Here is a 265,134-nt window from a genome sequence, read left to right as displayed (position 1 = left end):
TTTCTACAGTTTCAGCTCTGCATTGTGACACAGCTTCTTAGCAGCTTCTTTGGGAGCTGCAGAATCAGAAAGGGAGGGGACACAGAGTTCTTTAAACATATTTTTTTAAAAACTGCAGAAAATATCAGATTAGTGCTCATATGAAGTTTAATTTATCCTCTGGTCACTTAATGCAGATAACAGACAGTGGTGATAGAATGTGTGTGCCATGGGCTATATGTTGGTTCATTACACACACATGGCTCCCTTAAATTTAATGTGAATTTAACTTACCGAGGAAAGAGAGGACATATCCTTCAGTGTGAATGCATACACTCAAAAAAGGCAATGAACTCCCACAATAATGCCTGTTTCTAAGACAGTGCTAATGACTGAAGATTGATAACGAAGCACTTTCATGACTGATGCATATGTTTCAAGTGTTTATCTCAGTCAATAGCATCTTATTGACAGCACAGAATTATGTTTTTCTTTCAGCTCTTTACCCATCCAGGATCACTCTAAACATCAAACATGTGGGGAACATTCCTGCTTCCTAGATCTCATTATTTAGCGACATCTTCAAAGAGACACACAATTTGGAAGGGCATCAAGGCACAGAATCCTCTGACTAACAGAATTGCCCTTCTGGTCAAGGCTTCAGCCCTGCTCCCACCTGAGCAGCCCCCACCTCACACTGATTAAACTCGTGTTCAGATCTGCTGAGCCGAACAGCTTCTGCCGCTCTGCCCGTGTGTCGGAGCGCTGGGGGCGATGCGCCCGCTCTCAGTCACACACGCTTCGCCAGCCTTCGCTGCCGAGACCCGCGCTCGGCTCTAAAAATAGCACGGCAGAGCTATAAATATCATTCGCCTCAAGCGGCTCCAAAGTGCCCCCGCGAACGCCGCTGCTGCGGGGGGAGAGCGGCCTCGGGAAGGGCCCTTCGGGGAGGGGGAGGCGAAGGAAGGATGGATGGATGTGTGAGGGGGCGTGTGGACGGCCGCGGGGCAGCGGCCGCGGCGGGCACGCCCGGGGCAGGGCAGGGGCAGCGGGGCCCGGCCCGGCCTTGGGGCTCCTCCCCGGGCAGCCGCGGTCGCCGGGCGGGTCCCGCGGGCCGGAGGGCGCTGCTGTGCGGGGCTGGGACCGCGGCGGGCCCCCGCCTCCCTCCTTCGGTCCGTCTGCGAGGTAACGCGGCCCCCGCGGGCAGCGAGGAACCGGGAGGTCCCCCCGGGGCTGCGGGGAGGGCAGTGCGGGGTCCGGGATCCGAGCTCTCCTCAGCCGTGCCCAGTGGCAGCACCAGAGGCCATGGGCACACACTGAGACACAGGGGGGAATATCGGGAACCCCTTTCTCCTTTGAGGGTGACAGAGCATAGGCACAGGTTGCCCGGTGGAGTGTCCATCCTAGGAGACATTCAAAAGCCGTCTGGACGTGGCTCTGGGTGGCCTTGCTTGAGCAGGGGACTGGACCAGATGACCTCCAGAGGTCTCTTCCCCCCTTCCCACCTCAACTGCTCCATGATTCTCTGAAATCGTGTAGAGCCCTGCTTAGAACACCACAACTGATGATCCTCCTTCGCTTAAGGCTTCTAGGATCGTGCTTAAACTTAATACGAGCTTCAAAGTCTGGTGGGTTGCTGGTGCTTATGGCTTTATGGTGGAGAAGGTCTCTAAGGGCAAACTTTGATTGCAGCTAGCAGGCCTCCAGTGGAGAGCTGCCAGTGCCTTAACAGAGCGAGCAGCAGGGAATTGCATTTAATACCTCCTCCTTTCAGTTCTGACGTTCTTTCTGCAAGTAACAACAGGGCTCCCCTACTATGCTGTATGATCTCGCTCTGTTAACTAATTTCCCCTTGTAACAGGAATGCTCTTGCTTGCACAACAGAAATGATAATAAAAAAATCCTGTGTCAGTAAAGCCTGTTAGCTTCATGGTGCTGTAGTTTTAAGCCTTGTTGTTTTCTCCAACTGAATGCTCTACTCGCATTCTGATCTAAACTGTCTTGCACCATTTGAGAAGATAAGAAAGGGCAAAAAAAATCAAACAATTGTCCCACTACACTGTAGGTAATTTACTGAGAAGAGCTGAGTCTCCATGATGAAGCCAGCCAGTGTTTTCTTGCAGTAGCTTAGGTAGTACTCTTGCAAATGTTCATGCTTTGGAAGATACTCAGACCTGCTGCAGAGTGGTTCATTGTAATTAGTTTGGGGTTTTTTTCACTGTTCAATTCTGCCAGCAGAAAGTGCCTTTTTTTTACAAAATGGAAAGTTTAATTGCAGTAGTCCAGTACTGCTACACTTTTTGGAGAGTTCCTTTTATGAAGTATTCAGCAGTCAACAAAGTGTCTTTCAGCCAAGCTGTGATGTTATTTGAAGAAACTGGCTAAGTACATAGTTTCTGAATGCAAGACAGAGGTGTGGCCTCTTTGTTGCTACACAAACACACACATACCTGCCCATATTCCTTCATACCTTCTTGAAAACACCAATGAGCTTCTAGAGGATCAAATTGTGACCTTGTTGAGGTCAATGTCAATGTCATTGTGGACTTTAGTGGGGATCAGAGCTGGAACCAAATTTACAATGGCGATTGAAAATCACAGGTAAAATGTACAAGCCCATTACAATCATTATACATTTTTAAAATGTTTTATTGGGCCAATTTTGTAAAGGATATAAGGGGGAAACAGATTTTATGAGGGTTTTTACCCAGTTTTTTTATGAATTACAATGCGATGAAAACGTGCAAAAAGGTGTCCTGATGATTTCTCGATTAACATAATATGAAAATATTAAAAAATTGCAACAAAATAAACAAGTTCCCATCTAAATAAATGAAATGGTTATGTAGCTGAAGTTATAGAAACATGCTCACTCATACATGAGGAGCTGTCAGTTCCCAAAAATGTGGAGACCAAAGATCTTTGTTAGGATGTGACAAGGAATATACAGGTGCAGGTAGATAAATGAGACTTCAAGATCTGGCTGGAGCTAGCAGCCTGATCCATCAAGATAATGAGAAAGTCTTAACTGTTTTAGTTATTTACAACTGTTTGACCCCATTCCACATGGGAAGTGAATTCCTACTGAAAATTTTTTTGCTTGTTACATAGGGAAGAAGCATTATAATATAATTCTTTTCATCCTGCAATATCTGATTAGTCAAGCCAGAAATCTCATAAACGTATGATGATAAATTTACCACTTATAATTCTCCCAAAATTTTGCTGGTCTCAGCCTTGGCTGAGTTTATCATTAATATCTGATGGCATATTTTTCCATGTCCTCCAATACCACATTAACTTTGTCACTGTAACTTCAGAGAATTTGGCTGTAAATCATGGGTTGAATTTTATCTCAGCACATTTAGATATCAGTGGCTGTCTTTAGGTTCTTAATTTAAAACTTTGAAGTTGTTAATTTGGCCTCATTAGTTGAAGTGTCGCAGTATATAGTTCGCAGGAGTATTTTGAAAATTTGAAAATGCTGAGTTAATATTATTTGCCAATTTAGAGGAATTGAAGTGCTTTCAAGGCAGCTGCTGAAGTGTTTGCTAATACTAAAAGGTATTGATAAATAGAAAGATTCTGTTTCTTATCATTTTAATTATGTTTAAAGATAACAATATTGTATCAACTACTCTAACAAATTCTAACAGATTTACTGTGAAGAATAATAAACCTCTTCCTTTATTCAGATCGTAACTTCTGGGTATTAGAAGATGTAGTATGAGGACAAGAACAGATTGGGTTATATGTATATACCTGCTGATGGCAGGATGCTGAACTGAATGCCCTGCGGTTCTGATACAAAGAAAAAATCATTTTTTTACATATGTCACTAAAAAGTTACAGAAAGCTCAGCTTCTTGAGCAGCATTCATATCCTCAGTTACTTATACTGGCTCTGTAGTTATCCCCTGAATCATGCTTCATACATCCTCATATGGGGTTTTATTTTTTGGCATTTAGGAACAGACACATCACTGTTCCTGCTATCCTTATGCTAGAGGCTTTATGACTAGATGGAGCAGAGCTGTTTTATTGGCTTTTGGCCACCGGGAGCTTTTTGCCTACTCTGGAGAAATTTCCAGTTTTCTCTCATCCATTGCTTCGCCCTCCCGTGTCACTGTTGTGGCCATAGTTGTGGCTGATCATGACTTGTTTTGTGACACCTGACACTGATTATGCCTCCCCAGTGCTGAAGGTGCTGCAGTAAAGCTTCCTGGAAGCCCTGCCAAGTGCACAGCATGCCCCTGACATGACATAAAGAAAAGAAGAAGTTCCCAATTTTTTTTTTCTGCTCTTCAACCATCAGTCTGTTATTTCTCTCTGGTGCAGCTGCTTCAGGAAGAGGCCGTATTACCTTTGTGAACTGTAGAAACTTGTAGCTGACTGCTGTGAGCCAGCAGGTTTCAAATGTGAACTACAGTTCCTTGTGAAGATCTTGTGTTCAAGATGGTCACCTTTGACCTACCACATGGCACATCAGTGATGGTTTACAGTTCTGTGGGTTGAAAAATGGAAAATAGAAATGATAGTGTAATAGTAAATAGCATGACAATTCAATGGGATGGAATTATTCTCTTGTTGAAGCCCTAACAAAATAAATGATAGACTTATTCGTGGAGTTCATTCATGTAACATTGTAGTTTCAGCAACTGTTCGGAACACTTGTTATACCTGACAAAAAGAGGGAAAATTCAGTGATTCCTCACTGAACAGAACCTGGTTTCAAAATTTCTTGCTTTGTCAGGCAATAGCATTTCAATGTCATGTCATGTAGAAGAAGTCAAAGCGTGTGCATGAGCAGAGGAAATTAAGTCCAGGAAAGGAAAAAATATCTAAAACTCAAGGGAGGAGAGACAGTAATTACCAGCTGCTCATGTTAAATATTCTTTTCCATGCTCTTTCATACTTTTGATTTTTTTTTTTTAAAGGTACTCTCTTAATTTTAAATTAATGTAGTTCACACATGTCCTGACATTCCTTGGCATCTAAGCAGTAGAATAAAATTAACAGAATATGTTATGTGAAGGCCTGTCAATTAACAGTGCTATGTCTTTTTTTTTTTTTTTCCCCACTGGGCATTAGTTCCAGTTTCAGCCTTTATAGGCAAGAGGAGAGCAAGTAGTAAATAAAACATGCAAGGTAGAGTTAGGGTTTGTTCAGTTTGTAGGTCACTGGCCCTGATGCAGCCTGTGGCTTTATCTTGCTCAAAACAATGGAGACAAACTGTCAGCCAAGCTATACTGACAGAAGAAACTGAGTCTGAACTGTTTTTTTGAATTTATAACTTATATGTATATAGTATCATTTATATGAAGGCTGTAAAGTGACAAAACACTTTACCAGTGTTGCCCTGAGTCTGACTAGACCTTATGTAGTCAAATATGTCTCCAATGCTGGGCTTAAGTGGATGCCTGGGAAAGTGGAAGAACAAGACAAGAACACAATACTTTCCTCTTAGAGTCTCCCTCCTCTATTTTTCTTTTCTCAGCCTGTTGGGGGAAAATGCCCTTCAATCTTTGGCTGACCAGTGTGGTGGACACATAAACCTCAGAGTTTTCCAGCAGCACACATCTCATGTTTCAGTGCTTATTTGTACTTAGCTTGTTTCTCGTGACTTTCTGGCTGTGCTGTGTTAGTGTTTAAATGTGGCAGATCAAGACTCATTTTGTGAGGCACATGTCTGCACAGAGTGAAGGACAACTATTGCCCTGAGAAACTTTCAACCTCTGCTTTAACCAGACCAGACAGATTGGAAGGGGAAAAGGTACACATCGTGGTCTTTGATGCTCTAAGTTAGGCACTAATTACAAATATATTCCTGAAGTCTGACAGTGCATTGCTGCAGAGTCACGACAGCAGAACCCTTCATAGCAATTTGAAGCTCAAGGAAATTTCCATTGCCACAGCACTCGACCTTCTTCACAGGGAATAGAGAGAAAACATTTGCTTGCTCTGGGGGGAGAGCAGCGCATGCTGGTGGAATAGGCTGCACAACCTTGGCTGGATGCTGCCACAAACCTCCCAGTCAGTAGAGAAAGGGATTCTCCAAGGTGTAGATGATGTCCAAGGGGATTCTTGGGCATTAGTAGAAGGGAGAGATTGTATTGCACCCATCCTGCAAAAGTGTTCTCTCTGGCAAAGAGAGGGTTTTTGGAAGGAATAGGGTGGGTAGAAGTGATTTTAGGGATGGAATTTTCAAAGGAGTCTAAAATAACTGAATTAAAGTGCCAGTAGCAGGTTCATATCCATCAGCAGAGACAGAATAAATTTATTTATAGCTTGCTTTTACCTGCCCAGGATGGGGTCATATTTCTTGTTGATAAATGTGAAGTGCTTCACTTACAGTGTGCTTATTTTAGAAACCCAAAAAAGAGTTCCTGCCTTTATTAAATAAGTACTTCACTATGTTGCCCACTGAAATCCATGAGATTCCACAGCATGGCTGCATACTTGAGAGGTAGCTCAGTTACTTTCTCAGGCAATTATGTAATTTGTTCTTCATCAACTACAGTTTATATTAATGAATAGACTCCTTGCTGTCAAGTTCTTTCATTTGGATGCCATGTAAATTATAACAATTTGCAGATGAGCTCTGGCCCATGAGAAGCCCAGTAAGAGTGATTCTTTATCCTGCAGGGCAAGAGTATAGGCTAATCAGTGCTTGAACAGCCCTCAGCTGTTTAATTGAGATAAAAGGACTGATACAATTATGGTTCTCCTTCTATTTATTTCAGAATCTTGAAAGTGTTACTAGGAAATTATGAATCTGTCCTGATGAGAAGAAATAATTGATCTGTATGCAGCTACCCAGAAATGACATGCAGAAGTGAGTGAAAATGTCTGAGCTCTTATAAAAAGAAAGACAGCCTCCTTAAATACACCTCTAGTTAAGCCATGTTCTGTTTTGTTAATGACAAGAGATAGAGAATAAAGAGCAGAGCCATAATTTTTCCACATGCTTTTATGGTTTTCTTATTATTTGTCTTCCGTTCTTATTTTTCTGCCTGTATTTATACCCATACTGTAACATCTCCCTTTTACATCAAAGAAATTCAGTGAAGCACTGCCTTGATCTTTCTTGCTTTCATCTGTCTCTCATCACTTCTCCATGTTTTCTCTGTAGCTACAAGTGGATACCACCCAGTGACAGCAAAGGCGTTTGAAAAGGAGTGTCTTTTCTCCCTTGAGGGGGCCTTGCAGCTGACAAGTACACTACTCAAACTGGATCCTGCTGATCAGCTGGAGAATGGCCTGGGTTTGGGTTCATGCTTATCTTCATAGGGCCTCTCTAGAGTATCATTTATGTAAACTCTAACAGTTGGTTAATTTGCCTCCAGGTCTTAATAGTTAATCATGTTGTTGAAGATATCAGATAATTAAATACCACAAATACAAATATCAGTGTTCATCCCATACAAGTGTGAGAAGCTGTAGTAGAGGCAGTTGAGGCAGTTGAGCCACAGAACTGTTCCATAGGAAGGTCTAAAATTAAGGAAAATAAATAGCGCCTTATTAGAATGCATATTAGAACCCCTCTGCTTGTGCTTTTACATAGATTATTTTTAAATTAATTGAATCTGGAGGCTCCGTCTGGTAGGTTCCCATATCCCAGGACTTTCACATTTTACAGCTATTTGTACCAGAGTGAGTCCCAAGAAGCCCAGGGGAGGGTCTCCCAGGGCTTCAGAACTCGGAGTGAGGGCATAAGATGAGCTCTCAAAGGTCTCAGATTTCTTGCTACTCAACTGGAAGGTCAAATGTGACATGTAGCTTTCAGGTTCACAAGAGCGAGAGGACGGCCCTGCTACTTCCACAAAGTTGGTGAGCCTGGAAACAAGCAGGTGTTGCACTGGCAAACAGAGGGGAGACCATATGGTGTGACTGCTTTGAAGCCGAAAGTCCTGGGAGCCCCTGCTTTCCTGCAGCTGGCAGGATTCCTATTTGTGAATTTCAGTGAAATCTTTTTCTTTACTGCAAAATATTTCTGTTTTGGCAAACTAACAAATAATGCCCACAAAAATCCTGTTTTTCTATAAATGTTTTGACCAGCTTTAGAGTACCGCAGAAATAGTCAGGTTGGGTTTGTTTTTATATTCTGGATTAAGTTTGCAAATACTGGTTCCATATCTGATGCCTGACAAGGGATTCAGGCTTCTGCAGGTATTGAGATATGAACCCAGAGCGATGCCAGTCCTCTGGGAAATTATTGTGGATTTTAGGAAATTTTAGGACAAATAATGCATATCTATTAATTGGGTCTGAACGCCAAATGCCATATGCACAACTGCTATAGTTTTGTATTACTCTTTTAATAGAAAATCCCTATTTCAAGTATAAATTCCATTGCTTAATATGTATGATCAAAATTGTTTCTATTTCAGAACCATTCTATATTTTCCATATTCCTGCCAATGGGAACGGCCTCATATATGGCAAATTTTTAGCCCACTATAGTATGTGGTGATAAATCCTAAAGTATGTCTGTGTGAAAGAAGATATTTTGTCAATGGTCAATAAGAGCACAGGAGACTAGACTGACGTTGGAACCTTCTTAAAAACTGCACTTGATACTAACTTTTGTACTGGGAGCCAAATCTTTCAACACACAAAGCCCTCAAGTCTTGGAGCTGATGCTGCTCAGCAGCTTACTGGAGGCAAGTACAAAGCTACAGAATCAAACCCCTTGTTTTTGGAGAATGATCCTCTCACAGCAGTAACTGCTTAGCTGTATCCTTTAATCTATTCCATTGCACATCATTCAAAATATTCAGAAATAGTCTGTCTTATATTTTCTGTGAATGCCAATAGCAATGTCAGATTGTGTCTGTGCATTGTTATTAGTTAAAATGTAAAAAAACCCATCTCTTTTCTCTAACTTCCATTTGGCACGTCATTGTCACCTTTTTAGGTGTGCTGTGGTTTATATTCAGTGGGTACAGTTCCCTGTGAAGCATTTTAGTATCTATCTTTCTGGTATAAGAAAGACCTGTTTTTTCTTCCATATCTTTTATAGGCTGGGTCTCCTGTTAAAAGAACTGTTCATTGATGTAAAATAGCAAAGTATAGCACTAACCAATTGAATTCATTTATTATAATCCAGTGAAATTAAATCAGTTTACCACAAATGAAAGTTACTGCTGCAGCATTTCTGTAAGGAGACAGATTCAGGTGTTAGAGAAATACAGAAAATACACAGAAACTGAAGATACTATGCTGACAACAAAACACATTATTGAGTAGGAATGAGCCACTGCTATAACTGGGACTTGTTCCCTCAACTAATAACTTCGAAGATCAGGGCTTAATTTATAGTTGGGTACGTAACTATTGAGTATGTGGTGTAGATTCCCTACTGTGTCTTTTACAGGTTTAACATTATACATGAATCATGGCGGATTAAGGAAGTGCCTCCATTCTGAAATTATCCCAAAACACAACAGCTTCTGTTGCTGTACCTGAGTTTTTAAGCAGAGATGAGGCAGAAGCTCTGCTCTCTCTCAGTCTTCTATGGCTCAAATTAAAAGCGTCACAAAAATTAACACCATTTCTTCAAAGGCTGTATACAATTTGTTTGCATTTTAAGAAAAGGCAAAAATTATAGCATCTGAATCAGTGCTGGGTTATTTTAGCAATAGTTCTAAAGCATGACTTTACAAATCTATGTGTAAAGCTCAAAGGACTTCAACTTGTAAGGAACATTGTCAAATAACTGCTTTTAAGAGACTGTACCTTTCTTGTTCAGAAACTCCATCAGTTCCCTTGTCTCACTATCAGATACTTTGCTCTGGAAAAGGATGTTCATTGGTCAAGGCCTGGTCTTGAAGTTAACTGGAGTATCAAGTTACATCTTGATATCAAGCATCTCATTGCATATGTACTGGACCACCCCAGTGAATCATTATAACTTGAACACAATAGGTTTTTTTCCTATTATTTTATTAGTTTTCAAAATACTTCTTCCTAAAATAATTTCCTTTTTGTATGGCTTTCTATGGGGAAATACACCATTCCTAGAAGCAAGCTTCCTAGAAGCATTTTTGACTCTGTGAGTCAAAAATGGTTGCAGCTACGGAAACTATGCAGTGTTTCTTCTCATTAGAATGAAAATTCCACATATTAGATATTTTGATAAAGTTGAAAATAGATGTCCTGAGGTTTAGGCACTGATATGATAATCAGAAAATCAAGTGGCATTTCTCTTCCATTAAATCTTTTCACTGTGTTACAATGAACAAAACAACCTTTTTCAGCCTTTAAAATTAAGACAATGCTTTTTTTTCTTCTTTTTTCTTTTTTTTTTTTTTTCCCCCCCAACTACTGTTTATCTGGTTTGCAAACTTCAGGTATGAACTTTTTAGGTTTGTTAATGAGTGCTTTACTATTTGTATTGAGCTTGGGACAGTGATCTGATTGAGGCTTCAGGAAGTCACTGAGTTCAAACAACAGCAGAAACAATATTGCTGTGTGAGTCAACTGCTGCAAATGCTCCTGTAACAGACCAGGTAGTTAAAGATCTGCCATTATTGTGACTTTGTTCCATCATAACAACTGTTTAGTGCCTGCATCATGTGTTACACATAACACATCCTTATTAAATTAAATGTACTTTGCTCAAACAATTACAATTTTTTATACATACTTATTCCATTTTATCTGGCCTCACTCAGAGCAGTTTCCCACTGATGTTTTTCTTCAAATCATAGTGGGGTAATTGTTGAGCTAAAATGGAAAGATTGGACACAAGAAGATAAAGAATTACTCTCTGTTCTAAAGTTGCACATGATTAAGATCTGTTTTTAATATAATATCTTTCTATCTGTCATGCCTTTCACAGGTGTTTGACATTAAAAAAAAAAAAGAAAAAGCTAAAAGAAATAAAGGTTAAGCCAGGGATAATTTATATTTCAAAATAAATTAAAGAATCCAAATTATTATTAGTAATATACAGTGAGATGAAACTAGACTAGCTTGCTTTTAAATTTTTAAATTTTTTAATTCTGTGTGGTGCCCAGTGATAGCACCTGAGGGAATGGCCTGAAGCTGTGGTAGGTTTAGGTTGGATATTAGAAAGAGGTTCTTCACCCTGAGGGTGGTTGTGCGCTGGAACAGGCTCCCCAGGGAAGTGGTCACAGCACAAAGCCTGACGGAGTTCAAGAAATGTTTGAACAGTACTCTTGGGCACACGGGGATTTTTGGGGATGGTCCTGTGAAGTGCTAAGGGTTGGACTCAATCATCCTGGTGGGTCCCTTTCAGCTTGGTGGATTCTGTGATTTTGTGATTCTTTAGCCAGTATATATGAAGCTATGATTAACTTCCACTATTTTCCAAAACATGACTAAAAATGTTTAGGAATCTATATAAATAAATAATATTTTAAAAAATAGCCAAATGTTTTGATGTGTTACCTTGGATTTGAGAGCAGTAACTTCCTTTGCCCATATCCTGTTGTTACTACAGAAGGATGTTTTCAAAAGACAAAAAAAAAAAAAAAGAAAGAAAAATCTGACCTTTTGATGATTTTATTAACTTAAGGGCCCATGACAATTAGAAATATGAGCACAGAAGAAAGGCAATAAAGTTTGCTCAGCTCCCATTTATTTCATAGCATTTTTATTTTGAGTCTAAGGTGGCAGAATCTGATACAAACAAACAAAAAAAAGCACTGCTTATAATCATTCCAGATTCTGTTTTCTCAGAACATTTTTATAATGCTCTCTGTTACCTGCATCCTTTATCTTTAAGAAGTATCTCCCAGACAGGTGATTTTGTCAAAAACTAAGTTCCCAGTGATGAGACCTGAACTTCAAAATGAGTTGAAAGTGTACTCTGAAAAAATAGCCTCTTTTTCAGGTGTCACCAAATAAGGATCCAAAACCTGTAATCACCTCTAGAGTCCGTGCTCTTAGATTTTGGTTATAGGTATAAACATATGGTTCGTGAATTTTCAGCAGTGCCTTTGAAACCAAAAGTCATTCTGAAATACATGTATGAGAACAAAAGTAAAGGTTTCATGTTTTGAGAGTCAGACACTCCTTCCCCAAATTACAACGTTACCTTGAAACCAAAGGAAGAATTGTATTGATTTTTCTAGTTCTGATAGCACTCGGGATGTCCTTTGACATTCAGGATCATCTCTAAGGAGATATTTCCTTTACAACTGTCAAATCTAATCGGGCAAATCTAAGTTCACAATTAAGCAACTTCTGCTGCCAGACAACCCTTTGGAGTATAAAGCTACTGAACTTTAGGTTCCTGTATGCCAGTTGACTCATCTCTTTAAGAAGCATGAACTTCTAAGAGTGGGGTTTAAAATGATAAGATTTATCTGGTGAAGATTATGTACACACATTGAGGTGGTGACTGGCTTGCTTCATACTAACCAGGAGTAGGTTTAAGATGAATCAAAACAAGTTTGTAAACAGATGAAAGTCTATTTAAATTACAATTCAAATTATTGCTGGCACTTTTGTATATAGACAAATCATTTCACTAAGTTAAAAGTAAGTTAAAAGTGAGGACTGACATTTATTCTCCATGATCAGACTTGCAAATTGAGGTGCCAGCTTCTTCTAGATTTTAGTGGGAGTTAGGAACATGATTGTGTTGAAAACCATTCCACTGTATTGGTAGGGACTGAAATCTTCTGGATTTCCTATGAATCTATGTCTGTTTGAATCCTGTGAACCTACATGGCTTTGGAAATTGAGACTAGGCTCTTTCAGCTGTTAAATTTTACCTGTTAGCTGTAAAATTTACCCTGTTACTCATCTGAGATGAATTCATTTATCAGCAGTGGGACATATCTTCATAAAATAGGTGGACTTCTGTATATGTGGAATTTATCTTCTTGCAACTTGCCCTTAATTTGAAATGAGAGGGGGCTTGTTTGCTTTCTTTGTTGTGTTGAGTCTGACTTTTCTAAATTTGGCTACTGTGATGTGATCTTACCCTATTTTGTAGGGTATCTTTAGAAAATATTCAATGTTGTGCTTTTTTTTCCCCCTGCTTCCCTTGGGCACGAGCAGCACAGTAACATACTGAGCTGCTCCTTCTTTTGCCTTGAAGATTTATGTTTAGCAGAGATGATCTTTCAGATTGCAAAATATGTGACCTTTGCACAATGCCATGGCTCATTTTTGTGGCCTGTAGAAAATTGCCCTGTTAATGCTGTTGTAACTGAGAATTTTCTCTCAAAGTATCTGGTCAAAAGGGTCCCACCAATTGGAAGGGATTAAAACAAACAGAAGTGATCTGGCAGGGAAAGTAAGCTCGAAGGTGCCATCCTTTTCACACCTGTATCAGTCGTAGTGTGATATTCTGGCCAGGAGGTGAGTGTTCTGTAATCCCCATAGGACCGTGCTTTCATTAATATGTAACCAATATATTTTTCTTCCCTAGCAGGGGTCCCACATAGCCATGGTGCCTACCTACTCCTTGATGGGACCTTTCAGAGGACACATGAGTCTCAAAAGTAGCCGTAAGTATTCAATTTCTGCAATTTTGGAAAAACAGCTTAACTATTATGAGATTATTAAAAGTACCTATTTTATTATTGAAACAGTATAAAGTAGGTAAGTCTTTCTAATAGCTGCTATTACAAAAATCTTAGCTCTCTAGTTTAGCCAAGCAGCTTTCCTGGTCAGGATCTTTGCCAAACACCCATAGAAGAACTGCTGGAAAGCTGTTCTGCCTTAAACTTCTCTTCTCAGAAATGCTGTTCCACTGTACCTTCTCCAGGTCCAATATAGTTTCAGTCCATAATTAAATGCTGGCAAACACACCACCACCACTAGCACCACCACCCACCATTTTTGTCCTTGTTGGCCTTTGTCTGTCCCTCGGTGACGCCCAGTTGCAATCAGAGGCATTTCACTCTCTGCAATTAGGCACCTCTGCATTTCAGAGCCGACAGGGTATTGTCCTTCCATTCTCCTCTTCCCACCTTTTCAACAGAACTCCAAAGGACCATGGGGAGGACACGTACTGCGTCCTCACCTCAGCAGCCTGTCATGCTGGTTTCCTCTAAAAGTGATATATATGTGTTTTCTGAAGGGAACAGAATCGCAGAAACCTCTGTTAGATGCTTAAAGCATAAGCCAGAGCTCAATGCCTGCCAGTGCTTCCTGTAGCTGAAAATAGGCAGAAATACTTAGCCAGGAGGGGAGCAGCTTGAGATAGCTATGCAACTGAACCAAAGTAAGAGGAGTTGCAAAACATTTGTCAGCCATTGACTGGATCACTGCTGAGAGACTGTCACAATGGTTTCTCTGGTATCTGCACAGTGGGTGGGTGTACTACCTTGAGAAGCCTCAGTGGAACACTGAGCAAAGAGATGGCCCCTCTCCCCTCCAAATTTAGGGTCTAAATACAAGATGAGGAAGTGGCCAGACACAAACAGATTGCAGGACTATAATTGTGAATTACTGCTAATGATAATTGCTAATGTCTTAGCTATTAGCTAATTGCTAATATCTCGCTAATATACAAGAGAGCTCTTTCCTTGCAATGCCAGTTTACAACAGACAAAACCAAGGATGTTGCAGAGATGGTTCCCACTTACCAATACTGTGAAGGGCAGATAAGAATTGGATATTTCCATGCTTTTGAGGCTTCAGTATCACTGAACAGTTTTTTGTTTATAAGTTCATATTTTATTTGGTTATAAGTACGTATGACTTTATCTCCGTGTTGTAACATTTCCACTTGTAGGAATTAGCAGTTCGGAATGTTAATAAACTATTTACAGTACGGCAACACTGCGGTTATACTCGTCTTTAAAAGAGTAAAATAATTGGCATGTTAGTGAGAACAGGCTTTTACTCCTATAAGGCAAAAAGCAATGGCTTTGAACCAGCAGTCATGAGGAGCAAAGTCACCTATTGTGTTTTTCAAAAGCATATTTTGTTTTTCAGGAAAAGATGTGTTTTATCACTGTCATTGTGTATCAGTCAAACTTTAATACTGCTACAACTGGATTTATGATATGACACTATACCTCTAGACATGATATATTTTCCAGGCATGATTTGCAGAAGTAATCTCTTGCAATTCAATCAGTGGAAACTAGGTAAATTAGTCACCCTACAACTACACTTTCAGGACCGTAATAAATTGCTAAGAAAGTAATTTCAAAATAGGAAATAAGAAAGAGTCACTGTTGAGAGAGTTGTCACTGGTTTTTATTGCTCATTCTTGGGTCTTGGTTTTTCTGGAGATCTTTCCTCATGCATAGAAGCAAGATGTAAATGTCTGGAAAGGACAATAGTCCTCAGAGGTTGGAAAGATTTTCAAAAGCAGGCAACTTTCTGTATGTAGAACTGTGCTTGTATGTAGAAAGTGCTGAAACTCTGAAACATTGAAAGCTTAGATGAAGCTTTTTGCTGAATGTTGCAGGTAAATGAGATCTTTGTAAGGCAGCAGAAAATACAAAACTTGGATTCTGTGCAAATAAGGGATTAAGAATATTGCCTGTCATAACAGCATACAAAAGGGCTGTTTCAATTTGACCTGATTTGTGTTTGCATCATCAACAGAGCCTCATAACAGGGCTACTTAAAATTCCCAGAAAATTTCTATTTCCCATTTTCCTCAATTTGAAGTTATTCAAAGAAAACATAAGAAAATTTGTCTAAAACTATGAACTTTGCAGCGAGTTCAGATAAGATCAGCCTCTCTAACAGTGGGATGATACTTAACTGGGAACCCCCTAAGTCTCCCCATTTCTGCTTTTTAATTCTTAAAGATCTTTTCCTTGAGAAAGGGGTGTATTTTTTCAGGTTCTCTTTTCAGAGAGATTGAGACACAAGAACACAAAATGACTTACCAAAGTTCAACAGAAAGTCTCTGGCAAAGAAAATATTTTTTTTTCCCCCTTACATAGGAATAACCACAATGCTGCTTATTGCACAATGTTAGTAATTTTCTGGACACAGGATAGAGTTAGATTTTATGAGAGACGAAAATTAGATTAAACTACTAGTGCCTTGTATATCTTTAGCATTTCAAATTTGGGGTGGTTATTCATTTTGAGAAGAATGTTCTTTTTATAAATGGATTTTCCATCCCTTTTTAATCTTTGGATATTGTTTAGATTATCACTTCGTTCTTCTGTCATGCTGTCTTTTTCACTGCATATATTTAAATCATCTTGTCACTGCCAATCAGGGAAAGATTTGGGGCATTTACCAAAATACTATTTTCTTTCCCTTAGTGACAAGAGCCTCTAGCTGCTGTGATTTAGGGCATTGCCATTCCTTGAACTCAGGAGGGCTGCCCCACTTTCCACCAGCTAGGAATGGTGCTGTATATCACTGAAGAGCTTGTTCCATTTTCTTTTGCCAGCAGGCGATTACAGAACAATTGGCAAAATTAATGAAAAAAAAAATTAAGTTTTAGACGTTTTGGAGTGAACAACTACTGGTCTCAAGCACATAAAAGGTTTGAAACAGAATAGTATTGATTTTAACCATTTTATTTCTGCAGTATAGTATTGACACCCATGAGTGGTTTCCCTGAATGAAATTAGACATATGGTAAATGCCCATGGTTAGAAACTCTGTGAGCTTTGTTTTTATCTGCTTCAAGTATTGGATTCCATTGTGGTACCTTTACTACTCTTGCTCAGTTTAAGTGAGGCAAAAGGTAAATGCAGTTTGGTCATAATATTGCATGAAGTTCTCCATTGCTTTATAGCAAACATAGAATCATTATTTCTGTTATGTCTTTACATCTCCTTACATCACAGTGTAAGCACTCTGGCTGTACCTACAATCAAAGGACAGTCCTGGAGCTGAAGTAACAGTACCTTTCTGCAGCTGGTCATGTTGGGATGTCCTGCTGCTCCTGGACAAGCTGTTGAAATCAAGTCTTCATGTCAGTGCCCTTCTGGCAGGCTTCAAGTTACTTGCAGGAGCACATGAGGAAGTAATACTAAATGAAGCAACAAATCAGCTGTTCTGTCCTGCTCTTTCTTAAAGTTCAAAAGATAACACAATAAATTAAATGCAGTCAAACTCCTTGGCAGTGAAAAACAGTTTGTAGCACTGGCTCACTTGGTAGGCAAGAGATTTAGGTAAGAGAAAGCAACACAGCAAGTGTGCAGCCAAACTGAGATTAGAAGGATTGATTCCCAGACTCTCAACCCAAGGTCTCCTGTTTTTTCAAAACAGAATAAAAACTATGAAACTAAGTTATTAACTGTAATGGTACACTGGGGACATGAACAATGAAACAATCATTTATTTTTTTGGCTCAGAAAACCAAATCTGAATATGTTGGATGGGCTGATTATCTCAGTGTAAGGGTCATTCTGGGTCCATGGATAGAAAGCCAAAGGCATGTTAGGTTTCTGATCTCCAGTATTCTGGTGATTTTTTAATATTATGTGCTAGCAGCTTTCCATCTACAAATCCTGTCTGTTTAGGAATCGAGAGGATTTGGAAAGAAATAATATTTTTGTTTGGAAACAGAATGAAATAAAATTATCTGTATCAGCAACACTGCCACGTTAAGATTTAAAATATGTACATGTTTATCTGATTCTTGACTTTTTTCCTGGTTTAGTGAACTTAGGTCAGACATGGAGACAAACTCTTCGGAATCTGAGAAGTCTTGCAATTTAGAGATTCAGAGGAGTGTTATGGTCAGTCTGTGTGAAACACATTTTAGTTTCATGTTCTGGTTCCTTTTCTGGCCCAAGTTAGGTCTGGTATGACCAAGAGGTGAAACATTAACGTGCAGTTTTTTGCAGTATTTCATAATATTCTCTAATAATACTATCCAGCATTAATAATAGTATTAATGCTCTCTACTAGTATTTAATGGAGCCCCTGGTGGTCTAGTGGTAAAGGCGCCGCGCTATCACCGCGGAGACCCGGGTTCGATTCCCAGTCAGGGCCACTCCCGGGCAGGTGGGGCTCGTTAGCCCTTAAAGGCAACCCACCTACGTCCTAAGGACCTCGCTGCCACCGTCCAAGCTCGCTTGGCCCCGGCAGATGAACCTTAGGATTAAAGGGTGGGCTCAGTTCCGCGCACACTGTGTCTCACCTAAAAAATCCAATGCGCAGGCTGGAAGGTGTAAAGACCTTCCCCGGATCTTCGCTCGCGAAGACTGGCCATTATTTATTATTAGTATTTAATGCTCTCTAGTATTAAATATTTCAAAAGGAAAATGCTTTATTATTTTTAATTTTTATATCTATATTTTATATTTATATTTTATATTTATATTTATTATATCAGATATTAAACAGTGAGATGCTCTGTTATTCTCTAGAGTTCACAAATATCAAAGGCTCATACATTACTTACTGCAAACCATAATTCTCAGGTATTCAAAACCATGAAAACTGAGAATAATTTACCAGTTTTTCATGTTACATTATGTGCTATTCTTACTTTTTGAAATATAAGAATGAATATTGACTTGATTTTATTGCAAGCAGGAGGGAATAAATATTATAAGGTATTCAGATCCATTATTACCCAAAACGTTGCTTGTCCCCCTGAGTGAATTCAATTTTTTCCTGCTTGCAGCTTTTTCTCCCGGACCTTCCTGCAAGCTCTCCAACCAGTACATCATTCAAGACCACATGGCTGCTCATTTCAAGAAACTGATGTCTGCTAAAGGTGCACCAATTCTTTAATTACCAGTGTATCTTTGTAGGTAAAAGATAAAATCACAGTCAAAGATATGTTGGTTGTCCCTATTTTTGTCTGGCTTCTGAATTTCTTCCCCGTTCTTTCCTCCCTCTCCCTGTCGCTAACTCAGCAGGCGTAGGAGAATTGAAAAGTGAGGCATAACATGGTGTGCCTTGAGAGATATGTAGAACACTCAATTGGAACTGTAGCTTTGTCTTGGGAGAAGCAACCCCAACTGTTTATAGATGTAATATGGAGTCAAAAGGACAAGTTCGTGTTAGGAAGGGAAATATTGTTTAATTTCTCCCTGTTATTTTATTCATAATTTCTGTTTAGATGTATATGACTAAAAACAAAGGTAAAATGAGAACACTAGGACAGGTATTTATTTAACTGGAAGAAACCATTAAAGAGTAATAGTGAGGTTACATCTTTTGATGTTTAGAAAGTTACAGTTAGTCCTAAGTAACCTAGAGGGAAGTTCCATTAACCACATGTAGTTATGTTTGTGAGGCCTCTTCAAATACTCTCCCTCCTGCAAATAGCTGCAAACCACTAGAAACAGAATTTGGAATAAAAAAAAAAATGTCCTCTGTCAGTTGTCTGGAGCTGTGTAAACTTCCTGGTGCTTCAGATGCAGATGAAACAACTGTACTTGAATGGTCATAGCTGTAATTAGGTTACTGCAAGACTTCCAGCCCTTGGGCTCACAAGGCTTTCTAACCAAACAATTCACTGACCACATGCAGTGAGCCTTATAATAGCACATAGGTGTTGAACAATAAATGAGATTGGTGCTGTGGCTTTTTTGCCAGAAGATCAATCCTTTTGTCAATTTGCTGTGCCAAATGCATCATCTTAAAATGACCTGACTCAAATATAGCACATCTTCTTATCATGATATCAGAACCATTCTTTGAAAGATTCATGACCTCCACCATGCTAAGGTTCATGGACATCCCACTCATATTGGGAGCTGCAGGCTGGATTGCTGCTCTGTACTTTTGTACTTAAATGACTTTAGCTTTTGCATGGCCATTATCATAGAAACAGAGAACTTCAGGGACTACAGAATTCACATTCTAGTGCATTGCTTATAAGTATACAGAACAATCAGGAGAAATTAAGAGCAGCAAAGACTGTCATATATAATTGAAATTTATTTTATTCTCAATTGGTGATGTCTAAATGAGGGAGCAAAGATCAAAAAATGAAAGTAACAGAGATTTTTGCGGTCTTTTTGTCTATTACATTCCTAAAGCTCAGAAGAAAATACACATAAAAGATATTCTTAGCATAAAAGGAGCCAAATGCTTTGTTACAAAGCAGGTTTCAATTTTCCTTTTCCTCAAATGTCAGTCCTGCTTCTCTGCAGCAGCATTCAGGCAATCCAGAAAGAGTTTCTCACAGTAGGTGCTAATCAAAGTTTTCAGTGGCTAACATTTCTAAGTCTTAGGTATTTCACAATCTGAACTTACACTTCTCAAAAGTCAGATTTGGAATGTGTTATAGCAGGAACCTTTAATCTTAAAACATTTATTTTATTTGTTACATGTGTTATATATGTGTTCACCATTCACACAGGTTTTCCTTGTAGAGCTTATTCTTGCATGCATGTCAAAAACTGCAATATTTCAAGGATGTCGAGGTTCTCTTCTGTACTGACCTGATGCTCTAAAGTGCTGATTTGCCACATGTTCTTTACATCTTTACAGGGGATTATAGAATTTCTTTCCTCTGAAAAATCTGGTCAGGGTTGTCTAAAGGCCTTCTCCAGTATCCTTCTAAATATTCTCCAATTTTTTGGAATACAGCTTCTTTTTTATATAGAACATATTTGGTCTCACTGTAGATGGTAGCAAGCCCTGCATGTCTGAAACTTCGGAGCGCTTGTACAAACTCCAGTTTGATGTGACATTTGACAGAAATCACAAAAGTGAAAGGTGGAAATTCAGTCAGTGTCCTTCAAATGCAACTGGAATATTGAGCTTCTAGGTGATTGATTTTCCCTCCGGAGCCAAAAACAGTATTTCCTCAGGTACCTGAGTTATATACAGGGATATGCAATCTGACACAGAGCTCCATTAACATCCTTACCATCCTCTGTATGGACACATGACTTAATGAACACTGCAGCAGTAGTGACAAGGCTTGATTCCTTGAAGCTTACTTCATTTAATCTTTTACAATGAAAACCAAATATTTGAAATCATTTGAACAGCAAGGAAATTTGGTGTTCGAAACTGCCTATGTAATTGTGTATTCAAATAACTCCTTTTGATAGAAAGATGATGACAAACTGATGACCTTGAGCCTCAGGACAAGTTGAATGGCACTCTTAGAGCATCAGTTGGCAGTTTCCCCTCTCTGACAGCAGCTGTACTATTAATCCATGAAATATCAACTTTCTGGGTAGCAGTAGATGCCATTACGAAAAGCTTTTCTTAAATTGTAAATTAAGAATTTAATTTAATTAAAATTAAAGTTAATAAATGCAGCTGTACTGGGTCTAATTTCTATACCTAAGTAAAAATAGTTAAAAGCCACAACATTCGGACCCAGATTGTTACTGAACCAGTAACAGCACTGCTGAGGCACTTAGCTTTTGCTTTTCCACAGATAAAAACAAAGGGTCAAGTCCTCATCTAATGTCATTGCAACTGTACTTGTAGTTGGTGTAACTCAACTAACTTGACAACATTTAAGCTATGCTAGCTTTTGAGATCTGACCATTGGCAAAGATAATAGAAGAAAATAGGAAGAAAATGTTATACATCAATAGGAAAACAACAGGATTTGGTGGTCTGTATATATATACTATTTATAATGCTAATATTATGCAGTCTGGTATTATATTCCCACAGGGAATTCAACACCTTAGGGTGATCAGCTTCATCTCTACCCATTTTGATATAATTATTTGTTATGCTAGTGTTTCATTGGACTGAACCTACTTTTTGTTAATACAGCTGCTGTTGATTCATCTGCACCAAAGAGTTTGCATACCAGTGTTAAATGTGAGTAGCTTTTTTTTGTTTTGTTTTGAAAATAAGTCTGGCTCCACTTGTTTGGTTTGGAAATACTTGTCTTCTTTTATGACAGTGTTCTGAAAAGGCATGTATGTGCCAAAAATATGCAGCATCACTGCTAAGATAGTAGTATCTAGTATATAATTTATTATCTAACTTAATAGCTGTATCTAGCACTTGGTTCGTGTTTGCACACACACATGCTGACCTGCATAGTTATCAGCTAACTCGCTGATATGCAAGGTTGTCGGAGGCATAAATTGCTTTAGTTTTCCAGTCTAGATTCAGACTACTGGCCCTTTGAATTCCTTTATATTCCACACTGTATTTTTCATTTCCTTAACTGCTTCGTGTATCACTAGGCCATCAGGCATACTACTGCTCAAACAGGTTTGGAGGAATAAATGGGGTTTTGGTAAGAAAACATTGCACTGCACCTTAACGCCATCTCTTGGCTGGAGCTTGCAGGACCCGATGTGTAGGCAGAGTCTCTCCTGCCCTGCTTTTTTTGAAAGGAAGAAAGATTGATTAAAAGGAACCCGTTCATCCCTTTCCCTGGAAACACAGCATTCACTTTGCAATGTGTTTAGTTTCCTTCATTCACCAGGTTGTGAGGCATATGCTACTTATCCGTTTGATAGTTACATGCAAGGCAGCACACTCTGCTGCACAGAAACCCTCATTTTAAAATGAAATTTTAAAAGCTGGAAAAATGAAAGCTTCTGCTTTTCCACAGTGGGAACCATGTGTCAGAGACCTGCAGTAGGCTATTGCTCTGAGCAGGGTGTAATGTACTTGGAAACAATGACAGCTCGAAGGCAATGGTGAGATGCAGTTGCTCCAGCGAAATACACACAAGTCGAGAAGGCAAACGTAACCCTTGCCCACAAAGATTCAGAAAAATGCATCACATGAGATCTTCATTAGATAAGAGCAAGAGAACAAGTTCAAGATCATAACACATTACAATCAAAACTCCCCTTACCTTTGTCTTTTAACTCCCCATGCTCAATCGTGGTTTGTTTTTTTTTCAGTGCTCTTTTATACAATTATTTCAAAATTAGTATTTGTATTAATCACTTTGTTAAAACAATGTTGTTTTAACTACAATCTAGTAACAGACAGAAAGGCTGTGGGAAGTTTTCTGAGAACATTAATTTGACAGAGAGATGATCCTGACACAAATGTGCATGAGGAGTAGAATCTCACCTCCTTGAAAATATCAAGAGGACATGGAATTTGCTCAGCTGAGTTAGCCACAATAACAAGTTCCTAGACGATATATCAGAGGGAAACATTATCTGTGTTTCTTAAAATGCTTTCTTAGGAAGGTATTTATCTTACAGAACTAAGCAGGACTGTAGTGTTTTGTGCAGTTTCTTTTAATTTAGAAGCCCACACTGAGTGCAAGGTACCTGGAGGTCATAGAAGCCATAACAGTCAGTTAGAAAGTGAGAGTCACTTTCTAACTCTCAGTCAGACAAAGTGAGGACCCAATACAATTTTTGTAAGTAGCCCACCAGGGAAATGCAAATCACCTTTGTCGTTTAATATTTATCTTCACTAAAATGTTCTGTGTATGATCTAAGTCTTTTTGCTGACAGGTTAGCTCTAGAAATGTCTGTCTTGGAAAAAGAAGTTTTATCCCTTGAAGAATAAAACTCAAAATTTAAAAGTCACAATGAAAATATGCTTTAGAACTTATGTCTTCTGAAGCATTAAGTAGGGCAGTAGCACAATGGAGGTACAATTGCTGCTGTTGGGGTTGGTTGTGCAAATTCATTTGAGCAGTATAAAATGACTTTATGCCCACAAAAATAGGCCTCTGTTTATCATTTGCATAATCAAATATCATTTGCATAAACAAAATAAATTAAGGCTTTTTGCCAGCCTACTAGAATAATGGGAGGACACAACTAATTTTCTGCCTAGTAGAAGATCACAGCGTTTTCTTCTTTTCATGTACAATTTTCTCCCACAACCGTCTCCCACTATTGCTATTGCTAGTTACTAAATGTGCTGTGCTTTTAAAACCTTGACATTTATCAGAACTTTGACAGATACACATTCTGATGCCATATATTTTCTTACCTCTTCTCAATCCATACACTTAGATAGGTGTAACCCTGTTTTCCAAATGTGTGATCTGTATTGGATTTTTCCAAATGTGTGATCTGTGTTGGATACCACACGTTTCAGTGGTAGGCTAAAAAGAAAATTCAGGTCACTCGGTAGTGATGGAGACATACAAAGCCCTATAAAATTAAAGAGAAAAACTCAAACAGCTACAAAGATTAGTTCTGAAAAGGCAGAAGAAAATACAGTGTGCAGTGCTTTGTTTCATTTTAAGAATAAATGAACTGCAGATAAAACACTGTAAATAATTTGCTATTATTTCCTATAAATAAAGTGCACCATTTCACAAGTATCTGTAGTGTTGCACTGCAGGTTAAGATTTGTATAGAGAAAGTGCAGATTAGACAGAGATGTTTCAAGGTCAGGAATATGGGTGATATAGTTCACCATCCTAAGTGTTCTTGTGGAGATAAAATTTAAGCAGAGACGCTTTAAGAGTCATGAGAACAGCATGATTTATGAAACTACTCTGAAAACAAGGATTCCTTGGCCATCCCAAGTGTCTGCCTAGGAGGATGTTTACATTTCTTACTCTCAGCAGAAGCCACATTTCCTAGAAAGAGCATCTAACGAGTCTGGAAAGAGCATAAGGTATGCTGCTGAACATGCCAGTGACTAGGTTTCAGAAGAGTGTCTCAGCAATCAAAAAGAAGAATTCCTGTTCCAATGGAAATGTGAAAGTTCTGGGGGAAAAAATGTTATGAGGCATTGTTTCTATTTGAACAAAGGAGAAAAGTCAAAGTAACTTTGTTTGAATTCAGATACATTATTTATACAGCGTTGAGCCTGAGATTTAAAATTAACTGTGGCATTCAGGATTTCTCCAAATACCTCAGTTATTAGGGATTAATAATTAACAAGTATTATTGAGCAGTTGAATTACATTTTTGGACCTTGGAAGCATAATCCCTTCTAACCATTATTTCCATGGCTCTAGGATGCTCTGCCCCAGATTCACAGAGCCTGAGTTTGAGTCAGATCTCCTGAGGCTGATCAGCTCAGTAAGGAGAGCAGAAACCTTGGCTGATGTGTGTAGGAAGCTGTCCCAGACAAGCTGGTAGAAAACTAGGAGAAAAGACTCATGGACTACTAACAGTGGCAAGATGAGCTATTCAGACCACTGTATATTTTACACAATTCCCTTGCACTTTTAGGACAGGGTATACATTTTCCCAAAAGGAATTACAGGTAATATTATACATGAGTACATGAGGCCATGTGACTGTTTCTTGTTCACCTTTTGTGGAGTGTTGATCATACAATTGCTTCATGTGCTGTGACTCATTTTTATAAATATGAAACCCAGACATACAAACAAGTGTGTGCAGAAACACATGCTTTAGTAACTGGAAAAAGAAATAGTGGCTTTCTTTAAGAGGAATTTTATTTTTCTGTGTACCAGCAGAGTACTTAATTAGTTAGATACGGCACAAAGTGGACTTTTTATAACCTGTGTTTTTCTCTTTCTAATTCTCTGCATGAGACAGACATCAGTCAAAATAATTTCCATTCAGATTTTAGCCAGTTTAAAATGAAGTTGCATTGTGATTTTCAAGACCGTAACACCTGTGAAAAAGAACAAGCTGTTTCTCCAAGCGGTTCAAAGACACACAAAATTGCAGTATTTTCTCTACAGTTTCTGTGAATAATCTATAGAGTCAATTATATAAACATAATTTTATCCTTACAAATGTAGAACCTTAGTTGTCACAAATCTTGGGCAATTAAATGCATCATTTAGCAATCAGTGAAAATTAATGTGTTTATGTAGGCCAACATCAATTTCCTATCATTGCAGGTTTATGAAGCATTAGTGAGCTGGTTTTTAATAATAAGTTTTGCAGTCTGTAAAAAATAAATGCTTATATCACCGTTAAAAGGGAGCTGCAATGAAGGGAATATCGAATGTATGGCTACACAGTGTCATTCAGCTATCGATGGTTAAACCACTGATCTAGTTCATAAATTCTTCTTCTCACACCTCAGATCCTAAGCTGTGAGGGCAACTTTGTTTGGGATCTGAGCTCCTGCATAGTAGCCAATTCACATTTCAAGATCATCTTCAGTGAGTATCTGTTCAAAATGGTGCACCAGCTAGAACAGAGCAGATGCTTGCCTTCATCCTCTTTTACAGGGAGGAAACTAAGACACCAGAGATTAATTAACATACCTGTTATCACACTGGAACCTGTTGTAAAGCTTGGAATTAAATGATAGTTTTCCAAGTCCTACAGCAGTGTTTTAATCACCAAACCAAACCATCCTTCCCATTCGTTTCAGAATCAGTGCTGTTGAAAGGAGTATTTGTAAAAAGGGAGGAAGAGGGTAGTGGGAGCTATTGGAGTGTTCAGAGGAAAGGAGTCTTGTCATAACCACTGTGCATTGACTATTTTAACTTTGCATTCTGCTGCCAAAGGAAAAGAAACATAGATCAGCAATCAGTCAGTACTTTAAACAGGGGTAAAGTATCTTGACACTTCTTTTGTACACCAGCTTCTAGAATTCCTTACTTATACTTACTAAAAGCTTAAGAAAAGCAGGCTGCCTCCCCTACATAAGTAAAATAAGTGTCAAATCTTATCTTTGCTCAAATAGGAGAAGAAAGTGTGTTCTCTCCTTATTTTGATGTGGTCTACAAAGAATTGTGTCAAGTGCTGTCAGCACCATTGACAACCATGAATTTGTTAGAAGGGCAGAACCAGTCAGAGCAGATGTAGGTTATGGCCAAAGGCTTCAGGCAGTTCAAAAATGCTGAAATGGGTGGTCGGTTGTGGAGAACTGATTACATCTTGTTTTCCTCCTGGGGAAATTCCTGTTAGTGTCAGCATGAGCACTCACAGTTTCAAAATGTGCGGAATTTGGTATGTGTTTAGAAAACAACATGGCAAAGAACAACAGGCAGTGTCACTTAGCAATGTTTTCTGGCTTTATTTGGTGTTTCAGAGACTTTTCTTCCCCTTTAAAATTGTAATTATACACTCGCTTCATAGCATTGTAGCATTTATATATTGATGAAAACAAATAATGCTGAACCAGAGCTTGGGGCTTAAAAAACATCATGTGCTGCAGTTTAATGTGCCAACGTAGGCTTCCCATAAGGACAGTTAGCATGGTAAAGAGCATCTGAAAAAAAATCTAAGGACTTGAGCCTCACTGACCACTGCTGAAACGATGGTCTTGTTTACTCTGAAATAAGCAGTCCCACCGCCACATAAAGTATTACCACTGCAGACTGCAGCATGTGGCCCGTAGATGTGAACATCACGAGTAACTGTCTTTGCATCCCTTTGTATTGCACTGGCCCAAAAATCTGAAATTATATCAATTAACACTAGCAGCAAAAATTGAGAAAAAAATGAAATTTCAGAGTTCGTAGGTGATCTCTGATGACTGACATGTATTTATGAGTTTCACAGACACAGAAAGAATAAACTGCTGTGGTTATATAGCCTGTTTTTTCCCTAAGTCTTCTCTCCATTCATTGCTGGTTTAGAGAGTTGAGGGGAAGGGCTCAGAACTATGTCAAAACCTTATTTAATTACATTACACTTTTCATTAGTGTTCCAAATGCTAACTTATCTTACCAAGAGGAATAAATGTCTCTCCTTTAAGATGCATTTATACTGTTTAATTTCTATTCTGTCTTTAGGTGCTCATAAACTGGAATAAAGTTACTTTTTAACCATCCTTTTGCAGAACTAAATACATTCAACTCCTTAAATCTGACTCTATGAAGAATGTTTTCTGGAGTTCATCATTCTAATGGATCCTCTCTGCATCCTTCCCACCTTGTAAATGCTTCTTGAATAGTAAGGTTTTAGAGCAGGATATAGGCAGCAACCATCCATGTCAAAGGAAACAGCAGTAAAGGCTCCTTGTACTTACACTTGAGATTCCTACTCTTGATAGGCAATGATACTACACTAGTTTTGTCTCCACTGTCACTGTAGAAAAATACAGGCAGCTGTATATCTAGAAAAAGTTATGGATGTCTTTCACCAACACTGATTCCCACATAAGATTTGCCTCCTGTAAGAAAGAGCCTGCATTTTCACAACTGAGATGTTCCATTATCCCTGCTGAAATGTATATGCTTCCCTACATCTACATCATTAAGTGATGCATATCACTTTGTCACAGTAAACCACCACTTTATTATTCATGAGTTCCCCAACTGTAGTTGTTCAAGCTTTATGGGAAATGATTATGTTTTCTTTCAGATAACTGAAAGAAATAATTTAATATTATAATATCAAAAATTATTCTTGCATTAGAAACACCTGCCTTACTGCTAATTAGATTTTCAGATCTGCCAGTTAGCCATTTTGTTAACAAGTGTAATTTTCTAGTGTTCTGATTTCTCAGTCAAAATGCCAGGCAGAACAAAGCCAAGGAGTTTACAAAAGTTTTTTTAAACCAACACCTTTATCTCATTCAACCACAGTCAAAATCTCTCTCTTTTTCTTATCAAGTTAGCATGCTTTTGCTTTTAACCTTTTTGAATGGTGTTTCTCACATTATTTACCTCAAGTGAGTCTCCTAACAGCCTTTCAGTTGTTATGGACTGATATCAATCTGGAGTTCACCACTCTTGCTCTTCTATTTTCCCCACAGTCCTTCAAAAGTTCCTTGTTGTTTCAAAAGTCACCAGGAGTTAAACATCAGCCAACTTTTAAAACACTTGGTAGGAATCAAACCAGAACTTCCACTCTGAGCCAAAAATGAAGGCAAGAGCCAAGGTGTGGATTCTATTTCTAACTATAATCACTGAGTTTTGTAACATCTGGTAAACAACTTCGGGGAAGCCTGTTCCAGCTTTATATCCCATGTTCATACTTGGGCCATAATGTTCTTCTTAGACCTGAAAATAGCCTTCTGTTTTAGGAGGCAGCTGTGGAAGCAGACTAAGGTGTTTGCTGATTGTTCTTTCTACTTAAGATAAAGAAAAGTAGAACTGAAAGGCACTAGGAGAAAGAAAACAACAAAAGTGTTTTAGTTTTTGTTTTGGGTCAGCCAATATGATCTGCTAAACTGCTTCTACATCGAGTAAGTTTGTGTTCATTCATTTTGTACATGGGACTTTGACACAGCAGCACAGGAGAGACAAGATGTTTAATCAAGAACTGCCAGGAAAACAGAGTGAGGGTTATTGTATCTGATCTTCCTGTGTTTTATAGGGGCCAGATTACAACTAAATCCCTTTTATTTTCTGTACTTTTGTCACATTGACAAGTATCAGATACCAGTACAAGTGAAATTGTACTATAGCACTGATAAATTAATTCCTGCCACAGTAGACAGGACAATAAATTAACAAAAAAATGAGTTTAACAGAAAGGCTCTTGAACACATTTGCCTACATAACTGCTGCACTGGCCACACCACCAGATTCTATTCCCTGGGAAGCATCAAAAAGGTAGTCAAGAGATTCTGACTGCTGCAGGAATAAAAATAATCATGTCCTGAGAGGATTCAATTGACACTCTGAATCATTATATACTTTTATACTTTGCCACTTCAACCCCTCCCCAAGTAATTATTCCCAGCGATGGTTTAAACTGTAAACTGCAGCCAGTTTTAAACACTTCAGCTAAGACATGAGATTAAAAGGAAAGGGAGGGCTAATTTTTCCTTTTCTAAAAGAAAAAGAAAAAAGCTCAAACAGCTATCATACCAAGTTTGCATTTTATTTTCTATTTTGTCCCTTGGTCATTGCTCGTTGTTATTAAAAAGCATTTGGACACTGAGAGAATGGGCAGGTGACTCTTTTCTCCTTGTGTAGCTCTTGACAATGAACAGTCCATGTGGCTGGGCCAGGCTGCTCTGTGTGGTGTGGTCACAGCTGCCTGTCAAACAGAACTGCGAGGAGGAGGTGCGAGATCCATGAGTGTGGCCTGAAAACTCAGGAATGAATTCTACTCTTAGCCCCTTCATTCCTGCATGGGGAGCATGCCAGGTGATTCTGGAGCGAGGTCATGTTAGGGAAAGAATTGCAGGAGGGGAGAGGCTTGGAAAGGAAGCAGCCTGGAGCACTACATGCAGTGGGTGTTGGGAGCAGCTGAGAGTCAGCAGCCCTGGAATCGTGAGAATGGGTATAGGAATAGGTAAAATTTCAGAAGAATTTGTAACAGAAAGTTAGGAACTTGGTTTTCTCTTGGAAGGCTTTCTGTCTAAGTGGTAACTCTTTCTCAAAGGCAGTTTCAATGCTTTCCCCACCTCACACAGCAAGAGAAGTTCTCAGCCTCTCTCTCTGATATGTGAGAGAAGAGAGATAGTCCTAACAGACATGCACGGAGGTCTTGGGAAGGCAGGGGAGAAACAGAGAGGATAAAAGGGACCCTCAGGGGATGGGAACTTACCTTTTGCCCCTGAAGGCCCAATGTGCTGTGGCACACCATAAAAAAGTGGTCCTTGCATCTGAAATAAACCTTTTTTTAATCCCTCTGCCTTGGCATGCTTGGGAAGAATACTTCACTATGTTTTATCTTACAAGCGGCATAGTGAGAAACACGAATGAGAAGAATGAGTAGTGGGAAAAGAGAAACTGGAGAGAGCAGGGCAAGAAGGTGGTGAGATAAATAAATCCCTTCGGAGACATGTTAGCAAACCGGGATGTGCTGCAAGACCCTTCAAGCAGTCTCACCTGGCTGTGGCACAGCAAAACCCTACAGTCAGTGAAACCAGGCAACTATCAGGGAAGGGGAAGGAGGGTTTCTATGAGACATTCTGCCCAGGAGCTTATGCTAACTACTCAAAACAGGAAACTATAATGGAGTGGAATAGTACTTATTTGAATAGGCTTACTGCCATGTGGCATGTTTATAACCCATATTTATAGTAAAAATATCAGTGAAATACTAGACAAAGGCTGTTTAAAACCTGTGGCTCTTTGACCTGGAACATTTTATTTTCTTGTCCTTGGCAAGGCTTGCTGAAGGCTCTACCATGCCTTGGATAGACAGTTGTTGTCCTGCCTCACCTGTGCACAAGACAGAAGGGTGGAAGAGGCATGGATGTCACTTTTCCTCAGGGCTTCCCAAGTCTTTGGCACTGTCATGAAAGAAGCCTGGTATCCTGACTGATGGCACTATTGCACAGACACCACATCAAGCTGCCTTGTCTGTTATTTTTCATATGACTGCAAAATGCAAAGTCTTTAATCAGAATGGGGGAGTACTTTGATTGGGCACCACGCAAGCCTAAATAAAATGGAAAGGTATTAATCTCTGTATGAACACGATTGAGCAAGTACATTTTGTTATTTGTTCCAGTGAGTTGTATAATCCTGCTTCCCAGTCATCCAAATAGGATTTAGCATTGTCAACATGTTTTTCTTAATAGGATGATGCTATGAACTCATGTCTATGCAAGACTGGAAAGCCAGATTACATGCCTCAGGAGACTATATACTGGTTTTAGCTGTTAGTGAAATATGTTTTTTTCAGTGAATAGGACACAGACTTGAGGCCACCTTAGAGGGGAATTATCAAGAGGTGTGCCCCATCCAAGACCCCTCACAAACTTCGGTGGATCCAACCATTTAGTGCAGCATACAAGCATTTTGGTTTCTTTAAAAAAAAAGTTTCAGCTGTTTCTTTTCCAAAAGAAATAGTATTTTAAGACTATAAAAAACTCTGTAACCTTTCAGTTAATTCAGAAATGTGCAATACTAAATACAGCTTAATGCATCTTCCCTTCAAAAAAACCCCATCATTAGTAAATGCTGTTTTACCAGGTTTCAAGCATTATTTTGTCACGTTACTAGTGTGATGCCCTGCAATTACACCACTTCAGAGGAGGAGTTGTTGCTTCTTATTAGTAAAAAATTTGCAGCACATTTTAAGATCTAGTCTGTTGTCCCAGTAGCAATGTAAGGGGGCCCTGGACTAATCATAGAATCATAGAATCTTAGAATTAACTGGGTTGGAAGAGACCTTTGAGATCATCAAGTCCAACCCTTGATCCAACCCTGCTGTGATCACTAGATCATGGCACTCAGTGCCACATCCAGCCTCATCTTAAAAACCTCCAGGGACAGTGAATCCACCACCTCTCTGGGCAGGCCGTTCCAATGCCTTATCACTCTCTCATGAACCAGTCGTGCATTTTGTCAGGAATAAGTCAGTATTAATCAAAGTATCATCACACTACCAGAAGTCACATTTCAACAGCCCTCCCAAAGCCTTTCCAGCCCTCTAGAATTACATGTTTGAGGAGTCTCTGCAGCTGCACCCACAGGGGAAGGAGCAGAGCACATTTCTCTGCTGGTCTGCCTGGCATTATTGACATGTGCTACCATGTGTCAGAGCTACATAGGGCAAGGAAATTATGACAGAGCTGCATTTTCAACTCAAAAGAGCCATGTGCAGCTGGCAGGATCTCAGTGGACCCCACTTTATTGATATTTTGTGTGTGAGTCCTTAATTTCAGATAGATCTGGGGGGGCTATTATTTTTTAAACAGCATCTACAAAGAGAAATGTGTTGTTGCATCAAAACTCATATCCTTTTTCTCAGAGCTGTGTATGGAAGGAATGTGGCAGGTAAAAGAGCTGAAAATTTTGATCACGCATCATTCCTGCTTGCATTGCTAAAAGTAAAGTTCTGACAAAAGTTGGCAAATTGTGAAAGGCTTTGCATCACACATGAATATGCCCCTGTGGACTTTTGTGGTCTTGGGTAACTTATTCCCTTCTTATCTCCATGTTTTCTTATTATTGTGTTATAATACTTAATATATAATATATTCCATGTTAAATTATATAATATCCTTTATAGCAAAAATGCTTGAAGAATAAATGTTCTTATTTCTGCTCTCAGCTGCATATTTTCAGGAAGATCAGAAGAACAGAATCATGAATGGGTTGTACTGGAGGAGAGCTTGAAGATCATCCAGTTCCAAGCCCCCTGTTGAGGGCAGGGACACTTTCCACTAGACCAAGTTGGTCAGAGCCCTGTCCACCTTGGCCTTGAACACTTTGGGGATGGGTCACCCACCACTTCTTTTGTCCCAGTCCCAAAAGATGAGGCCTGTTCTGTTCTTTTAGTGTGTGAGGGACCAGCAGAAGTGTCAACCTACTCTTCTCAGCCTGAGTTTAACCAATACAGAAACCAGACTTTCTTGACGTTGCCATCTGCACAGAACACAATGGCAGCCTGAGTTTGGTCACCCAACTCTTTGCATGTAGACTTGTATTCTCACTGCCTCAGCCCTTCTGTTCTACCTGCCTCACCTTCTCCCTAGGATAGGGGAAAGAATGTACAAGGGGTGGAAACAGAACATTGCTATGCTCTTTTACCCCTCCAGTAGCTCATTACTTACTGTGTGAGTGATGTAATGGAGTCCTGTCTCGCACTGATTTCAAATTCAGATGTATACTGAACATGGAAGCAGCAAGAGTCAAATGTAAAAAGTAGTACGGTTGCATTCTCTGTCTGCTACTTGGTATTAAGAGAAGGAGACAGAATATTTTTACTGGTGAAAAGAGGAATGAAAGAGTGATACTCTGTGACTTGATCATTGATTAAACTGGAAAGGGTTGTTTTTTTCATATTTGCATGTACAGACAAGGATCAACAGAAAAGAGACAGACTAATTCAAACTCTTGAAAAATATAAGAAGGATCTTGTACAAGGTCTTCCTGCCACACCATTCAACTCCAGAAGTGTTTCTCCAAGCCAGCAGAAGGTATGTGATGTTCTGACAGGTAGTGCTGAGTCACATGAACAAGACCATTTTCCCCTTAGTCAGCTGTACTCTGTGATGCTGGGGAGTGCCTGTAACACAGGTCTCACGCAGGTTTATTCAGTGTGGCTTTTTATAGTCTAGTGAAGCAGAGATAATATTTGACTCTCGGTCTTGCCAAGTGGCAGCTGTCCTCCCATGGCACTGCTGCAATCCCTTCATGACCTACAATGACAGATACTCACGTTATGACTACGTGAACATGACTGAAATGTGTCCCTGCTCTGATAGTGTCATGTGCGCATGGCACTCACAAGCCCAGAGTATTACATGGGAGCCTGGGAAAAAAACCCACTGAGTGAATTTACTGAAATGATTTGCTGTTTTGTATGACAACATTCTTATGAGGATGATTTCTGTACATAATATTTTCAAGAGAGTGAAAACCCACTGGTTGGGTTTTTTTATTCCTACTGAATGCAATGCAATAATTTTATGTTATTTTACAGTATCATCTGAATTTCAGAATATTACTTGTTTGTAAAAGCAAGACACTGAAGAATTACACAGAATTATTCCTAATTCTATGTATTCTGCCAGATACCAGAAATGGTACTACCTCATGAGAGTAGAGAGTAGACCTGTTCTTCACCAAATTCTACCAGTGGACCTCACATCACTAGACAAATTCTTGCCAAACGTTTCATTCTGCTGTAGCCCAGAATCTCTATGGAACAAAAATTTCTCAGAAGACTATATTTAGATTGGTTTACCACTAAATTACAAATTATACTCTTTATAAACGAGGTCATCCAATTCAAATGTGCATTATTTTGATTTGTAATATCTTGCTCCCGGTGACATAAATAGCAAAATGGTAGGCCACAATTTTGCCTAAGGTATATTGTGAGGAAAACAGTGGCTCTGTTTGACTTCAAACTCATGAGATGGAGCCATACTCACACCTGCACAGGCACACACAGAGAGAGAATAGAAGATGCCATTGAAGAAGGACCATGAGACTGACATTGAATGTCATGAATGGAATTCATGAGTCATACATGAATTCCATAGATGAGAACACACAATGTGCAAGGGAGAAAAAAGTCTCCTGTTCACCCTCTGTGAGCCCTGGCAAGCAAAATGGGATTTCTGTAATTTCACAAGACTATTTGTCATTAGAAACCTCAACCTTGTAAAGAGGAGGGAAGGAAAAGAAACTAGGAAGGGGACTGATTAACTAGCTCAAGCACAGTGGCATGTTTGCTTTAGTCCTAACTGCAGTTCCCAAAACAGAGTAATTCAGTTAGACCACTTAAAACCAATTGACTCAGTTCGAAAAAAGTTTCTTAAAATTCCTCCTGTGTGAATGAATTTGTAGGAGGCACTGTCTTCAGTGACTTCTTTTGTGATTTTTCTATCAATTTTATTCTTTAACTTACAGATGAGGAGGTCACTGTTGGAAAATGGTCACCCATATTTGACATCTAGTCGGAACAACTCTTCCGGAACAAAGAGAGAGCAGCCCCCCTCTATATCATTTCAGAAGTTCACTTCAAGGACTCTGATACCAGCTCCTGCAGCAAGAAAGCCTATCCCAAATAGTGCTCCATGTGCTTTGTCTCAGACTCCTGTTCACAGCTCCGGCACAGACAGATCGTCTGTTTCACTGCTTCTGCCATCTCGCGAGCATTTGGGCAGTCGCAACGCAAAGAAGACATTTCAAAACTCAGTTCATAAAACATACTCTGGGGACCTCCTTGACAAACATTCAGTTTACTTTACAGAAAAGAAGCAGTGTTTTAACCCTCGGATCTTAAAGACATCGCATCAGTCTTTTCTTGTAAAGTATAGGTATTATAATCCTCCTTCCAGAAAAAGGAGCTCCTCCCCTAGCAAACCATCATTTAAATCATCAGATATCAATAACAGAAAGAAAAGTGAGTTGCACAGGTACTTATATCAGTGCTAAAAGTTAAGTAATTTTGATTTCAAACACCTCATTTGAATCATAACTGTTTCTTACCACGCTTTTAATCTTTCAGATTTATAGAAGATTCACATATGAGACCACGTTCTATTCACTTCTCTCAGCAGCCAGTTGAGGTTAGTGTACTCAGTGTGTTACAAAGAAAAAAGAGTGAAACATAACGTTCATACAAAAAAGTGTCCTGGTTGTGTGGAGATGAAATGGATAATGGATTCATTGGCTTTGGGGAATATATGTTAAGAGTAAAACCAAAAAATTAATCTTATGAGAAATGACTAAGATTGCAGTCGAGAAACTTAGCATGCAGAGCTAGATAGGGTCAACAGACACTGTGAATAAAATAGGAATGGTTAAAGTAACTGTTCTCTCTGAGAAACACAAATGAGGCTTTATGTGATGTGGAAAACACTGTATCCCAACACAAATCTGCTCTTCTGAAAGCAGGGCTCTTCCCTTCTTGACTGACCTCTTATTTTTTGGTTGGTTTACAGCTTTTCAGTCCATGCAAATAATAACTTGGAGCCCATAAATTTCCAGACAAAGTGCTGTTCTCTCAGTCTGTGGTCACTACTGTAGTATTTGTACAAGATTTTGTCTGGAAGCTGTACTCCATTAGTCATCTGGATTTTTGAGATAAATGGTAGATTGATTCCATGAATTTTAGTGCTCTTAAAAACAAGGGCTGCTCAGCAGTAACTAAAGCAATAGCTGAAGATAGAGAAGTTTTGTATGATTCCTTGGCCTGCACACACCTTTACAGAATCCATGTTGGATTTCTACACAGCTCAGCCAAGGCACCACAGGCATGATTTGTGATAGCCCTATGCTAGATATCATTTGATTCCTTGCTCCAACCACCAAAACCTTCATTTAACAATATTATCAAGAGAAACTCCTATTTTCATTTGATGAGCCACAGCAAAAGATAATTTTGATGTCAATCTGTTTTTCTAAGTCTTCTTTCAAAGATACAAATGTATTTTGCATGTCTTTCTAAAGAAAAAGTACAAAGTCTGCAAAGGTTTTCGGTTTTGTCAGAATTTCTTATTTCCTTCATAGCATTTGTATCATTTCTCTCAGATTGTTTCCATTTCTGCTCACATGAATGAACCTAATAATAATAATACTTGTTCATTATTTATGTGATTGATTCTCAAGATGTTTATTTCACATGAGTTGGCATGTGATGTTGTTGTGATTTTGATATGTTGTGAAATCAGATCATTTCCCCTGGTACTCTGAATGGAAATACATGATGCTAATACAAAGATAATTAAACAAATTATCTACTCTTATCTCCGTTACCTTTTTGTGGCAGAACCATGAATTGTGGGTTCAAAATTCTGAAATACCACTTTTTCCAGGATTACAATTTGAAGAAAAGTAAGTCAAATATTTGTTTGTCACTTTTAACTGTTTCTACATTTCATATCAAAATCTTAAAGTAGGAGTTTGGTGGCAAATTGAAAGCAAGGCACAAGTGGCAATTACCAATGGCTGTATGTGGAGAGTAGAGTGACTATACTGGGAATGCGGGATTCAGCTACTTCCTTGGGAAATATGGGATCAGAAAGTTGGAAGATCTTTTCCTAGTCATGCCATTCCTCTTACTGTAGGCAAAATAAATATGCTAAGAACAATTAATAAGAAAACAATATTAATAGTAATTTATCTGCTGATACCTACGCTTTGTTCATTGGAACTATTTTTAACTGATTATTCACAAAAGGCATAGGTATTCTTGTTTAATGAAATTAATGGATTAAAGTAACTGGGAGTTGACCAACAGAGCTGTCAAAATTTGTCATTCTAAAACTTATAAGCCGGAATATTAAAAAAATGCAGACTAGTTAACAGATTCATCACTTTTGGATAGGTTACAAAACTCTTTGTTTGAGCTAGTTTAATTACTCTAAAACTTCTGCTTCTTTGGATGGTATTGTAAACCTTACTTGCATTGAGTGTATGTTAAAGAAAGATGGTGACAACTTCTGTATTTGTACAGAGAAGAAGAATATCTTCGCTTTCTCCAAGATCTCACTAATGATATTTTGATTACAAGTTGTTACCACGGAGAGTAAGTGCTTTGCCTTTCATATTTATTCCTTTGAGTAACAAAATTTTGACCATTTATTCAATCAGTGTGAAGAACTGGTGGTTTTAATGAGAGAAAAGTGTAACTTTGTATCAGTTTAATTTGATGAATATTTTTGTGACTGTACCTTATGGGAGTCATAAGTTAAACTGAGCAGCTGAACAGAAAATATTTCCAGCCAGCCTCACATTTCCCAGTGAATTCCACTAGAAACATGGAAGCATTATATTCTCTTCCCCTGTTTTAAAGCCCATTCCCTTGTACAGTAGGGTAATGGACATTATTGTTACAACAGTCTATTCCCAGTTCCCAGTCAGACCTGAGCTATCAAGCCATAGAGCAACAATTCCTCCCTAGCAAAGTTCATCATATCCAGATTCTGTCTTTAGAGTTCTTTCTCCGTCCTATAAAAGCAAAATAAATAAATCCAGTAATTGCTTTCTTTAGTATGTATATCCTACCAAGTTAATGATCCGTACATAAAGGCTAGAATGAAACACACCCTGTGCTGCTGGTGTTTTAGTGCTGCATCCTTTTCTGGTTTCATGTTGTGTCACATTTCTAATAGTAATCTATCACATTTCTAATATTTGGAGAGCTGGGATAAACCACAGGTCTGTTTATAGGCCTGCTGAAAGCAACAACATTGTGTGACCCTGTCCTATGCAATTTCCTGGCCTACATCTTAAATGGGAAAAACTCTTCCTTTGATAGAGGATTTAACCTCAATGTTTAAGATTTTGGTCTTTGTCACCTGCAGTGTTTTGATGCTAAAGAGGTGCTAACATCCTGCAATCAATCCAGCTCAGTCTTACAAGTCATTTCTCTTTTAATCTAGAGGATTTGAGTTAAAATCCCTATGCCCCTTTAAAAAAATAATAATTTAATGGCCACTGACCCAAGTCATTAGGTTTTTATTCCGAGCAATCAGTTGAAGGTAGGAGTTCCCCTCCTTCCTTCCAGGTATTACAGTTTTCAGACAAACATAAGGACCAAATTAGAAGTGAATTCTCTGGATACACTGGGAGGAACAGTAGCAGATTTGAAAAACACTAACTCAACACATTTTGAAAAGGTCACAGAGTGTCATGCCTGCCCATATGTACAGTCAAAAGAAAAGATAAGAGTGTGTGTGTGTGTTTCACACTAAGTCCAAATCAGAACACTGTGGGGCACCAAGGTGTGGGTGCTTAGGCCTATAGGGTGAAAGGTACACTCTCTTGACTTTAGATGGAAGTTGTTTAAATGCTATGTGCTCTTCCCTCAAAAATACATGAAAAATCATCCATACTTTTCTTGGGTCATCTCTAGTAGCAGCACTTAATGGTTCTGCAGAATAAAAGCGAGCAATTGATAGTATCCTTTCATTTAAAATCAGAAGTTGAAATTCTAGATATGTTTTGTGTCAAACAAGAAAAGACACAACTAGCGGTCTTAGCTAACCTACTGCTACAGGATTAATATGATAGACACATATTTTAAAGTCTCCATTTATTTAGGCGTGTTTTCTACAGCTAAAATCATAAACGCCCTCCCAATTCTGATAGGCAGAATGCAACTGAACCAGCTCTGTTGAGCCCTCCAGCTCACTGCAGATATTTTAACTTTTTTACAATTGTCTGAAAATGCAACAGCTGAGTTAGATCTAACTCAATTATGATTGTAGAACTCAGAGACCAAATTTCCCTGATCGGGTATGTCTTTATTTTTACTGAATCTCATCACCATAAGCACATCTTTTGTTTGCAGGGCTCCGAGCTATAAAAAAAATATTGAGAGTACTTTCTGAAGACATTTCTCTTTCCCTAGTACAATTAGTTAAGAAAATTGAAGTTCAACCTTCAGTGCTTCCCTCAGAAGGAGGAAGGAGACCTTCCCTGAAAAGAAGATCCAAGAACAAAGAGATCATGCAAATGACCTTCAGAGTCTAAAAAGTTTTGGCTAGAGGCAGTTCAAAAGCCCTCTTTAAGTAACACTGTATACTGGACAAAGGAACTTATAGAATTCATCCTATAAATGAATCTAGGAGGCTGATTGCAGTACTGCCCAGCACCCCAGTACTCCCAGCAGTTTGACCCAACTAACATGGTGAGACAGTACTTGACAATAACAAGAGAGACTTAGGCCCCACCAAAATACAGAGAACTGTTACCTTGTGATGGAGAGCACCAATACTCCTACACCTTTATTAAATGTGGAAGAAGAAATTGGAATTATATACGTGAAAGTCTGTCCCTAGCATAGTTCCTTCCAAACTGCATTCACTTGGAATGAGAATACCCAACAACCTTAAAATCCTTAATATTTTAATTACTTACAGGTACAGTAGGGATAAGGAGGGGATGGAGCAAAAGTGAAAGATCGCATTTTAAGCGATCTGAAAGACAGGATGTGTGGTTATTTTTCATTTTAAAAGTCATTTTAAAATCGCCTTTGAATAGTTGGATTTTTTTGCACTGATGTTCCTTTTTTTTTTTTTTTTAAGGGCATTAGAAGATGTGATTCAAATGCACATTAAAAGTAAGAGGCATAACCTTGATGAGGTGAGCAAAAAACATCTAGTATTAAATCTTCTGTCATCTCCAGTAGAAATGTTGTATATCAGTGCTAAACAACAATTTATGGCAGATCGACTAGTACACAATTTAATAAAAGGCAAGAAGAAACTCCCTCTACAAAAGCATCAGTAAAGGTGTTTTCCATGGAGCACTGGTAAAGAGAGATTTTTTTCCTGTACATTTTTGTGTATTACTCTAATAAGGTTTCTAAAAGACAGATAATTTAGTTAGCATGAAGAATGGGTTTCATTACACAAAACCTGTTCATAAAGAATGCTGGTTGCTACTCTTTTTTGCTGTGACTGACATTTTTTGGAGCAAGAGAGGCTTTTAGGCTGTGACTAGATCCAGTAAGAAGACCTTGTGTTTTAATAGCTTGCATTTAGGATTTTGGTCACCACTTAATACTCTAAGTCCAATATTAAGTCTCCCCATGTGGTGCCTGCGGAGAACTATACACCTCAAAATGCTTATCTGAACATCTCCCATGCTGAGAGGGAAGAGGCCTGTGGAGGGGCAATAGGAAAAGCTGGGCACAAATATACAGCCACAGTCTGTCTCTCTCCTCTGGCATCTTATCTAGGATGAGTGAAAGCACCTCGCCTGTTTTAATCCAGGGTTTAGAGCTCTCTCCTGAGAGCAGGGCTTATAACTGCTCTTTGAAAAATTGCAAGGAACACACCGTTTTAATTTTAAAAGTGATTCACAGAGACGGTGGCATTAGTGGTGTTGACATTATCTTTGCTGTTATCCCAGATTGGTTGAAGCATGTGCCCATGAAATGGGGTAAACAGCTTCCAGTACCTTCCCCCAACTGAGAAAACCAAAATCCAACACCCCTTCTGAGCAGATGACTCAGCTGGGCTTTTGGACTAATTCCTCTAGGTTAGATAGTAGGAGTGAAGTGGGAGACACTGGCACTGCAAACTGAGGTGGCACCACTCATTTAAAAGGCACTAGATTTTCCTCCTTCTCAATAGCTGGTAATATGAATTCCTTCTTCTTTAAAGTCTCTGTTTTAAAGGAAAGAAAATTAAATAAAAACACATTCCTAAGGGCCTGCAGCAGAACTGTGAGCTCCACAGAGAGTGTGAGAGTTCAGTCACAGCCTTACACTTGCATTGCTTACCAGCTGCTTGTTGAGGGGTCCCTGCCTGGTGCACAGGGCTTGGGTCATGGGGCTCTTTCATCCAATTCTTCTCTTATGTCCCACAGGGAGTGAGACTGCTAATTCCAGCCTTGAGAGGGATTTAATGCTCCAGTCCTCCTCTAGATCCTACTTTAAAGACCCCTATACAAGAAGGCATATCGAATCTGATGACCCAAAGGATTCATGGTCAAGGGCTTGGACATACACTCCAAAGTTTATATAACTTCAGCAGATTTAGATGGGAACCCTTCTGAGGAACTGGCATAGTGTGGCTTTTAAATGAGCTACCTTTGCCTATTTATTCCTGCAAATTTGTAAGCATTTAGTATTGTATTTTCTTCAACACCAGGCGTGTGGGAGTTACACGCATGATTTGCACATTGAATAAATAACAATCAGAGGAATTATAAAATAATTAGAATGCAGAATGTTATTTTGTCTTTCAAATTGCTACAATTAGGGGAGAGATGATGTTTTGGTAACTGTTTAGTTGCTGGACTGAATGACAGTCAGTAGATGAAAAAGTGTTTGAGGAATGACCTGAGCTGAAATTAGTGACATTTAAGTTGGTTTGTGGGAAAAAAATCATCATCAGCACCTCAGTTTGAGAGGATATGTAGTTTACATCTGACTAGAGGATGATGAGCATATTTGTAAGGTCAACGGTTGCCTTAGAGATAGAGCTGAGAAACCTTTAATAGAAAACTGAAGGTACATGGTTCCTTCCAGAAGGATGAGCTTGCAAACAGTAGCCAATTTCTCCTATGTCCTACTGCAACCTGTTTGATATCTAGGAATGCATTATTCTGAACCTGAGTAGAGCTTAAGCCTGGTGTATAAAAATACTGACTGAAGACTTTAAAGAAACTCAGAAAAGAGGAGTAATAATTGATTTAAAGATTTTTGCATGTTTAGCCATGCAATGATTAAAGGAAAGAGAACCAAACTACCTCTCTATATTAGAAGAACACAGCACACAGGAGAAAGAATTGTTCTTTGAAAACATTAAATGAGAAGTGTAAGCATAACTTACACCAGGAGAAGCTTGTGAACAGTGACATTTATTAGAACAGGCACAGTTCCCACAAGAGAAGTAATGGAAGCTGAATTGCTTTCAGGCTTTTAAAAGTGAATTGGCCAGTGGATGGAAATGAATTCCACAGCGAGTGGACTTTTGTCCTACAAAAATATATTTTTCCCTTCCAATTTGTTGTCTTCAAACCAAACTCTTTTTATTTACTATCACTGTTTTCTGGACCAGACAGACAAAATAACAAGATGAAAACATCTGTCAAGGTCTTTTCAGTGTCTTTTTTTACCCATCCTGGATGCCTGCCAACTTGTTATTTGGGTACTTCCTTCTCTGGACTCTGCTCTTCTGTGTGCTTACTATCCAAAACCAACACACCCCTCTCCAAGTTCCTGCTGGCATTTGCTCCAGCATGGTGTCTGAGATCTGTTCCCTAAAACAACCTCCACTTTGGTCTACTGCCAGTTTGTGCATCATGATGGTCCTTAAACCTATCCAAATGCATCCCTGACCCACCGTCCGTGTTTGGCTGCAACTCACAGCCAAGTAATCCTCACCACTTACCAGGGGATTCATGGCTTTAGTACCTGCAACCTCTTCTCCAGCTTTGAGAAAGAGAGTAGTACCACTGTTGTTCCAGGGAGAAGGTTACACACCCAATGGGATATTGCATAGTGACTGAGGGAAAGAAGAATGCAATTAATTGGCTAATTCTGTTGGGGGAAAAATAGATAACTTCACAGCAAAGAAGAGAGTGAAGAAAGAATATAGGAAATGCATGAATGAAAGAAAGAAAGTCCCTCAAAGACAAGAGCCTTTTAAAATGACTGGCATCTTCACCCTAAATGCTGTTCTCTACATACCTGCATATCATAATTATTGGTGTAAAGTGGGGCACAGAGGGTGGTTCTATCACTGGACTCCAGCCCAAGGTAATTTTCAATCTGATTCATCAAAGTGTCAGAGAAGCAATTTTTAGTTTATGTGGTTTTTTTGCTTCAGAACATGCAATTTCAAATAGCATGTCCAGGAGAAAGTATGCACCAGTCCTTCCACCAAGGTTTGTTTCTGCTATTTATACTGAATCACTACCTCTGCAGGCTGCATTCAGTGGTCTACTTAGAAATCTTCAGCTGAGGCTTCTTTTCACCTGCCCAGCCCTGGATGTTCAAACATTCTTTCATGTTCTAGAACTACAATTAATTAGCACACTAATTAAGGAACTGGAGAGTTTTTCTAACAGATTTTCACAGAGCAAACAGGATCCCCCATTTTCTGTGGTAATGAAATGGTCTTCCCTCAGGAAAGCTTGTAAAAGTTGTTTTTTTTTTAATCTAGCCATTTGCTCAAATTCAACATCAGGCCATTTTATAACCTTAAAAGTGCAAGGAGGACGTTTCTGCTACAGAAACTGATCCATACTCAGATACAGTTCAGGAAGCCATCAATTCAATAAAAAATATTTCCTTAAGAATTAAAAAGAAATGTTGATTCTTGCTGAGAGGTACAAGTAAAAGGGTAGCTCTTATAATCCAGGAAAGTGGAAAAAGTGTCCCTTCTGGGCTTGAAAAAGCCACTGAAATGGGTCTGTAAGTGAAAAATTTCAGGAATTAATGGGAAACTAAACAGTACCTGCAGGGGTGAGGGATCAGTGCCCATCAGTCTTCCAATGAGCAATCTGTTTCAAGTAACTTATTTATGGAATTTTATCATGTAAAGCCAAAAGCTTCTGAAGACACAAAGTAGTATCTTACACTTGGTTTATGTCTTTGCTTTTAGGAGTGTCATAAAGCATTCATGCTTTTAAAAAGTACAGTGTAATGACACCAAAAGTTTTGTCTCAGGTGAGGGGAAGATGGAAGGCAGCTGATAAATGGGATCCAGCAGTGTTACCAAACATTTCAGGACAGGAACACAGAACAGCACGAGCAGCTGAACACCACAGTGGTGTGGAAGCTGAAAGGCCATTTTGTTTAACCAACTAAAATTATTTCCTTTGATTGCTGTGTGAGCATAGCCTCAGTGATAAGACCTGGTAGGAAGTGTCATAGGGTCTTTCATAGCCATTAGTGGAAAGGTCTATTTTAACATCTCTAAGGAAAAAAATCCTTTTTGATGTGCCACACCCCAGCACTATCTTGAGTCACCCTGAAGCAGACAGAGGAGAAAGCAACCTCTGCTTAATCCCTGGCACTATCTCCTACTTGTTCTTTGCCCTTCCCTTCTTCAAGTGCCATACCCTTTCTACTCAGCCCATCATGTCTCGTGGGATTGCTTTAGGAGGAGATACATCAGAAGCAAGTGTGGTTTGGGATGCTAATGCAATAATTAGTGGCTTAATCATCAAAGTGAATAAGCAACTTACCAACAGTCCCTTTCAGCTCTGTGCACTGTTACCATTTAAATACAAAATTTTGTAATGTACCGTAATTAGATACTGCACATGGGAAAGTTTTAAAAGTAAACCAGTAAAAATGAAAATGACTGCTCTGAGATGAGCACAGGACCCAAGTTTATTCTTCTCACAACAGAAAATGTCAGTGATCTGGTATGTGGAAACTTTTTTCCAAACCAGTACTGACCCATTGGCCCCATCACAGGCAGAAAGGGAAATGTCCTGTGAAACATGTACTCTTCGGCATGGAACTTAAACTAGGAATCTTCCATTTTGGCAAAGTTGTATGGCTAATATTTTTTAGAAATTCCGGCATGAAGAGTTTAATTTCAATTTCTTAATTTTTTTTCTGAAGTTTCAGTTGGATATACTAATTCCACTGCCTGCTCTGGCCATATATACTCTGTAACTCTCCCCATCTCATATGCATATTCAGAGGTGTGCTTGCAATGGCAAATACTCATTTCTTCAAGTACAGAGGTATCTGCCTACGGAAACCAGAGTTTCTGTACATGGAGACAGTTGGAAAACTGGATGAGTATCACATAAACATCGCCCATCTCACTACCAGTGGGCATGTATACAGTAGACTCTTCAGACCTGCACAGCTGACAGCTTTGATTACTTCAGCCACTAAAACCAAGCCTAACCCCAAACTGTGATTTAGTTATACGTAACCAAGCTTCAAAATGAGATCTAGAGGGGAAACTTCCATAGTTAAAACACAGTTAACTCACGTAGTTACAACACAGGATTGAACCTGCTAGCTCAGCATTGTGTAGGCTTGGCCACAAACTCTTACAATCCTCACAGCCTTCCATAGCCTTGGCTGCTGTACTGGATTTTTTCCCTTTTGTTGAAGGTTCATTTTAGCAGTCAACTCAGCAAAACAAAACACAGAAGATAAAAAATTACCTTACAACATTTACAAAGAGCAGCCTTGGGAATAGGTTTTAGTAAATTTTGTATTAGTCCAGAAATTACTGTAAGAATTCTTTTAGAGCTATAGAATAGGTTTTAAAGTTGCTCTTTTCATTATTCTGGGTATTTCTTAATGTCTATCATGGCCATAAACTTCTCAAAAGAATAAGATACTGAAGACTGCAAATCTCATCAGTCAGTTTGACACGTGTGCATGGAGGAATCCACTGGATCCCTATCACAAGGAATTTGTATTGCTCCATATTTTCTGAACACTGGGATGCTGAGCTACAAAAGTGATTTCCCTTGAAGCACTAGACATCATATAGTTCCAGCTCATAGAGAGTGTCCATTGTCTCTAATAAGTTTCAACAAGAGCAACTAATTTTCTATTAAAGTGCTTAAGATTGAACACCCATTGTAATGATCTTCAAATTGAATCGGAGTTTTAAAATTTTCCCAATAAGTTTCTCAGAGTCTGCCCATCCTTTTTCCCTTTCTCTATGACAGCTTCTAGACTCCACTCCATGTCATGAATACCCGCAGGTCTTCCTTTATAGAACGAAAAGGTCATCATGATTATCATCTCCTAATAAAACAAAGTTCAGTGAGGATGCTCTAGCAATCCCTAATTGATTAACCCATAATTCATTTTCCATTTGATTCATTTCTTACAGTAATATAAATAATTTTCTCAGTCTTGAGTAAGTCAAACCACACTGGTCAGGCACTCTCAGTCCATTCTGCAATCATCTGCCATTAAGAATCTACTCATGTATTTTTCAAGATAGGTGAACTGTTTGCCTGCTGACTTAACCATCTGTAATCCCAACTGTGGACTGCAGATTTCATCACCATTTTCCCTTCTCCCATTATGATTACACTGCATCACTGGATCATGTATTTAGCTAAAACTGTCTTGGCTCTTTTTAAGGCTGAAATAGAGGAACGCACAGGGTCACAGAAAAACATGAAAAAAAAGGCCTGTTTCGCTCCAATGAATTCTGAATGTTCAAGTTGGTGTCTTATCTCTGAGGAACCTGTGCACACAGTAGGCATAACCTTGGACTACATGCGGTCCTAAGCTATAATGTGGCAGTCGTTCACATTATTCTTACAAAGAGAAGGTAAATTTGCTGCTACTTTATGCAATGTATTTCATGGAGCTCTGCTCCAGGGTAGTTTACTGTAGGCAGTTTCCACCACCTCTTCTGCAGTCTTGCCTCTGTGCTTCGAGGGTTTAGCTAAAAGAGAGAGAATCTGGACTGTAAAATTTCTTGCAAAGGAAAAAGAAAGTCTCTGAGACTACTTGAGTGAGTTAGAGGAAATAAATGAATGAGATAGTGGGGACAAAAGTGAAACACCTACTTAACTGAAACCTCATTTCAGTAGTTTTCTCCAGTTAATTAAGTATTGAGGAAAATGGATGCAGAAAGCACATTTTAAAGCAATCAAGTACTGCCAGAAATCAAACCAGCAATTTGAAAAGAGAACAACACTGCTCTCTGGCATCTGACAAAATAAGATATTTGACAGGGAACAATATGTGCAGTACTGGTTAATTGGGAGGCAAGGAGAAGAATAATCATAGCTGCATTACTGAATTTATAGAAGTATCTCCAGTGTACCACAGGGACAATGTGAATTTGTGGAATCCTCCTGCCTGCTACAGCAAGCCAGCAATCACATACATTCCCATCAACATTTTTTTCAATGTACCCTAGACAGCAATGCAGAAATAGCAACTGTGGTGGCTGAAACCAGAACTGCCTTTAAAATGACTGCAAAATCCCCCACTTTCCTCTACTGATGGAGAGCTATGGGATAAGAAACAAGAGGGGAAAAAAAATCTTCGTTAGCGCTTGCTCTCCTTTGTTAGTGTTCATCAGAGCAGGGAACAACCCTTTACCAGTTATCTGGCTATGGAATATGGCTATTCCAGCACCAGTCCTACAACAGGTTAGGTTGACTGTGGTTTTTTTCAAAGTATCAGATTTAGAGCAAAGAAAAGACTATTTTCTCCAGTTTTTAGTTCTAAGTTGTAGCCAAACATAATGTGAACTCAACCCACCAACTAACCTACATTTTAGAAGCTCTGGCAGAGCATTTAAGGCTATATTGTCTTCCCTGCAGTTGGTTCACTGACCTTTCATTTTTTCCCATGTCATTTTAGCACATGAAAATGATGCTTACAACACAAGCATGCTGCTTTGTCAAAGGAGTTAGCAAAGGGGATGGAGACACCTGAACAAATAATTTCGTACCCTTCCTACACATACTGAAAACACTGCGTAATGGGTTGTGCAGTTAATGGGACATTGTTATTTAGACTCTTTGATACAAAACCAATATTTTCATGGGTAGCTGCCTGTCTCAGCAGTAGATTTGTTGATCTGAAGATAATATCAGAAGCCAGACACAAAACAATCATATAAAAAGGGAGGTAGAAAAGCAGCTAACCAAGTTAAACAAGCAGTTCAGCAAGTAGAGGATTCAGGAATCACAACACAGATTATTTCCCTCTGTAATTGCTCACAAGATATCGACAAGAAAAAAAAATCTAATTGGTCATCTCCTTTACTACTTTAAGCCTCCAAGTTAATTAAATTAATCCAAAATTAATTTAATCCAAACTATGCTCCCATCAGGAGAACTAAAATCTTTCATCCCTCAATGCCAGGCAGTGCCTAAAGCCATGCACATCCTTAAATACCAACAATAGTGCTGAAAACAGAGTATTTTTCAATTTGGTGTCAAAAGAACACAGAATATTTCCCATTTTCTGTACTAAAAAAAAAAAATAAAATAAAATTGAAGCAGTCCCCAAGCACAATTAGTAATTTCCCACTTCCCTGTTCTGCTTCTAAAACAGAAAAAATCAGTAGTCTGATGTGGGTACACAGTCGTCATGAAAAAGTCAATCTTTTTTCACAGGATCAAATGTATTTACACTGATTTTATGTGGTACTCAGCAGGCTGCCTAAATAAAGGAACCCAGAAACTCTGCCTAGTACAGAGCAGACTCTTACTAAGCTTTCATCTGTCTAATTTATGAAGCACAGTAGCAGAAAAGCAAAATACAGAAAGCTGTTGATTTTTCTGTGCACCCATCTATCATCGGAGCTTTCACTGAAGTGCTTCAACAACTGAATTGTCAATAGATCATGATTTTTCTGCTGTTAAAAAAGCTTCCAGGCAGACAAACAAAACCATGCGAAAAGCTAAGCAGATTTAGCTATTTTATAACAATATCCTGGGTTTCTAAGTTCCATAGTTTCTGAACGCTACACTGAAATAAGTGCTTGAGTGTGCCTATAAGTGTGTCAAAGAACACGCACATATACATAAAGAGATCATCTCCTGTCACAAGAACTATACATAGACTAGTCCATATATAAAGCAAATTCACACTGCCTTTGAATACTGCTATTGCAGTCTGCTTTCACCATAATCCACCTTGCATGCAGTTGTCAACATCGTTAAGAAGTTCAAACAGCTGTTTTCAATTGCTGTTTTCTGCAGAAAATTACTGGCAGCCTTTTGTAATTTGTGGCTATTTAGGATAAGACAGCAAAAGCAGAGGGAGGTGGACTCATTTTAAGGGTTAGACAGCTGAAATCTCAAACAGCAGGAAGAAGGATCAGGCAACTGAAACTAGCTCTGGAACAAATTTGGAGTGTTCTCTGGCACCTGGGCCATGGAGTGGCACTACTTTCCCTACTGTACAGTGTTCAGATTGTTCACCACTGCTCCTCCTGATATTTTTCTTTCTCTGTTTAGAAGTTTACTAACTTGTATCAGCTGTAGGGCACATCAACAAAATTAGTAAGTTGGATAGCCAGAGTTTGATTCTTCTTTCAGCTTCATCTCTCTCCCACCGGCTGTTACTGGACTGTCAGACCCTCACCCGTGGTCCCGCTGTGAGCCAGCAGACATTAGAGATGGCAGCACTGCACCCGAGGTGGAACTGCAGTGCAGTGCAGAGCAGCTGCTGGAAGCTGAGGCTGGAGAAAGTAGCACAGAACCATGTTCAATACGTGGCATTTCTCCTACTAAGGATTAATTTCCAAAAAATTTGTACAAACTCTACCCAAATGATAGTTAATTAGACTGTGGCTGTGCCCCAGGAAGCAGAGGGCTATCTGAGCCCTGCCACTGCAGTACTGTTCGTGCACTCAAGGTTTGGAGAACTCCTGATCATCCCTGAGCCAAGAGGGCTCCAGAAGTTGAGGCGGGACATGACCTGGGAACATTTTGAATTCTGACACATGAGAGATTAGTTGGCCCTTAATAATGGACAAGTAGCAGACAACCAAATCTGCTTTTACATTTTTCTTTCATTACTAGGTAAAAATGAGAAGAATAGTTCAAAGCCTGAAGAAAGAGCTGAACATCACAAACCAACCAGACCTTTCCATCCACTCTGAGGGCACATGGCAAAAGGACGCCAGCATTCCTGCAACGTGCTTTTAACTCACAATTTGGGGCATTTCAGAGAGCATTCAAAATCAGTTGGGACAGCAAACTAGATTTTACACCAATTACAACGTAAACCTTGGGTAAACAGGAAAATGAAGAAGAGATCTACCTAATGCATCTTCCCATGATGTAACACAGTATCACCATGGCAACAACCAGGTTAGCATGCTGAGAACAATACCAGAGACCAAAGACATTTTTACAGGGGCTTTCACAATCAGAACAGAAAGCCAGATACAAGTGTCTTTTCATTCCTTACAGATAGTTGACAATCCTATGAGAAATCCTGATGAAGCACTTGGATTTTTTTTCTCTGCATGCTTGATATACAGATAGGTTGGAAATTAAGTTTTAAATATAGCTTCCCTATGTGAATTGCAACCTGAAATCTCATCAGTTTGCCTCAGGATGTAGAATATTAAGTGCCACTTCCAAGAAATGTAGGCATTAATCTTAGATCTCTTTAAAATCCTAACCTATATTAGCTCACGTCAAAGAGCCAAGACTAGCTAGTACTACAATACATATTAAGTTACTGAAAAAAACAGGCATTATAATCTTTCAAAATGCAAACATTTCACACTTAATGAAATTTAAACACTTATAAAATACAAGTGCGGCCAAGTAGGAAAAAATGTAACGACTAAAGCCTCAATCCTTTCTTTTACTGACGATATTCACTTCTTTAATTATAACATAGTTGTTTAAATTTGTCTGGTTAAGATTAGACAGCTTTCTAAAGATAGATGTTTTTTCCACACTCTTCTCCAAGTGGGACACTTTTCAAGGCATCAGCTTAAAATAGAAAAGCAATGATTGGGATAAACAAAACACACCAGTTTTGTTTGGGTTTTTTTGATTGTCCGCTACCAGTGCCTTTTCACATCCATGCCTCTACCTTGAGACTTAATTTTTTTAAAAATTGCTAATTCCATAGATGATCCCTAAATAAGTTCATCGCATAAAACCTTGTCTGAAATAATTTAATTTTTACAAGCAGCTTTGTCAGTATCCTGACAGAAGATGAGGCAATAAAATGCATCCTTTAAGATGGGCCCCTTTCAGTCTCTCTAGAAGACGCCTCTAGGCACAGTGCCACAAGGATTGTTTTAATTACCTAATATTTAAGTTAAAAACAATTTGAGATGTTTAAGAAAAAGCCACGAGGTTTACTGGTCCTACACCAACCACAGATAAACGTAGTTAGTGAAGAATAGCTTGCATAAGATTTAATACTTTTGAACCATACAAAGTATTTTTGTTTGTCTGATTTGTTACTCATTTGATACAAATACTAAATTTCTTTAAAGTTTTTTCAGTGAGACTGATGAGTAGATTGTTTCTTCTCATAAACAGACTGTGTTCCAACAGACAGTGCTGCAAACAAGGCAGAATAAGGGTGTGTATGTATATGTAAAAAGAGAAAAACACTCTGCTTTGAGTATAAAATCAACTCACCTTCAAGTAGAAGGTCTCATCACAGAAGCAATTGTTACAATTTGAAAGTTCAACTTGAAACAAAGGTATTATCTTTTATTTAAATTTAAAGAATCTTTTTCAAGGAGTAGAAAACATTATTATCCACTTTTGTTGAAAGGAGAAATATCTTTCTGACAGAATAACAACAACATGAAAATGCCCCTCTGCTGTGCATCTTGGAGTCTTTGGGCTCAACTGCTCATGTAGAGGAGCCTGATTTTCCTAATAACCTGGCCAGGGTAGGTGAGCATAAGAAATAGGAATTATCAGAAAGTCATTTCCTGTTCAGTTGGATAATGACTGATGCAGTTGATGTCACTCTTTTCTATAGCATAAAATTGCTCCATGCTACTGAGCAAGCCCAGTTAGACCTTTGAAATCCACAAGCAGAAGTCTGCTGGGCTGAGCATATTTGTAATGAATCATCCTAAATTCAAGTGCACTTTCATGAACTAGATGGAGTTATTTTCTTGTGTTGATGATACCAGAACCTTAAATGCTATTTCCAGGTAAGTTACTGTCTTTTGGTATCTCAAATATTTTTCTTGAATGAAAAGGAGCTAACTCAGGGCATTCTTTGCAGTTATTTCATGACACCTGACCATTTTTCTAACACATCCACTCTCATTACATCAGGTACAAGTCTTCAATGATTTTCATATAAAGTGACAGCTTTGATGTTAAGCATTGTCCGGGCTTGGTTTGGACCATGTCTCATTCCCCCTTTGCTTAATATTATTCCATCAGGAAGAAGGGATACCAAGACACAGCACACTATACCTGTGCACTGGATGCATCTTACATCTGGTTTTATATTTTGTCTTGCATTTAGAAATTATGTCACTGCTTCATTTTAAACCATCCAATAGTGTTTGCCTCACTTTCTCTGGAAGCTAATATTTTTAGTGATACTTAGATGAGTATTTTTCATTTGTAAATCAACCACTGGTACACAGAAAAAATGACAACAATGAACTACATGACAACATTTCGTGTGCTTTTTCCATGGTTTAATTTTCTAACAGATCTATAAAGAATATTTACAGAAAATTCTACAATTATAATTCTACAATTTTATCCCTTCATTACTATTTCACAAGTTTGAGTGACTACTGGTTTTAGTAAATATTCAAAAACAAGCTTTACAGAACCCATATATCATTAATCATTGGATAAGAGAAAATGGTGCCCTCCACAGAGTTCTGATATTTATTTTACAAACTGTTTTTTAACATCAGTTATTCTCAGTTGTGATTAAGTCCACACAGATTTACTGCACCTTACAATTTTCTTTTTGCTCATCTTGCTCAGATAATCCTTGTTCATCTAGAGCATTTTTGGCTTTGTGAATCATATGACTCTCCCTAGTATTATCAGAGAGAGGTTTTGGGGACTGTTTACGCAGGCAAAGTGGTGACCTTGAAGTAGAATTCTTTGGTGGCAAAGCTGTTACTGCTTGGGACTGCTGCTCGTCATTTTCCTGTAACACAAACAAAAATATCATTGTTTAGTGGTAATGGAAAACTATATTAGCTTTCTGCAGTGGGTCAAAAGACTTGCTGCAAAAGCCTAAATACTGGGGATTTGGAAAAAAACACAGACATACTGAAAACACACAAAAAATTTTAAGATATTTATCACTTTGAATTTACAATACAGTGAGACTTGTTAACAGTTGTTTTGGTGTGGTGCAAGATGGAATATCTGTTACACAGCTGGTAAGCTATTTGCTAGAAGCAGAAAAAAAAGCTACCCCAGGAACAGAAAGTACTTCTAATCTGTTTACTAAGGTACCTGGCACTGTGTACCAAGATCTGTATTTCAATTTTCTGTACATACTCTGCAAAAATAAAACATAGGCATCACTTTTTTGCTGACATCTGGACAGAAACCACTGCTTTCACATTTTAACTGATGTGCAGTCAAAGCAGTCAGTTTAAATTCTACATTAAATCCACACAGAAAAGTGAATAAATTTGTGTATGAAAATGACAGGCACATTTTAAACACCTTGAGTAATTTGCAACAGTTTGAAACTGGATATTTAAAATGAAGTACATACAAGTACCTGTCAAATAGAAGGAAACAAGGTTTATTTCACTTTTAAAATAAGAGACACCATTTACTGTATTAACATAAAGCATGAAACAGCACGTTTCAATAAATGATATAATGAGCAATTCCTCCAGAAATTCCCAGATGTACGTCATCTGGAAAGAAAACAAACACACATGTCCAGAAATGTCAAAGAGAGAAGGGCATAAATTCCTGGAACTGATGACTTTTTGCATATTTACATTTGGGGGGGGGGTGGGGAACCAACCCTGAAATCTTAATTTTTCCTATCTAGTTGAAGGTGAGGAGTAGCCAGCCTGTCCTTAGACCTAGACAATACAAGCTTAGACAAAGAGGAGGACTGTTTGGGAAATTCCTCCCCTAGTTAAATTAGAAAAGAATTATTATGGATTGCTTGTTATTTGTCGTAACCTTGAATATAATCAGCAAGAGCCTACAACAAGCTTACACCATGCTAGCAGGTGATTACTACACAGCTTTCTGTGACCAAGGCTTCCTTTCTTTTTGCACTACTGAGATTGTTTACAAGCAACACCATTTCTTTCTAACCTTACAGGGAAACATACAGAAATGAGTGTAAATAAAAGTTACTGGCATCACTTAATGAAACAGTAATAAAACACAGACCTCCAGGCAACGTCTGTAAGAAGCAGCAAATTTTGGCAAGTAGGGTAATTATCCCTTGAAACAACATACCCAGATTCAGTGGATTCACTGTCACTGCAAAATACAGATTTCCTATGGCTATAGTTCCAAACAAATTATGGCTCTGATCCGACCTGTCTTCCCAATGGTGCTTTCTGGCCTCAAAATCTATACATCCCCTAAATTATGTGTTACTTGCCTTTACTTACTTTTGGTATCTTGCCAACACACTTTATGTGCTAATACAAAATAACTGCATTTAAAAAAACACCAAAACAAGAATGAAAAAACCGGGAGAAAACAAAAAGCTGTGCACCAGATTCCACTGATTGCCAAGAGAATACTTTTGTGTAACCTGGCTAACTGGAAGGATTTTTATCTACTGACATATTTCTATGTAGCCCTCATATAAAGAACTATCAATATATAATAGCTGTTCTCTTATTGCTCAGCTTGAGACAGCACACTTAAAAACTTTGGGGGAAATTTTGGACAACATAAGTTTATTTCTATCCTAAAACTGGAACTCTTTTCTATAATCTGCAAAGTGCTTGCATCGGCTTAGAAAAAATGCCTTATTCTGATGTTCTGTGAAACATTCAGCATTGTGTCTATTACTGAAAACACTTGAAAAGTTAATGTAAACTTCAGTTACTAACCTTTTTTAAATAATAATCCACTTTCAAAGTCTAACTGTGTAGTATTTAACTGTTTTGATAACATCAAAATCTATGAGCATGAGCAAGCTGGTCTAGTGGAAAATGTCCCTGTCCACAGCCGGGAAGTTGGAACTAGATGATCTTTAAAGACCCTTCCAACAAAAAACATTCTATATGATAGTTTCTTTACTATCTAAATGTTCCCTATTTAAGTGTTCAACAGCATCTCAAATATCTGTAGTTATTTTATAGGATCTGTAACTTGGAATTCCAAGAAAAGTTGCTTGGAGCAAACTTTACACTCAAACTCCCAGAGGTTAATCCTTTTGATGTTTACGTTCTCTGAAACCTAAGAAACCACAGTATAAGGAATATCTGCTCTTTAGTATCCATTATAAGAAATTAAAGATATACCTATATTGAATTTACATTTCTCAGTGGTTTTTCCCTATGAGGTCACAAATAACACCACACAATCAATTTGCAGATTGCTAGCATGGACAAGACCTACATCAAAGTTTTAGTGATTCAGTATTTATGATCTTCGCTGTATGGTTGAGAAACATAAAGAATGATGACATGTCCTCAAACTTACTTGGAAAGATGAATACATTTCGTGAATGCATTAACTTTTCCCCATGACTTTCATACTCAGACAAAATTTTAGTTACCTTTTGTGGTTTGCTGCCACCAGGTGTCGGACAGGAGCGCTCACCAAGATGATCTGGTCTGCACTTCTGTAAGTCTTGTTTAGGCAAAGGATGTTTCTCACTTGAGGAAGCCAGATGGGGACTGGTTCTGAGGTGTAGTGTAGTTCTACGTAAGATATAAGGGCTAGGCTTCCCAGTGGGGATGTCAGCAAATCCTGAAAAATAAACAGCTTCTATTAAAACCAGCTAAATAAATTAAACTTTCTCAAACAGATTTCTCTTTTCACAACAGGGATAAAAATAGCTGATTGGAATAACTCATTTGGTCTATCAAAGAAAATGGATCAAAAAGATTGCTGAATAGATCATGTGTATTCCAAAATTCGTAATGCAAACCTTGGAAACCATGGAAGACAACCAGAGAATTAGAACAGAAAAAAATTCAAATAAGTGTTAGGTCTTTTTCTTTACAGGTACATTATTTTGTGGAGAACATTTTCAGTCTGAAAACACGTACTTGTTAGTTCATGATACCATGACATGATATTCTTGGTCTTTAACATTTTCCTCTTGCAGAACTAGAGTGCTTTAGATTGTCTGTTATCTCTCTATCTAGCCTAAAAGTCAAACTTTAATTGGCACACATGTCCTTAGAACAGGTATATTTTAAGAAAAATAGTAATGCTGGTAAGACAATTAAATGCAATGTTTAGCTTTAGAAATCCTGACTTCTGGGAGCGAACACCAAAGCTGAGGTAATTCAGTATCCCTATGGCTTGTCCTTTCATGATTGCAATTACATTTATTATCAAGGGCTACTTACTAGGTAGTTGAACATACAACATATTTTTCAAGGCCTGATTTGTACAATCTTCTCATCTACTTTCTGGTACAGTGAACCCTTACACGGCATACCAGGCTACCTAATTTCCTTGCATTCAGAGCAGATTGAAACTGAACTCTCGTTCAGATGGTAATATATTACTGCTGTGGGCAAGACGGTTTTGACTCAGGGAATTTTAATCAGTTTAGTATATTGCAAATTAACACACAGTGAAACTAATTCAACAAACAAAGGAGAAAAGCACACCTGCTGTATTTAGAGAATGTTTGCCTTTATAAAACACTATAAATACCTTTTTGCACTACTTCTGGAAGTCCATCTAGCTTGCAGTCAGTGTTCTCCTGACACAGCAGATTTTGAGAGATATCACACTTCCTTTTCTTTTTTGATGAAGTCTCTGGTGCAGGAGATCTTGGCTCTCTGTTGTCTTTCCTGTTGTCTTCGCATCTTTGCCTTTTATTTGAAAGCTTAGTAGTATCTTCCTCTGACCTTATCTCTTTGACAGAGTGATTGCTTACAGTTAATGAGTGATCAGAATTCAGCAAAGGAGTGCTGACAGCATCACTTGTTGGCTGTTTCAGCTGAGCACTCAGCAAATTCACTTGTGTTTTTAGCATCTCATTTTCTTCCTCTAGTTTATAATATTTAACAATTAGAGAGCAGTATTTCTCTAAGTTCTCATTTGCTTCTCTTGTCTTGACTTCTGTAGATTCCTGTAATTCTTCCAGTTTTAACTTAATTTCTTCTGTAATGGCATCATCAGCATCACCTTTCAAAGAAAACCATTATTATTTATATAACTGTCAAAAAGAGATGCATATGTAAGAATTTATAATGCAACGGTCACACATCTTTTAATTTTTCTATATGTTCTATAACAGTGCAACTATAAAAAAATGACTGTGTAACAAATTCAGTAATATGAGACAAAATAATACACTCGTTAAACAGAGAAAACATGAAAATTTTGAAAAGAATCCTTGACCAGTGCACAGGCAAACATTTTCCCTGTCATTTTGTACCTTCTGAACCCACAAGTTTCTACCCCTAACTTTCTCTAAATGTCATTTACAATACAGTGCATCTCATGAGATGACCCAAAACATGAAGAACAAAGCATGAGAATCAGAGGGAAAAGCTTGCTGGAAAATGACGAAAGAACTTGCACACAAACTTTAATTATGAAGAAAAACACTCCTCTCCTTCCATTAGTCACTTCTAACCACAAAAATGTAATACTTTGACTATTTATTCATAATCCAGATTTGTTTCTCTTTACTTAGAGAGAAAAAACATATTAACTAGATTTTGAAAATGTTTGACAAATTTGCAGTTGTACTTTTCTATCCTACTTGAGAATCACGCTCTGTATTAGAGCTGCACATGCAAGTGGACATTTTAGGGAACATGAAAGATTTACAAACAAATGTACTGCTAAGAAAGCAATAAGACTGAATCTAGATTCAATTACCTTCTTTCTTATGCTTTGACATAGTTAAATTTTTCTTCTTTAGTAGTTCATCACATTCAACCAGTTGTTTTTGCAACATTTCCTTTTCCTGTTCCATCTGCTTATAGGATTTCATCCACAGCTGCACTTCACTGTGGGCAAATTCATTTTCCTTCTTCAATTGAATTAAAATGTTACTATTATCAGCCTAAAAAAATAGAAATTTACTTATTTCACCAGAAACATGATTCTTCCATTTAAACAGTACAATGTCAAATGGAATCATAGAATCAATAAGGTTGGAAAAGACCTCCAAGATCACCGAGTCCAACCTTTGACCACCCTGTCAACTAATCTATAGCACTATGTGCCTTGTCCAGTCGTCTCCTGAATACCTCCAGCTATGGTGACTCCACCACGTCCCTGGGCAATCCATTCCAACGCCTGACAATTCTTTCAGTGAAGAAATTCTTTGCAATGTCAAAGCATTGGCACAGCTTGAGGCCATTTCCTCTTGTCCTGTTGCTATTTGCTTAGAAGAGGCTGACTGCCACCTTGCTACGACCCCCTTTCAGGTAGTTGTAGAGAGCAATAAATAACTGATTTCACTTCACTGACATGGTGTAATAGAGTGCTGCTTTCCAGATAACAGATTTCAAACCAATACTCTAAATTTTAAAGTGCTCCAAATCTCCTTCATTCTTCTCTTCATCCCAAATGCACCTTATTACCACAGAGGCAAGATAACTCCGGCCTGCTTTGCACTTTACATTCCAGCTCAAAAATACTATTGCCAGCAGCAGCAGCAGATCATTCCTTTCCACTCTCTCCCACACTCCTGGGTTGCTCCCTGCTTATCTGATCTGGTACCAGCCTTTGTGCAAACACCACACAGTGAGCACAGTTGGAAGCCTTCTGTGCTACTTTTACACTACCATAGGTACTGTTTTCTGTCACTGGCACACATCCTACAGTATTTTATCACTGGATGGTTGTTATTAAACAAATTAACACCACAGTGGAGGGCCCTAAGAGTAAGGAACTGTTGAGCAAGATGAACGTATTGCAATATTGTAATTCGGTGTTTACTTGACAGTAAATTGAATTGACTATGTTTCTTCAAGAGTGCCTTTAGAGAGATACTCATTCCTTAAGTGGGAGTACAGAATTGGAGCCAGAAATCAATCACAGACTGAAGCTCAACAAAAAAACTCTAAGCCAGTAAATAAGAAAAATGCTGTATCAAAGTCAAGCCAAAGTTCTGCAGCACTCAAGCCTATGTTTATTTTACTACACAGTAAAATAATTTTACTACACAGCCTCAGATCTCATGTTATTGGGCATGCTTATGAGTTTTTTCTTACCTTATTTTTTAGGAGTTCTCCTAAGGCTTGATTAGCTTCTTTAAGGGAATTATTTAGTTGTTCTTTGTTTGACTTCAAATGCTCAATTTCCAATTTTTGTGAGCTGATGAAGTGCTCCAGTGAACTAATCTTCTCATGACAGGCCTCAATTTCTACTTCATTCTAGAGAAAGAAAACGTGCTTAATTGCTATGGTACTAAAAAGGACACTGAGTTGTATTTTAGAGATGCACCTAAGAGCATATGACAAACCCACAGGAATTCCGCTGCAAATTTAATAGGCTTTGAGGAGTTTAAAACTGAAGGAGCAATTTATCTTAAGTATACATTTTGAATACTAGAATCTTGCCTCTAAGAAGTCTGCCATTATAAAAGTCCTTATATTTTACTATAACTTGCTCTTACATGTCCTTTATATTAACAAGAATGAAAATTATTAAGAAATAATTATAGTAAATTATTTTCCTGTGTCTTACTGGCCTCAGTGTTCATAGACATTTCTGCAGAAAAGTTGGTGGCTCTTTGCATATAGCATGGCTGACAAATTCATTTCCAACAAATTTGCTCTTATATCCTGAAGTGGTCAAACTTTCTTCCCCATTCCTACAAAACATTTTCAAGTTTATAGTCCCAGATAAATTTATATATAGACTAAAGGCTTGCTAAATTGTGATATAAATTCACCTTTCACTGCTTACTATATGGAACAGAGTTATTTTAACACTTACTTAGTTCCAAGATATATGTATAGATGTATATGTAGAGTTTGGAAATATTGTTACCAAAAAAATTTCTTTTTAAATAGGATCAGCAAAATTTTGTAAAATACATAGAACTGAATCAAAATCTCATAGCACCCCTCTTCTCATTTTCTGATTTACCTTTCGTTTTGCTTCTGTCAGATGATCTTGATGCTCTTTCTCTGTCTGAAGTAGTCTGTCTTTGTACTCTGATATTTCTCTTTTCATCTCACTTTCTTTTACTTGCAGTTCGTTCTGGACAATCTCCAAACTCTTAGCCAGTTCATTTTTTTCTGACATAGTTATATGCAACTGAATCTGTAAACGTAATAGCACATTCTTTGGTATTTGGAATCATCTCAGTGGAGAAACAGTTGACCCATCCAGAGAAGAGCAACAAGGCTGGTGAAGGGACTTGAACACAAGTCCTGTGAGGAGAGGCTGAGGGAGCCGAGATTGTTTAGTCTGGAGAAGAGGAGGCTCAGGGAAGACCTCATCACTCTCTACAACTACCTGAGAGGAGGCTGTAGCCAGGTGAGGGTTGGTCTTGCCTCCCAGGCAACTATCAGTAAGACAAGAAGGCATGGTTTTAAGCTCTGCCAGGGGAGGTTTAGGTTGGATATTAGGAAGAAATTCTTCACAGGGAGGGTAATTAGGCATTGGAATGGGCTACCCAGGGAGCTCGTGGATTCTCCATCCCTGGAGGTTTTTAAGATGAGACTGGATGTGGCACTGAGTGCCATGGTCTAGTAACCATGGTGGTAGTGGATCAAGGGTTGGACTTGATGATCTCAGAGGTTTTTTCCAACCCAGCTGATTCTATGATTCTGTGATTAAACTATTTTATTTTATATCTGAAGTGTTTTTCAATTTCCAAAAACAATTTGGTAAGAAAACAGTAATTAACAGTGGTTAAACACAGTGTAATCAAAGAATGGAACATCTGAACACAAAAGGTAGAACAGGAGGCAAAGGAAGGTTTTCTTAAATGTAACTGAGTGCAAGTTCACCAACACTTAAATCAAGCAGTGCTGCCTAAATTAAAGCTTAACCTCTCCAACCATTGATCCCTCTGAGAGTGACTTGAGAGTTTAAGGGTCACTTTCCTCACCCTCTTTAAGAAGATGAAACTTTCTAAGCATTTTCATTTTGATCCACTGTTATGACTGTACTTTTGGGACAGCTGGCTTGTATTTCCATGTTGGATTTCCAGAAGTTGCAGAAATCTCTTTTCTCACTCAAAATCCTTAACACCACAACAGAAACAATTCTCTGGTTATAAAATCTTGTAAATAATGTTAGTAGGTGAGAAGATCACGTAAACTGATTTAAAGATATTATATTGTTCACAAATAAGATCTACAGTTGTCTAGATGATAAAACAGCCTCCAAGAATTAAATACGAATTAATTAAAAATAAAGCCTCCAAAACTGTTTCTTCTTTGACTTTATCCTGAAAGTACTTTAGTGCTACTGAAACACTGAAAGTAGTTTAGTGAAATGTTACATTTTTTTATCTGACATCCTCAGTCTGATGATTGAATGGCTGTAGAAAAGATAACTTTTTGACACTGAAAAAATGCTGGATATCCATCTGCAGCCTTTATGCCATGAAAACATAGTTTTGATAGAAGGAAGGGGGGAAAAAAACCTGTTAACTAACCATTCTATCTCAGAAGAGAACATTGGATTTTTTAAAATTTGGAAGCAAGAACCTCTGATGCCTCCATTATCACAGCTCCTTTGGCTAGACTCTGTACATTTACTGTACTTGAGCATCTGGCCTTGAACACAGAAATATTAAAGACAGAGTAACTTACTTTGTTCTTTTCTGAATGTTCTTGAACACATTGTATTTCTTCAGCAAGCTTATTTCTTTCTTCCTGTAATTTGGAAATCATCTCTTCAGTATTACTTAGCTTGACTTGCAGCTCAGTACAACTTTCAGTCAGTTCATTTACCTGAAATTAAATTTTCCAGAATTATTTTTAATACATGCATCGTGACCTCCAAGGAATTTACTTATCTGCAACAAGCAGTTTTAAAGATGGGTTATTTTATTCCCATAGTCGGTCCAGTTCCAAGCAAGAGTCACAACAAGGTAATGTTTTCACATGGCAAGTGTCCAATTGTTGTTTCACTTTTTTCGAGCTCCCAAAGTATTTATTCTTGATACAAGAGCACAATCACCCAATACCAATTTGTTTTAACTCTTTTTCTTCTGCAGGAAAGAGGAAAATATCCTGCATTATTTGATTGCTTAAATTTGTATGCCTACTTTCAAGCCACCTTTCCATTCATCCCATGCAAAATAATGCCATGCTTTCCAGCTCTGTTAACTTCAATGAAAACTCATGATTGTATGGAAAACGTAACTTTAAAAATAGGATGTTCATTGTTAAAGTCTGAGGTTAAAATTATTTTAGGATATAATTTATTAAGGAAGTGGTAAACCCAGAGGACACTTTATCCTCACTCCTAAAAAGGGAACACTACCCTAATGGAAAGGGTATTACCTTTTTACATAAAATGTTCTTTTCACCAAGTGTAGATTCCAGTTCCTTCTCAAGGTCCTTATAAGACATTTTTAGAACATTCAGGATATCTGGAAATGTTTCATTATCAGAAAAATCTTGCTCCTTCAGCTTCAACTCAGCAACCAAATTCTGTAGCCCTTTTCTTATCTGGTGCCAACATTCAAGCTCATGGTGCATGTGTGTCAGCTGTAAAGACAGCTCTTCTGTTTCTTTCACCTGCTTTTGAAGAGCATCGTTTTCCTGCACATTTTCATTGAGTTTTTGCTTAAAATCCATCAGTTCTTGAACAAGTGCTTCCTTTGTTTGATCCAATTTGATGTTTTCATTTTTTATTTCCTGACATTGCTGTAATAGTATTGTTTTATCTTGCTCAAGACGAGCCACGTGATTAATCAAGACTTGTTCTTTTGCTCTAGCGTCTGCTTCCTCCTTGCATGAAGACTCTAATTTCTCACTCATATCTTTGAGCTCAGATCTCAGCAATACCACGGTATTTTCAAACTCATCCTTGATTTGCATCTTTTCTTCCTCCTTTTCTTCTAACAGTTTTGCTGTAGTCAAATTTGAAGACTCTAGTTCAAGGAATTTTTCTTGCATTTCTTTTAAATCTTTAGCCAGACATTCTTTCTGTGAGGTGAGGACATCAATTTTTAAGTTCGAACATTTCAGCTTTTCAGTCGTCTCTTCCATCTCTGTTGCTAACGTTTCTGCCTCTGCTTTAGCAGTCTCCACCTGAATAATTGCATCTTCTAGATTTTTCTCTGACATCTCCAATTCTCTTTCAAGCCTCTCTATTTTATCCAGAAGAGAGTCAGCTTGCCGTTCACTCTCTTTCAGCTTTTCAACAATATGGCGTTTTTTCTTCTCATCAGATTCAATTTTTACTTTCAGCTTCTCGATTCCACATCGCAATTCATCTACTTCTTTTTGTGCTAGACTGAGCCTTGAAGCAAGTTCACCTTTTTCCATTAACAAGCTTTCCAAAGATCTGGAAAGCTTTGAATTTTCTATTTCTGATGAACTTAATTTACTCTGCATTGTTTCCAATTCTCTTGCCATCAGCTCTTTTTCCTTCTTCAAATCTGCTGCTTCATTTTGGAATTTTTCTTTCTCTAAGGCAGAGGACACAGCAGCATTTTCTAAACTTTGCAGCTTCTGAAGAAGATGATGTTTTTCATTTGATAATTGATTTACATCAGATTTTGCAGTTTCAAGCAGATTTTCTTGTGTCCTCACTTCACCCTCTAACGTTCTAATGAATTCAGTAGAATCCACCTTAGCTGACTCTAGCTCTTTTACTTTCTCTTGGAGCTTTTGATACTTGTGATCCAGTTCTTTTTTATTTTCAGACAAAATACTCAGTTCTTGGCCAATATGGTTTCTTTCAGCTGTGATTGAAACAAGGTGCTCTTGCAAGCTAGAAATAGTTTTCAGATTAACTTCCCTCTCCCTTTCTAATTGCTGACATTTTGCCTGAAGCATTTCGATGTCACGCTCTGTGAAGAAGGCATGGTTCTCAGTATTAACCTGATCAGATTTTGGACTCCTCCGTTCGTTTTCAGCTGCAAGAAATTGTTCATGACAATCTCTCTTTGTCATTTCTACATCGTCAAGCACGTCTGCTGCATTAGACGATATAACATTGTAGAGCTCCACCTCAGACTTTACATTCACAGGTTCTTTTTCTAATGAGACTACTTGAAGAGATAATTGCTGCTCATTGACAGAAACTGATTTGTGTTTTTCCTTTATGTCACAGTTTTCTTCCTTAACAACTGCAGTAGCTTCCTCCAGTTCTGTAAAAGCTGAGCTATTTGAAATTAATTGTGCATTCTGAAAGTTCAGCTCTGAGTTTAATTGCTCAACTTTGATTACTAAATCAACACATTTGTGGCTTTCCTCTGTCTCATAGATCAGCTTCAAATTTTCAGCAGTCTGTTGTTTTGCCTCTTCCTGAAGCGTTTCAGGAGTTATTTGATTTTCATAGAAATCCCCAGCACCCAAAAAACTACTGTTGGAAAATGAAAATGCATTGCCATGGACTGAAGGGCTGTTTATTTTTCCTGACATATTTATACACTCATGTTCTCCAGAAATTTTCTCAGTGTAATCTTCCATTAATCTTACTTCAGTGGTGTTGGTTACATTTTCACACACAGAGGCATCTCCTGCAGCCATTTTCTCAATGGGTATTGTTTTAAGATTATTGCTTTTCGGAGATGAGTTTTCAATAGATACTTGAGATCGATAAGGACTGTTGTTTTCTTGTTCTGCATTCTGCAAGGATTAAAAATCAATCCATTAAAAGAAAAAAGGGAGGGGAAAAAAGAATACATATAGGGAAAAAACAAGGTGACTTTTAAAAGTTTTCTTCAACTCGTAAAGCTCCTGCTGATGTGAAAAAAATAGATAGCATCCTTCTCTACTTAACAATCTGTTTCCTTATGGAAAGGATTTACACTTATTTATACACACATGCATCTTTGGCTAAATGGCTTAAGGATACTGAGGGAAAAATTGCAGCCAAATTTACAAAAAGTCTAAGTGCAAAGGTACTGCATACCTCTGTGTTTTGGGACAACAGGTGTCTGCATGACAAAGTGAAAAACTGTTAGTATCAATAAGAGGGGAAGACCTTCTAGTGGACACCAGAGAATCTTCAAGGGACACAAGCCCAAATCCTCAAACAACACCTTTTCCAAATTACCACCGTCTCTCAGAGCTGGGCTTGTATTTGGCGCCACCTGATGCTCTCATTTGAAACAAAAATGTGTAACTTCAAAAACTTGAGGCCTCCAGAAAAGAACTGTGTCTAAAAGGCAGCTTCTCAAAGATCTGAATTGCATACTCAGTACATGCACATCCACTAAGACAGCCAGATCCTTATTGACATAGACCTGAAGGTAAACTAAGAAAGTAGTGTAAATTATCACACAATGCTAATAGAATAAACTTGTTGCTTTTGTTGTAATGTTTTTTTTTATCTCATGACCCCTTGTGATGCATAAACGAGAACTCAAGGTATGGATTATTTTTCTGCTTTCTCTAAAGAATAGTACTGCTTCTGTGGGACACAGAATGGGTTTGATTGCAAATTTTAAATGGGTTTAATTGCAAAATTTAAATTTGGCTGACCATGAATCAAAAGACTTACATAAAACTGATTTGCATGACAGCAATTACTTACATTTTCTATATCTGTGCACAGCAGCGAATGAGAACTTAAATCAAGGACTTGTAGCTGGAGTCTTGCTGCTTCCAGCTCCAAAGACAGATTCTCAGTTTGTTTTCTTTCTGCTGCCAGTTTGCACTCCATCTCCATGGTCACATTATTCAGTTTCTGCTGCCATTCTTCCTTGTCAGATAGATTTTGCTGTTTGAGGTGATCTATCTCTTTCCTTTCAGAAAGTATGACTTCTTTCAGCTCCTGTATTTCCTCATTTTTCATGTTCTCTTGAACATGAAATTGATCTTCAAGCACCTTGATGGCCTTCTCATATGTCTGACACAGCATCTGAAGTTCTTCAATTCTATTTTCAAGGTTAGATTTTCTAGGAGTAATACTCCTGAGCTCTCTAACAGAGTCCAATTTGTGATCATTATGACAATTTTCAACCAAAACTTTTGTCGTACCTTCTGAAATTACTTCTGCAGAACTCTCCAGCTGATTGATTTCCTCTGTCCATTTGCAGGCAGCACTGTTATGAGAATCATCCACCTTACTTACTTCTGTGAAATAGGGATTTACAGAAAGATCTGAGGAAGATGATGTGGACTTAGTTTCATCTAATTTAGACAGCGTGTCATCTCGGCTAGAGGACAGTGACGCTCTCACAGAACCTATATGAGCATTGCTCAGACTTGTTGACAGTGCAGAATTTTCTGCCTTCAGTATTTCAATACAAGACTGTAGCTCACATATCTTTGAGTTCATACTGCAGTGCTGATCATACAATTTTATATGTTCATTCTGGAAAGTCAACAGCCTCTCTCTTATTTCAGCAAAGTGTGTCTTAACTTCTTTGCTGGACAACTTTAAATCTTTGTAGTCAGGAGTACTGCATTCTTTAAGTCTGAAGGATATTTCCTTATTATCAGAATACATTCTCAGATCACTGTGATCACTCTGATCCATAAGTTCATCAGGAAGAATAGCTTTCTCTGCTTTTAAATTGTTATCTGCATTCATTATGTTCTCTTTCTCCTCTTCTACCTTATTAATACCTGTGATGCCATTGTTTTTCGTGTCTTTAAATCCAGAGGCTAATGCAGTGGTCTCAATCTGCAACCTCTCACACATTTTCTCTAGCTCACTCAGATGGTTTATTGTTTCCTGCAAAGAGGATGCCAACAAGAACGAACTTTCATCCATTCCTCTTTTGCCAGAATTTTGGGAAACGTTATTATAGTTGTACCCCAGTGAGTTGTCATCTTCCTCTAATACAGTAAGCAAAGAATCTGAAGTTTTCAGTTCTTTAACAGACAGTAGTTCTTGCTGCAGTCTCTCCTTCTCTCTCATGCTTTTCTCAAGTTCTACTTCCATGCCTTTTAAAGCAGTCTCCAGTTGCATCACTTCTAACCTGTAGTTCTCTAGGGAGAGTTCACTGTCCTCAAAATCCATTTGAAGAAGCTCAAGTTTCACTTGGTATTTATTCAGCTCAATATCCTTTTCTTCCATGGACTTTCTCAACTGTTCTGAACAAAGTCTCTGTTCACAACCAACTTCACACATTAGAGGTTCATGTTTTGTTTGTAGTTCCTTCCCCAGTCGCTCCTTGTCTTGAAATACGAGGCCATGTTTCTCTTGCATTGTATTTTGTGTTGCCCTGGCATTTAACGTTTCCTGACTTAAACAGTCAAGCTCCATAGAAGGAACATGTTGGACATTGGAAAATTCTGACTGCAGCTGCTGAAGTTCTTGAACCAAATCCTTCTTTATTTCTTCTGAGGCTATTAGTTTATGTAAGATATCTTTATTCTCACTAAGTACCTGTTTCTCTTGTTCTAGTTTTGCTTTCTTCTGCTCAAATTCAATTGTTTCCTGTCTCAGAATGCTCTTAAGGTTTCCATTTTCTTCTTCTACTGATTTATACTTTGCCTGCAAAACTTCAAGCTCTGTTTTGATTTCTTCAGCTCTTGATTCAACACGTTGCCTTTCCTCCTGTTTTGTGGACATTTCAGAAATTATTTCTTCTCTTTCCTTTAAATTATTATAAATATTTTTATTTGCCTCCAGCAAAGTTATTTGTTCTTGCTTTAAAGCACTGTTTAAATCCCTAAGGGTTGCATTTTCTTTAGTAAGTTCGTCAATTTTTTTGCTGTATGAGCAAATCATTGAAGACATGTCCTTCTTCTCTGAATCCCATTTTCCAGACATGAGCTCCAGCTGTCTTACTGAATCCTCAAGCAGTTTATTATTGATCTTTAAATCCTGAAGCTCAGCTTGTCTGTTTTCGAATCTCTCATTCAGAGTTTGCAGTTGCACGTCCTTTTCCTCAAGAATGGCTAAAGTTTTTTCAACTAATTTCTGACGTGCTGAAATATCTGCCTGCAAGTTACTGATGTGCTGCTCAGTTTCTGTCACAAAGCTTCCATGCATCTGTTCTACTGCAAGTAATCTTTGTTCTGTTTCACCCTTTATTTGCAGTAAGTCTTCATACTGCTGCTGCTGATTTGAATTCAGCTGCTTTTGAGCCACTAAGGAAGTCTCAAGAGAAGAGATCTGCTCTCGTAAATTGGCCAGATCCTTAGCTTTTCCTGCTTCTAGAAGAGCTCCAGCACTTCTGTTATCCACAGGGTTGGAGTCATTTGCTGCAAGTTGAGTATTGCCTGAAAGAGTCTTATCCTGACCACTTTGTATATTAACTTGTCCATCTTCTGTCATTTCTGAAGTATCTTGTGCTTTCACAAGACAACAGATTTTTTCATATTCACCAAGCAGGTCGTGATAACATTGCTCCCTTTGCAGTCCTTCACTTGTTGCTAAATGTAACTTTTCTTCTACTTCAGCAACTTGGTTGGTAAGCTGGAATATTTTACAGGACATATTTTCTATCTCTTTACAGTACTTTTTATCAGAACATTCTGCTTTCCACTCAAGTTCATCAAAAGCTTTTTTTTGTTCTTCTAATTCTGCACATTTACATTCCAACATATCTTTAAGCTCTTTAATCTCTGTGGTTTTCCTTTCGCTTTCAGTTTGCATCATTTTGAATGCCTCACTGTGTTCATGATTTTTGATTTGCTGACTTTGAAGGGAACTCTCCAAGTCACTAATATGAGCCAGCATACCTTCCTTTTCAGAATTGAGTTTATTTATAAGATGATCGGTTTCTTTTTTCCATTGAGAAAAAGCAGCAGCCTCTTTTTGCAATTCATCACATTCTCTCTGCTTGAGCCCAATGACCCTCTGCAAAGCTTCTGATTCTTCCTCCATTTTATGTATTTTACTGTCTTGTTCTTTAATATGATTATCTTTTTCCTTGAGTAGGTCCTGCATAGAATCTTGTTGCTTTTCCATGTCAGCTAAAGCTATTTTCAGCTTCTCCATGGAAAGGGAGCTCTCTTGCTTTTTAAATTTCTCTTCCAGTAACTTCAGCTCTGCTTCCTGAAAAGTATTCTTATCTGTAAATGAAAACATCATCAAATCTTTGCCAGCCAATACTGGCAATTCTGCAGATAATTTTCTAGATTAAGTATTACTTTAACTATTTTCAATTTCCATTCTACTGCAAAGCATTACTCTCAAGTTTCCTGAAAAACTGTGTTCTCAATTAAAAATAAACACTACAAGCCAGACTGAAATATCATCAGTTATGTAGCATTTCCCTAATTTTTTCAACTCTGTGAAACACATAAAGCAATTACATAAGAGAAGTTTTCTATTTTAAACAGATTTTATGAAATTCAAGCTGCTGATAAGTTCAGTACACTTTGATTATTTTCAAAATTTTGTATCTTCAGGAACTGTACATGTTCATAGACAATAAATTCCTTTCCATTTACAACAAATTCAATGTTGTTTAAAAATGTTAATATCATATAATATCAAAGCCCCCAAGTAGAAACTTTTTTCTTAATTCACAATGGAACTTATACTATTGCAGGAAACATACAAAAAGAGTTCTGCAAATTTAAAATTGTAACTCACTTTTCATCTCTTCTGCAAAATTCTGGCTTTGCTTTAGAGACTGCTTGACCGTATGTAGTTCTTCTTCAAGCTGGTGGATCTCTTGCAATTTCTTTTCAAGTTGACAGTTAAGAAGATTTTTCTCCTTCTTCACTTCCTAAAACAAAACCAAATAAGACCATATTTCATGTAAATTGCCAAGGAGATCACAGAATTCAGTTCACTTAAATAAAGATATTCCATTAGATCCTGGTAAGTCTTTGGGCAGCTATGCCCAGGTTCTTAAGCACTGCTTGGGAACATAAGCTGAACTTATTCTTAACTAACTGACAGCATCTAAGAGATGCTGCCAGCTGACATAGTCAGCATGCCCCTTGTTGGCATAGAACAAACAGGTCCACATGACCTGCCCCAAACAGATAGAGATAGGCCAGGATAGATCCTACAAAATCTGAGCTGATGAAGTTAAGCTACAGTCCTGAAGCAACCAAGTAAACAAATCCCTGCAACAGTATCAAAATTAATGCAAAATATTTTATTTAGAAGTGCTTACACTTTCAGATGGTTGCTTTGCCATTAACGGCATTTTCTTTCAAATAACTTGATTTAAAAAAAAAAAACATGAACAACCAAACAATAACAAAATAACAAACAATAACAAAAAAAAATGTGTAACTAAATTGTATCCAGGAAGCCAAATAAAAGTTCTTTTAAGGAAACTCATCCTTTTTCTCTAAGTTCCTGTGCCCTGGACAACAGATGGCATGGAACTGGCATGGCCCAATTGGAAACAGACCGTCAATTATTCATCCATTTACTACTAGCAGATGGGCTCCAATTCAGAAAAGCCAAGCTCAAGAAATAGAAAGGTCTGGATGAAAAAATTTAGAAGCTTGGCAGGCTTGGTTTTGCAACAACATAAATAAATCACCCTCAGAACATGATTAAAATTGTCACTGTCACTAACAGTTACCTTCTCTTCTACTCATAGCCTCACAGTTTAAAAAAAAAAAAATCCAGTTACTTCTAAATTTCAATAAATAAAGTTTTCTACCAATCTTAATTTTTCAAAGAACTACAAGCATCCAAACTCCTTGCGTTCAAAGCACCATACAGAGATGCAATATGAGTACATGAATTGAACAAGCCTATTGATTAGAAAATCTAGGGTGATCTATAGAAAGAAAAAAAACAAGTTAAAGGAATTAAAATGGCTGAAAGGTTCAATTATTTTGATTTGGTGCAAACATTCCTGGTAATCATAAAATGGCTTGGGTTGGAAGGCACCAGAAAGATCATCTAGTTCCAAACTTGATGGGACTTGTCTCGCTAAACTAGGTAAAGAAATTTTTCCTGATATCAAATCAAAACCTACCCTCTTTCTGTTTGAAACCATTCCCCTTGTCCTGTCACTATATGCCCTTGCAAATAGTCCCTCTTCATACTGTTGTAGGCTCCATTCAGGTACTAGAAGGTTGCAATTAAGTTACCCCAAAGCTTTCTCTTCTCCAGGCAGAACAACCCCAGTTATCCCAGTCTTTCCTCATAGGAAAGGTGCACCCATCCCTCTAATCAACTTGGTGGCCCTCCTCTGGATTCACTCCAACAACTCAACATCCTTCCTGTGCAGGGACCCCAGAGCTGGATGTAGCATTCTAGGTGGAGTCTCACCAATAAACAGCACTCAGCATAATTTGGTGGACTAAGTATCTGAGAGCAACTAGCTGTTTACACTTTCCAAAGCTATTTCCAAAAGAATTGATTTGCTTTCAATTCCGTTATCGATTCTACTTGTACATTGCATGACTCAAGCTAGTCATTCTGCACTTGTCCCTTGAAAGGGCAAAACCCAAAGAAAACTCCAGACCCTATGCACTATTACTCTGCAGAAACTCTCCACGGAGCAGGCTTATGAGCAGCTCATGGACTGACCGACCAATTTTTTGAGGAATAGTTATGGACTTCCTTGCATCATCAAAATGTAAACCATATACTAAGATGCCAGAAGAGATATCACCATTGCAAAGCTCAGTAGTCCTTAGACTAAGCATATCCTGTATGCTCTCAAAGTGTATCCTCTTGTAAGAGGAAAAGTATATCTCTTACAAGAGTATTTACTTTGCAACTTTTTTGGAACACCAGTCTTGTTATATCTTATCCCTATTGTTATACAATAGGGACTAAACACAGCACTGGATCAACCAGCAGAAAACAACGGTATTCTCCACTGGAGAGTTAGACAATTAGTGTCAGACTGCAACAATTTCTCCTTTAATAAAGGGGAAAAAATACCAATATCCCTCTTGTTTTCTTCAGTTATAAACAAAGTCTACTCTCAACAAAACCTCCAAGACTTTGAGGCAATTCAATGTAATTTTTTGCAGTACACTTATTTATGAGAGTGAAGAGGACACATACTGTGCTTTTTCACGTGCAAGTTTGAAGATAGAGAACTTTAGTGTAACTGATTTCTTAAATATTACAATCTCCCCCGATTAGGCTTCTTTACAAATGTATTTATTGGTCATGTTCTAATACAACATCACTATCACCAGTTGTTCAATTGTCTGACCAAGATAAACAAATACAAAGAAAAAGTGTAACTATAGTTACAGCCTAGTAAGATGGATACAAGACTGTAGATAAAATGAAGCACTCCTAAGAATTTGCAGCAAAAAAGATCTTTCCACAAATTAGATGCTCTCTGACTATAGGATCTCAAAGAAGCACTGTCAAATATAGAAAGGACATAAGCCCGCAATACCTAATATGACCTTTTTTCTTTGTTTATTTGTCCAGAAATATGAAAGATTATACTAAAAATGTACAGAAGCTTGACAAAGGCTTTCCTCCTCTCCATTGGAAGAACAAAGATTGTCTTCATTAGCCTTATCCCTGAAGATACTAGTTAGATTTATTTACTAAATAGGTTTTAAGGACCTCTATCTGGCATCGAGGCCAAGGGGCATGGAACAGCCCATATCTGTACCATAAAGTCTTCTATCTCCCAAAACATGTGGCTCTAATCAAACTAACTTGCTGGGAAGATTCCCAGGCTCATGTGAACTCCCAAAATGTGCCTGTGAATTGCACGAAAGAGTGTTAGTCAGCTGGGCCAAAGCCATGTGAAGTGCTGTTGTAACAATAGTGACATTGCTCCCAGACACTGCAAACTACCAGCAAGAATGTACCTAAAATTTCACAACATACTAAACCTGTACTAATGTTTGTGATGACCGGAACAAACCCCACTATTTTACTTTATATTTTTGCAGAGAATTTTGACAGTTAAATTTTAGGCAGAAACTATGCCGGGTTACATCGTATCTGCTGATGACAACAGCCAATAAACAAAATGAGAGTGTTTAAATAAAACAAACTGCAACATGGATTACATAGGTATTGAGTTCTCTTTGCTATTTACTACTGATTCTCCAAATAAAGGATAAAATTTGCATTGAGAGGTCTCTAATGGCAAAACTGTAACAATGTCAAGTCTAGTTGCTCTAGTCGCCACCAAAACAAAACAATGTAACTGAGAAGACAAAGGAGACTTTAAAGATAAAAGGTATCTGCATGTGTGAATATGAGCTGCTACGGCAGCATCCAGAAACCTCTCTGAATTTATCTTCGTTTGGGGGAAAATTTTCTAGCATTATATATTTTTTAGTCTGTGTATCTTCTAAGAAAGATGAATTTTATTTTTTTAAAAGACAATAATAGTGAGTCTTTGTGCAAAATCACTGAATTTGGCAGTATGAATCAAAGCAGCAGTCAATGATTTTAGACATTACTTTTAAAATCAAACAAGCATTGACTTTTTTAATTTAAGAATCAAAAGCAAGAACCTCTTGAAACACAACCTATATTTGGTAGAAGACGAGTCCAATATGAATTAGAACCGTATCAGCAGCATCATAGCAATGAATCCTAAGCATGCAGCCAATGTCAAAAACTGCACTGATTTCCACAAAAGTTTTGAAGGCCTCATTTTGTGTTACAACTAAGATACATTATTAAGATAATCCATAAAAGTGTTTAAAGATCGCTTATGGAAAAATGTGCTATGAGCATAAATGCTCAATGGTATTAAGTGTTTACAAATTGCCAATTTAACATATTAATTCTGTCAAATACTCCTCTGCATTGGTTACCTCAAAGCTTTTTGTCAGATCAGTTTCCTTAGCCTGGGCTGCTAATAGAGCCTGCTCTGCTCTGCACAGCTTCTGAGTGAGATCACTGGTATCGTGTTCCAGGTGTTGTTTCACCGCCATTACCTGAAAGAATGTTGAAAACTGACATTGTATTCACAGACATATATAACCTTTTTCTTTAAACTCCCATTCTTGAACTCCAATTTTCTATTACAAAATGAAACTACATTATTTTATCCCAACCTAAAACGAAGGTTGCTCTACTGTTGTTTAGAAAATTCTTGCTCATTGCCTTTCCTCTCACTCCTTCACCTCTGACCAAAAAGATGGTATGTCTCTAAAATACATGTATTTCTAGACTGTCTGAAATCAGATTAATACATCCAACCTGCAGCTACATCACCACACTGATATCAGTAGGATACAAATGAGAATGACCTTTGTAATAGCCTTTGTGCTATGCTATGTGACTCAGAAAGTTAGGATCATAACTGCTCTTACTGCTCCATTTACACAGATTTTATAAAATATGAACAGGTTTTAGCTCTTTCAAAATAGTCCTATAATGCTCCAGATTAACAAGGTGGGAAATGCCATTATTGGGTCAAAAAAACAACCAAAAAAGTTTGTTCTGAGGTCATTAGGTAATAAATTACCTTTCTTGGAGAAAGAACTAGAAGGCATCTATTTTCCTCTCCCTGAAATCAATTTCTTCAGTAAGCACATACAAAAGAAAGTGCATTTAAAGAAGTCTCCACTGAAAACATTTGACTGAATGTATTCCCATAGCTATACTTCTAAAATAAAACAAGCCTGCAAGAAAGCTGTTGGCAGTTTTGGAAATGCTGTTTCAGTTCAGGCTGCCTGTTAGTAGGGCTTCTCAATATAAGTTTCAAGAACTTGTGGCCCTTTTTAGAAATTCATTTAGCTGTGCTGCTTGAGAGATGCTCTCAAGTATTTTGAGGATTTTAAAACACTCCTCTTTTCTGGTCACCCACTCTTGTGGCTTGTGCTGCTTTCTAACTTCCTGCAAATTGTGAGTTTGTGACAACTAATGTGTTCTAATAGCTAGTTGCTGCCAAAGCTGTGGATGACCTCCTTCTTACTGATGTTCCTCCTTACACAAGCCCTGACACTCACCTCATTTTGTGGAGAACCAGTTCAAGGAGTTAAACTAATAGCAAACACTTGGGCTATCTATATGTATACACATATGCTAATTTACATATACTATTTTCTTTGCTCTTTTATGTCTTCTATCAGCTCTCTGCAGGATCACATGAGCGGTGGCACTGCTAAAATAGAAGTACCAGGAGTGTACAGGCCCCATAAAAGGGGCTGTTTTTCCAAAGGCAACAGACCTGTCCATCAGCAGCTCTATCATCAAGCTGCTCCTCTGCATGTTTTTTACAGAAAGTGTATCTTGTGATCAGCTTTAGCTGCTCCTCTCTCAAACAGACCCACACTGTCTGCATTCACATCTCCTTCCCTGTAAGAAGTGGACTAGTCCCAAACTTTTAAAAGTCTCTAATTCACATTTAAATACAGAATATTTCAGTGAGAAATGGTAAATAAAAACATTTAATACAAACTGTAAAAACATTAATAGAAGACCCCACATTAATTACTTTTAGGTATAATTAAGTAGGCCTTAGGTATAATTAAATGAAGGCAGTACTGTTGAGACAACTAATACCAGCTCTAGTAGTATATTTTAGTATTAAAAAAAAAAAATCCTACTTTGTCAAATTCTGCCTGCAGAACATTGAAGTTATTTTTGGCTTGCTGTAGCTCCTGATTCAGTTTGCTTCTTATTTGGTTGCACTGCTGATCCAGTGTCTGTAAGGAACGTTGCTGACAAGAGAGTTCCTAGAAAACAGTGGTACAGTAGCAGAGAAATAAACACATGACCACAACAAGTCTCTATTTTGGTTACTGGAGCAATAGCAACTAATTTTTATTAGCAGGTACTGCCTGCTCAGAGACCCTTGTCTTACACAGCAACCTACAATTTAAAACCATCTGCAAACATCATATAGGCAAGAATGGCCCTAATGTAACTTACGTCATCTGTTAAAGAACTTCATTATGCAACATTCCTATCACAGAAAGGGAAAAAATAATCTAAAACCAGTGAAAGTAATAGTGTTAAAATTTTTCATATTCAAGATACATTTCTTATAAGAATTACATTACAGTACAAGTGGACAACTTCATCTCTGCTATTCCGTACCATACTGGAAGGTTGTTGGTTTTTTTTTTCCTCATGAAAAGAAGATAGTCATTTTACCTCGTGTAGGACTGAGTAACAAGATAACCTTAGAAACAAGATAATCTTACAAGGGCAGCCATAAAAGCTGCACAAAAATTAGTGTTCCTGAAACAGAATTTCTGAAATCTATAGGATGATATAGTACATGTGGATCTTAAAACATGACAAGGACAAACAGCTGTACTTGCCATTTTTCATAAAGTCTCTTTCTGTGCCTTTGGACCTTGTAGTTTTGATGCTGCATGGATTTCAGAGGTTTATTAGGATGTAAAACAGTAAGAGGCGTGAGGGTAATAAAAAGCAGTGAAGGAAAAATCCAAGCATACTTAACAGCACTAACAGCTATGCAAAAGTTGCAATAGGTTCTACTAACAAATTCTAAGATCCTTGTGACAGGTAAGAGGCAACAAAGCTCTTGTACTTCTTTTTAATTAGAGTATAGCTATGTCATGCAGACAAGCTGCTTCACTAAAAGGCACAATACCATATCGTCAGTAGTAAAAAAATTGAAGGGGAAAACAAAAAAAAAAGGGAAAGGAAATGTTCACAGTGAAGGAACTAGAGCTGACATTTTTTTGCAGTGTGGCCCTGGGTCCCAGGTGCATGAGCCCCCTGCACACAGGACAGTGTATTTTAGTCAGTCGTAACTGTGAAATGATGCCAACACCCCTTACATTCTGCTCAAGAGCAAAAACAGCACAAGAGGCACAAGCACTTCCTACATCAGTAAGGCATCGAGTAAACAAATAGCTACTGTTTATTAGGGAAAGTATGGATGAGTGTAGAACTATCACAAACAGAAAACACAGAAAGATCAATGCATAATATGTGTGTACATATGTAAGTATATGTAAAATTTAGTATTTCTCAACTGAAAAGCAGATACACAAGATAAGCCAAGTGATTTAATCTCCCAGGGAAGTCAAAATTAAAAAGCTCTCCTTGCCTTACCTGTTGATATTCCTTTTCCTTTGCCTTTATTTTCTGTTCTAAACACTGACGAACACTCTCAGCATTTTGTCTCTGGCAGTTCAGTTCTTCTGACAATCTTTTCACCTTTTGCTCCATCATTTGGACCTATAATAATTTAGTTATCAAACAAAAGTGTTAGAGATGTAAGTTATGTTTCACTTAAATGTAAAGCACTCATATAGAAAAGACTGCTTTCAGCTACTACAATTGTTCCAGCATTCATATAACCAGCATAACTTTAGCTGGTACCATATTAATTCTTAGCAATCCAAAGTATTAAGCTCATACTTGCTTAGTTAGTGAGAATATATATATATATACACACATACAGATGCAATAATAAAAACACCTTCAGTGTCTTTGACAGCCTACAGAATAGACTATATTGTCAGTACCTCAGTTTGCTACCAAATAAAGAATGGCTGTTAACTGCTAAGCAACTACGTGTTTATACGGGAAATGACTCGATATTCCACTGAATTTCAGAGTGATTCAGCACATTGTTTTGGATAGGAAAATAAAGGCAACTATATTAGTGTACAACAACGACAACAAAAAGGGTTTGTTCCCAATTTAAACTTTAAATAAAGAAAAATCAGTAGCCTATCTTCTAGGCAACCTCCATGTTAAGAGTATGTCAGCTTGTTACCTAACTCACTTGACCATGTTAATATTATGTCACCCAACAGAGTGAAGCATTGCCCACCTAACTGCCTGAACAGAAAAATGCATTTTTATTCCAAACTCAATCTGTTATTGCCAAATATGTACTTTTTTCCCACCCCAGAGAGTACGAAAAATGGCAAAGGGTGAATGGGACTCTTTCCTTTTCCAGTCACAAGAGCTATTTAATGAGTTAGTGAAACAGCAGTCATAATAAAATACGAAGAAAGTAGCAGTATTGGGATGTCAGGTTATTAGGTACAGACTGCAGGGATCATAAGCTCCTGTAAGATGACACAGAAACTTGACTGCAGAAAGGTTGCAGACCTCATAAGAAGTGCAAAAACTTGATAACACAGAGGCAGTGCTGTGAACAGCACCAGTGACAGAGAAGAGCACAAAAGGCAAGCAAGTATTAAATTTAGGCTACAAGGCAGAAAACTAAAATCCAAAATCTCAGTGCAGTTCTACATCCAAAGTCCAATTCCAATGCAGGAAAGAAGAAACAGAACGGAAAGGAACCATCTTCAGATAGCAGGACCAAAGGAACCTTCTGGGGCAAGATGCTGCACCGCACCTTAAGGATGGACTGCACCTCAATTCAAATGGTGGCAGTCCCATTCTTCCTCAACCTTCCCCAGGCATGTTCCTAGCTCCATAACCTTGCCTCTTCCCTTGTGCTGGATTTAATCTCCTTTTATTCCTTAGTAAAACATTTCATCTCTCTTAAACCTGTAGAAAATTAACAAGGCAAAACTAAATGCATAATATCCTAATCCTTTAAGAAATTCAATCAAGTCACCTAGGGAATTAAATAAATGAAAATAAAGACTTTTTCAGAGAAACTGAGATGTCAGAGTGGACCAGCTGTCTTCTCACAAACTCACCGTGATGACAATGCCTTTATGAAGTCAATGGACTATGTCAAGAGTATGATTTTAGCTTACTCCCAGCTAAGACTTCCCCTAAACCAGTTCCTAACAGAGCTAACAAGAGCCAAACGTTGCTGTCTCTCTGAAAAGGCAGAGTGATCAAGGTTTACATGCAAACACGCAAAGGTTTATTTTTTAAGGACCAATATAGGAGTTGTGGGAAACAGTAGCTTGCCAATATACTTAGGTAGCATGAAGAAACTTGCTGGCAAACATGGATAACAATTATTATACCCAGAGAAGACACACACAGAATCATCTTTTTCCCTACCCTGTAGATGAATCAAGTTAGTGGGAAAAAAACCCTAAAAAGATAGATAGAAATACAGAGATTCGGGAATTTTGACATCCGTGCACTAATTTCAAATTTGTCAAGTGTTGTGAAAAAGCACTTTAGGTAGGTAATGTAACTTGATTAATCAAACAAAAGAGAAAACTTCTTACTTGTTACCTTCTGCAGTTTGAATTAAATTATTTTAAGCACTGGCATTCTTCTCTTCTTTGCATGATTATGAGCAAAAACCTGAACCATTTCAGATTTTTATGCACAGATATCTACCCAGATATCTTTTTATTTATATATGCTCTGTAAATTTTTGACTTAGCAAATTGTACTATCCTATTGGAAGCCTAGTCATGATTGGTTTTTCACTATTAATCCAAACTCCTTAGAATTAGGTTGTGAAACTCCATTTAGAAACTGCATCTATTCTCAATCTTGCATTGCATTTTTACCTAGATTTCATTTAACACAAGCAATTTACAATACAAAGACTTTGCCCCCACAACATCCTGTAGTATAAGCAACAGATCCTGATTTTCACCGAAGTCACACAACAGTCTCTTTCAGTCCAGAACTTGCCACCAGATGTCATTGTTGCTCTAAGTAACTTGATCAGAAAATATTTTCAGAATTCAAGTCAGTCTTACCCAGGTATGAAAAATGTTTCTTCAGGTCATATGAGAACCTTCCAGAAAATGGGCAACTGCTTACAAGTATTATTGTTTTTACAGGTAACACATAATCAAACTAGCATATGCTTCTCAAAACTCAATCCTCAGCAAATGCTCAAGAAACTTAAGTCTTGAGAACCTTCGTTCTTACTAAAATGGCTGAAAACTAACACACATGAATACTGGCCATGAATTGTAAGGACAGTCAGGTGTGTGATGCAGCATTTTACCTGTGTGGTAGCTTGATCCAGTTGCGTTCTCGTTTGAGTCAGTTTATCTCTGGTTTTGTTCAGAGCTTTATCCTTCTCTGTCAATTCCAACTTTATTCTGTCCAGCTCCAGCTCAGTCTCTTGAAGTTTATTCATATGGGACCTGTTCACTTTTTCTTTAGCTTGCAGTTGTTGTTCGAGGTCTTTAATAGTGGAATTGAGCTCTGAATTTAAAAACAGTAAAAATTAAAGACAATTTCTGCTTTGGAAGGTAAGTCTTCCAGGTACTCAAATTTTTAAGTATTTTACACCTTCTAAAATATTTAGTATATTTGATAAGTACCTAAGTTCCTGACACAGGCAGACACCCTATAAAATTTCAGCAAGTTAAAACAAAAGTTTCAACTGTCTTCGACTACTACACCAATGACTAAAACTATCAAGATTTAAAGACAGTTGATTCTAAATCAATAATTCCCACTTTGTGAGAACACAGCAACATGTGAGCTCAGGAAATAATACAAAGGCAAAGACAATTTGCTCCTCTGCTGGTGTGTTTTTGTTTGGTTTTGTTGCTGGTTTTAAACATGCAGAAACATGTCATTTGGCATACCTGTTACATTATTTTTTTATTTTTAAAAGAAAAGATATCCACTACAAACATTTGTCTGGGGTAACTGTGAGTCTTTGCTTCCAAGAGACTTTTCAAATATTGGGCATCTGTAAATGCACTATTTCATATTTTAATCTTTGTCATGTCTCAAAGCAAAACCAAGTAATCTTGTCACAATATACATCAGCAAGAGTTTATCTTATCTTCCAAAAACCATAACATAATTTACAGTAGAAAACATAAGTCAGCTACATGAAGTATTATACAGAATTATTATTATCTGGTAATTAATTTTGTTTTGTTACAAAAATTTCTGTCTTCCTGTTTCTGAATTTATATAGCTTCCAAGTTGAAAATGTCACCTAAATTGTTGCATGTGTATTTGAATGAACAGTTTGGAGAGTACAGGAACAGTTAGTGTAAAAGCTGTCCAAAGAGTCCAAATAGTAGGCTTAAGCAAATGTTCACCGAATCCATGAGAAAACAACTACTTGCTCTCTTACAACTATCAGATATCAGAAATGAGAATTCCTCCATGTCTATATGTGCAATACAAGACCATATCTTGCTTTTCCATTGTACTTTTTGCATCATACTTCATTTTGTGCTTCCAGTAGCATTCCTTACGAATCAACTCAGTTACGCACTAAGCATGTTCAAACACTGAATTTTTAATACAATTATTGCTTAGCCATAAATCTCAATAGTTGCAAAGTTAAGGAAGTAGTATGATAGAACTTAAGAGCAAAATGTAATGATATTCTGAAAGGTGTTCTAACTCTGTTTAAGAGAATTTTCCATGAGCAATGGGATTAATGGAGAAGGACATTTATCCTTTTAGATGGTGTCCCCTACTCACCCCAGAAATACAAACTGCTCCCTTCTCACACCCTTTACATAGAAGATACCACAGCTTGTAGATAATCTCTAAGTAGTGGCTGATCATTGACAATAAACACACGAGCAGCCAACAGGGCCAGCTGCCAAAGCCAACAGCAAGTATCTTTCTCTTTTCCTTACTAAAGCACTCATTTCAATACCTTGCTGCTATCCACACACCAGCTTTCATGAAACCATATGTAAGATTGCCACTGGGTCTGAAAAAAATAAATCAGATACCTTGGTTCTGTGCTCTTAGCTGAATCACGAGCGAAGAATTGCAATTCTCAGAAAGGCTGTTGTCAAACTCATTCTTCTCTGATATTATCCTAGAATTTGTTTCTTTTTCCCCTAGAAAAGAGGATGCTGCAGAACTTCCCCTTGCAGGTGTTTCTTGATTTCTACATGGTGTCTTTTCTTGTTGCCATGAAAACACAGATGAGGAAGCCTGATGCCGAGCAATCTCTCTGTGACTCAGAGAGCTTTGAGAATGAGGTTGATTTATTTTCTGTGTCCAAAAAGAAAAGGATACACCTTTACACATATTTCTATATCTAACATATAACTAAATAACTAATTTATTATCAAGTACCTAATAGGTCATCATCATTTAGTATTGTTGCACTGTCACATCATCCACCAGTGCCAATTGATTCATGTAATTATTTTTTTGGCTATTATAAATAACTTTAGCCCAAGTATCCAAGGATAGCTGATACTTATAAGCACAAACCAGGATCTCCAAAAAAGTAGTTTTATCTGTGTATCTTTATAAGTGAAGTCCATAGATTTTTGTCTTTTTCAAGAGATATCCCATTATTCACATCCTAAATTTTTCAAAATTGAAGCCTATGTTTTTGCAGGCAAGTGCTGACATGAGTGAGATGCAAAAAACCAGAAGTCTAAACTAACATATCTGATATCTTACCCACATTTATTTCTTTTGGGCAAACACAGGTAAATTCAAAACAGATTTATTTATTTAAACTTATAAACACAGAGTACCCCAAAATTGCAATAGTAAAATACACCAGGTACCAGCTTGCAACCTTCTCCCATAGAAAATTAAACAGAGTCAAAATAGTAGGGTTTTTTTCCTCCTTCTTAAGTGTAAAAAAAAAACCCAACCATACAAACAACTCACCAAACCAACAAAACCTCAAACAGTAAAGACCCTATTGAATTTTTACTGAATTTTCAAATGTTTCTCCTTTGAATTACTTTTTTCTTAAACTAAATCCCTAAACCATGTAATACCCAATGTGACTTCTCAGTGCAATGAGAGAATATGGTGTTATCTAGGAATAACTGGGCTAAGACCAGAAATCTATATTATATTGTCCAGAATGCTGTGTCCAATCCTGTAAAGTAACTTGTTAGCAGATAAAGAGCATAAAGGCCTAACCATGAATGCAGTAATCATTTCCCTTATATGCCATTTAAATTTACAGAGTTTCTGAGACAAAAGTTTGAATCCAGGAAATTAAGGGGAAAATGATGCTCATTTTTACTAAAATACTTCACGTGTACTTTCCTTTTCGGACTTATTTGTATTTTGGCCTTTTTGCAACACTCTGTGACAGAGTTCTGCCGTGTAACACAGTACAGTGTTATAAAATGGGATTTGTTCTGAGCATGCAGAGCAGGTACTTTACGCCTTATGAAAAGTAGGAAAATTACCATTCCCTGTTTCCTCTCTTGATTCTCACTCCTCTTTGTACCAGCCATTTGTTCAATGTGTTTGGAGACGAGAGGGACAAATTGTCAAGGAATATTCAAGATGTGAGAGCCATTTGGTTATATATGGACAAAGAATTTTTTCTCATTAGTTCTTAATGCTTTTCCTAAAAAATTCTTTCTCATCATTGAAGAACACAATATTGAAGTATTCAGAGAATTGGCCACAATGACTACTGAAATGCTTCCTGGAATCATGTAATTAGATTTGGAATCTGAATGTATCAAGTATTTTTCAAACTATGTTTTCCAGATGCATTACTTCACTTTTTTTTCTTAAACCAAATTTTACTTGCCATCTTAATTATTGCAATTATTTAGTGTTGCAAAATATTGTGTGGTCTTTAACCATATTATTCTACTCTTTCTCAGAACACTAACGAATATGCTGAGTAGCACTGTTCTCTTTACCAAGCGTTTTCAGGCTCCTCTGTTGATTGTTCTCCAGCTTGAAAAATTCATTGCCACTGAGCTCAATCTTTAAGTTTGCAAGGTCTCCACTTATCAAAATTTTTCCCTTTATCAGTGTTTTGTGGATATCCAACGACATAATACTGAATCACGCTTAACTCACACATTCTCTGATTTATTCTTAAAAAACCTCAAAAGCCCTAAAAATATATGAGGTATGATTTCCCTTTACCAGTAAACAGTTGATCTTTTCTCCATACACCACAACTACACAAGCACCAATAAACCAATATTGGTTCACATTTCTAACAATTTGTCCTGGACAAAACGTTGGCCGGACTAAACTACATTTCCAGGAATCAGAACTGTAAATGGGTTTTGTTGGGTTTTTTCAATGCCATCATCCTTGGCCCCTTCCAGTGTCAAGAGAAGAATGAGGTAAGTTGCAAATCACGGCGATTCAGTAGTCCCACACTGCAGTGCCCTATCAATTAATGAGTAAATTAAAAAAATCACCAGATACAGAGAATATTACTATTCATTTTATCAATCTAATTTAAGACTACTTCTGACTTTTCAATTTGAAGTTGTTCCACAGATTTAACCCCAGTGAAGAAAGGCTCTGATACAGAAAAGTTTTTAAACCTTTACGTAGTAAATACCAAATAAAAAAATTATTTCCCATTTTCTGCAATGCCTTTCTTGTTGTGGGCTTTCACGTCTTATCTTGTTCTCAGAGATTAGCTAATTCAGTTCCTCCTACCTATATGTTTGAATGATTTACGGGTTTCTACTTTCTAGGTATGAATTATTTCTTACAAGTTTTCAAGGCTATTTTATTATGCTATTGTATTTAACTTCACATAAATGACCCTGTTTTCTCCTGTCCTTGCTTGAACGAGACTTCTAGTTTTTGAAGGATGAGTTCTCACTTTTAATGTCCTTCTTTACTATTCAAAGATGCTGGCTTTTCCGAATTCTCCAAGATTACTTCCAAATAACAGTACACACAGATTAATTCTCTCTCTTTTTCCTTTTTTTTTTAATTATACTTCAGGCCATGTAGAATATATTTCACTAGTTATCCACTTCATTTTCCAAGTTCACTTGGTAGTTACTTTCTTAGTATACCATTCCTAAGAGGAACTTACCTTAAGCTGGATGGTTCTCAGCTGTAATTCTAGCTCTTTATTTTCTTGTACTTTTTTCTTGTATTTTTCTTCTAGCTCTTCAAACTTACCACCTACCAAGACATGATGAATACTTCTCATAATTTGCCTTAGTACATAGGTAATCTTTTCTAGCCTATTGCTATCACAGGAATGATAAAAATGAACAGCTATCAGAAGCGTCAAATGATGAGGAAGAAACACTGCATATACATAATGTTCAGTAATTTAGGACCTCCGACTACACTGGTGAGATATCTGAAAGTTACTATTAGAATGAAAATACAACTGATAAAAGAAGGGATCCAAGGTCAGAATTTTATTTTTTTAGTCTCTTTCTAAAAAATAAAGACATTAAAAAAAAAAAAAATATATATATATACATGTACATATACATTTCTTCTTTTCTTCTAAAGTTTTCCTATCAGCAGATCAAAAGTATTAATATTGCTAAGAAATTACAAAAAAATTTCGAGGATCTTTTCCTTGAGATTCTGAATTGATTTCTTTGATTTTCCAAATATAAGTGGAATTGCACAAAGAATTTATTTAGGATTGATCCTAAAGAGAGCTATAAGGTTGCCCCTGAGCCTTCTTTTCTCCAGGTTAAACATCTCCAGGTCCCTCAGCTGTTCCTCATCAGAACTGTGCTCCAGACCCTTCCCCAGCTCCATTGCCTTTCTCTGGACATGCTCCAACACCTCAATGTCTTGAAGTGAGAGGCCCAAAACTGAACACAGGATTCGAGGTGTGGCCTCATCAGCGGGGGTGTACCGGGGGACAATCCCTTCCCTAGTCCTGCTGGCCACGCTGTTGCTGACACAGGCCAGGAAGCCTTTGGTCTTCTTGGCCACCTGGGCACACTGCCGGCTCACATTCAGCTGTTAACCAGCACTCCCAGGTCCTTTGCTGCCAGGCAGCTTTCCAGACACTCTTCCCCAGCCTGTAGTGCTGTCTGGGGTTGGTGTGACCCAAGTTTAGGACCCAGCACTTGGCCTTGTTGAACTTCATCCAACTGGCCTCAGCCCATCAATCCAGGCCTGTTCAGATCTCTCTGCAGGGCCTTCCTACCTTCCAGCAGATCAGCACTCCTGTTCAACTCAGTGTCATATGTAAACTTGCTGAGGCTGAATTTCATCCCCTCATCCAGGTCTTGATAAAGGTATTAAACAGAACTCACCCCAATACTGAACACTGGGGAACAACACTAGTGACCAGCCACCAGATGGATTTAAGTCCATTCACCTCCACTCTCTGGGCCTGGCCAGCCAGTCAGTTTTTTAACCTATCCAGACAGGGTTTTTTTACCCTTACAGGTTCCTTCCAACTTGAAATATTCTAGGATTCAATGATCTTAATGAATTTAAGACTTCAGCTTTCAGAGGAAAAAAATCTCCCCAGGAATATAATTTTAAATAAAGTTATTTAAATAATTTTAATCTAATCCCCATTTCAGAAGTGGCATGCTTAGTGGAATACTTTACATTGCAACTAACTGCACTCCTTTTCAGGTATATGTAAAGAAAGTAAAAACAACAAGAGTATAAGAGAGTAAATGAGGTTCCCCAATGGAGTAAGACTGAGATGCCAAACTCACAGAACATTTGTTCACAGCACAGAAAGAGGTAAGCAGCATGTGCAATATTGAGCACCTCAAAGTTTCTCAGCATAGAAAGCATAAGGGTGTCTGGCTACAGAACAGTTCTCCAGTTAAGGAAACTTCCTTTTGCTTTTCCAGTTCATTCAAGTATTTTAAATCTATTTGATATCACTAATTTGAAGACAGAAGTGATGCTTTGAAATGGATAGTGCATAAATTGTGCAGATTATCATTCACAAGAATAGCCTAAAGAAAATCTAAATTTCCAAGAGAATAAGACATGTGACTGTTGACTGCATTTTAGTTGAAGTACTCGTAGTACATGAAGAAAGACATTTGCTCCCCGCTACCTGAAGGGAAGAGCTGACACTAGGAAGAGGCATTCAAAAGACTGTTGCAGTTGTTGATGGATAGTCCTATTACTATTCCACATCCATCAATGTAGCACTGAAAAGATGTAATATTTGTGAAGTGTTCAATGTGCACTAATTAATTTTTAAAACTGAAACCTGTGGTGCTACAAATTAGACTCTCATAATAACCTGTATAATAGGGCTTAGGCAACTCAGTACAAGTGTAATGTTCAAAATACTCCACCTTCCAAGAAAACTGACAGTTAACTATTTGTGCTAGACAAAGAAAGGAATCGTTTACCATTATTACTTTGAACTGGTGTTAAAGGAGCAGTAAAACTTTGCTGTGCAGTGTCACTGAGTGATACATCTCCTGCAATCGATGTTTGCTGACTCCTCTCTAGCTCACATTTGTATCTGTTTAGGAAAGAAGCAGAAGCATAAATTAATAATGGAAACTAAAAGGTCAAATGCCTTTTTTAAAGAGCTTAAAATACATTAATACATTATACAATTCTAAGAACTTAGTTTAAAGATCAAGTCAAAATGTATCCACTGAAAATTTTTAGGTAGTGTAACACAGAAACATGAAGAATATATTTCATTTAGAGTTTCAACATATTTGATCAATTACACGGAAGTCAAAGCTAAGAAACAAAACCAAACCCCAAGTAGACAAAAATCAGTTGGAACTGCTTAAGGTCTCACTGTATGAAGCTGTAGTTCAGCTAAACACAGCCAAAGCACTGTAAACACTTACAATACAAAACTCTTACTCTTCAGTAAACACCTTTATGGTAGGAAACACACAACTTATATGCTCTGTTCCGATACTGCACACTTTGAGAAGACGATGCATACCTCATGAAAACAGAAGGCAATACACTCCACTCGACAGCGTAGTTTTCATGTGTTCCATTTACATCACCACCCAAAACACCACAGCAGACCACGAACTGGAGGGACTTTTTGTGAGCGTGAAGAGTTACAAGCCCACCCAACGAAACCATATAACTAGTTTGGAGGCTACATAGTAACTGTCGTCCTCCTCATCCAGCACAGGTGGGTAAGACAATAGTTCCAGGCTGTAGCCCACCGCATTAGTGACTCCACAACTTGCCTATCCATTTTCCCCTCTTTTACAGCACAGCACCAAGAACTCCTCTCCCAGTGCATTGTCAGTTGGTATGAAGTGGCAAATTATGAGGTACCAGCATAACACAAAACGCGGCCAAATACAAAACCCACAAACAATTGACAATAACAAGCTACATGCAGTAACTGCTGATCTTTTGTAGTGGACAGCTATGTAAAATAATATAACAGAAGGGAGGGAACTCAGCAAACTGAACTTAATTTTGGGAATAGATAAGTGGAACTCATATCTTTGTCTCACAATCTCTTTGCCCAGCATTTGGCAGGAGATACAGAAAACATTAGTGTGGTTCTATCAACCCCAATCTCTCTAGATTCTTTGTGGATGGATCCTCAGCAACTCCTTGCACAAAGTTGGTGTTTCCACACGCCACAAATTATTTTGTTGTATTATTTCTCACAGCAGTCAAATACTTCAACTATTCTTAGTTTTCCCAAAAAGGGGCAAAGGGAAAAAAGAAACCTAAACAGGAAGACCAACACAGCTTCCTCTTTATTTGCTTCTGTTAGGACATGTATGAGGCATACCACGCAAAAGTTGAAGGAAGCAAATAAACTTCAGGCCCCGAAAAAAATGCAAAACAAACCAGAAAAACTGAAACCCACCAAATCAAATATAAAGACCCCAAGCCATCAAGAAACCTGGTATACCAGACTTTCTTCTCTCTGTGGCAATAATTCTGCATTACTAATACCAGGACTATGGTTTATTGCATAGGCAGAACACTCAGCCTTATGACACACACAGTTTCAGAATCCTTTTATTCAAGAATGGAAAGTGCCTCTAATGTGAGAGCAAGTTTAACAGATGAAAGCGCTCCCTTCACTGTGGGCAAGTGCTCCACTTGTGTAGCACCCTTAGCTGAGGGATGGTAGATGTGTCCGCACTACAGAAGAGTCTTTTGTTGTATAAATTCCATTCTACCTCTACAGACAGTACACAAGACACCACTTTACCAAAGCAACTGGATTCTGCGAGTCAGTCACAGTCCCATTACTTTTGGTAGCTTCCTCTTGGACTCCAGTAGATGTTCATGCCTCCCTCTTTCAGTGCTCATATTTTATTGGTAGACTTCACCTTACAGAGTGAATTGTCCATGTACTTTCCTTACAACTCCAAGTTCTTTGCAGGTTACTTTTACCAAGTGTCTCAGTTGTGCTAGTTTTTTTGTTGTGTTTTTTTTTTTTTGTTTAAAAACAAAATATCACAGAATGAATGGCTATTTTCACATGACACTGCAGAATTCCCTTGAATTAAACACAGAACTACATGTACTAACTGCTTCAAGTGGTACAAAGGTTTATGTAGAAGTTTGTATATGTGTGTGCATGTATAAAAAATATTTTGAGATTCACAAAATCTGAATGAAGTATGATATGAAACTAAAAGACCATAAAAGACATATTAAACAATCAAAACATGTCAAAATAACCACTGTACATAGCTTAGAGACACAGAAAGTCCTCACCTTTTCAGTTCTTGTTCTAGCCTTTCAATGTCTTTCTTGCTGGAATTCAGCTGACCTGACTGAATGTTGACCTGAGATTCTTTTACTTGAAGATCATGTGAAATTTTCTGCTTTGCTTTCTCAAGACTATCACACAATTCCATCAAGCTCTGGTTTTCTCTTTTTAGTATTGCAGATTCATTTTTTTCATTTTCAACCTAGTTGGATTATAAAGACATCTTTGAGATTATAAAGTCCTCTCCATCCTTCTGTGCAATTACAATTATTTTAGTAACACAAAGTATATATAGCGTTATTTTCTTCCTAACATTTCAAAATTCTGAGAGCTCTAAAAACCTTCAGATATACACATTGTTTAACTATTTTCAGGTGTTAAAAAAAAAAAATCACACATTTCCTAAAATTCAACTCAGTGACTTTAAAATTTTGTATTTATTGACTAGACACAAACTCATCAAAAAATCCATCAGCCCATAAAAACTAATAATCATTGTACAGTCTTTGTAAAGTGAGCCAAGAGGGCGGGTCTCATCTTTGGCACAATGTTATTCTTTTGACTGAGAAATAGTGAGTATTATCTGCTGCTTCTGAGAGTTTTAAAGCTCCTTTTTTGTTTGGAGAACACAGCAGTTCCTTGGAATGGTTGAAGCAAGTACCTGGAAACTCACGGGGAAGAAACTCAAAGAAAACTAAAATGCTTAAGAGATTGGCTAGAAAGCTGTAGTAACCTGAAGTAAATAAAAGGCAACCTTTGTAAATCACCTCTGAGCTGCAGTCAAATATTACAAAACAAAATTGAACCATATGGGTCGTGGTTGTCTGAAGCATGGCAGGATGCTGGCCAAAGTCTCAGGTTTCCTGGTCAGAGGGCTAACAGGGTAGAGTCAGATGAGGTGTAAAATTATAGCCCTAAAAATGAAAAGTAACACCAAATCCCAAAACCCCAGTCTCTACAGGGGAAAAACCAGGGAATTACATAAACCAAGTAGAAGATTATAGGTATCTGTGGTCAAGGTGAAACAGGAAGACAATGCCAACTGTGCAGCTTTGCTACCTAAAGCCGGCCCCCTCGTTATCAAGGTTTTTAATAGGCATAACAATTAAGAATTTATTTTCCCAGTCATAAAGAGCTGTAGGAAAATCTCAAAGTAGACGTAAACACGTGGAGATGGACAATCATGCCAGACAGGAAGAAAGAATTCTATTAACAATCAATGAGAACTAAGCAAAGGTGAGAATATGATGAGTATGAGGTAAAATGAAGATAACAGTTAATAATTTTAAGCTACCTTTCCGGTCAGTCAGTGGGAAGAAACAAAACACTAACCCATCCCCTAACAACAGCCAGATAATAAATCTTTATAACTGCATTTGGCATGGAAAATAGCATTTTAGGTTACCTTTTTTTTCTGTTTTTGCAAAGCTGCCTCCAAAGTCTCTAACTGGTATTGTCTTTGCTGACGCTCCTTTTTAAGCTTATCAACCTGACTTTCCAGCTCATGGATCTTCTGAAGGACTCTGGGGGAGAGGCCTTCTTTCCATTCCTCCACAGCCCAGCTCATATTGACCAGACTCTTGCTTCCAACAAAATGGGTAGTACTATGCCTGAAACACAAAGACAGCTACAATTAGACCTTCAAAAAGATTAAAGAAGCTTCATTTTTAAATTAATTGAATTTTTAAGGTTAGCAGCAATTAGAATGCAGCTTTCCACAACAGTGCAGGCTTCCTGCTCTAAACTTCTAATATTAGTACTTTAAATAAAGCACCAACTTAAAATGTTAGGTCCTATTTTGACACACTTGTACGCAGTTAGGGGGGAGACTTTGAAACCTCTCTTTAGTCAACCTGCAACAGTGGGGTTTGTACCTTTACAGCTGTATTTCGGAGAGCTTCTCTCCACGCCTTCAATCGATGCTGCAGAGCGAGCGCCGCTCACGCCGTGCTTCGGTGGCGTCTCAGCCTGGCGTCAGCGACGCTTTTTTATTCCCAAAAGCCTTTCCCAAGCAACGCGGGTGAAACTGGGAGCACCTCAGGGTAACTAAAACTACAGACGACGGGGGATGGACGGGCCGAGTCCAGCCAGGACCGCGGGGGCTGCCTGTCACCCCCAGCCCTGCCCCGAGCGCTCGCTCGCCTACTCACTCACTGTTAAATGCCGCCCAGAGCCCGGCGGCAGCGAGCCAAGCCCCAGCGGCCGATGTCGGTGTCGGTGTCGGTGTCCGTACCGCTGTCCGTACCGCTGTCCGCGTCCCCCGTCCCGGCTCCCGCCGCCCCTCAAACCCAGCGCCACCGCCCCGCGGCCGTTTGTGCCCGCCCCCCCCACCGCCCTCAGAGCGCTGATTGGCCCGACTGCCACGCTGCTCGCCACGCCCCCATCGCCTCACCACCAATGAGAGCGCTGCGTTGTGCCTCTGGCCCTCGGGAGTGGCTGGTTCGGAAGTGTTCAAACTCCATTGGAGGCGGCGGCGCAGGGGCGTGGCGGTCTCGGAGGCCGTTGCCCTCAGTTGGGCGTGGCGGCTGCGAGGGCGGCGCCAGCAGTTGGGCGGGGCGAGCGGCGGGGCGGGAAGGATGGAGCGGGATTGGGATTGGGATGGGGATGAGGAAAGCGCGGCCGGTTGTCGGCGTGTAACGGTAGCGCCAGGCCTTTATCCTAACCCACTTTTCCTATCCCACAGAGAACGAAAGGTGCTCCTGTGCTATCCCGGTTATCACCCGTTCACTGGGAAAGATCTGAGGAAGGATCCCGAAGCGTCTGCCCCAGCTGCTCCCGAGGACTGGGTTTGTTTTGTGGTTTTTGCTTTTGGTTTGGTTTTGTTTGGGTTTTTTTGAGGCGGTGGAGGTAACTCAGCCCAATATTGCACATTTTCTACCCAGAAATATAAACACATAAAAAAACACTTTTTGTAAGTGTGTTCTGGAGCATGGAATGGAAATGGCAACAGCTAAGGCTGAAGGATTCTAAACCGATTCTAAGCCTCCTATGAACTTTCCTGGGTATCTGTGACTGGCTTCCCAAAGCCTTTGGAGTTCCTCTCCCTGTCCCCCGACCGCCTCTCAAGGGAGGTTCAGGGGGGTCGGATTTTAAGCACAGTGATCCTTTCCATCAGAATCCGTGAATTGTGATTCTATGATCTGATTATCATTCCACCTAATTAAATGTCCTGCTTCTCATAATTACTCCGAGACTATTTACTCAAGCACTGTTCTTTTAATCATCCTTAGGAAACTGAGTTAAACAAATATTCCCTGATAAGTCAAACAACTCATCAGTCGGCTGGTGAGAGCTCCAGTTATAAATAAATATGTTACAACAAACTCACTAGCACATTGTTATAAAATCTCCAAACTATCTCCAGAACAAAACAAGCCATTGGAATGATGGAACTGATCCATCATAAATACCTCTTCACAAACGACAATTAAAAAGAAACAAACCAACCAAAAACCCAAACAAGCTAAAAAATTCCAGGGTGAACTTTGTGCAGGCTGTTCACAGAACAGCAGTGGAGCAGGAACCAGTGGAAGAATGGAAATCCCTCAGCAAGTACTGCCACATAATTTGTGAAAGCTGAGGACCAGTCTGAACAGAAGGGTATCCTCCACAAACAGCAAATGTTCTGTAAGAATTAAATACTCATATGTTATACTGAGTAAGTGTTTCTCATTTGACAGTAACAAATGTTACTTAATCAGTTGTAGAAGTTGAAGAGTTTTCAGTTTCTACAGATGGTATTATACTGGAACCATTGACAGACAGGGAGCCCTAGCGTTTAAACTAGTTTATCGCGATTAATCCCTCAGGGGAGGCTTCAGAGAAACAGCTTCAACTTCCAAGATCAGTGTCATATTTTTTCAGGAGGGTAAAAATGAGTAGAGACAGCCTTCAGGGTTCTTAAAAGGCATTAAAAATGGTGCATGCAGAGCTTTTAAGATGCGGTCTGATTAATATCTGGATAACCGAGGCTAAAATAAAAAGGAACCTGACCACTGTTGTAAACTTAAATATGAGAAAACACTTGTTCTAAAGCTGATTTCTGAAAATTGTCAGGTTTGTACCAGGTTTATGTAGGTAATGATTTACAAATTAATCCTTTCATATTTGGCATCCTTTACTTGACTATTGCAGTAATTAACTATTTAATATGAAAGATAAAAGAACTCAGGAAGAGTACAGAAACTTGCTTTTTCTTTTGTCATATCAACCTTATTTTGTACAGTAGCTTCAGAAATATCAAGATACTAATTATCAGAAGTAAATGTAAGAATAAATATACTAACAAATGTATGATTGAAGTATCAGATACAAAAATAGGTCAGATATTCTGAAAAATTAATAGCAAGTTAAAAAGGGTGTTAATAGCAATCAACAATTTGCCTAACACTTGTAATTATTTTCATTACTCTCTACTGGGTAGAATTCTTGAGGTCTTTCTAAGAGGCTCTCAAAATTCCCTGCTTTACAATTCCCCATGATTTTGAGCAGAGAAAACTACCTCAGTCTTGTGAAGTGGCTTTCTCTGTCCTTGAAATTCCATTCAGTTTTGGCCAAATGTTAAAAATCACCCTTTACATTTTCTCACCTGCATTCCTTACTATAATTTTTGGTATAGGGTCAGAACAGTAAGTAGAATACAAAAGCCACTAAAGGCTGATTGCTACAGCTTGTGTCAGAGCATGCAATGGAACAAAAACAGAAGGGAAAGAAAGGAAAAGAACGTCTGATGAGAAAATCTCACCCTGCTTGGATACTACGAGAAGCAGAAACCAGATGGAGCTTTTCCCCCGTATTCTTCCTTGCCAGACTCAGAATCCATCAGGTAAAGCCTATTTTATGTATGTGTATATATATAAATACATATATACATACACAAACATCAAAGAGTTCCTAAGGAGCTGGAGCAATTCCATTCACCCAGGGGAAAGATAAATAGGCCAGGCACTCTCTGTCTGATGGGGTTTTAGCTTCCTAGCTTCCCTGTTGAGGCACTAGAGACAGACACTCTGCCAGGCTGGGTGTGAAAGAGAAGAAAGATGGATCATTTTCCTTAACCTCACCCAAACTCCACCCAGTACTAAGTGATGCCTCTTGCCTCTGGAATAAAACATTCTCCATCTCTGCCAGCATAGGTAGGTAACTAAGAAGATGGCAGTTTAGGTGTCAGTACTGGAGCTGCAAGGTTAATTCTGCACAAATAAAGCCTAGTGAGCTACTATTGCAAAATAAAACATTTGATTGCTAATACACCCTTAGATTTCCTATTCTTCACAGAACACATACCTTGCTTGGTATAGAGAATTAATGTAAAGAAGCGTGCCATTAGGATGCATACAGAATCTTACACCTTAGATTTTTTAACCATCTTTTGCTGTTAAAAGAGGTTGAAGTTACCTCAGTCTTTTTTTCACAGTTTATTAACCAAAGCAGGGTACACAGCATATCACAGACTACAAACTATAACTTTGTTCCCAAAGGAAATAGGTGTTGCTCTAGTCAGGATTACACTATTTCATGCCTACTAATGGAAACTGCTACTGAAGTGCTGATGCTGACCCCAATGCAACAGTCACCTGAATGAATGTATTAGTGGATAAAATACCTACAGCTGCTCTATTGTTTGGGATTGCATTGGCTAGTATAGCCTACTAAACACTGGTGGAGTGGTTTCCTAGTTCAGAGAAGGCGGCTGAAGTTACGTGGCTTATCTAAGGTGACACAGTGACTCACATACAGGTGCTGGACAGGAACACACAGGTGCAGCTCCTGGCAGTTTAAAACACCTCAAGGTAGTGTTGCCAAATTCCCACCTTTCCTCCTGTATCCCACCTGTGTGCTGCCACTGCTCTCTTATTATGACAATTTTGGTGCTGATCTGAACTGCCAGGTGAGATGGTTAAACAGGCAAGGGGTATTATATCAAGCAAAGACCTTTCAAGTAGCATCAACAGGTATGCATATTTCATCTGCAAACTGTTGCATTAGATAAATGCCTGTCCTAGCTCAGCAGGTGGAAGGGGGATATGCAGGAGAGAGTGGAGAGGGTTGTGGTGGCACCAGTTTAGATGAATTAAAACATTATGTAACAAGACCCTACGTTCCTGAGCTCTAATCCCTATCTGTCATAAATGATGGTAAGAAACCTTCCCACAGTACATGCATTCTTATGTTTTATAACCAGTGTGTTTTACAAGTATAAAGCTATGTTACAGCTTCTACTTTCCTTTAAGTCTCTTACATATTTAGGGTAATTACTCTGAATAATCCTCATCACAGGAAAATGTTCTATGACTTTGCATACAGTGTAGCATTATTGTGATTATTTTAATAATCTACAAACTTCTGCAGAAGTGTTAACCTCTGAATTTCAAGCTGCTGAGCAGTTACACAGATAGACTCATTACAACAAGTAATAGTACAATTATTTAACAATATAGAGGATTGAAAACAAAGGGGCTTCTCAGGTGATGTTGGTAACTGTTGGTTTTAAATGTGAATGTTTTGTTTAACACTTGTTGGTATATTACAAAGGTGGAGGAAGAAAGCTTATACATAAAAAAAAAAGTTTGTTATTTAAGTGCACACACACTGTCTTGACCTGAAGAATGGTTTGCAGCTATAGCAATGAAAAGGTATTATTGTTTCTTCTTCCTGTTCTAAAAGCATTCTTTTCAAACAGTGTGAATACAGCCATTAGCATAATGCTTAAACAACTGATGTGCAGTGAAGAAAATGATAAATAATTATAGTAATTATGTTATGATATGACACATCAAGTCCATATTGTCTAGGGCTTCAAATTACAATTTACTGAACTGTAAATAAGATTGCAACACTTTCTTTTTTTTTTTTAATGGCAATTTCCCCTTCTTTGTAGTTCTGCTGCCAGCTAGAAATGGCGATACTGAGCAAATGTTTCACACTACATATGTCAGCACAAAAAAATACATTCATGATACTATAGTACTGCAGTATTTGTACTGTTATATCTTGTGGGCAATAAATTATCAGGTTTCAAGGGGCATTTGGTAACATGGCAACGTATTTCCTTTATGGTCCATTCCTCTCTGCCTTTCATGGGTCCATAGTTTGCATCCCCTTTGGCCCCCATTTTTGTTAGGATTTGAACCCTTAACCACACACAAGTACATCTATTGTGACTATTGGTTTGTTCTAACTAGAGAGAAAAGCAGCTAAGACATAAGTGTACTACATCTAAACTAAAAGACATGTACCTTTCATAGCCACCTCTGACTCCTTCCATCTTTACCACCAATTTTTGAAAATGAGAAATGTAGAAGATGCTGGTAAGTTAGGTTACCTCTATGTCTTGTCAGGGCTCCCTAGATTTGTTTTTATTTTGGTTCCATCATCATGGCTAGGCTTCGTGAACAAAGATTTGAGAAAGGCTCTACCAACGCTTACTACAAGCATGCTGATGGCTAAAAAGGTGACATCGCTGTCATCTACATGATTTTCTTCAGAAGTCTGAGCTTTGCTTTGTTTGCCTCTATTTTAGGTTCTTGATCATTTATCATGGTTACTCTTGCTCTGCTTATTCTGCAATTTGAACATCCCATTCCTTTGCACTACATATATTAAACTTTTGAGCTTGTACTTTGTTATGATCTGGGATGCACATAAGAATGCAAGCTTTGTTGCTTTCTTATCACTGGTCCCCATTTCAGCTTTTTGCCATCAAAGATGGTTTGTGATTCTACTATTTTTTGAACATCCATATTGCCTAGGAAAGATACAAATCCATGGCCCTTTGGAAACACCAGTTCTGTCAGTGATTGCTTTCACCTCTTTTGCAGCACTGTATTGATCAGAGAAACTCTGAATTTCTATTTCATTCATCCTTATATAAATTCCACCAATGAAGACTGTGTTTGGCATGATTTCTCCTTATGGTGAAATATAACCTTGACTGAATGTTGATGAATGGGTATTACCTCCAAGGCACTTGTACACTGGTTCTCCACATTTGCAGGTATCATTTACCAAAGCTGAGGTTGCACCCACACACTTAAAAATGAAAGAGGTTTTTAAAACAAAATCAATATGAACTTTTCTGAGAAAACAAATTGTGGACAGTCATTTGTGCATTTTTGTTTGTTTGTTTGTTTGCATTTTGGCTTTTTGGCTTTTTTTCCTCAGAGGTGGAGAAAGGCAGTTCCATACAAACTTCCATCACATGGATTGCGCACTGGACTTCATATGGATCTACAAGGGACTGTTCATTATTTGAATCCTTATAGATTACCTCCAGCACAGCTAATTCTCTCAGGTACTGGATACCTTTCCACATGGCGTTCCACCTGCTTGGGCACACTACTAGATCATCCTTGAGAGAATATCCTTCCCTCATGCTTGACAGGAGCCTCCAGACAACTAAAGGACATGTTTAAGACGACTTATCTACAGGTATCTCCTGTTCAGCTTTCAATTCCATTCTCAGTGCAACACTTAGACAAGCTTTTCCACTCACCATTATTGCTGTTGAAAGGTTGTCTTTAGCCATATCAGCCCCTGAGACATGACTGCTTGCCATCTGACTTAATGTGACCACTTGCATGGCTTTAAACACACAATGTGTCTGCAGCTGGCAACCCAGTGTTTAAGGTGACATATTGGTCTTCCAACAACTAAGAATTCATTGGGAGGAAATTCCACTGTTATTTAATATACATGTATTTATTTATTATACATGTATTTATTTATTATAGACAAATATTTGTGACAAATATATATATTTATATGTATATGTGACTTTTATGTCAGTATTATCTGAGAATCTATACTTGCTTTGTATTGTGTTCACCTACTGGCCAATTTTTTGTCAGTTAGTGAAATAATTTAGAATGTCCCCTACACCATTCATGACAAACTACCTCCAGTGTTTCTCTGTGAAGTGTTGGACTAGATAAGACAAAAGTACACCTCCTTATCTTACACTTTTTGTAACCACCTCAACATTACTGCTGTCATTTTTACAAGCAAGCTCTAGAGTGAGTTTTCAGTCACCCAACTAATTGTAGTGAGAAACCTGTCTCAAACAGCCATAGTTTATGAACAACTAACTGAAATGATCCAATAGACTAAATAAGTATAGAAGGAGAAAACAACTGCATTCTATATCTTAATGACTTTGGTTATCACTTGATCTCCTCACCTCTTCCAAGATTAAATGCCAACAATTTTATTTGTCTTTCCTATACATATTTTTGTATTAATTCTTTCCAGGAAAATGTTTGTATGTATTTCAAGTCTTTCCAGAGTATCTAGTGTATCATGTAAATGATAGAATAGAAAATAGTGTTTATGTATATGTTCCACAGAATTCCCAAATTACTCTAACTCAGAGCAAGTTTCCCATTAATTTTGACCAGAAGTGAGAATAATAATCAGATCTCTTTTAGAAACAATATACAGATTCAAAAAAGCTGAGGTACATCTAGCTGAGATTTTGTTCTTTTACAGTGGACTTCACTATTAATTTCAGAAAACCTTAAAATCCAGAGTTTCAGAGTACTGTCTTACCGAGCATGGTCTTAGACCATTTCACAGAGATAAGCAAACATTACTAGTTCAAGTTTCACAGGTTTGTGACAGTACCCAAAACACATTTTAGATTATGACATTAACTCTTTGCTTTCTCAAGAAACCATTTATCTCTAAGTGGCAGCAAAATATTTTCAACTGGGTGCCTGTAGTCAGACACATAGATCTATGCTGAGATGCATAAAGTTCATCAGAAGTAGGCAGCCATAAAAGCACCTACAAGTCAGTGGTATATACTGACTTCAAGGCATGCTGAAAAATTAACATATGCTAAAAGCTAGGGATTTGGTTTGTTGGTTTCTCTTTTCTTTTCCTTTTGTTTGTTTGTTTGTTTGTTTAGGAGATGGCTGCTTCCAGAAATCTGAAGACCTAATACCTAAATGGTACATTCAGAAGTATCCAAATTTTTAATCCATGAAAAAAACTGTAAAAATGTTATTCATTCTGCCATTGGGCTACCCCAGCTTGTACAGCAGTAACACTTGCGTAGTTAGCTATATTCCTCATCCAAAACCCATTCCAAGAAATGCTAAAAAGTTTTTCATTTTAGAATCCTTACTGGAGAACTGAAAAGAGACACAGGTATTAAATAAGTCCTCAGGCAGAATACAACTCTAAGCAAACTAGAATATTCAACACTGCATAGTTTATTTGCACAGATAATCAACCAAGACTTTTTCTGGACTACAAAACTGGGTGCTGGCTTACTTGTGATAAGCTGTAGAGTACTATAACATGTTAGCTCATGCTTGGTGGCAACAGGTTTGTTTTCCAAGATTGTGTAATCCAAATTCCTTTTCTAAGAGGTGATTTTGAGAAGCACTATTAAATGGAATAATTAATGAGAGCACAGCATAGTAGAGAAGTAAAGTTGGTGTTTGTTGTTTTTTTCCTTCAAAAATTAAATGTATCTATTTGTAAAGAATTAATATGATTTTAGGAATGAGAATTTCTGCTAGTGCACTAAGTTTCTGCTTACATTACAATCAGGTCAGTGTACCCAGCTGTAGCACATGACAGAGATTTTAGGAACACAGTTAGGGTCACATTTACAATACAAATCGGGAATGTGTTGCAACTGCATTCTTTGATTTGATTGTAATGTAGATGACTGTAAGGCTAATTAAACATCATCTACTGTTCACAGGAGAAACCACCAGCTGTTGCTTAAGCACAGTTTAAAGACAGTTTTATACGAAACAGGTTATGACATGGTTTCACCAACCAACAAGGACTGAGATTTTTCCATGTTATAACAAGACTCTTAAGCACATTCAAAATATGTTTAATACAGGTTTTGCTAGCAAGGTACCAGGACACTTCAAAATTCATTGCATAGCTTCATAATAAATGTCTCCTGTATTTTGAGATAGATAAGTCAGTTTTCCTCTGCTGATAATTAACTGTTTGGTCAAGATAAATGGTGTTGGGCTTTATCTTCACAAGGGTTTGAGACAATATTTGGGCCTGTCAAACCCACAATTTGGGGGGAAAAAAATTAAATAATATCTCTCTCCCATACATTGCTTTCATCTGAAAATCAAAAAGCACCTTCTTGAGATCACTATCATTATCTCAATTTTCAGACAAGAAACTAAGACACAGGGATGTGCTGCTACATGCCCAAGATCAGACCAAAGACTGGTAGCTATGGTAGTTGAGGTACAATCCTATGTGTCAATAAGTTATTTCCCATTTGTACACAGGTGTTTCTATTTTGTAAAGCATTTATTATAATAATTCTGGTGATAGTGTAGAAGGATCCAGTATAAAAATTAAATTATAACAGAGCAGAGGGAGTATTTTTGAGGTAGAGTCCATAAGTCATTACAGCAAGTCAGTAAAGTCTCTAAATTTAATTTAGAGATGTCATCTTTTCAGAAAAAAAAAAAAAAAAAAGTTGCTGTAAAATGATTCCTTAGCAGCATAGAAAGTGAACACATAGTACTGCCTACATACAATTGACACAAGATTAACCATCAAAATTTTCTGGACAAATTAGAATCAGCACAAGGGTTTGGAACCAAATCAATAATTTGTATCATTTTAACATCCAGTCCTTGAAACAGTTTGAGTAACACCTAGTCTAGTTCTAGTGTTTTATTAAATAACTCCCCAAGTAGCAGGTATGTACTGTTAGTTTTAATCCCAAATTCATATACTCCTGACAGCTCTTGAGGAACAAAGATGTATGTAAAGATTGCACGTTTCAATGGTCCTAGAAAGCGGCAGTATTACCAACAAAACAGATTTGCAGGATCTGGCTATCTCTGGGAAACTTGTTTTTTTGAAGCAGCTACTGCTGCAGTCTCTGATAGTTTACTACAGACACTGATCACTGTGTTAAGTAATGTCAAGAAAAGTAATGAACATCATCATTCCCAGTTTTGGGAGCTTCTCTTGACTGGGTAAATTTGAAATGCATTTCAATTTGAAGAGTCTGTTGAGCTGACCTTGCTCTTGCTGGCAAGTTGTATGATTTTATTTCTTCTAGTTCATTTTATTTCTTCTAAGTGACCCGATCCTGCAGGTAACCAACACACAAAATCTCCCCTCGAAATCTCCCACCTGTCAGCATGTAAATGCTTCTTGCCACATTGTTTCCTTTGTAGTAAAGGTCTCTAAATAAGGTTACTTCACATGCAGAGAGGCCTAAGAAAGTGAAAGCAACCAGCTCCAAAGCAGGAATCTGACTAAAAGACCTCGGGAAGGCAGCACACCACCTTGAGGCACAGATGCAAAAGTCAGTATTTATTGTCTTAAAAACAACATCCTTACACCTGGCCCAGCATGGGGAGAACAGGACAGAAACCAAATAAGTTAAACCCTAGTTTTGATGTGTTCTACCCTCTTTTGCAACTTTCTGTTCAGTACAGGTAACCTGTTTTCTGTTACCAAGTCAGAGCACAGTGGCTCTACAGTGCATTTTATCATCTCATTCTGACATCTGATATTTCTTCCAGATTGTTACTCAAAGCTCTCTATCTATATGTGGTCAAGTACAATTCAGGTTTAAATCTTAAATGGTGTCACTTCTTAATGCCTCAGTGTAGCCATATGTAAAATGCAGATAATGACTTACTTCATCGAGGTGTGGTGTTTGTAAAATGTTTGAGAGTCTCAGATGAAAAGGATTGCTTCAAAATGTAATTATAATATTATGCCAGAGGTAAGGCATAGGCCTGTGATTCCATGTACAGTATTTAAATACAATTACTTATCTATCAAAATCAAGAATCTGTGCTATTTCTCCTTCTCTCAGCTCCCGATCCTCTTACCATTAATAATCTGAGTAATCCTGACTCCAATGGATCTGCTCACTTAGTCTTTCAGTAAGGTGTACTAGTAACAAACAGTAACTGCAACTCAAAAATTGTATCAATTCTCATGTAGCACTATTTTTCATAATTTTACGTGTTTGTAAGAGTCCTTAAGTTCTGGTGTCACAGTTGCATTAGAGGGGTACCTCCCTTTGACATTTCTGTAGATGCCCATTGGTACCAGAGGTATTTGTATACACTTTCTGGAATGTGAATTATTTTTGGAATGTGGATAATTTAAAATAAATGTAGATTAAGGCAAAAATAATTTTGCAAATTGCCCATCAGCTATGATGCACAAGAGCATCTACACGTAATTTCTAATATTCACATTGTTCTTAAGCCTTCTCGATTTGGTGTGTTATGTTCAACACCTCTTGGTAGCTGCAACCTTCCTGACAGTACTCCTACAGCGTGGCGTGTTTCCTGCACTTCTCTTTTTCTAGCAGGCATCAGATGGGTTTTCTCATGTCAGCCAAGCTCCAAGCGTCCCAGGCATTTCATGCAGTTACCAACTGCCACGTTTCAAGCCAACTTCAGGTTTTCTCCTGCTTTCCAGCAAAGCACAGGCATGACGGCAGCACCACGGATGTTTTTCTACCATGAGTGTTTTGCCCTCTGCGCCGCTGGAAGAGCGGGAATAACCACCTGTCTAGAAGTGAGGGTCACACACTAAGAAGGACACCGAAAGGGCTGAGAGGGGAAGAGCAGAAGCACAGACAGGGAGGGATGGAGAGAAACGATGCAAGGGTGCAGAAAATGGAACAGGGGGTTATGGAAGGGCAGAAGAGAGGCCACAGAAAAAGCAGGGCGGTCCCGCGCCTTCGTACAGGAGGTCTGGAAGGAGGATCTCAGGAGCTTCCAGGCCCACGCGTGCAGAGCCCTCCTCAGGTCCCTGCGCGTCCCTTCCCACCCCGATCCGTCCGGGGATGCTCCCGCTCCCGCTCCCGCGCGGGCCGGGCAGACACGTGCGCGCAGCTCCACGGCGGGTCCCGGCAGGAGGGCGGGGAAGGGGCCGGCGCCCCGCACCTGGCAGCTCTGCCCTCCTCGGGAGGGCTGCTGCCGGCACCCGCTCGGATTGGCAGGAGCCTGCGCCCTCCTCTTCCTCCCTCCTTTTCCCTCCTCCGCGGGGTGGGTTTCAGCCCTCCTCCTCCTCCTTCCTTGGGGAGGGGGGAAGAGTTTTAAAAAAAAAGAAAGAAAAAAAAAAAAGAAGGAGAAAGAGAAAAGAAATCCCAAGTCGCGTCCCCGACGTCTCCGGGCCCCGCGGCCGCAGCGGCCTCCCCACATTCCTGGCATTCCTGGGCCGTGACTCCCCGCGCCGCTCCGGCCCCAGCCCGGCCCCGGCCCCGCCGCCTCCGGCTCGCCTGCCCGCCGGCCCCGCTCGCCCCCGCGGGACACCAGTCCCCTCCTCCCGCCCTGCCTCCCTCCTTCCCGCACCCCGCGGGCGGCAGCAGGAGCTCAGGGCTCCCCGGCCCTCCGCGCCGCCACCGGCGGCCGCAGCTCCGGCCGCCCCGCACAAGTTCCCCGCGGTGGCCGGGCCGGGGCGGCGGGAGCCGATCTCGTCTCCCTCCCCAGCGCCCGCGTCGGGTCCCGTCGGCAGCCGCTGCCTTCCGGGCCGGGACAGCCGCCTCCCGCGGGAGGTACAAAGCCGGAGCCGCCGCTGCCCGTGCGGCCGCCCAGCAGGTAAGGTAAGGAGCCGCCGAGTTCGCTCCAGCTCGGGCGCGTCCCCGCGCCGACTTTAAAACAACCCGAGCTGCTCCTTGTACTCGGCGTGTGCGATCGGCACGGCCGGCGTGGGGCTCGGTAAGCGCTGCAGGGAGCTATTGCAGCTCCGCCGAGTGTGCACTGCTGTCTGCAAACTACGAAAACAGCTAAGCTTGGTTTGCAAGTACCAGCCACTGACTTGCGATAAAGCGAGCCTCCGACGGTCCGTCCAGCCCGTGAATTTAATCTGTTAGACACCCAGATAACACGGCATTTGTACACTCGAGAGGTATTTGTAAATAGCGAGGAACGGGCAGAGCTCCTTGCTGGGCTGCCCGTATTTACATCGCGGCATGCCCGTGTTTGCCTTCCCCCCGCCCGGGGGTTTACCTTGCTCTTTGTTAGTTACAGTCAAGCCTAAACTGGCCGTTCGTCTTCAGCAAGTATGTAACTCTGACGAGTTCTGCAGAAAAGATCGCGGCGAGGCAGGGAAGAGTGGCATCTGCTCTCTTTTCTGATGTGGCAAAGTCGATGAATTGTTAAGATCTCAAACTAACTCACTTTATTGGGGTGTATTTGGGACAAGCGTTACATAATGTATGTGTGGTATGTGGATACAATGCGTGCTGGAGCTTTCCTATCGAGAATGTTTTATCTCTGATTTACATAAAATAATCATATGTTTCCATTATAACCAACTCTTTCGCTGTTTGTAACTTTAAAAAGGGAGGGGGACAAACAGTGACCGGTAAAAGGCTCAAATTCAATATGCTGTTGCCCAAAAAGTTTTCTGGGATCTTCAGCATGCAGCCTGAAACCATAGCTAAAAGAAATTTTTTTTACTAGAAGCCAGTTCTTTTTTTCTTTAAACTTTATGCAGATAATTGCTACAGGGTTTGGTTATTCTGAAAGCACTGTTATGTGCTGCAGTTTTTCAAAGTTTGGAAAAATATACATATAAAATGGCTCTCCCCAAATCACAAGTCACCACCTGCCAACCTCCATATTATGAGAGTGAGGTAGTCGGGTCTTTTGGGGGAGAGATGTGAAGGGAGGCAGTCCCAGCAGGGACTGCTCTGTAGTTATCCAGCTGAGAACGCCCTATCAAATATGAGTGACAAAATACAGATTAAACAGCTTTTAGTCTTGCCCTCTGGGGAGTTTGTAGCTGACATATACTTGTTACATGGTGTAATGTAAATAAATTGTAGGCCTTGTTCTGTTATTGGCAGTCCTTGAACTTTTTTGATATCTTTAGAAGACTGTACCAGAGCTGCTTACAGGCAGAGGGCACTTGTGTGTATCTCACAGATCACGATACAAAAGTTGGGAGCTTTGCAAACTTACTGTGTTGAAGCACAGTCCATCAGCGAAAAGGTAATCCCTAAAACCTGTGGCAGAACTTGTGGCCATCAATTCTGCCACTGCATTTGTGTGCGAGAAGCTTGAAAGCACGATTGTCTCGATGTATCCTCAGAGAATCTAATGGTTCAGATCAAGGCCAGAGTGAGGGCTGCTGGACTCACCTCTGTACTGAGCAAACTGAGCTTTTGTATGTGTATACATGTTTTACATGTGCCTTTTAAATGTTTCTGGAAGAGTAGCAGAAGTAGCTTTGGTGCAGTGTTGTTTGTGAGGGTTAATTAGCAACCAGTGTTAGCACTAGATTTTTCTCCTGGTCATTCTTGTCCAGCAGAAGCCTGTGAGTCAGTTATTGTAACTTAGGTATGTAATGACTTTCTATGAAATACATGTTCTGCTGTGCACTTAGCAAATTGTTTTAGCTGACAGTGGCTCCTCCAATAATGGAGAAGGTATTTATATATATATATATATGTATACATATATAGTTGTGTACATAGTTCTGGTGACTCTATGGTTTCCTTTTTCTGTGTTTATTTGGTACTGCTGCAGCCGAAGTGCTGCTCTTCATTTTGTTTCTCTTCATATCCAGTGAGGCTGTTTTTGATTAAATGTCATTTAAGTAGCTCATTTTAATATGGATTTAAATTTACCGTAGATATATGCAGTGTGAAAAGTGTCCTTGAATTCCAGCTCCTCAGCTGGAAGCAAGTCCTTCTCTGTTGCAAGGGTTTATCAGCTGAGGGGGGGGAGTTATAAACTGCTGGTAGTATAGAATTGGTAAAAGTTTTCAGCAGGCAGTGCTGCTCAGTACCATATAGGTCCTAGTCCTGCAAAGACCCACCCACGTGTTTAAAACTCATGTTCATTAATAGTGCTTTTGAAACCACGGAATTTCTTTTATATACATAATAATAAACATATATACAAGTCTTTGCAGGAACCAGGCTATAATACTTAATATGCACTATATTTGTGCGTGTGTATCCAGCTCAGTTACAGAAGATTTCAATAAAGGCTTAATTTTTATGCTGAGCAGATGCCATAAAAGTAGTTTTTATATCTAAATCCACTGCAAAGTACAGCATGCCTTGGCCTATTATACTTTGTGGAGTTCCATTGGAACAGATCCTAATCTTTGAAAACAAACCATTACCATGTAGATGTTCCTTCTGTGAGGAGAGAGTATGCCTATGCACAAGATTCTCTGAAGTTTTATGTGAAAATGTCTGGTTCCATTTTTAAAATCTATTGGTTTTCTATTCAGAGACTCTGTGAAAGCTGCTACCTTCACCTATAAAGTTCTTTAAAAATATATATTAAAAACTAATAATTAAACATTAGTTCCTAAAGGAAGTGAGTTAGACCTGAGCTGAAGCCCATGTTTGTGATAAAAGTATGATTTTGGTTCCACTGGCTAACCCCTATCCTTCTGTGCCTAGCACAGGGGACCTCAAAACTCTGGGCATGCAGAGCTTCCCCTCCATGTCCAGAGCAAGTGTAGCCTGTCCCGTGAGGTGCCCATCTTCTGCTTAAAGCCTTTTGGTTTGCTGTGCATGTGGAGCTGAAGAGGTGATCTATGAGGAACCATGTCACAAGCTCTAAAGGAATAGGGTTCCTCACAAATGTGGGGCAGTCCATGACTCTTCCCCTTTCCTCTGGGCTGTAGGAGGGAATTGAGGAGAACTCTGGAGTGTGGAAGGAGTTAAGGACACCAGACTACGGTGCAGCACAAAGTTATGTAGAAGGAACATGCATGTGTGTTTTAAATCGTATTTCCCAATCTGTCATGGCTGCCCTAATAAGCAGTTGTATGTGTTATAGTCATCTGTATGTGAGCACCTTCTGAGAATACCTAAGGGACTATAAACTTAGCCCTAATTACGCATAAATTTAGCCAACATTAAGAAGGTTTTCTGACCAAAGGATTTTTCTGGAGGGTGTTGGGTGTATAATGTATTGGATGGGTGATGGCGTGGGAAGAAGACAACATTGACACCCCTGATGTCCTGCAGTTATTGTGATATTCTTATTTTCTGCTCACGTGAAGAGTTTAGGTACTGAGCTTTGCTCAACACCAAGCACATCTTTTGGAAACTGAAACTCTCCTGTCTAAGTCTCAATCAGTGTCCTTATGACTAAGAATACTTTTTTTGTCAGTAACAATGTAAACCTTAAATTACCATGTGATGTAGAAAGAACTCTGAAAAGAGGGTGGTGAACATGTATGTTGGTGATCTAATAAACTATCTGAATGATGGTGTGCCAAAACTTGCTAATGATGCAAAAGTATTTGGATTAGGCAAGAATGAAGAAGACTGAGAAATTGTAAAGGGAATCCAAGAAAGCTGGGTAAAAGGGAAGCGTAGCAGATGATGTTGATAAATTCAAGAATATGCATGTTAGAGGGAATAATCAAATTACTTGTTCATGTTACTGTATTGTAAATTACCTATATTTATTAAGGTGGGGAGGAAGATTTCAACAGTGTTTTATTTGAACTTGTGCACCTTCTTAATGCTTAGCATTGAGCAGAAGAAAAATACCACAGTTGTTTTGCAATGTGTTAATGACACAAAGGATGTTATTAAACTGGTGCTCAAATTCACCTGGAATAATCAATTTGTGATCTCCTGTCAAAGAAGAGAGATTGAAAAGCATTCATATGAAATATAACTGAAAATTTTAGCATAGCTGTGTTTCAAGGTGGTCTGTTAGAGGAGGTAGGATGTATATGTGCAAAATAATGGCCATTACCCTTTTTACATAGTGCCTTGTTACAAGGAGTAGTTTGAAAGACAATGTGCGTAATACCCCTAAATCACCATTTAGGGGTTATGCAACCAAGGTGATCATATAAATCAAGAGCCTGGTAGGAGGAACAAGGTAAATGAACTGTTCTACAGATGGGATGAATAGTCACAGCTACAGCTGAAGGGATGTTAACTGTATTGCTCTAGTGCATAAATCACCCCTATCTGACAGGGATTAAGAAATTTGTCTTAGGACACATTATGCTGTGCATGCCTGCTTTGATATTTCATGTGTTTTCACACAGGGTAAGATGCTGTTAGAAACAGGATGTTGGGCCGATTATTTGACCCACTACAGTAATTCAGTTCCTATATTGAAATGTGAATTATACTGATTTTAATTACATATTAATACAGGTGGAATTAAAAGATTTATTTCTTTAAATATGTTCAGGTTTCGTGGAAAATATATGTTGGACTTAAAGTCTTTAACATGTTAAAGTTTGATGTTTTAATTTATTGAGGCATGCTCTGCTGTGGCCTGGACTGGCATAGAGGAGATCAGAAATAATGGTTAGGCTTCATTTAAAAGGCAGATAGCACTAGTGTCTGTTATTAATCAGTTTGGTTATGATGATCAGTGATTTCTATTATGTGTTCTAATGGACAAAGAATATTTTGTAGTTTGGGTAGTTAATATAAATATTTTTGGTTTCTGTAACAGAAGGATAGTTGTGTCTGGCTGGGAGAAGCATAAGGACCAGTTTCTGGAGGTAACTAGGTCTTCTGCAACTTAGTGAATCTTTCAAAGAAAATATTGTCGAAGCAATAGTGTACTAACACCATGGAATTTTTGTACAACTATAGGCTGCAAATGCCAGTGTGTTGCAAAAGAGTAAGTATGGGAAAAACTTGATTTAGTAGAAGGCATCATGACTGATCTGATAATCAACACCTCATGCTAGCAGACTAGTGTATAACATAGTTCAGAGTTGTCTGTAGAAGTTTCAGGAAACTATTCTATAGCTTAAAGAATAAAAAGCCAGGACTTGTGCAGCTTTTAGGTGGTCTAACCAGCCAGAATGAGCTGTCTTACAGGCTTCCTGGCAACTATCTGAAAAATAAAATGTGGACTGATTTTCTGGCTTCCCTGTTGGAAAGGCTGAAGCTGTTGTGAAGGCAGCCTAGCACTGCTTTTTGAATTTAGAAAATAAGGTTTATGGAAAGACCCTCCTTTGTAAGGATGCATAAAAGTGATGTCTTCTCTTGGGACTCCTTTGAATTTTTGACTTGATTTGGAGGATACCTCTGTGAAGAACAGAAGGTAGAGCCTTAGCCCGTGAGAAGCTGGCAGTGTAGGAGAAGTGAGAGGTTACCAGTAGTTGTTTTAACTTGTGTTTGTGAAATTCTTTCTTGTTTTTACAACTGAGAAAATAGTTTGCATTCCTAAGGTTTTTGAGATTAGCTCTTATCATGGAACTCCCTCTTTTTAGAGAAGGCATTCACTACCTTGTAGATAAAATGCCTTTAGCTTTTTATTGATGATGACAATTAAGCTAGGTTTTTGGACAAGCCTGGGCAAAATCAGGGGACTTTGCCAATCAGAGATTGAACTTGTATGAGCCAGATCCTATTTTTGATCTCTATTGCTAAATGCCATTTTGATATTGACTCCTTGCTGCAGGACTTTCATTTGTTCTTTCAGTGCAAAATGTATCGTGTTGTTAGTGGAAACCCTACATTTTCTGGGAATGTGGTAATGCAGTGCTTATCTCAGGTGAGCAAGACAATGTGTAAAGGAATTTCTACATAAAACTTTGTGCCTATTGTTTGCCAGGACAGAGCGAGAAAAGAGGGAAAAGCAATGTAGTCAGTGGCCTAATTCATCTTGTACTGAGGTGGAGTGAAACTTCTGATACCTTCAGAGGCAGCAGGCCTTGAAAGTCCTACCTCAAATATAGAAAAGAGGGGTTTCTGAGGAAATCTGACTTATTCCTTAAGAGCTTTCCAAAATGTTCAGTGTGAGCAGATCTGCCTCAGGAGGAAGAACCCTGATGAGCTTTGGGGGTGGTGGGAATTTATTTAAAAGGCCCTGGAAAACAGGCATCTGCAATAATAGTAAATTTTTTGTGTGTGTGGTAGTGGTATTTTTGTGTGTGTGTGTGTGTGTTGGTTGTTTTTTTTTTTTTCCTTGTTTGGCATACTTTAAGAGCTGCTTGAGTAGGATTGATGTCTATTTACATTCTTCATTATGTTGTTAAGATTCAGTCTGTTTAAGAAGATGCTTTGGTCAGCTTACCAGCTAAAGAAGTTGGCTGCTAACTGAAGGGGATGGCTGATGCAGTCTACTGTGTGTAGACAGAAATATTGACAGAACTTCAGAGCTCTGGCAGGTTCAGAATGGAGAGTGGACAGGGCAAGTTCCTGCTTGTGAATAAAACAACTCATGTAGATGTATTTGAGTAAAGGTCCTGTGATTCCATCCACCTTTTCCAAGACTGTGTTGTGGGAATCTCTATGACAGCAGAGAAAGCTAAATCACAGTATCGATGCTCATGTGCTGCTGCTTCCCACTTTGTTGTGGTTCTTTTTGAGAATGGAGAAAGGCAGTGATGGGGTTTTTTTGCAAGTTCTCTTCCATGTGTCCATGTTTCCCTTCATAGCTTGGTGCCCCAAAATGCATTTGTGCTTAGTTGGAAATCTTATTTATAAAATAGAACTAAAATATTGCAGGAGAGCATGGGTTAACATTTAGCATCCAAATGGTAAGTATCTTCAGTACTAGCTATTTCACTTCCATTTTTTAATGATTTTTATTTCTGATAAGCAAGAAATAAAAGCTGTCATTTAAAGATGAAATTTATTTTTAATTTTTACATGTTCTATATTTTGCTATGCATTCTGGTGTTTCATACTACCTAAGGTTATGTAGAGAGAAGTATTTATATAAATACAATGCTGTATATGGATAGATTTCAATTTAAAAGTAATGTTTTTTAATTCCTTTCTGTGTTGTAGAATGTGCCAGGAGCCTTACAAATTGCAAAAGGCAAAATGTGTTTCTTGAATTACAGTCTAAGGAACAGGAGAAGAAATGGTTTGGTGTAATAGGCAAATGGTATGTTGGAGAGAGCTGACATGTATTCTAAGGAGTTGCATTTATTTGATCATAGCCTGCCCATCCTCTGTAGTTGTTTCATTTCTTGGAAGTTTTTTCTGATTTCTGTATTTGATTGGTGAATTGTCATAAACATGTGCATTTAAATATGCAAATTCAGAAATGCACATTTCCTGCACATTTATGGTTCAGTAATGAAGAGACACTTGTTTCAGAAGAGAATTACTGATGCCACCTGACTTCATGAACTGATGAATGTTTCTCTGGGGTCTTTCTATAGAGAGAAGCATCTTTAAGGAGAGTACAGTGGCTTGGAGTATGACATCTTCTCTACTTGCTATGTTGATTTTGCTCTAGCTGCTGTTGTTCCCAGTTGTTAGTGTAGTAACCTGAAACAGTTGATCCCAGAGCAGCTCTGAGTTTTTGTAGTATGTGTTTGCATATAACTCTTTACCATGGAAAAGGTAAATTATTAAGTGGGCAGGATGAGCTTTCAAAAACCTTTAAACCTTGTCTAACAATGTTAGGTGTTTCTTCTGATGTACCAATGGGTTTATTCAGAGCGACTGATGTAGTCTTACAGTTTTCCTAGAACCTGACTTAGGTATGAAGACTGTGACCCATGCAGTAATTAATTTGTCAAGACATCACACAAGGGGTGGGTGCACTTTAGAGACAATTAGTCATTTTGTCCTATTAGTCAGTAATGTCAACTTTGCTTGATGTTATGTAAAGTTTCTTTCCTACTTCTGTATTTTCATCTTGGCTTACAGTAGAAGTTTGTTATAATATAGCTTTACTTTCATGTTAGCTCTATGTGTTCAGTGTCCTCTATATGTACCACTAGGTCTCTGCACAGAGCTGTGAAATTTTTCACTTCCTTTCCCCCACCCAGCAATACACTGAAATGGTCAGGACCAGCCAGACTGTGATGCAATAAGTGCCCTGCATGTAAATCTGTCAATGAAAGTGGCATTCAGCTTGCTTCAGATAACACTGTCCACTGTTAAATGCCACTTAATTTTGCTTTCTCTACTCTCTTTCGTAGTGTAGATTTATAAAGTAATTTATTTTTTCACTTGGGATGGATTCAAAGCAAATGCATTTGTCAGTCTCTTAATTTTGCATGTTTCAATCAGAGAGTGGCAGAGGATAGGACAATGACAGGGAAGGATATCCTTCATTATTTCAATGTTTTCTTAGATAAAAAAATGGACTTGTGCATGTTTATCTTAAAAAGGCTTTTTACCACAACCTGAGAGCACTGTGGCCATAGTTTTGAAAGCACAACATGTTAGTTTTGTTGAGTGCCTTTTACAATGGCTATGTTATGTGAAAGAAAATAAAATAACATTTCAAACTTGCATGTTGAAAAAGACCCTTTGGTAATACAGTTTAAAAAATAATTCTGTAAGGTTAAGGAAGACAGTAGTTTGTTAATTAGGAAAACCTTCCCAATAATAAGCTCTATAATTTATGGTATTAATCTCTTAGGAATAGCACTGTTGTGGGAATCATGTTAAAATAATACTAGACAGTCCCCTAAAGCATTCACTGAAGGGTCTAAGTCTCTGTCAGAAAAATGGACAAGGTTCTGGTTTTGTAATCAGATAGGTCTTGTTCTTTATTTTCTCTTGTTCTTTAGTTTTTGAAATGAAAAGCATGTGATATTAACTCTAGTAATTGTTATTTTTCTACAGTCCTATTAAGGATGAAGATAAGCTGGGGTTACTGAACTTGGGAAAAAGTTGAGGGTTTTTTGGTTGTTTTGTTGTTGTTGCGTCTTTTTTTTGGCTTAGGCATTTAAACCCTTTTTTTTTTTTTTTTAGCAAAGGATCTGAAAAACAGTAGTATAGTCCAGAGATCTTTAAGTACATAGTTTTGGCAGTATAGTGTTTTGAGGCCTTCACGAACAGCGATCTTCTTTTCAATATGTATTTTATACCTTCATACCTGTCCTTTGGCACACACTTCATTTGCTTTATCCTGAGGCATTTGACAGGCCATGTATTCATTCATCCATGTGTGTTCCTGCCCCGCCTATGGCTGCCTTGAGGCGTGATGTGCCAGATCATTTCATGTTGGCCATGCTGGATCCTTTGTACATCAAGTGCCATCAGGTATCATTAGACCTGCTTTCTACAGCGTGCTCTAAGCAAGGTGCTAAATGCATCCTGTGGAGAAACGGTGTGGTAGGAACCCTCTGGTTGATGACTTAAACGTGTATTTCCTCCACTGCTATCTTGGTAAAGTTATTTTACTGGCATGTGTGGTGATCTTTGTGTACAGGGGCCAAACCTAAAAGAATTTGATAATTGTAACAAACTGGTAGTGCTAGGTATCAAGTGCTAACTGCAGTGGAAGATACTGTGCACCAAACAGTGCAGAATCTGTCCTGGATGGTGATGGCAGGGACGGGTGTTTTATCAAGTCTTTATACAGTAATTCCTCTAACTGTTAGGAAAAGAGATTGAGGAGAACTTGACATGTTGTGGGGTTTTTGTAGCTTTTTGTTTTAAAACACGTGTATCTCATTCTTATAATGATAAAGAAATACAGGAAAGGTAAATGAAGTTTATAAAATACCAAAAGTATGTCAAAGGCTTTTAAGAGTAGTTCTGTCAACTGATGAAAACCGTTAATCCGTAGTCTCCCAAATGTGATGTTCTTTACCTACAGGCTATGTACAATTGTATCATGTGCTGTCTATCACCACAACCACTGTGTCATTGTGCACTGGATAAGTGATGTCTAGACATGGCTGTAACCTTTACCTCTGCAGTTTATATCTCTCAGGAACTAGACACATCAGACAATGAAAGGTTTGTTTTTATGAGACTTTGAAATACCGGAATCAATTATTTTACTGTTCTATTTGTCTATATATGCCTTTAAAGACTATGTGTCAAATCTTTCATATTATATTGTCAGTGATTTGTATAGTTTCATATCTTCTTGACTTCAGAAATATGGCAATGAATGGTGGTTCTGATGATCGGGTGGAACTGTAAGCAGAAGATGTTATTGAGTATATGGAAGCAGTTTGTGTTCTAAGTTTGAACAAACAGAGATACATTAGCTCATGAACAGCAAGAACTTTACAAGGACAAACTGGAAGGTCAGAGGAAATTAAAAACAAAAGAATGCCTGATTGCCATGTCTGCTGAGACTGAGCACTGATTACACTATCCTTGTCCTGCCAGGATCATGATGATGACAACTGTCTTATGTCCTTTGACCAGATAGAGTCATAGAATATCCTGAGTTGGAAGGGACCCACAAGGATCATAGAGTCAAACTCCCGGCCCTGCACAGGATGAACCCCAAAATTGCACCATGTCCCTGAGAATGTTGTTCAAACACTCCTTGAACTATGTCAGTCACGGTGGATTACAAGGCAATGGTAATTGAGGCTGTTAGGTTAAACTCAGCCCTCTTTCTGGAGATAGTTACAGAGCAGCATAATTAGACAAAAGGGGCTTAGAGTCCTTGTGCAAGAGAAGCCAGTGTAATACACATGGATTCTAAGATATGAAAGGTTAAGTGCTGCAGTTGGGTACCTACTGGCATTGTAACACTTTGCATCATTATGTGACATGCTAGGAGAGCGGAAAATTACAACTCAGTTATTCAAGGCAGTAGTAAATCTAGTTAATACCTCACAGTTCTGACACATCTGTCAGTGTGGTATCCTAATTATTTACCTTGGCACTGTAAGCTCCAAGCAGGAAGTCCAGCTTGTGAGCACTGCATCCCAAAGCCTCCGGCGAATGTTTAGCAGCCCCGCTGGCACCAGCATAACTGGCAGCCCTGCTTACCAAACCAGAGCGTTCGTGTGAACAGAGGTGCAGGATCAGAACATCAGTCTGTAACAGGAAATTGCATTTCCAAAGGTGAATGTGTGAAAGGGGTCAGTAGCTCTTGACAGTTTGTTGCAAAGTTCTGTTGGAAGATTATTACTTGGAAAGTCAGGTGCTGTGATTCTATTCTAAAACAAGAAGCTGTAGCAGTAAGACCAATGTGCTCAACCCAGGTTCCTTTAGCACACTTTTTAGCTAGGTCTGGGAATAAGTAAACATCTAAAGTAATCTCTGGTTTTGTCATCTCTTTGGTAGTGTGCTTGCTTCCTGTATTACAAAAGTTATCATTAGTTTAGCTGTGTTTAAGCTTCCTGTCTCACCAGGGTTTTTTCCATTATTTTTACAGTCTCTCTCAGGAGGTACCAATATCATGTTTCTGTAATAAAGGTTTCACCTAAATAACATGTCGGGGTTTTTTCCTGTTGTGTTTTTTATTTTTTTTCTCCTAATTTCCCTTACTTTGTTTGAAATACCTTTTCAACTCTGATGCTTTCCTAGATTTTTTTAATGGCATATCCTATTGTAATAATATGCAGACCAAGAAAGCATAATAATACTTCTGTCTGCAATTGGTGTGCTTTAATAAATTGTATAAAAAGCTCAACAACCTGTTTAGCTTTTATTCTCACTCTGTGAAGTACCATAGACTTTTAAATTAATTTCTAAGTGTGGTATGTGTGCTGTAGGAGCAGTGTCCCTCACTGTGCCAGAGACTGAGGACTCCAGTTTGCATGAAAATCAAAAGAAGTCCTTGGCGCATTGCGTCATGTTGTGATTAGTTTAATTGCTTGATTTCAGTTTGTGAGATGTCCCTATGTCAGGAAGAGGGGTAAACTCACCTGTGTGATAGCTCAGGTTGGACAATAAAAATGGTGTGAACTTTGTTGTTTGCCTGCTCAAACCAAGCCTTACACTACTTGCCTTGGCCTCTTGTGTGGAACGTGCTGTTGTTCAGTAAGTGGCACTGCAACAGTGAACTCTGGCTGAGAAAATAAGTAACTGAGATGCACAGTGTCATGTTTTGTTCACCTCGTGTAGAAATTCAGTACATAAATCTGGAAATACCTAACTTTTAGTATATTCTCTTACTATTAAGTATGGAAACTGTGGACACTTAAAATAATTGACTTTCTGGATTTCACATGTGCTCAGTTACTTATCAAAGCAAAAGGTAAATCTAGACTTGAGGTTTTAAAATAAAAAGTGGAGCTGAATTTTCAGAACAGTGATGTAGAACTTCTCCATGACAATCCCACCTTAGTTAGACCGTGGACAAACATTTTGCCCTTACTGCGTACCCTGCTGTGTGTCTCTTACGGTTAAATCTCATTTCCCACTAATAGATGTCATTTGCTTGCTAGGGTATGGGTTTCCCTATAATGTTGGTGAGATGACACCTTTTAATGGAAGGCTTTAGGTATTTAGGTTTTACTTTTCTCATTAAATGTTTCTTGGTTTTGCAAATGCAGATGCTGTCTTGCCAATTGATGTTTCTTTGTGGATTTCATATTAATTCTTCTGTTATTGCCATAGAATGTACCTTAGCTCATTTTGTGTTCTTTTACCTTCAAATGTAATACTGAATTTGAGAGTTATCAGGATAATACTCAGATTTGGGGGTTTTTATATTTTATTTTTGGGGATGCTAACTAGTTTCTTAATTCATTAGATGCTAATTGTTACCAAAAATGTTCCATGACAGTTTCTTTCTGTATTCATTGATTTATTTATTGTATCATCTAGGCTTTTTCTAAATATGCACCTGTGGTAGAGTTGAATGGAAGGGTTTTCCCCAATTTGACACCAACATTCATATTAATCCACTAACTCAAGTCTGTTTTTCTAAGCTTGGCAATGGTGCTGTGGTATAAAAATCTTGATCCTACTTCATAATGACACTTCTGCTTTGTAGTTACTATCTGTCATTTAATTTATTTGCTTCTAAAAGCTATGTATTATTTGAGTAAGTGACATGTTTATACTTCGAATTTTTAGCCTATGGCCGCAGTAATGAGTAGTCCCTTCCTTTCCCTTAAAAGATGGTTTTAGGCTCATCCTAATTGATTGCTTTCACTCACTTGCTGATGTTGTACTCTTCATTTGAGCATCACTGTCTTGATGGTAATTAAACAAAAGTCCAGTTAAGCCTTGCGCTATACTGGGAAGCAGCTTGCCAGAATTTGACAGTAGAACAAAGGACATTTCATTGACCAATTTCTTCAGAGGAAAATGTCTCAGTGGAGGTCTGTAAAGCAACACATGTGATTTTAGGCACTTACCAGCTATCATTTAAAAATTATTTTAAATCTGTGGCTGAACCTTCTGCTCTGCTCCAAAGATGTGACTCAGAATGCTACTTGTGCTGAAGAGCTAATTTCCATCCACCAACAACATGAAAGCCCTCTTGAAACATCATATTTACAAAGCAGGCAAAGTGAGAGCAAGTAATCTCATCCCCTTGGAATATTTCACCACAGGGCTTATGATAAAAAGGATTAAAAATTTTCTATTTTATCTAAAATATAAAAACCTGTAAGTCCCACTTAACTGAAACCATTTTAGTTATTGCCCTTAATATTTTTGTTTCAGAAGCTGGAAATTGGAAAGAGTCACTGTAGAACTGGAAAAATGAAGAGTGAATCAGAGCAATGTTTTTTCCAAAGTGAGTCTTGCATGGCTGTTGGCATTAATTCTGCTGAGTAAAGTCGTTTGAGAAAGGAGAAGGAACACACAAGTTGAAGAGAAAAATGACACAGAAGATCCTGCTTCGGCAGGACTCTTTAGGATAGTTACAGGACCATCGTCTTATTGCATGAAAACTTGTAAAATGTATGAAAAGAGAATTTCAGTTGGGTTTCCAGCTTTCTCTCTCTTTTACCGTTAACTTTTTTATTTGAATGCCACTACTCTGTATATCAAGATCAAGACAATAATTGTCAACAGATCCAAGTACGTGTGTACATTATTATGTTTAATTTCCACCGAGCCATAAACACTCTTTGTCCTTTGCCTTTTACTAGCTATTGGCTTGGCTATTCCTTGTGGACAGGAAAGCTGTGTTTAATGCTTTGTAAAGTGGCCATCAGTTCCTTGCTTTTATCTCTATTCAGCATAAATTATTTTCAGCAAGGCCACAGAACTGTTCTGGCCAAGATTTGCAGGTGCCCCTTGTGGAGAGCTATTTCAGGATAAAGGCCTAATCTTACTGTTTCTTTCCTTTTCTTTCCTCTATTTCTTCTCTCCTTGAAGAATACTAATCCTGAACGATAGAAGCTGATGACTGGTCTGCTCCCTTCTCTGTGGCTCTCTCCTGTTGTTGTTTTTATCATTTTCAGAATTAACCCCTCAACAGGATAGACTGAAGCATATTCTTTTACCCCTAAGCTTGGTAACTTTGTGTGCGCTGCCATTGCAATATTTCTAAGGGGAAATTCAGCCCCTAATTATCAAATTAGATGCACATTCTGGTTCTTTGGCACGACTTTACTGCTACCCATCTGTTAGGTTGGCACTCTGCCCTCTCAGAAAGTAGCCGACCAGTTTGAGCTGAGCAGAGGAGCCAAGCAAAGATGGGTTAAGAGAGGCAGCCCGCAAAACACTTTATGTTCGATTCCTCTTGCCAAAAGCTCTTCCTGTTTGCAAACAATGTCAGCTTAAGCCCATATGCTTCATTACATGGGATGACATCTGTGGAGACAGATGCAGAGATGGCAATACAAATGACATTTGATAAGGAAGGGCATATGTTATGAAACCAGACACCGCTATGAGTTTAAGATCCTGTCTGTGCTGCACATGCATACACAGAAATATAGATTACTTCTGTATTTTGGTGTGTGAGTGAATTCATCAGCCTGGGTTGAGCTTTTGACATGCATCATTGTTCAGGATTTGTGCTAGGTGTAACTTCAGGTTTGTGATTCGGTTGCTGCACGTTATTAGCCGAGGTCAATATTATGCTTCAGTACTCTTTGAATGGTAATGTGCATTAAAGGTCCACTAGTTTGCACCATGTAAGGAAACACGTTTGGATAATGTTAGTGAAAGAGGAACCTTGTGTAGCATAGGATTCTGCTGTGAAGTGTCTTTCTGAAGGATTTCGGTATTACCTTCCAAAGTGTCTTCTACGAAATCCATTTTAGTGTTTAGAAATACGTTATTTGGATGTGAATTTTACATGTCTGGGTAGAAGAATTGTAAACCCCCCCTTCTTTTGGAGCAGTCTTTTTGCCCCTTCGCTAGGTTTTACTGCTTTTTCACCAGAGGTCAGCTTTGTATCTGAAGCAACTCTTCCTCAAAAACCTCTGCTTTTAACACCGTTCTTGTGCTCTCCGAATTGCTGAGGCTGGTGGAAAAAGTAGCAAGGTTTTGTTAAATAGACTTCATATATAATTCATTGTAACAGTTTGAAGAAAATATTGACATTGAGTAAACTATTCTATTGGTTTAGAACACAAGCAAAAAAAAAAATGCAGTATTTGGAATATAGGCCTTATCAACCATATTAAAAGACTGTATTTTTAGTGTTTGGTAGAATGGAAAATGCACATTTCAAAGAAGATGAATGGATACTGGAAAAGGGAATTTTTCTGTTACAAAATAAAAATATCTCAACACAAGGGAATGTTTTTCATATCCCTTTAATGGAGTTAATATTTGTTGTTTACAAACCTGAGAATGTTTTTTGATATTTTGTCTGGCTTTTTATTGAAAAACATTTATCCAATATTTATACATTTAGATATATAGGACTGTAATGAATAGTTGTAGGTGATTTTTAATTTTTCATTCATTGGGATTTATTTTTAGAGCATTTCCTGGTATTATGACACTCTTTCCTTTGTAGCTTAAGGGCAATGTTATATTTGCTAGCTAAAAGACCTCCTAAATTGTATATGGCTGTTAAAGACTTGGACCAAATGTGATTTGTTGAATTTGCAGTGTTGTGGTAGGGAAACTGATTTGGAGGATTTCCTTAATCACAGTGATACAGTCACTTTCTCTGCACAGCTTTTATCCTGCACTTTCAGAAGGACAATTTCACTTCTAGTAGTTTGGATTAGGAAATGGACTTCTCCAGAGTTGAGGAGTGTTGATTTCTCTGATTGGTTGGGGTTATTAAGAAACTTTGAGTGCCTCATTTTCACCTCTTATAGTTCTTGGCTGTTTTATCTGTAATAAAGGGATATTAGTAATGATGATGATAATAATAATATCTGGTTTTTATTCTCCTCCACTGAATCCTACTAAGTATCTTTTTCTGTATACTCCAAGGTATTACTCAAGTTATACTAATTAACTCTGTCCTTCAAGTGCCACCATCCAAAAGGTGCAAATAAACACTTCCCTGTTTCATTTAAAAACTGGCTTAGTAGCTGCAAAACGTGATTTCTGATAGCTGTATGTACTAGATGAAGATTCAGTGCAAATAAAAAGGATTAAACTGTAGAGACTGAGATGTGTACTGGCATTTCTTATCTCACTGTATTAAACAACTAAAACTGCACCTTTTTGTAAAAGGTACATTTTTATATTAAATCACCTGGATTTTGCAGAAATGCAGTTTTTGTGGTGCATTTAATGTCAGTGTTTTTTATGCAGTTTGCAGAAAATTTGGTCTTATTTTCAAGAGGATATCATTGAAGATACCCTTATAATTCGCTTGGAATTTTTTTTTTTTTGGTACAAAAAGCCTGGCTTAAGTGTGCAGTGCTTTGTTATCAATGAATCTCTCTGCATGTACATCTGTATGTAGTTTTTCCTATTGAAGGACCAAAAACCTGGTTTACTTCTTTGGTTACATGATGAATTGCATTAAGTTATTACTTATGCATATTAGACAGAGGAAACGTCCTCAAGCTGGACCAGAGGAGGTTCAGACTGGACATCAGGAAGAATTTCTGCACTGAAAGGGTGGTTAAGCGTTGGAATGGGCAGCCCAGGGAGGTGGTGGAGTCACCATCCCTGGAAGTGTTTAATTGATATGGTGGTGGTCAGTCACAGGTTGGACTTGATGATTGTGGAGGTCTTTTCCAACCTTAATGATTATAAGAGGCCTGCTAGGGACATGAGGCACTACACAAGGGGTCTTTTTAATAGGAATCTTCTTGCCTCTTTGTGTTGCTCTGAAGTGTTTCCAGTGTGTTGATTTTTTTTTTTTTTCCATGCAAGCTCTGGCATTCTTCCAACCATGGAATCAGGCTCTCCAGTCCAAGCCAACCCTATAGGTTATTTGTTGCAATTTTAGGATCAGCACTCTGAGAGTTCTGACAAAATCTGTTGCCTGGTGCTACTAGCCCAGCAGCTGCATCAAACTTCAGAGCTCTAGTCTAACACACTGGAGAAATAGTTTTGATTTACAAAAACTCTCCTGTCAGTGCTTATCAGAGAATTTAGATGTTATGAACTTCCTTAGATAGGCCATCTCCAGTAGTGATGACTTGCTTTGAAAAGCCTGTTTGCTTGCCCCTCTGGAACAATAGTGGCAGCTATCTCGAAAGGAGGAGTTGGACAATTCTGAGATACCAGCTGGACCAACTTGGGGATCAAAACAACCCTCTTTTAGAAAAATGCTGAAAGGAATTTCAAAACTTTAAGGCTGCCACATTTTACTAACCAGATGCTCTCTGAGTGCTGAATACACTGACAACTGCCAACGAGGGAAAAACTGTGAGGTTGTATGACTTAGTACTGTTTTGAATTGTGCTAAATTAAAATGCCAAGTCTACTTCAAATAGGTAACACCATCGAATTTATGTTAAAAAAAAAAAAAAAAAAGAATAATGATGGTGTCTGCATTGTAGTGGCTGAAGAATTGACTGGTAAAACACTATCAGAAAAAAGGATTTTCAAATCTTGGAAATTCCATTCGCTTGATTACTTTCTTTACAGAGACAACTTGCAGCTTAGGTCATGGTTGTTACAAGATTCAGAGTGGTTATGGCATTGCATATCTCTCCTAATGATATTAATCCTAACCATGATAACTAATGATATTAATCCTCTGATGCAAATTTTCCACTACTGTGATCATTTATGCACAGTGCTTTGGAGGCAGGGGAGAAAAAAATGTCAGCAGCTAGATGGTTACTTGAGGAACATGCAAGTTAAACACCTGACATCTGGTGAGTCACTCTCCAAGTATGTGTGATTGAATGATGGTTAACTGATTGCTGCAGTTGATTAAGTCCAAATGTGTCTGAAATGAGAAACACTTTATTTTTGAAGGTAGTAAAAAGTGCACTGTAAACACCCATAGTTTACAGACCTTAGTGCAGTATAACTGTCTCCAAAACCCACCACTTCTCTTTAGGAATAACTTTGTGCATTAGTTGTTTGCTGTTGCCATGCAAGTATTTCTAACATTTCTAATACACTTTGTAAATGTTGTTTTCTGATGATAATGATGCTCAAGGGGAATTGCTACACCTTGTTGTTTTCTGGTTGATTCTATTCTATTCTATTCTAATGAAGCAGCCTGCCTGTTTAGAAGTTTCCATACTATCTTGACTTAAAAGTGTATCCGGGCTCTGATGGTAAGAGCAAAATCCAGATGTTGAACCAACATTTTTTCACAGACCAATTGTTCAGCAAGACAAGGAATGGTTCAGTCTTCTGGTGCAGACACAAGACAGGTAAGATATTAGCCCAAATCATGGTGAGATACATTCTGTAATGTGCAGGCATTGGGATCACACTTCTTAAGGTAGGACCTGAAAAACCTTTGACCTGTCTGATGCAATAGCTCAAGGCCGAGGTTGTTGTTCATCACAAAGATTCATTTAGCTCTATTGGCTTTTCAGGGAAAACAGAATATCTCCTAGTAAACCTCAAACAGCACCGTAAATAATGAATCATTTCAAAATGTGGTTATGGTTGTAATGCTGCAGAATGTCGGTTGTGCCTGAGCATTGACAAACAGGGTTGTTGGAGAGGCAGAATGCCACCTCGCCTTCTGCAGCTGTGTTGTCACTGCCCATTGGTTGTACAAGCAGCTGGTTATTCAAGTGCTTAAATATAGATTGAGGAGCTTAATAGTAAATAACTATTTGAACGATTGGTGTTTTTAATACAATACTTAAGCCAAGATTTACTCTTGCAAAAGTCGTCTGAGCAAGCCTTAATGATACTATGTATTAAAAAAAAATTAAAAAAAATCAATGAAAATACAAATAATGAAATTTTGTGCTAGATTGACTAGCAGTAACTTGTTGCCGAAATGTGAAACAGTAGTCCAAAATTAGTTAAATGTTTATAGATGGATTATTGAAATGATGAAGCTATTTGGAATGTGGGGTTTTGAAACAACTAATCCAGGGCAGTGCTTATGTTTTGATAGTTTTGTAGATGCTTTTGTATCTTTGGAAGGAGTTATGACCATTGTTTCTGGTATTGTACATACTTAGTGCACAAGCTTTTAGTAAATTACCATTGTTAGACTTGCATCTTGTTAAACAAACATAGATTGAAACAGATTCCGTGCTGTAAAAACAACCACATGCAAGCCAACTTCTTTGTGCATGTGGGTTATGTATCATTTCCCCTCAGGAATTAACAACATACCCTGAACTCCACTTTTTAATTTGATTGAAAGAGAGAGACTTGCACACAGAAGAATTAAAAACTCTTGGACTCTAATCTCTTAATCTACATAAAATGCTTGAATGTTTAGCTTTGATAATATATGAAGCAGGTCTGGTGGTCCGTAACATTTCTGATGTGCATTCCCTTTTTTGCAGCAAAAAAGAAATCAAAGCAGACATAAAACAATGTATGACAGATGGGTTGGTGTTGGTGAGAGTTAGCCCTCAAGCATGAAGAAATTCCAAACCTCTAATTCTCCCTTCTAATATGTTAGTGGAAAGTAATTTTGGTGGCCTAATGGTTCCTTTGCCGATGTTACATAGTTTTCTTACCAGTGGGATCACCATGCACTTTGTGGACATCTGTATTAGGCTTTTTGGTTCTAAAGAAGAGACTATCCAGGAGTAACATCAAGCAATTGAACTATTTGGCTTACAAGTTTTTGTGCTTGGAGGCAGGTCTTCTGGAAAATATGTGGAGTCTTCCTCAAGCTTGAGATCAGGAGCTGGTTGAGATTCAAAACTGGATTACTGAAATGAGAAGGTGCACGTAGAAGTACCAGCTCTAACATAGCTTTTATAGTTAAAGAAACAGCTTCACAGAAATAGTCTATGCAAGGAAGAGGAAGTTTTCTCCACCCATTTGCTTATATATATATATATTTTTTTTCAAAGAGTGATATTTCTTAGGGTCCTGCACAATCCAAAATGGAACTTACTTCTCTTCCACCTTTTTCCAGGGTAGCAGGAGAGAACTGAGCCCTGGTTTTGGCACATACTCGTAGGTGAGGTTATCTACAAACATGTTGTAACTCCTCTGCTATAATTAGTCCTAGTGCAAGCCGGTTCATCATCTGGTTTTTAAGTCTCTAGGGCTGGAAGAAAGTTTTGGTGGAGTTTTTTGTTTTGGGTTTTTTTTTGATGGTTGGTCTTTTTTCAGTAAGTGCAGTGGTTTGATCTTTTGATTGTATTTCATACAACTAGCATGTTGTAAATGCAGGCAAAATATGCATGTTTTAGATGGTTTTAGCTCTCAAAGTAGATATCTACCCTTTGTATTGAACCATTTGCCCCTTATATTTGTCCCACCTTCGGGATCTTAAACTGGGATTTAAAAAAAATAAAATTAAAAACAATAGCTCCAGAGGAGGATTGCCTGCCTGAAAAGACTGCTCCAGAAATGCTTGCAGGACCTAATCAGAATAAGACATAAAGGAAAACTGGCTTTACATGATGTGTGGATTAGATTGGCAGGAAACTGGACCATAGTTAACTTCACTCATGTGCACTGAAAACAAACCGAACCCCACACCCACACTGTTGGTCTTAGTCTTTAAAGTTTTGTTGGCAAAGCTCTCCCTTTTATGAGTGGGAAAACAAGTCATACCCACAGTAGACACAGTTATGCTGGCAAAAGACTCCATGTAGTCTCTGCCAGTTGAATAAAATCCTTTGGCGTATGTATTTTATTCCATCTGAGGAAGAGCCTTGGCTACCTCTTCCCTGTTCCCCCCATCCCTTTTTCTCCAGCCTAGCAGAAACTTCATCTCCACTAGTGGGAATTGCAGAGATAACACTGCTTGGCGCAGTCCCTTTTAAGTATTGGTAAGCCATTAGAAGAAGCTGCTGTCATCTTGGATCTTAATTTGTTTCAGTAGATAAAACCAAAAATGCTATCAGAGGAGATAGATCACTTAGGTGCAGAAATTGCATGAGAAGAGTAATGCAAGTCCTGTCAGGAGTGCCAAAACGACTGATGAGATTCCTTGGGACTTGTTAGTCTTCGTGCCCCATCTTAACTTTCTCAGTGACATGGTTTTGCCTGGAGGCAGTAGTAAACCATCAAAATACAACAATATCCCGGTATGACAAGGGGAAGATCTTGGGGATCTAGGTCTCCCAAGGCTGTCACTGACTGATGCAAGCTATCACCAAGTGGAAGCCACAGTTTTGGAGTGATTTTCTAATTGTTTGGATTTTTTTCTAAGAAGAAAAAGTGCATGGCTTTTGCACACCAACAACTGCTCATGGAAGATAAGAAATTGCAGCAGCCAAAGCTTTAGATTTATTACTGTGGTCAATATCCTGTTATTTTTAATAGGATACAGCCCCTCCACTTCCAAACTAGTGAGCTGTATCAAAGAGACTGTATCATGTTTCAAGCCATTCTGGCTGTTGGGTCCTGAACTCATACTCACAAACAGGGTCCTGGCTTCCTATGAAACATTTTATCTGGTTTAGCTTTTTTTTTTTTGTCTGTGTGTGCTTCCACAGGCATGTTTCAGCTCCCTGTTTCTGGGATTTTTAGGAGCCTTTGTTTGGTTTGTTTTGAAGTCGTATGGTTTGAAAAGAAGAATTTGTGTTGAGGTTTGCTCTGCGCACACAGTGGAAAGCAAGGACTACCTGGTTGTCAGGGTGCCTGTGGCCCAGCACTTCAGCATGGGTCACTGCAAGGGTCAGAAATTAGGGAATTCTTGGCTGGCTGCTGGGAGAGAGATTCAGCCTCTTTGCAGTGCCTGAGTGGCTGGAGTAGGGGGAGGAAATCTGGCTGGTAAACTTTTAGCAGATAAAATTTGGGTTAAAAAGCAAGGTTTTAACTGAGGGAAATGAATGTTGTGGATCACTGTTTTCTTTTGGTTAATTTTACTTTATTGTTTTGGCTATTTAATTAAAAAACATTTTGAACATTGTAAGTAGTAAAAATACCCCAATGTTCTCATATGTGATAAAAATAAGGAAGCAGAAAATCGAGCCAGGCACTAACAAAGAACTGCAGAGCGAGTTAAAGTAGGAGGATCAGCTGGTCTGTATTTCAGAAAGTTGTGGTAGGACTTTGAGATGGAGGTGTTACTACCCTGCATGAGATCCAGCACAACTTGCTGGATTTATGCGATGCAATTGTAATTTGGTGAGCTAAATTTGTAACTGTAATTGTTCAGTGGCTATTTCTAGACTTTATAGTAAGTTTCAAAACTGCCTTTTAAAAAATGCTTTGTTGCTTTGTTACTTTCTTTTTCAGGCCTTTTGTTTTTTGCTGGCCTTGGGTGGTTACTTTGTCCTCAACTCATCTATGTAAATTTTAGTACTATTAATGAACAATGAGGTTAATTTTAGTTATGTGTATTTTAATGTTTTTTTTTTTTTAAACCAAGAAAATTAACTGCAAATCTGATTATACAGGAGGTACATTTCTGAACAATATTTTATCAAACTTAAGGCCAAGGAGATACATCTCTTAGGATTTAGCATTATCAGTGCCTTGTTTTGAATTTTTGGTGTCCGTCCTTAGAAAGTCACAAGCAGTCAGACTTTTGACATAATCACATTTCAATTATTTTTTCTTTCTGTGTCCTTCTGGATAGTATTCTTTTGCCTTCTGTTAATGATATTGTTAACAAATAAAAACAAGCATTTAGGAACATCCCAACATCACTAATTTGATTTCTGGTTGGCAAAATACTGTAGGGAGTTTCAAAAAGTAAGAGCCAGGGAAGGAAAATAAACGTAATTTTCAAGTTCAGATGACCTGGAAAGTTTAAATAGGATTCAGCATGCCTTGAGGACAGGGAAACTTTAGTTTGCTGACTCTGGACAAGAAATCAGAAATGCAAGGCAGGTTTCAATTCTGAAGGTGAGATAACGCTTGTTGTTTTAATGGATCCTAGTTAACAGGATATTTGAAGAATAAAGTGTTTTATAAATTGCATAATACAACATGAAGGTATATCTGCATTACAAAGCTTGTTCATAATGGAAACTAGCTGGGTAACTCAGTTGCTAATTAGACAGTTTGTAGTTCTGAGGAATAAATTTTTCTGGTAGTGGAGACCAGTGAGTTTTACTCAGCAGAGTGCAGCTACCTTTAACAGTTGCTGAAGATAAATATAAGGACCTTTTCATATCTTGGTTTTGGCATCAGTTTTCCAGCACTGACACTCCATTTGTAAGGAGATTCTGGCCTTTTAGTCCTGAAACCATGACATAGAGGGTTTTTATGCACTTTCTCTTTTTAGATCCTTGTCTTTGTTTATTGGGACCTCTTCATACAGACCCAATGTGTACTCTAATGAACATAAATATTTTCCCTTAAAGGTTTCCATATGTTTATGATATTGTCTGCAATTAAAATTAAAGAAAATAAACCAAAATTTAGGCATGAATTATTTGTTTTTACAGTTAGAATGGGAAAAAAATTATGCTTAGCATCTATATTTTATACAGTGCATCTAGAAACATTTTCTATAGCTTTGTGTCAATGGAAACTGCATTCTCCACAGAAGCTTTTATGTTATCCATTCATTTTTTCCAATTTTTAAATTACTATTTTATTTCAGAAAACTCTTTTTTAGTAGTGTCCTAAGTTTCCTTGTTGAGTCACTTGCTCCAGTAGTTCTGTTGGCCGCCTACAGTGTTCCAGACAATATACATTTATACCCAGGTGGTTTTTTTGTTTTTGTTTTTGTTTTTGTTTTTTTTTGAGAACTGTGATTTTCTCTTCTCTTAGCAGAAGGAAACCAAAACAAATTTCAACTCCCTCTTGGATTTTTTTTTTTTTAATGTATTTCCTTTGGAATATTCATAGTGTGCTTCACATGCTGGATTGTCCTATTTTTTGGTTGCAAGAAGTATAATATATGACGAATGTGTGCTTGCATGCAGGAAAACTATCTAGCTGTCTACTTCAGATTATAGACAGGAAAATCTCCCTTTTCAGTTTTTGGAGACTTTTGGACAAATTCTATAAGCCAAAACCACCATGACTTAGGGAAAGAAGTGTATAAATTACATGCAGATGTTACAGTTCCTCTTTATGGAGTCATCATAATGCCAATCTTGGTGCTCACTAACGTGACATAGGGCTTGACAATGGTTGCAAAGGCTCTCAAGGCATTATCCTACCCAAAGCTTTTCCATTTTAGAAAAATTAGCTTGTCAATTTGTCAGTAACCTGATGGCTTTAACTGTAGCCTGTCCATTTCAGATGCAGAGCCCACAAAAACCTTGTTTTCCTCATGGGCACTTGCCCAGCTCAGTCCTTACTACACTGTGTGCACGTTGTGTACTGTCATAGTTCCTTTCTGTGTGACTTGTAATAACTATTTGTTTCTTACCATCTTTTTTCCCTGTTGCTGGAGCAGAACTGTTTGTCTTTCTAAAATTAGATATCCATGGATACATATAATATTTTTCTCTGTTTAAAGCTGGCAGTTTAAATTGCACATGGAAAAGAAAAGTGTGTTCCACTACAGGAAGTCTGTATGCTGTATTCTTCATTTACAGGAGAAGAAAATGTTACATGGAATATTTCGCTCTTTGTTCTGTAGAAGGAAAACAATACTTATAGAAGCACATTTATACTAATATCTATAGCCAAAGTCTTCCTCTGTTTTCATTCTGCAGTATTCAGGGACCACCCTATGAAGGGAAGTTAACTATATATGGGATACACTAAGGCACATAATTTTAATACCACTTGTGAGCTTTTATATCATTCCTATCTTGTTTCTCCAGCTGAAAGAAGGTGTTGAAACCTCTTCAACTGTGTGGACCATTATTTAATGTAGATCTTCTTGCCCAAACATCTCCCTTCATTTCTCAAGATCCCATACAATCTTGTCATGCTTGTAATTTCTTAAGACTCTACAGGTAGTTGTAGTAGTGGTAGGAAATTATGTAGTATACTTCTCTTGCAGTAGTGAAAGTAGTATGATGACAAAAATATATCATTCTCACTTCTGTGAGGTACTAGGTGATAGCAACATGCAAATGTGAACTTACTTTCATGGAATGGTATAATTGCTCTCATCTGTTGTCTGAATAATAACTCACATAAAAGGATGAGCCTGACTCTTGAAAATCGGTAGTGAGTAGTTATGTTGGACTTCTCTACTGAAGGAGCTAAAAGATCTTGAAAGAAGAGAATGGTCTTCTAAATTATGTATGTTTCATGGGATTCATGTCATCCACTGTTGTACTTCTTCAGAACACTTTTGAAACTTGTATAAATTGACCAACAACTGCAAAGGTTCCCCCCCCCCTTTCCTATCTGCATTAAAAAAACAATTTCTCTGCTCTTTGCTTATCTTTGCCAATCTTTTGTCTTTTTCTCCCTACCTTCTCTCCACTTCATGCCAAAGTGATGTTTTCTTCCCCCTCTGCAAATTAAATTCTTACTCTAATTAAAAAAAATATGAATAAATTAGAAGTTTGGGGGTTTTTCCTAGTGTCAAGCTGAATACTTTCATGTTGTTCTTGTTTGAGCCTTACTAACAGGCAGAACATTGTTTAGCCCAGTGACCTCAAGGAGTATCCTGCAATATGAACTTGGTCTTGTGGCTCTACTAATTTATTTTTTTAATTTCCATTGTAAAAACATGATAGTAAGTTTTGTGCTGCCCTTGTCACTGTCAGAAGACATATATTTACCAGTGCATACATCCTACTGTCAGTAAAGGGATTGGTTTTCCCTGAATGTTTAGAGATAGTAACAAAGGGGTTTGAAATTTGTCCATCATGAGAAGGGGATGTCAGAACGCTACATCCCCAAGCTGGTTCACACTTCCTCCAGTAAAAACTGAAGATATCTGTCACTTTTAAGGATTTAATTCACTGCAGGTTGTTTATGGCACAACTGGATTGCTGATTTCAGTAGCCATGAACAGCTAATGCTGTGTACTGCAGGAGCAGGAACTGGTGAGTCAGATAGGATAACATGAGGAGGAGGAACAAATTCTTTGATAGCATGGTGCTTTATGGTCCCCAAGTCCCCTGTGATACTTTATTTGGAAATTCATGGTGATTGATTTCCTCTACTAGAACACCTGCTGGAGTAGAAGGATCTCAACAAGAAACAAATTCTTGGACTGTGTTTTAGATTTTGTTTGTTTGTTTTTTGGTGGGTTGTGTTTTTTTTTTTTTTTGGTGACTGTTTGGGATCCCATCAGCCATCTTTCTGTGAGGGTTTCTTTTGGATTGTGCTTTTTCCTTTTTCTCTCTTTTATCTATTAGCTTTTCTTCAGAATTCCACTCCTTCTCGATACTAGGATGTTTTGCACTATTAGTTTTCCAATTGAATTCTTGGCCTTCTGGTTCTAATAGTTTCATATTAATTTTGACATAAACTGTAGTAGTAAGGGCAGCTATTTTTTCCTTTGACTTTATATATCAAAGCTTAGGAAAAAAAGACTGAAAAAATGTAGCAGCTTGATGTTGGGGTACGCAAGCAGTGATTGCCAGTGATGACTGGTGTTATGAAATCTCATAAGGATATGACTGTATTCCATCAAATCTTCTTGGTCTGTGAGTGAAAAGAAACGTGAAGGTATTTGAGTTGTCATTAAGCACATTTTGTGTTTCTTGCTTCCAGAAACTTTATAAAAATAGCCAGGTGTAATAACAATAAATTCATTATTCTTAAAAGGATATCCTGAATTTGACATGCCAGTATATGACTTTGAACTCTAGTCTTACTGAAAAATGGAGGATGTTTTGAAGACAGGCCTTCAGAAGGATTCTCCTATTTATGCTGTGTGAATTCCTGCGTTATATTTAGGCACTGAAAATACTTTTGGACTGAGTGTCCTGTATTCTGCAGTGGGGGAGTGGCTGGGGAAGATATGAGCTGTTCTTTTTTTTTTTTTTTTTTTTCATGAGGATACTTAAAACTCTTCTCCAGTGATCCTGTTCCCTCTTAGAGAGTCATGGCCTGAACTCTGCTGCCTCCAGCCTCCCTCCCACAAGAGTAGGTTGTGAACCCTCCTTATGCTGAAGTGCATGACAGTGGTTTATCCTTGCAACCATAGCTTTTATTTAGCTGAAAGAGAACACTTGAATTCTGTCCCAGTTGAACTGGTTACCTTCCAAACCCAAGCAAGGCAACGTCACTGCTGTGTAGAGGACTTGAATTCTTTTCTTTTTTTTTTTTCCCCCTTCTTAAGTAAACCCTGTGTGATCTTGGAAATGGAGAATTGAAGGTCCAGAGTCAAATTTTGTATTTTTATTATAGTCTATCAGTATCAAGAGGAAAGCAGAGCTGGTGCTATCTCTGAGCTGAACTGCACTTCACGGCCATAGACAATAAATTGTAGGAGTTTCTCATTCCGTACTCTGCATGTTGTTTGTAATAGCTTTATCTGTCACTTCATCCCTGGCATCAGTTCTGTAAATAATTACCCTGTGACCCTTCAGTCCTTAGTAACTCTTTCAAAAGCACAGCTAATCATTTTATAAAAGAAGCAGACCAGTTAATTCTTGGCAAGTTTGTCCTGGAGCTTAGTATCTGGAAATGGAAAGGATGAACTTTAGCAGTAATAAACAGCTTGGGTGGAACTGCAGTGAGGTGGCCACTTGGTGGGAAGTGCTTCCCTTTTCCGTTCCAGTGACACTGTTCCGTGATTACAGGAATTTGTATTATCACAGACTCATCTCAGTGGTCATTTGTTGAATAAGATGCACACTGGCATCACATTTTTGTCTGCAGTCTGATTTCTGTTCAACCTGTTACCATTCTGCACTGGTTCTAGAAAGGCTGTAGCTGGGGACATATCTCGCTCCCACACTGTGTCGGTACAGATTAACTGATTTCACAGGAGTGGGGGCCGCACTTAACAGCACTTCAGAAGGCATGAGTGTCTTCTCAACTGCCAAGGACAGATTTTTGTTTAAGGCAATCACTACCTCCACATGTCATTGCCTGCATCTGCAGCAGAACTGGGGACTATGAAATTTAATTTCCTCTTTCAAAGTGGACGTAAATATAACATTTCTGGCTATCTGTCTCACAGCCTGTGGGCTTGCTGTGCTAAATCATTTAGCTCCTTTAAGACATGAATGCAATCTGTAGTCCATGTCCACATTAAGCCACAGAGGAATGCGAATATCAGGCTTCAAGTTAAAGAAATGAAATGCTTCCAACTTGCTAACCAGAGACAGGATTACAGGGAGAGCTGTGCCACATGGGTTTTCTCCACTTATTTTTGTTCCTTGTTTCTACTCTTCTCTCTGTGTTGCAGTTAAGCTGAGTGTGAATGTTAGGGATACCTCATCACCTTAGAATTCAGTGAGCCCATTTATGTGATACCAAGCAAGATAACATGATACGTACAGAGATATTGTTTAACTATTTTTATTTTGCTCCAGCTTCTTCTGTTCTGGTGTTTAGGTTTTGTACTTACATAATCTATATATAATATTTTTCTTTGCCTGCATTCAGTAGAACTTCAGGGGCCACTACAGTGTATCCAGTGGATCAAAGGCCTGTTTGTGCCACTTTGATACAAACATATAATAAATACATTTACTTGTAGTTGTACAGAAGATGTTTTGATTTTGTGCAAGTTGTGTCTAGATCTAGGGTTTTTTAATAAATTGTGCAATTTAAATTTGGAGTAACCTTACTGGTTCTCATTTGAGAACTAAAAGTCAAACTAACTGTTCTGTTTTAAAGCTAAATTGCTTGTAAAGAACGACATAACAAGAAAATTTTAATGTCTGATGTAACGTTTTTCTCTCTCTCCATTTTAATATAGCAATTCCCCATTTTAATATAGCAATTCCCCATTTTAATATACAAAGTCTATTACGTGAGCTACAGAGGGTCACAAGCTTACGAGTCAGTTTTGGTCTTTGTTGCTCCAAGCATATGATAAAATGTTAACGTAAAAATGGATTAATCTGAGCAAGAAATAAAGATTATTTGTTTTAAAGAAGAACTTCTCAGATCATGATGAAGTAAAATTTTCTACAAAGCAGTATTTCACTCTGAAATGTTACAAGGCAACTACCTTCTCTAACAGGGTTGGTTAATAAGAATTAGGCTATAATCTCATTAAAAGCTGATAACCTCAAAGGGTGAGTATTTTGTCCAGACTCATGGGGAAAGGTAGTAAAGTAATGATTGAAGCACTGTTAGGAAAGGTGAACAAAGAATGGCATGACACAGCTTTTAGAATTTATTACAGTGGGTTTGTGTATAAAGCTGCAACATGTATTTTATACTCCAAAACTAATACAGTTGTACTCATCTTCAGGGCACAGATGTTCTCTTAAGTAGAATTAATGGCAAATAATATGTTGGAGAAAATAAACAGTCAATCTAAACAGATCTACTATAGCACTGCTACAACCAAAAAAGGAAAATTAAACTTTTGTACAATGAAAGATGGTGGGGTTTGTACGATTTCTTCCTCTGTCAGTGTAATTAGTGACACTTATTGGAATACAGTGGAACTAATTTCATGATTTTTTTTCTCCCAAGCTCCTTTGAAAGCTTTTGAAAAACATACTAATGCTGAAGGATTCATATTGATAGCTTGAGTAGTATTTGAGGTGTGTGAGAATTTTCCTCTTAAAAATTATTAGAAAATAAATAGACATTAGTTGCTCATAATATCTCAGTTACTATGTGCTGTTCAACTCTGTGATACCCAGGTAATTGTTTTTAGATCTTGTTTATCAATATGATCTGCCACAGAGATGAAGGAAAAATGCAGAGAGCTGCTCACAGAGAGGGGTCCTTTTGTAACGTAGTAATTCTGAGACACTGGTCAAAGAAGTCAGTCACTTCAAAGAAGGTTCCCCCCTAGTCCCCTCCTTCTTAGCCATAAATCTTACTTCTAAGTATTTTGACTGTTTCAGTCTAGTGTTTAAGCCCACACACTGGGCACTGGAAAATAATCCTTTAATACAGAAAGAAAAGTACTATTAGCTAATTTCCGGCAGCTATTCTGTATTTCAGATGAGGTGTTTTGCTGTCGAAACAAATGCAGTTATTCACAGACTGTGGCTGTGTGATTTACATCAAGGCCTATATTCAGTAAAGATAACAGATTTGCTTTCTTCATGCATGTGCCCACAATATAATCCTCCTTTGATACAACTTGAAGGAATTTTCTCAGCATTTTGTAGCATTGATGTTTCAATGCATTAAGTAGTGGAGAGGCTTTTTTCCATGCAAGTTCAAAAGTTCATATTATGATCTTGTATGAGGTATCTACTTGTGTAACTAAATGTACTCAGTTGTGGTTTGAGATTTACAGTGTGCATGCATTTTTAATTTTATTTTTTTCTTCTCTCTCTCCCTCTTAACCCCATTTACTTCCACCCCATCACGCTTGGCTCTCATTGCTTATCTGCAGGCACTTTTCCTCCATTGCATTATCCCAGTTCTTTATCTAATATGTGAATGGGCCTAATTGAGCCTCTCCAAGAGAGTGGACCATTGCTCCAAACTTCAGAGAAACTGAACCAAGTTTTATTCTTACTGTATGCCTGCAGGTATGGGTCTTGCTTCAACTGGTGCTCGTCTTGTTACTGACATCAGTGGGAGCAGCACTGGATTTCATTTCCGTAAGGAAAGGGGCAGGTTTGCAGTTTAGAGCGACCACCATGTTGTTTACACTTGATGTGTTGCAAGTTGAGTGCTTCTTGTTGATCTTTCCCCTCTCCCCTCAATTGTGCATATGATTCTTTGGATTTTACAAGACAGACTTTAAAAGAAAACATTTTCTTTCCTGATGGTCCAAGGAATCCACCTGTTTTGGGACCTCCTTATGTTAAACAGATACCTTTTTGACTTCTACAAGAGTTGCAGGTAGTGTGCTACATTTTGGAAATCTCTAGTTATAACCCAAGTCTTCCAGTTTTTGTTTATTTGAATGACTTTATTTTATATATATATATATACACATAGATATATGTATTAAAGGAAGTGAAGAAGAATGGAGTGTACATAAGCATGATCACTGTTTGATTAGAAATTGTAAAAACTCAGTTGTATAGGCTGTATTAAAAGCAGAAGAAAGGCAGAAGCAGAAATATCACACCTTTATTTCAATAAAGTGCACAGGACCATATTTTGCTGCTGTAACACACCTTCCCGGCAGGGTCTCAGCTGAGAGCAGAATCGTGTGAATCCAGGTAGGCAGCTTCCAGTCTTCATCTGACACCAAAGCCACGTAATGGTCTCCAGGCAGACCTTTCAATCCTACAGGCATTGTGGCTATTTTCTTCCTGATCTCCAGGTGCTCTCTTGTCATTGTTCCATTGCAGAATCCCAGTACAGAAGTGAAACTGCACCCAGCTCTTGAGAATAGACATTTTCTTGTTTAAGCGGGATAGGTGATGTTTGAACTTGGGTGTCTTTCTTCTTAACCAACTTTTTATTGCATTATTTAAAATTATACATGAAGTGGCACCAGTTTATACTAGTGGATGTTTAACTAATGTGAATGCTCTGGGGTATATCATTTTACTCTCTATCTGATACTTGCTTCTGTTGGAGCAATTGGTCCCGTGCCTCATGTTATCTTGTGTTTAGAACTTTTTAGTTTGACTCACATCTTTGTAACATGAGAGAACAATGAAACATGCTGTAAGTTTTCCTGTGGTTTTTACTAAGCATATAGTTCACTCTTTTTACAATATTTTTGCATGCCTATCAATCACATTTAGCAAAAAATGCAACCTCTTAAAATCACTGTAGCTCCATCAAGTTTGAAGGAGTTGAAACCTTTCAGAAAGGTCACTAAATGAAAGGAAAAGTAAATGGCACTATGTTGCTACAGATTGTAGCCAGTAGGTATAAAATAGGGACAAAAAGTAAAGAATCCTGTCAAATCTTCCCAGAGATTTTTAAGTCACTTGAATACAATGGATTTTAAATAGGTGACCCTTACAACAATGGTTAGATTTTCCTGATCTTTGATTGTTTAGTGAAAATATATGCTGCAGGACCTCGTGTCTTTTCTGAAGGGTGTCACTTGGAGACCAAGTGTAGTACCAGGTCTAAAAGAAAGATGTGCCAAAATAGCAGAATGCTGGTCTCACTGCTCTTCTGAATGGTTTGTCCCATGTAGGAAACATAATGCATCCTGATGATGCAATATTAACTCCTCTTACGGACATTCAATTACAGAATGCTTTTTATATTTGAGGGGCAGGGAGGGGAAGAGGGGAGGAAAACAACACCCCCCAAAAAATTTGTGCAATTTGAATCAACTGACTATTTCAGGGAAAGCAACTTTTATTCTAAAGTAACTTTACCATAGAGGAATAATGGGAGTGTGTTTTGGGGAGTTCATTTGCCTGCTGAGACCAGCAGCCATCCCAAGGCTGTGATTTCACAAGGTGCTCAACTGACCTGACCAACTGCTGCCAAGGCAGAATTGCTCTTATTTTTCCTTCTCTGAGCTGAGTGGTTCCTCTCTTCCCTGTGCCCAGTGAGCTACTCCTCCTGGGCTCCACTGTGAGCTATTTAAACTCACTAACCAAGCTGAAAAGGATCATATTCTTTTACTAAGTTAGGAAGGTGAAGTGGCTAAGCCAGGAGGAGGTCCCAGCTGATTTCCAGAGCTGACATAAGACAAGCTGTAGCGATGTACTCTGGAATTAAGGGAGGGGGAAGAGAGCAGGACCTCCCTCCCATTTCTGGCAGTAGTGAGCTCTTAGATGAGATTGGCTCAGATACAAAACTGCATCCTTGAACCCGTGCCATCTATGCACTCCTGACTGTGTCTTATTTGAGGTCTTGGAATACCATAGCCAAGGTGTGATAGGGTTGTAAATGGTTAACTGCTATACGCTGCAGACCTAAACCCTACCATGGCAGAGAGGTGGAGCTACTGCAGATACCTGGCATAAACAGGCAGCGATTCTTGTTTGGGAAGGAAAACTACTGGAGTCTGGCATTTTGAATTTTTTTTTTTTTTTTTTTTAACTTCAGAACACAAAGTTCTATAAGGCGAGTGGTAACTTCACCTTCACTACTGATATTGTGTGCATTAAAACTGATCACAATGGCAATGCAAGCATCATGTAGGTATATTACTTTATGCAAATGCTACTCCTAACTTTAATGCTTAGACTATCTCAAAAAGAGTCCTTCATCAGTTGTTGCCTTAGAACAATCTGTTGAATTGCTGAGCTTATTCTGGAGCTATGAGTGAGAAAGTAATAAATAAGGTGCTAATTTGCAGTTTGGGAAGTCCACATCTTTTCTGTGATAAAACTGTTGGACACACTAGGTGAGACCTATAAAAGTACTTGGTACTTGTGGGCCTTGACACAGAAGAGTACTTAGGTGCTGCCTGATAGATTTGTATCCACAAAACTGCATAGTTCTGTGGATGCCCAAGAAAGATGTTTTTCATAATAAGGTTGGTGCTTTAGCAGGAGACAGGAGGAGGGAATAACAACAGGTGCACGTTCTAAGCTCTATGTGCTTCAGAGTCAGTGACTACATACTCTCAACAAAGGAGAGGAAAGGATAGAATTCTAACTGGTCCCCAATTGAAGTTGCTGTTTTGACTTTATTTAAACCTCTCTAGACATTTTATTTCGACTACTGAAAGCAGAATTTGACCCACGTTGGATACAGTGAAAACACATGACATTTTAGACAGAAAAAGATCTTTTACACTAAAGATGGATTGGCTGGAGAACAGAAGTTTTCTTAGGAAGGAAAGGCTGTGATTGAATTGGAAAGTAGAAATGCTAACTGAGATGGTTTTTTGATCCTTGGCCACTGCATGTTGTTGTCTGATGACTCACAGTAGTGGTAACAGTAGCAGTTGTCTTCTGAGTTCAGTGTCCTAGAGAACCCACGGCATCTGTTCATGCACACAGGTATGAGATCTCTAGATGCTTAGAGACTTTAAAAGTTCTGTGTAGGATATTGTAATAGTTATAAAAATGAAATAAAATCATAATTTGACTCCTTTTCCAGAATGTGGAGGTGGGAATGTTAAGTTTTGTTGGATTAGGGGAATATTTATATCCCACCCCCACCACCACAAGAATTTTTAAGGATTTAAATGATTGAGGATGAGGTCCATGTCTTGCCATGGACCCTATAAACAAGTAGTTGAAGACAGTGGCAGAAGACTTGTATTATGTAATGGTTAAAACCTCATTTCATCTGTCCAGAGATGAATTTGACACTTGAGAGGTAATCAGGCTTTATGAGAATTCCATCCATAACTGAGTAGGATACAAAACTGTGTGGGATACAGACACCTTGCTGGGCCCAGAAATACTCCTTGCCATGAAACTCTACCTGCATGAAACATCCATGACAGCAATCAAAGGAAAGAAAGCTAGATTTTTTCCTCTAGACAGATCTCAAATAGATGGAGATGGGTTGTGTCAGATGTCTCCCATACACTGTTATTTTTATTCTTCCCTAAAACCGTAGGCCAGTGCACCACTTGCAGCCTACATCAAATGCTGCGGTCTCACACCCAGCCCAGGGTTACATACTTCTGTTAGGTGTGCTGCTGCTCCTGCAGTGCTAGGAATGCTGGAGGGGTGCCATGAGCTGTTGGTAAATACAGGCTGCAGTTTGACAGTAATTGCTTTCTTCCTGGAGTTTCAGAAATTACGTACAAAAGCAAATGAAGTGAGAGAAAGCGTTCTGCTTTAAGTGCATTTCATATCAGACGCTATTTTTATTTATTTTTTTATGCTTCTTTGAATGTAGTACAGCCTGTACCTGTTGTCTGTAATAGAGGAGCAAGTCACGTACTTGGAAGTATCCTGGGAGTTATTTTGGCCTCAATTATTTATAAGCCTTTCTTCTCTCCTGGCCTTCAAATAAATTTAAAGAAGCAGGAGAATGCCCAGTGACTGTAGCAGTGCCCTTTTCCTCACAAAGCAGTTTCTACTGCATGACCTCTTCCTCATAAAACACCTACTGGCTTGGCTTCCCTTGCTCCCTTCAGTCTGTTTTGTTTTAAAACTACTAACGAACAAAAATCTGGCCAGCCCCAGCTGACTTTGGAAGAGCTAAGGAAGAATTTTTTGTATTTCTGGCTTCTTTTGGTTCTAGGTTTGGAAAATGTCTAAAATAATCATTCATTTGCTTTTTGTGTACTAGTGGTTTGACCTGGTTTCACTGTAAAGTCTCATTTAAGAAAAAAAAAAAAAATAAAGTTTTGGAAAAGCAGAAATTTTTATCTGCTTCAGGTAATTTATATCCATAGGGAGAGTTTATATTCTGTGCAGAAACTAACAAAGTTTTCTTAAAAATCAGAAGCAATTCTGTGTTGCATATCACAGTGTGAATCTGACCTAGTTCTTCATGCAGGACTGACCAGTGAAGAAGGTGGGTTGCTAATAGTAGGTAGCACTAATAGATTAGCCTTTTCCTCCCTAAACATTTATAGCTGTGTTATCTGCAGCCTGAAGGTGTTTGGTACCCAGCATTGTGCTTGGAAGATATTCTTGGTTGTATGAGAGATGCGGTTTTTTCCTGCCTCTGGATATGTGAAGAACAGTGTTCTATGGCTGAACAATGGGGGAGTGGTACTTTCTGAAACCCCTTCTGTATAGGGAAGGATTTTTTGCAAGACTGATCAGTGATTCCTCCTCTCCCACCCTGCAAGATGCAGCAGTGTTATGGAGAAATCAAATACCATTGGAGGGATCCACACCTCAGTGTCTGCTGCCTTTATACAGACAATATGCTGGTAAGGCTTTCAAGCAAAGTAAAGAATGAGGTAGGTAAGAGTTTTCTGAGCTGAAACATACGTGGTTTACATCAGGCCCATCTTTAAACTGGTTTTTAGTGAAAGCTGCTGGGAGAACTTATTTTGTGCTTGGCATGAGATCATGAAGTAAAGGTTTATTTTTATTCTGTGTCAAATATCTTTTCATTTTTTATTCTATTTTGCCGCCTTTGGTCTTCCCTACTCCACAACCATTGACTATCTATATGGCTTTTTTAGGTAAATAACATAAATAGTGTGATTCCAATGTCTGTGATAGCAAAGGGGCTGGCTCGTATTTCATTGTTTCCTTAGTCTGCTGAAACAGGGGAATATTAAGCTTTACCAAGAATCCACTAAGATATTGTCTCTTTGTCTTCCTACTGATGAAACTGCATTTAGGATAGATGCTTTTTTGAAAAGCTGTTTGTTTGATTTTTACATTTTGTACACCATGTTTGTCATCAAACTGTTCCAGGAGAGATATTTTGCAAAACTGAGCCTCTGTCTCAGATAAGCATGCATTGGAAGGAGTTAAAGATTTAAAATACAGTCAGAGAGTAGAGCTGGCCTGGTCCTGTACCTGTAAACGATGTTGCCTTTTCTGGCCCTGAGTGCGCCTGTGTGCCTCAATGGCCCTGACCAGCCTCATCTGGGGCTTCCACCGCACCCTCTGCCCACAGGTCTGGGACAATCATTTCAGATCAGCCTCTGCCCAAGTTGTGTGGCAGATCATCCTCCAACCATGCCTCCTGATGCTGGAACCTCTTGAACCTGGTTCAGTGCCGGCCATGCCTGGGGCTGCCGATGGACCCATTTGCAGCACCCAGCTCTGCTTGTCAGCTCATGCCCCCCAAGGCTGTGCTCTGCGGGGTGAGGACACTGTCCTGCCAGGGTCACCCTTGGCTCCAGCTCACCCCTCCTTGCATGGCTGCCCTGTTCCTGCTGTTCCCTGACTGTGCCTCTGCTTTTGTACAGCACTGGCATCAGCACATGCCTGTCTAAGCATTGCAAAAATCTCAGTCTGTCAGACTATTACTTTCCAAGATACTGAGAGTGTTAGTGCTGTGTTTTTGTTTTTCAGAGAGACCCTATTTCAACTTCCGATTTTGAGGTTTCACTTTTGAATTGATATTCATATCAGATAACGGTGATGGCTCACTTATAGAACTTATAGATGGTTAGATGGGCAGATAACTTGTATGTGCTTCTGCAAAGCCTTTTTTTCCTTTTTTTTTTTTTTTTGGTAGCTGTTTTCTGAGAAATGGTTGAGGGACCTAAGGTTTCTTGTCTGTTTTATATACCTGCAAAGTATGTACTTTAAAAAAAGGAATTTCCACTTAGCAGAATGTTTAAAGTCCAAAGCTTATGCTCTAGCTAAGAACTTTGTTTAATTCGGCACACTTTTTAGAATGAACTTAATTCGCAAAGAGCAATTGATACACAAAGTTGAAGGATGGCAGTGGGGAGGGAAAGAATCCAAAATAATGAAAACAGGGAACAAAAAGAAAAAACAAACAAACAAACAAAAAATAACAAAAATTTTTAAAGGGCCCAGTCTAATTTCTCTTCAGAAAAATGATTCCTTAATAGAAAATGTCAGTTTAAAACTTGTCAATTTTGTCTCTTTCATCGCTGAAACACTGTTAATAGAAATCTTTTGTTAAAATTAGGACAAGTTCATGGTTATCTGATAAACTGTTTATAGGCTTGCCTTAGTTTCACTGGTTTTGTTTTGTTTAAAGTGGAAGTGTGAGTTTGAGAAGGGGAATGTTGTGAACGCCTGCACAGTTGTGGTTAACTTGGTTAGGGACATTGCTCCTCCTTGGCAACCTTTAAATTGGGAAAGGAGATCCTCTAATGGAATCCTTCATTTGGAAGACCAAAACACTTCTGTCTTCCAATGACATCTTTTTTTTGATCATCTACAAAATAATAATGAGTAAAATGCATGCTTCCGATGCCTTCAAGATAAAACAAACATTAAAGAACCTTGCTATACGGGAATTGGTGGGTTTTCACACGTGCCTTCCGGGATAGCTTGTCTGGCAATAGCTGTAGTGTTCGATGTGCCTGGACAGCAAGGCCAGGCACTTGGGTTTTTTTAACCATCATTGGTTTCATCTTTAGGTTACTACTAACTGTACAATTACTGTAAAGAAAATGGCTTATACTCTGCAAGGATATGTGTGCAACTTACAGTAATGAAAGATAAGGGTGTTTTTGAATTGAATTGGCCAGTTGAAACTCTCAATGTGTCCAACTTAAAATAGTCTGCAAAGCCAGAGGCTGAAAAAAAATGCTGTTCCTGATAAGATGTAGTCCTCCACACCCTTCCCTCTCTGTAATTTCCTTCCATTCTTTCCACTTTACAAATTCATGCTGAAGTTTGAGATACGTTGGCCAGCAAGGTAATTGGCAAGTAGTTGGCAGGGGTTAAAGCCTTAACCTGGCCTGCATGTTTTAGTAGATAGGTCTGAAGCCATTCTCCTGAGCCGTGTTTAACGAGCTGGTTAATGTTTGTTTCAATTCCTTTTCTATGAGTCACGGGTAACACATCCCTGCCTCGTCAAATTGTTGTGAGGATGTATTTATGTGTCTTTGATGGCTTCTGACGTTACAGCAATGCAAGGTATAACAGCTCTCTCATGCAATTATGTGAAAACAATACATTATGCCTGTACCCATGAAAGCTAAAAATGGGAGATTAAATCACAGCTGCTAATTTGATAGGTTTGTTTGCACTTCAGTCAAGTAGCACGTGCTCCTTCTCAAAGTCTTCTCTGGTGAACCTAGTAGACTACCAGTGAGAAGTTTTGTGGTTTTCTGTTTGTGTGGGGGTGCTTTTTGTTTTTTTTTTCCGTTTTGCTTGTGTTGCTTTAACCCCCTAATAAATGTCAAGCTATACTGGCTTTGGAAAATGCATTTCATGAAATATGTGAAATATTCTTCTAGTGTAATGATAACCACTCTAGTCTAATGGGCAGCTTTTAGTAATCTCCATAACAACTACATTCAGTAAAAAGTGAAAATAACTGATTTGTGCAGTTCTGTGCCAAAGGGTACATGTGGGCAATGTACTATCTGTTTAAAATGTGATATTCAGCTGAATGATGCACACTCCGCTGGCAATGTCTTCCTGTACTTCTCTTAAGAAGCAAGGAAATGGGATCTAGTGTTCCATTTGAAGTACTATTTGTTAAGAGAAATGGACTTTCAAATGCCAGTGTTTAGTGTTCCTCCTTTCTTTCTCCAGAATATTCAAATAAAACCAGGAAGGCTTGGTAGCAAGTAATTTCTTTTTGATTTCATTCCTCTCAGCACATGGAAAGCTGGTTGTGTCAGTGCAAATGCTTTCTTTTAGTTTAGCTTGAACCTACTCTTAACTAAACTTTTTTCTTTGTTTTGTTTTAAAAGAAGTGGATCTCACAGATGTCATTGTTTCTGTATCTCTAGTTCTTCTGTTTAGTTTGTGTTTTGGCTCAACAGTTGCATGTGTCCCTGATAAATTTTAGGAGTATTAGTTAGAAAAAATATCTAGAATATGTGTTCTTTTGCTCCCACTCGGTGTTTTGCTGGTCTCTGACAGCTGTGTTCCTGCAGTTACTCATTCCACCTGAAAGTGTGAAATGCAGAATTGCTTTGGAGCTGTAAGTGAGGAAAATGCCAGGGATTGCCTCAGAGGAGGCTTCTCTGAAATGGCTGGGATGCTTCTTGCCTTTCACATGCATATTTTAGGTTTGATTTTTTCAGAGGTGCTGAGTGCCTGCATTTCCTGCTGACTGATGCCAGCCTTTCTTCTTTCAAAATCGCATCTCTTTTCAATGCCTCTGTTCCTTAGCTTTTTAACTGTTTTTCAAAGCTGGCCTGAGGGCACCAAAACTTGAAGATTATGTTATAGACCCCTGCGGTGGGGGTAATGGTGGGAGAGTTAGCACCTCTGGATGCGTGCCCTGTAGAGTTACCGTTTGTACTGAGTTTCTCAAAGAACAGCTTTGTAATTAAATCTGTACTTTAAATTCAGCGCCAAAATAGTATTTTGAAAGGTTTGTTGTATAAGGTGTTCATTTGGGAGATGTAGTAAGTGCCTGGCAATCCTGTTTGTGAAGGTGTTTAATTTTATGGTTTTAAATGTGACTCTTAAGCTTTTTCTCTTTCCCACTGAACTTTAGGAACACGTTATTTCACACTGAAGTCTACTTATTTGTATGTATTTTGCAGGAATCCCTTGAAGCTCGCCCTGGGAATGGACAGCTATTCCCATTTCTGGAGGAGAGTGATGCCAGTTGAAGAAGCCTTTGAGGCAAGTCAACAAGTGTGCTAATAACTCTCAGAAGAGCACAGGGAAGGGGTGACCTTCCAGGCCAACAACCATGCCTTTCGGGTTGAAACTGCGACGGACCAGACGCTACAACGTCTTGAGCAAGAACTGCTTTGTGACAAGGATCCGTCTGCTGGACAGCAATGTGATCGAGTGCACCCTCTCCGTGGAGAGCACTGGGCAGGAGTGCTTGGAAGCTGTTGCTCAGAGGCTGGAATTACGTGAGGTACGAGTAACCCAGGAAAGACCATCTGTCACTGTATAATTTGACACATTTTTAGCTCAGGCAGTCTGTTCATTTGAATCATGTTATTCTCAGAGCTGGCCAGATATGATCAGCAGCTGGAGCTTGGACAAACACAGTCTGATTGCATGAAAACTGAAGGCAGAACAGCACTCGAGGTTTTGGGCTGTTGCTCATCCATCATAACTTTGAGAGCTCTTTGTAATACGAACATGAGGTTTCTTAGAAAGCCATGGCTGTTACTTTCTGAACTGGGATGCCAAGGGACAAGTTACACGAACTTTTTCTGAATGTAAGCCTGGTTTCACCAGCACTTATGGCTGAATTATGCCAGTGGGAAGGAGATCCCTCTGGCTTTTAAATATCCACCTTCATAGAAATATACTCTTGTTACTATAGAACTAAAATAGGCAACAATTATGTGCAACTGGTAACAGTTTGAGGATGGTGATTTTTTCCTTCCTTTTGTTGAACTGAAATATTTTACATCTGAAATTCTGAAAGGCTTCTTTTACATTCCCAGTGCTTCCAGAAAGGCTGAAGAAACCAGTCTAACCTTAATAAAGACTGAAATCCTTATTTACCTATTTCTTGCTGTAGAGTTCAGTGTTTATTTTAAGTGCTGAATCCTTTTTAGAAGTACCTTTCCAACGTGCATAGGACAAATGAACTGACTGGCTTTTCTTACCTTCTGTAGATTCCTTGCATGTATCCTACATGCTTCTTGACTTTTTCAAATCACAGGTTGAAAACCATTGCCTGGAATTTACTGTGTTGTCATCTGCCTGTCCTGGCTGATTCTTTCTGTGAGCACAGCTGGGATATCTAACAATCTTGCAGTGTTTTACAGCCCCTTGCAGTGTCTTATGCAGTTGGTCCATAGACCTTTGTAGTAGCAGCAAGTAGCATGCAAATAATTGTCGCAGATGAAAATTAAACAAAACCACGTTTCATACATTCATAATGGTAAAGAATGAGAGAAGAATCTCACTCTGTGTATTTGCAGAGTAAACTGGAAAACGTGCGGACAGGAACAGGGCAGAGAGAATATTGCTCAGTGATTTTTCATACTTAGGTGGCTTGTTTTTTTAATATGGATTTTGGGAGAATCATCTCCTCCCTTTAATTCTAGAGAGGAACATTTCTCAGTAATTTTTTTCCCCTTGTTTTTTTTTTTTCTGTTGGTGATGCTTTAGGGTGTCCTTAGAAAGAAGTTATGTCCTTCCCTCTCCTTCTAGTGCAGAAAGCAGTGAAATGAATCAGGTGATTCTTTTCATATTCCTTGTGGGCTTATCTAGTTGGTGCAGGAGGAGTCTGAGGCCTAATGATTCTCTCTGGAGGTCCACCTGCATTTGCAAACAATAGCTCTGTCAGCAGGTTAGCGTTCTTTTCCACAAAGAATTTTGTGATTTCAGAATGTGTTTTTTGTTCCACTTTGGAACAAAGCCTGAAGTTTCAAAATTTTCCAGAGAAAAGACATTGGACAGTAGAGTAGCAAAGGAAGCTGTTTTGGTCAGTGTTCAGTTTCAAGGGGATTTTCTATTGCTTTGGGTTTTTTTTCATTTTCAAAATTATTTCTGTCATGCAAAAAGAAATATGTCAGCACAAAAAGTTCGTGTTTCAAGATAAAAAAATATTTTAACAACACAGAAGAGAATGCTTTGATGTTGTTGGAACGCTTTCCCCTTCTTTCATCACCCCCCGTGCTTTTTTTTTCTAAACAAAGTTTTGGCAATGTTGAACTAGTTTTGTAAAGTTCAGATTTCAACAATACAGCATTTTTGGACAGAAGTGGGTTTTTTCTTTTTGGTTGGTTTTTGTTTGTTTTGGTTTTGTTTGTTTGTTTGAGTTTTGGGGGTTTTGTTGTTGTTTTTATGAGAGAATAATTGACTTCTTTAAACTCTGAGAGTGTCTCCCTGCATCCTCTTCTGCTCCTTGCATGAGGAATAGTTGGAGCTAGAAACCTTAGGGGTGCTGGATACTGTCCTTTCTCTCAGTCTCCAAATTCAATTCTTCTTCTATCTACCCCTCTGGTCTTCCTGCCATGGTAGGATGAAGTAATTTGGTGACTGTCCCCTTCCCTCCCTAGACTTACCATAGCTTTTGAACTTCCTGTCCAGTCAAATTCTACAGAAGGTTCAAAAATACTGTGATGAACTTCAAATTTCTACAAGATTTGTGCAACTGCATAGCTAAGTAGAGAAACCGATTAAGTGTACTGAGGCAAAAATTCTTGCAGGCATCCATGCTGGAGAGAAACTTTTAAAATTCCATGAGTGCAGCAAAAATTTCAGCTGGAATAAGCCTTTTCGTAGAAATCAGCAAACTTGATGTACAAGTAAGGATAAGCCAAGCTTCATTAAATCCCATGCTAACAAAACAATACTAAAATCCTGTTTCTCTCTTTCATGCAGTCTCAGGTAATACTTCAGTTTGGTCTTATGTTTAAATAAATCTCAGATATACCACAACTTGTACCTTCTTGTTAGGAATACATCCTAGTCTGACTCAAGCCAATTTCTTAGAAATAAACAAAAAACTGTCCAAACCCTTCCTGCTAAAAGGCAAAACTGTTTGAGATATGCAGTGTTGTGAAGGACTGTCGATCATACCACACATGACTGAAAAACAGTATCTAATGGATTATGCATATTTCTATTTGATCTCTGGGGAATGCAACTCCCTGCCTGCCTGAGTCAGGGTTCAGGAATAGGTCAATAGAAAGTGGAGCCATGTAACTACTGTAAAATCTGTTTTCATCCTTTCAGCAAGGCTCTTGACAAAGCATCAGGTCTTCTAGTTGAACAGTTACCACTTCCAATAAAACAAGCTTTTATGCCAACATTATGTAAAAAGTAAAGACAAGAAGAGGGGAGGAAGGGAAAGAATGGAAATACAAGGTCAGAAATGTCATTTTATAATCTTGTATGTATGTGCACAGATGATAAAAGGGATTTTTTCCCAGTATAATGGCATTTTTCCTTTCAAGTCAGACTAAATGAACCTGCTTTAAATAGCAGGGTAATCTGTACAAATCTGTTGTGAGTCTTCATGTCTCCTTCTTCTTTTTGTTTAATTTACTTTTCAAAATGTTAAAACATTTGAAGATGGTATGTTCTGATGTACTGTAAGTGGGAGAGAGGACAAGAAGTTCCTTTCCAACCAAAATTACTTTTTTAAGCTAAATTTCATAGTGTTGTCTCCAGCACTACAATCCAAAGCAGTTTATGATGAGCTGAGCACTGCAGGCAGATGTTGACCACTGTGCAAGGGTGGCCTTTTGCTGTGATTCTGACCTTTATTTTCTTCTGCCCTAGAAGGTGCCCTTGTCTTGTAGGGCATGACTGAAAACTTGGGTTTGGCAGCCAGGTTACCTCAAAGTTTGACTTGGTTTGACCTGTCTTGCCAACAAAGCTGGGATGGGGCTCAGGTCAGGCAGTGCTTGGACAAAAGACCTTTTATGAACAATAGATTGCTGTAAATGGTGCCTTCCCCTCTGTGCAAGTGCCCTGGGATAGCAGGGCTCAATGCTTTTTGCCTGGAGGAGATGGAACTCTGTGTCTTTCTCAAGGATAAATATTTATCTGTCCGCTTAACTAGATGCTTTAATAAACACCAGGCAGCCTTGATGGTTTCTTTTGAATGACATTTGCTAGTTTAGTAACTGTCTGTCATCTCTGGTTGTTGACAATTCTGCTCTGTCCAACATTAAGGCGGGGTAGGTCTGGTCTTGGGAGTATAGCTAAGTCCAAGTCCAAAACGAATATGTTGTCTCTTGACTGGCAGCTACAATATAATCTATTTTAAGACTTCTCAGCACAGTTTTTTGTGCATCCAGTTTTCTGACTCACTGTATTTTCAGGATCACCTTTTCACATAGTGTCATTGAGGTGCAGAGGTGCTCTGGTGCTCTGACCACAGCTCCTAGAGGAGTGTAAACCAGCTTCCTTGTACTATGTATGAAGTAATATGTGGTAGGTAAGAGAAATTTTAAAACCTTGAGAGCAGTCTGTATTACTTCAGAGCTTGCCAGCTGTAGGTGTAGATATTTATTCCATGAAAAGTGAAGTCAGTGATTCACTCTTTTTACAGATGGACAAACAGACCAGCTTTTGGAATCAACCTGGTTTTCAATCAGCTGCCTGTAGATTAAAGACCCTGTTTTGATATTCCCTCTACTAATTTGTGAGGTGTCTGTACTGCAAAAATGCTTTGTGTACTGAAGAGCATGGCAACAGATGACTCACACTCTGTGAGGCCTTCTGGACAGCCATATGCCTGGTCATAGCATATTGAACTTGATGGTCCAACTGTTTTCAGTCCCACAGTCCTCCATTCCTGTTTGGGAATTATTAATATTCCTACCAGAGGGCGTATCTCCAGGCATTCAAAGTAGTGGCTGCAGAAGTCCTTCTTCACTGTGGGTTCTTAAAAAATACTAATGTTTTCAAGAAGTAAAGTTCCTGTGACAGGGAGCTGTTGTTCAGATAACTGTGTGGGTTGTTTCTCCAAAGTGGATGCATTTGTGACTTTAGCTGTGCTCTGCAGTCAGTTCCTGTGCTTCATCTGCAATTGCTTGATCTTCTCCAGGCTACTTTCCAGGAAAACAGTTGTCTTTTAACTGTGCAAAATACATGCTGCCATGTTTGGTCCATGATATCTGTTGTAGTCTAGAAGCTTCAACACTGCATTTCATTTACTTCTTGCTCCTTGGAATTGATTCAGGATTTTGGATTTGGTATTTGAAGAGCCTTTCTACTGTAGCAAATCTAAACTTTTGTTGTCCCCCAGCCCCACTCAAAGGGGAGGGACTGTGCTCATTTGATTTCTTTAATTGCAATACCCTTGAATAACTCTTAGAGTTCAGAGTCCAGATCTTCTTAGTTGTCAGATCTTTTACAGGTACTTGACACTGCAAATTTGGGTCCTAGGTGATGTGAATGTTTAAAGTAATATGGAAGCTCTGATTTCCCAGTTCTGCACTTTCTTGCTGAGGGTGAGCTGCCCTGCAGTGATTTTTAAGTATTTCTGTGTTAAAGGGTTTCCCTTATGAGATGGTAAAATCACTGCTTTTTTCCATCTTCACAATAATCCCTTTTGTCTAATGCCTCCACTGTTCCTCCCACTTTCATTTTTATCTAATTACTATAATGGTGAGAGTAGACGTGTATCAGTGAACTGGTTAATTTTATTTTAAGTTAATCCTATGGGAGATGCTGACTTCTTGATTTATTTGTGCCCTGAGAGATAGATTGATTTATTGACGATACCTTTAATTGCTAGAAGGAAATACTACAAAAAAACCAAGCTTGTTTCACTGTACCAGACTGAGCAGTGCTCAAGCTGTTTGTCAGGCTTAATTGAGGAATCAAGTTGAATTAGCTATCACCTTAGTTAAATGCTAGCCTGGATGTTTTCCAAAGTTGAAAATGTGTATGTAATGAGACCCTAAAGTAAATACACCTGTGCTGCCATTCAGAGTTTTGCACGATTGTCTCTTGCATGCCTTCAGCTATAAAGTAGTTGGAGCAGTGTTTCCCCTGCTGTTTTGTTGTCATTCGTAAGCATTTAAAATTTTTGGTATTGCTTTAGTTGTCCCTGTGTTGTGTGGTAAGTCATGGTGCATGCGATGGTTTTTATAGAAGCATCCTTAGCAAAGTGAAACAGGCTGTTGATGGTGGATTTTGCAAAGTGTAGCATCTGCAATTTGCCTGCTACTTTTGAAGACTATTTATTTAAAAGCATGAACACCTGGGAAGTCCAGTCGGTGAAATGTTTGTAGTTGATTTATTGGCCAAATGTTTTGAATGTATTAAAAGTAATTTCAAATGAAAACTTTATAAAACAGCAAATAAGAGATCTTTGTCTCAAATATCTTTATTTAAAACGTGGTGCTGTGTGTAAAGGATTGTGACTGCCTCTGATAGGATTGTTTTCCAGGTAAATTAAGATATAATAATAAAATGTTCTCTTTGCTTAGGATTAATCTGATCTAATGGAAACTACTGGAAAGTTTTCATTGAATAGGGAGTCAGTTGGATTAAACACCAAGAAAAAAGTTTATTGAAATAAAATGAGAAATTTGCAGAAATAGTAATGATCCCGCTTTCAGACCCTACATCTGCTTAGTGTCCCCAAAACTCCCTCTCACAGTTTCCTTCGTTGATTCTGGTGTTAGCATGAAGTGATGTTTTATATTGAAGACACTGCTGGAAATCTCCAGATGCTCTCAGATGAAAAACTGAAGAAAAAACTGTTGATGCAAACTTCATAGTTAGGTCGACAGCCATATTTCCAAGCAACTGATGGATTAATTCCTTTGCTAAATATGAATAAAGAAATGAATAAATAAATAAATAAATCCCTTGTGATGGAATGGCAATGCCTTCTGCTGATTATTACCAATTCATAATATTTGAAGCTCTAGTTCTGAATGCTGTTTCACATTAATTACCCTTCACCAGCAGCAGTACCATGGAGCTTATAGAATAGGTACTATCCTCACTGAGATTTACACTGGATAGGAAACAGCTGAGGTTTTTCTGGTATTCCTGTAGAACCCAGAGCAAACAACTTGTGTGATATGCACATTTTAAGTGTATGCTTGTGCATCATAAAATCTCGTGAGTGTATTAAAAAAATTGAGCAAATATGTTCTGCATTGGGTAAATGGTTCTGGTATTGGTAGATATATTTTGACTTATGCATGTGGGTTTGCATTCTTTTTATAGCTGGAAGAGTCCTTGTCCTTTGTGTGCAGTGGGCCTGATCCAGTCACATGAAGCCTTTGTGCTTTAATTCGGGTTTAGTGTTTACTGTCTGTTTGCAAGGCACTAGTGTCTTTTAAGAAAACAAAGACTCAGACACTTTATATAAATCATTTATGTCACCTGTGCCTTAATGTCAGGCAGAGCTCTTCAACGTGCATTTGGAAGAGATGGTAGGGGGCAGATAGTACTCTGTGAAGTATATTATACTGCAATATTAATTTGTCATTGTCTTCAAAAATTGTCCTACAAAAAAGGGCAGTCAGAAAGAAATGACTATGGTTTTGCATATGGAACAAGATATGCGATACCACCTGTTCTTATTTGCATTTGTGTCACTGGGTGTGTGTATGTGATCCAGCTGGAGAAAGTAAACTGACGCTATTTTGTTTGTTTGTCTAGACTCACTACTTTGGCCTTTGGTTTCTCAGCAAGAACCAGCAAGATCGCTGGGTGGAACTGGAAAAACCCCTGAAGAAGCAGCTGGACAAATTTGCCAATGAGCCCTTGCTTTTCTTTGGGGTAATGTTCTATGTGCCCAGTGTTTCCCGACTGCAGCAGGAGGTCACAAGGTATGTGGTTTCCCTCTGTTCACGCTGTCGTGATAGAGCTGGGAGGGAATGGACACTTGCTCTGTTTCTGGCTTTCAGTATTTGCTCAGGTATCATCTGGCTATTTCCTTTCCTGCTGATTGCCCAAGTGGGGCAAATAATGAGAGAAATCACCACTTAATTATGCCTGTTTGAGGGGAAAAAAAAGCACTGTATTGGTGAATGATTATGCATGACCAACTGCAGAAAAAAAAAAAAAAGGAGTAATAGTTATGTTTAAAATGTTTAAAAACCTGACATGACTTTTAAAAGGGACCATGGTGACTATACTTTTTTTTCTGTAACCCTCTACTGATGAAAAGGAAGCCATAGGCAAAGGACCTCTATATAGAGTTTTAGTTTAGTATTCTTATGTCTACCTGTGTTTGCTGAAAGTGAACTTTGGCATCTTTTTGTGGGTTTTGCCCATTCCACTCCTCATTTTTCCCCTTATGCTTCACAAAAAGATTAAAACTGGTGGAGGGTATTAGTCCTTTAATTATGATCAGGGTGTACTTTTGCAAACAACTTCAGTGGGAATTACTGTTTTATTGAGAGCCCTGTGCTGCAGTTGTAACAATACAACTTGTTTTGAGGGGCCGTTCTTGTAAACCACATCACTGTGTGGTTTTTGCACATCTGTGCAAAATTAAATTTAATCCAAAAAAAAAAAAAAAGAGAGCAAGGAAACAAAAGAAACAAAAGCCCACCTCACCCAAAAAGGGGTGGGTTTGTTTTCTTTTTAACCAAAATTATTCTATTTTTCTGGTCTAGAGGAAAGTTGCATCAGAAAAACTAGAAGTAAAACCTGGAATCAGTGGATGAAGGCTACAGGGTGGCAGAAGCCTCCCCACTGAAAAAAATGTTCTTTTGGTGCAAACCTGAAATTCACCACATGGCCATAATGTCTTAAAAAAAGATGTATAAATAGTGGAGAAAAAGTGTCTTTAATTCTAGAAGGTGTGTAAGAAGTTTTATATTGCAGATTGTGTATTTTAAAGGATTTGTACTTGTCACTGAATTGGAAAATTGACTTTGATAAGATTTGTTTCTTAAAATGGCAGCTGTCAAGCCATCCCTTGACTACTGCACATGCTGATTTCTTGCCAAGAAGTAGGATAAAAGCATCATAAAACTTAAATTTCTCTGCTAATAGACCAAACATTAATGCTTCTCTGTATCTGTACCTTCCTGTTTTGTATGCATTGGGAGAGGAAAGCCTCATATTCTTTTCCTTCAGAATTATTTAACGTGCAGACAGAATGTCTGAAATGTTCTGTTGCTCATATTGACAGCCCAATCCTGGCCTAGCTGTGTGTAAGGAAGCATTGCAGCTACTTGGATGCTATTATCTCTTCAAGCTGCAGCCTGCAGTGCTGATTGCTCATTCATAGCTCACCTGCAGGGGTATATTTGCTCATTCTGCCCAGGTTGGTAATAACAGAACATTTCAGTGACAATTGAACTTCACAGCGCTCTGAATTGGAGTGGCTGCTGAATTGTTTTTCTTTCTGAAGTGATTGATAGCATAAGCTGCAGAGTCTTATAAGTGGCTCTTATGTTTCTTTAAATGTCTGTATCAATGCCAGCAGTTTACTAGTGGATTTCAGATACAGAATAGCCTGTTAAGGTCTGTTTGTTTATTCTGTGAAGTGGAATTGCTGCACTGTAGATGGTGTGATGGCAGCAAACCTTCAACTGTGCAATAGGTGCATTTATATTTGAAACAAGGAAAGGTGAGGACACGGAGGACCTTTCTGAAGCAAATGGCAGAGAAAGGCTTAGTCTACAGCACAATTAGGTAGACAGATGGATGGGGGCTTGTAGGGCTTTTTTTGGCTTTGTTTGCTCTTAGTAAACTGATTAAACAATTTGATAGTGACTGTTTTTAGGATTAGGCTTGATCATCATATGATTACATCTAATGTTGAGGTAGGCACTGGACTCACCCACTCAGTGCCTACATATTTGACTTATAGGTACAAATGACAAATCTACCTTAAATGAAAAATTTGTGATGAGACACTTCATCTCCTTCTGGGAAGCTACAGAACCACCACAAAACAAACTCAACCCCAAAACAAAACCATCACCGAAAGCTGAAGCTGCAAAGCTAGTGACAGTAATGCTCCTAGTGAACCTTTGTAACCTTCTCTCAGTGGAAACATCTCCAGTCCTTAGCTTGCTTGGCCATATTTGGAGCTTGAAGTGAAACCAAATCTCTCAGCCCAAGCTTTTAGTTAATTGTAGACTCCATAATTTCTGGGGTTGATTAATATTCCTTGAACATGATGAAAAGTCTTCTGAGAATGCTTCCACAAACACTGACATAATGCACAAGCACTCAAAAACCTGGGACTTGGTTTCCTGAACTAGTTTACTCTGCCTCTGATCTGTAGGATTATAGACTTGATGGCTGGTTTTGATGGATTTGCTGCTGAATTGAATATTCCTTCCTGTTTCCAGTGACAGCAACCTCCTGTTCCTTATGTACTGTCTTTGCAAAAAGAGAAAATGATCCAAGGCTTTTGGGTTTTCATGGTTGAGAGAATTGTTACTTGGGGTGTCAGTCAGTGGCTCTGAGGTAGTGTTCCTTAATCATTTTTATTTGAAAGACTGTCTGACTCTTCAAGACAATCTGAGGACCATTTTGTGTTCTGCTATTGTTTGGTGATTGGGACCAACAGGAAGAATCCCAGTACAAATAAGACAATATTTATAAAAGCATAACCCCTTTACATTTGTCATTACCGCTGGAAGTATAAAATGCTACCTATGCCTGCAGGCCACTGGACTTTAGCAGCCTGTAGGTGTTGATAGTGGTCAGGAGCTCTTCATGGTTTTGCTGGTAACTTCCTGTTATTGCACAAGCCAAGTGTGGATGCAGAAATAAGGGTGAGTAACAGTGCTCCAAGCATTATGTCCCCCAGTGCAGAACAGACTCTATGGAACCCTGTCTGTGTGTGACATGCTGGGAGAGGAGTGGAATAGTAATGTAGAAAGAAGCCAGTGCTGTTCCTCACAGGGGTGGGAGTGTCTGTTGACTTGCTGAAGTGAAACGCAAGTAGGAGTTACAGAATGGCTGAGGTTGGAAGGTACCTCTGGAGACTGTCTGCTCAGAGTAAGATCAGCTAGAGAAGATTGCACTAGGACTCTGTCCCATTGGATATTGAATATATTCATGGAGGGAGAGACTCCACACCCTCTCCAGAAAATCTGTTCCATTGTTCAGTCACCGTTACAATGAAGGATGGAGTTTATGCTTAGAAAGTATTTCTTATATTTCAGTTTGTGCCCAAATGACCTCATAGTTTCAAATTGTGGATGGGTGCTGAGTGACTGAGTAAGTGAATGGGTTGCCTGCTCTGGCCATATAATTGGTTATTGAGGACCTGTAGAGCTGCAGACACCTGTCATATAAACACAAGTACTGCCATGTCTTAATGTGGGGTGCCTGTAGTTGATTTTTAATAGGTATTTTTGATAATATGAGAACGAAGGACCTGTAGGATCCTTGGGAAAGAAAATGAAAAGACTGTCAGAGCAGCTTGTTCAGCTCGTAAGCTCTTTGAAGCCAACTTCTGAGGCCTGCAAGAAAAAGAGGCAAAGAGTACTCTGGGGGACATTGTATTGGTTTTAGTACATCAGATCTGACTCTAGCTTAAAGTTCTTCCCTTCTTTTTTAATAAAACTGACACTTGTTTAAAGATGCAAACATTAGCAGTAATGGGTGTTTTTTTTCTCTTTGGACAAAGTGAATCATTGGGACAGGGTAAGAAGCACCAGCAGGACATCATCAGTCTTGTTCTGTTCGTGGTTCTGAGTGTGAATGGCAAGGCTTCTCAGGGTAGCCATGTTTCTTGGCCTGTCCTAGGGGAACTTAGAGAAAGCTGACACCAGTTATAGAGTACCTGTCGTTTCTTTCCGGTAATGGCCATGACATGTAATGTTGCTTACTTTCAATGTCATAGCTTCGTACTCTCAGCATTAGGTCTTCTCCTAAGAAAGCTATTTCCTGCCCTCTAGACGTCTTACTTCTCTACTCTTTCTACTCTGTTTCTTTTCTCTTGAGTTGAGGCTCCCATCTGTATATATTGCCTGATCTTAATCCTGTGTCCTCCAAGATCTAAGTGACTCCAGCATCTCCCTGACTGCTGTTCATGGCATTCTACTGGTGCCCGGTCCCACAGATTTTTCCATTTCCACAGATTATTTAAAATCCCATGATAATTTCTTGAGATGTCAGTAGGAGTTTCACCATGTTTTTATTGCTATAATTTGAAAATTTCTAGAAGAATTTGTGATAAACCAAATTAAAAATGTAAACAAACAATAAACCAAAACCCTCCCTCTTCAGACTCAATGGCAGCTACATCAGGGGTAATTTGGGTGGGAATATGGGGATTGGCACATTAGCAAAAGTTATTTTTCATGGAAGGCTACTTAGACAACCTCTTTTTATTCATCCAGCTGTTCTCAGTGAGCAGCCACCACAGGTGGAGATGCTGTGCATGTTTTTGGCATATTTAAAGCACCTGGGATCTGCAAACTGTCTGATATAAAGCAGTCTTTGTGATGCCCTGTAGAGTAGATATTTGCATAGATTAGACATATAAATCTGCCTTTTATTTTCTGCTAACTCCTCAGAGAGGAGGCATCCTTTCAACCATTTATTTAAAAAAAAGTCTTTGTACAGTGTCTAAGGTAAACAAGCTTGCTTTCACTGTGCTCTTGTTCCGAAAACAGAGAACCCACACACTCTTGTGGCTTTCTGAAAATGTGGGTGCGATGCTGCTTTCTGCACAACTATCAGACAATCCATGGCCTTTTTCTTCCCCTTCACTCCCTTACCACAGTTCTAAGGGAAAACTGAAGTCACATTTTGCTCTCCATAGTACCTGTGTCTTAGTACGTGATACTGCTGAGCCTCCTGTGAAGGAATGAAGGTGTGCTTTGGTTTGTTTTTCTTTTTTTTCTTTCCTGGAAGACGTTTTCAGTATCTTACTATGTGCTTCATACTTAGTAATATCCAGTGGTGTTTGTGCTGTTGCGGATTGGCACATAATCCTGTGGAATGAGAGCAGTTCCCAGTGTGGGTGGCCACCTTGGGGCTGGGTCTCCGTGGTGCTGTGCAGGGTAGATCTGGTATGCACAGTTCTGTAGGGAGGGACATATTCCAGCATCTGCACTGTGCTACATTTTGCCCCTAGTTCAGCTGTCAGCTCTGCATTTTCCCAGAAGAACGTGCTGTACAGCTTTCCTGTGAAAGGAAACAGTGTTTGGAATGGGATGGCTGCACCTGCAAAGTGTGGGAATGAATGTGCTTGCAGGTGGAAAATTAGAACATGTGGCTCCCAAGCCTCTTTTCTGGGGGATCTGTGAAAAATCAACCTCAAACTTATCCTCCTGTAACTAAGCAAACATTTATTTTCTCTGATATTTTTTTTCCATACCCTTTTCTTCACCATCCTGTTTTTTTTTCTGTCTGTCTTTTAAGGAAATATTTCTTCTTCACAATTCCCTGTCTTTTGCTTTCTTTATTTTTGTACAAGTGTTAAGTAAAGACATTCTTCTGAAGCATACAGATTCTTAGGACTGTATCAGGATAGAAGGGGAAAAATTAGTGCTTGCTTCATATTTATAGGGAAAAATGTTTTCACAAATCTATTTTAACAAATCCTGGATTTTTTCCTTCCCCTCAAAAAAGTCCTTGTCAAATATCTCACTAGTTGGGCTTATCTTTGCTTTTAGTCTGCTGTGCTTTCCTTTTTTTTTTTATCTTGGAACAAGCTAAAGTTTCACATCCTGCAGTGTTGCTAGCTTTTAATACAAGTACAATCAGCCGATCAGCTGCAGTTTTCTGCCAGTCACTGTTGTGTTTTCTACTAGTTACTGCACCTTACACCATGCTTTTAATTTCTGTGTTAAGGCTGGATATGTTATATCTATCTTCCTGTGACAGCCTGGTTTTGTGGCAAGCTTAGTGATGTGGAACTCTTTTGGCTGTTAAGGTTGTAAAGGTACATGAGGCTGATTTGGTTTTCATGGTTGGTACACCTGCAGCTTGTGGCTGTCTGAGAAGTCTCTATTCGTACCTTTAAGTTCATGGTAGATGATTTGGCTTCATTGTCCAAAATAATTATTTTGTATATCACAGTGCGTTGGAAAAAACAGCACAGTGTGTACCATCAGATTTGTTCCAGACATCCTTGACTGTGTTTGCCTGAAGCAAAGGACTCTGACTGGTTGTGTGGCTCTGCTTGTTACTACACCACTGATAGACCCACAGGATTTTTTTTTTTTATGCCAGTGGTTCTGGCATAAAAAAAAGAACTCTAGGGGCTGAAATTTTATAAATCAATGTGAGGCAAAGAAATTTCTGCTGGAACAGAATTCTATTTTAGTTACAGATGGCAGTTGCCAGCCTGCCTGACCCTGCAGGTCCCAGTCTTATTCATGGTCTCAGCACTGATCATCTCATGACTGGAACAGCACCCTATCTCCCAGGGCTGGGAGAAAGGCAAGCTCTGGAATTCATTGCTAAGTGGGGGCAGTTGTGAATCCCCATGGAGTCTTGAGTCCCTAGGGATCCCAGCTCCCTTCTGTTGGACAAGATTGTGAATGGGTCCTGGAGTAACTTGGTAATGTTGGCCTTTTTAATATTTTTTTCTTTTATTCTTCCCCCCTGCCTTCCAGCTGCAGGAATTTGGGCTCATGTAGCCCACGCAAGGAAGAAGCTCTGAAACTGCATGCAAGCTGGATGAGTCCTGAGAGCCTTGGGTGGCCACCCAGGTTTAGACAGTCTGGGATATTTGCATTTTGGTGCTCCTTTGATGGTTTTATTGTTTTGATGTAATTATTAGACTTTTTTAATATTAGTGGCTACTACAGCATAAAACGCACACATTAGGCTTGTACCCGCCTTGTAAACAAGCTGATACTTAATTAGCTTTCATGTTTGGTTTTGTTTTGTTGTTTTTTTTTTTTTTTACAGGACAGCAACAACAAATAATGGGCAGTATTTGCTTGGGTTTTCTTGTGTTCATATTATTGCAGCGTGTGTGTTGTTTTGCTTTTCAGTAATATTCTTGAGTTGGTTCTTTTTGGATGTGTATTTTAGTGAATGTTTAAACTTTGACTTATAAGTAAGAACTCCTTCAAGGCAGACCAAAGATTCAACATTAATTCCCTGTTTATAAAATATTTGCTGAGGAGGGCAAACCCTTCTCCCAGCTGACTTTCTTCAGTGAATGGGGAGCTTGTTCTCTCTGTGTTGGTTATTGAAAGCTGAGCTCTTTGTGCCAGATATTTTAAGAAACTGTTGATGCTTAGATCTAATCTATTACATTATACTGTGCTTTTAGACCAGAAAGTGAATGTGTTTTCATGTATGTGGTTGGGCAGTACATATGTAGCAACTCTAAAAAGTAGTGTTGCATAACTATAAATACAGTGTAGGATACTTCAGCCTGCATTCTTGCTTTAGTGTGTTTTGAAGGCCGTGGCTGTGATGGTTAGAAATGTTGTAACAGGAATGTCTTGGCATTAGGCAGATTCACGTTTATATCTGATTGTAAGGAAATAATACTAATTTCGTGTTCAGGGGCTAAGTCACGTGTTCTAACATATTGCTTTCCTAATGGGAGCTAATTGAAAATATTCAATTTTAGTAGAACAGATGCTTTTGGAGTGCTCTAGACTTTTTTGTTGGGCCCTTTTAAATGGCAGCAAAGACTGCATTTTGAGTATCCTGTTCTTCTCACATAGTAATGTTACACCATTTACACATGGTGGGGGAGCTTCCTCTCTGGTCTTAGGTAGTCCAAGTCGAATCCTTTCATGCCACTCATGCTAGTGGAGGCATTTGCACTTGGGAAAAGGCACTTAGTATCTTCCTTTCTTGTCCACCTGGGCATGTGTGTTGTTGGAGACACTTACTGAATCTGTAGGTTGGTTGGGTGGCCTGAGCTTGCATTTAAATGCTGAGCAGTTCTTGCTGACTCCTGCTGGAGGATAACGAATGTCAATTGCTTTTATGATGGTTGAGAACCATAAATGATTCAGATTTTTTTTTTCTGCATCTGGGTAGAATGAAATAGCAATTTTATTGTGCATGCTTGTGATTTTTATTATGTTAGGCTTTTCCCTTAACTTTGCAGTTCTTGAAATGAGATGATGATAGGAATTTCAGTCTGGGATTTTTTTAGATGTTCAAGACAAAACTCAGACTGGATTGGTAAAGAGCAATGAAACATAAGCATGAGAAGTATGACTCCAAATACTCTATAGCTTTCAAAAACCAGAAGGAAAAAGAATACCTGGTTTCACCAAACAAAGAAATATCATTCTTCAATAATAGTATGGCTTCGATTCATGGCCTGTAATACTTCAGATATGATGATACATTAGTTGTGCATCCATTACAAAAGTGCAGGAGCTAGATGGATAGGAAGTGTAGATGTGGACAGGAGGACAGAGGAGGATTCATTGAATCCCATAATCTTTCGAGCTGGAAAGGGCCCATGGCAATCATTGACTCCAACTCCCTGCTCCAGGGAGCACTGCCTAAAATTAAATCATGTGATTTAAAGCATCATTCAGATACTCCTTGAACTTTGCCAGGCTTAGTGATGTAGTCACTTCTCTGGAGAGTCTGTTCCAGTGATTGACCACCCTCTGGATGAAGACCCCTTTCCTAATGTCCAGTCTGAACTTAGAATCACAGAAGACTCATAGGGTAGTTTGGGCTGGAAGTGACCTTTAAAAGACATCTAGTCCAATCCCCCCAGCAATGAGTAGGGACCTCTTCAGCTAGATCAAGGTGCCCAGTCTGATCTTAAATATTTCCAGGAATGGAACATCCACCACCTCTCTGGGCCATGTTCCAGGCTTCACCACCCTCACTGTAAATAATTTCTTCATTATATCTGGACTAAATCTACCCTCCTTTAGTTTAAAATTATTACCCCTTGTCTTATCACAACAGGCCCTGTTTTGTCCCTGTTTTATAATCCCTGTGTAAATACTTCCCCTACAGCAACTTCATCCCATTTCCTCATGTCCTATTCCTGGTCACCAGAGGAAGTGACTGTTTATGATTAGGACACGGCTGCAAACCACTGTGTTAAAAATGTGTCTTGATTACAAAGGCAGTCAAGATTGAACTTTGATTCCAGAAAGAAGAGCTGAAGGTCCGTGAGGCTGAAGCTAATACTTGAGACATTTTATGATCCTTAAAGAGAAGGAAATACATTAAGCATTTTGAAACTCCTTCTGCTGCAGGAGAAGGAGTCTTCTGCCTTCCTGCAAGGAAACAAAAACTATTTAAGTGGCCTATATATTTGTTTTGTAGTATCTGACAGTTGAAATGGTGATGAGGCTAGAAATATGGACGTCTACTTGAAGAGCTTGGTTTGTGTATGGAGATGCATGTTAGGATGAGTCACACCTGCTGTTTCTTTTTCTCAGAGCATGAGGAAGCTCTCCTCACCACTGCTTGGTGACAAGCACTTGTGTCAGGTGGAGCACTGCATCAACCTAGAGCATCAGTTCTCTTCTGTTTAAATCCTGTTTCTTCTTGGTCCTTGGCTTTCTCTTGTCGGATTTCCCAGTGCCACACACACATATGATTGCATAGTCCTAGCTCTATTGTTAGGAGTACCCATTTTGTGTGCCTGTGCATTTATAGAAAATCTGTTGAAAGCTTGCTTTTGTAATCTGAACGTGTCCTAGTCTCTTGTTTTGTGCTAGTAGCCAGTTAAGTAGTGCTGAAAAATGGTTTTAAATCTTGCTGTAATTGGCAGTAGAACAATCTAATGAAAACTGCAACTTACCTACTTTTTGGAATGAAGTGGAAAATTGTGTCTTGCTTTCTTTGAACAACATAGTGTCTTAAGAGAAGAGCACGAGCGTAGGGATAGTAAGCTTCTGCTTACACAGCTGAAGGATTTGTCAGAAGTTGCATGTAACAACACAGCCTTGCTAGATTTACTTATACTTTTAAACTCTACAAGAAAATTTACTCACAACAACTGTGTCAGGCAGAATTGCTCCTTTCGTTTATACTTCATGGCACTCTCCATCGCATGAAGAGAAAAGATAATTTGGACTAAATTAACTGTCATTATTTTGGGGGTGAAGTAGAGTTTTATTTCCTGGTGTGCATATACCAAGAATAAACTTTAAAGCTTTTTAAAAATCTAATCTCCTTTTCACTACTGACATTGGGAAGAGCACTGAGAAGAGATTACAGTAGCTGAGGTTTTCTTGTACCTTAAAAATTTGAAACAGCAGCAGAGGCAGGAGAAATGTGGTTCCTTGGCTTTGCTATGCAGTAGTTACAATGTTTTAAAAATTTTTTGTAAGGACAATGTTGGTTTCAAATGGGAATGCTACTATGTGCTGGAAAAAGGGCATCGGTTACATTGCCTTTTCAGTTTCGTGTTCTCAAACTGCATCAAAGGCCTTGATTTTGAGCTCATAGGTGGTGTTAGTAGCATGTCCCACTGGGATTGGCCAAAGGTAAGAATATTTAGGGTCTGGAAGCACTTGGTAAATGGGTGCAGTTCAGTTTTATGGCGGTATTGTTACATTGCATCAGTATAAATGTTATATATACAGGCATCCCTCTGAACTGATAGGTTGCACAGAGCAGAGGACTTGGTCTTTAGCATCGTGGAAGAGATGTGAGAAGTAATTTGCGAGGCTAAAAATAGCCCCTATTTTAATACACTTTTATGAAAATAAACAAGCCCATGGAATTCGAGTATCGTACTGGTACTAGAACTGCTTCCTCTTGCTTCTTAATTGAGGAGAAGAAAGAAAATCAGAAAGTAAACTCTGTTGCCCATTAAATAGAAAGAACATTTACATAAATGAGACAGTTTCAAAGTAAAGGCCAAATGGTGCTTGTTTGCTTATGAGAGAGGAACAGCCTATCATCCACTTCACTTGCAATTGCCTTGCCCAACTTTTGAAAGCTTGTTTCTCACCTGTTTACATTAGGGTCTTATTAAGCAAATCTTTATTTCGGAGAAGGCATTGTGCATGTTTATGAATCTACCAACAGGTAGCTGTGACTAATTTCTCACTTGTGGCTAACACTAAGAAGCTTGGGAGTTATTCTGAAATACGCTGAATACACAACATCTGTTCTCCTCCTCTTCTGTGAAATTTTAGTATAGCAGCTATAGAGATAGTTACTGTGATGGAATGATTTTGTTTTCCCTAAGAAAAAAAATATATGTTCTCGTCAATTTTTTGATTTACAGGAGAAGGGAGGAGAAAAGTGAAAAAAGGAAAGACACTTGTCATCCCTAGCTGCTTGAATCATGGAAGTGCCCATCAGCCTTTATGCGTCTCCTCAAATGTAGATGAACAGGATAATTCCTCCTCTAGTCTATGAACTCTGCCGCTCACTGCCTTTGTCATTTAGTCTGTTGCAAACTACCTGGCTCCCTTTTTTCCCCTTCAGGTGTAGTAGCCATGTATGTCATTGCAGAATGAGGTTGCCCATTCATTAGGGAGCACTGTGCACACACAACATTATGGTGTGCCTCACAGACTGGTATGCTGCTGCTGACTTGTCTCCCAGTGTAGTTTAAGGCACTGTTTTTGACAGATGAGTCTGTCACCTAAACTGGGGCTAATACTCTGTTTGTCTTCCCATGTGATGCGGTAGCAGTGACTGGCAGTTTCTCCTTAGGGAAATATTGACTGCTAGGGAATATACTGTATAAAGTCTTTGTGACGCAGATCGGTCCTGTCTCAGTCACGTAATTTCTCCTGATGAAACCTTAAAGAGGGAAGGTTGCTCTAGACTTCCTGTGTAGTCAGTGAGAAGAAATGGGTATTTCCTCAGCATGATTCAGGATTCCTCTGTTGAGCATCACTTTTGCAGGTGATTCATTCTCTCTTTTCTATTGTGTGTTTTGAGAAGGGAACTGTGGCTCATTGGTCTATTCTTTAGAAGTCCCAGATAGATGTCTGAAATTTGCCTAGATCATCAGAAGGAGGATCAAGCCAGTAGCAGCAGCATGTGAGCAAACAGATCTGTGGGGTTTGATTAGGATTTCTAACTACTTCTTAAAGTTTGAGAGTTTAATAGACAGTGGAAGTCTTGGTTCTAGTAACACTGCCAGTCTTGAATGAAATTTATTGAATTTTGAAATTTATACTGCAGGCTGAAGCAAGCTTTTCCCCTCCCTTATAGCTGAGACATAAACCTTGAAAACTAGTTCTAAACTCACTCTTTTTTAAGCAGCTGAATACCTTTAATATTTCTTCTGCCTTGCTGGCAAGGTATAGTGCTAAAGGAGTTGCCATTGGATGTCAGTACAATCCTGAAGTCTCCAAGTCTGTTTAAAAGAAGCATTTGTGTGGAGGCCCTTTTGCAGCTGAAAATCTCAACAAGAATTTGGCAGAAATCTCGATGTCGGAAGATGTCAGATTCCTGTGCAGTGAGATGTTTACTGGTTCACTGTTTTATCTTTGGCAGCTGCTTTTGCACTTGATATCTTCAGCTGTTTTTGAAGCTTTTACAAAGAATAATTATTCATTTCATGAAATGGATCTATTTTACCCAACCAACAGGGCACTGATTGACATATTTCTCTGGCAACCTCCTGTTGTTATCAGAGCTATGTTCACTTTTGCAGGGTTGCATTCACTGGGTCGCTACAACTTCCTGGGCCGTGGTTTTATTGCATGATTTACTGATGTGTGGGGAGACTGTTTTCAGTTATTCCTGTGGAAACACTAGAGTCAATGAGCTCTCTGGGAGATGGAAGCAACCTGAGTTTTCCTGTTTTCTGCTGGCAGTGAGCACTAATGTAGGTGTTTCAACAATCTTTTCACAGGAATACAAGCTGTTGTACTGATGACCTATAGATAGGCAGCAACTTCATTGTGCCACATTTCAATGAGTGTTTTCTTTATTGCCAGGGCAGATTACTGTAAAATGCAGTAGCCAATGGACTGGGTTTTACCTCCCTACAAGGCAAAATTCCACTAAATCAATGGATCTTTCTCAGATATTGATTATGTGAGGTTGGGATACTGCCTAAAGGTTTCTCTGATAGCATTTTGTAAATGAGCTCTATAAATTCATGAACAAGGTTTCACTGCAGGCTATCAGAGCACTTATTATTTTTTAAAAGTTCAGATCAAGCACACATACTTTTGTAAGTTTGAACCTGTTCACTTGCTCTTTGAATAAAGTAACACCTGAATACACTTGCATGCTGCTCTGCACCCACAACCAATTATTTTGTGATGTGCTTATGGATGCTTATGCATACCAGTTGTTCACTGGTATTTGTGTTCACTTGGTTCAGCTTTTGCATCAGTGCACAGCAGTACCTTCAGCCAGACAAACCTCGTGGACTTGAGTCATTTTAGACTTTAGAGCTAAATGGGAGGAAAATATTTTAAATATATATGTTAAAAAATGAAAAGGGGTGTATGTGGTGCATACGTTTTATTTTATTGTTCCAATTGGCACAATGAGGGAGAGAGAAAGGGGAAATGAGAAGTCTTCCTGTTTGTTTTGGGTACAAAGAAAAGTTATACATGTATTTAATCCCAATTTAAAAGATAAGTTATCTATTTATTTTCAGTGTTGTAGAGTATACATATGTTCTAGTTAACTCACCACATTTTTTTAGCATGATATTCACCTGCTTGACCATTAACCTGGCTGACTACCAGGAGAATTTTCAAACTGTTGACTCATATTGCTTCCATATGTAACTTAAACCACCTTTTCCCAAACTAGCTACAGCTTGAAGGTTAGCTGCCTTGATTTTTCGGGGCAGGGAACAGCATATTTTGAACTGAGTCAGCACATATGAATAAAGGAAGAAAATCTTGGCTATTATTAACTTTTTGGGATCTAATGTAATTTTTGATGAAATCTAGTTCCAAATCAGGAAAGTACAAGAGATTTTGCAGTGCTCCTCTTCCCCATAAGGTTCAGAAGTCTTCAGCATACATAGCTGTGGCTCATCTTTTCATTTTTGTTCCTTTCTGAGGACGAATCTTCACAGCTGCCATTTACAGATTTTTTTTGTTTTATGCCATCTAAAGATTTGGGTGCGTGAGTTGCTCTGTGTGTGGGGGGACCTGCTGTTCTGAGGATGTGAGTAATCAAGTGGGAAGTGACACATAGGCTGCATACCGGGTTGTATTAGTGAGCACCTATATATAGGTGAAGCCTATATGTGGTTGGAGCTCATGTTTTGTCATACAACAAAGGACAGGTGATGGCTTGTAGAATTGTTTTACTATTCAGAGTCCCACACCAGAGTGATAGCTGCCTCTGCCACACACAGCTCAGGGGTAAGGAGGAAGAACCTCCTCCTATACGAGAATGGGGGAGACCATGTTAGTAGAAAGGTGACGGTGGAGGCAGCAGTTGTGTGAGGCCTTATGGGTTTGCACTCAAAAAAACCCCAACCTTGTTGAGGTCTGTGAAAAGTAGTATGTGTCATAGCTGCAATTCACCTACTCAAGTCAGTTCTATTTCTTTTGTTGTTGTTGTTGTTTTATTGTTTGGTGGTTTTTTCGTAATTAAAGAAGAAAGTGAAGCTAAAAGATAAAAATAGTCTCCTGTACTGTAACCTTTGGATCTCTGTAGCCAAATGCGAGTGTTTTGCTAGTTCAGGAGACGTGAGCACATAGCTGAGTGTGTTTTTAAGCCTAACTATGTGAGTAGTGTGAAGGCCATGTTGGACAATAATACTTCTAGCATGTGCTCAAAACCCAAACCAAATGGATACACTGCTTTTTTCAAAAGTGTACAGATAACAGACTTTTCACTCCAAATTTTTTATTCTAGTATATGTGTGTAATGTTTATGCTTGCATTGAATGGAGGGTTTTTTTCCACATTACATAATTTTTGTTGTTTTGCTTTGCTTTACTTCAGCCATGCCAATCCAGATGAATTCTATGAGGGTGTCATCAGGCTTTGCTGGATTCCGGTTTGCAAAGGCCAAATGTAGCCTTTGCTGAGAGAGGGCTCAGAAGAAAACAGAATATGGCTTCCCCTGGTTTTTTTGCTCCAGAAGGCATGTTGGAGTTTTGTGCTGTATAATTCTTTAGGTATTTGGATTAACTCTGATAAAATTATAGGTAGTTGTAAGGGAGTTTATTGTGCTTATAAATTGTAGTGGGGCTCCCTGTAATTTGTTATAATTAATGCAAGAGTTCAAGGGCAGAAAATCAAGATCAGGTTGTGGCATGCCTTCCTTTCTTGCTAAAGCATGCCACTGCTGGCCTTTTTATTTAGAGTTTCACTTTGTGTTTGTGGGTTTATTTGAACTTGGAGTATGCAAAAAGTATAATGCACTCTTAACAAAAAGTAGCAGTACAGAGGACAGACCTGTTGTGGTTGGGGGTTTTCTTTTAAATATAGAGAAATTGGTGGATACTGCATCTGCTGGCTAAGCCTCTTATGGAAGGAGTGCGTGTTTTGGAAGGCTTGTGTCATGTCTGCGGGCTGCAACAAGGCCTGGGTTACATGTCTGTGCTTGTGTCCCATCAGAAATGGCAGGAAAAGAAAAACACTGGAAGAGCACTTCTTTACAGTCCAAGTTCCGTCTTTTGTTGCCAATAAGGATGCTGAGTATGATGCTGTTACCTCCTGTCTAACTGCTGAGGGTTTCACTAGCCATCCATTTAACACTGGATACCAAAGACCCACAAGACTTTGATACCAGGCTTTACTGGAAGCATATACTGCTTATATATGAGAGGTTATAGCCCTCCTGAACAGTCAGATTTCCATTTGTAATACACATATTCTTTTCTTTAAGTGCTCAGTTTTGCTGCAGAAATTTGTCTTTTTTTTTTTTCTTTTTTTCTGGCACAAATCAGTCAATAACCTTATTGCTCTGAAAATATTTTGCATTTACTTTTGAATCCTTCCAGCTGTGTAATGAATTGGAGGAGGTGGAGATCTGAAATTTTAATAGATTGTCTTTTGGGGAATGCATGCAAACGAACAACCTTTCAGTAATAAACTGCTGAAATGGAGATGGTAAACAACAACTAAGCAGTGCAAAAGTTTCATCAGACCATTTTTAGGTGTGCAAAGGATTTCCTGCTCTAGCCAGAAGTTGACTGTGTAGCTGGCCTTTAAACTTTGGGAGGCATTGGCCTTTGGTAAGAACTTCACTGGTCAAATGTGGTAGCCATCCCTTCATGGTGTTCCTCATTGCAGCTCACTGAGCAAGCCAGGCATCTAGGCTGTGCATTATTTGTCCTTATCTCGCAGATTGCATATCAAAACAAATGGAAAGTGACCATCATTGGGAAATTAGCCCATTTTAGCCAAATAGCCTCTTCTCTCCTTCAACTGTAAACTGTTGCTTTCAAAGAGAGAGATTGAGTGATATGTGCTTTGATCGGTGCTCCTTCTTTAGTGCTGTGTGTGAATATGATGCTATCCCAGCATTGTTCTGTCTCATTAGGAAAAAGGAATGACACAAATTTTCCCATGTATTAAATTTAATTTGGTTTTAGGTTGTCATGTTTTCCATCCAGCTGGTGAAGAAAACCAGGATGTAGGCAGTTGGATGCTGCTTTAGAACAACCTCGTTTCTCGGTTACCTGAAGCTAACCTTAACCTACCCTATAAGATTGTCATGATCAAAGAGTCCTTACCCTAGGAAATGTTATGACTGTGTTTTTACTATTGGCATTCATAGTTTGAGCTTCTAAAGGAATTTCCTTCTGCATGTGTGACAAAGACTCTTTCTTCTCCTTCTCTCTTTCTTTTCTGGCAAGTCTGCTGATCTTCCTGAAGACCTGTGATAGGGTGTGGTAGACTCGTTCTCAATAATACCCTTCCAAAAATATTACCCTTATGTTAGTGGAAGTACTGCTGTTCCTTTTTATATTCTAACACAAACCCCAGATAAATGGATGTTGTCTAGTACTGTAAAAAATCAGACTTGTGCTGGGAGAGAAGCTGATGAAATTCCAGAGGAATGAACTAGAGATGTTTTGTTTATCAACACCATCTAAATTTTTAAAGTGGCAAAGACGAGGCATTAGCACTGTGTTACTGAAAATTACATCATCAATCTATCTACCTCTTTTTTTTTATTTAAAGTGACTTTAGATTAAGATGTGCTGATTGAATCCTTGCATCTAAAATGTGTTTCAGCATGCTCAAGCCCAGAAATCATAACACCATCTTTGCCAATATACTGAATGTTGTATCTGAAAAGACCAGTCTTGTCTGCCTGCCTGCCTTTCTTGCCACATAAAATCCCATCCAAGTTTGCTGCCAGATTTGTTGCAGGATACTGAGTGACCCACTGAATGGGTCACTGAAATAAGCAGCATCCAGTAAGTAGTGCTCTGGATTGAGACTTGGAAACAAAACCTGCATCTCTCAAATCTGCCATGGATTTCTGCCCAGGTTTACATGAGTAGCTTTATCAACCATGTGCCTAGATACTCCATAAAATTTGCCTTAAGAGCACCAATACGTTTAAAGCACATTTTTCTTAGGCAACCAGTAAGAGTTAAGTAGTAATACGATTGTCTCAAATATGTAATAAATAAATAGAAATCACTTTTTGGTCATTATCAGTTAGTTCCTTCGGTTGCCCACTGACGAGCTGAGTTCATCTAACTCAAAGGCTGAGAAAATATGAAAGATGCTGTCCTTACAATAAAAAATGGGCTTCTGTGGAATGCTGTTGCTAAATAGTATCATGGCCAATATCATGGCAGGTTTTAAGGTGTGAGGTGTAAAATAGGCACATCAGTATCAAAGCTAATGCTTAAAATAATTTTATTAGATGATAAAAGGCCTCTGTTTTGGAGAAACTGCTTTTCCTGTGGGCACACTACTGTGTAAGTGTACACTACAGTGTCTCTCCTCAGAAGTATATTACCATACTAATATAAACCCAAATGAGCTGACTTGGACTGTTGTAACTCAATGAGACTTTTATTGTGTTCCTGATTTTAGAAGATCATACTGTACTCTAATTGCAATTTTTTTTTTCGAGTTGATAAAAGATCTAAAAGTCTTGAGCTAAACCACTTGTGGACCAATCTCATTCTCCTTTGAGTCTTAAAGGCTTCTAATTTTGGATATAGGAAATGGTAAAGCAGCTCTCTTTTCCTCCAGAGAAGAAGTTAAGCTACATAGCTGTGCAGTTATCCAATAGATAGGCTTGCTGCCAAAATGGTACCTAATGAGTTATAGAAAAGTTAGTCATGCCAGTAATTGCATGATTAGAGACGATTTTAAAGGAGTTATGCCTCTTGAGTAACTAATACATGTTTTGTAGTGCTTTGTTTATTTTCAGATACACTAAAGGTAAATATTTATTGGTACTGAAACTGTAAAGTATTTATACCAGCTTGAAACTTCCAGATAAAACACGCTGATCAAAGAAAAAGCTTTTAAAGTTGTTTCCTGCTGCACTAGAGATAATGTGTATATTCCAAACCCTTCCTGTCCCTGATGTACAGTGAAGGAAAGTAAAACCATTGAAAAATAACAAAAATGCAGACAGATCACATTACAGTATTCAAACAGTGTTAATCCTTATTAACTTGATCCTTTCACCTTTTTTGTATAAAATATACAGTTAGATTGTAAATCCCTTGGGCAAAAAGCAATTTTTTCTTCCATTTTTGTACACTTCCTAGCAGATTTGGATGCTGCTTGATTACCAATGCTGTTATATCTGACAATAGTGAGTAATTATTAAGGTAAGGAAGCATTCACCGTGCGGTTCTTTGTGGAAATCACTAGTGAGAAAATCCTGAAAACGTAGTATAATTACTCTGCAAACCTAAAGCATATTCTTACTTTTGTAAACAAGCCTTTAATTTCTCTACAAAGATCTCACTTCCAGTATTGATCAGGCCAGGTTCTGTGTGGCTTCTGATATCTGAAACCATTGGTTGTTGAAGAGAATGGAAATTGGTGAAATTAATGGAGCTCTTTTCTGCATGTATAAAATAACAATAGTGGTTTTCTATCAGATAAATAGTGGTGATAGAAGGGTGCAATGAATTCAGTGACACTATACAAACATCCATGTTCCATTTTGAAGAGACAGGAGAACAAATGTGAACCCTGATCTTGGGAGGTCTATGCAGAATTGTATGGGCAAATGGAGTTTCCCCTACATTTACACAGCTGTAGTAGAATCTGAATCTGGGTATTACAATTAAATTCTAAACCAGTACCCTTATCTCCTGCTTACTAATACAATTGGATTTTTGTGCCTTTTTTTTTTTTTCCCTCGCTCGTGTAGTGTGGATTGCTAAAATACATATGTTTATTCTGGATTTGAGATGTTGCCTTACAGTTGTCCAGTTGCAGCTTCTTTTTTTCTATAAAAAGTGTGCTTTTTGATGCAATACATGCAAATATGCTTTTAATGTTTTGTGTGTTGGCTAAATAGAGTTGTGGGAAATGATATCGTTACAATAATGGCTTTGCTCAGACTTGTTGTCCACTCCCATTCCCCTTGGAATTAGCTACAGGCTGGCAAACTGCAGTAGCCTTTATTATATTGAATACACAATGGCTCTGCTAAAAATGTTTAACCCAAAGTGGGCAACGAAGGTGAGAGGTTTCAGCTCTCAGCCCACTTGGCTATGGTGGTGTCTTTTCTGCCCTGCACTCCCCTAGTCTACCAGAATGGCTCTGTGATTGAAGCTTTGCAAGTCTTAATTTTGAATATTTTGTCTTTTATTATTTGGAGGTGCAGATTGCAAACTTATCTTTGGTTCACTTTCCATTTGCTTTCTCAACTAAACCACCTCATAGAAGGCTTATGAAATACATGTTTTATTTGCTGTCCTGGAACGGTTTTCCTCAGTGAATCTATAGTTGAAGCATTTTCAAAATGCTTGATTTCCCTCAAATTATAAATCTACTTTTGCAATCCAAGCAAACAAAGAGCAGTCTTAGCTAGCATATTGACATAATAACAGCATTTAACGTAATTTCAGATGGAGGAGCCTCAAATCCCTGACAGAATATGGGCCAATTGCTTCTCTCCATTGGCTGGGCAGGGAGCCTGACCACAGTTTTGCAGCATGGCTGAGCCATGAATCTGTGGCTGGTGGAGTTATTAGAGCCTTGTAGTGGAGCTTCCTCCAGGGTATGCTCCTTCTCTGCCTTGACAGTGGAATTAGCCACCTCAGTTCATGCCTTGGGAAACAACATGTCCCATTTCATGCTTTATTTAGCTACATTAAAAAGAGATACTGGGGACTCCTCAGGTGGTTGTCACTTGTCACCATCATTCATGGGCAAAGACGAAGCAGGTACAGTCCACAGGTTTCTGCTTCAATCTTATTCAGTTTATTTTGGCACTTCCACTGAAAAAGGTGTCAGAGACATAGCAGGTGATTGCATTTCAAAGCATTAGCCTGTGAAAGCTGACAACTTGCTCCATGAGGTTTTTCATCATGGATACGCTAGTTAATGTCAGAGCACTAATTATATATGTCCTTTAAACTCTTACTGCATATCAATCTACAATATATAATAAATTCTAAACTTATTAGATGATATTTAAGGTTCCTTCCAACCCATTCTGTGATTCTGTAATATTGTAGAATATTTGTATTAAGATTTTTAGATATGATCTGTTTCTGATGATTGGGTGAGATTGCCTGTAGATGGGCCTCTTTCTCAGATTGTGGGTGTTGTTTGCTGTCCTAATTTGCCTAAGTATTGGCAACTAAAATGGCAACTAAACCCACACATCACGTTTCTTTTGAAAGTCTAGGTCGTAATATTTAATACTATGGTAACTGCATTGACATTGCATTTTTTGTGATGCTTGCCTAAGTAGTTCTTTCTGTGGTTTATAGTTACATGGACACTGTGTTTGAAAGCATGGCTTCAGGGAAGCTGGTGACATTCTTGATTTCTGTAGAACTAGGATGTCCCTGTAAGAGTTTACTCTGATTTGACTTTGACATAGTCTCTTAACTTTATGTTTAAAAATAGCTCTAACTTTATGGCAGATGTGGAGTTTACTCTTCTTGTTAGACTGGAACATGTAACTCACGTGTATGTGTAGCATGGCCACCATTAGCTGCTTTTGGGATTACAAGTTTGGAAGACCAAATTCAGCAAGCATTTGCTCACCTGCATACTTAATAAAGCGGCTTATGTCGAGCTTTTATTAAAGTGTGTATTTTCAGAATTGGGATTTAGTCACTGCAAAGAAGTGGAAACAAGCTCATTTGTCTCTTAGACCGAGCAAGTGCGAAACTTGTGGCTGAAGCAGAGGGCTCAAGGTCAGAAGCTGTATGCTTTTTACATTGCCTCTCTCAACCAAATTTCAAAATTCCCTGAAGTTTTCATCTCTATTAGGCTCTGTGAAAGCTGAATCTGACCATTTTAAATGAGGTCATGTTTTTCTAATGCCTCAACACAGAATTAAATGGTAACATTTGCAAGTATAGTTAAGGCAGTGAAGTCTCTGTAATGGGGTGATGTTGTACTGGTTCTCCTTTCTGGCTGGGGCTGGAAAGGTAACTTACACTCTAAAACAAGAGCAGAACAGTTTCTTTGCTAAAAGGTTCAAAGGCAAGCTCAGGTGTGGCGTGCTGGTTGCTGCTGGGTCCAGTTAGGAGTTTACTGCACATAGACTTTTAACTGCTCTTTGCTGTCTGCCTTACAGAGGTTGCAGTCTCTGGGACTGGCTGGTATGCTTGTGTATCGTTTATTTCTACCCCAGTTTATCTCAAGCAATTATTTTTTAAAACTGTGCCATCTTAAGTGGATGCCCTCTATTTAAGGGAGCAAGCAGTCATGCAGCTGAAGAATGCAGTAAACTCTTAACCTGATTCAGCTGCAGCCAGACTGGCATGCCTGGTCACAGCCTGAAAAAGCCCCCTTTGCAGGTTTTTGGGGTTCATAAATTGGGCCACCCAGATGCATCCAGGGGCTGTGAGCAGGAGGCTGAGTGCACACATGGACTGTGGCTACACCTGGTACAGTACTTTGACCTTTGCACTCAGACCTGAAGAGGAGTTGCGTGTCAGTGGGGAAGGAGTTGTCTTTCATCTCATCTGAGACTGGTTACATATGTCTGCACCAAAGCTTAAGCTAATGAGCATGAGATCAGTATATTACTGTAATTCAAATATATAACGAAGCTGTCTCCATGGGGCTTTAACCTGATATGCCAGAGGGACTGCTACCATATCCATGGAGCTTTGACCAACCTGTAGATCTGGTCCAGTTCAGTGGAGAAGCAGAGAAGGGGATGCGTGGATGGGGACAGTAACTTGCTAAGGTTTTTGTGAAAAGCTTCCTGTTTTTCTTAGTCTACTCTATTACAAATGTAAACCCAAATGTGTGAGTTCTGTTGGTGTGGTTAACTATCACAGTTTGTCTGGTGATTAGCTACTGCAGATCAAAAAGTGCATTATATTAGAGGGTAGGTTTGCTTGATTTATGTGTCTAAGTCATCCTTGAACATGAAAGATGCTGATTAAAAGAAATTTTATGTGGGCTATAGTTAAAATTACATCTGCAGACCAACGTATATTGCTAAAATTTTTTTTCTTCAATCAAAATGGTGACACTGGAGCAAAAGAGTAGAAGAAATACGAAACAGCCCCATTTTTTGCATTGGTGACTGCATTGTGTTCAGTAACCTCTATAAATGGAAGCATTAATCCCAGCAGACATGCTTCTTCTATGTGGTCTAGGGAACAAAATTAGAACTTCTTATTTTCCTTTTCACCCACCTGGAAGCATTGTACGTGTAGAAAATGTATTAATTTGTTTTGGTAATGTGGAGCTTCTGATCCCAGGTGCAGACTGCTGTTTAACAACCCGACCCTTTTGGGGTGAATTTTTCTTCCTTTCAGCAGTCTTTTTTTTCTGTAGGAAATGTGCAAACACATGGGTGTTATAATTCATGCTCTTTTTTTGTTTGTAGATACCAGTATTACCTACAAGTGAAAAAGGATGTTCTTGATGGCCGATTAATTTCTTCATTTGAGCAGGGAATTCGACTGGCTGGCTTGGCAGTGCAAGGTAAGATGACATGACCTGAAAGCCTTTTTCCAACAATGGCTCTTTTGGTTTGTTGACTGGGCACTAACTAAGGCCTTGTATGACTCCTACTTACAACAGCTGGGTTTTCTATTGATTTAAAAGTGCATGGGTGGACTGCTGTTGATGAAACACACCCTCAGGGAGGGAATGATGGACCACATCACAGTGTTCAACTTTCCTATTTGTAAAATTCATGTAAGTGAATTTGAACAAAACTCCAATTCTTCCAACCCTAACCAAGAAGTACTTTGAAATAATGAATTTGCTTCACGTTCTCTGGTTTTAAATGCAAATTACATCAAAGAGCACAGCAGCAGCTTTAATTTTGCCTTTAATTAAAAACTCATTTTGCTGTATAGTGCTGTGTGAAGTATGAAAGAACACATAGCTATAATTGTTATGTGAGTTATAAATTAATAATAAACTACTTCTTACAACATGATTTTTACTCTGAGCCTCCTAAGGACATCAATAAAAGTGGGATCATATAATGTGGATGGGCAGAGGAAAAAGCCCTGTATTTGAATCAAGTATGTTTCAATCTTTCCAAAACTGACTATGAGAACCTAATGTAGAGTTTCAATGATCATGCTCTGTGCATGCTCTCTCTGAGTGTGAAGGGTGAAGTGTATACATAAATAGCAAACATGAAGATCTGATTCTGTAAATTAAAGGTTCAGTCAAGAATAAGGCTAATATGGTCTTTTTTAGAGCAGTAGAAATACCATTTTAGTATCTTATCTTGGTTAAAGATTTAAAGAAAAATGTTTCTTGTCAAATCTTGAAAAGTCTGATTAACAAAGGAAAATGTGTGTATAATTTTCCACATTGATGCTTTCAGTTTAGGTAAATCATGTGTGTGTGAGCTAGGTCTGAATAGATACTGAATATGTTTCACTGGTCCTGTGTTTTTGGAGCTTTTTTCTAATTTTGGGAGCAAGTCAATCCTATTTTTCCTGATGTTGTATTACTTCATTTGCCTTTTGCATGTGATGCAACTAAAGGTATTTGAAATACTTATTTCTTTTAAACCTACGTACCCATTTTGATTTCTTTCTGTTTATGTTAAAACATAGCTCTGAAGTAGAAACAAAATGAAACTGCATTTTTGGCATCCTGTGATATATGAAATTGTCTAGAAGCTTTGAAAGAAGGTTTAGATAATATGATTTATGTTGGGGATTTCCATCTTCTATAATATGAGAATCTTGTAGATGGCCTTTGATGCAGTTCAATTAATATAAAATAAAAACCTCCTGGCAAGATATTCTTTTGATATAAGCTGTTGTATATTTAACAGGTAGATAAATATAGGCATTGTTTTGGTTTTTTAATGTAACTTAGCCTTTAGGAAGCATTTTCAAAACTCCATGGTTTCAAGGACATTTAGACAAGAATCCTCAGCCTGACATACAAGTGAATGTGAGCATGGAGATGAATACCTGTTCAAGAGATGTAGGACAAGTAGAAGAGCGAGTAGAAAGGTGTACACCAGTCAGTTAAACCAACACAGTACCTGTACTGTTATGTTGGCTGCAGAAGGATAAACCCATCCCCATGTTGGTTGTTGACGATTTTTTAATAAAATTCACTCCTGGATTTTAACCTTATAGGCTGTAAAATTAAGCCTCTTTTGTACAACTGTGTAGAATTTTGGCACAGGTAGGTTAAATTTTGTTTATTTATTTTTGGCTGGTCGGGGCTGGAAATGTTGGAGAAGCAAAAAGGTTGCACCATTTTTAAAGAGCCTTAGCAATCCCAGCCTTTTTAAATAGGCGTGAGTTCAAGAAGGCTGCAGAAACTCTTGCACTCCTGATGGTTAAGCATTGCAAATGGTCATTATATTAGGGATCAAAAGAAAGAGATTACTTGTTGGCTGTTATTTGATCTAGGGTAGCAACACTACTATTTTCAGATCTCCCTGTTAAAAGCTGAAGTATAAGCAGAAATCTTATTACTGGGTTGTGGCTTCAGAGAGAATTCGCCCACTTGAAATTAAGCATCTTTGCAAGGTTGAGTGTGGTCTTAACATGTGTGGAAAGTGCCCAAATGAGTAATCGTGTTGTTTTTTCCAGCGGATTTTGGAGACTATAATCAGTTTGAATCTCATGACTTCCTCCGAGAATATGTGTTGTTTCCTATGGTGAGTTCCTTATCCCTCTCTTTTATGGTGTTTTATGAATAATTTCTCCATGCCTCAGAGATGACTTTGTTGATAACAGAGTAAAAGCACCAGCACTGAACTAATAGTAGTGGAAATAACTTTTCTCCGCAAAACCTGCAGTATCCATGATTGGAGCTGAATGATCCTATGCTATGGAAGGTCAACCCAATTTCAGTTCCTATTGAGCCTCCACTAGAAAGGCGTCAACAAAAGAAACATATGTCTTCAAATGAGAAAAGGAATTTGCAGCTATTTAAAAAGGTGTATATTAGCAGTACTATGGTATTAGTAACATGGCATATCAAGGGGAGATAAGGGCTGCTGATGTAGTAAATGTTGTGTCATAGAGCAAACGATGCAGCCTTTCCTCAAGAGAATGTGGATTTACATCAGCTGACTATTGGACTGAAGTGAAGCATGAATCAGGTCTTCTCAAAATGTTCTCTAGGGACTGTGCTGTAAATTTGGTTTAAATTTACATTGGAAACTACCAAATAACTTCAATGCTTAGGGAAGGAGTTTAAGTCACTAATGATGCTGGAAATTCAGTGACAAACATCAACCACTTGCAGTCCATGACATAGAGGCACACTGGGAGGATGGATTAGAGAAGAAAAAAAAAGCCCTGCTGAAGTTAAAGCTGACTTTGTCTTAGATGAACAACTCCATCAGCATGAGTTTTGAGTGTAAGCTTCATAAAACATAAAAGATCACAGAATTCTTTCTAACTGGAAAAAATATTTGGAAGCAGGGTGGGGTTCCCGTGTCCTGAGTTTAGCTGCCTGGAAGTTAAGGCATCTGGTTTCCCTCTGCAATTAGTGGAGCGGTAGAGGGAGAATGATTCATCTCACTGTAATTTGAAGGCCTGAGAAAGGCACTTCCAGAAACATTTCATCCCACTTACCAATGCTCTTTGTACAGGAACTGCAGTGGACAGTCCATTCTTAAGTCCAAAAAGCTGACATCTGCACAGTGTCCTGAAATGACAGTGCAATTTTGAGCCAGTAGACAGTTTAATACCACCTGAAAAAGTCAGCAGGAAGAAGGGTGATTAATGACTCTACAGAGATATGAATATGCTTTGTATAGAATACACATATAGAATGTGGCTTCAGTATTGACCTTTCACTAATAAACATGTGTTAGCCTGATAGTGGAGCAGGATTTCTCTGGTAAGCAAACTTATCTGTTGATAAGTAGTTGATGATCTTGTGTATAGTTGATGACTTAGAAAGTTGTGTATGAGAGCCTAAATGGGAAAGAAGATGGCTGCAAATATATACAGAGAAATATGTTGTCAGGGCATCACTTTGTAAATTACTGAACTTCTGCAAAGTTCTTTTAATATAGAATGAATCATAGAATGGTTTGGTTTGGAAGGGACCTTAAAGACCATCTACTTCCAACTCCCCTGCCATGGGCAGGGACACCTCACACTAGACCAGGTTGCTCAATGCACCGTCCAACCTGGCCTTGAACACTGCCAGGGATATACTGATACTATTTTTCTATTCTGGAAAAAAATTAAGAGATGCATTAGGTCTCTAGATGAGCTTTCAGCTGGATACTTTCTCTGTGATTCATCATTTTATGCTTGAGGCCCATCTCTTAGAACCTCTAATTTTGAGTCAGGTGCCTTCCTGCTGGTGTGATCAGCTCTCTGCTGTTTTGCACGTGCTTTGTGATATCTTGAGTTTCATCCCTGCTACTGTTACTAAATTTAAGAACATGGGCAAAGTGTCTGCTTCCTACAGCCTTCAGAAGCCTACTCTTAGATCAAGTGTTTTTCTAGGTATTTCTTTAGCTACTTGTCTTTGCTCTTCTGGGGAGGAGTAGATAACATAATAGTAAATATTTCAGTACAAGTTCAGTAACAGTTGCTAGGTGCTGCAGATACAAAGTAGTTCCTAAGCAAGTGGGAGGATTTGAGTGAATCCTGGGCATAGAAAAAGGACATAGAACAAGAATATTGCTATAAATTCATTAGTGAAGTGAGCTTGTGGATGAGGGAGGGGCAGCTATGTTTGTGCTGTTTGATCTTGTGAGGCTACAATGTGTGTCAAATGGCATTTCTTCAGCAGTGAAAAGAACAAAGTTATGTACACAGTACACCCCACAGGTGTGTAGCTGTGCATAGGCATGCACCATGCCATTTTTCATTAGCATGCTACCACTTTCACATTTTTTTGTGGCAGAAGCAAATATCAGAGGGGAGGGCCCCATTGAGCAAGAAGAGGTGTATTTAAGTGCATTACAGGCAGCCTTCAGGCTTTTTTAAATAAAAGTAAGAACTTTGAGGTGTTGCAAGAAAGCTTTCCAGCTTCCTTTTTCTGGCCTTGAATTTTTGAGCTGACTTCCTTTATTAACTTACTCCCAATTATTTCAGAATTGTTTCTACCGCACTTTATTAAATTTGCAGAATATAAAAATTGCTGCTCAGAAATGTCTTGCAAGCATAAAGTATGTTTTGTTGCATATTTGAAGAAGTAGCAAAACTTTCAATCCCTTTAATATGAGGGAGGGTAAAAAAATATTCTTGAATTCATTATCCATGATCTATGTATCATTTTGGACTGTTTTAAAAGATAAATAATAATTTTTAGATTTACAAGTGTTTTTAAAGACTACTTTGGCCCTTATCCAGGAAAAGATCCTTTATCTGTGCTCTATACTCTGTTCTCTATTTTGGAATAATAAACACCTTACCCCTATTTTTAACATTATTATTTTATGCTCCCAAAAAGGTTTAAAAAAATCACAACTCTTGTCTTCTCTTTGCATGTTTTCAGTATCCCATGCTCTGAATTTTCAATGTGATTGGGGATAGGTTCTCTTTCTGTAACTACCTAGGAGAGCATGAACTGTACACAATCTCAAAATACCTACTGTCATAATTTCTGTGTACTTTCTGTGTACTATTTTGTCCCCTTTCCCTTTGGTTGATTAGTTTTTGATGCAACTTCATGTTCCTACAGGATTGGGCCCAGGATGAAGCTGCCTTGGAGGAACTGACTCAAAAGGTTGCTCAGGAGCACCGAACTCACAGGTGAGCTTGACATGTCAAAGTTCAGGTTCTCTCTTTTTTTTTTTTTAATTCTTATCATCCCTGTAGTACTTCCCTGCCTCGCCCATGCATTGCTGGCAGTGTTTAACTAGCCTAAATTCATGTTACTGTTATTCTTCGTCTCACTGGATTTTGAATTAATCTATCACAAAAGAGTATCTGCCTCTTGTAAATGCAAAATGGCTGAGGAACTTCATCCCAAATAAATGAGCTTTCACACCCTCAGGTTTAATGAGCGTCTGTAACACTACTTGTTATGTATATGTTATAGATTACTTGTTATCTATGTTATAGGCTCCTTTCTCTTTTTGATTTCATTTAAATCCTGATGGTGAAAGACCCTGTAATTTGATCAGGGGTGATCTGGGGGTCTCTTTCAAGAGGGGTGGGGATGCACATGCTCCCAGTGTAATGGAAATGAAAATAATAGGAATTGGGGTTTAAGTCTCATGGAGAAGACACAGTATAGTGTTACTAGTTAATGAGCTAGGAATGTGTGCATTAGTCCTTCAGTAAGAAAACCTTCTTTGTGAGCAGGCTTCTTTCATATTGTCCAGGTGTTTTGGTGGTGGAAGTATCCAAGCCTCTAGAGTGCTGTTCTGGGAAAAATGGCAGTGCCCATATGTCATATGCAATAGGAATGTTATCTGAAGGATGCGACATTGCCCACTGCATGAGAGAAAGTGGGTGTGAAAAGACGAATACCAATCTCTGAGTCTTAGGCCATTCTCAGTCTGAGCTTCAATGCGAGCCTTGGCCTTTGATGCAACCAAAGGGAGAGCTTCCAAGCTGGCTGTGAACAGGCCTGGTTCTGTTCTCGTTCTACCATGGGCTGCTTCTGTGATCTCGGTTAACTCAGAGATTTGAAAGGAAGGATTTCCTACCTGCCGTGCTCTTTAGTATTATTTCTGCAACACAAAGAAATACTTCCCCTCACTTCAGCAGGTAGATCATATTTTACCTCCTTTCTCTCAAGTATTTATCTGGGCTCTATATTTCTATTTGTAAGCTGTGGTAAGGAGTGGCAAAGAGGAGAAAAATTAATAGTGGCCTTCTTTTGGAGTAAGGTCTTTAAACCTGCAATCTATTCTGACCTGCTTTTGAGAATTGAAATCTGTCTGAATTCCTGAGCTGTGACAGGAACATGTGTAGACATGTGCGTAAAACTTTTCAGCTGGTTTGTTCTCTCCTGCAAAAGAGAATCTGTTTAACTTTTGGATTTAGTGCCTGTGTTTTTGAACAGCCAACTTGAAAATGTATGTCTTTCCTTTTAAGTCATTTTGAGAAACTCCAGTGGCCTTATATACTATTCAAGCAAATTAGGACGCCTATGGCTCAAATCAACCATCCAAAACTACCCACAACCTGATGCAATGACCTGATAAAGCCTGGAAAAGATTTGAAGTGTACAGAAGAAGCTGAGTAATGGGATCAGTTCAGTTTGTTCCTCCTGTAATTTGGACTGTGCTTTGTACCTTACCTCAGTGACATTTAGTAAAATTTCCTCCCTTGCTGATTATGATCATAGTGCTGAAAGTTAGTTTTGTGTTGTGCATTTCTATGCAGCATCTCCAAAGTGTCTTCTCAAGTGGTTTGTGAAACTCCCATTTTTTCACTAGTATTTTTTTATGTGTGTGTGATATTGAACTATTTGCTCCTTTTTGTTAATCTAATTGCAGTGGCATTACAGCAGCAGAGGCTGAGTTAATGTACATCAATGAAGTGGAACGTCTGGATGGGTTTGGACAGGAAATTTTTCCTGTGAAGGTATGTTAGTGTATATTATAAAGGAACCTCTGAATCAAATAATACAGAACTCTGCAGCCTGGCCTTATAGAGCACATGGTGCCGTGATAAAATTGTGCTGAGAAACTGAAAACTGCTGTTCCCAACATGACCTGTTTCTCTTAGTGAATCAACCCAGCCACTGTGTGGTGAACTGTGAGTGGTTTTTCTACTAGTTAAAGATAACTAGGAATTTAAAAATAAGCACAGCCATACACCTAGCAAAACAAGTTTTCTGCTGAAGTCAAAATTGATCCTTTGGCACCAGTCTAAGAATTGGCCTGAAAGGCAGAAGCTGAAAGGCTAAAAAACTTCAACCCAACAACAAAAATTTTGGAATGTTTATTACCAATGAGTGAAATCAATGTTTTCCTTAAATTAATTTGGAATAATGCTGCACTCTACTGCAAAAGACATTTCTGTGTTGGACACGTCATTAGATATTACTGCATGTCAGTAAGGTAAGTATAAACAGTATACTGGGTGCTCTGCCAAATTGTGGGAAGGTGTATCAAAGAGCAGCATGCTGGCCTTGGAGACAAATAAAACTGCATTCAAAGGGAAAAATGAAAGATTTCTCTTTTTTACCTAGTGGAAAATGCTATTAGAAAGACGTTTCTCTTTTTTTCTATATAGGTATTTGTGTACACACACACACACGTATTTATATGTGTATAAATACATACATTTTCCCCAACATCTTCCGGATCTTTTTACCTTCTAAAGCTGCCTCTGGCAAAAAGGCAGAAGAACGCATTGCCCTCTAATCAGACTAAACTGAAGACTCTGCTATCTTACGGAAGAAGCTGGCATATTCAGCATGGAAAGTCAGCGCATAAGCTGGGGCTTGAAAATTGGCATCCATTCTTTGTTTGCAGAAGGCCTAAGACTTAGTAGTTACAAACAGGTGCAGATACTTTATCGTTGCCTTCTGAGGATCAAGTAGAGCAAGGCCAGGAGAACAGCTGTAGTCTGATCTGTTAAAATGCAGGGACATCTGATGGTTTCTACTGCATGTGCATGCATAGTGCATGAACTTCACTCATATTCTTTCTTCTAGCAGTTCTTTAACCACACTCTTTGTGTTAGCATGATTTCTATTTACCTCTTTAAAGTGTGAATCAATTACTATATATGCAGCTTAGGGGGAGCTATTTTTGTTGATAAATGTAGAAAAACCTCTTTGTCAGCAGTAATAAACTTTTTTAAGAAAACTGATTGCAAAATGGAACAGGAGCACGTAGATTTCAAACAGGAGCCCACAAGGAGATGTGTGGGACTAGGAGGCAAATAGGACTTCTAAGGTCTACTGTTCTTGCATTGGTTTTATGCAGTGTATGCAGCTGAATATTTAACCCAACAACTGACAGTCAATTGAGGATGTATCTGTATAGAGATACAAGTACTTTTTAGGGTGACACACTGTGACCTTCTGTACATAGTACTTAAAGGAGGAAGCATGAAGGGTAGAGCTTTTGAGAGGGATTCCATCTCCAGGTGTGGTGTTCTGAAATCTCTACATGTTTTAACAGGTGACTGGAGAAATACTATGAATGTGAAAGGACTGTTGCTTTTGGTATTCACAGGGGCTCTAGACAGCTATAATCACAATGGTAGGGGATGTTGGGTGTTATACAATGAATGCCAGTTTGTGGTCTGCCTGGTGTTTGATAGAGAAGAACCTTGAGCTCATTTAGCCTTGTTCTGTTTTTGCTAATCAACAGAGTGAATCCACTGAAGTGCTAACTGCTTTGAAATAATGAAAATCAGAGTCCAATCAAACAGCAACATATATGTTAGTCAAGGGTTAGTCCTGCATTCATACTGCAGAAGGGCTTCTCTTTGGTAGTTCAGCATGCATTCCTATATATAAATATGTGTGTATATATATATATATACATATATCGACCAGTTTCTTTATTAAACTAAATATATTATGCTTTCTCTGCAGGATAACCATGGAAATGACATACACCTTGGTATTTTCTTCATGGGAATCTTCATAAAAAACAGAAATGGCAGGACAACTGTGATTTATAGGTAAAAACTAGGGTCTTCTGTATTTAAAACAGTTTCTTTCCAGAGCCCAATGTGTGGGACTTTTTCCTGACTTACATATGTGACTTCAGTAGTGCCAATCCTCTAACTGAGTAGTCATTTGCTGTTTTCAGGATTGGTCTCTTGGTCATTAGAGATGAGATAAAGAACAATTTCTGATATCTGTGAATGGGTTTGATGGCAAGAAAGTTGTAGTTACCTGTCATGTATCTTGTTCTACTTTACAAGGCTTTGATTCCTTTTTTTTTCTTGTCTTTATGTCTACTTCTTTGGTGCTTCTGAACGCAAATCTGTCAAACCTCAGAGTTGGCAACCCAGGAGCTCAATGTTTCTGGAAATATGGTTGCCATATTTAGGTGCTCCGCTGAAAAAAAGTTGAACTTTCTCATTCTGTAATTTTGAAAGTCCTGGCTGTGTCACTCTTCTGTGGTTTATATTGATCATTAAGAATCACTTAAGTCTTTCCATTGACTTTCTTGTGTGGTTTTGTTCTGTATGAAAATGTTGCTAGAAATCTCCATGATGCCAGGGAGGATAGTTTCACTCTTCTTTACTACTGTTCTGGTGGGTATTTTCATTACAGTTGCTGTTTACTTAAGTGGATTATTTTGTGCAGCCAAAGAATTTGTGTTTTTTGAGATGCACTGATTTTCGGTCAGTAGCTAAGGCTTGTATCAGACTTAAGCTGGAATGCTGGGTTTGGGTGTTTTGTTTTCCTTAAAAAGGCTTTTAGTAGTCAGCTTAAAAAATATTAGGACTCCCTTTTCCACATAGCTGATGCTTTGCATATTTAATTTCTAGAAGAAATCAGATAATCCTTTCACTGGGCCAGGTGACAAAAGCAAGAAGTTTCTTTACATGTAAAAATTATAGTTGGTGCTGGGATTCTTACTCTTTGGAAATATGCACTTCAAGCATCCTGCCATGACTTGAAGAGGAATGCATGCTGCAAACAGAACAAACAAGTCCTTTCCATCCCCGTGGATTGCATGCAATGTACGCAAATGTCTGTCAGCTATTTGTAAGAAGATTATAACTCTGATCTTGGGCAACCTGACAATTACTTGGGGAAAAAAAAAAAAAAAAAAGATTGCAAACATAAAACCAGAGTATTAACATGGTATGCATAGCCTACATAACCATGTTGTCAACTTAACCTTCTTTAGCAAGAATTGGCACTTAATGAAAGTTGGAAACAAGCATTTGGAGAGGAATGGTGGAGAGGAATGGCACTTAAAAAAATAATTCTATTACATGCGGCTAAAATCAATTGTTAAAAAATGCCACAGTTCAGGAAAATGTTTATCATTAATGTGTTTTCAATGTGTCTTCTATTGTGAGTCTTCTTTTAACTCTCCTGCTTTGGGTTCGTAGCTGAATATCCTTTCATTTTTAATCAGAACATGACTTCCTTATTTTCCTGACCATGTTTCTTCACCAAACAGCTACTGAAAAGCTTTTCCCATAAAACGAGACTGATGTTGACTAAGGGATTCCTAATGTGTTTGTGAAATGTTTGAATGTATGTGTTGGCAAACTATACTGCTTTTTTTTACTCTACAGGTGGAATGACATTGGGAATATAACACATAACAAGTCTTCGATTGTTCTAGAGTTGATCAACGAAGAGAATGTACTCTTTCACACAGTAAGAAAAAGATCTGATCAGTATCATCAAGAAAGCTACTTATGTAAAAATAAACCTTTAAAATTCCACTTTCCCAGAGAGGCTCACTTGCATAACAGCATACCCCTTACAGTTCACATTTTACTTTATGCAGAGTGTGAGATTAACTTCATTTACATAACAATATGTGTATTCTATTCCAAGCATCCTGATATATCGTATGCTGGGAAGTCTGCAAAGAACTGAAGTACTTTTTGGATGGCATAAGTACAGCAGCATAAGCAGTTGTAGAAACTGGGCATAGGGCACCATGTGTGCACATACGGGAACTCGGAGGGCTGTGCTGCTGTTCTGTGCTATTTCAAATACTCCTTTTATATACTTTATAATACTTTTCACATTTCCCTGAACCAAGGCCAGTATAGAAACTGGCCCAGCAAGCTTGAGCCATTTTTTTGTTGTTGTCCCTCCTACTGTGACATAGCAGTGAAGTGGCAGCATGTAAAGGCACGCCACTGTATTTCAGTAATCCAATGCCTTGAATGCTCTTGAGGGCACCAGACAAGTTCTTGGCAGCCACATCCTGTACATGGTGGACCTTACCAAGCATTCCTGAAATTGGATTTTTTAAACTCTTCTTTGTCACTTCTTGGTAAGAATAACAAAATAAATGGGTCTTTTCCCCCCTATTTTTTTTTCTTGTCTTTAAAGGACGATCTTGAAAATGCCAAATATATTTCACGTCTGTTTGCGTCAAGACACAAGTTTTACAAACAGAACAAAATCTGCACAGAGTGAGTATTCACTTCAGAGTTGTTCCCTGACACCCTGCTTTGGAATTGGTCTGAGTTTTGGCATGTCTGGTTTTATTTGGTTTTGTTGTTTTTTGGGTTTTATTTCCTAGTCACTTGTGTTAGTTATTCTTGTCCCCTTTCCCTTTTTTTCTTACTTTGTTTTAACCAATAGCAAGAACAGACAATTTGAGGGTGAAATTTCATTCTGAGCCTTGTGAGGCTTTGATGCTCCCCAAGCAGCCAAATCTTAGAGACAATCTTGAGTTGAAGGCCTTGGTCTCTGCTGTTTATAACTCAGAGTATTAGTATAAACTGTAGTGAAAGGTGACATATGTTATCAGGTCAAAATGTGAGTTGCAGTAGTAAATGCACTGCTTATCTAGCAGTTAAGGACAGTGGAAAGGTTGTCATCTTCTAATTTGGGCAGTATAATTTATCTGCCTCTTCTGTGTTCCAAGAAAAGGAGGACACCTGGGCATGTTAATCTGTGTAGCTGTACTAGCACAACGCAGCAGAGATTGTAAATCTAAACGTGAAATCTCCCTTAGGCTCTACTTTGAGCACTTTCTGAGGAACTGGCCTCGAGCTAGTCCTCTTACATGGGTGGAGTCTGAAGGAGGAATTCATTAGGCTTTAGCTTTAAGTCAAATATCTGTTTGTTAGCTGTTTCATTTACACCGGCACACATTTTTTCAGACTGAGATAAATTTAAATTTCAAAAGGTTAGAGTTTTGAGAAGTTTGCATGATGTGCTGAGTGTGTATAGCACAGAACATTAAATTCTTGCAAAACTTATCATCTTAGTTAGCTGGAAAGATATGAAGAACTCTCATTTCTATCAACAACTCTAGTTAGACCTGGACTTCCCATCTGTTCGGCTGGGTAATGCCATCTGTTGGAATATAAAGCCAACATGATGAAGAGAAGATTGGAAGGTCTAGCTTTCTAATATTACGTGTGCACACATTATATTAACATATGGTGAGTTAGCGCATAGGAGAGTCCAATGAGGTGAATTGTTTTGAGTGATCTTTTCACTTACAGAAAAGAGATGTTGATTAGAGTTCACATGGTGCTTACAGTTCTTGGGAGGTGAGTGGAAGACCAGAAAAGATATCTCTTAGCAGCATATAATGGATTTCAGTAGCCCAATACTAAATTCAATTTTAATGGTTCCAAAGAGATTGAATTCAAAGGATGCTCCTGATCGTCTCCCGTGTGACAGTCAAGAAAGAAAACAAAATAACATACTCTGTCATCTTGGGATACTTCCCCTTTGAAGTTGTATATTGGGGTAAACAGGGAGAACTATTCTTTTACCAATCATAATACAGACTGCAGAAACTATAGCTTTTGAACATGATTCTTTCTAAACACTGAGCCCTAAGTATATGGGTACAATGGACTGGGTGTATGTAGCAGCTTCATATGCAACTTGCAAACTAATGAAGATAAGGAATGTTGCAAGGTCACTGAGTGAAATAACCAGAATTTAAATGTATTTCTGTCATTAGAGCTGCTCTCCTTACCAGAGTCTCATGTGATATAAGCTTCGGTGTTAGAGCCACAGATACTGATGACAGCATATGGCAATGTGTGTTTTCTAGCCAAATAATTTTCCTGCCCTCTGTGTTAAAATGAGTTGTTTGTTTTCCTGTGTGCCTTTCCTCTAATTGCACATAACATCATTCACCAGATCAGAAACTGTAAGAGGACAAATTCCACCTTTCCTCTCTTCACGTAAGCACTGTATTTCTACCTCCTTCAATTTGTTTCTTTCCCTTCCTCGTATTTTTTTATCTCCTACACTCCTTGTTCCTTCCACTGCACCTGACTACTCTAACATTGTACATGGCTCTGCTAGTATTGTCTAAAAGTTGCTTTTTCTTTTCTTCCTGATCTGTGTGCATTGCTCTTGAGTGATTGCTATGAATTTCATAAAATTGTCATTGTTTTAGATGTTCACCTTAAGTCATCTGAGACTGCCTGTGTGCCATGTTCAGTTTTTATTGCTTAAGAGACTTGTTTGTTAAATTCTACTTTGAAAGATGAATCATTCTTTCTTTTGTTTCCAAGTAAGCCAAATAGGATAATGAACAGAAGGCATGTGTAGTTTGGAACTGGAATTTAGAGAACCTGTATTTAGAGAAGAACCTGAATTATTTTAATTTATTCATGTATCTAAAATATCTAAAAATATTAATGAGCAATACTTACAGATTGTTCATGTCTTGTTTTACCCATTTATTCTTGACTCAGAATGGAAATGTTGTAGTTTCTATTATTTCTTTTTCTTCCACAGACAATCAAATTCTCCTCCCCCTATCCGACGACGGCCCACCTGGAGTAGGTCCTCTTTGGTATGTGGCACAGTGAGACCTTTCAGCATGTCTGTATAATTTCTGATGGGATGAGGCATTAATTGTGTAAGATGAAATACTTTCTAAATTTCAAATAAGCACATTAGCTCACTTCTTTTAGGCAATATGATTGGAATGAGTTTCAAGGGTGTGGCTGCCCAGGTTGATTAGTTTAACTGGATAATATCACCACCGAGTATTTAAAATTACAGTCTTCAAGGCGTTATATTTTTATTTGCCCTGCAGAAACTGAGCATCTTTTCTACTGGATTGAGGTTATTTCAATATGTAGATATCCTCTAGAAAGAATTTGAAGTGTCTTGTGCTGTATGCATTAAGACCTAGTCCTTACATAATGTTACATTTCACATTTTTTCAATTCCTCATGTTTTTGTGTAAAGACTACTTACAATTTACCAGCTTCGTAGGTTAGGAGCCTATTTTCTGTGTGAAGTTACTGTTAAGTTAAACTAATATATAGTCAGTAAGAATTGGAATTCAGAGATTTTCTTACATTGTATTTATTTCCATTTAACTGATCTCCAGCAAAACTAGAAATCTGACAAAATTGGGTAACTTTTTCGTGAAATCTTTACCAAAAAAATCACATGGGAGTCTCTCTTTTTCCCACAATTGGTTCTAAAAATACTTTTTTTTTAAAGTTAAATTTTAACATCTAGTGTGTCAGTATTTCTCACCCTTATTTAACAGATTGTGAGTTTCTGTAACAGCAGCACTGATGGTTCCTTAGAAAGAGGGCAATATTATCTCTATGCAGGTTGCCAGTTTTCATGTGTGATATAGGTTATACCTGCTTTGTAGACCTTTCCAGAGTGAAAACTCTGTTAGCCCATTGCTGCATAGCAGAAAGCTCGTGCAGGCAGAAGTGTTTTCTTGACATATCCCCACAGCGTGGTTACAGCTGATGAAAATGTTCCAAAATTAAGAGGGTAATGATATTAGAATGGCTTTATCATTGCAGACTGCAACACAAGTTATTTTCCTGTGTGCATATATACAGTCCATTAGATCTAAAAGGTGTATTCTGTGTTTCACAGGCACTGGCAGGAAAGGTGTGGTAGCTGTCTCCATATTTCTTTGTCCTTTCATTCTTAGTGTGCTTCTAAGGTGTCTTGATGTGATACACAAGCTATTTATTGTGTTCTCAGCAGCATATTTACAGTATTCTTGGTATCTACTAGCTTGGTCCCTGAAAATGACTAGGAAAAACTGAAGGAAATGTGCTTTGCATTATTATGGTGTGGCCTCGGATATATCATAAGGGGAAAAAGTGAGCTGCTTTCTATGTTATGTATGAAAAATTGAAATCTGCTTCAAATCCTGCTGCCACTTTGTTTTGAACATAAGCATGCAACAAGTTAAAAAACCTGAAGTCTCAGGAAGATCAAAAGGAGGAATGTGGGCTCTTCAATTGAAAAATGAATTGGGCTGCTGCCTGCTCACAATGAACTTTCAACCGCCTTTTTCATAATTGTTCTATCAACTTGTTGGAACAGTTCTCTTTAGGAGGGGGAAAAAAAAGCCCTCCTGACTGTTGACTGCTCTGTACATACCTTCATACACCTACCTATTCATTTGTCTTGTATGGCAATAAATCAGTAGGCAGAAATGGGAAGTGAAGTAGAATCTTTGAGGTGAGGCACTGCCACTTCAGTAGGAGTCACGTTCATTACTTTCAGATTAAGGCCCTTTTTATGGTTTTGGCATCATGCTGAACCTGTGTTTTTTTAACTACTACTTTGGAATCATTTTTCGGTGTTTTTTTTTTTTTCTGTCAGGCCACCCAGTGATGCTGGTTTTCCAGCAAAATTCCCTCTGTATAGGAGATTTTAATATGATGGTATGTTTAATTACCTGATTTTTAAAAAAATCCAAGTTATCCTTAATTTGGATATTGACATTCTGCAGACCTTAGCGTTCTTCTCTTTTATCAGAAGAGGCAGATGGGCCTTAAAAACAAATTCCCCAATTTCTTGCAGATACCTTTCATAACATCTATCACAAAGAAAACTGCTTCAGATGTATACATGCCTAGTAGAGGTCACTTCTCTTTCCTTGCACTTTTCCTTTACCCTCCATTTGTTAGGTTTTCCAACATCTTGGTTAGTCCCAGACTCAGCTCCTCTACTAAGGTTGTCAACAGCAGGCTCCTTGGCCCATATTGTTCAGCAAGAGTAAGGTTTTATACTCTTGGAAATAATTTTTGTAGCAGAAATATTGTCGTTTTCCAGTCTGGCTTAACAGAGTGATTTTTTTATGCAAAGATTCGTATGTGAGCTCAGTATCTTTGATTCTCATTCCTTCTCAACATTTACATAGAAAATGTAAATTTAACCTCTTCCCCACCCCCTTTTCACTAGCAAACTTGCATGGTGCTCATTTGGTGTGCATGCACACAAACGTAGATAGTTTGGTGAGGCTTTTTGCCGTGGGCATTCACAGTGTTCCTTAATAGCTTGAACTACTTGAATCAGCCTGTATAAAAAGCACTTATTCTACTGTTAAGGAAGACACATTCATGAGATAGCAGTGTCTTCCTTCTCCTTCTGCTTACTCCATAAATTGAAATATGTTTTTGTAAACTTTGCTCAGTGACACCAGGCAGGACATTGCAGTGCGGGTGGCAAAATGCGATTGCAAAACACTTTGGTTGGACAAAGCTGGTGAATATGGCATCAGCTGTGATTTATTTTTCTGCAAATGGTTCTGTTGATTTAATGCTGAATCGCACCCTCTGAGACTTAAAAAACTTGTTACACTGCAGATTATTGGCAGAACACTTTAATTCATTAGCTAGGGGATCTGATGTTCATGTAATTTGCAGAGCTGTTTTAAGTCCATATGTGGTCCAATTGCTTGTATAATAGTGTTCTAGGTCCCTGAATTTGTTCCGTCTCCTGCTTTTGTCCTGATTAGGTGTCTGCCTTGTTTGGGTTTAATTCTTCAAGGGTAAGAAGAATTTTAATAAAAGTTTGAAAAACTTTAAAAGAGCTGAAAGTGAGGATGCTATTTTTTGAAGTGGTTGAGCTTAAAGGAGTCTTCACTGGTCAGCTTTGGGCTCTGAAACAAAATTTAGCAAGCCATTTACAAAAATTTATTCTCTGTTCTGTAAAGAACTGCCAAGCCACATGTCTTTGGCTGGGTAAGAAAGAGCAGTATTCAGTGGAAAAGGCATAGGACCGGTTTTCCTGTTTTCGTTGCAGACATGGTAGCAAATGAAGTTCTAATACTACTTCTTTTTTTTTTTTTTTTCTCTTTGTGCTTTTATTTCAGCCAAGACAACATCCTTTTATACTGCCTCCTATGCATGTCCAGTGTGGAGAACACTACACTGAAACACATAATTCACAAGGTACTTAGAGCATATATTTTTCTTTTAATGGACTTCAATTTTATGTGTATGCAGAGAAGCTCCTAACCCTTATGTCTAGATTTACAATGCCATCGTGATCAAATGGGAGCTGCTGCTGCAGGAGAACAAGCAGTTTTACAGTTAATGATGCAGTAAGTCTTCTGCTTAAAGCCCAATTTCAGTTTTCAAATTTCTCTATAATATCTGTGCATGATTATATGGACCTTAAACTTGGTATTCCAGCTCAGTGAGCTGAAAAAATAATTTCTAAAGGGAGTATGATGACTGTACTCAAAGGCAGTGCCAGCTGGGGCCAGGGAGAGAAACCAAGTGAGGGAAAAGGATAAAGCAAATTATCTTTTACTGTAGGAGAAATCATATCATCCTGTCCATGAAACTGTATTTTTAGATAATCTTTTCTGCCTGCATTGTTGACCTCATGGATGTAAGGAGGGTTAACTGTTTTTATGCCCATGTGTGACAAATAAATTCTTTAAGAGATTGTACCAGGTTACTTTGATCAAGTCTGGGAGTGGAGCCCAGTCCCTAAACAACTTGAGCCTCACACCCCTAACTACCTCAGCTTCTGGAATATGCATAGCCAGGTCTGTTAGGTTAATGTTCTTTGCAGCTCATGAGAGCAACAACTGAAGTGCTCTCACCAGCAGAGAAAGTCTCTGTCATACCTCATAGTGTTTTGCAGTTGTGGTGGTCTGACTAATTTTAAGGTAGAATTTGATAAGTTTTAAGAGGAGACATTCACTGTAGTTCCTTGCATACAGGTACTTGATTTAAACTATTGTTTACTTTGAAGATGAGGCTCTGAAGGATATTCTCAATTTTAGAAGAATTGCCAAGTTCCCTTCATTTTATCACAGACTTTGCTATACTGTCAGACAACTATATGATTTCAGAGTTTGAGGAACTGTTACAAGATTTTCAACATGGACAGTCTTGCAGTAAAGTTGTGATCCAGGATATGGTCTTTACTATTTAATTTCCTCACAAATACACTTTGCTGAAGTATTTCATATTCTGTAGTGCATCTGTAGGGTGGTTTGCTGTTTGGTTTAGTTTTGGAGGGTTTTTTTGGTTGGTTTTTTTTTTGGTTTGGTTTGGTTGGTTTTCTTTCCCCCCCAAGCTTTTGATTACTCAACTGTGTCATACTTCAGATCCTCAAAACTGTTGACTGATCAGAAGTAGGATTTCCAATTCCGCAGTCCTCTGCTACTTTGAATCACAGACAGCAGTGTATCAACAGAAAAGATAAAGAGAACTTTTTAGGTTAACCATATGCTAGCAGCACTGGATTTTTAAGGTGTCAGCAGCAGTGAACCCTTCCAGGATGCTGAGGGAGGAGATGCCCCTTTATTCTTCTTTGCCACCTCAGGCAAAAACGCTTCCTCTCTTTCCCCTTTCATGTCTCCCGCAAGGATCTGCACTACTATATTTTGCTGTTGGGAGGTTTACCTTAGTAGCTTTGATTTAGTTATATTTCAGTGACTCAAGACCACATGCTCCCTACACTTGTACACTAAGCTGTCTCTGTATTCATTGGTGCAGACTGCATTTGAGGTTTTGTTAAGATTGAATGAGCCCTTGTATTTTAAAATAGTCAATGTTTCTATCTCTGCTCTACACAGATAGCATTTTCCATGGAAATGAAGAAACTTTCTACTGTAGGTCTCAGACCAGTTTGGATAGGTGTCCAATGGACTTCAGCTACTTGAATGGTAATGGACCCAATGGGAGCGTATGCAGTGCCCACAGCATGAACTCCCTCAATCGCTCACAGAACTTCATCCAGGCGTCTCCAATGTCCTCAAATCTGAGCATCCCTGGAAGCGACATCATGAGAGCAGACTATATCCCCAGCCACAGACATAGTGCAATCATAGTACCATCTTACCGGCCAACTCCAGATTATGAAACTGTCATGAGGCAAAAGAAGAGGGGGGTGATCCAGATGGATAGCCAAAGTCAGTCTTTGAGGAATCTCAATATTGGAAACACACATGCTTATAACCAGCCGGAAGACCTAGTTTACAGTCAGCCTGAGATTCGAGAGAGACATCCTTACACAATTACATACGGTCCCCAGGGTGGTGGCTATAACAAGCCTGTTGCCCCATCTGAACAAATGAACCCTAATAATGCTGCTCAAAATAAGACAGCAGCCAGTGCCATATCCCACACTGTCAGCACCCCAGAACTGGCCAACATGCAGCTGCAGAGCAGCCAGAGTTATAACACCGCTCACATGTTAAAGAACTATCTCTTCAGACCCCCACCTCCTTACCCGCGCCCACGTCCTGCCACGAGCACACCAGACCTGGCAAGCCACCGGCACAAGTATGTCAGTGGGAGCAGTCCTGACCTGGTCACTCGTAAAGTCCAGCTCTCAGTAAAAACCTTCCAAGAGGACAGCTCGCCGGTCGTCCGCCAGTCACTGCAGGAGGTCAGCGAGCCCCTCATGGCAGTGAAGCACCATGCGGCGGTGAACAAGCGCCACAGTTTGGAGGTCATCAGCAACATGGTGCGTGGTATAGAAGCCATGGCGTTAAAAACTTTGAACGCCCCCCTGCCACGCAGGAACACTTTGCGGGAGCAGGTGCAGCCGGAAGAATCGGTTCAGATGGGGCACGAAGTTCAGCAAGTTCCTCATTATCATCACAAAAAGACGTTTTCTGATGCCACGATGCTGATACACAGCAGTGAAAGTGAAGACGAAGAAGAAACCCAAGAATCTGTGTCACGGATAACAGCCCTCCATGAGAACATGGAGTACAGTGCCCAGCTGCAAGCTGCCTTGGCTAGAATACCAAATAAACCTCCTCCAGAGTATCCTGGGCCTCGTAAAAGTGTCAGCAATGGAGCCCTGAGGCAGGACCACGTTAGCATTTCTGTGGCTGTAGCCAGGGCCAAGGCCATGAGGCCGGGGCCTTCCAAAGCCATCAGTGTGTCTCGAACTGATCAAGTGGCAATAAATGGGTCGTCGCTTGGGCCCTCTATCTCAGAGCCAGACCTCACCAGTGTGAAGGAGCGGGTCAAGAAAGAACCAGTCAAGGAAAGGCCTGTGTCTGAAATGTTTTCAATTGAGGACAGCATTATAGAAAGAGAAATCATGATGAGGGTAAGTGCCTTCCTCTGTTGCGGTGGCTTCTTGGAAATTAGTAATCACACAGGTCAATTTCCATACCAGAAAACTGTTGGGTAGGTAAACTGTGGGGAACGTGTGGGTGGAAAGTTGTGGATTTGCTTATAGTTGGGAAATGTGATATTAAGTGCAAGGTACAATTTGGTTTTGTGGGTCTGTATGGCCACCAAAGGGGCTGATCCCATGCACTGCTGTTGGGCTTGTCTGTTTCTTCAGCTGTGGCTCTTTGGCTGCTGGCCAGATCTGTGTCTGACCCAGCTGAGGATGCCACCACCCTCGCAGCAGTGCCAGCTTGAGGTGGATGGCAGGGCATGGAGCTGGTGGTGAGGGGGCTGACGGCAAAGCCCCCCTTTATGCCTGCTCCCCTTCTGCCTGCATGCCTTTCCAGCCCCGGTGGATTTGAGGGCAGGGAGAGTCTGAAATGTGTTTGCTGAGATGGGTGGGAGGGTTTGTTTCAGTGCTAGCATTTCATTCCTCCTTTGCAAGGATGTCGAGTTAAGTATCACATAACATAGTGGGAACTCTTGATTTTTTTTTTTTTTAAATGACCTTTAATTCCTTTCCTGCCACTTTATGTAACATAGTTATCTAAATAAAACCCTGGTAGCTCTAGGATATGGATTGCTGGTTTTGCCAGTAACCGAGGAACCGGAAATCTAAATACAGAAGCAGCAGATGTAGAGGCTGTGTAGTTGATCATCTGGACTGTTTATTTTTTAAAAAATGCATTCAAGTATGAGAAATAGGGCTCTGTTAAAATTGCAATGAATTTAAAATAAAAAGTATTTAAAGGTTTCAGTGCCCCTGTGAGCAATGACAGAAATATGAGAGGTGCTTATCACTTAGTAATTTACACATGTATTTGATGTAGTGCTGTGGAGGAGTACAACTGCAGTTACAGAAAGAAAAGTGTATGCTGTAGTTCTTATTTTCAGAATTGAGGTCTGAAACAAATTAATAAAGTATCTAAATGGTCTAGAGCAGAAAAGAGTTTGTAATGTATTCGATCAATAACTAGTTAGATTCAAAATACTACTATATATTCAAAGAAATTTTCTAAACATATTCATTGTTGTTCTTGTTTGTTGGGGATCCTTACTCTGATGTAATTGTTAGGAATCAAATCTGAGCTACTAAGTTGCAACATGGAGACTGAATTTACTCCTTGCTGACTCCTAAACTCTAAACCTAAAATAGATACTTGACTATAAAACATGACTTTTTGTAAATTAATAGACATTGGTATAGCAATGAATATATATATGTGTGCTTTTTGATCTTCTGAGGAAAGAAAAAATATTGAAATGCAGGAACCTACAGGATTGTATGATGGAAATAAAGGTGAGAAGAGAGCTTAGATGTTGTTTGAATATTCTTCTTCTGCAATAACCATTCAGATGCTTTGGTCAAAAGGTGCTTTTTTGTTTTTATTTTGAAAGTCAAAGTGGTAGTCTTAGCATTAGGCTTTTAAGGTGGTTGCAGCCTAGATGAGGAATCTTAACATGCGCAGACTTTCCTTTTGTCATGGGAATCAGGTGTTATATCAATGGTAATTTGATGACCTTGATCTGTGAAATGCAGATTTTTTTCTCTTTCACCTTTGAAGTAGTAAAAATAACAAAATCTCCCAACAAAGAAAAAAATTCTTGCATTTTCCTTCTTTCTGAAAGTATGAAAAGAAAGCAGAGTGGATTTGGATTTTTGTTCTGCTTATTTGTTTGGTTTTTGCTTAGTCCTCTGGAGGAACCCAGTAGTGAGGAAAAAGCTCACAGGCTTTTGAAAAATCAGGCCATCTACATATGTCTGAGGGCATTCAGGTTCAATAGTGTGTTTCTAGGAGCTGAGATTGGCTTGTCTGGTGACCACAGCTTCCATATGTGTGCTGTGAACTAGGCAACTCCTGTGCTTCTCTCTTCTTCCAAATCCAGCAGAAAGAACTGTTAAGGAAACAGAATAAAATGTTCCTAATTTGGGTACTTCTGCAGATGCTCTGTCTCTTTTGATGCTTCAGCTCCCAGTGGCATAAGGAGGGGGCAGCAGGATGAATTTAAAATTCATGCTCTGGTTCTCCATGTCATAGCATAATATGATGCATGAATATGATAAACAATATCCCTCCCTGGCTGCTGTTATATTGGGTTTCTGGGACATGTGAGCTCAGTTTTTAGTGCAAAATATATCATGGGTGCTGTTTGAATCACCATAACAGCTGACTGCATCAGAAGGCTTCTAAATATTACCATCACAGAAGAGGAACAATGGCCTGTGTTTTACTGTTTGATATAATAGATTGAAATTATTGCTTTTAAGAGATGCTCCAAGTATCTTGGCTTTGGTAGTGCTACTTTAACGTAACAGAGTGATGCTTTGTGTGCCCTGCATTCAGAATAATGTCTGCAGGAAAATGCTCGAGATTGTATTTGTGTGTCTTTTGATGGCATGTAAACTGCATTACACGCTGGGATTGCTTCTTTGAAATTAAAATTCTGTGCTCATGTAGGAGCAGGCCTTTGAGGAATAACAGGAAGAATAGAGGTTGTATTTGAATTTACGATGCTAATGGTGATCATCTGCATTCCTTGGCCAGAGAGTTGCAGATTTTGGAGATTAAAAAAACATTCCAGTATTTTACTGGCATTATAAATAATCACACAGAGATGAAAACGTGCCTTTTCTTGCCAAAAGAATCTAGAAAAGCAGAAGATGGCAGGCCTGGAGGCCCAGAAGAGGCCCTTGATGTTGGCAGCACTGAACGGACTCTCAGTTGCTAGGGTTCCAGTGCCGGAGGACAGCCAGGATGAAGTCGCCAAGGTGCCAATGGATGAGAGGGTAAGATGAAGGCTCATGAAATGTTGCTCATTCTTTTTGTTCCCAAGAGCATGAGGTTTCTAAAATACTAAAATTTGATTTAAAATGGGAAAAGAAGTTTCTCTTAAAAGTTTTCAGAGCCATTAATGCAAAAAGTCTGTGGTTAAAACCAGCGTGTCTTTGGATGCAAGCAAAGTATTCAATGTCTTGAACACTTACTGAAGGCAGTGAGAACAGAGGCTGTTCTCTGTTTCACCTGACTGTACAATGTATGCACAATCAAACTGTAAATCTAACAACTTTGCACATTTTTCACTTGATCAGGTGAAGTTCTACAGTGCTCTACATACTGTCTTCCATGTTCTGATACAACTAAGGAGTTCAGTTAATTTCTCTAATGGGATTAAATTTCAAATAAAATAAAAGAAAAGGTTGTTTGCCTCCTGATGTTTGCACACATGGATGTTCCATGGATATGGAATTTTAGAAACTAAAAACGGTTGCTGCCGTTAAGATGTGAGAAACATATTTGCAAAGAATCTTCCTGCATGGAAGTTCGCAGCCTTGTGCTGTCTGGTACGCAGACAGCAGCACTTAACCTCTACATGTACATATTTGGGGTTGTGTTCAACCACAGACATTGCATGCTTGCAAGGTAGGGAGTATTTTGAAAATGTGAGCCACATCACTCTTCTGACATTATGATCTTCTTCCTGAAAAAATAATTTAAAAATATTTTTACAAGTATATCTGTTATGTTGAAATCACACATTCATACTGAAATTCTTACTGAACCAAGATTGTATTTGGCACAGGCTTGCTTTTATTTCTATCTGTGTTCAAAAATGTGGAGGTGGAATGTAAAACTGTAAAATTGGCTTGTGGTTTCATGCAGTAGAAATAAGTATGTCATATTTCCTCAGATAACTGCAAAAAGAAGCGAGCAAGAGAATGCTATGGCTATATATTGGAATTCAAAGAATGAATGGATGGGTCTAGTGGTTAATGTGTTTCCCAGAAGAATTAATGTATTGGTGTTTTTTTCTGTTAAATCTTAGTGCAAAATCTTGAGAAGGAAGTTGGAAGAGGGCATGGTGTTTACAGAATATGAGCAGATTCCAAAGAAAAAGGCGGATGGGATCTTCACCACTGCTGCCTTGCCTGAAAACACTGAGCGCAATCGCATCAGGGAGGTTATTCCTTACGAGGAAAACCGAGTGGAGCTGGTGCCGACCAAAGAAAATAATACAGGCTACATCAATGCTTCACACATAAAGGTAAAAGCTTCTTTAATTTTGCTTTGCAAATGAAGTATGCTAAAGCTTCGTTTGAATTTCCAGATGCACGGCAGCATCTTCTGTAACTCTGGAGCTTCTGAAAAGGTAACTTAGTCAGAATGCATCATTGTACCTGTGTGTCAGCGTGGGCATCTCTAAAGTCCCCTCTCAACTCACATCATGCATAAGTTGATTTAACTGCTGAAGACTTGGATGTCATTTTAGAGAGGCATCCTTGCTTTTTTTATGCCCACCTCTGTCAGCAGTTTGGCGAATATCTCTTGGTTAATGTAGAGAGAGATGCCATGTTTCTTAAGGCTCATGAAAATGCATTAGATCAGCCCCAATACCTGCAGTGTAATATGGTTGTCATGACCCTGCACCTGAAAAAAAATGAGAAGTCAGTATGTGTTCTGAATTATCAGTCCCAAAAGTCTTGCAGGCCACTGGGGGATTACAACAACCTGTGCAGAATGAGTCCCTACAGCTGACTGGTGCATCCTGGAAAGAATACTGCACAAGCTTTGACTGAATCTTTTAAAATTTACTAGCATACAGAACGTGATTTTTAAAAATCAGAAATGTGGCTCCATGTATGCCATTCCATGCCCAAAGTGTGTTATGAGTAATGTATATTCATATAGATACTGAATTTATACATACAAGAATCTGATTCATTCCTTTTATGGTGAGAGTTGACTAATTTTAAAAGAAATTTTTTCAAGTATGCGTTGACCTTTCTAATAAGTTCCCTCTATCTCTGGCTGGAAACTGCATTGAACTTCCACATTTCAAATTATGTTTTTAACAAGAAATTTCAAATTTCATGTTAATTCAATATAGAAATACTTTAAGGTATGATCTGTTACTTGTAAACATGGCCAGTTTTAACAGTGAGCTATGCTGCAGTGACTGCAGATGCTTGTTTTCTCTTAAGCTTCCAGCACTATTTGCCAAGTCCTCTACTACCTTTTACTGTACCATGAGAGAAGTAACAGCAGTCCTCTGCCTCAATGACAGATTCTCTTATTAAAGAGGGTTGTCTGCTTTTTCTCATTGTCAAAATTCAAATTAAAAAGAAATAATTCAAAAATAATGAAGAAAACATCCTGTTAAATTAATATTTTCCTTGAGTAAAAGCCTTTTAAAAGTTCCTAGGGACTTGCTGGCCTTCGTTGTGATTTACAGTATTAAATCATGGTAATACAAAACAATTTCAGAACCAGTATCCTAGCAGTTTATCACTTTTCTGCACAGCCTCGTAGGTAGCAGATACTGAATTTTTGCATAATCAGATGTTGCTATGATGATGGATTTCTGAGTCTAAAATTTTTCACCTACTTTATAGGAAACCAAAAAAAAAAAAAGATTCCTTAATTATGCCCATGAAGCAGTACTAGCCAGAAGAGTTTTCCCTGTCTAGTTTTGAGTCCACATTTTACCTGATGTGTTGGACACACACGTATCTCACATCCATGGAGCACCCAGGAATGGGCACTGATGTTTTGATGCCTGACAGAGGGCCTTGGCAGTATTTCCCTCTTGCACTCGTAGCGGCGCAAGCAGAAGCCAAGCAGATGTGCTTTTGCTTAGAAGGTGAAATCGCATCTGTGAAATTTACCTCAATAGCACAGTGTGTGTCTGTGTTTTCAGCCCAATATTTAATTTTTAATTTCCTGCAGTTAGGGTATTAGAATGCAGTAAACATTCCAGGCATCCCATTCCCTTCAGACTATTTATGGTCCTTTCATACCATGTGCCAGGAGGCTGGATATTTGGACCAGAAGTCAGTAGACAAAGAAAATTCATCTATCACCCTGATAAGATCCATGCCTGGAAGATTCCAGCTCCCACTGCCTCAGTCTGTGAACCCTGCAGTTTTACAATAATTCTGTGCTTATTTACTGGCGATCTTTGTTGTTGAAACATGAAGATCGTCATCTATACCAAAAAGAAAAATTTCAACTAGGTTTATGGATTAAGCAAAAAAATTCTTAAGAGCACTTCATCTCGACTGTTTGGTCACGCCGGTATAAACTTAAAAAGCTCAGTAATGCTATGCCAGCACTCATGACTGCAGATGAGCAAACGCAAGGCCATCAGTCCAAGTGCAAGATGCTGCTTAGTGCTGGGCAGTTTATATTCACTCTCTTGAGGAGTCTACCTGCATTGGTCTGTCAGCTTTTAAACATCATTCAGAAAAAAAAAAAAAAATGCTGCACAGTATGAAATAAGAAAAGGAGCCAGTGTACAGGGTTGAACAGTTTTCAATGAAGGGAAAAACTTATCGTATAAGAACTGTTAGTTACAGCTGTAAAATCCCAAGCATCTCAACTTAATGAACAGTTGTTTGACTAACAAATAAACTGATTCTATTTCTGAAAATGTGTTCAAAGACTTGTACCTCAAACACAGTATATGGTTAAACCTGTCAGAGTTATTGATTGTTCCTTGTAGCATTGTCCGCCAGTACCTTGATATTTATGGACATGTCAGCATTTCTGTTGTAAATCTTCTCTGGGATTTATAACTTTTCAAGAAGTGGCTCTGGGCTAATACACAGAATTAGGAGGCCTTAGCCTGAGAAGGAAAAATATTTCAGCTTTCCAAAACAATTAGTTCATCTGGTTTTGCTGCTAAGCATATTTTTGAAATGATATGTAGTAGCTCTGAAAGCACTTTGGCTTTTTACCTAAAATGTTAAAAAAAATTTTATAAACCTTTCCTGGTGCATAGCAAACTATATGTCATAAAATTATAATTTTTTTATACACAAGTGACTTCTTTTTTTTTTTAACTGCACAAGTATGACCTTCTGCCTCCGTCAGTTAAATTAAGTGTTTTTTTACACTGCCTAACTCCAAGGTAATGCTGTGTCTGTTCAGGGTGCTGTATGATTTATAGTGTGTAAATCTGTGTGTTAGTGCCTTAAAAAGAATTTCATTACTCGCCATCATGCAAAACACAAATATTTCTGTAAGATGTGGTTGGTAAACCAGTTATATATTGGGAAATAGATTTGCATGACTACAGCTATAGATAATTTTAAATTTCTTATGGTATTTGAAAGCCATTTAATGCGCTGGATTTACTGTATGGTCATTTGCAGCTTCTGAACAGAAAAACCCAAGATAAGTGAGGAAGAGTAAGTTGAAACGAAGCCTGTCTTGATCTCATCTATGTCTGGCAACAGGCCCATTGAGCTCTGTTATGTACAGAGTGTGGGCAAGGCTGCATCCTCTAGGAATGGCTTGGCCGCATCTTCAACAGTGATCAGTGTAGTAAGAGTCTGTTTAATAAATTACTTTTTGTCTGAGTGGAAAATAATCGAGGGAGGTCCTAAACAGCAGAGGCCTTTAGCTTGTCACACGCAATGTCATTTGCATTCTGCACTAGCATGTGTTCATTTGCAAGCAGTGTGATGCCTTTTTAATGCAATACACTCGCTTCCTCTGGTCCTCAGCTTCTCTTTCATCTTGGGCCTGTCACCAAGGCCAGGAATGTCAGTCAGTTGGTTTTTGTACTTAAGCCATACCAGAAACAGGGCCTCAAAAAATATATTTTTTGTTGTTGTTTTGATTGTTTGTTTGGGGTTTTTTTTTGTGTGTATGATCCAGATAAAATGGCAAGAAAGATAGATGGCGTTTAGGTCAAAGCTTTATGCTTATGAGCATCAAGACAGGATGTGGAAACACCAAAGATTATGCTTTGTCGGATTTGATCTAATCAAAAGGATGATTTTTATTGACAGTTTTGAACAAAAGCAGAAGAACAAAGAAGTAAAGATTTCATTATAGTCTCTTTTGTTTAAAAGGCGGTTCTGGCACAGGTGCTGCTGAGAATTTGGGCGCTGATGGTTGGGGTTTTTTCCCTTTCTCCCAGGTTACTGTAGGTGGAGAGGAATGGCACTACATTGCTACCCAAGGACCTCTGCCACACACATGCCATGACTTCTGGCAGATGGTGTGGGAACAGGGAGTGAATGTTATAGCCATGGTCACAGCTGAAGAGGTATGTGAAATCACAGCATACAGTTCTTCCTGATGTGAGGAAATCTCCTGTTATCATCACTTCCCACTCGAGTAACCTGTTTTTTCTATCAACATCCCTTTTTCCTATAACTCTGTTTGAACGTATGCCTGTACTTCTCTCGTACTATAGTTTGTAGCATTCTGATACTCAGTTTGGCAAGTGCTAAAGCAAACAAACAGAAGCCCCCCTTGCCCCTGCTTTGGCCAAGCCAAACAAAGATGTTTCCACTGGAATGTGAGAACACTGAACTGCTCCTGGTTAAAATGACACAAAGTTCCACACCATCCAAGGCCAGTTCTGCATACTGTCACTCTTATCAGCTGAAAAGAGACCAGAAGCTGTTGTTTCCATAGAAGTGTCCATGTAAAAAAACCCCACAAAACAAAACACAACAAAAATAAAAACAAAAACCCCCCACAACTTTTTATTCTAATGCCAAGCAAAACAGTTATTTCTACTGTAATCCAAGAACTATGTGATATATTATAAAAACTGACACATGTTGTTAACTAACACAGCGTCCAGCTTTATGCCTGGTTGCTTTCAGCAAACAAACACAGGGAGTAGCAGAGCACATCAAGTCACTGTCCAGTTCCCAAGGCTGATCAGGAGCAGATACTTGGAAGCTGCTGAAGAGAATCTCCTTCCATTTAAAGGAGAGGGTTCCCTAGGGGGAGAATATTTACCAAGGTGTTGCAGGCAGTAGCTGTCTTTTGCCACAAGACAAGGGGTTGTTCTTCAAGCAGTTTTACACTTTCAGATATTACATGGCTCAGAGGTTTAAGTGTTAATGGATGTTTTCTTTACTTTGTGGGATGTTCCTTGCTCTTCCAGTAATGTGAAATAAGAATATTTGGCTTATCTTCTGTTTTATACCCTCTGTTTATAGATAATTATAACTGCAGGAATTAATGGCTTTTTGTGGTTTTTGTTTGTTTTTAAGGAGGCAGGAAGAAGTAAGAGCCATCGTTATTGGCCTAAACTGGGCTCTAAGCACAGCTCAGCCACTTATGGGAAGTTCAAGGTGACAACAAAGTTCCGCACAGACTCTGGCTGCTTTGCAACTACTGGTCTGAAGGTCAAGCATCTTCTCTCTGGACAAGAGAGGACAGTGTGGCATTTGCAGTACACCGACTGGCCAGACCATGGATGTCCAGAAGAAGTCCAAGGCTTTTTATGTAAGATTTCTTTATCTTGCATGATAAAATACGTAAAGGAGAAGGTTGCTCACACTGAATTCAGTTCACCGGAACCCAGTTACATCTGGGATTGATATTAAATGGTTATTGCTGTGGCATATAAAGGCCTCAACTAGATTGTACTTTGCAGCAATTTGGAGAAAAAAAAAGTGGAATTTAAGAGGTAGGAGCTAAGGCGATTAACAGGAGAAAAGTTCAAGGCAGCAGCAGTGCCAGAGACTCAGGAAATTTTAAATAATAGGATACCTCTGCTGGATGATCTATCAATGTAAGTTATCACTACTTCACAGATACCTAATGAGTGTAGGAGATACTAGGCTGCATGCTAATGTGATTAGAGAGGTCTGAGTGAGAGAGGATCAGGTTTTAGTGCAATATGGTGCAATTCCTCAGGTTTTTCTTGTTGCAAATAGCAGAGGGCTCTATCACACATGCATTAAGTTTGAACTTGCTACCACTTTATAACCACATGTGATGCTAAAGGGCCTTCCCAAGGCCTTCCCAATTACTTATGATCCTAGTTCATGCATTTCTGAAAATAATATTCATCTGCAATGTGTGAATAACACTCCCTGCTTCTTAATAAGTAATGTACTTTCCCATATTAAGTAATAGGAATTCAACCATTATTTATCTAAAGTGACATATCTGGCACTATGGCAGAGAATCTTTAAATTAAATTAATACAGATTTCTTTTCAGTAACACTGAAGGAGCCTGTTCATGGTGTATTGAGGTGTTGATGATGCCTCCCCTTTTAGTTCCTGAAAGATTTGCAGCTGCAGTTTAGCTCTCTGGCAGCTAAGTCCCCTCTCAGAAAGATCCATTAGTTCTACTTCAGTCTTGACACAGCTACAGTCCTTTAGTGGTCCATTCTCCTTTGCATGGTACAAGCTTGATGTAAATAGCGTGTCTGTCTTTTCCCAGTTCTGTCACCAGGGCAAAAAAAATAAAAAATGACATTTTGGCTTCAGCAAAGGAGTGCTATTGTCCAATTCCTAGTTTGTTTTGTACTTTGTTTCTCTTACCAACCCTTGTAGCTGTGGTAGGGCATGGCAGTAATTGGAACCTGATTGTCCCCATTTCCTCTCTCCCATTACTTGCCACCGCTTACAGTCCCATTTCACTGTGTGCATTAAAATTCAGCTTTTCTGATGTTTGTGGGCCTCCAGCCACATCCTGCCTGTGGTGAAAGGACAGCTCAGGCTGCAGCGCCGTGCCACCAAGAGTCAGTGCAGGAGAGTTCAGCTCAGGTCTCACTTCCCACTCTGACTGCTGGGAAGCTAAGTAAGCTTCCAGTACTTAAGGTTCTCAATGCAGTTTGACAGTAGAATGTGTTGTGTTGAACAAGGCTAGGGCAGCCACACAAGGTAACTGTTCTAGAAATGGCTTCAGGGAAAACTAAGGCAGTGATCTCCCAGAAGGGCTCATAACTATTGAGAAATAAACTTTGAGCAGAGAGGTGGTGAGATTCCATCCCAGTCTAGAAAGGAGAAGGAAGAGAGGAAACAGGGCAGATGGATGCTCATTTCCCATCTGATGCTGGCTTTGACAGGCAGTAGTTTCAATATGACTTAGCTTTTGTTTTGATCCCAGCCTGTTAATAGGAGGAATTGCTGTAAGTAATGTCTAGAATCATCTGCTTAAGGGACCTGGAGATTTGCAAGAGGGAAAACGAAATTTAATTTTTTAAAAGAACTATTTAATTTAAAGGAGCAGACTCCCAAGTAATAATTGACACCCAGCTGGTACTTGCTGGATGCAGTGCTGTTCCATGCACCCTGGCCAAAATAATTAGTATGTTGTAAAAAATGGAAATTATTGCCACTTAGGCAAAGAATGACTTTTCCACATTCTTTCACCCTTTTTCCCCCCCACCAAATTTTACTTTTAGACATATAGATGTTGCAACCTTGCCTGCGTTTTACCTTGCAGCTTACTTGGAGGAGATACAGTCGGTGCGTCGCCACACCAACAGCGTGCTGGACAGCAGCAACACCTGCAACCCTCCCATCGTGGTTCACTGCAGCGCAGGGGTAGGAAGGACTGGAGTAGTTATCCTAACAGAACTGATGATTGGGTGCTTGGAGCATAATGAAGTAAGTCAGCTGCTTTTGCAGGATAAAACCCCAACTCGAGCTCGTTCCTTGACTAACTAGTTACATTTCTGAGGTTAAAATTAAAAGTCATCGAAGTGCTTTCTTTCTCTGCTACCTTTGTGAGCAAGGTGAGAGCCTTAAATGTAACAGGCAGAAATTTCCCATGCAAGGTTACTAGTTGCAGTTTTCTGTTTAGTTGATATTATGCATTTTTATTAGGATTATTTTAATACATTTAAAATTAGGGCTTTCTTCTCTCTTTTAAGAATACAGTCTAATTCATACCAGTATTTAATTAAAAGTCTAGAGACAACGTGTTTACAAGGAGTACCTAAAAGAGGCTAGAGAATAATGTCCTTGCTCTTTTAACTAAAGTTTTCTGCTCTCTAAAGTTACTCCTTAGACTTCTTCTTCTCTCTCATATGGACCTTAATCTCACCTGGAATGAAACTTAACTGTGTTTTAAGAATAAGGTGTGTGTACATATTCCTAGGGGGAATAGGGTTTTAAGATTTGCAGACAATATGACGAGTAATACAGTCTGGAGTTTAAGAATAAGAGCACCAGTAGAGTAACCATGTGTAGCAACTTGCTTTTCATCTGTCACTGAGAAACTGCCTAGGAAGAACATTACATCTTAACTAACTGTGACACACACTTTTCACAACAGCTATGGAAACCAGGGATTTCTCTTGCCAAAGAAAATGCCCTATAAGAGAGCATTTGTAGAAATAGAAATGCAGCAAGAGTAACAAATAGACATATATCATCTGCCTCTCCCAGTAATCAGCCATTGGATGAGTTCAGGGAAGACTGAACACTCCAGCAGCTTATTACTCTATAGTTCCAAGATGGCTAGAGATCTTGGGCTCAGGTCAGCTGACAGGCAAACCTCCTGCAACTCTGCTTGGGCCTCACTAGAAGTGAAACTGTCCTGTAGATCTGTGTCACAACCGGTACTTTTTCCTTTGCTTTTTATTTGTGGGGGAGGTAGGAGGGTGAGGAAGGGAAAGAAGCAGGTGGCCTGGACAAAAAAGGGCCCACAGGTATGTGTTTTGGGAATCCAGCAGCATTCCTGTGCTGACTGCTGCTCAGTAGCTGCTCCTGTGTGGGGCACTGGCTCCAACTCTTGAGCCTGCTTGACCTTCCTTATGCACTGGCACCTGGAAGTTGACTGCTTCTGCTGTGCACACAGTAGCCATGAAATTTCTGCATTCCAGAGGAAAGCTGGAGAGTCTAAAGAGCTGTCCCTGAATTGCTTGTGAGCATCAGTGTAGGTGTGTGTACTTTGTAGCAACCTCTGTATGTGCATAGAAACAAATACCTCAACATCTAAGCATGGGTGTAAGCCCTGACATCGTTCATAAGAATTTTCATCAACTTCTCTAGCACCTTATGGTAGTGCTCAATAAGAAGGGATTTCTCTGATGTCCCTTAATTAAAGGATTCTTTTGTCTTGATTATTAATGAAAATCATCATTAATATTAAATACAATTTTCCTTAAGGGCTTTGTTGCACTAGAGTGTACTAAGTTAATGTTTTGGTTTGTTAAAACCTAATTGAAAAAAAGATTAAAAATCCCTAATAGTATGCTTTTGGTTTGTGACAGATACTTCATTCTGCACAGAGATGGTTCCTTTTCACTTGTTTATTTTGTAGTGGTATTAATTGTTTTTTTTCCTGAAATAAAATTATTTAACGTTTAAAACGTTTTAGTCTTAGGAATTGGTTGATTTCCTCAGAAGTGTCCCAGTAAGTAGAAGTGTCAACATTTTAGCAATGAAGGAAAATGAGGAAAGAGTTTCAAAATCTTGATACAGACTATCTTGGAATGTAGTGCTGGAACAAAAGGCAGAAGCCTGGAGTTTGAGGTTTCAGGTTTGGGTAAAAAGCCGTGTTTAATCAAAATCTATACCACTTCAGTCATTATGGCTTCTGGGCAATAGCTGGTTGAGCCTAAAGCTGTGTATCTCATAGCAGGGATAGCATTTCAGTCACTGCTGCATAGCAAGTAAATGTCACATCATTACATCCTTGTTGCTGTAGACACGTAGTAGAGGAAAATAACTGAGATCCTGTTCTCTCAACTTTTAGTTTAGATTTGGCACTGGGACATTAACTCATGATTGCAACTGCAGGTTGTTTTCATAGGAGAGGTCTTTTAGTTCGGGAGCCAGAAATGAGTAGCATTTTTGTTTGTTCTGTTTACAAGTGCCAACTTAACAAAACATTATGTGCCTTTTTTTTTTTTTTTTTTTTTTTTTTTTACGTGTACATGATAATGAAGGTGAGTTTAAGGATTCTGCTTACCTGGAGTCAAATGCTAAGTTGGCTATAAATAGTGAGGTTTAATAGGCAGGATGGGGTTTTCTTTCATTTCTGAGAAGGTGAAGTCATCTCCATTTTGAGGAGGTGCACGGATCACTGTTTGTCCACTAAAAATCAGTGAGCTGTCATGCACCAGACTGCCAAGAGAGAAATACGGCGTGCAGGTCAAAGCTGGCCTGCATTTTTGTTGCAGTTTTTTAGGTGAGATTAAGTTCCACATGAATCTCCTCAGCAAGGACCACGTGGCTTTTGTAAGCATATAAGTCCACAGGGAGGCTTTCTCCAAGTTAGCCAAGTTAACTGGAAAGTGCATTTTTCTTTGGACCTGTTTGATAATAATATGGCATTACTCATCCCAAATTTTTACACTTACTTGTTGGCTCTCTAGAGATGTCCTTTTATAACAGCTTGTTGGGGTATGTGACAGAATATTTGGCCTTGTTTTCAGAAAGTGATAGCCTATGAGTTAAGACTTGTTTACATGGAATGGACATTCTGGGTTTTATATATATGGACAGAAATGGATATGCAGCATGACTTTTATTTTAAACTTTCCAGGAAAGTTCCCATGTGTCTGGAAGCAGATTCCATGCTCAGCTGAACCTCCAAGGGTTAGCAGCAATCTTACTCAAACTTGCTCAGTTCTTTTTTGTGTTTCTGTAATGGCAAACTGGCACTACAAACTGCAGCTTACGTTGCCTGATAGGGTAGCTGTTCTTCAGTTTTGTATCTTGAACTGCTCAAGAGCTTCCTCAAAACCAGCATGAATTTTAGTGCTTGCATTTACTGCTGCCATAGAAAATTTGTATCCCCCGTCCTGGGTCATATTACACGCTCTTTGAATTTGAGCCTGGCAGGCTGAGCTTCATGGCTCAATGAATTCTGAATAGCTCCTTGTGTACCTGTTGTAACAGATAAAACACAATAGCATCATAGGTTTTTTGCTTCCTAAGTGCCAGACATCCGATGATAGCACCTAATGAAAATTGCAGTGATTTTTAATGTTTTACCTCATGGGCCTCTGTTTCACACGACTCATTCGGTTTTGAGTTCAGACCATTATAGGGTGCCTGTGCCCCAGTGTGTTCGATGGGGTTAGGGGTGTACTTTCATAGTGGAACTCCTTATCCATGCCTAATTACTGTACCTTAGTTCCTGCTGCAGAGCATCTTTCAGGGCACACGAGTGAATTTTGTTTGGATGAAACCAAGCTGGAAGACACCTTCTTGGAGAACACCTAACGTGTCCCAGCTGTTAGTGGATGTTCAGTAGATGGCAACAAACTTGCTGCTGGCCTAAAGTCTGCAAAACATGTATTGTGGATACTGGGTCCTCGTTTCACTTTACAGACCTATTTCTCCTGGAGTGTTATCTGCTAACATAGACTTAGCTGTGAAAGGTCAGATCTTGGAGTTTCTGGATCTTTTGGTGACCTTTGTTCTTATGACCCTGATGCCTCTTTGCCATTTGAAAAATCTCAATGATTGTTTGATTTAATGAACCTACGTCCTTATGCTTTTTTCCCCTTTGCTTTACAGAAAATGGACGTTCCTGTGATGCTGAGACACCTGCGGGAGCAGAGAGTGTTTATGATCCAGACCATAGCCCAATACAAATTTGTTTATCAAGTGCTCATACAATTCCTGCAAAACTCTAGACTTATTTGATCTTTTTAAACATCCCAGACCCAGCTTTGCGGATCTGACTGAACCTTACTGGTGAACAAGGAGAACTGCCTTGACAACACTGTGTGCATATATTGCACTTTTTAAAGTTGTCTTGAACGTAAGGAATGATTGTTCTTTACTAGTCTCCTGTGTATTATTTTATACAAGATATAATTTATTTTTCTTGGAATAACTTTTGAATTACTTCAATAACTCGTAAATCTTATAGTGACCTTCAAAGTGAACCACATTTGACATGACTGGTCTGCATTGTAACATGTCCATAAAGGAGAGCAATCCTTTGTAAAGGTAGTTTACTAGCTTTTATTTTGCTGCACAGCTTCTGAAATGAACAGGTATTTGGCAGTGGGCTTTTTCTCACGTGAGGACGTTCTGGATGCAGGTATGTGGCTTCCGTGGTAAAAACAAGACCTGCTAGATGTCAGCTACAGCTCTGTATGAGTGGAAGTTGAGGGTACACAGCATGGAGATTTAATTTCTGCATGTGCATCTGGGCACGTTACAGAGGGCTCAAACACAGGACATTGTGAGGACAGAGAGTTTTGGGTGCTAAACTGTTCAAATTCCGCAAGAATTACGGCTTTAGATTTAGTCCTTGAAAAAATCAACACTGGATCTTTTAAACGAGGCCTTTGCTGCTGTGTGCAGCCCTTGAAGGGATTCTAAGAAGCAATGTAGGGTGAGTGCAGTGACCCACAACAGGCTGAAGTCAATGAGTGAGGTTTTTCAGTAATTGTGGTGGACTGAGAGTTGAACAGCATAGGATTTTCAACCAAATGCATCCGAAAAAAACCAAACAAGCACATTCTCATGGATTACACTGAAAGTATTATTGCCTTGAGGTTCACCTCCTGTAGAAAAGGAATCTCATTTAAATTAGGCACCTCTGGTTCCCTTAGTTTTCATGTGTGAACTATCTTCTAATGGCTAGAGAAGGGATCAGGCTGGAGAGGAGCCTGGGATGTCTCTGGTCCCAGCCCTGTTCACCTTACTGCTAACTTTAAACTTGGATAGGCTTGCCCAGGGTCACACTCAGTTTCAGAATTCTCAAGGGTGAAGATTTCACAGCCTCTCAGGGCATGTGATGCAATGCAGTTACTCTGTCATGGTGAAATTACCTTTCCTGGTATCCCTTTCCCAGATACTTTTTAATATTTTGGCCCTATTGTTGCTTTTCTGTTGCATTCCCACCTCCAAACCCTGATCAGTGTACAAGATCTAAGCCTACAAGCACTCTTAATTTCAGCACTACAGGGACTAAAATCAGTGTGAGCTTAAGCTCAGGTTCTGTACTAGAATGTTTCTTAAATTGCTTAGCACTGCACTCTGTTGGTTTGGGTCTCTGCAATGCAGGCCTAACGAGGTGACAAAGATTCCAGTGAAGATTTCTACCTACCAATAAATGGAGATGAGTTATTTTTCTGTAATACCTTGACCATGTTCTTTTTAGGAATCAGTTGCGTTTTTAGTCAACTTCAGTTTTCCTCTAATTTCTTCTGCCAGTGCCAACATATCTCTTGTTAAATTAGCAGCAACCATTTAAAGTCTTTTCAGCAGCATCTGCATGATAATTGCACAGAGATGCTTTATATCTGGGAAAAAAGCCAAGGAATAAACCTTGAAGCAAAGTGTATTAAATTAGTTATCTCGTTATAACTTTTTGAATAATTTCCTAATGATGAATTAAGTTTGAACTCAGAGCTGTCAAGTCCCATTGCTCCATTTGGACATGAGAAGTAGAAAATCAGGAGGGAAAAGAATCTGTTCCTTTGTCTTATTATTCAGCTGCTCTTGGCTGAAATGTGTACTTCTGCTTCTACAGTGAGCACAGGAAAGTTACTGCATAAGAGAGTAAGAAGAGCTGCGTATGAAGGGAAGAATATTAAGCAAATGTTTTTTATGCAAAGATGCATCATAGGTGTCTTAGAAAAATATTAATTAGAAAAAGGCACCAAAAATCCTTTCCAAATGAATTCAGTGCCTATTAATGAGCCAAATAAATGGCCATGTAGTAAACAGTCATTTCCAATTAACTCCTAATGTGGCTGGTACGGTAGATAGAATTCCATGTGACTCACTTTTTCCCTTTCGTTGTCAAAGAATGGTAATTTTAAACTTTTCCTTTCATCTGACTTCAATGTATTTTTCCCTGCTAGATTTTATCTTGACTAGATCTGCTAATATCATAAGTGAATTGGGCTGGTGCTTGCCTTCAGAGGTTCCTTTCCACCCCAGCTTCCAAATGACCCTCAGCATGTTGATGTTTTATGGTTGAAATGTGATACAGTTCTGTAAGGGAAAAACTGAACCTTCTGACTTTGAACCTGTTGTAGTTTTATCAGGCCAAAATTGCCTGGGCGGTATTTCCTAACCTTTAGGGAGTGACAGGAAAATGCATTCTGCATCCAATTTTGTTAGTCATAGCAGGAACGAACACATGAGACTTAAAGCAACAGTGCTGTTTAGTTTCTGTCTCACAGACTTTAAACACCACAGTCCTTAAGGAGAAAAGGACAATCTGGAGTTGCTGTATGTTGTGTTGCATGTTTTTTTAACATCAAAGCATGACATGGGTTTGAGAACAATTTCATCTATTTGGAGTAAAGTCTGGACTGAAAATCTCACAGATGCTTCAATGAATGGAACTGCACCTAAGAAGTTTGACATAAGCAGCCTTCTCCCAGGGCACCCACAATGCAGTCTGGCACATTTAACCTATGTTCCCTCATGCTTTCTGAGAGAGAATTTGCAGTGGATGATGTCTGGCTTGGGAATCCATTGTGTCTGTTTTCCTTTTTATCCACTCTTCATGCGTATTTAACACTCTTTGCTTTTTTTCTTTAAATTGTTACCAGTGATAGTATTGAGGTGCTGGCATCAAATTTTCGGTTAAGGTCTAACATTTCATGCCTACCATTCCTCAATCAATCAGGGATGGGAGAGATGACAGCTGAGTTTGGACACTGCTCAGTGCTGTGGGTATCCTGTTTCTGTCCTTCATCAGATACACTGGAAGATGGTGGACATTAACTGCTCAGGTCCTACTTGTTCCAGATCCTACTAAGGCCTGTTTTGGCACCTCTTGTCCTTGACTACCTGAGAAAAGATGAAGCTTGTTCCCACAAACAGTTTCTTTTCTAGTTATACAGGGACCCTAAATGCCCAACCTCATCAAAAATACCTTTTCCCTAAATGCATTTCATCTGGCAGGGGACACATCTGTGAGAACTTATTCAACCTGTTGCTAACACAGTCCTTGAAATTTACTGAAGGACATTTCTGTTTCACTTATGTAAATCAGCTGCCTCAGCTACTAATATTATTAAATATTTGCATGATTTCAAAAGTTGGGTTTTTTTCTTTTTAAATTACTTCCATGTAAACAAACAGAAATGCAAATGGCAAAACACAGACTTACTCATTCTCTTCCAACTTAAATGCTTCAATAGGTATGCTCATTGTAAGCCATTATTTTTTGATCCTACTTTGTCTGTGTAGTCCACAGCAACTCTGAAATAAATGCTGATGGAAATCTTGGATATAGTAAAAATCTATAGGAAAAATTCAGCAGCTACTGATGATGCTGCATTCTCAACAGCTGACTTCCCCCTGGTCTCCTGGGAGGAGATGATGACTGAATTAGCTGTTGTCAGCCTTGCTAACAGTTTGTGATCTGCAGCTCTTATGCATCACTGAGGGAGGTCTGACTCAAATCTTGCTGCTTGTCTTTGTGGGGAAAAAAACCCGCTAGGGCAGCACCTACTGCAGGAAATAAAGGCTGCATGATTTTGCAGGAACAAATACCTGAACTGACTGTGAAAGGAGGGACTGCCTGAAAACAGCATTTGACCACTCTTCTACAAAAATGAATATAAATCTGCTGATGCATATTTCAAGTCATAAGGAGTTTGGGGATGGGTTTTTATGCCAGTAAGAGAGAGGCTGCAAGTCCAGAGCCCCAAAGGCAATTGTCCTCAGCTTGCTCTTAGCCTTCTAGAGAGGTCTGGTGCTATGGGAACTACAGATGCCATCTAAGTCTTTAGAGAGGAGGACATTATACCTGCAGCTGTTTGCAGGGATTGTGATTTGAGGAAGGGAACAACTGGCTGCTTGGGCTGTGGGGTAAATAAGAGAAGATGGAGGTATTAAACATAAACAAACTATTGTTAGATTGTGAAACAAAACATTGCAGAGGTCAAAAATAGCAGTGTTTATATAAATATTTAAAGTAAATAGATGTCAGTGTTTTTAAAGTATCTTAGATTACAGTTCCATTGGTTCCTCTGAGCCATTTTTTGGTTGGCATTTCTTTGAAGTTTTGTTGCCTCTGCTTTATGTGCACCCTCATTGAGTTTCCCACGTGTACACCAGCATGACTTTGCCTTTGGAAAGTGAACTGGAAATCGTGATAAATAGCAGCTTCCACTGGAGAATCCCAGCACTACTGAACAGCAAGGGAAGGACTAATACTTGAGCTGATCCCTGTGATCCCTGAAATGAGTGCTTAACAGTTTTACTCTTCCAAATCACCTGAGTAAGGACTCAGTGGTTGGACACTCAGCTCCAGGTGTTTCAGGGGTAGTGTCCCCTGATTATGCAGGCAGGCATAAAAGAGGAAGGCTTTCCACAAACTATTTCCATGTAGGTTGGAGGGCACACCCTGACTTAGACAGGGGCTGGTAGTAGACACTTAAGAAGAAATATGAACATGTTTAGAAAAGGGTGCTCAGCCCCTCTAGTGCACCTGGTAGCCAGTCCTTGAGGGGCTTCCTGAGGCCAAAGTTGTATTCCATTCACTGTGTTTAGTAACTACTGATAGATCCATCTTCCATAAATCACCTTACCTTTTCCTTAGAAGCCATTTATTCCTCTGGCTTTCACAATGTCCTGTGTTGGTGAGTTCCACAGCTCAATTATAGATGTAATATATAAGAACTTCTTTTTTGTGTATGTTAAATAAAAGTATTTTCTTGCTTCTACTTGGTCTTTAGAAGAAAGCAAATCTTTAGTGCCAGAAACACTGTTATAGGATGTTTATCCTGTTGCAATTGCTCCACATGGAAAACACGTTTTCCTCACTAGTAAAGTACCCTTCTTTGATCATTTTACAAAGGAAAAAAGTTTACACATGCAGATGACTGTAATATTCCCATATGTAATTGTGTGGAACATGTTACATGAACTAACGTGTTTAAGTTTTATGTCACTGGATTTTACTGTCCTGTTTTACTTCAGTATTTTGATGCTTCCTGTTTTATTTGTTCTGTAATTCTGTTCATGACAGTTTAGCACAAAACATCGATCTGGATCTCACCACCTCATTGTATGTACACATTTTGTAGAGAAATGAGACATCAGTTATATGCCCTCCCTGCTCCCTCCTGTTCGGGCTGAATGGCAGAGCTATTCTATGCTATTGAAAGCCTTTAAAAAAATCTATGCATGCTATTTTTTAATATTCTAATGTATTATTCATATCAGTACATAAGCTTATGCTTGTCAGTTTTATCTTCTGTATAGAACTGATTACTTTTGACAGTATTTTTGCACTGTTTCTTTTCTCTCTCTTTTTATAATAAAAAGTTCTATTCAGCATTAATTGACTGCAATAATTTTTTACCCCTTTCACTGCCTTTGTGTAAATAGTTTCTTATATGTTTTTCCAAATATGAGAATGTCTTCAGTCACTGAGGTTTTTTGGTAAGGCTGTCCTTCATATTCACAGTAAACAATAAACCATTTTTTTCAAGGAGAACTGTACTTGTGTTCTTTTTCTGTACCAGCTTAAGGTTTTGTATTTGTACCTACCATACTTGAGTTAGTTTCCCACGTTAAACTGGTAGGCACAGCCAGGGCCAAAGTGAGCTTTGAATAACCTTCTGTAAACAGTAATCCAAGTTTTGCAGGGGCAAGGCTCACACTGGTGCTCATGCTCAGCTCCTCAGATTCTTTGGTGTTGAAGCATAGTCTGGGCTCTGGACAGACTTTCTGAAGTAAAGGTGCTATTTCCTTGGACAAAGGTTTACTTGGCATGATATCGTTAGGATAAAAATAGTCAGCTAGTGCCCTCTTCCTAGGTTTGGCTGTAGTTAAATATTCTTGGCTTTCTGGAGTTGTAAGATCTGGTGCAGTTTTATGTACTAAAGCAACAACTGCTGGCTGGAGAGCAATGAAAACCTTCAGCAAAATGAGCTGACAAACCCTTGTTCTTGCAGTTTTATTTTCAGAGCAGTGCTTACAAGAAAGAAAATACAGTAACATTCTCAAGGGTGATGTGTTCTCTTTCTCATTATAAGCCATGACAGCAGCAAGGAATGGGCAGGTACTTTCACTGGGCACCACATTTAAATATTGGTGCTGCAAGTGCATAGCCACACTCTTTTTTTCCCTCCCCTCGTTAAAAGCAATATCTTCTACCATTGATCTAAATAGAGGGGAAAAAAATACCCTCTTAGCTTTCTCTACCCATATATAAAATAAATCCTGGACTTTTTCCTCAGAAAAGGTTCTTGTTCTTTATTTTAAAAGTAACTGCTAACATATTAATAGAATAGTTGTAATACACTGGAGGCGAAGGTAGGGCTGTAAGGAAATATGAGCAGTAAATTCACTTCAACTTGTAAAGGGGACTAAAAAGCTAGAAATTGCACAATTCATGTCTTGTGCAAGCCTTTGAGCTCCAAGATTCTCTCCAGCATTCTCTCTCTGTACAAGACATGCTGAGCTCTAGGCCCTTACGGTGATGAATCCCAATCTGCCAGGAGCAGTGATGGACCTGCAGAATAACTGGCTGAGAGAACAGTGGTGGCTTTCCTGTAAAATGCACAAAATTCATCCCCCACTTCCCCTTTGTCTCAGCTAAGCCACTGCAAACAAAAATGATTCATGAAAAAAGGAAATGGATGCCAAACCACAACAGAAAAAGTACAGCTTTTGCTAATTTGTCAGATTAAACAAAACTGTTTAGGCAAAAGTAGATGCCACAAGACTATTGCACCCATTTAAGTGTACAAGTGGAATCAAGAGGGGTCAAGACCATTTTATTTACTTTACACAAATAAGATCCACATTGAAATCCCTAAAGAAAAAAATGGTCACTTTTGCACATGAACTGTCAGAAGGCATAACCTTCAAGAAACCATGGATGCTTCCTTAAAAGAAGAAAAAAAGGCAATTGTAGATGGGTGGAAGCTAGGCCTAAGTGTGTTTGTCATTCCAATTATAGGACAGAACTGTGTTCACTCTACCGCTTTTCAAAGCACTCCTGAAGGTTTCCATAACAAGGCTTTTTAAATAAAGGTTTGAAGGATTGCATAGATTCAAAGGCTCAGTGGTCCTCTAATTCCTTTTTGATCTCTGAAATGTATGGATGATCTTTCCCATGTGCTACTTCCATGATAGCAATTGCCTATGAAAAGAAAAAAAAATATTCACACAATTGATTCATATATAACACCAGGCTATAAATACTCCCTTTAGAGGTTTGAAGCAGTCTGACACCTCTAGCTACTTTTTGTCCCCTTGTACTCATAAACCCAGTAGGAAATAAAATGAATTTCAAAACTTAGTAATAAAGGTTTTACATTCAGAGAATACATCTTTGATCTTAAAGGAGCCCAAAGCAACTTTCAAAATGATATTCCTGACAAAACTACTTTGAATGCAACCAGCTCCAGGACAGAAAACTGTAAGTGCAGTGGGTAATATTCTGGCAGAGGACTTAGCCAGTATCAGAGCGAGCTGTGTTCCTACCAATTTATCCTTCAGCTGTCACATGGACATGCAGGCCTGCTGCAGAATTTACATTAAGGCTACCTATGCTTCAGCAAGGAAGCAATTTCTTAGGCAAAAAGTGAAATCCTGTCAGGTTCAGACAGACACTGCTATGCTCGACTCCCTGCCATTTCACCTACAGCTTGCTCCAGTCCTAAGAGTGAACATTGCAGGCAGCCAAACCCCCTGACTTGCACTTTTCCTACCATTGCCCACACTCACGGTGGAATGTGTGCAGGGGGCAAGGTTTCCACTTGAGAAAAGCATAGCAGCACCCCCAATCAGATGTGATAAAAGAGGCAGCAGTAGATAGAACTAAAAGCAAGTTCACTGTAAGTCTGAAAATATTTAAAGACCACAGTGGTAAGACAGAACAAGGAATAGCCCTCTAAGCATTTAGTCATTTTCTCATTGGGAAACTTATATGGAATTATACTCTTGCATTTGTAAAGTAAGTACAGCAAGGGCTTTTGGTTCCACCTCAGCAGCAGCAAGAAATAACTCCACTCCTCCTCCTCCTGCTCAAAAGAAGAAAGGAGGGACTTCTGGATGAGCTGCTCACAAACTGACAGAGAACAATGGTTTTGTTTTTCCACTAAATCCCAAACATAAGGGGCTGGGATAACTTTGGGCAGTTCCTGTAGACAGCTTTTGGAAGTGAGTCATTAGAAAATGTTTGTGTTAGGAAGCTAACTCTGCCAACAAATCTACCTAACAGTTCCCTACCCCCATCCCATGCTCTTGCTGGCACAGTTCCCATTTCTACTCAAAGGTTTAATACCACAGGGAAGGAAAACCTATGTTAACTTCAAACCAGGTAACAGTTAAATTTTAGAGCATGTATTCTTGTAGCATCTTGCCACCATGGCTGAATGGCTCTGTTATTGCTGGCTAAAAACTTGCCAGCATCTCAAGAAGAAGAAAAAATAAATACATTGTGACATTCCACGAGTCATTATATGCTACAGTAGTCACGGATGCTTAAGAAACTAAAATAAACTTCTGTCCAACAACAAGAAGGGGAAAAAAAGTCAAGAAACATAGTACAGACTAATAATAAAATAAAAGAATAAAAAACTAAGGAATAAGGAACAGACTAATAAAAGAGGGTGAAGAAAAATGTAAAACCAAATGCTGTATTTGCCAATTTCAGCATTACCAGATGCATTGAATTCCCTTCAGCTATGCAAAAATCAATTGGTTCCAGAACAAATAACCACCAAAAGCATGCCTAGTTTAAGTTGGATATAGAAATCACAGACTTCAATGAAACACTATGTGCCTTTTGTAAGAGCCAAGCATTTTTTCTGTCCTTACCCAGCAAATGAGGAGAAGCTATAGTTCTGCTTCATTTACACTAGTGCACCTCTAGCTCAGTGAACAACTTGGAGCAAATGTTTAAGCATAATTTTCACTCCAGCTGCTGCAGTATGAGCCCACTGTGAAAAGGTAAGACTCCCTGTCTGCAAGAGCAGACCTATACTACGTCCTCTAGAAAAATCAAATCTGAGCCAAAAATCCAGTAACCAAATATATTAACAAATGGTGCATTCCCTACCAAGCCAGGCTTACTGACAGAGAAGCACAGAGTGTTTCAATGATCCCCACGTCTGAACTGGTATTAATGAAGAAACCAGGAATAAATACCCTCTTCAGGGCTTTAACTCCAGCCGTTCTGTTGTTCAACGCCATATACAGTCTCCCTAATTTCAGCCACATGGAGGCAACGTTCAGCGAGTAGGAGGGATAATGTTTACTGCAGGAGAGAAAGAAAACCAGCTTTATCAAACTTGGCAGTTTCATTGCATTTTCCCAGCCCCTATCCCCCTCTCAGGGGGCAAGAAGCTGCCTCTCGTTGCCCCTGCCCATTCACAGCTCATCCCCTCTGCCATGACTGCCAAGAGTCAGTGCCAATTGTGTCTGGGATAGGGACGCCTGTCAACTGGGAATTGAACTGAAGCTACCATATGCCTCTGAACAGCTGTCAGATGGCAATGACTTTCTGCCACTAGTTTTAATGTAGCCAGCTACAGAAAGAGACTGCATTGTTATGAGTTTTTGGAGCCACCCTGCACTCGCAGAAGTAGCTCTGTGAATTGTACAATAGTTGGTGGAATGGAAAGCGAGGGGCCCTCCGCAGTGTGTACGGCACACATGCCACTCTGTACTCGCACACACTGAGCTAGCAGAGCCCAGTTCAGCAGAGCTGACCTGGAATGCCAGGCTCAGAGCCAGAGGAGCTGGGCAAGTCCCAGGGAAGATAAATAGTACTGAGCCCCCAGGCGGGGAATGTTGGCTCCTTCTTTGTATCACTGCTCTCTGCCAAGTGATCTGTGACTTTATGTTGGCATCTGCTCCAAAGGGAAAGCTTTTCTTGTGCTCCCCCCAGCTGGCAAGAAAGTCACGTCTCAAGACAAGAATCTGTTTGGGAGACTCATGACAGGATCAGACACAGTGCATAACTGGTTGGCTCTAATGGAAGAGATCACTACTGTAAAAACACAGACAATTTTATCAGAAAGAGTATTAATTTTTTTCTGGAGAGGCTGTGTGTGCTGCCTTGCCCCACGCAGGGTTTCAGCCTGGGCATTCTCTCACACCTCCAGCTCTAGGGCAGTGGAGATCAGGGACATCGGGGCACCAACCCCTCGCCTCCGAGCACAGGAGCTGAGCTCGGCTTCAGCTCCCTCTGCCGCTCGGCCCCAGCCCTGGGACAGGGCCCTGCCCTCCTGTAGCCCTGCTCACTGTGCTGCTGCGGAGAGAAAGGACTGGGGCACTGCGGGAGGCTGACGGCAACACAGGCTTTGCCTCCATGACCCTATACAAAATATCAACTGCAGATGCAATTTGAAGCTCTGCTTTAGTAAAAGATTAGAAAAGTTAAGAAAACCAGTGTTTATCTAGCCAAGCAGAACTACCACAGCACTCAAGGTGGCACAGAATTATTTTAAGAACTCAAAGCAAGGATTTCGAAGTCAGTCCTGCTATATATTGAAGACCACATTTTGACAGTAACACTGTCCTAGCATTTAAATGTTCTTTGTGAGTAGTGATATCATAGGTAGCATGTTTATACAACACATACTGAGAGAAGTGATCTCTGCCCAAACTTGTCTTAATTGTTCAGACTACTGAATTAAAGCACTTAAAAAAAACCACCCAAAACTCTCTATTTACCTGTATGGTCTGATAATTTTTTGCCCATAACGCAGTGCACCTTCCCAGTCCTGCACGTAAAGACAAACACCCATGGCCTGGTACATCATATGTAACATATAAACATTACTGTCTTCAAACACTGCACCCATCTTGTCCAGGCTGAGCTCACAGATCTCCAGTAATTCAGCAGGGGGTATGAAGAAGTCAAGGAACCCAAATAAATAGATTGGTCTCTCCTTATATAACTCCCTGGTAATGCCTTCAGACACAAAGAGGACAGAGGTAAGTTTAATTTCTACTGGTCACTGCATTTCTCCTGCAAGTACTTCTGATGTCCAGCAGATGAGATTTTTATGTCACACACCAGGCCAGTGGAGTCAGGGTGAGACAAAGGATATATTTGTAGTGCTTGGCTCTCCTGAATTCCTCAATCACGTTCCTGGCATATTTGATCATGCCCTTTACCGTCTCTGCCGATGGAGGATCATTCAGCTTGCAGATTTCCAGTTTGTCTTTATCCTGAAAGAAACACAATGGACCTTACAAAGGCAGGTTCCAAGCCCTACAAATAAAGGTGCACCTGCTATACAAAATTACCCTAATAAAAAGACACAGATGGGAACTTAAGCCCTTCAAAGAATAGAAAAACAAAAGTAGAATGTGCACCTGCAATTTTTCTCTAAAGCCTTTGGTTAGGAAACCTAGAATCCTCTGGCCTTCCAGTTCATCTGCCATTCTCTACTTCCATGAAGTCCCTTTCTTTAGAAAATTCGAAGAGCTTTTCGACTTTGTGATGAAAGCAGTTTTACATAAGAAATTTCACTGCTTTTGAGAGATTAGGGATTTAAAAAAATTTAATTTTAAGACTATAAAAGCTCAAATACCTTAGTCTACCACCTAGCTCTGTGAAAAATGACACGGTCTTAAATACAGAAAAGGATCCTTCATATCTATAGAAAAAACCCCACATTTCCACATATTTTGTTATTTCTGCTGGACAGCTCCACTTACTCTTATCTTTCTATCTACCTTACTGCTTTATGAAGAGTCAGTTGCAATCTAGAGACAACCTTTTGCTGTTTAAGCTTCACATTGTTGCTAGATTTCCTTTTCTTTTATTATTTCATCTGCCAGCCAAGAGGGCTACAGGGGACTCTTTCCAGAGCCGAAGGAGACTGCGTGACAGGTGACTCCAAGAGTAAGCACTGTTGAAAATCACAGATGAAATCCTGGCTTCATTAAACTCAGTGGCAAAATTGTCAAGGTAACTCTGGGGAAAAACACAACTAACATGGCATCAACAGAATGGCCTGAAGCAACAATATTGAGTACTATTTTGGAGAAAAAATTACAAAAGATGACACCACTTAGGGGAAGGAGATGCTTATCTGGTCAATTTGGGAAACAGCTCTTATAAGGACACCTTGTGAAAATGGGAGGTAAAATGATGTGGAACTTAAGGATCAGCTTCTGCCAACCACACTGATCTTGTATGGAATGACAGATGAGCCACAAAGCTCAGTTCTTGTAGGGCCTCCAGGGAAGGAGGTCCAAATGGTTGCACAGGCCTTCTCTTCCCAAGTGATTTTCTTCAAAATACCTAACACCTTGTTTTAAGGAACACTGTCTGGATGTCTGCCTTTGTCCTTTGAGGGGCATCAGCTTAAGTCTAATGAACATAACTCTGGCCTGCACATTCACAAGGGGCTGTGACCCAGGGCCACCCTGTCTGTGAGCAGACTGATATGGTGCCATTTCTCAGAATCTGCTGGGACTCCAAACCATCCAGTGATGTCATACAGCATTCACTTAGAATTGACTGAAACGCCCCAGTCAGGAACTGCAGCAGTACTCTATCCCAGAACAGGACCCCAGAAAGGCCCCAAGCACGATTTACTTGCTGAGAGTTGGTAGAAAGCAAGCACTTAAAAAAAAAAAAAAAAAAAGTTCTGAGCTAAATTCTTTTGGTCTGGTGACCTAGACACAGTGTAATTATCTACTTCTAACAGTGCTTTCATCTTTGCTTTGTAGTTCAACTTTAGATAGAGCTCTACCAGGAAATTTCCTGATGTGTTACGATTACAGTGGAAAGAGTGAGTATCAGAAAACCTTCTAGACAGAAAAACAAAACCACCTCCCCATCCCCTTATTATTCTACTTTCCAAAATGTAATTAAACCAGATAGGAAATTACATCTAAGGACATGGGTAGGTGCCTTGACAGTCAGAAGCATATTTCACACCAATTGTATTACCTTTTCTTTCGTAATGCACTCCCTGCAATCACAAATAAAGAAATACGAGTCTTTTAACCGGTCGTTTCTGTCTTCTGTGGGATACAGCAGGTCAATATAGCTGCTAAAAATCTACACAGTAAAAAACAAAGCAGTTAGTGAGAAGCAGTGTCACTAAACATATTTATCACTACTAGTTCTGGTATATGTAGTATGACTGCTACATATTCATGCAACTTGTGGACCCCTGCAGCCACATCACCTGCTTGCCCCCTCACATTCCAAGCCTCTTGGCAGCATCAGGAGTTGTCATTTGTGAATGCAGTTTGACAGAGAAGTGTTCCTTTCCTATTTGTTATGGAATTTCCCTCAAATATTACCCTGGCTTATACCCAGGACAGCAAGATTCAGGTGTGGATAAGGAAACTATCACAGCATAAATCTCAGGCTCCTGTCAGACTACAAAGATACACCTACTTTTCAGAAGTAAAATAATGATTTCAGGTATCCAGCCTAGGATAAATTACAGTGGCCTGGTTTTTGGAGGCTGGAATCTCAAATTTTTCTTTCTGAAAACCTACAAAAATTGGGGCAACAGCAGTCACTAGTAGCTTTAGAAACTTAGGACAAGATCTTTAGATCTCTGAAAAGAAGAGAGGTCCAGTGCTCCAGTTCAAGGAGAATGAATATCAGATTTACTTCAGCAGCAATATTTTAAAGCAAAGAAAACCTGCGTTTGAACATTTTAAAGGCCCTTCATATACACTATTCTTAAGTTTTCCTCTATTTCAATGGTCTTCAGAAAAGAACCCCTGCAACTAGCTTTAATGCTCTGCCTTTAAAACGAGATCTCCCCCAAGAAACACATCCTATGCACAGTGCAGTTGATCATTCTGCAGACAAGGAACAGCTTTAGCTCCATTTCCTCATTTACAGCTTTTTGAAATGCTTTGTTCAGTCTTTATGCTTAAAGTTTCTCTCTTTAAAAATAAAATTAAATGTAATTTCATACAGTACACCTTCTTCTTAAGTGAAAGTGTGAGTGTGAGTGTGTCATCTCACACTTTCCCCCACATTCCTGTCCTCCCTTCTGTACTTTCAAAGCATGTCAAATGCAGGAACCGCATTTACAGAAAAAAAAAAAAAACCAACTTATAAATGTTGCACTGCAATGGCTACACGGTGCCTGAAGATGGAGACACAGGCTGTGAGACTGCACAGCACCCATGCACAACCACAAGCTCACGTTTAGAACATTCTGAAGTGTCAGGAAAGCGAACGTGCAAAAGCCATGAGGTCCTGGAGAGCTGATGCAGCTTCTAAGACAGAACTCAACCCGAAGAAGATGCCAAGGAAAGAAAATACTCCACATCTCTACCTCTCACCATACGCCCTCCCCGGATATGCTGAAAATGTCTGTGCATCCATGGTAAAATTCTTAAACCAGAATCAGTTCTTGTCCATTACCACAATGCATTTGCAGTGGCTGCCAACATCACAGACAAATAATCGTTAGTAAATGGCATCAAAAGAAGTTGTTCACCTGAGTAATTCACCCTTGGCTACAGCAACTAAACTCTCTTTGTTCACAATGGTGAACAGCTACAATCCAAAAAAAATAACCTCCCTCCCCTTCCTCCAGGCTGCCACCACACAGTTCAGAAATCAGAAGTTTTCAAAAATCAAATCTGAGTTTACTTTGACCAGAATTAACTTTGTCCACTAAATTAACATTTAAAAATGAGCCACTGAAACTCTATGAGAACTCCATCCCCAGAGAGTTCTGTATCTTCATTCCCTCAAGGTATCTGAACATCCTCCTTGACTCTGTTTAACACCTTTTTTCTTAAAGCAAAATGCAGCTCTGCTGCTTTAGACTCCCTGCCAAGTTCATTATTTGACTGAAAAAGTTTCAAGGTAAACCCAGAGCTTTATTCCATTTGACACAATTTTAACCATCACTGTTTAGCTTCACTCTGCCTAAAAATACACTTTTGCTCTTCTGTGACTTCCCAGCAAATGCCACTGAGGTGATATGACCAAATCCCATGTTTTGTGGATGCTCTGTCCAAACAGAAGTCAGAGGACTTATCTGTACCCATGTACCTTGTTTATTCTGGCTTCAATCTCAATACATTACTATTATACTGGGAATTATTATAGCAGTAATAATTTGCTTTGATCTTGGAATTTCAAAGCACCAGCCAAACATCAGTAAACTCAGCCTCATTTTACAGATGGGTAAACTGAGAGAGAGGCTGGCAGATACACAGTGACTGCTGCAGGTGCCCTTCCCTTGTTTTAGCACAAAATTGGATATTGCCTCCAAAAATCACTACAGTCCTCCAGAGCCACCCTAACTTTTCCAAAGCACCATCTCACACTTCTCTGAAAAACAAGAGATCCTTAGTCCCTATTATTAAGTTGTCATCTAATTGAAATGAACCCTGAAAACCAGAATGGATTCTACTTTTAGAATGCATGACTACAGAGTACAGTCAAACACTGCGCATTTACCTCCTCTCCAGGCTCAATCTCTTTAACAGCTCTGATTTCAGCCAAGGTTCCCTTGTAAGTCACAATCACATTTGGGCAACAGCTATGGTTCATCAACGCAACACTGTAAAAGTAGAAAAGTAAACATTTTCCCCAACCACCACCACAGGTAAAAGGTAAAAAGTTAAGCACCACTGCACAAAACAAGTAAGTCTGAAAGAGTCAGTCTCTCTCTGTACGCTGTTTTTATTCTGAGGCTTAACATGAAGGTAACCTTGGGAAAATATGTTGTATTGTTATTTATTCTAATGATATGGAGAATGGTTTTGCTAATGAAACATTACAATTTTTAAATCCTATTCTTGCAGTACTAGGCAAGTTATCCTTTTCCCTTTCTTATAGTGCTACAGAACAGATGACAGGGATGTTCACACAGCTTTACTACCAGCATGATAGACAGACTATTTTCCTCAGAGGAGAAAGAAAAAGAAACACGTTTGACCTAAAAGGAAACAAACAAATACAGGAAAACAAAAGTTTTTGCTGCATTGTGACTTAAGATAGGTGTTAAAATTTTAGCTGGTTTCTATACAAATGTAAATGTTTGAAGGGGAGAGAAGAGATCTCTACCTGTTATACAAGTATATGACTTAGACAAAAACCTGGACAGCAGAGAAAAGTAATCCACCTTATTACCAAGCTTGGAGAAAGTGCAGGCTGCTCCTTATTTGAGATGAAATGTGTCATTTTAGTTCTTTCTCTTCCAGTCTAGCAAAATAACAATTGCCTCTTCTATCTTTTTAGCTCACAGGCATAATGGTTACATATGAAATATCTGACTGTCATATGCTGAGCATTTACAAAGGATGGTGTTGGGCATGTTTCAAGAACATCCTGGTTTAATACTCTGCTCTCCCCACAATGACTCTGATCCTGGAAATTTCAAGGCATTAATTTCCAATCTGTAGATCAGGATATGAACTTCAGACAGGCCTGCTTGGAGAAGGAGAAGCTGTGAAGCAAGGACTAGCTTCTACTCTCTGTGTGCAGCACTTGGCAAAATCACATCCTGCTTTAACTGGGCATCTGTAGGTTTCAAGTTACTTTGACATAGATAAGCTACGAGTAATCTAAGTCCCACTAGGAAGCCAAAGTAAGCACACAGTGCTAATACCTTCATACAGGCTGTGCAAAGATCAGGAGCAGAAAATACCCTCCTTTGCTACAACGTTAAGTGGGAAGGACAGACTTAAAAATGGAAGAAATGTTTCTTGGCCTTAAAGAGAGTTGTGCTCCCCTGTCCACAAACTGCAGCTAATACTTAACACCTGCAGTATATTTGTAAAGCTAAGAAGCTTGTACATTTTTTTTGCACTGTCATAGCAAGGAGGCTCAAAGAAGTTTTGAAAGGGATTTAATGTTTGCCAGGGAACAAATGCAGAAGGGATATTATTCAGAGAGCGTCAGGTGAAGGATTTATACCCAGCCAAAAGACAAAACTGGGAATAGAGCAAGTCACCTGCAACCTTTTCATTTGGCTTTGTTGTCCCTGTCCAAACCTGCTAGCCAAGTAAGTCAGTTTCCTATCAGCCTGAATATAGTTCACAATCTAAGTTTCAAAACAGATTACAAGTGCAATTTTACCAGAATCACCAGGTTTTTAAGAAAAACTGCTGCAAATAATTTGCCACATTTTACTAGCCAATTAAAGATATTTAAAACAAGACAAATCAAGCGTTTAATTAATTTCTTTTGGCAGACATCTACTTCCTTTATTTGTTTTTAAATTAGTTAATTTCATTTTTAAAAATACTAAAATCAACCTACTCAGGAAATATGGCTGATCCCAAATGAGAGAGTTCTTCATCTTCAATTGTGAAGCCATTACAGTTAACCTAAGCAAAAAGAGAAAGATGCTGGATCAGCCTCAGGTCAGCTGAGTACTCCACACTCACACGTCACACTCTCACACATCAAACACAATTGCAGCAATTTGCTTACAATTTTCTATCCACCTCCCCAGTACTCACAGGGAGCTACCTGAAGTGAGAACAAAGTCCCTATCCAAAAGAACGCACAGGATATTAAAAAACTGACAGTCCAACGCTCGTACCTGCTCAGGACACAAGCATCTAGTGGATTGCTCCTTGGAAGGTCAACCAAGAGAAGCAGGGCTTGACGAGAGCAGTAAAAAGTGTCTGACAAATCAAGACCATTGCAAACACGAAACAAAGCCTCACCTTGACATGGGGCAAAGAGACTTCATCTGGCCTTGACAAGTAAAGGGCAAGAACTACACATGCCAGGAGCAGCGTGGGAATAAACAGTGGCAAACTCAGCCGGGCTGGGGCAGTACAGAGCTTTGGTGGAGCATGGCACAGGGACCTGCCACAGTGACATCTGCCATCAAAGACTGCAAGTACCAGCTACAGCTAAAGCACATATGAAAACAACAAAAGCAGTGAGAAAGACTTGAACCTAACAAAGACACAGAATAGGAGGGGACAGAAAAAGGACAGAGTATGGGAGGAAGTGTATTCCTAATTTAAACAGACACAGGATCAAAAGAGCTTGTTCACAAAACTCTCTTACAGAAGAGATTCAAGCAGGTTTTAAAACCTTCTTACTTTTATTCTCACACAACTCAAAGGAATCTTACAGGACTTTCAGCTTTGTTTCATGTGGTTTATATCACTTTAAGTGGCCAAAATGCACCTCAGTCAAGTACTTTTTTCCACTTCCACTTCGAGTCACATATACACCGACGAAGAAAACCCTCTCCACATTCACTATCATCTGCCTACAAGCATGAAAATTTTTATGAAAGCACCATTAAAACACTAAAACAACTGCTATCATACGGCCAAGTTCAGCTGAAGCTACAGTGGGCATAGCCAATCAGGTACAGTCCAAGTATTTGTTCTGGAAGGGTTAAGGGTTAACAACAAACACTACCAACAATAATCACAGAACCATAGAATGGTTTAGCTCAGAAGGGACCTTAAAGAGCATCAAGTTCCAATCCCATTTTTTCCCCTAATACCCAGAGGCAGAGACACCTTCCACTAGACCATGTTGCTCACCATGCAAAGTGATATGTCCCACAAGCTGAAATGTTGCTTGGACTGGATTTTAGAAATACACAAAAACTTCCCAAAGCCACTCCTCAGGTATGAACTGCTCAGGATGAGTTCACAATTAAGGAAACTGCCCTGTTTCTCTGATTCACTCACCAGTATCTTTGCTAGATCTTTATCCTGCTATTTTTAGCAATATAGCATCCAAAGGTTCCCTGTCTCTCAAGATGAGCATGCTACTGCACTAGCCAGTGCATGAGCATACCTGAACCAAAACCAAAATGCAATTGCTCAATACAAAAACAATACAAAGGAAAGATAATATCAACAGTAAGTAAGTACATAAGGCTACAAAGGCTGACATAAAGAACAGGCTGACAATTCTGAATCACAGGGAAATATTTAAAAATATGTGGTGAGTTATCATCAACTTCCCTCCACTAAGCAAGAGACAACACACTTCATGATGGCACCGTAACACAACTGACACAAGAGGAGGGATTAGAAGAGATGCGATATCACTGGTTTCACCAGATGAACGCATGACTAAAAAAGGCAAAGCAGTGGGAATAAAGAGACATCAAGGCTATTCCCAGTGGTGGAAAAGAGAACATGCAAAGGGAGGCAAGACCTTCAAGGAAAGGATGAGATGCTGGAACTTGAGACAAGACGGAAACTGTTTGAAGAGTATGGCAAGGTGAGACTGAGGAGGAAGAGCTATGTTCCACAGGGACAAAAAAAGAGCAGAATGATGCCAACAGCTGTGGAAGAAAGCAGTGAAATGCAAGGATTTTGGACAAACAAAACTTTACTGCACTCAAAAGGACCAATTACACTTTAGCTGTGTAAGGAAGAACATCAGGCAAAGCCTACTAAAAGCAATGAGCAAGGAGTCAGAGATATTCAAGTCCCAAATGACTGCCTTGAGCCACAGGGACAAACAGTGCCAAATGCAGGAGGCAACGAACACCACATGAGGCCAGAATAAGTGCTGAAGCAAAACAAAGAAGCAGTAACATATCCATATTACTGATTTTAGGTCAAGTTAACTAATTATTAGAAAACATATTTGTACCTACCAAGTATGAACACGCCTCCCTTTCTTCTAGAAAGATTTATGCTGGGGATAAAACCTTTTGAGGTTTTATCCTTTTAAAACACTTTTGAGGAACATCCAGAAAACTTCTGGAGATTTTAGCTAAAAAAATTTTAATGTCCACAGTGGTAGATAGTTACCTGATGATCAGGATGAGCTTAAGGTTACACCTGAGGCTGACATACATCTATAGAGCAGACTGCATGGAATATCTGATCTAGGAGTCAGCAGTTCAGAGAAGTCAGTTAAAGTACCTGGTAGAGCTACTCCAGAACAGCACATGAAGCAAAAAACAATGTAATCTTTGGGGATTCTGGCTAGATTCTAACAGAAATATTCAGAAACACCAAAAAGAACTGGTTGTACTGATGTCTTTCTGACAAATAAATTGTAAAGTCTTCAGAATAGAAAAAAACTTGGCATTTAAAGGAAATTAAACAACATAATGGGTGATAAGCAAACGCTAAACATACTAAAGAATCATTCCCCTACAGAATAAGAGTACCTCTGTTTTAAGGAAATCGTAACTGTGTCTCCTTGTCGGTAGATGCTCAGCCCAGCTCTACCAACCAGGGTATTGCCATCTCAGCTTTCATCACAATAGTCAGCATTTGCACCCCACCCCCCCAAATAGTAAACATTTTACTCAGACACTTAAGTTTAAAACTAGCTTATATTGCAGTTAAGGAGAAAAAGGAAGAAAATGGATCTTTCAGTATTTCTCTGGTGTATTATTCCATGCACTACAATACATTCAATTTAGATGCATATGAAAAGTAGGTGAGAAAAAAAAAGTGACATATCAGAAGTTACCTGACAAGATATCCTGTCTTTCCTTCATGTCTCCAGATGGCCAAACCACCTGACTACATTTAAAAGCCACACGCCAGATAAAAGTTGTAGGCTGCTCTTTCTACTTCTCTGAAGTTTACTCCCTGTGAAGGTCAAACACAATGATGACCTGACCAGCAAGGATTTCCACAAATCTGAAGCCTGAATGAAGGATTTGCCTCTGCAGGGTCTCAGACCAGCAGCCTTCCATGTTAGTTCAACAACAGCTTGGCCCACAAAAGCCTAACTTTGATAGGGTTTAATAAAGGCTGTTTCTCCTTTTCTACAGTGTTTGAAAAGCATCTCATAGAAAGTCTGTAGACAAGAGTCTCTCCCCTCACTATGGAAATGGGGCACATCCAGCCACTTCTACTCAACGAAGCGGATTTTCTCCATCAAGCACACTTGGTTGCCCCTAAGATAAGCAAAGAGCTACCATTTCTGTTGCTGTTAATATTCCCCCTTTCACAAAGGTTAAACTCCTATAGCACCATCCACCTAAGCAGGCTGTGCTCTAGCCAACTTACTTGTGCAAAGAGAACTACAAGGGCAGCATTGTCAGGGTACTCCAAGTGCTTTGAGTAAAAGTGATGAAGAGCAGCAATGTCGTTCTGAATCAGCTCTCTCTTTTCATTGTCTAGTTTGTCAATGTCTGTGGACAAAGAACACATTCCATTTCAGTAACAGGAAAACTCCCCGATGCACTGCAGCTGGACCCAGGTTAGAACAGGCCCAGACTTAAACAAACCATCTCCCCTCTCACCCAGGACAGGCTACTTAAAATTACTGCAAGAAGTGCCTGTTCTTCCATAAATGCTACGCTGCTTCTGCCAAAGCCACATGTGCACTGCAAGAACATGAAGGATTAAAAAGCATTTTCTAACATCTTTAAATTAGTAGGCAATTGGACATACATTTCCATTTCTTGGGAGAAGGGCTACAGTCTTCAAAGTGCATCTGTTAACTCTAGCAAGCAGCCCAGCCAGCCCTGGTCCTCTAGAAGCCTATCAACTGTGGGTAGCTATCCCCAGCTGCCTAAAGCAACCTTATGAGCTACGTGGTCGCACCAATCAAGTCATACTCAGTGCCACTTGTCTTAAAGCAGACTTTACAAAGCAAAACTTTCTCATACAGACCTGTTCCCTATCAGGACCAACCAGCCCAAACTCCTGCTAAGATCATGTGCTTTTAAAAGACACGGTCTTTCCTGGCACAGAGGCCCTAAACTATTTGTGGCCACATGTGATAGGATCTAGCAACAACACTGGGGCTAGTCACAGGGGTTCTCTTTGCAGCAAGAGGATGATTACACAAGGGTGCCCAGGAATGCAATCCACCTGACCTCTTGCAGGAAACTGCTTTAGGAGGTAACAAACAGCGACTGAGAACACCCATATCTCCATGGGCCGGGCTTGACCATCAACAGAGGTATGTTTAACCTGCAGATATCTAAGGCTAACAGGAGACAGCAGGAATATCAGTGGAAATGTCCTCGCACACCTTCCAACTCTATTTCATTATGGGTTTCTTTAGAGCTTTACCCTCATGCCAAAGTCATGGCCACTGAACCTTTTCCTGCCTGGTCCACACAGAGCAAGCTAAAAGATCAGGTATACTCCTGGTCCCCTCTCTCTCTCTCTCTCCTCAAGGGCAGAGTGTTGGGAAGTTTTTTCCTATTTCTCTCTCTCACAGTGACAGTGTTACGAGCTCTCTCCTGTTCTGTGAGAGCCACAACTCATCCATTTCCTCTCTCCAACTCAAAATAATAGTGGAAAGAAAAATGTGCAGGAAGAGAAAAGGCTTCACAACAGTGGAAGAAGGAGGAAATTATTTGTAAAGCAGATGTGAATGATAGGTGAGTCACAAAAAACACTGAGGAAAATGAAATGGGACAATTTGACAAGAATAAGAACAAATCAGAAATAAGACATTTTGAGCTTCTAGCTGACAACCAGATGCCTTTTCCTCTCCTTTGTAGGGTATTGCAAAGTATAAGGCAACTATTGACTGTGGTAAAGGTGTGCTAAGAGATGAGGTGAGTCAAAAAGGCAGGAGGAACAGAGATGCTTATTAACAGAACAAAGGCTTCTAGAGGACAAGTGGGACACTGCAACAGAAAAAAGCCATTTCAGCCTTTTAGCACCCAAATAATAAATTACTGAAGACATGCTGCAATGCAGAAGAATATACTAACCCATCCTTGCCTTAAATGTTGGCATTTTTCCCCCTTGTTCCCCAGTTGTCCCAACAGCAGTGACAGGAGCTTTTGTTTAGGAAGTAAGACTATAATCACACTGTGCTTGGTTACTCTGCTACTTCAAGTCCTAGCAATGACTACATTTATTCAGCATTTTGTAAAAGGCTTTGGAAGCCATCAGAGTGAGAAATGTGAATATACAACCTATTGTCTCTGCGTACCAAGCACCAAGGAAGAGAAACAACAAACCAGTGAAAACTGTGCCCAGGATGGTTATTAGGCCCCCAGTTGGTCAACTTGTAGCTCTGCCTTACCACACATAAAGAGCAGCTTTCCAGTTAAAAGCAAGCCATTGCCTCATCTCCTTCCTTGGATTATTTTAGAGCATTTAGGACATGGACTTTCAACGCAATCATATATAACATGTCAGATTTGACTGGCAGTGACAGATACTGAAGCACAGTCCAGAGGGCTCTGCAATTAGCCCCTTAGTCACTGTCACCATCAAGCAACTGCGCTGTCTCTGATTTTATGCCTCCTGGTAACAAATACCAGCTATTTTAATTTTACAACATTACAATTCTCAAAACACACTAGAATACCAGAGAAGTAAGATGTATGCATGCTACATAATTAATTCTGTCTAGGTTTTCACCTTTGTTTCACAGCCCCCCCAAGCAACCAAGACAAAAAAAAAAAAAGAAATAAGAGTACTATGCTTTCAAAAAATGAGGAACCACAATTCTCTTTGTTTGCTCCTTTCCTACAACAGGGGTGGGATGCTCTGATAGGTTTTGATGGAGTGGGGCCAGAGGGAAACCATTAATAGAGTTAAGTCTAAGCCTCTGCTTACCTGAAAGCCTTTTTTACTTACGTGATTCAAACTCTTTTACAGTAAGCAGCTTCTCTGAGTTTGTTCTTTCAGGGTGACTTTTCTAACAATAAGGGGAGAAAAAACTCAGTAAGCAAATGTTTTAATTTGGCAGTTTTGTGTACTCACTCATTCCTAAGTTGGGAACTCCTAACTGTAAGACAAACCCAAATCCACACTGCATGGAATTTATAAAAGTTGACAAACAACAATGAGTTAAATTGACTGCCCTCAGTAAAGGCATAGAAATATTCTCTCCACAGCAAATCAGGCAGCCAAAGATTAACTCCTATCAAATTTATATACATAAACTGAACAGTATTTTAAATATGTCATTTGCTTTGTTCTAGACACCCAGAAAGCTGCTAACAATAGCAAGCAGGCAGAAGACAGGCTTCGCTTTGAGGAAAGTGAATAAACTGACTGTTGACAGAGTTCAAAAGCAATGCTCCACTGCTGGCCTAAGGCCACTTCTTTGTAATCTTGTCCATTAAATATGGCTTTGCAGGTGGCCCAGCAGCTGAGGTTCAGGGACTGTGGTTTGCATATTTAGCTTTTATATGACATGTAGGGTTCTCCCCCCCTCCCTGTAAGCGATAAAAGCACAAATTTACTCCAATGACTTTTTGTCATTAAATTTTCGATTTAGTTTGTGGATCACCACCAAACCATGCTTTAATTAAGTCACACACACGTACATTCACACACACATATACACACACAGCAAGTATGCAGCTACCTTCCCAGTAGGCCACCAAAATCCTCCCCATGTACAGTATCCAGATTGCCCTTGTCACATAAGCAGACCTCAATCCCACAAATATGCTCCAAAGAGGATTTGTTTTTGCAGAGGGAGTTTAGACCTCTATAAAGATACACAGCATAACCTTGAAACTCACGAATCCCATCCCCTCTCTGTAAGCACTTGTGTTATCCTCAGAATCCATATAGTTAGGGAACACTGAAATAGAGGTTGACATTGCAATCTTCTTTCCTTACTCATATTATTCTTTTTCTTCAAAGATCAAGGGTCTGAGATTTGTCTCTCAAATTCTGGCTTTCACCAGTCAATTCCACAGTAAATGATTATACCTGAATACCTCAGAGGTGCTACTGACTCACAAATGTACTGGGAGTTGTATGCTACATAAAACTGTGCAACTATAGCTGAAAAATACTACAACAGGCAACTGCTTCACAGAGATGGCAGTGTCTGGAGCCAGATAACACTAGGAGCACTCCTCAGAATTTAAGCATATATACCAAGTCTCACTCTTCCTTCTCGTCATCAATGTGGCCTTGGTGCCAGCTCACAAATGTAACCTAGAGCTCAAATCTATTGGAACAGAGGCTGAAACACTATCAGTAAACATGTCCCGACTCTGTTCAACAGTACCTTAGACATAAGGTATAGCTACACAGCTTAAGACCTCACTAGCCTTTTGTGAGCTTCCCTCAAAAGTCTCCAGCTGGACGACGGTGGTCCTGACGCTGCTGCAGTGGTCAGTTTGTTCAGCTGCTCACGGTCTGTGTTACATCCATCTGTACACAGGAAACTCGAACCTATGTGCTTTGCAGGGACAGTTACTGTCGGTCAATTTTCATTTTCCTGCCTTCCCTGGCACCCAGAGTAGGAGCATACCTCCCAAGTCAAGCCTCCTGCTCACCTGCTTGGCAAGGATTCTCGCCGTTAGTCTCACGGTCTCAGAGGGATTCCAGTTCTGCCCAAAAGCACACATGGAAGCACACTCGAGCTTGTGCATTGGCCAGTCTTCCTTCTGAAAACATAGAAAAATACAACTAAAAAAGAAAAAAAGCCATAAAGTGATGAAAAAGGGAATGAAGCAAGTCGTGCCAGCTCCTAGAGGTCAAGTGAAATGTGTTTCCTTTGAAAAAAATAAGATGACGCTCACTAAATCCAAACAAAAGCTTGAGTCACATTTAAGGGGTACAGCTATCCTGCTTTTTTCAAACAAATTCACAAGGGATGAACTAAGGTCAGAACATCTTCATTTACTCAATGGAAAAAAAAATAATTAAATTACAAAGAAGCAAACAGACAACATGATTTATAAATCACCATTTCTTATTGTTCAGATCAAGCACGTGAGGACAGAGTAGGTCTGAGTTTGATGGCTTTATTGGGTTCATTTCCATTTAATACTTTGGCCCCTCATTCTGTGACAACCCTGGTGTAATCAGGAGTAATGCCTCTGAAGTCAATGGATTCACAATCACTGCAAGAATCGGTATATGTAGGGTCAAACCCAAACCTTCTGAATAAAATTATCAGATTTTTTTCCTTAAATGTTAAGGAGTACAGCTAGACAATGAAGACACACTAATATGGGCAAACATGCTTTAGTTAAGAATGTATAGCATACATCTAGCTCAACATACAGTAATACTTGGACTGATGGCACAAGGCACTGGCTTGTAGCACTCTAAAAGTTTCATCCAAAGCCACAGAATCTTTCAAAGGATAGCACAGAATCACATATTAACAATCTGCACTGGCACAGGCCATCCTCAGACTGCATCAAATTTCATTTTATTTATTCATTCAAATAGTCCAGCAATGCACAGCTATTTATTGCTATATCTCATCCCAAACACACATTTATAGCACTGTGTTAGAACAGACCTATGGTGTTCTGTCTGCATAGGGAGCATCACATTTTGTTTTCATACCAGATTCAAAATGGTAGAAAATAGTAGCCATGGAAAGAACTCATAACATATCCCAAAAATTTCGAAGTGAAAACTGGAAAGACTTTTTGCAGCCTCCAAAATGTTCTTAAGTCCCCTTGCTGTGATTCACCCGGTATCGGACACCCTGTGTTGGCCCACTCCCCCAAAATTTTTAAAAATAATTTAAAAAAATGAACAATATGCCCCATCACAGTGACTGAGTGGCAGGAACAGGAGGAACACAGTTTCCCTCAGCTGCCTAATCACTGAAGGCAAGAGCCATTTGAGACAACGGAGAGACACATTTGAGGTTATCTAAAACATCTACACAGAACCAGTAAATATGATACATGTCTACTGGGAAATGGATGTCCTGTGGAAACTACAGCTGTAGGCTACATAGAAAAACCCAAGGCTCTTAAACAGTCAGCAGAGTCAGAATCAGAGTTACTACACCAAAAATTCTTCCAATGAAATCAGTTATTTTAACTGCCCTGGGCATGGACAGCTTTAGGAGTTTATTTTATTGGGAAAAGAAAGGTGAGCACCTGCCCCAGCTTTGTGTAGGATTTGAAGCAGTGCAACACTGTAAAGATATTCAACCCCTCACAGTGTCAACTCCATTGTCCTTGACACCTTAGTAAGGTACTTCCAAAAAACCTACATACAGGCTGCTTGAAATAAGAAGCATAAGGATGTGGCAATACAGACCAGAACCAAAATAGTATATTACACTCTAATCATGTCATGTGAAATTACACTCTCAACTCTCCTACAGCTGTCACATTACAAAATGCATCCCCAGAGAGACTCATTTCCTACGTATGCCCCAAGACCTTTTTCTGGAAAATTCCTGATAGCCTTTGCTCAGGAATCCACAGACTAAAGGCTAAGAAGAGTCAGAAGGAAACCTCATCTCTCACCTCTTCTTTGCACACACATGACACCCACTAGCTTTAGCATGATTGTTGGATGTTCCAAAAGTGAAGGCACAGAATCTGAAGTTTTTCAGGATTCAAATCCGTGCATGTTGGTTAAATAAACAGAAGAAACGACCTCATAAAACAAAAAATCAAAATGCAAAATCACGTGCCTGTCTTGAAGCAGTGTTTTTAAAAATCCTTTTGTCCCTTTATTCTTTACACATCGTTAATTAAAATCTTTCCCCAGGCAGAATCATACTGAGATATATGCACTAGTAGGGAGGTTAAAGGGACAAGATGCGGCCGAATTGTGTGAAATGAGATAAAAGCCTGAAACACCACAAAAAGAGAAAGTACTGATGACTGAGTAATACCTGGGATGGAAACACTGTGACAGCAGCCTTCCCTGCAATCACAGCAGGACTGTATTTTGCATTCTTTTCCACATTTTCCTCCACGTAGTTTGAATTATAACAAGTAGCATTGTTCTAGCTGAATCGCTAATGCTATATTAATGATATTTTCTTCCTATTTTCATTACATACACAGTATTTATCCTTTCATTTAAGAGTGACAACATTTTTGGAAGGGAAGTTCTTTAAAGCTTATGCTTTTCCCATCAAAGCATGGAAACACTCTTCTTGACCAAGTTCTTCAAAAAGATTCCCCAGTCCAGGACTACTGGATTAATTGCCAGAACACTGTCGTTTATAGCTCAACATAGAGAAAAAAACCAACAAAACCCAAAATGTAATACTCAAAAAACACCAAAAAACAAACAAACAAAAAAGACTCAAGTCCAAACAAATGTCCTTGCGCTTCCTTTCTCACAAAGACCTTTTACCACTATATAAAAACTTTGTTGTATTTCACTCAATTGAAAAGAAACAGACACAAATACCAGACAGAAATGATGGGCAAGCCAATGCAGGGCTTAAGCCAACTTCTTCAAAATCTTAAGGCCCAGTTGTGATCAAATGGCATTCAACTCTTTAACTGAATTTCAGTGAGGCAAGTTCTGATGTCTCATAGTAGTCAGTAATGTTCTCTGATACAGCCCTTCAACAAGCAGTAAAGGTAGAAGTTCCACACATCTTCACAGCCATCCTTTCCTACCATCATTTATCAAATGCTGGGCCATAGAGAGTATTTGACTTCCATGGGTTAATGTTCAGCATGCTCACAGGAGATATTTATCAAACAAAAATACATGGGGAAAGTTTTTGGACTAGGGGGACAGACACTTCCCTAAGGCAATCTTAAGCAGGATCTTGCAGTGTCAGAGTACTTTTTTGCAGAATCATTACAGCAAAAATTTCTTATTTTTCTACAGCTAACCAAAGAGAAGCATGCAATTTCTTCAAAGTCCCATAAACATACCTGTTTAATGCTATTACCAGGTCTACCTCTACATTTTGAGGCTTACTAGATGGTTAAAAATACCTATTTCCCTTACTCCAGAAATACCAGCTACTGCAGCCTTTAACATGACACATTACGAAAAAGCCATAAACAGTTTGTTCAAAATATATTTCAAATATTGAAAGTCATGACAAAAACATCTCTTTCTGCACTCTGGCTAGCTGATCTCCATTCTGTCTGGAATAAATAATAGCTATGTGTAATAAAAGCAAGAGGAGTTCCAGTAGCTGGTTCAAGTTCACCAGTTCTACAATTGCAACCACATAACCCTCTTAAAACATTTCTCTTCAGAGTGTTTGAGCAGCTAATTTATGAGGAGAAAAAATGAACACAGGTCTCCTGCTGTTTGCCTAAGATTATTATAATTTAAGAAGTCAAGACCCGAACAGCTGCAAATGGGGGCTGAAAGCCACTACTATAATAACAGGCCTGTGCTCCAAGGAGTCTATAGTGGAGAGTGGAATGGTATGAATCAGCTGGAAATCACAATCCCTTTTAAAAGGAGAACTGGATTAGGGGTTGGGAAAAGAAAGACGCAGAAAAAACAGGATAGATCCAGCCCACAAATCATTCGAGGCAGCAAGGACAGGTAGTGAAGGCAACTTCCATTCTCATGTGTCCTGAATCCACACCTATGCAAACATCCAGCTCAATACAGGTCAAACCTGCGGTTATCTATCTTAAAAGTAAAATGACCAAAACAGGCAAAAGACACACATTAGGGAGCCGTGCCAAGCCAGTGTGCATGCAAACGTGTGTATAGAGGGAGCCCTACACAAATCAGCCACTACATCACTGCAAGACTGAGTCTCCTGGGTTCAGTCCCTCAAGAGCGTGACACCACCTTTCCTGGCGACCAGGGCAAATGGATTATACTGCAAATCAGAACCAGGTCAATCCATCAGACACCATACAACAGGAGATGCACTTTTACCACTTGGGGGATCTTCAGCAAGGCAATTTCTCTTTGCAAACCTATACCCACCCCATTTGCAAAAACAGAAATGCCACAGAGGCTGCTGTGAGGCTTCATTCATTAAATACTAGGAAAGTATTTTAAGAACCTCAAAACAAGGATACAATATTGCTCAAAAGAGTGGGAAATACATGTAAGGTCAGTAACTTTACTTTCAATAACCTTGTTATTCCGAAAGAAAAAAAACTTACTCAACAGAAATGCACTAGATGCCTGCAATTATAAAATCTGTAATTCTGAAAAAGACATCAAAAAATAATTGCTTCCTCCTGCGCGCTTTGGCACCTTTCTCCTTCCGATCCACCTCTCCCCACAATGAACAAAAATTCCTATGAATTGTGGTATAGCAGGTATTTAAGTAAGAAAAAGCAAGCTCAAAAGCTTTAGAGTTTTATCCCAGACAGTGGACTTCATGCAGTAAACAGCTGTCAAACTGAATTATATTGAGTAACAAGGTACTAATCAACACAGGAAATAATACCATGTCTTTGTCAGGTATATCTAATTTTAACCTGAACCGAGCAAAGAAAACATGAATTTACAGAGGAAACTTAACTTCAAACAAATAAAAATCAAAACAACAATGCCATCACAATTCTCAAGTAAAGCCCTGCCCTTTTATCACTGTTGCATGAAGTCTCACATCCATGGAGGCAAGAGGGACACATTTGCTGTACATTCCGGCGTTACAGGTTCAGTATCAAGGCACAGATGTCCTCTTTGGCTTTGACAAAGAATTGCTGAACTGCTGAAAAATGTCTTTGAACAAGACAGGGATGAAGATGCAGTACAGATTGTCTGTGTAGCGCATACAGTCAGTGGAGGCCAGCTTTTAGAGAATATTACGCTTGAAGGTAACTTTGAAAGAATGTCAAAGGATTCAATCTCAGCAACATTCATAAATTTCATAAATCAGACTGGCTCAGAAGGGCCCAAAAGACAGAAGACAGTATTATATCAACTAGGGAGTCAAAAGCCACATGCATATCACCAGTAAGAGTGAAGTGCTAGCACCTGTGTTTGTCATACTATTGTCTAGACACCAACAAAATGTAAAAAAGCCTTTATATTTTAAGCATCATACCACACACCAACAGGTAGAGAACATTTTAATTCATTAACTTATCAGAGAGATAGATTTTTACTGAGCATCATATTCAATAGATTAAGGACAATCAGTTTGAGCAGTTTAGGTTTTTATTCTAGGAACATGTACCTTTAGAGAGAGAAAATTCTGAACACCAAAAAATAAAATATAATAAGAAAAAATTCAAGCTAAAAAAAAAGCAATGCATGTACACAACTTTACTCAGACGAAAAAAAAGATAAAATAATCCCTTCTTGTTTGTAAATATGAAAGTATAAACTTTGTCAAGGCTAGAAGTCAGGACACTGAGGGAGGAATACTTGGAGGTAAAAGCAAAGGACTATATATGAGAAGGAATAAGTTCTTCTACTTCCACCATGATATCTACATGCTGTTTTTCCCAACACAAATTACTGGGTTTACCTGTTTCCTAAACCATGGTTAGTTTTGTGTGGTAAGACAAGAAACTCACAGTCAGATAAAATCTGCTAAAGGTTTTATAGCTAATGGTCAGATAAAACCTGCTAATGGTTTATAGCCAATAGTATTTCCTTCCCTTATGTAGTTAAAAGCTTCCTAAAAAATAATGTCACGTAGAATAATTTCTTAGAAATAAGCATTTTTCATGAATGAATCATGGGTTTTTGTGTTTTTTCTATACTTTAAAACTCATCCAAATTTCTCTCAAGACCCTTAAGGATGCTCATACAGCAAGCTTCCACTTTGAATATTGTATAATACTGCAAATATTGTAAAAAACTTATTTCCATTAAGCACTTTGAGTCCTACTGGTGCCTCAAACCCAACAGGCTATTTGATTTGCCCACAATTCATTAAGATTCTATGGGAAAGCAGGAATCTGGGGAGGTAATAGAAGGAAAACTAAGGCCAGGCCAGGCTCACTTTAGAACTTGTGCAACAGGAGAATCCTTGAAATAACAATGCCTGTGTCCAAAGTGCCTGCAAACTGAACAGCACAAACCACAACATCTCAGTCCAGCTAACGACAATGGAGAACTCTTTGCATGTACCCCTACATGCAACAGCACGCTACCATGTAGGAGAAGGTTGGAATTATTTATAGCTAACACGTAATTGCATGCCAGACCTTTGGTGACTCAAATACTTCTTGAGCATTGTTCCATACTCTGTGCCCAGCACCACAGACCTTACATAGCTTACTTGATTCCACTAGCAATCCACTTGAGTTATGCACACATAAACCAGATAATTCAACCATATGCAGCTGATAGCCTGCAAAGGCTATAAACTAGTTCTGGCAAAAGCTTTCTGGTTTTTCTTTTTGAAAGGTGCTTATTCTAATTTGAAGTAAAAATGGAGTTAAAACTGCATGCAAATGTTTTGGACGTCTTCATATTGCTTTACTTTAGTGTATATATTTAAAAAGCAAAGTATACAAAAAGAAGTTGCCAGAATGAGTAAATTAGGAAGAAAGCCTGGTAGGTTTCAAATGGTTATGACTAGTATCAGCTGTGGCAGTACCAGATCTCAAAGCATTTGCAAGGATTCTAAAAGAAAAAATCTCAACAAAACTCCCTTAAGATGGCTATTTAGTGATTTGATTTTTCCATTAGACACAGGCTCTCTTATCAGTTTAGTGAGCTAATGTTAAATTATCTAGTTTGTCCTTAAAGGAAGAAGTAATACAGACATAATTAGTGGGCTGAATGGCAGATCTAATCAAAGTCTCAGTGGTACCAAGCCCTGAAGCTACTGATCTTGAAAGACTCATGCAGACTGTATCCAAATCCTGTAACTGTCCAAGGCACGACTCCAGGGTCAGCATCTGTGGGATGCTGAAACTGACTGGGCTGCTATTAACCATAACTACAGTTAGAGACTGTAAATGCCACCCAAACAAAAATTGGGAGTTAGCAACCCCTGCCCTCCTTCCCTCCGCACCCTCACAAATTGAATTACTGTACCTGGCATTCCACATTGCAGTAAAAGGCCTGTTTACATCTTCCACACTTGGACAATCCGTCTTTCCTTAAAAAGAAAACAAGTATGTTGTTCTGAAATAAAACTGTATGCTGGATCACCTTTTGCACAGTATTTTGCATTTCACAATAAATACGTATTTTCTTCAGAGCACTACAACTACAGATTGAACTACATCTTTGAATAGCAGACACTATTTTTGTTTAGAGTTCTAAAAGCAAGTTTTCCTAACAACTGTTATTATGCAAAAGCAGCACCCTGCTGCCCTGATAAATTGCTGGGTTTGTAAACATGTTATTCTATGCTATTTGACAGACAGCATCTTTTTTTTGCTACTATAAGATGCATAATGAGCTAACTTTTTCTTGTTTTCCAAACTTTCCAACAGCTCTGTATACTTGCTTAGCAATATTAACCCTTTGCTTTTGCTTTGCCCATTTTATTGCTTCTCTGTCTGGTTACAGAAAGTAGAACCTTTGTTTCCTAATTGTCTCCCAACACCATGAAAACATATTGCATTATTAAATACACTGTTTGATCTCCTGTCACCTCATAGCCCCTTACTGTCCCACTAATGTCTTCTCTGATATCTGTGTATTCTGAGCTGACCTAAGGCTCAGACCCTCCTTTTTTTAATATTTGTATGTATCCCAATAGAGGGAACTGCTGAGAGGAAGGTCCTTTTCTGCTTCAAGGTTCATGTGCTGTAGCAGATCCCACCAAAAATAGAATGTGTTACCCAACAAGTGACATTTTGATGTGACAGCAATAAGGATCTCTCAACAGTACTGAATACTTTAAAATGTCTGTACGCCCTCCGTGGTGCAAGTGGCAAAAAGAAATTGCCTTAAAGTTCACTGGACTAAAACAAGGGTGAGTGTTCTTGTACAACATGATAACGTACAACATTGCAGCGGTCACTGGCATCCAGAGCCCATAAAGCACGGCAAGTCTGGCATCCCCTGATTGTTCTTGCAAAGCAGAAGATGCAACCTGAGTGAGCCAGGCTAACATCATGACTCCTCTTGCTGACAGTATGTACCTCAAGCACAACCGTGTATTTAAAGTAACAAACACTACGTCATGCAAATACAATGCTACGGCCTCATTTTGCCATGTTACTACAACGGTTTTATTACCAAATATCAAAGTTTCTCTGCCCGAGGCTAGTGCTGAGCCCATCACCTTCCTCATAACATCCTTTGCAAGTTCAACAAGCAGAGTTCAGAATCTAGTATATGCTAGTTCAGAGCTAATGCAACAGTCACAGACACAAAACACATCTGAGCACTGGCAGATCACATTACATCACTGAGGCATCATTCCTCTTAGTGGCACCTCATCACCCTGGTGTGAAATAAGTTTCAGATTACCCCACTAACTGCTACACTACTGCCTCCAATATATTCCTTGATCACTGTGCTCCTCCAGACCTCCGAAGGAGGAGTTTGCATGGATAACAAGCGGTGTTTAAGTAGGGTGATCTTGAAGATGATCTTTAAAATCTATTCCTCGAGATAACTCTAATCTTTACGGCATTACTGCACATCAAGGGAGCATGGAAAGTATTCCTTGCTCCTTCGGCAGACAAACCCAACAACACCTCAACCCAAAACTTAGGGGCTAGGAAAAGCCACTGGTGTGAAGGAGGAGAAAACCACTTCAGCTGTACCCTTCATCAAATTAAGGCACTTCACTGGGAACTTCATTAGGTGCTCATATGAAAATAGAGGGGTGAATAAAGTAAGTCATATACATATATAATGTAATGAGGAAAGAAAAAGGACATATTGATAAAAATAGCAAAATTACAAAAGTTATTTTCCTTTACTGATGCAAACATTAACACATGGCAAGCACTGTGATTCTTCAGTAAGCTACCAGAAGACCAGGAAAGTACTACAGCTTCTAAAAATGTGGTGCGGTGTAACGTGTGACATGTCACAGTGTCATGTGCATGCCTAATTTTCTAACGATAACCCTGATCTGCTTTTTTTGTTCTTGTTGTTTTGTCTTCCTGCAGCAGCTGGCACTGCGAGGCTTGCAGCAATCACTGGAATACCTGCCGCAGGTCAAACAGTCCCTCCACTCAGGTGAGGAGAGCAGCTGCAGAGGCCCAAGAAAACTCGAAAACTCGAGCACCCCGCAGCCCGCCAGCGCCGGGAATCACGAAGCACCCAGCAGCAGCAGGCAGCGCTCCAGCCCGAATGCTCCCAGCCGTGCGACAACGAACCCCTTGCACTGTCTGCGCCTTGCCCCAGCAGAAGCAATTCGCCAGAAGACTTAAGGGTTTGGACAGAGAAAATACACAGGTATTGCTGTATATTTCATTACAGTTATACATTCCGCTCGCACCGTGGAAACGCAAAGCACGAATTAGGCGATTGCACAGCCTTCCTCTCTTATCAAAACTCTATTTAAGACCAGCGAACATTAAGTTACTACCAAACCAGACGGATCAATGAAACTTCCTGTGAGGGGATGGTTACGCACGTGCCTACGTAACCGCCAGCGCACGGGAAGAGCAGAACTTCTTTTTTTTTCCTTTCTTCCTTTTTCCCTGAGCTGCTGAGCAGGGAAAACCAGCTCTGAGGCTAAAAGTCCCATCCTGCCGCAAGCCTCCACGAGCCGAGGAGGAGGGAATTTCTGCTACCGAACGGCCAGCAGCTGTGCCGGCCCCGCCACCGCCCGCCGAGCGCTGCCCCTACCTGGCGAAGCAGCCGTCGCAGTGGCTGCCGCGCTCGCTGACGGTCAGCACGGCGGCGTAGGCCGGGCAGCTGAACAGCAGCTCCCCCACGCCGAAGCGCCGCAGCGCCCGCAGCCCCCGGCCCTTGCCGGGGCTGACGAACCGCTCCAGGCCGCCTGGCGGCTCCGCCGCCTCCGGGCGCATCCCGGCCGCGGGGAGGGGAAGGAAGGGAAGGGGCAGGGGGCGCCGGGGCTCCGAGCGCTGCCCTCCCGCACCGCGTCCGCCGCCACACGGGGCCCCGGGAGGCCGGCGCGGCGCTGCCGCCGCGGGAGCGCCTCCTGCGGGCGGCGGGGGACGCGCCGGCGGCTGCGCACCCGGGGAGCCGCCGGGACGCGCTGGAACGGGCCGGGGCGGCTTCGGCCCGCCGGGTACCGAAATCCTGCCGGCCCCGAGGCCCGCCCGCCGCTCACCGGCACCCGGGAGCGGGGTGCCCGAGCACGCCGGCGCGGCGGGAGCATCCCCGAGAGCCGGATCTCGAACAGCGGGTGCCCCGGGGAAGGCGCTCTCCCGCTGACCTCGCAGCCCTCCCTTTGCATGTGAGCACCGAATATAGTTCCTAGTGAAGCAAGTCTCATTGATTTGGGGAAGGGTACAGCTGAGGTGACTTTCCTCTCCTCCTTCACACCAGTGGCTTTTCCTAGCCACTAAGTTTTGCGTTCAGTTGCTGGGATTGGGGGTTTTTTTTAGCTCTTGCGCCCAACCACACATTTTCTTGTGCCAAAGAAACTGGCTGGTTTTGTTTATCACATTCAGAAGATTTGTCTGCCAAAGGAGCAAGGAATACTTTCCGTGCTCCCTTGATGTGCAGTAATGCTGTAAAGATAAAGAGTTATCTCGAGGAATAGATTTTAAAGATCATCTTCAGGATCATCCTACTTAAACACTGCTTGTTATCCATGCAGTGGATAACTCCTCCTTGGAGCTCTGGAGAAGCACAGTGATCAAGGAATATACTGAATGCAGTAGTGTAGCAGTTAATGGGGTAATCTGAATCTTATTTCACACTAGGGTGAGGGAGTGCCGCTAAGAGGAACAGCAAGGCCCCCCAGGGCAAAGCACCTCAGTCGTGAGCAGGTTTGCTGCTCAGGTCACCGGGTGTTCATGTGTCACAGCCTGCTGGATAACCAGGGCAGGACTCAGCTCACGCAAATATGGTGCCATTTAGGTTTTCCCACCACCCACCCTGGTTTACAGCACCTGCCGTAGTGGAGTGACAGCAGAGGGACCCTGCGTGACCTGGTTCTCCAGTGGAGCAAGGAAGCAAGGCCACTGGAGATGCTGGGGTAGGCAGGAGATCACAAAGCAGGAAGAGAAGGGGCCTCCGGATGAGGCAAGCCCTGCCTACCCCTGCTGCAGCTTGGCCAGTTTGAGAGTCAGTGGGCCACTGTTCTTGGCCAGCCCAGCACTGCCCTACGTGGCTTGTGGATGCCAGATTTTGGTTACAACTCAGAGGCCCAAAAACCAACTATCCTGTCCCAGTATTTTAGGATAATATGCTGTAGTCTGATCCAAAACAAAACCCAAATACACGGAATTAATAAAAAATTGTCATAAGGAATGGGCTTCTCTTCATAACAAATCAGTCAATCAGCAAAAAAACCCCAAACATCAAAAAGTTTGAATATGCAACAAGCATGTTGTAAATACAACAAAACCTCCAACAGCAAGAAAATATTGAATTTACACAGAGTTTCTATCTTAGAATTTTCAAGACTAAATCTATTATTGAAATCCAGATACAACAAGGGAAATCAGTAAAGCTGTCTGTATTAGGAAAAGTGCTACAGCTTTGCGCCCACATATTTTGTATATAATCATCAGTTGTACAATACCCTGATACAGCACTAAAAGAATATTCCTTTTGGAAATGCAAGTGAAGCACTGAAGCAAATGAAAACATTTTTGATGTCACTTGTAGTTCACAAGCAATGTAGATTGATGTAAACATCCAAAGCTTGTAATCTGTGCTGTTAGTATCTGTGTATTTAGTACTGTGTTAAATTATTTGTACACTAAATCATTGGTAAGCTCCTTTTTGATTTCACATATCAGCTGAAACTTAAGGCTCAAAATTTCCACAAAGAAATCAGTAAAGTGGAAAGAAAATAACTATGTTGAAGAAGCAACCTTGACGTAAGAAATTAGCTTGCAAAAGTGCTTTGAGAATGCTGCTAAGACAAAAATTGGTTCAGTAGAACCAAGATAAAAAGAACTAGATTTTAATCTTATTAACAGTTCAGTATGTGGCAGATATTCATTATGCTAAAGCTACTCTTGTGTTGCTCAGCTGAGAATCTAGTCCTAAATTAAAACAAGAGCAGTAGTCTGTAGCTGTTCAATATCAATACTCCATCCCAGTCTGCTTCTCTGGATAATGCCAACAAAGTAGACATAGAAACACTAAAACAACAGCAGAGAAAATAAGCATGCAAAATTCAATTTGCAAAATAGTGGAACTCATCCTGAACTGCCTTGTTGCAGACACATTAAAAGCAGCATCTAATCTACTAACCAAGTACTGCATCTTGTGCATCAGGAGTGCCATTTACATCCCAGATCAGTGTAGGTTGTGGATGTCAAGCTCAAAGGTCTGGACTCTTAATTATAGGCATTTCTGTAACTAAGTATATTTAAAAATAGTGATCGATAATGTATTCACTTTATGAGTGAATTAACATTCGTTGGGAAACTGCCCTTATAGTCAATCCAGTTTGATTAATTGATAGGTCCATTATAGATAGGCAAATAGAGACACAGGTCCTAAACCAATCTACTCTGACTTCTTACACTGCACAAGCTATTGCATTCCTTGAACTAATTCCTGCTCAAAATAGAGCAAAACTTTTAGGAAATAACCAGTCTTGGTTGTAAAATGTTCTTAGTAAGTGGTTTTACAGAAAAAATCTAGTAAACATATATGCTTTATTTCTACCCTTAAAATTTCCAGTTGGCTTTCCAGCTGCTGGATCTTATTATAACATTATAAACTATTTTGAAACATTCTCAGCTTTTTTTCTCTCTACTTTAGTACATTGGTAAAATGAAATGCTTCAGCATTTTCTTTCTGAAATCTGAATACAACATGATATACTCCAGTAGTGAAATCCTGGCGACACTGAAGTCAATGACCAATTCCTGTATTCTTTAGTGACATCAGCATTTAATTTGTGTTTCAAATAATGTGTCCAAATAAAAGAAGTCTAACAGCTCAATGATCTTGCATATCTTTTCTAACCTAATGATTCTATGATATGCATTATCAGATCAATTCCTAGCAATCATGCAGAATCACAGAATATTCTGAGTTGGAAGGCACCCACGAGGATCATGAAGTCCAGCTCTTAGGTAAACGGCCCATATGAGGATCAAACCCACAATGTTGGCATTATTAGCAACGTGCTCCAACCAACTGAGCTGAGGAGTGTTTTAGTACAATACTTTGTGCTGCATCATAGGCTTCTCTAAGATGATGTGGGTTCAGCAACGAGAAGCTTGTGAGGAGGTGTCTTTTGGGGGGAACCAGCTGGGATGATGGCAAATGTTATCACACTCCTGTTCCATCTTATCACCCTTGTTAAACAGCTGACAATTTGATTATGCCTCAGGTAATGAGGAAAAATTTGAATTTCAGTAGGTCTCTTTTTTAATAAACAGTCATTTAGTTTTAAAAACAATAATAATAATTTACTAAATAGGCTTTATTCCACCCTGAAAAACATTGCTTTCCAAGAGATAACGCATGGATTTATTCACAAGAGTGAAATTCAGCACCGGCCAGCAGTCCCATTCAAACCCTCCAGGAGAAATTCAACCAGCTGCCTGCATAGCTTTTAGCTTACTTTGGATATTTTCAAGAAATAAAACTGGTTTGTTAAGTTATTAATGAAAACAGTTTAGTAACTACTTTGTTAGAGTATTTATCCTGTCCCCATTTTGTGTATTTATACAAAACCTGTAAATAAAACATACTCTTTTGGATCTCCCTATTTCATCTGTGTTTTCATACCGTGTTCATCAGATAATCTGATTCTGGGTTTTTTTGAATCAGTTTGAATACCTAAATAAATAATGGTTTATTGCAAAACACAGACTTGTTAATCCATTTATGAAGATTCTCAAGGCTTTAGCCATATGAATATGCATGCAGTGACAGAATGAATAGCCAACACCAGGGAGTTTCAAACACTGTTCACAAGATCAGTGGAGGAGTCTGTGCCCTACAGAATGTGTTGGGGACCTGGCAGGATTGGGTGATAAAACGCTACTTCGCTAAATTATACCTTACATCTGCAGAGACTTGTACTTCTCATCTCTTCTGTCTTTTTTTAACTTCCGTTATGTCTGTTTTAAATATGAAAGATGATGGCTCATGAAAGGATGTGAAGTAGGGTATAGGTTTAAGAAAGTCACAGAACAAAGTGTCATGCCTGCTCTTTGAATTTCTTAAAATTAAGGAGTCTTTAGAAGCAGAGCTGTTCACCTTCACTCACAACCTTGGAGCTGCTCTATGGAAAACCATGCATGTTTGATGGGAAGCGATCCATCTCTGTTAAGTCACTTTTAGTTAGGCTTAATCACTTAATCTTCCATAAACGGTACCGCCGAACCGCAGCCTGTACTCTCCAGGAGCGGCTGCATGCCCTGTGCCCAAAGCTGTCTTTTTGTGTTATGTGTCACCGCAGACTTTAGCCAGAAAGGTTCTGAACTTGGAAAGGGAGCAGGGAGTCACTTGCTAAGACACAGGGCCCCGAGCAAACTGGAGGGTGAGCTAGGAATAAACAATAAAATCAGCTACAGGGTAGGTACAAGGAACAATCATAGGCCAGCAGCCTATGGGGAGAGAAAGGACAAAGGAAACGGTATATAACCTTTTCTATATTTAATGCAATTATTTCCAGAGAGATCTGGTTTACTAACCTTGTCTTTTTGATCCTTTGTTTCCTGATTTGGTTTTTTTTTTTTTTTTTTTCCCCTTGAAACTGTTGGTACCACCAGCTGCTTTCAGCTAAACATTGCAGGTACTGACAACAAGATACTGACACTTCCTGCATTGTGGTGTAAGTAACTAAAAACTCAGCATAAGCTCATTTAATAGGCTTTGTGGGCAGATTTCAAGGCTCTGTCCTGCTGTAGCTAGGCAGCTGCTTCTGGTATCTTTGCAATTTATGGGTAGTTTGGGTTCGCATTTGCACCTTTTCAGCAGATGAGTGCAAGCCTATATCATTCTTTGTGAACCAGAGATTAAGTGTGAAGGTAAAAACCCAGCAGGAGCTGGGAAATGCTGCCTTTCAAAGAGGAAAAGTGCAGTTAATCACTTTTAGGAAATAACCTGCAAGGTGGGAGTTCAGGGATGACAGCGAGTTCAGAATTCAGTAGAGGCTGCAAGCGTGGTGTGTCACCGGTGCATCTCTCAGGCGGGTGCACTCCCAGCTCTTGGCCCTGGAGGGGCCTGGGCTTGACATTCAGAATCTGTCCTCGTGTTATCTTCTACATCTGTGCCACTGATTGTTGACATGTTGACAGTATTGACATTGCCCAGTACTGAGACACAGACAAAAATACTCTAGAGATGCCATGGCTCTGTTGATAGGCTGCTCCCAACCAAAAAGGACTAGTGGAAATGCAGAAGCTGTGTGACCCTATAGATATGTCTGACCCTTCTCTTTAGAGACACTGTGATAGTGAAAGACCCAGAGATCTAGAAAGAGGTTCCTAATTATTTTTTTCATGGAAGGAACAAACTCTTCACTGCCCTCACCCATCAGGTATCTCCTACAACTTTATCAATACTAACATCCCTATGGCAAGTTTTACAAGGGAGAGTGCAGATCTAGAAGAAGTGAAGACTCAAGTTTCCACCTAATATATAAAAGTGATTTGCCTGGGTTAAACATATGTGGTGGTAGTGGATCAAGGTTGGACTTGATGATCTCAGAGGTCTTTTCCAACCCGTCTGATTCTATGATTCTATATTTTAATTCACTCATTTAAAGTTTACAAGTGTTTTTAGCATGCCATTACAGAAAGCCTGTACACAAATTTCCAAAGACAAAAAGTGACAGCAGCACAAATGTGGTTTCAGAAACATATCATGATGACAGAACTGGATGACTGTGGGGAACAGGCAAGGGCAGCTCTTAGGTGTGAATGTGACACTCAACACTCAGATGCTTGCAGTTCACAATTTGCTTTTATCAGAATCAGCAACCTCAAAACTGCCATTCTGTGTTAACTCCAGCCTGCCCCTGGCAGACCTGCATTAACCTTTGCTTATGGAGCCACGGCAGGACTCAAGCAAATAAAAAAATATAATATGTCAGATTCTCCACTGGTGTAAATCAGCATCTCTCCACTGACTTTGAAGGAATGGCACCTGCACTCTCAGGCTGAGGATCTTACCCAGTGCTACTGTAGCATCATTAAGTTGTCACATTCTTCCCCTGTCTCTCCTTTTGTCCTGTAGCTGCAACTTTTCTGCGTTGAAGACTAGAGAAGGGTCTTTGATCCTCTGATAACACCTTGAGGCTCCCTAGGATAATTGGCCAGGACATTTCCTGAGTTATCCAGGGTCATTTTATCTGCCCTTTTACTTGGAGAAGGATTACAGGCAAGAGAAAAGTCTTGGAGCCTTCACAAATGCAGACGACCTACACGAGTGCTTCTGTGTGTAGTAGGTCAGGCACCCCTCCTGACATGAGGGACACCCCATTGCCACCAGGCTGTGTTTAACCTATCCTGCTACTGATGTGGAAACAGAAACCCTTCAGGGTGACCTGGACCCTAAGACTGCCTACTTCTTTTGTCCAAGCACATTGGGGGTGCTGGAAAAGAAAGTGGGTGAACTGCTTTTCTGCTGATGGAGGTATTTACACACTCTAATCTAGCAATCTCTTCATATTCTCTAAAGTTCTCATGGTAAGGCATTTTCTTGAGTTCTAACAATTATTTTTGCAGCTGGTTTTCAAACATCTGATCCTTTTCAGCTTCATGAAACATGATCACTGAAACAGTGGCATTTCAGTAGCCACATGTGATGTAACATCACATCTATATACATACTGGTTACATTTCCATTTGCATTTGCAAAGATTGCATTAACAATCAAAAGTACATTGCATGTACAGTCAACAGCAATTTACATATAACTCAGCAACAAAAATGCTCAAGTGCCATGCTTAACACTGACCCTCTTCCAGCCTTGCTAAAAATATCTATATTCAGCAATGACTTCCCAGTGATAACTCATTTTTTATATTTGCTGCTTAATAAGAGCTAAATAATAATAATAATAACAGCTAAAAATAGCTGTTCTGCTAGTGGGTATTTCAATGAGGCTGTACAATATTTTTTTCTTAAATCAGAATGCTTTTGAGAATTAAATCAAATGCCATATGAGTGTCTCAGTATATCACACTGAAGCACTTACCTTTTCAGCCAAATTTGTAATCTAATCAGGTTTGTCTGACAAGACCTATTTTCCATAAAACCATGCTGACTGGCATTAATTACTTCCTGTCCTTTCATTCTTTATCAGTTGAATCCCATATTCTATTATTTTGCTCCCCCCTCACCTTCTCTCCAGTTTGATGTTAGGTTAGCTGGCTTATATTTACCAAGGTCATCATGTTTGTCCTTGGTTAATACTGGCAAAACATCAGTCTTCTTCCAGTCTTCTGGAATTTCTATGTTATTTCAAGACCCATTAAAAATTAACACGTGGAAGGAAGACTCTCCTCCACCAACTATTTGAGACTACTCAGGTGCAAGTTATCTGGGCCTGATGAATTACAGGTTTTTATCACAAGTAGATGTTTAACATCCTATTTGGTTACTAATGGACTGAAAAGGGCTTTGGCTGCCTGATATGATAGCGCTGTCATCCTACTTTTTCCAAATTGAGGAGAGATGTATTTATTGAGTATGGCTTTCTTCATTATTAATGATTTTACTGCTTTCATCTGATTCCTGGCAAATTCCAGTGCTGGGATTTCTTCTGTGTATAATGTACTTCACATATTTATTTCCACCGCCCCCCCCCACCCCCTTGCTTGATATACAGATATCTTAAGTTTCAATTTCTTCTTTGTTATAATTTCCCCTTTTCTTCCTTTTACCACAGACAAATACTCCTCCTTCTAATTTCTGTCTCCTACAAAATGCAGTAACAGCAGCAAGGAGAGAGAATTATAAATAATATTGTTCTTACCTTCTTCCCATACTGTCCCAGTTTAACTTCATGAATGATTTGACTGCACAGAGTGCTCTAAAAAGCACTGAGTGGGTGGATTCTGGAAACCAAAGAGGCTTCTTTAAGTATACCAGCTTCCACTTACAGGGTGTGATTCCGTATTGACCGAGGAGCCCATCTTTCAGCAGGCTAATTCGTGTCCACATAGTTGGTGGTTTCTCTGTCAACTACTTTTTTCTTCTGTGACTGCTTTTCTACATGGACAGAAGCAGAGAATACACACACTTTTGCTGAGAGAAGAGCCACCATCCATTATGAGATGACAGGACCTTCTACTTCTTGAAAGATGAATTCTGGTCCAGCAGAGTTTAAAATATTTGTAAGGGACCCCACACTGAGAAGCATCACTCCAGCAGCAGCTGGAAGGCCTCCAGATGTGTTTATACTGGTCTGTGTCCTTCCTCTGTTGGGGGCCCCATAGCTGGATGCAATGCTCCAGGTGGGGTCTCAGGAGAGTGGAATACAGGGGGGCAATCACCCACTGACCACACTGCTTTTGATGCAGCCCAATATACAGTTGGCTTTCTTGGCTGCAAGAAGTGTGCATTGTCAGGTTGTGTTGAGCTTCTCAGATACCAAAATCCTTAAGTCCTTCTCTACAGAGCTGCTCTCAATCCTTTCATCCCGAACCTGTATTTGTGCTTGGGATCGCCCCGACCCATGTGCAGGACCTTGCTCTTAGCCTTATTGAACTGTATGAATGTATTTACATGTTAATTTGTTCTGTTTCATTAAAGAAACAAAAATAAACCCAGGAATTCATGGAGAAATCTATCAATCATAAGTTGTCCCAAATAATGACTGTGATAACAGAAAGTCAGGATTTCTTCAGACACCAGAAACTAGAAACAGAAAGCACTTTCCCAAAGATTATTATGGTATTTTTCCTACAGTTTTAGAAGAGGAATAGGGCTTGTCTGTACTTCAAGAAATATTTCAAAGTATCAAAGGACAGGCAGAGAACAGGAGGTGCATTAGGATTACAGTATTAACAGTTAAAAGCTGTGTTCAGCTGGACCCATAGTGCCAACTTCAGCAAACACAGTCACAACGCGAATGAGATGCTATTGCTCAGTCAGTCTGGGAAGCAGTGCTGAAATCACAGCTCATCAATTCCAAACACCTTCAGAGAAAATCCACAGAGACAAAACTTTCTTAAAGAGAGAAAAGAAAGAAAGCGAGTCAATGCAAAGCTGCTTCTCAAGGGAGTTATGGAAAAAATGAAATATATGCAGAAAGTAGATGAATTGAAACAATCATGAAAGCAGTAAGACATAATATTGTAGTCTCAGGAATGAAATAAAGATTGGATAATAAAAATAAGTGGATACACAATCCATATAAACACTTTGGGATTTTGAACTTATTCCTTTTTATGACATCTGATGATGCTTTGATTGGTATTGAATTGTGATTCATATATTCAAAGGTCTTTTTACACCATCAAAGGCATCCTTATGAACAAAATAAGCTCTTGATGAGTCAAAACCAACACAAAATAGTTGCTTAATAAATCAAGTTATTCATCTCAAGGAGGATTGCTGTAACTTGTGTTTTTTTCTGTGAGTCGTTTTTAAAGACATTTTCACTTTACCAAACCTTTCTGGGCCCCTTCTCTTCAAGCTGTAAAAACTGGCATGGGTAATCCTTGTGTCAAGAATCAGTGATTAAAAATATTTGTCTCAAATTGATAAGCTAAAGTCTGCCACTTTGCTTTATGCTTCCACCTCCTGCCTCTTTAAGATTAAAACATAGTTGGTCTATGAAATTCATAGAAGAGAAAAAAATAATAGACCATGTGACCTTCACTAGCTCAATTATTTTATCTTTTAGTCCTCTATACATTTCTTATTATACCCAGTATTTGCCTTCATAGGTGTGGAATTACTTATTTTGATCACTAACTCTGTAAAATGCAAAAAGTCAGTAAGGAAAGCTATTTCTTAGACAGTTTCTTTTTAGTCACTGTAATTTGTACTACTCATCATAAGGTCTTATGGAAATTCCTGTGTTCCTCTTCCCTCTGAACAAAGTTGTGAAGACAATTTCATGTTTGGAGCCATGGCCATGACAAACCTGCACTCTGTTGTTATAACATAGTTAACTGGGTGACCTTTAAAGTGAAAAATTCTATTTAAACTACTGTCATTTCTCCAGTCCATTTTGAAATAATTTGGCCTCTTGTTACTAGCTCAAACAATAGCATGAACTATCTCTCTATAGTGGATTACCACCTTCAGGTTATAAAGGTATCAGATCATATTAATTTTCTGTTTCAGCTCTCCCCATCAAGCCCTAGGATGAGGAAGTGACAGATGAAGGGTTGTGCAGAATTCTGCTCTGTGAGCTTCTGTTGAGTTAAATTAGATGTTCCTTTTAAACTTTAACTTGCTCTGAGTTTGGGTCACTTGTGATCAGGCTGTCACAACTACCTGCCTGACAGCACCACCAACCTACTGGCACTGCCACTGGGTCTTAGCAGAGTATAAGCAGCTTGTTCATGTCTCCAGTGCTTCATTCCCACCGCAATCTGCCCCTCTCTAGGTGGATCCAGAATCTGCTGGGGAGATAATAGGGTGGGAACACAGAATCAGTGTTTCTAATGGAGCTTGCTGGGTGCAGTCATAAGAGAGTAAGAGGGTGGGTAAGAGCAAATTGTGAAAATTTTGAATGATAGGAGACGAAAAAAGAAAATACAATGGAAATACCTTAAAAGCCTTTAGTAGTCATCCTTGAAGTACCTGCTGTCTTTGTGTCCATTGACAAATATTAAGCAGCCCATTTTCATGAACTGCTCAAATCAAAACCTAAGCCACTGAATTCCAGAAGCACAGATACGTAAGAATTTTATCATGATTGTAGGACTATGATGTTCCAAACAATTCCTGAAGACTTTTTAGTTTATCTGAGGAGCTAAATTAACCCTTGCACAACTTACTTCAACCTTCAGAACTTACTACAACCCTTGCAATATAAAGTCCCAAGAGGACATTCACAAATAAATGTTTCTGTAAGTGTTTATAATTTGGGGTTTTTTTCAACATTGTAGAAAAAAGGATGGAAAGTTCATTTTTTTCCCCCTCTTCCACACTAGTGTTGCTTCATTGGCCTAATCAAGATGAGAATGTAATTGTCAATTAAATTTGTCTGTTTTGACAGTTTGCTTATGACTTCATTTAGCTTACTAGCCAAAAGACAGATAATGCTTTTGCCATATGTGGGAGTGTAGTACACCTAAAATCATGGAGTTGTAAGAAGTATACTTTGCAATATATGTCTCTATACACATTCTGTTAAAACTGAAAGAGGGAAAGGGCTTGTTATAAGATAGGTCTTTTATGAAAAGTTCTAGATAACATAATTGGAATAGAAACAAGGGGGTCCTATAGAAATGAAACAGAACACTATAAAATTACTCTAAGACCTATGGAGCATTACATCTTTTATATGAACTTTTTGAGCCATTGTAAAGAATTTAATAGAAGAGGTATCTGAGCTATAGGATGGTACAAAAAAATTAAAAAAAAAAAGCTGTAGAAAGCGTATCGTTTTGTGTTAAATTCCACAGAAGTTTTCCATATGGGCTGAGCTGTTTCTGAGGTGTATCCTGTGTGTGTTTCTTCTCTCTCTACTCCTGTGGCGAGCTGAACTTTGGTTTTAGTCAGCAGCACATTCTTAATGTGCGAGTAGCCTTTTGTGGGGGAAAAAAAAAAGACAGTTCTCTGTCTCATTAATCTGCAGATTCATGTGGAAGTCTATGCTGTCTATGCTGTCTTAAACTTCATTGGCAGGTCACCATCCAGCTGCATGAGCCATTGTGTTTGAGTTCTAAATGGGGATGTACAATAGGCACTGTACCTTCTGGTGTAAAACGTACACAGGAAATCACATACCACTACCATCCGCAACTGAGGTTTTGTTATTATTTCAATGCACTGGGCCCTTTTTTAGTGCACCAGGGAGCTAAGAAAGTGTACATAAAGGGCTGTGTAACAGCACCCTTTCCTGACTTGGTAGAAATGACAAAAACTACTCTTTTTTTTTTGTTGTTGATCGTATCCGAGGCAGATTGATTATATATGAACCACAAACACCAAACTAGCTGCATGTTAAAAATACTACTTTTAGAAAGCCAGACGGTTCAGATATTGGGAATTCTCAGTTATTCCTACAGCAAAATAAAAAACAGAGTTTGGGAAGATTACCGCTGAAGCCAATAGAACAGGAATTAGAAATGACAAAAGAGTCTAAGTTCCTCCAAATTTAGGAAGCAGAAAAAAGTGTCAAAACAGTAATAAACCAGAACCAGGTCAACAGATCCATCCATATGAGAAAAGCAACATTTGACATAAAGGCCTCTGAAACTTCTGAAGAACAGAAGATTGGTAGGAAAGCATTTTTATGAGAAATAAAATGTGCCTTCCTGTCAGGGAGGAAGGGTGTTGCAGGGTGCTTGAGAAATGGAAAAAAAAAATACCATTAAAGCCCGAGATGAATAAAGATCAGGTGAGAGAGGATGTCACCCTGTGGCCTTTGGAACTGTATTTCTGCTGCCTCCTGAAATTATGTTTTCCTGAAACAAAGGAACAGTGTTATGGAAAAGTGGGTGCCAGATACTTTAGGAAAATGAGACACAGTGAAGCGGATAAAAGAGACAAAGACAATAGCAATCATATGCAATAAAGTGAAGGCAGCTGAGGTCTGAGACAAAGGTGAATATTCTGAGCCAGCAAGATGACTGAAGCAGGGGAAGGAAGGAGGGAAAGGTGATTCGCAATAACATTTGAAAGACATTGGCTTGAATATTTATCAATGTCACAGCAAACTTAGCTTGGCAGACTTGGTGGCTGACTTTGTTCTTTCAGTGATTTCCCACCCTTAAGATGACAAACAGGAATGTAACTGAAAATACAGCTCTTAACATGGGTCGAACACAACAGTGCTTAGGCCCGCATGCCAATTGCACAGACCATGGAATGCAATTTTGTAGCTTATTTATAGGCATAGCTGAGGTATTGACTTGTATCAATAGCCAACAGTGTGGATTTAGCCTAGGAAACTTGGACTAGGACACGTTATAGAGGTGTGAAGGCAACAGGACATGCAGTCAGTGCATCAAGTACCTCACTTGCTACAAATCTATTCAAATTGTAGTGTAGGTCCTGTGCTCTTGTCAGTGACTCTGCTACATCTTTATTGTAGAAATAACTAAAATAACTCTGAAGTGATTAATCCATCTGATTGATGATGGATACAGAAGTACTCAAGTAATTAATTTTTTTGGCTGATAGCGAAGATCTAATTTACAATGCTTTTGCAAGAGTTACTCCTGCACATACAAGATGAATTCTGAAGTGACAGGTTACTGAAGGGTAAGATGCAGGTACTATTAAGTATCTTAGAGAAGTGCCCAATCAGTACATTTTGGAGCTATACTCAATGCTGTACCCTAACTCTTTCAAAGTTAAAACTGCAGCCCAACTCTTATCTATAGGTAAGGACGGAAAAAATATCACATCACAAAAAGACAGGAAAAGGACCATGTCTGCTCAAGTAAAAGTGAGGCTAAGTCCAGATATCATAAGGCCGTAACCAAGAGCAGAATTTGACTATTTGTTTTGAATCAGTGCTGTCAATAAAAGACTGCCAAAAATAACCAACTGGTAAATATTAATTTAAACAGAAAAATTGGAAATCAGTTGCACACTGAGTTGTAACATGGGGCCATTCCATGCTGGCAGTAAGAGGATAATGACACGAAGTGCCAAAAAATACCTGGAAAGCATTACTTCTGTGTGACATCCAATAAAGATGATGCACACACCCCTACATTTTTCAGCAATTAAATGTTTTGAAAATACTCTCTTTCCCCAATTCCCCAACTGCAGTGGCCAAACTACAGCCCAGCAATGCTGTAATAGAAGTTTTTCAGGGTGGCCCCTCTGCAGAACAGCTGTTTCGCAGTCTGATAGTAGCGTCTCCAACCAGCTGCTTCAGTTTGCTCCTGGCTGTCACTGCTATAGGTTAATGGGAACAGAGGCAAGAGAAGGGCCTAGGCCAGCATAAAGCAGAAATAACAAAATTTTCTGCCAAAAGGGAGTGTGGGATAAGAACTTTAATGGGCAAGCAAACAAAGAATCAGACTGAAGCCTGAGGCGCTTCAGTGTGTTGGCAATAGACAAGCAGTCCTGGAACAAGTGCAGCTTAGAGTCTCAATTTGAAATGACTGTGTGGCCTCTGTGCCAGAAAAGTTTGGCTCTGTGTATACATGTGTGCATGTATATCTATATCCCCACACCAAATATGTAGTTGTGATAATCATGTAGTAAATTACAGAGCCATATGATGAACTGCATGTGCCTTTGACCACCTCACCTGCCCCCTGCCAGCTAATCCATCTCTATTTGGATTTACTCTGTCATTCCAAACGAAGACTTTAATCCTGCAAACACTTACATGTATGCTTAACTTTAAGCACTTGAACAGTCCAGTTGAAAACAAGTTTGGCTGGGTGTATTTCCAGCCTCAGCTCTAGGTGCAACATGGTTCTGCCTTCTACTTTTGGTGGAAGCAGTTTGGGCTTGTGATTTCTTTTAGCTGGTAGGATAACACCTCTAGCACTTACTGCTGTTTTGGTGTATGCTGTGGATGAATCCATATCATTCCACTGGCTTCAGTAGTGTTACATCGAGTTACACCAACTGAGAATCTGCCCTGTTGAGAAAGAAAAGTCATAAGGATTACTAGACCTAAACCTACACTAGGTAAGTATCAGTCCAAGTGTAAAACAAGTGCAGGGTGCAAGCACCAAATTTCTTATTCACCCAAGACTGGAGTGCAGGGTGATAGGATTGCTGTACTGTGAGATCTACACACCCACCCTTTGTTTCATGCATGTAAGGGAGGTCTTGCAGAGCTTCCTTCACCTGTTCTCTAGTGGCTTCAACTCCACATTTTCTCTCTGTCCCCTTCCATAAACTGTGCAGAAGATAAAGGGAAAGGCAGCAGAAAAGGCGTGTAATTTTATACTGCAAAATAGCATTCATAAGTCACCCAAACACTAAACCCTACAAATAATGAATCTGTCCTTTAGGGACAGTCCTTTCCGTGTCATTGTCTGGTACTTATGTTGTTGTTCATCTAGCTAATTACTGCTTTGAAAGGTATAGTCCTGCTGTCATGGCTAGATTAGCAGCAAGTGTTTGGCCAGCTACTTTCTTGTCACAGTTGATAATTATTTAATGAGTTCTGTTCTTCCCTAGGAAAGCAAGATTGGGATAGAATTGGACTTATTTTATCACAGTAGCATTGCTGCGCCTGTTGGCAGGTTTGACAGCAACAGCACTGGATTTCAGTAAGACAGTAGAAGAAGAATTTCCATAAGTAGTTCCTGAATCAGTTGGAAGCAATGGGGAAATTAATAGTAATGAGCAAATCTCAATAGATACTGACTCATTACTATGTTAGCTGCCAGTCTTTTCCTGCAGCTGTAACCATGCTGGAAATTGGGTGATGCTCTTAGCTAAAAGAAAAAACATCATAAGTTAGTACAGTATGTTGCTAAAGTGGAAAACAGAACTTTAGGTCTCCAGATTTCTCCACCTGCAAGGGGCCATTGAAGTCACATAATTTTATTTTTTTTCAGTAGACATCTATTGATAAATAAGAACATCATCAACAGGACCACATGGACCCTTCCTTCAAATTACTTCTCTGAAAAGACATTTGGAACAACAAAGGCAGGTAAAGAAACTTTGTTCTGAGACCAGGTTAGAAGAGCACTGGCAAAGCCTTACTCTACGAGTAGCTACCTGCTGAAGTGGAGTATATTTTAAAAACTCTGTGATACCTCTATTTTCCCTGCCTGTCCAGAAATTTTGAGAAATAAACAGAAAAATTTATATGGAAAGTGTTAACTCCTTGAAATATGAATTAAAAAAAAAAAAGGTGAAAAAATACCTTGTCAAAATAAATATGCTAGATTTTTATTTTAATTTCAAAATGTATTTTAATTCAAATGTTCTAAAATTTTCAAAGTCAAAATAAAACATTTGAGCAAATCTTAAATTATTTTTCTCTGTTAGCGCTTTACTTCATGGAAAAATTAGGAAGAAATTTATTCTGTTTCAGAATAGGGAAAATGTTTTCAAAAATGTAGAATTGCCCACAAAATGGCAACTGTAATTTCTACTTACTTATACTGTTTCCTCTCACACTGAGTTGTATTTTTCTTCCCAAAGCTGTACAAACTTTCTAATTCCTCAAGGCCACAAAGCATGAGGATCTTTATCTTTTAAGGTTAGAGGGCAGTTCATTCCCTTATCCCTAACTCTGTCTCCAAAACATGATTCATCTGGCTATGTATATGATACAAAGGTGGGGTTTTTTGTCACTTGATTTTCCTAGAAATGGCACTGAGTCATCAACTAACCACCAACAGACAATGCCATGATGTCCTACAATGAAGTGCCTTCTATATGGCCACATCACTCTGCACAGCAGCAGTGGACAGAGGGAAAAAGGTTGGTCTATCTGAAATAAATGACCTGAGGATTGCTGGTCTCAGCAAACTGCTCCTATAAACAGCAAGAGCAAGTGAACTCTGAAAACATAAGAATTTCTTGTTAAGCAAGCATCCCCAGTAATGATAATTAATAATATTAACTTATTCAAAGCATTCAGAATGGATGTCTGCCTGTGAAAAAATCTAATATTTTTAATATTATTACATCTAATATTTTTCCAAGCAAGAAGGTTTAGCTGTCAAATTTTCAGAATTTTCCCAGTTTTTATGTTTTCCACTGTCTTTTTAAAGCACAGGTCTTGTGTTTAAAATGCTCTAATTCTAAACTAACCAAAACCAGTGAGGAATTCCTATTATTGACTCCAATGGCTTTTGCTTCAGGTCAAAAGTATGGAGGGCACTTGCTTTCTCCTCATAGTCTTCATATTAAGTTTTGTAAAATGTATCCTGAGATGGTAAACAAAAATTTCTCCAAGAAAGCAAAGCAGATGTGTTAAGTGATAAATGTATATAGGCTGAAAGGGGGATTAAAATATTTCCTTAAGTTACCTGTGGGAGAAATTGGTCTTAGTTTAAATCCTGATCCTGTTAGGATACGTGAATTTCTTACTAAGAACTGGATGATGTTCTGACTGTGGCACATCAGATCATTCTCTGAAGAACAACGACCAGAGAGCACAACACATTCATGGCTACAAACACCACCACTACTGCACTTCAGTGATCAGTGCTTTGCCGCCTTCTCACAAAACATGTCAGCTAGCAGTGTAGAAGCAATGATTTATCAACAGTTCTGTTACTACATTTATCTCAGGTCTAAGATTTATGTGTATTTTTTTGGTCGTGTTACTGGAGATGACGCTGAAACAGGCACTGTTATCTGTTAGCAAGCACATGCCAATGTCTTTGGAGGCATTTTCACTATGCTAGTAGAACAAGTGAGTTATGTTCTGTGCTGATTTATTTGCAAGAGAATGTACAAAGTTGTTGGGAAAAGATTCCATATCGGTGGGGTTGTTTCTTTTGCAGTTGAAAACTGAAATTTATCTTTTCCTATACACACATTAGTATACGAAGATGTAGTTTCATTCTGGATACCATTTTTATTGCAGATAATCATTTACTGAGTCAGTCCTGAAATGTGAAGAGGTTTCAAGTTGTGCAATTCTTATTTTACCTCCATAACGTGATACATTCTGTTTAAAATCACTCCCCAGATGAGGACTATGTGATGATGGAAAAAGGTTTAGCTGGTTAGCTTGATGTGTCCTAACATTATATCAAGGATTGGGATAACCTGTACTTGCTGAAGTAAGGAAGAAATGGTATCCCTATCTCTGATATATCCTTTACCCTTCCTTCCTGCCTCACTGGCTGAGCTATGGCATGACAATTGCAGAAGGGATATAGCCCCAGAAAGGAGTCATTCATGCAAGATAAGGCACTGAACAAAATCTAAATCCAAATATCCCCTAGTCTGGAGAGAGCTGAGGGGCCAGGTTTGCATCTGATCTCTATTGCCATTTTCAAATGTATGCATATTTTCACTATAAGGTATATTTGCCTACTTCTCCTACCAGAAATGTATATATCTGTATGTCTGCTAAAAGGAATACCAGAACTAGTGTTATAAATGGCTATTAATAGTCTATATGTTGGACATACCATCCTCTTATCTATCTCTACCCAACTGCCTATATACATGTATCCAGAGTGTTCTGGTGATGTTCAAAGTGGCATAAAAGCTTTGGTCTTTTTTTAACCCAGAGTCTGGTCTGGACCTGGACTCTTGAAAAGATGCCTTCTGTGCTCTGCTGGTTCTCCACAGACTTTATGCAATCAGGTTGAAACAGGATTTACTTCTCACTAGCAAGATGCACAACTCCCATCTCAGTGGTGAAGGACATCCCACAGCTGCTTAGTCACAAGCATGTGAGAGTGCCCTCATGTCCAGATGGTGTTAATGCAAGTCCCTATTGCCTCCTCCAGTAAGTCTATCCCCTTGTTACCTTCTCACACTTTTGGCATCATGATGGAAGAGATTAAGCCTGTTAGGCAGGTCTCAACAGG

General features: G+C 39.1%; 3 protein-coding genes and 1 long non-coding RNA gene across 9 annotated transcripts; 2 read left to right on the top strand and 2 right to left on the bottom strand.

Annotated features, from left to right (window-relative positions):
- Nucleotides 1–37,471: 37,471 nt before the first annotated feature.
- LOC126640718 (uncharacterized) lies at nucleotides 37,472–41,409 on the top strand. Its single transcript, XR_007629121.1, has 3 exons — nucleotides 37,472–37,543; nucleotides 40,047–40,104; nucleotides 41,335–41,409. It is a non-coding gene; the product is annotated as an uncharacterized LOC126640718 (long non-coding RNA).
- An 11,181-nt stretch (nucleotides 41,410–52,590) lies between these two features.
- On the bottom strand, nucleotides 52,591–91,211 carry CENPF (centromere protein F). Its single transcript, XM_050314666.1, has 20 exons — nucleotides 91,078–91,211; nucleotides 90,609–90,813; nucleotides 89,209–89,405; nucleotides 86,886–87,001; nucleotides 84,614–84,705; nucleotides 81,555–81,822; nucleotides 79,844–80,046; nucleotides 77,044–77,169; nucleotides 75,561–75,689; nucleotides 73,821–73,943; nucleotides 69,688–69,823; nucleotides 65,725–69,161; nucleotides 62,517–64,814; nucleotides 61,821–61,961; nucleotides 60,142–60,318; nucleotides 59,262–59,423; nucleotides 57,919–58,105; nucleotides 56,740–57,216; nucleotides 55,625–55,818; nucleotides 52,591–53,053 (listed from the first exon to the last, which is right to left on the bottom strand). Exons 2-20 carry the CDS (start codon nucleotides 90,768–90,770, stop codon nucleotides 52,844–52,846), a joined length of 8,835 nt encoding a protein of 2,944 aa, XP_050170623.1. The 5' UTR covers nucleotides 90,771–90,813; nucleotides 91,078–91,211; the 3' UTR covers nucleotides 52,591–52,843.
- A 12,020-nt stretch (nucleotides 91,212–103,231) lies between these two features.
- Nucleotides 103,232–216,260, top strand: PTPN14 (protein tyrosine phosphatase non-receptor type 14). 4 transcript variants are annotated; one of them, XM_050314668.1, is made up of 20 exons: nucleotides 103,232–103,773; nucleotides 117,477–117,549; nucleotides 144,172–144,497; nucleotides 151,685–151,854; nucleotides 174,821–174,918; nucleotides 177,015–177,082; nucleotides 180,079–180,149; nucleotides 181,847–181,934; nucleotides 183,904–183,992; nucleotides 185,574–185,658; nucleotides 186,349–186,431; nucleotides 188,734–188,791; nucleotides 192,086–192,164; nucleotides 193,808–195,297; nucleotides 198,007–198,150; nucleotides 199,188–199,406; nucleotides 203,289–203,417; nucleotides 204,382–204,616; nucleotides 206,572–206,735; nucleotides 210,603–216,260. In XM_050314668.1, the coding sequence occupies exons 3-20, from the start codon at nucleotides 144,324–144,326 to the stop codon at nucleotides 210,729–210,731; spliced, it is 3,573 nt and encodes a 1,190-aa protein (XP_050170625.1). In that variant the 5' UTR covers nucleotides 103,232–103,773; nucleotides 117,477–117,549; nucleotides 144,172–144,323; the 3' UTR covers nucleotides 210,732–216,260. The 4 variants fall into 4 exon arrangements, with proteins under 4 accessions (XP_050170625.1, XP_050170626.1, XP_050170624.1 ...); XM_050314669.1 differs by having other exon boundaries at nucleotides 103,232–103,778; XM_050314667.1 differs by lacking the exon at nucleotides 117,477–117,549.
- A 685-nt stretch (nucleotides 216,261–216,945) lies between these two features.
- Nucleotides 216,946–254,524, bottom strand: SMYD2 (SET and MYND domain containing 2). Of its 3 annotated transcripts, none has more exons than XM_050314691.1 (12): nucleotides 254,499–254,524; nucleotides 243,531–243,594; nucleotides 236,153–236,263; nucleotides 234,489–234,549; nucleotides 231,945–232,069; nucleotides 228,241–228,308; nucleotides 226,435–226,537; nucleotides 223,939–224,049; nucleotides 222,083–222,203; nucleotides 221,703–221,877; nucleotides 220,173–220,281; nucleotides 216,946–218,160 (listed from the first exon to the last, which is right to left on the bottom strand). In XM_050314691.1, the coding sequence occupies exons 1-12, from the start codon at nucleotides 254,507–254,509 to the stop codon at nucleotides 218,080–218,082; spliced, it is 1,140 nt and encodes a 379-aa protein (XP_050170648.1). In that variant the 5' UTR covers nucleotides 254,510–254,524; the 3' UTR covers nucleotides 216,946–218,079. The 3 variants fall into 3 exon arrangements, with proteins under 3 accessions (XP_050170648.1, XP_050170647.1, XP_050170649.1); XM_050314690.1 differs by lacking the exon at nucleotides 254,499–254,524 and adding an exon at nucleotides 246,255–246,461; XM_050314692.1 differs by lacking the exons at nucleotides 231,945–232,069; nucleotides 234,489–234,549; nucleotides 254,499–254,524 and adding an exon at nucleotides 246,255–246,462.
- Between the last annotated feature and the right edge of the window lie 10,610 nt (nucleotides 254,525–265,134).

Source organism: Myiozetetes cayanensis, unplaced genomic scaffold, assembly GCF_022539395.1.
Source record: "Myiozetetes cayanensis isolate MyiCay16 unplaced genomic scaffold, myiCay2020 scf2-11, whole genome shotgun sequence".
NCBI classification, from domain to species: domain Eukaryota; kingdom Metazoa; phylum Chordata; class Aves; order Passeriformes; family Tyrannidae; genus Myiozetetes; species Myiozetetes cayanensis.
This window is presented reverse-complemented; position numbering and strand designations above follow the sequence as displayed.

What these genes read in the sequence shown, in the direction of transcription:
- SMYD2 (XM_050314690.1), bottom strand. Translation starts at nt 246,436, where the DNA reads ATGCGCCCGGAGGCGGCGGAGCCGCCAGGCGGCCTGGAGCGGTTCGTC. An exon ending in TGTAAAAGAGTTTGAATCAC is followed by an intron (nt 232,070 to 234,488) that starts GTAAGTAAAAAA and finishes CTTTGTCCACAG; the next exon opens with ACATTGACAAACTAGACAAT. An exon ending in AGTGCATTACGAAAGAAAAG is followed by an intron (nt 222,204 to 223,938) that starts GTAATACAATTG and finishes TGTTTCTTTCAG; the next exon opens with GATAAAGACAAACTGGAAAT.
- CENPF (XM_050314666.1), bottom strand. Translation starts at nt 90,770, where the DNA reads ATGAGCTGGGCTGTGGAGGAATGGAAAGAAGGCCTCTCCCCCAGAGTC. An exon ending in TGCAAAAACAGAAAAAAAAG is followed by an intron (nt 89,406 to 90,608) that starts GTAACCTAAAAT and finishes TAATCCAACTAG; the next exon opens with GTTGAAAATGAAAAAAATGA. An exon ending in CTAGAACAAGAACTGAAAAG is followed by an intron (nt 87,002 to 89,208) that starts GTGAGGACTTTC and finishes TTTCCTAAACAG; the next exon opens with ATACAAATGTGAGCTAGAGA.
- PTPN14 (XM_050314667.1), top strand. Translation starts at nt 144,324, where the DNA reads ATGCCTTTCGGGTTGAAACTGCGACGGACCAGACGCTACAACGTCTTG. An exon ending in AGAATGTACTCTTTCACACA is followed by an intron (nt 185,659 to 186,348) that starts GTAAGAAAAAGA and finishes TTGTCTTTAAAG; the next exon opens with GACGATCTTGAAAATGCCAA. An exon ending in CAGAACAAAATCTGCACAGA is followed by an intron (nt 186,432 to 188,733) that starts GTGAGTATTCAC and finishes TTTCTTCCACAG; the next exon opens with ACAATCAAATTCTCCTCCCC.